The sequence below is a fragment of the Xiphophorus maculatus genome, chromosome 4 (genome assembly GCF_002775205.1).
Source record: "Xiphophorus maculatus strain JP 163 A chromosome 4, X_maculatus-5.0-male, whole genome shotgun sequence".
In the NCBI taxonomy this organism is placed as follows: domain Eukaryota; kingdom Metazoa; phylum Chordata; class Actinopteri; order Cyprinodontiformes; family Poeciliidae; genus Xiphophorus; species Xiphophorus maculatus.
This window is the reverse complement of record NC_036446.1, coordinates 30,891,978-31,180,335: the sequence shown is the minus strand read 5'-3', so window position 1 is coordinate 31,180,335 and position 288,358 is coordinate 30,891,978. Positions and strand designations below refer to the sequence as shown.

At 40.0% G+C, this 288,358-nt stretch overlaps 1 protein-coding gene across 1 annotated transcript; it reads right to left on the bottom strand.

The window, feature by feature from the left end:
* Positions 1 to 243,326: 243,326 nt before the first annotated feature.
* Positions 243,327 to 245,455, bottom strand: LOC111608464 (zinc finger protein 32-like). Its single transcript, XM_023332968.1, has 3 exons — positions 245,420 to 245,455; positions 244,982 to 245,054; positions 243,327 to 243,773 (listed from the first exon to the last, which is right to left on the bottom strand). The coding sequence occupies exons 2-3, from the start codon at positions 245,039 to 245,041 to the stop codon at positions 243,432 to 243,434; spliced, it is 402 nt and encodes a 133-aa protein (XP_023188736.1). The 5' UTR covers positions 245,042 to 245,054; positions 245,420 to 245,455; the 3' UTR covers positions 243,327 to 243,431.
* Between the last annotated feature and the right edge of the window lie 42,903 nt (positions 245,456 to 288,358).

Sequence of the window (288,358 nt, the reverse complement as noted above, 5' to 3'; positions counted from 1 at the left end):
GATACAAATATCGGACAGTGGAAGTGGACCACTGAAAGCAAAACATCAATATTGCTGTAAAACACTGACCAATGATATGACACTTCGCAGTGAGGAGAAGAATGGACAAGATGTTCAAAGATGGTGGATACCCACCTAAAAATATTTGCAGCTGCCTCTGGAGTGAAGAGATTGTGAAAATTATCGACTCACAAACACCTTGAGCTTCTGACGCGACAAGATTTAAAAAAAAAGCTCAAGGTATCTTAACACTTTTGCCAACATCACACTACTGTGAAAAGAAAACAGTCAGAAACCCATCAAGATATTTCGTTTTTATCATCTTTGTCGCATGGAGGGATTCTGGTTTTTTCATCCATCCATCCATCCATTTTCTAACCTCCTTGTCCCTAGTGGGGTCAGGAGGTGCTGGTGTCTATCTCCAGCTAATGTTCCAGGTGAGAGGCGGGGTCACCCTGGACAGGTCGCCAGTCTGTCGCAGGATTCTGGTTTTTATCTTTGCAAAAAAAATTAAAAATTGATGTTTGTTGTTGAAACTTCTAGACTTTTTCCCCCTGTAATGACTGAACATTTTTCCAATAATACAGAAACACTTTTCCATTTTCACAGCTGAGCTAAAATTCAATTTTTTTTATTTTTTATTATTCATCCTAGAAAGCTGTTTTTGTAGCAACAGCTGAAACTCTGACCATTAAAGCCTTTTCTCTTGAAGCAAGGCATCCCAGACAATAAAGTCACAAACTATCGCACACTGAGCCCACAGTGGCTCTAATGAATGACACTTTTTTTTTTTTCCTCAGACAGACTGTTGTGTTTTGAAGCTTAATGATAGTAACTGGTCAATTTACTGACTCGGTCAAACCTGTTGATGATAACGAGTAATGATTGAGGATGGGGGAGGGTTAAATCACAAGAGGTTAATACAAATTGGATTTCGCCATACAGCCTATCTACAATAATACTATTAAAACACAAGCTGGGCGAGGCAAGGAAACCCTCAAATCAATATCCGTTTTATTACCTAGCTTGAGTTGCCACCCTCTAACAGCGACGGCTCTCAGGAACTTTATGTCTGTGCGCGGCTATCTTTGCCATGTGTACCAGTTCATAAGCGTATGTCTCTAAACCGTCACCCCCACCGCGTTTATGCCTCACCGCTATCTTCGCTTCTGCCCCTGCGCCTCATCAGTAGCAGGTCTATCCGTCACGCCGGAGAGAGCATGACGTAGCCAACATTTTCATAATCATTTCCCCACCGCGCGCACACGGCCGCCGCCTCCCCCCTGCTCCAGACATCCCTTCAGGCGGTGTGAAGACTCCGTATCTTTTTCACCTCTACCCAGACGCTCTATCCGTGTGTGTGAGGGTGTGTTTGTGGTGTCGCTACACCTCTAACTGCAGCTATCAACTTGTGAGGCAGACACTTGTTCAGGCTTTAAGGGATGAAAGCCTCATCCATCGACAATTACAGATAAAACGATGAACTTTGGGAAACAGAGACCGTCAGGGTTGCTTTACAGTCTGGTCTTACTGGCCTTTGCAGTTGCTATGCTAACACGGGTTTTGTGTGTTCTCATCTGATACATCTTTGTAAGGGGCAGTATTAAGTAAAGTTAACTTTTTTTGTAGCATCATGTCATTCCGTCAACAAAAACAAACCTGGAGTGTTGTCTTGATTCTTTCATGCATGTTTGAGAAATCCTTTAATCTCCTATAGCAACCATTCAGCTGTGCAAAACGCCTGGGTGGACCTGGCCCTGCCTTTGAGTCGCAGCTCCTCCTCAGAGCTGCAGTTTCCAAGCTATGAGGGTCCGGCTCACGGACCAACCCTTCCCCACGGCTCCCCGACTCAGCTCCTTCAAACTAGCCAGCAGCAATTAGCAAACACCTGGTGGAACTGCGCCTCAGCTCAGTTTATTATACGAGCTACTTCTCAATGTAGCGCTGGCAAAGATGTTGTTAAAGGGTTAATAGAGGAGCCATGTTGTGACAGGCCTAGCTGTGATGACTTCCCGATGGCAGAGTTTCAGAAAGAGGCGTTTCTTAAAGAGACAGACACCCAAATTCAATGCATTAAATTGCAAGTCAAATTTCTTTTAAGTCATATTCAATAGCATTTTCATAACAGCTGAAGGTAACAGTTACGTGATTATGCTATAACATTATTTTATGTACTTGGACAACACAACACTAACCCTTTAATAGATAAAGTCATGGGTCAAAATCTGTATTTTGTGTTTTCTTAGCTTATTTGTTTTTGGTGAAATAAGGAATCTGATCTGACACAAAAAAACTTTAAGTATTTCACCCTTCACAGACAGTAACTGGCTAGAAAGAGGACAGGGAAAGACTCTACCTCTGCGCTGCCCCAGGAAATACGTTTTAACTGCAACGTAGCCCTCTGCTGTTTTTTTTTTTTATTACCTCTACGCAATTTGCCGGGGTTGAAAGACTTTTAATTTTTGATCCAATCCTCACTGTCCGGCTCATTACATGGCAATATACGGCTGGCATAAGGAGCAGGGGATGTGACGTCAGTGTGGGCTCGGGTGTTAAATGCTACCTGTCGGTGTCGAGGCTGTCTGGCCATGTAGATAGCCTCTTCTCACAGGCATTAGCCACAACTGGAGGAGTTCTCATCTCCTCCAGGGAGCATGCAGCACATCTGATAATAAGGCGTTGATAGAGGGAATTAGCTTGACGGTTTCTGCACCCTGATATAGCAACAGACCATGGGCGATATCAGGCTAAAGGGACAGACAGGAAGCCACAGATAGCAAACAGTAATCACACGTCAATTCACATATCGGTCAAAAGTGAATTTTGTTGCTAGGAGATTCGGCTGGAGCTTTTAAGGGTGGCTGGACTATGTCCTGCAGGGGATGATTTAGGTTTGTTGATTTCAGAAGAAAAAAAAAGTGAAATTAACTCAGGGATAGTTTTCACTCAAAAATGCAGGTTCTGACTGTCGGCTGCTTTAACGGTAAGCCTACAGCTTCAAAATCAAGCACAACCTACATTTACATGATGATTGGTGTTTTCATGACAGATGCTGAAAGGATGCTTTTAAAAAAGGCTAAAAATGGAGGCTTTTCCACCAAACCTGGTCCAGTTTTTTTAAGTGTTGCTGTAGCTTACTGAGCAGTGAAGACTTATTGCTGTTCCAGTTCAGCTTACTGCTGGGCGAAAGGAAAGAACTGCTCTGTCAGCAGCTACAGGGGGACAGTGGCGCCCCCAAGAGGTGCCATAGCGGGGGCATGGCCCCCTCTGGACCCACCAGAACAGAATGTCTTTCTGTTCACATCACAAATAGGCATACTGAGTAATCTTTAATGAAAGCGTAAATGTAAACGTAAGTGAATAAATAAAATTATATGTACAGTTTTATTTATTTATTTTTTGGTGGAGTGAAGATTTGAAATCTGAAGAGGTTTTGAAACGAAGCAGTGTGGGGAAACAGACGTGTAGACGAGTAGCAGTGTTTCCATTGACAATTTAATTGCGCAGTTTGACATTTTGTAAAATAAATTCACTTAACAAAAACACAGAAATTTTGAACAAACTGTTTTTCGATGAAAGGTTTTGCTCCTGGGATGAGGTGGATTTTTTTGGGCCGTATCGAAATTGGGTTTTTTTCTCCCCCGCCAATCACACCAGTCACTTGATCAACAACAGGATGTTGCTGCTGGCGCAAACCACGATGAAGAAAACAACAGGAAGTAGTGGGAGGATAATGGCGCTGCATGTTTTTTAGTGATTTATCTTGTGAACAGACGTATTGACATGTGATTTTAATTGCGATTCCTATCTAATAAAAACACCATAATTACAAAATTGTTTTTTTTTTAACATTAACAGAATATTGTCAAAGTTTTGCACATAATTGTAATGGAAACACAGCTAGTAATGTTATCTCAAAACGGTTTTAGTGCCTAGAACATAGCAACAGCGAATGCACCAGTAGTAAGTACAAGGACCAAGAAGGAAAAGGTTAGAAAAAAAAAAACTAAAGAAATTTTTATTGCCATATGTATTTATTTCATACATACAGTAAGGCAATACATATACCAATAAGCCATAGGAAGACACTCCAGAAGAACTGCCCTTTACAGTGACTTCAGATACTGAGCTTAGAGACACGAGATTTCTCTGGTTTTCAACCAGCCTGTACAGCCTCTGCAAAACATCTCTGTAGCCACGTTTATTTCAGATATGTAAATCAGTCCAACAACTCATAACAACCAGCGTTGTAGTCAATTTCATTCACAAATTTTATAGTAACCAAACCTGTCATTGGATCTACAGTCTCTTTTAGTTTTGCAGAAACTAAAAGAGAGCGTTGGATTTCTGGGAGGAGTATAAAAAATCCCAACACGAGTGAAGTGTCGGAGTCTCTTTAAAGCTCCCGAGATCCACGGGGACATCACAGAGCTGTACATCTTACAGCGAGCTTCAGATGAGGAGTAGCAGTGACAGTTTTCCTCTGGAAGCAGGGGATTGTTGTTTTTTTTTTTTAAGGTCACAATCAAGAGCCATACAGCGACAACAAAGGGAATTTATCGAAGCGCGCGCGGCTTCACGAGAAGCTTTGTCGTTTACGGCTAACGGCAGCTGTCGTCACACGGACGCTAACTGTCGCAATCGTCCCGAAAGGACCGTTATTCAAAGCAGCCCCGATGCTACGACTTCAACCGCCGTCTGTGAGATTGAAACGCCGTGATGAGGCAAGGGATCGCCCCGGAGGGCAGCGTCGGCCCGCAGGGGCCTGCTTAAAGAGAAAATTCTGGGATTTTCACAGCTTGCGCCATTTGATTGTAGCTCCATGCTGACACACTAAAGGAACTAACTCGAGAAACATCCAAAATGCACACACACACAAAAAAATAAAACGTGTTCCGCAGTACAACGCCATTGTGTCTCTTAAGGGGGGAGGCTTTGAGATGTTTGTAAGAATAATCCCTAAAAGTAGAGAAGATCTACAAAAATGTCTATCAGACTACAGTTATCTTTTGGTTCTTTCGCATTGGCAGAGATGTACAGGGAGAGTTCAGGGTTTGTTATGTAAGGTTCTGTTAAAAAGGTTCTCAGCACTTAATGTCTTGTTGTCACAGAAGCCTTAAGCGGGCTAAAAATGTTTGCATTTTCACGGGAGTTTATCCACATGCAATTTTATGAACCTTTAAATTGTCATCTTGCTGATTTGGGAGGCTATTTACATAGAAGTATATAAGTATTTACACAGGAAATGTAGCTTGGAGGCAGTGTGACACTAATTATCGAGCTGTGTGAAGCACATAAGCTAAATGGAACAAAGTCATTTTCCAGTCACAGTTACTAGCTTCTAGAAAAATATGGCAGTGTAAAAGTCCATAAAACAGTGTTCACATAAACTCTAAATTGTTATTCATTTTTATACCACTTTACTTCCATATCAGGAAGTTACTCTGAATCTATCTGTACGCGACTCTAATAGACTGGACAAAATCATCAGGAAAGCTGGCTCTGTACTGGGACTAAGGCTGGAGTCCCTGGAAACTGTGGTGGAGAGGAGGACACTGAAGAAGGTTCTGTCTATTATGGACAATAAACAGCAGCCTCTCCACCACATAGTGGACAGACAGCGGAGCACCTTCTCACATAGGCTGCTCCAGCTCCGCTGTCGTAGGGACAGATACAGGAAATCCTTCCTGCCACAGGCCATCTCACTGTACAATAAAAGCTAAATCACTGTTCTGCACTAATCAGTCCAATTTTGCACAACTGCACTGTGGCACACTTGCTGTACATATATTTACATATACATACTATATCTGCATTTTTGAATCTTTGCAAGGACTTCACTGCTCTATGCTGCTTTTTATATTGACAGCATGTTATATTTTATTTTTATTTTATCTTGTCTACAATTGCTACTCAGTGGTGGTTGTTGTGTGTCTTGTCTCTATGCTGCTGTAACTGCGAAATAATTTTCCTGCTGGGATGAATAAAGTAATTCTATTCTATTCTATAACAGGACGATTGCTGATGGCTTACCACCTTTTAAGTATTCACTTAACACCTAAGTGAATACTTGACACCCTCTCTGTAAATAGCTTCCCAGTGCAAATATTTGGAAAGTTAAAGGTACATAAGATAGGTATATTTTTATAAACTTTGATACTTTTCAAATTATTTCAAATTTGATCAGTTCTCCAGTAAGCTGACACTGTTTAGACTGTTTTGTCTTGTTGATTGTTGTTTTTGTTGTATTTGTTTCCTTCTGTCTTGGCTGTTTAACTCTGAAAATTCATAAATAAATTTATTTAAAAAACCCCAAAGGTGTTAATGGAGGAGCAATGTAGTGATGACTTCCTGAAGGCGGAGTTTCAGAAAGAGGAGGATCTTTTAAAGAGACAGAAGTCCAATTTCAAAGTGGTAAATTACAAAGTCAAATTTCTTTTAAATCATATTTGATATAGGTCGCATTTTTACAACAACTGGAGGTAACAGTTAGTTGATTGTGCCATATATTGGCACAGTGTTGTAGTGTTACTGCTACCTAATACAGAGTCTGAAATTAAAGATGTGAACTGCCATTATCCATAATAATAAATAAATGCTCCTTTCATTAGCTTATATTAGTTCAGGCTTTTAGTGTGCCAACACTTTGCAGAAATATTCTTGGGTGAGAAACAAACTAAAGCTTAATTTGATTCAGCACCGAGATGATTTGATGTTATCAAGATTACCCCCAGGCAGGCGGTTCCTGATTACATCAGACAGAGAAATAATATTCAACATAATTGCGATCTGAGAAATAAAACAATGCGAAAGAATAGAGTGAGAAGTGATATGCATTAGAGCACGTAACACAAACTGTGGAGTATGGAGGAGGAGGGGAAAAAAAGAGAAGAAAGGACAAAATAAATCAGAAATCTACAAAAGGAAAAAAAAAATAAACTGTTTAACGACTCATCCAGTCTCTCCACACAGACAGACGCGAGGAACAACACGGAGCACTGTGTTTATCGCCACAGCGCCATTATTAGGAATCACACAGATTAGCAGCGACATTCTTATAGATGAGAGGGTTTTCAAAGGGAGTGAGCTATTAGCATGCTAATGCACTCCAACGGAGAGCAGAGTGGACTTTTTATCCTGCCTTAAACCCTCCGTTCCACTGAAAAGTGTATAGGCGCCTTATTTCTGTCTCACTATTAAGCTGAACCACATGTCCAATTGGCCTGTTGATGTGACCAGACTGTGTCGTATACGGATTATGCATTGAGTAAAAAAAAGTGTCCAACTGAACACTATTTGCAGTCGTCTGCAGGCAACCAAATCTGTGGTGTTGCTGCTTCTGCCTCTGGCTCATCTGCCCCTTTTTTTCCTCTCACAAGATGGCAGTCTATCGCTTCGGTTTCCTGGCTCCTGAGAGAGAGCAACCGGGCTCCCGGACGTCACCGACGCGCCTTGATTGAACTTTGAAGTGAAAGCCGTATCAGTCAAAGCCCACAAAAAGCCGATAGCAGAATCTTTCCATTCTAATAAAGCGCTGCAATGAGTACCGCGTGGTTTTATTGATTACACAACTCGGGCCGAGTGAGAAACAAAAGCTTTGGTTAAAAATAAAAGATAAAAGTCAGGGTGTACATATGGAAGACAGCGGGTTGAGAGTCTGCTATTGTGCGTACATGCGTGGACGACGACTAAAGTGGGTGCTGTGGGTGCACATGTGTTTCGAATGTGTTCGGTGAGATATGCAGGCATCATTGTCTTGCGTTACTTAGCATTGATAATTTCTGTTTCATCCCTTTGTGCGTGCGGCGGCGGCGTTCGTTGAAAACCAGGACAACACGCCTGAAATCTCCTGCTTCACTCACGTAGCCACAGAGAACCAAATGCGCTTCTCAAATAATGCACGAAACGCACGTGATTCCTCAGTTATGACTTTAATCCTCAGCCTACTTCTCATTTTCAAGGATAAGTGGGCTTTAAAAGCCTTTAGTCAAATGAGTGCATCATATAGGGGCTTGAACGCGTCTTCAGGGGCTTTTCATGTAGCGTTTGATCCATTTTTATTGGGTTGTTCTCAACAACAACAGAGTCTCAGATCTTTGTTCTGTGATATTCACACAACCACAAAGCGCTTTGTAATGGATCACTTTAGACAAACCGGTGAGTTCACAGAGCGATGCATTCTTCTGAAACATGGAGCTACGACTGGAGAAGCGACTGGCTTTAGCCAAAAGAGGAATTCTGAGAACATCAGCAGCTTTGGATGAAACATGGTTTAAACTGTGTTGTTCTTCCTGAAGACTGATCTGACCTGAGCAGCACCAAACTGGCTGGATGCTTATTAGCATAGCAAAGTGAGGGTAACAGTTGTTCCTCCATCAGGGTTACAGTAGCAGCCTACTTAGCCGTACCTCTAAAACTATACAGTGTATTGACAAAATAAGCAACATTTTTCAATTCAAAGGGCATTTTTTGCTGCTAAGTTGTTGAATAAACAGACATGTGGACTCATCAACAAAGATATTTATTGTATTTTTAAGTTATTAAGTCATTAGACCAATGCTAAGTGCTATTATACCCTGTTATAAGATTTCAAGTGTTGAGGAGCCTTCTTTAGAAATGTGAACGCATTCGCTAGATTCAACGAAGCAAAACACTGACAAGCACATTTTGGAAGCTGAAGAAGCCGGCTCTTCTTTGGGAGCCGCAAGATCTTAAACTTCCCATCACTGACTTCCAGATTCAAAAATAATGATTCATTTTTGTGTTAAAAAGGCCACCCAATGAGACAGCAGTTTAAACATAAAGCCAGTGGGTTTTTTGTTGTTTTTTTTTTACAATGAAGCTACAATGACTAGTCGGTAGCTTGGAGTATTTCTTTAAAATTTCATTTTGCGAGACACACGTGTTTAAACAACTGAACTTGTCAAACTTTAACTGTATGTTTTGTAAGTTGTCTCTGAAGATAGTAACCAATGACACGTCCTCCCTGTGTTTCTAAACCATGAGGTTGCTGAGTGCTATGTAAGGCCGCCCATTTTAAAATGATAGTTCTTTGGGAAAGCAAGTAACTTCTATTAAGGAATCAGTAGTTACATAGCCATAGCAAGGTGAAAAATAAGGAGGACAAACTTGTAGTATAATCGAAAAAAGGAAAATAAAGCAGAAACCAAGACAGAAATAGGAATTGTAAAGGTTTTATGTACTGATATATCTACCGAGTATCGCCCTCCTGAGGGTGAGAGCCTGAGCTCTTTATAAGAGCATCTTAACATCCCCGTTTTCTCTTTGTCTTTATGTCTTTTCGTTATCTCGTCTCATTCCGCTTTGCCCTGGAGGACCGCCACACAAGTGTTTGCGAGCTTCCATCAATTTGCAACTCGAGTACGAAAATATCGACTGTTCGCCGTCAGTCCCAGCAGACAGACGCCGGCTTATTGTTTTCAGATCAGCCTCCGAAAATCAAGAGAAGTAGTGCAGAGTTTGATCTCTATTAATTAATAATTACATAGCTGGGAAGCCGCTGGCTGCGTGTGCCAGGGTGTGCAAATAGAGCCGACACACACAGAGAGGTTGACGGTGGAAAGTGTTTCCATCCTGCGCTCTCTGCAAGCACTTGACCTTTCCGCTGGACACAGTTTAGCTCTCCATGTGTTGAAGGAGCTCTTGAAGAGCTCTGTGGAAGCACGATGAGTGTCCCCGGTATTTATGCTCGCTCTCTTTTCATCTGAACTCAAGTGGCGGCACTTACAAAACCAATGTAACAACGTAGCAACAGACAGCCAGTCGATACAGTACCCTTCTGTTGTGTCCCGTCGCTTTAGACTCTCCTAAGTCTTTGTGACTGCAAATTAGCTGCTTCGCGATTGCGTTCTGTACGACTCCTACGTTGGCGAAAGTGCAAACCCATCAAAAACAGCATATCTTATAATCCCGATGTAGAATTTGCCCTATTTTTGTAATCCCTGTTGTTGGTGGTAATGTAGAACGGAATGGAACCATCCTGTTTGCGCTTCAATCACAGATGTGTGCAAGCGTCTGTCAATGTTCTGCCGATGTCGAAGAAACAACTCAGTTTCGCAATTGATGTGTTTCTGTTAAAGAAGAAATTCGTTTAAAATCACACATAAAAATAAGCTCGTTCACGTCAGTTTCCATAAGTCATTAAAAATCTTGGCGACGGATGTAAACAGTTACACGACATATTAATAATTCAGTCATGGTGGTAGCACTCGTCATCTATCGGCCAATCAGAAGAGACAGTGACTCGTGATGCGAAAAAAGTGTTTCCATTGCAGTTTAAAAAACAAAAAAATTCTATTTTGATACGGCCAAACAAACCACCTCATCGTAGTGCAAAAGATTTTTAGCGAAAAGCGAGAGTTTTTTTTCTCTCGTAATAGTCGTGTTTCTATTAAGCAATCTTATTTTCGGAATTTCAATTTGCGCAATTCTATTGATTTTTTGGAAACAGCTAAGATGCTGGCTGTGTTGCTATTACAAAGGTGCGCAGAACTTTTTAAGTATTCTACTGATGTAAATACCATTTTCTGGGATTTTCACACTTACTCCATAAAATCTCAGTCGAATGAAGCGGAAGTGATGGCAGCATCGGTAGACCCCAGTACGGCGCTTCGCATCAGATATCAATTTTCTTAAGTAAAGAGCCCAATAAATTAATCCCACGCAGAGATAACAGATATTACAGCATTTAACCATCTATTGTCTTCCGCTTGTCTGAGGTCGGGAACAAAAGGAGGGGAAAAGGATTTATCACATATCACGTTGCTTTGTTTTCAAAATGAAATGAAAGAAATCCAATAAATAAATGGAAGCTGTTATTTTCTCCACCTTAATGCATCTACACTGACTTCATAAAGTATTAACCCTGCTTTCAATTTCTTACCATATTTTCTTGTTATAACGTAATTGAATTTGATTAATATTGTATAATTTTAAAAAAAGCATAATTTTGAAGTGGACAGAGGATGACATGTTGTTTTTTTCTAAAAAATCTGAATAGTATGTCTACTAACTCGACGTGTGTTCACGTTGTGGAGATAATTAGCATAGAATAATAATAATAATAAGATGTACTGGGGTTTATTTCCACGTCTATTCAGTCCCTCCAAGCTTTCAAAATTGGTTTTGTTAATTTTGTTTGCACTCAAAATAATTGACTTCACGGCACTATTTTTTCCCCCTAGAAATATCTGCGAAGAATGTTGCAATTTTTTTCCTCCTTAAATTCCTTCCAATATCCACATATGAGAAAAAAGATTAGAAAAATGTAACAGACAAATTGGACAAAAAACATTTTTATCCCTTAAAGAAGTTAAATAGCTTAAAAGTTTTGCCAATCACCGGATCAATCACGTTCAATATCTTGACTTAAAGTAAGGCTGAGGCTGCGGTGGAGAAGATACTGCCACCTGCAGGCAGGAGTTAGCACTGACTTAAACCCCTTTTTTTGTTTTTACCAATTTTTGTGAAAAATTTTTAAAATGTATTTCGGCCAAGGTTTTTTGAAAAATATACGTTTTCATTTTGCATAGAAGAAGAATAATAATCTTGTCATTTCGTTAAAAACTGCAAAATATTTCCACTTTGACGTCACCTTATATTTATTCTATCGACAAATTCATGCAGTTTTTATGTTCTGAAAACATCATTTTAAATTTCAACATGTTTTTGCAAGTGTTGGTTGATCAATTAAAAATAATTTTAATCATTTGATGCACTATAATGCAAAAAAAACTATCATTTTTCTGGCATAAAAATAGTTTGTGCCAGAAACTGTTTTTGCTTTTATAAGAGAGTGAGGAGATACATGAAATATAGAGTGAAAATCAAGGTCATGTAGGGAAATATTTTCCAAATAGAATTAATTTAGAATATATGGAAGAGGATTAGGGCCACTCAATTTTTCTTTGTGAGGTCAAAAAGTCAGAATTCTTGACTTTCTCAGTGGCCCGAATTGTCTTCCTCTTATCAAATTAAAACATAAGTTTTTAAGTTTAGAGCCTAACAATTTACCCCCTGTTTTTCATTCTGATGCTAGCTTCATTAGCTACTGATGTGGAGCTAAGTAAAACCCGTTGTTTAGGGCTGAAAACTATTTGCTTTTGTCGACCAAAGCTGTTAATAGGTTACCAATTGGCAAAGGAAGGGGGTAAAAATTTAGTTCTGCCTGGATTGATAATTATCGCCTCAGATCTCGTCCAAACTACGAGACTGTTGATCATTTCGCCATCACCTGTGACCCTTTCAGCCTGGAAGCTAAGCTCAACTCCCGTCTAATTCCCCGGGAACGCTGCTCCTCTGTCTGAAACTTGGCAGACATGTAAATGATCCCTCCGGCAGCGCCCCAGCTCCACAAACCTGCAAATAAGTCGGGCCCATTTGCTGAAATGAGAGGCTGTGACCCTGACTGGCTGTCGCAGCACATATAGCCTCAGCTCAGTCACCGTGGAGACCGCGCTGACATCTCAACTAACGGGTGGGAGCGATAGCAAGAGGGAGGGGAGGGGTTAGACATTTATATTTGGCTCCGTCTGGAGCCACTTTGGCAACATTTAGAGGAAAAAAAACATTAGAAATTCTGTGCCCAGACAAATATGCATAAGGACAACAATGACAGTCACATAGCTGTTCCAGTTTCAACAGAGCCATTTCTGTCGCTGCTCTAATTGTATGGAATACCTCGTGCCAAGAGACCATAAAATTCAACTTTTCACGTCCTGTGGCGACGCTTTAGCCGTGCTTATTGTTTCCTAAAACTAGTTTGTGTTTTGCGGATTCGCCTTAGCAAAATGTTTATTCACCTTGTACTTTTACAGCCTCAAGCTGATTTCTCTCAAACTTCTCAGGCTTCCCGTGACTTTTAGAGGCGACTCCTCGTGGGTATGCATATCAGCACACGAGAACGTAGGGATTTTTTTTCTTTTCCACATCTTAAGATGCAAATGTGCTCGAGCTCGCTCAGCTTGGATAGAAAGCCCTCTGTCTTTGGGTTTTTCCAAGAGATTTTCGAAGGATTTAAGTGAACGTTTGGGTTGGATGACTCAAAGACTTCAGTTTTGCTGACAGAGGTTACTCGAGTGTAGAGCTTGTATTGTAAGTAGAGTTCTCATGTTAGAATGGTTTTTTTTAGATCTGTATTGGTATGTGTAGACAGTAAGAATCAAGTTTTACTGGTTCATGTTTTGATGTTTCTGTAAGCTGGTTAGTTTGACTTTTATTGTGGAGAGAGCTGGTCTTGAAAAGGAAAAAAGAACTTGAATTTGGATTACTGAACCAAAATGAACAAGAGTTGGATTAAAACTGTTTTTTTAAATGAATCTAGCAAATCATAGAAGACAAATAACCGTACAAGCACACACTGACACCGAAGACAGTGGCTACCCTAACTTGCAATATGCAGACATGACTCATTTAGGCATGAAGAGTACACACAAAATCCATAAAATGTTGTCTAGTAAGACTTTAATTGAGAAGCAATTTAATCTGGATAACAAAATACTAATTGCTCAACCACTGACCACTTCACTAGCACCTGGCCAAATATACGTTTGGCTTTGATGCCCTTAATTCTTTGTAGCATCAAGGGGTTTGACATTCTTCAAAGGTTTTGGTCCATATTGACAAGACAAGGCCCCCAAATACTCTGGCATACTTCACTTCGCAGAGGTTGGTTGTTAAGACCGTGTACGTGTTCTCGTGTCCAACAGTAAGCCACTCGGCCGACAACAGGGTTCACAACAGACTGCTTTGTATGCGACACCAAGCTGATAAGGTGGAGAGTTGCAAGGTCACATCGTCTGCCCTCTGTTTGGCTCCGTGTGATGGACTGGGAACCTGTCTAGGGTGGACCTTCCTAGAGTTCTGTACGAACCCCTAGCAACCTAGTAAATAAGACTTTTACTGAGAAACAATTTAATTTAGATAACAAATTTCATACTAAATGCAAACCCACTGACCACTGCATTACTAACACCTTGCTAGTATCAGGTTGGACCTATGTTTGTTTGTTTGTTGCGTCCATGTGAAGGACCGGCGACCTGTCTAGGGTTGACCTGGCTAGAGATCCGTATCTTTCCCTTGCAACCTAGCAACAGGATCGATCATTTTCAAGACAATAGATGGTTCGAAAGTTAAAACAAATGTATTCCATGACACTGTTACTTTATGGATGTCAAACTTGCAGTCAATGAGTAAACGTGGCATAATTAACATTCCACACAACCCCGTACCTCTCGTCAGTTAGTGGCAACAGTAAAGCCTGGAGACGGCGACGGCTTACTGGAGCCTCACAGGCTGACATTTTGGCTGGTTGAGAGGCGTATCTGTGTGTGGTTCGGTGAGTGTGTAAAAGGTTGGTGGTGGGGGCTCCTCTGTTTACTGGGCACTCTGCCTTCACAAACAGCCCTTGTCTTCACCTCGGAACAACAGGAGACATGACAGCCATACGGTCCCCCTGCAGCTGGCTAATTGTGTGCAGCATGACGGTGGAGTGGCTGCTCCTGGTTCTCCTTCCGCTCCGACTTGATAATGGAAGGAGGAGACGTGGCTTTGTGCATCTCATGGGTCTGCGCTGACACAGAACCAGAAGAGCTAGTCTGCACTTTGACTGATCTGAAAACTTCCACTGTCTCAGTTTTAAACATTCAGCACCTTTTAAAAGTGGAATATGCAGCTTGTAGATTAACCTTCTTGGATGTCACTTTTGGTAACAGGTTGTGTTTTATATGATGGACTATTAGGGCCAGGCTAAGAAAAAAAGAATTAAATTACAGGAATGCAAAGAAGTTGTATGACAGTAAGTCGAAGTAATATGAAAATAAGGTAATAATACGATGAGAATAAAGTTGGAATAATGCAAGAAAAGTCATAATATGAGAAAAAAAAAGTCATATGACAAAGTCATAATGATACAAGAATAAGGTCACAATGTTTCCAGAATAAAATCATATTAGAAGACAGAAGTGTACTTCTTTGCAGTGTCATTTTTGTTAATTTTTTTCTTTTAAATTTCTTATTTTCTCATTTCCTCATCGTAAAATCTCTTCCAAATTACATGTTTTAATGTTTTCCACTAGGTGAAGACATTTTTCTGGTCGATTTACAATCCACCACACTGCATGCGTGGGACGAAAGATAAATAAAACGACATTTCTGATGACTTTTTAATGACTTTGCTCCAAAACCAGAAACTGACAGAACTGATGTTGCTGCCAATTTCGGATATTTCCAGGCAGGGCCAGAGCTCAGATAACACCAGTTGGACGAAAATGGATTAAAAAAACAAAAAAACAACAACAAACTCACTTAGATTTAGGATATTCCATAACGTTCTACATTGCAGTATACTTATAATATATCGACTACATAGGGAATTGCACTGAGTGAGTAAGACTGTAGAAAGTCATGGAAACTGTTCTTGCGGGAGCAACGCAGAAAACAGATTTGTGTCGTTTTATTTGAGGAGCACGCCTGGCATCGCTTCTTAATACTAAATTTGTTCATGTTTGCTCTGAACTGTGGAAACTCTTAGTTTAGTTAGAAGCACATCAGTAGTAGAGATTTCATGAGTCATCTTGTTTTCGTTTCCCAGAATAGCGATAACTCATGAAGCTCTCTACTGCCACAAGAGGAGGGTTAGTAGTAGAGCCTAGTGGCTGTACGAAGGGAGTCTAGTCCTGTCTTCTTTTTTTTTAAAAATCTGATAATAATATTTAAAACAGGAGCTGATGGCATCAGATGACCAATTAAAACAACAAACGGGCATAAATATAACTGAGAAAAAAGTCAGAAAACATAAAATAATCAACATTTTTAAGACAAATGCCACGTTATTAAAAAATACGTCACGAGTTACTACTTCGTTTTTAATTTCATTAAACAACTCCTGACCTCTTAGTTCATGACAGTATTTATGTAACTTTAAACAAAGAAGTGTTTGTTTAAATCTCTTACAGGAAGTGTTTCCACATAATTTGGACTTCATCGGTTTCACAGCAAAAAAGGATAATTTTCAAGTTTGAGACGGCGTTTTCCCAACGAGTGCCTCGCCCCCGAGGTCCAAACAGTTCAAGGCTGGAGGAAACTTCAAAACCCAAGAGCTACGATGCAAACTCTACAGGGCTCAGTCAGCGTGGTAAAGGTCAGAGGTCACGGCACCACAATTAGAAGAAGGACTTGGTAGGTGTGACTCTGGGATGCCAGGAAAAAACTTCTTCTCTCTGACATTCAGCAAATTGCAAAGTGGTAACTGAACACGTGAAATAAGAAAACGGCAATAAAAAAAGCCAAAAGGAGAATGAAAAGGCAAAAACTGTTTTTACATGGACACAAGATTTTATTATGTACAGAATGTAAGCAGATTGTACAAATATTTTATAGTGTATCCCCTTCTGTTATAATGAGGTCTAGTTGACAGAAATATAAACTGTTTTTTTAAGGCATTAAAAAAAAAATTCTCTTAGTAATATCCTCATTGTTAAATTCATAACTTTAGACCAAATGAGATGACTTTCTCTCATAATTATTGAAATAATTTTACGTTTCACTTTTTAAAATGTTAGTAATGTCTTGACTGTTAAATTCACTCTTTACCACTTAAATGACTCTTTCTTCATGATTATTGAAAGACATAATAACTATTTGCATGTTTTGTCGGTGGATCATAATCAGGTTGTAGGTAAAGTTATAAATTATGAACAAAGAAATATGAAAAATAAAAAGAAAAAAAACAGACTAAAAAACGGCATTTAAACTCAGTCTGTTCAGCAACTCATCTAAAGGTGAAGAGTATTAACTCTGAAAAATGTAAATGTGTGTATAAATCTACGTTTCAAATCAATTTGTCAGACATTGACACGCCCACTTTTTATCGAGGGCCATTGTTTCCACCTTGGGGTCAAATAAAACCTTACGGATCCAGGAGCTATGAAACGGCAAATGACTCCAAATTATTATTAGCCGATTCACGGGGAAGCGGCTGGCTTTGATCTGGCGATGGATCACGAACGCTGCCCGCTCCAAAGCCAAACGCCCCCGGATAGCCAGAGTGTTGGCTGGATACGGCAAACGGCAAACTTTGTGCTTCGGGCGTGATTCTTGTCACTTTCCGTCGAAATCCAAGAGTCATGCAATCCAAAAAAAAAAAAAAAAAAAAAAAAAAAAAAAGAAAATGTCCCACTGTTAACAGGACTCGAACATCACAAGGAAACTTGAACCATTCAAACTGTGAGCAGCGGGGTAACAGTGCGACTGTCATGGAAAAGCAGTGGAGATGAATATTTTCTCTGTACAGCAGCAAAGAAAAACAGTCCTTTATCCCCCCTCCTCCTTCAGACGACTCTGATTCCCCTCTGCGTCTGGGGCTTTTAACAAATTGCTCCCAAATGGACTTCAGCAAGAGTTCAGGACAGGTTGGATTACTCCGAGACATGCATGTCATTTAGTTCCAATCATTTTTGTGCAGGGGAATATTACATGCATTACCGGGCTGCTAAGAGCAAAAACATGGCTGAGATGGCATTGGAATGGTGGACGCTAAAATCCAAACGCTGCTGTAACAAAAGCCCTCCATCTTGAAACCGATGGATTTACATAACATATTCATACAGCAACGTTCCGACGTAAATCCAGTGAAGAAGTGATGCTGGTTGATGCTCTCCATCCTATGTAGTTACATTTTTTATTGTTTCAGAAAGTAAAATAGGCAGAAATTTCAGTTCTAGATGAGCAAAGTTATTAGAGACGGGATTCACAGGACAGGATAGAATACAGTGGTTTTATAAAGAATTGACTCAGGGCCGGTTGAATACAAATGCATTTTCACATATTCATTTATTTACAGTCTGAACCATTTTTCAATTAAATCACAATTATAAGCTACTGTGTGTTTGTCTGCCATTTAAAAACTCCAACAGCTTTGATATCACGCTTCTACAACAGTGTTATAGATAAAAAAAAAAAAAGAGCACATTTACACCAAAAATCTCTAAAACCTTGAGAAATTCCTGAGTTTGAAAAGTCAAAGAATTTCAGCGTTTGTTTCTACTTCATTTTTTATAGCAAATTTTCAGCATCTCAAACTCAGGAATTTCTGAATTTTTTTTTTTTCCCCCAGAAAAAACGTGGAAATTAATTTTGACATTAATCTCAAAATTTCTTCTTTTTGTGTGTAGCAAATTAAAAAATGTTCAAACTCAGGAATTTCCAAGTTTTTTTTCCTAAAGTAATGCAGAGATTAGTTTTTTAGTGTAAATTTACTCGTTTTTTAATATAATGGTCCTAATATGCTGCTGCAGAACCGTGATGTCAAACCAGTGTATTTTACTGGATTGTTTTTACAATAAAATACACAAGTTTTTTCTAGAAAATTTCTGAGATGATTCCCACATTTTCTGAGTTTTTTTTGGTGGAAATTTACATTTATTTTTTTCCTACGGTGGTCTTACAATACAATAGTAATGCATGCCACACTTTCAGCATTTTTATTTATAAGAAATGTTTCCCTTTTCCTTCCACCTCTCTGTTGGTCTGAATTGTAAAAAAAAAATTCCAATAAAATGCATTGATTAGATATCATGGTTTCTATTTTGTGCACGGGATATTAGAGAATGGTGTTGCTTTTCCAATGTCAGAAGTCATTTACATATTAACAGAAAATACAGAGAAAAAGCAACAAGAAGGAGAAAAACAAAAAAGCAAAACTACATATGAAGGCAAAGTGAAAAGTGCCTTCAGGATGAAGCGCTGTGTCGATGTGGCCCGCAAGTAACTGAATGAATTTGCGTAAAATACCCAGTGGAAATACATTTTACATAGCAAAGCAAATAGAAAACGAAATAAACAGGAAGAAAGAAAATGTCGGGCTGGCTGTGAGAATAGCCCTGCTTCAGGTTTAACCTTCACACCGAGCAATACAATAAGCTGATCAAAGCCAATGACCCAGTTTCTCCTGCCTAATTCAATCTCGCCCAAAACCGTTCCTTCGGGGAACCAGGAGGGAGTCCCTGAAACAGCAGGAATCCCCGAGGAGGAAGCAGAGTGTCAAGGAAGAGCTACAAGCACCAGCAGAGAGTGAAAAGAAAAAACAACAACAAAAAAAAACAACTCAAAGTGAGATGCAGGTAGCCGGCCGCACCCCCCATCACGTCTCTTTATGGCTGTTGTTCATCAAACATTAACGGAGCAGATGAACTCCGCGGAGGAAAATATTGTGCTTGGAGAACAGTGATGATGAAAAGCCCCCAAATGCATCTGACAAGGAGTAAATATTGAATTGAAAGATAAACAAGGTGAATGCCCTTCATTTTTCATGCCAACGGGGAGACAAAGGAACCTGATGGTGTTGAAAACAACATGCCTCATCCGACTGGCTCCGACTCAGATGCACAGGAGACAGAGGGGGTGGGGGTGGGGGGTCAGGGTAAACTCACCACCACTTCGCCTCAGTTCTCTGCTTGACTTAGTTTGAGGTTTAGTTAAAGCAAAACCACAAGCTACGTCTGTGGTTCAGCTAAACCTCACTACGGAATGAGACCGTTTGTATGACTGGTTCACAGAGGCACGTTTCTGTTGGACGTTACGGAGAGCAGACGTGTGTCGTCAGTAGCTTTCATTCAGAGGGACACGGCTGGAACCAGGGTTAGGACAGCTTTTTATTGTTCAGCATAATTTTGGTTTTGTGCCGTTTATGTTGTTGTGACTTTTTATTTAAATTAGTTTTCAATGTGTTTGCTAGTTTTTGTTAATTATTAGTTGAATAGGGTTTAGTTGGTTTAGTTTTACTTTGGGTTTTATTACTTACGGTAGTAATTTTTGTTTTTTCATGCGTTGGTTCATTTTCAGGTGCAGAATTCAAAACAGTATTGTGAGTGATGGTAAGTCTTGTATTGTGATCATGTATACATCGACTGGGTAATTAATCCTGAACAGGATTTTCAAGTGTTTGGCCACAATGACCATATTTGGAAGGAATATGAATTCAGATCAGCTGTGAAGCACGGCGCCGGCGGCGTCATGTCGTACGGCTGTGTGGCTACAAAAGGAACTGGCACATTTCACAAAATAGATGGCATCATGGGGACAGAAAATTATGCAGAAATATTAAATAAACATCTCAAGGCATTGGCCACAAATTGGCAAATTTAGTAAAGTCAGTTTTAACGGAACTTCATTTTCACAAACTTGTGGTTGCGACCATGGACTGCTTCGGTTCCTTAACTCCCGTCACGTCGTGCTTGGTGGATGACAAGAATGTGGCCCCAAGCGCATCAATTTCAAATTAAGTGCTTAATTATGTTTGTGCATCATGTGATTTAGATTTTCTCAGACAGACAAAGTCACTTGGGCAAAGAAACAAACAAGCAAACAAACCCACTTCGAGTCAAAACTCTCTAGTGACTTGTAGAGAACAGAACGCTCCGCGCAGCGTGACCTGACCCGTCTGGGACGAAGACGAGCTGCTGCTGAGAGACGAAAGAAACCTGGAGACGGGCTCAGCTGTAAGCAGGCTTGTCGAGAACGCAACATCCGCCATGATCTGCTAAAAGCTAAACATTTGACAATCAAACATGAAGAACCAACATTTAGCTTTATATTCTACAAATCTAGAACTCAACCCAGAACAATTGAAACCAACATTTAGTTTCATACATACTAATAAAATCCAACATGGAGAACCAACATCTAGGTACAGTATATCAGAACAAGAATCCAGGGGAGGCTTATATGGATTAGTTTATATGGATTACTTCTTATTAAACATGGGGAACCAATATGTAGTTTCATATTTTGACCTTTTTGTCTTTCCATTGGTTTGTTGTTTTGTTTGTATTTCCTAATGCAGTTCATGCTGTTTCCAGCAACATGCAACTGCCACGTTGCTGGAAATGGGCTATATAAATACAATTATCATAACATCGCCTTACCTTGACTTTAAAAACCTTTTCCAGCAGCTGCATTTCCATTACAAATGTGCAAAAATGTCAGTATTCCACCAAGGTTGGAAAAATACAAGGGAATTTGTTTGTTCATGCGATAAAGTCATTAAAAAACGATTCGTCGACTACTTCCTGTCCTCTTCTTCACGGTTTGCGTCAGTGGCAACGTCCTGCTGATCATGCAACTCGTGTGACCCGAAAAAAAAGTGCTTCCACTGAGACCAAATGTGGACCCTTTGGACAAACATGTAAAAAGTCTTGATGTAAATCCATTTTGTCGTCTGATTACTGTTCACAAACGCGGCAGTCAGAGCTGATTAAAACAAGCAGAGTCACACCTGTCATCTCATTAAATCTATTAACTTGGAGTGATTACAAATCCATGCTACACTTTTCAGGTAATATTTGTAAAAAAACAAACAAACAAAAAATCTTTCAGTTCCCAACTATGTGCTCCTATGTGTTGATCTTATTGAAAATCTCATTATCATAGAAATCAGTGCTGTCTCTGCTTCTAGCATCACAAAACCTCCAAAAGTTTAAAAAGTCTGTAAAGGTTTGCTAGCAGCTATGCTCTTGTAAATTTTCTTACAAACTAATTTCACAAGCTATCAAAACTCTTCTGACTTTCATAAGGTTTGTTTTATTATTGGGCATTGGAGAGGCCACATAGACAGGAGGTATTATCAGAAAACCTTGAAGCTGTTTTTACAACTTCTGTTTGCCTCTTGTTCACAGCTACAGCTACCACATAAGCACCGTTTCCAATTAGCAACCAGCACTCTGTTTATTACTGCCATGTGTAAAGTAGATGACAGCACCACCTTCTGACGACCCTCTACAGGCTCGTTTCGTTCGTTTGCTGCAAAGCCAAGAATTAAAAAGAGTTGGATTTCCACAAAACGTCTGCCTCACATTCTCGTCACGACTAAACAGAAGCAGAAGCAGTGCACAGCTTTAGAAGAAGACATGAGCGAGGTCCAAAAACAGAAACAGTAGCATAACACCTGAGGAAGAATATTTTAAATCTGCCCACACTGCCACTCGGCACCAATTAACAGTTGTTGAAAGGCAAAGCTGACCACTTACTTGTTGGCAACAGTGTCTCTTTCAAACTGACCGTTTACCGTCTCCCGCGCCTTTTTTGGGGAGTCTTACACAGATTGCTACCGAATAGGGTGTGTTCACATTTAGCACCACCACTGAAAAGGGTTTTTCTTCATTTCTTTCACACTCAGCCGGTGTGTTAGTGCTACCATCTGCAGCTAACTGCTCCGTCTACTGTACCACTCCCCACAGTCCTTTAGCTCTCAGAAAATGCTCCAAGTGAAACTTCCAAGCTGCCTACTTCTTGGCTTGTCAATTAACAATTAATCTTTTATTGGGAATCCCACAACACTGTTTATGACTCACAAAATCCATGTTTAGCAGCCTTTCGTTTGGGCCCATAACATGTTGTTTTCTTATATTACAGTGTGTTACACAACAGTGCCTCCAGAGAGGGTAATGTACTTGTGATATGTGTTATAATCTTACTATTACCACATATATGACATGTGTAAGTCTGCATAGACCAGGCTGTCCTCACAGACTAAGTGGCTGGGCAAGCGTGGAGTCAAGAGAGACAGAGGACAGCAGGTCACCATGACAATGCTGAAGGAGATATACGCTTCAGCATCCGAGATGGGAGAGAGTCAACTGTTTCATGGCGTCTTTCAAAACTTTATGGGTGAGTAGCGATGAGAAATCCACTGGTTGTGTTTCTATTGACCATATAAGTGAGCAAATTGGAATTCTGAAAATTCCTTAGTGGAAACACGGCAATTCCGCCACATTGCTCTATTGACATGTGTATAGAGTCAATAGACTCTATACACATGTTTTTGTGCTACAATGAGGTGTTTTTCATAAAAATGATTGTTTCACAAAACTGCAATGCAAACACACAAGTCATGGGATCAACAGCCGGATGTTACTACTGGTGGAAAAGACAAAGCAGATGACAGGAAATGGCTGGAGGATGATGGCACTGCATGTTCTTTAACGACTAATCTCGTGAACTTATTCAAGTGTTGCGTTCCTTATTTAATAGAAACACTGCAATTGCAAAATTGCTTTTTTTTTCATATTAGTGGAATATCGACAAAGTTTTGTGAACATTTGTAATGGAAACACAGCTAGTTTTGAAGAAAACTCAGATCAACTAGTTTGACAAAAGGTAAGTGGGTAGGGTTAGGGTAGGGTAACCCTTCCGGGCCCGTATGTGGCTGCAGGAGCAGCTGGGAGCTCAGAGGCCGGAGCCGAACCTTCTCGGGTCGGACCGCCTGCGGCTCTGCTGGAGCCGCTGCAGTTCCTGCCCCCGTGGAGGACAACCAGGGCCGCAAGGTGACGTCGGTTGCGGTGATGACGGACCCAGTTCCGACTGGGTGGTCACCGCTGTCAAGGATGTTGGAGGACGAGGCGGCCGGGGGCGCGGCTTGGCCTCACGCACTCCTGGAGGAGCCGACCTCACGACCTCCTAGAAAGTAGAGGGAGAAGCGTTGCCACCTACGGACAGAGGAGGACTCCAGAGGTGAGCTCACACACAGCCAGGACTTATTCGAGCCCCACGTGCAGGAATTTGAAGGACTTACCTCGGAGGATGAGGGCAACGCCCGCCCATCGGCGACGCCTTGTCCGGCGGAGGGTCTGCTGTTGCTTCTAGAGATCCCGGCCACAACACCGCCTTTGCCCTTCACGTCGTCTCCCCTGCTCGACCTCTCAGGGGAGGACATGGACCGCCTCTTCCGGGGGACGGAGCTCCCCTGTGCGCAGCCACCACAGGAGCTCTCCTCCCCTCACGTTGTCGCTGCTGCTGCCAAGACAGCCGCCACGGCCTCTGCTCCGGCCTCTCCGGAGTTGGCAGAGGGGGTCCGAACGAGGCGTACGGCCTCCAGTCAGAGGTCGGGGGAGCACCGCACACCGGCCAGACTTCGTCGACCGACCAGGCACATCTCCACACCGAATAAATTAAAAGACTGGAGCCTCACTATCACCCGGAAATGGGTCATTCTGGGTGACTCGAACTTCGCCCGGTTCCTGACGTTCGAGGCGGAGGACCTACAGGTGGATGCATTTCCAGGCGCAAAATGGAAACACGCCGAGGTGCTCCTGAGGGCGGCGACAGTCCGGAGCTCGGTGGAGAGGATCATCCTCTCTTTCAGCCTGAACAACAAGTGCCAGAGGGCCAAGGCCACACCCATCACCGAGCTGAAGGTCGCCCTGCAGGTTGCCTCGATGAGGCTCCCGGAGGCGCGTACCCTGGTGCCTGAGGTAAACTTTGGGCCGATCCTCAGTCACCGGGAGCAGGCCATGTTGAGGCACCTTAACTGTTTTATCCTGTCCGGGATACATACCTGCCCTGCCCGAGGGATTTGCTACGGATAGGGATGGGATCCACTGGAGCTCCACGACGGCGGCAGCCATTCTGGCTCACTGGCACAGCATGCCAAAAAACTAGTCCGCCCTGAATGCCTGCGATAAGAAACCGCTGCATTATTACAGGTATTTAGATGACATCTGGGGTGTTTGGAAAAAATTCAAAGGAGGAGTTTAACCGCTTTCTACACACCCTAAACACTCACAACGCCTCGATCAAATTGAAGTCATCCACCAGCTTTAGTGCAGTGGACTTCTTGGACGCAACCACCTTTAACGCACATTTCTTGCAGCATGGGTGGAGCTCGGTGAGGATCATGGTCTTGGACTACGATCCGACCTGGACCTTGGGCCAGAGGACCAAAGTGGCCTTGGTCTGGGTTGCCAGGCTGGACACGTACTCACCCCTGGGCCTGAACGAGCGGTGATCGCTTCGGCTTTGGGGGGCGTCGGAGCAGTATGGCCTGTGTATTGCACCTCTGTGGTCTTCGGCGACGGGGGCGCTGATGGTCTTCGGACCGTTTTCTACTTTTCTACTTCGCTTGACGAAAGAATTTCTACTCTTTGGTCAAGCGAAAGAAAGTTCTTTGTTCTGATGAGATCAAAATGGAGCCTTTTGGCCGTCACTCAATATGTTATGTTTGGCGGACACCAACCACTGCACATCACCACAAACACACCATCCTGACTGTGAAGCCTGGCAGGGCAGCACCATGTTGTAAAGGTAGAAGGTAAAACATACAGCTTAGAGAATAGACTTTAAAAAATAACTTTCCTAGTTTTTAAATCATTGAACAGCTTCACATCAAATTACATTAAAAACCTGTGGTTATAATATTTACCTCGAAGATAACTCAAGTCTTCAGAATTCAGGTTCTGATTCAGGGTTTCCCCTGGAAAACCTGCTAAGTCCAGTGGTAGGGGTCCTAGGTCAGTCCACCAGAAACCTACTTTTTGTGTTAAAAAATGTTAAAGGTTACAAAAGGTGCATGAGCTTGTGAGGCACCGATGCAGAGACGGCGCAATTCAATACACTGGGAGAAACACTGAGATACTATTTGGAGGAACAGCAGTCCAGTGGTGGAGAATCCCAGTAGATTTTAAGTATGATGCCAAAGGGAACCTGTTCAGCTAACCCAAGAATCATTTTCCTTTCCACTTCACAACTATTCCCTTCTTTGTGTTGGCCTAATTTGGTAAAAAAAAAAAAAAACAACCCTCAATTTTGTGGTTGTATCATGACAACTTTTTATGATGTGGATACGAATAAGTAAAGCAAAGATCGAAGGAATAGTTTGTGCCAAACTGTCATTCTGATGTAGGCCAGACGCCATACTACCACACACCCACGAGATACAAACACAGACAACAAACACAGACGGATGCACAGCTCAACCCCGTCCAACTATAACTTGGCAGCCATTTTACTCAGAGACAATCTTCATCATCATTAGGCTTTCCACTTCTGTGGGAAAAAAAAACAACTGAACAGGAGCAGAGTGACCCCCGGCCTCAGTAAACATCTCTTTCCAGCTCTTTTTGGCTGCAGTAGACCAATCCAGTGGCTGCCCACTTTTTGAGCCAGAGTTATGATGTGTCTCTGGGTGCTTCCAGAAAGTTTAGTTGATAGTGATTGCTGATAACCTAAAGTTTAACACCAGCCTGGATAGAAATTCACCAAACTGATTATGAACTGGGAAAAGTTGATACTTGAATAACACTGGAAACGATGTAGAACTAGCATGAATAATTGCAACGGGGGTATCATGTATAACCTTTTGTTTATTGTGTTCTATTTAATTTTGAATTTCTATTTCCGAGTGGAAAATATGAACAAAAATGTGTGTTTAGGAACGCTGGAGGTCTCTCACTGTCTCCTACCTAAAAAAAAATCAACATGGCTACATCTCGGTCAACACCCTGTGGGCTTAAAGAATTAGCTTCTCTTAAAAATTTCTATCTAATCAAATCAGCAACACACAGTACTAGAAACTAGAAATAGATCATTTGGTCACTAAGCAAGATAATAAACTCAGTTTTTTATGTGTCAAACATTTTTTTGTGTGCGGAGCTTGACTACCATTCACCATTCGTCAAGCTTGCACCCTGGTTAGGCACTACGTACTCAGGCATGTCGTGTGGGGTGAGAAACAATGATTATCTTATCTTTATCTTCCTCATTCACTTTAGACAGCGAGTGAGTATTTTATCCTTGGACTTTGATGTGTTTGAAGCAGAAAAACTGTCACTGTGATCTGAGCAAATTTGACTGGGTCAGAGCATTTTTAAGCATTTGGTGTCAGAAGTGGGAAATTAATGTTGACTCGAATGGCCTAACAGACGCATGAGCTACAGTAGCTGCAAAAAAAAATTTATGCTAAGAGAAATGTGTCGAGGTACACAGTGTATGACAGTTTGCTGGATAAGGAGCTGCCTAGCCAATCAGGGTGCACGGTTTGACCCCTATTGACCACCAACAATTTGCACTTCAAAATCAGGACAGGACCAATAAAAAAAAGATGGCCTGGACTGAATCAACTTATATTTACACGTTTTACAAGGTAAGAACATTAACATTCATATACTTCAGAGTAAGTAAGATCAGCAAGATACAGTCAAATATTGCATCATGGAGGTCTAATCATTAGTAACCATGGAGAAAATGTCCTACCATCTTGTAGTCTATCACGTACGAAAAAAACTGCTAAGCATCTAGAGTTTTGTATGGTTTTAAGTCTGCTCTAGTGTAAAGGAAAACAGCATATATGACATAGTGATAGAAATTGTGTGGTGTGAATTCAGGCAGAGTTCAGGATTTGATCAAACCAACAACCAGAGAGAATGTTTGAGCTGGTTTCTACGCTTACCATGTCCAACTTTAGTAACTTTTGCTCCAAACAGGTGTGCCACTTCCACAGACGAATTAGCTCGACTTGAACAAGTAGAAGCCAAAGCTGTATTGGGAAAAACAATTTGGTATAGCATTCTCAAATGCTCCCTCCCTTACTTCCGAAGTCTGTCACAGTGCCTCAAGGTGATTAGGTGACGCAGTTGCTGCAGGACATAACGTCAGGATGCGTGTGCATCATTTATCTGGAAAACGGCTAACTCTAGGATGAGGGTTGTACAATATTTTGCTAAAAAACCTTGAGTTATACCATCCACATAGATGTTCCTTTGACACTTACTGGATACTTGTTACAGACCATGTCCACCTCTTTCAATTGGAGAATGCATCCCAATGCCATGTTTGGCATACGTGAGTACAGTTTCCCTGTGTGCTCCCTTCACTGAACACTCTAAAACTGCTATTTGCTCCCTCTCTCTTCCACCCTTTGCTCCATGAGTGTGATTTCTCTTTGCCTTACTAGCAGACCATAATCATCGTCATCACAATAAACAAGAACGACCAAAGAAAGCAAAAAGAAAAATCACACAACTTCACTGCTTCTTTTTCTTCCCCCCCATCACTTTGCAACATCTCCCTTGGAATGTCATTTGCTGCCACACATAGTTTGAAGAATATTGCAAAACATTGTTTCTCTTAGTGCAAGACACATAACAGTATAGAGCTCTCTCCTCTTTCTTCCCTGGGTAGATCTTTTATCTATGTGGAGCCTGGGCCTTCATTGTCACCCAGCCGTCGCCTTGTTCTAGCCGAGTTAAAGAAAAAAAAAAATAATATAAAACGCGCTCCTGCACCCTCTCAGGCCAACTAATTATGGACTTTGATTATTCCCATTTCGTTCTACTGAGCGCCGGCCGCCTCGCAGAAAGGCCAGCGCCATTGATTGTCTCGGTTTCGGGTCTAATTGAGCCAAATGGGAACGGCTGTTGCCAGAGTTCACTCTTCTCCAGTGTTTACGCACCGATCCACCAGAGAGACATTCATTACCACCTCGCCGAAAACTCCTCTGGACATCCTCACACACACGCTTGCATTTGGTATTCATATGGATAATGGGGTCTCGCCCGGACTGAACGCACAGCTCGACCAGAAGGGAATAAACGCTGTTTTCTAATGCTGCTGGGGTTCTACATCACAGACATGTTATTTCTGCTTCTATCCTCACCTCGACATGCTAGGCCCAAATATTTGCTGCTCTTTAACCCACGCTGGTTCATGAGCATTGTGCATGGTTTGTTGTTTGGGTGAAACGTTGGGATACATGTGTTAGAAGACGCTTTCACAGGCATGCTTATTGCGGTCAACCGGATTGACACGAGAGACCAAGAGCTCATCTGCAAACGGTTATTGAAACTCAACTTTTTTTTTATTCTGCACGGCTTCTTGTTTTGCTTAACCTGCAGTTGGCTTTCATGAAGGTGAAAGGAATGATATTTAAATAAATGTGTTTTGTAGTGAGTCAGTTTTGATTTGGACCTTTCTTTTTTTTTATTTAAAAAAAAAAAGGCTGTGTCAGGCTGATGCTGGTTCATTTCAGATATGCAGTAGTGTGTGATTATAAAGCAGCAATGGAAAGATGGGTCCGCTGCCTCTTCCTCGGTTATTAGGTCGCAGCGTAATCTCTCAGAACGGTTTAGATCTTTTGTTGGGAGTTTTGGCTCCTCTCCACGCCCTCAGGTAGGAGAAAAAGCGTACCTTGACTTTGGAAAACTTTCAACTCGATTCAGAGTGTCTTTTGTAAGTCACCTTTGCTGCCTGAACGTTGAAACCACTTTGTGTGTAATTTCTTTGTGGTGTTTTTTCTTTTTTCACTTTTATTATTACTTCACAAAGCATATTTCTAACTTTTTTTTTTTTTAAATTCACAATTTTAGGGCAACTGTAATAATCTTTAGCTTTTATGAGTTAGTGAGACTCGAGGGCAGCCTGATGAGATATGAGTTTCTGTTGTGAAAGTTTTTTATTCAAAAAAGAAAAAAAAAGAATTTACAGTGTACCTGAGAAAGCTACGAAGTTGTCCGAAGTTATTCATGCTGTAACTTTGAATAAGTACTTTTCTTACAAAGGGTATTTTATTTTATTTTAGCGGAGGGAGGCGCATTAAAATTTTTAATTCGTAATTAATTAATTGCAATTAGGGTGCAATTGATGCGAATGCGCAATCAAACTCTGGTGAGTCCAAAAGAGAAAAACAAATTCTGGCCTGTCTAAAAACCACAGGCTTGGTTTGATTAAAGTGAACTCTAGCACGGTCCGAATGCTTACGTGGATGTAAGCAGACTGGTTGTCATGAAGTGCAGTGGTGAGGCAGAACGCGGTGGAACCAGGATGAGATGAAAAAATGTGGTTTTAATGATGAGAACGAGGTGCAAACAAATCCAAAACAGTCCAAAATCCTGGCAGCACAGCAGAGCGGAAGGCAGAGGGTCAGCACTGGTAGCAACAGGACATACGAAGGACAAACGATAACACACGACTGCTTGGACAAGGACCCAGAGACACAGGTGACACTAAATACACAGGAGACAGGACAACACGGAGACTCAGAGACACAGAAAACTCGAAATAAATACACAGAAAAACACAGATCCTGACACTGGTAGTGGACTACAGCGCAGAGTATTCTGGAAAAATACAACCAAAGCAAACGTGAGTCTACAGGACAAAAACTGATATGGATTTCCCTTCTAGTCTTTATTGAGCAGACAGCGCCGTGGTACAGCCATGTAGATGATTAAGTTCAACAGAAATAAGCCCCTATTATTTCACCTTATTTGACTTAAAGGTCATAAATAAGCAGGACTATCGAAGCAAAATTGTTACTAATAAGAGCAACTAAAAACATCAGCAAAATAACCAAAATACTTCACTAATTACACAGCATGTGCTCACGGGCGGAAGGCTAACCATGCTAATAACGACGGACTAATAAATGTCAATGTCACCACCTGACACAAGCTGAAACTACCAGTGGAACTACCTTAATACAACAAAAAATAATTACTTACAATAAGTTAGTAAAGCACATGAACAACTGTAGGCTACAGTTGGCACCAGCTGTACGCCTCCACTAGTGGAGATACGTTCCTCTGCAGCTGCTAAAGTGCTGAGAAAACTCACCACTAGGTGGCACGCTTGCTCTTCTCGGGATCAAAATGAACAGCACTCGGCACAACCGGAGCCTTTATAAACCTACAATCACTAAAATCTAACTCATTTTTGTGTCATTTTTTCCCCAGTTGTTGTTAAAGCGACACGTTGATGTACGGATAAAACCATACAGACAAACAAGCAACATTTTCAGTTAACATAGTCCAACCTACACTACACTCTTCCATGAACCCGTATACAAAGGGCGAAGTGGCAACTGATGGAAGACAAACTGCAACTAATCGTGAAAAACACCTGAATCATCTTGTGCCTCTTATTTGCCTTTCTTTACACTAAAGCCAAAGCATGGCAAACCTCCAGACAAATCAAAGATGCAAATTTCAACCCCCTTTATGGTAAACCCAGCAGGAAATGAGCAGTTTTTCATTCCCCACCCTCAGACTTTTATTGCAAACAGATGATCACACAGAGTAAATAATGCAAAGGACATACGAAACAGTCGCAGCTAACACATGGATCATGTTATTAAGGAGCAATGCGGCGGGTCGGCACGCTGACACCCGTGTTTATGGGCTCCGCATTCAATGCGCGTGGATCCGAACGTCGTGCCACGGCCGTGTCTCGCGGCCGCCGTCTGATTTGATTGACTGAACTTCTCGGAGGCTGAGTGGGTCGATGCATCAGGATAATTCACTTTGCATCCTTCTGATGTACTCGTTTTCAACGCAGTCATCGTTAAAATGAAAAATCCCTTTAATAAGCTGGCCACGATGTTCATTACGCCATTATGTGGGAGCGCAACATCTCTTCTTTTATAAGTGGATTTCTCTGCTTTGACTCGCTCTGCCGTTAATAGAGCTGAGTGGGGGACATTTCAGCCTGAAAACTAATGAATAGGTCATTATCCCTGCGCAGCGTCATCGTTGGGGGGGGCATGAACACGGACTCAGGTAACCCGCGTTGCCAAAAGGCAGAAATGAACAATTATCATAACACGTGTCCCAGCTGCCATTGATGGAAGGATCTCCTTAATGGGGGTGATTACTGTAACCATGTGCAATTTAACCTGATCGACTCAATAGGCGATGGGACTTTAATGCTAGAAAAACTGTGTTCACCTGAAAGGCTCTGGCCAATATTGATTATGGCCGAATTAAACATTTAAGTAATCACTGCACTTAGCTAAATGAGTGTGTAATGAATAATAAATGAGATGAAAGGCGGACAGGGTAATAGATGGTCAGCAGAATAATATCCAGCCACGTGAAATTGTCTGGATCCACAAGGGTGAGCTTTTTCCCCCTTTCTCTTTCTTTTTTTCCAATGGAAGCAACTTCCTCACTTCTTGTGAATCGAGGCATTTGCCTATAGCCACTCACACACACACCACACTCGAGGAATCATTGGGGATTTAATCAATTCACATTACTCTTGTGGACTGTTCAATGGGAGTGCAGCACTTATCCCCCAAGAGTTAGACTGCTGTAGGCCAGTTTGGTTAAATATTGCAAAGGACATAGATTTTCCTAACTAAATCTCCATTTATTCGGGTCGGTTTGACTTCTTATCTATTCTACTCTGAGAACAGATGCACAACATGAGCAAATACAGATGTATAGCTCTATCAAAAGTATTGAAAATGTAGTCGAATGCAGAACTGCAGGAATTTTTTTGTGTTCTGTTGCTGCATTCCTGCTTCAGTTCTACAGGCTTTAAAGGGGCAGTATTATGTACAATTGACTTTTTTCAGCTTTTTAAAAAACATCCTTTCATCTCCCATGGCAAACCGCTCAGTCGTGCAAAACGCCTGGTTGGACCTAGCGCCGCCTTTGAGGACAAAGCTCCAAGTTTCCAAGCTTTCCCCACCTCTCCCCCACGACTCCTGTACTCAGTTCCTTCAGACTAGCCAGGAGCAATTACCAAGCCCTGGCGGAACTGCACAACAGCTGTACAACGCTAGTAATACCGTTGTTGAAGGGTTAATAGAGTAGCAATGGTGTAATGACTTCCTGAAGGCGGAGTTTCAGAAAGAGCAGTTGCTTCTTAAGGAAACAGAGGCCCAATTTCAAGGCGTTAAATTACTAAGTCAAATCTTAATTCATATTTGTTATAAAGCATTTTTATAACAACTGAAGGTAACATAATTACATAATTGTGCTATAAACTGATACTTTGTAGCTGGAAAACACATCATGTTGCCCCTGTAAACATTGGCTGTCCAGTAAGGCCTATCCATGCACGCAAACAACACGCCAACTGGGGTGTGCATGTGTATGTGTGTGTGTGTGCGAAGGACACCTCTTTCAATCACCCGATGCAAATGCGCTAAGGCCTGTTGCGATTTACAGCACGGCGCTGTCGCGTCTGATAAATCCAGTCCTGTCTCTGTGTTTATCACGTCAGGCCGGCTTCGCTCCTGTCCCTCTTTAGTGCCGGCGCGTGCGCTTCACCCGTAGCCGCTCGTTTCCGTCAGTGAGCGGGGGCTGGCGAACGAGACAGCTTGGTAATTAGTTCCCGAGCATGCCCCTGCTAAATATTCCTGCTTAATGACGAGGCCGAGAGGGCGCGCCGCGCCTAACGGCCCGGGGTTCGGTTCTGACTCAAACCGCTCTGATCGCAATCCAGAACCTCCAGTGGAGCCATGGCTCCGTGCAACAAATGAAATAAATGAATGGGAATAATTAAAAGCAAGTAGATGTTGGGGCATACTTTGAATTGCACATCAAATGCAGAGATTTGTCAGCCATCAATAGTGTTTCCAGAGGTTAGGCCCTGCCCTCGCTCTCTGACTCTCTGTGTCTCTCTGTCTCACTCTCATTTAGTTAGATGATTGCTTCTCGCCGCCCCAGGGACCGATAACAACCACCAAGTCTATTACTTCCTGCAGCACTTAACTCCTACCAATATGAAACACTCGATAACAACGGGTTCCTACCTCGTGTTCGCTCCTATAGTCTATTAGCGAGACACCAATTCTAACCAGCAGCAGGCGTCGATACGAGGGAACCCCCGAGTCACATTATCCACGTCGAAAACGACTCGCGAGAGAATCAACCAAGTCGGCTCCATCAAAATGAGAGTAATGAAAGTTTCTTTTTTTATTTTTTTTTTCCCTGGGAGATACACGAGTGAAAGTGGTAAGAAAGAAACACACACTCATGCACCCGCACACACACCAAGCAACAAAACAAACCCAGCGGGGTGGATGGGTGAGGTACGTCTGGCGCGTTTTTAAAGCCGTGTTTCGGAGCCCAACGCTCCTTTCTTTCCCACAAAGTCTGTGGCGTTGCCCCAGTCGTCTAATGGCCAGACGCTGTGCATCCAGATGCCAACCTCTCCGTCTTCTCCCAAATCCATCTCAGCTCGGCGCACGGCAGCGTTTCTGGTGAGGCGGTTCCCTGGCATGAGCGAACACTCTCATTTTTTCTCTCCAACTAACCACAAAACACCACGACTTGCATAATATCTACAGGCTTTAAAGGGGCAGTATTATGTAAAATCGACTTTTTTCAGCTTTTCTTTTTTTCAGTTCAAACCGAATTGAACTTTCCCACGTTTTTTTAATAGGATTGTTGAAACTTAAGCTTTCCCCCTGCCCAATATAACCTCTTATTGTGACACCACACATACAGAACAACTGGAAACGCCTAGTAGTTTATAAATTATGGATTACTTATTATTCTCATGTACCAATATGTACTTTTACCTTTTTCTTTCTTTTGGTTTTGTTGTTTTGTTTGCAGTTCCTTCTAATTCATGTAAAGCACTTTAAACTGCCTTGTTGCTGAAAATGTGCGATATAAATAAAATGACCTTACCTTACATTATATGGATTTTTATTTGCTTCATACCTTGTCTGTTGATATGCAGTAACTGTTTGGTAGCTACTGTCCTGCTTACCTTTCAGTTAGGTGTCTGTCAGTCTCTGAGGACGACTCGTCAGTCGGCCTGATGGCAGCAAGGGGAAGCTTCGCGAATGAAATGCAGCAAGAAGCCACATCCCCCCCGGATTCCTTGATTACTTCTGAACGCTGAGCCACCCACAGTGCTCTCCTCCACTCACTGTCTGCATCTTCAGGGCCGTCTACAAAGTGCCCTCTGCCCAGCAGGAGTGACAGGGAGCAATAAGAAAACAGCTTAGGAAAGAGGCTTTCATCTGCATGCTCTGCGTGTCAGGGTGTGTGTGTGTGTGTGTGTGGGCGTGCGCGTGAGAGTCGGCAATGATGTCTCAGGTGATGTCTCAACAATGAAGGGAATGGACTGCTGCGACACCACAGTTCATCAATAATGAAGAGCAGTTTGGGCCGAGCGGAGATCCGGTCCCGACGGCCGACGAGGCTGAAGGACCTTCTTTGCCCCAGAAACTCCTTCAGCCACAAACGTTTTCGCCCAACCGGCCATCAGCTGCTGTCACCTACAGGACAAACATCGCCTCACTTTCTTCCTTTCAAGAAACACAGTGGTGCATTAAAGATATAGTCATCAATTAGGAATGCTCTTTCTAGTACAAAAAAAAATGGTGGGCTCACTATGTGGCCTCCTTTGATCATGGCTAATGCAATATACATTAAATATTTGTCTTACAAGAGTGTGTGTTGTAGTTCATCTTGTGCCATCTCTTGGTTTCGTGTTTGTCTTTGCCTGCTGTGGTTTAGTCATGTGCTGCTGCATGATGCAAGTATTTCTACACCCGTCATCTGTGATTTCCACCAGAGGCTCGTTATCTGTTTGTTCTACCATAATATGTAAAAAAAAAAGAAAAAAAAGAACCGACAGCCAGATCTGTCAAAACTGGCCTTATTTCGTTTACCTAGGTTGTTCTCCATTCCACCAATCGCCATTTTTCTCTTCAGATTAAAGCAGAATTCCACAAATACGGCCTCTAGGGAAGAGTCCCACCTTGAAGTCCAGTTTGCAGTTTACTATAAGAAATGTAGGGAACAGATCAAACATGTGGAAGATGATGCGCTGATCTGGTGAGAACAAAACTAAAGTACACATCAGTTAAAACCCAGTACAACCGCTAGTGTTTTTACTCCTCCAAAAACTGGTTGAGCACTAATACTTCATTATAAACGCCAACACCTAAACAGCATGTACCTTGTCCTGGGGAAACATGATGGTGAAAGTGAAGGCTGTGGGGAGGCTCTTCTTCAGCAGGAACAAGAAAGTTGATCAGTGTCATAAAAGAAGACCAGAAAAAAGCTGGAAAAGTCTTAAGACTGAGGTGAAGGTTTACCAGCCAGCTGGACAATGACTCAAAAGATACAGCCAGAATTACAATGAAACGGTTTAGATCATAACATAGTCATGGGTTATAATGGCCCAGTCAAAGTCTAGAGCAAAGGGTGTGTTCACACCAGCTCTGTTTAGTCCACCTTAATTGAATTCTAGTTCATTTACCTAGAAAATTTGGGGTGAATGTGCAATCGAGCTCTGATGGAAACCACAAAAAAGCAAACTTTGATCCCCCTAAAAACCTAAGTCTGTTTGGTTGAAGTGAACTGTTGTGCAGTTCAAGTATATATGTGAAATTAAGCGGGCCAGAGATCGTACCAATACCAGGAAGTGGACCGTACTGCAGGGCATTCTGGGTAAGCACAACCAAAACAAACTCACAAATCTAGCACTGGCGGAAGAAATAGCTTGTGGCCTTTTGCCAAAGACAAAAAGATGCTAAAATCTGATGCTGCTCCATTTTTGGTTACAGTCTGTGAAAGGTGACGTTGTGTTCATGTCTTCTTCAGAGGTTTTCATGTCATTTCCTTCAGTGGTTCTCGGTGCAGCACCACCACGGGTGAGAGGGTGGTGGGACGGATTGCTCGAAGGGTTTGGTTAGTTTGACGCTATCGAGAAATGTAACAAAAGCTGTAATTTTGGTCCCAAATCAAACCGAGTCCACTGTGTGAAAACCTCCTTCAAAGGTTGTTGTTCTCAGTCGGGCTGAATGGAGAAGCAAGCCAACGTTTTTGGATGTTTTGAATTAATTTATTCTTTTGAGGTAGAAATTTTGATTATCTGGTTCTACAATGTCTTTGTCTATCACATACATGTCAACAAATCCAAGTTTGCAATGGCAACAAAATGTGGAAAAAGCCAAAGGGTGAGACCTCTGTTGGCTCTGTAGTTTATGACTCGTGTCCGGAGAGAACGAGGCGGCAGATGATCCGCTTTGTTGTCCATCTTGACGGTAAGCCAGGGAACAGGGGACCTGTACTTCAAAGGCAGCCAGACATGGCACCCCACTCCCAATCCTGCAGGGAGTGTGTCATTACATTCAGAGCTGTTTAGAAACAGATTTCATCAAATTATCCCTGTTTAGAGGCCGTATTTTTTGCTTGGCGCCACAATTTTCATCACAGCCTGCCAGTCTGTCTGTCTCTTAAGCACTATGGCCGGCATATGAAATATATTTTGAGGAGAAAAAAAAGAAATCAATAAAACATTGCTAAGCAGGTTTAATTTTCCCCCTGCTTTGAACTTGGGCATTAATGCCGGGACACATTAGGTGGTGAGCTGAAACTATCAATAGCACTGGGGCCATGGGAGTTGTTTGGGCAGGGAGGGGGTCAGGTATTGAAATATTTATACAGGTAAGCCCACAGTATCTGTGCAGCTCCATTCACAGGTGATATCCCAATGTCTGACCAAAGCCTGGATCAATAAAACACAATTATCACAGGACAATCCAGAGGCGGCTCTTGATGAACGACTGGAATGTGGCGGATTAAGGGGCCGGCTCAGAATTCTTCACTTAACGCATCTCCAAGGGAAGACAAGCGTTCTCTGTGTCGTTTAGTATAAACACAGATTAGTTGTCTTCTTAGCTGTTAAGTCAAATCTCAATCGTAAAAGCACCGTAGAGGTTGATGTGAGCCTTATGAATCTTTAAACGGTTATCACTTTTGTGTTGAAGGGTTACTCGTCCAGAAGCCAATGAGTATTTACACAGAAAACGGAGGCAGGAGGGCATGCAGAGCCAATGACTTTCCTGTGTGAAATACTGAGAGTAGGTTTGTGTGTTAATTTGAGGACCCAAGTGAAACCAGACAGGAAGTCAGGAGACAAGATGAACTTGATAATACTTACCGACACAAAATCCTAAGGCAGCAAATACAAAGTTTAGAAAATTGGAGAAGGAGAGATTATCCTCTGATCTAGGGAGGAGGAATGCATATTGGGGAGAGTGATTACTAGGGTTAGACTGTGGGGTGACTGTGGCTCTGTGGGTAGAGTAGTTGTCTTGTGATCGGGAGGTTGTAGGTTCAGTTCCTCCTGCCCTTGGCAAGGCACTTAACCCCAAACTCCATTCCGATCTGCATTTTGGTGTATAATGTGACTAATGTAAAGCACTTTGAGTGATCAAAATGATTGGAAAAGCGCTATGTAAGTTCAGTTATAAAACATTTATAAAACAAGGTGGGACAAATTGACAAAGTCAAAGAAACAGCTGCCTAAGACACATAAGGGACAATTGTGGGAAATATTTGGGAGGGAAACACGATATAACTCCACATAAAAACAAATTAAAATACAAAAACACAGTGCACAGGACCAGGCAAAATATAACAAAGATCCCAGAAAGAACAAGGGGCCATGGAAGGGAGGTGAGACTGGAGGGAGTGACTAAGACTAAGAGAGAAAATACAGCATAAGACCCATACAGAAGAAGTCTGCTTCTACACCTGAAGAAAGAGAGAGAGAAAATTCCCCCCAAAGAACCAAGAAACCAAAGTGACCATCATGCACAGGAAAAACAACGTCACTGAAAAGTACAAGGCACTAGTAGCTCCACATATAGTGTATCTGAAAACACCTGAAGCGAAAACACCTGTGTGTGTTTGTCAAGAGTGGAGCCAGGGTGTTTGATCTCAGTGCCTCTTGTGTTAGCTATTAGCTTCCAGTTTATGTGGATTTGAGCCAAATTAAGATCCGCATGTGTTCATATGTTGCTGCAGGTAAACTATTAACTGCTAATAACAACATTTTAAATGAAATTCCCTGTTAAAGGGCCACATGAATAGAGTAGGAAGAGGTCAGGATTCTTGGTGCTGTTCCTTTGGCCTCGCTGGCTTCCCCCCAGCGGTAATAGCAGCTTAACACCCTTCTCACATTGTCCCATTATTTAACAAGCTCTTGTTTTTCTTTTTATTCATCCATTGATAGCTAATACCGCCGAGCTTCGACTGGAGATAATGTGCTTATGACTCGGGCTGGAAAGACGCGGCCGATGCGCTTATCCTCGCATAAATGGCTGCAGCGCGGGCGACATGCAGGCCGGTACGACCTTGAGAGACAAAAACGGCAACGGCGCTCCAGTCCGCATTCACATTCACGGCAAATGCCACCAACAAATCAAATGAACAGCAAGTCAACAGCACTTGCTTCGAAAAGGAGCCTCCGGAGAAGGCGCACAGGCAAGGTCACATCGCCCAGGAGCCGCCGGGTTCAGCTGTAATAGATTCGAATTGGATCACAGATGACTGATCTGCTGCGAGTCACAAGTGTTTCTGCAACATGCCAACAACGATTCTTCAACACGCGCATAATCAGCGATCACACTTAACCTTGAGGAAATATCAACTCGACGCTGCGTGTGGCGAGCTAGCCGGGAGTTCGTATTGTTTGCGACGCTTGAAGAATGTGTTTATGTATGTATTGGGAGGTGTGTGTGTGTGTGTGTGTATGGGGGGGTGGAAAAAGAAAAAGCTGATGTCTTGGTGGGGAAGGGAATAAAGTGTTGGGCTCTGTCTGTGTGACCGTACACCTCCTGAACCACCTTCCGCCCTCTAATAAGATTGAACGGCAAGCCAAGCTGAACCACAGGCAGACAACAAGACACCACCCAAACAGGAAAGACATCTCAGGGAAAAAAGAAAAAAAGGAGGAGGAGGAAGGGAGTGGAGCCAGGGTGTTGCAGGCAGGTAGAAACACTTCAGCGCTACGGCTCACTGTGGCGACAGATCCGTCACGGTCAAGGATACCTCAAAGAGCCCTTGTCAGGTAAATCAAGTATGACTTTTATTTCCTGGGGTGATGGAGGCACACGGTGGCTACGGAGACGTCCTGGGACGATATATTCACAGGGTGAGAGCGTGGGAGGAGGCTAATGTACTCCCATTCTCACAATACAGAACAGTTCCTGTCTTGAGCAATTTAAAGCTTGGACTTAAAGTTCCACCGGAGAGTTGCATTAATTTGTTATCCTGTCAAAGTCAATGGGTCTAGGATGCATTTCAAGCAAAGAGTGAAGACAAATGATTTCAACAAATAAATGCATTAAAGAAAGAAACAGCTGTAAACTGCAGTGCTGCTTTTTGCAACAAGCTATAATCTTTTATTATTAAAAGAACACTAACATGGAAAGTTTTTTATGGACATGACCTTTATTTCTGAAATGTGAAAAGCCAATCCAGTGTCAATCTTTGTTTTTCCTATTCTAATCTGTTTTAGTGGATTTCTAAACTGTACACACCCCTACGAAAATGTCAGTTTTTTTCCAACATTCAAAAAATTTGAAAAAGATTTTGAAAAAAATCTCTTTACATAAGTTGGTGAAATTTTGAACTAAAATTTGTTCAACTATAATTTGAGTCAAGATTTTTTTTCCCCCCCAAAACTTCTCTACGTGACCCCACTGATTTTCTGTGATGTTTTTTTTTTTTTCCAAACAGACAATTTGTAATTACAACCAAAATGTTTCAGTTTGATTCCATCAAAACCTCTAAAAATCATTTCTGTCCAGGTTGAACTGTTTTCTGAGGAGAAGGCTTCTGTCTTCAACCAGACTACTTTTATGAGGCATGTAGAGAAAAAAACCCCAAAAACAATAAGATGCTGTCGTCTTGTGGAAACCGTTCATTAATCCAGATTCAAAATTCAAATATACTTCATTAATCCCAGAGGGAAATGAAACGTTGCTGCAACTTATACGACACTTTTTGTTTTCCCAAATCACTGCTGTAGATGCTGATAGCTGGTGGAAGACAACTGAAACTTACTAAAGGTTGAGTCTCTATAATGTATTGAGGAAAAAGGGGCTGAACTGAATCAAGAAATGTCTCAACCAAGTCTTGTCTAAGGGTCTGCAGAAATGTGAAAGAGTTAAGCTAGTGCTGCTCGTCTCTGTATGTCCTGCTTTTAAGATTGCTGGTTGGCTTTTCATCCAAACTCATTTGGAGAGAATGCTTTTAAACACCGTCTGCTTGCCTGCCTCAGGTAGATATTACTTAATGCTTAAGCAATTGACTATTTGCAGGACATCAGTGTGTGGCTCTGTGCATAATGTCTGCTGAATTACTTCAGGGAAGTCTATTAATGCAGCGCAGCTTCCCCAGCAATCACAAAGCCATTTTTCTTTTTTTCCTTTTTTTTTTTGAAAAGGTTTTGATTACCTCGTTTTAAAAGGTATGAAATCCACAATAAATTAGCAGCAAATGAGTTCCATTCACTTTAAACCCAAACTAAGATTTCCATAAAAGTCCCTCCTTTCTCTGTTCCTTTCTTTTTCTGTCGTTCTCTCTTTCTCTAATAAATAAATATGTAAACGAACTCCTGGCACAGCGGAGACTTACCTCCTCTAAAGGTTTGTGGCAGACTGACACGGCAGATGCTCTCTTTGATGTCGGATCCAGACTCGCCACCAGCCTCTCACATTCGTTCAGCTGTTTGCTGCTGGGGTTGCCGGCTAAGGCGAGGGTAATCTGTCAACAACCACTGGCTGTTTTCTTGATTCTCTTAACCTCCAAGCGGGCCTTGAAGTGATTGATGACAGGTTAGCCACCAGTGGCCTTGCTAAATTTCCAATTATTCCACTGAGAAATTGCTCTTTTTTTTTCCCCCCACACGCCCGTTTAAATATAACAACCAAACGGCAGCAGCAAGCTCGGTTTATTTATTATTATATAAGCAGGGCTGTGAACGATATTTGCCCTCCTTTTGGGTTTGTTTGGTCTTGAGCTTTCTCTTCACACACGCACACACACATAAATGCTTCAGATCATCAGAGTAATCAAAATATTAGACAGTGATAACTTGTGCGAAAGCAAAAAGTGTGAAATGGTGATTGCTCCCTGTCTTATTTACTGCTTGTGTTACTCTTGGCAGCCAAAAAAAACTGCCTATTTTAATAATGACAGGAAGTTTTTTATTGCAGTGGAAGAATTTTGGCACACTCTTCTTTTCAGAGTTATTGTACTTTCGGCAGCTGATGAGGATTTTCAAGCGCAGTCTGTTTAAGGTCATTAAGTCCAGACTTTGAGTAGCCCACCCCCAAAAAAATCTGCCTCAGTTTCAGTTTTTTAAGCCAATCAGAGGCGGGACTTCCTGGTGTGGCTCACGTCGTTGTTTTGCTGCACAACCCTAGTGCTGTTGAGCAAAAGGTTACAAACAAACTTTATGGATGGATGAACAGTCCACCTCCAGGGTTTTCTTGGTGGGCAGCAGAATTCATGGCTCCACTGATTACAGAAGGTCGCTGCCGCCACATGGAACTATCAACAGCTGTGTTTCCATCAACATTTTCTTTTTAAAATATCTCATTAGAAAAGGCTGATGGAAACGTCAACATTCAAAATAACTTCTTCAATTTCACAATTTCTTGCTTGAGGTGGTTTTTCGGATCTTTCAAAATAAGAGTTAATCCAGAGAGGATCCAACTCCTGTTGCTGTTCAAGCTAGTCTGCAAACTCTACATCTTGTTCACTACAGCGACATGTAGCGCCACCGTGTGATGAAATCACGCCCTACACAGCCTGGTTGATTCGTTCCAAACCAGTAGATAGAAACATGCCTTATTCACAGCTTCTGTTTTGCAACATTTTAAAAGTTTGCTCACAATTTGCATGACAGTTGGATGTAAGACATATCTAGTGTGATGCTTGTTTTCTGCAACCCTCTGCCAGATCAGGCCAGGTGAGGCAGCTGAGGCCTGCCTGCAGTGCTGCAGATTGTTTGGCTTGTATTTTGGGACGCAAAATATGAATGAGTCATTAGCTGTGTTTTTGTGTTTGTTTGGTTTTCTTACCATACAATTGTGCAAATTGTAATTATGAAAAGAAATGTCCTTAATGGAATAGCACCAATTAAAAAAGAAACAAAAAACTGATCTCTTTGTTTGATAAAAAGTTGCGGAGCCAAGATGAGGAGGTTTTGTGGCCAGTATCAGAATTTGTGTATTTCTCAAAGCCGTTTTCCTGTTACACTAGTTGTGATCAATAACCAGATGTTACCAACAACAGAAAGGACAAAGACAACGTGACAAATTGCTAGTATGAATGTTTTTATGCGACTTGTCGCGTGAACAAAGTTATTCACTTTTGATTTTAATCGCATTTCTTATTTAACGGAAACACCACAATTACGAAATAGTGTCTGTTCAACATTTGTAATGCAAACGCACACAGTGATGTATCCTTGTACAAATGTTGGTAGGCTCACTATTTCTGGGAAGATTCATCCCCCTACAAAAACTGACAGTTGCCTCATTTCTCATCTGTCCTTAATTGTCTTTAGATCAGGGCATGAAGTGTTTTTCTTTAGCCTACTTTATGTTGCCAGACAGGTTCTAATTCAGCACATTTCTGATTGTACGAGTCTGGTGGTCACCAGGCCTATCCATTTTTTTGCAGTCTGAAATTTTAAGAAGGTTATTTGTCATCGTATAGATTTATGCTCCTCTGTAGGGACATTTCTTTCACTTTATGGGTGTGAGTGTTCCAGCTGCAGCCCTGGGCAGGCAGTGCCTAAGAAAGCCTGGGCCTCTCTCGGTTTCATTCTCCTGTTTTGTATTCCTCCCCTCCACCACCATCAAGTGAAACAGTAATGATTGCTGCTGCTTCAAAGGGCATGTCTTGTAGCGGCGCTGAAACAAAATGGGACCTGTTTGGCTGTGTGTCGGTACCTGAAGTGGCCCTCTTTGGTGATCAGCTTGTGACAGCTTTGGCAGCAAGGTAAATGTTGTTTTCTTTTTTTTTCTTCTCCTTTTTTTTTTCTTGAGTTTGAAATTAACACTCAGTTATCGATCAGCTCAGTTGAACAAGTACTAAAGCATTTTATGAGCACTGATACAAGTGTCATGAGGAGCAAATATAGTTTTGATGAAATGGCATTTTACAACTGGAGAACTCATTTTCACCTCCGGTCGATATGTTCCGTAATAGGACTTAAATACATCAACGTGAGGCTCAATCAGAACATTTGGATCAGTGCAGTTAGAATCTTCAGCAATCAACCCAGACAGTGAGCATGAAAAAGACCAGATCTAAGCCTCTATCCTACTGATGTTCTGTTGGTGTCAAATCAATTTCTGCCTGCAGAGTTCTCGCTCTTCGCTCGCTCCCTCCTCTCCCCCTCCCCGCATTCCCAGACATGGAAACCAGAAAAGCTGAATTTTTATGGGACGCAGACTGAAGCGGTATTTCCATTTATGTGTCACTGCGGTCTTCTGAAATGCAAAGTATTTTTCTTAAACATTCTTTTTATGCCTTCCAAATGTCTAACATGAATGAAAACGTGCGAGAAGAGGCGATAGACTCTACTGGAAGCTATGAATTAGGTTAGAGCTTTTTATATTCAAGGTTTCAGATTTGATTTTCCATTAAAAAAAAAAAAAAAAGCAAGAGTAAACACTGCATCCACCCTACAATAAGTCGTTGCTACAACAGCGGCTTGCAGTATTTTGACAAACTACAATTACGCTTGTGTGGTTCATGTCACAAAGTAACACCTGTGAAGTGGCAGGGACATTATTTGAAATGTTTTGCAAGTAATCTGATAAAGATGGCGTTCATTTGTACTTCAGCCTTTTAATTTGATGAATAAAATCCAGTGTCAGAGTTTAGGGTTGTTTTTCTTCTGTGCTGGAGCTGCAGGTTTTCCCTGGAGGGAGCAGCTGAGCAGAGAGTCTGTGTATCAATGTGTGACTGGATTTAATAACATTAAAAACTAGCTCCTTATGACAGTTAAGAGTTGAATACCAAGAAGTAGTTTGGTTGAGTAATTGATGTTTCTAATCATTTTTGCATTTCTTTGGTGTACACTGAAGGTTTTGGTTTTGGAGGGTGCAGTCTTGGTAGGTTCGGTGTTGGTCTTGGAAGTTCTGGTCTTGGTCTTAGCCCTGGAGGTTGTGGTCCCGGTCTCGGAAGAACTGGCCTTGACTCTGTGTCTGTACCTTCTGCACCATACCCTTCTGGATCATTCCACCACAGCTGTCAGTCAATTCATTGTTCTGTTATAATGTCAAATGAACACATAGCAAATTGTACAAACTGTCAGTAGAAGTATTTTTGTGACGTTCTAACACATACAGAATGTACTTTCATTGTTGGATTATAAGCCGTTATGTTGTAAATAAAATATACTGAAAGTGTTTGATTCCGCAGCTTGATTATTTTTTTACTATTTAATTTTACTCTTTAAAATACCAGAATGTGCACATCTTATCTTCCATCATTTTCACAAGATACAGAAATGTGGGTGAGAGTTAGCACTAATGTGTTTAGGAACTGAGGCTAACACATAGGAACGTATATATGTCTATGTTTACACATACTGTATGTGACTGTTTAGTGAGTTCATGGCAAAATAAATAAATAAATAAAATGGAAAATTAATGAACCTTTTGCATTCTTTGTTCATGTCTGTTATTTTATGCTGCCATCATGGTTGAAATAAATAAACAATTTTTTCAAATGAAATCAAATGTAATGATAAAATAGTTGCTCTGTCCACAGGTGGCCTATTTACCAAACACTTTTGTTTTTAACCAACTACTTTTTATTACTACTACGTCATTTGCACACATCCAGTAAAATTGCGCCTGTAAATCAGACTATGCAGTTGTGAATGGAATTTTGTAATCTTGTCAAATAAAATGGCTGTTAAGAATTTTATCCATGTGCATCGGCAGAGAACAATTTATGTGTGTAAACAAAAACGATTTGGTCTTTTTAGAGATGTGAATCAAAAAATTACGCATACTTGATGCTTGAAACTCACACATAAACCTGGAAGTTGAACACAGAGTTTTACACATAGTTTCTTGATTTGTATCTAAGAAGATATCAACAAAAAAATGTTACTTTCTTGTAGCATAATGCCAATCAATAGAGTTCACCTGGGTTTTTAGGCGAACTAGAGATTGCTTTTGTGGTCTGCATTAAAGTTCGAAAGCACATTCATTCACAACTCACTAAACAAACCAGTTTGATTAAAGCGGACTATACCGGGCTGGTGTGAACACACCCAGACAGAGTGAAGACTAGCAGCTAAAGGTGGTTCTAAAAAGTGTTGACTTGGTCCGGCTAAGTACAAATGGACGCCACTCAGTGACTCAGTAAATAAAATCAAAGGACGTGTCATTTTCCTTCCTCTTCACAGACGTACAGTAAAGTGTTGAGCTATGACATGAAATGCCAGTGAAGCACATTGTAGTGCACAACTTTACATTGAGGAAACATGGAAATAGATCATCGGCTGTGGAGACGTTAGCAAGGCACTGCGGAGGCCGTATTTATTACTCGCTCACTTTAAAACTTACACACGGCCAATTACAGTGTGAAACAAATTCATGTCTTTACAGAGAAATGCAAATAGCTTCCCTTGTAGCAGCAGTGACCCACACGAATGGTTTTCGGCTTTTGTAAATGTCAGAGTGCTGCTGTATAAAACCTGTCATTCCATTTGACAAAGAAAATCAGAACGGTGTTTCTGTTGGAGGAAAAAAAAAGACTTAAACATCTATAGAAACTGTAATTTACTCCCACTGAGGCTGGGGTTTCCTTTCTGACATAATACTATTTATTGGGAGCCATTGTTCCTTATGTTACACCCTATTGGGTCACAACTTGATGTGAATTACTTTCTTTTTCTATTGAGAGAAAAAGAAAAAATGTCATTGATTTGCACCATAAAGAGCGAGTGTTTCTATACGCTATTTGATCACTAACCTACTTTTTTTATTGTGTACTTTTTTTCTTTTCTTTTTTTACCCGAGATACAAAACATAAAAATAAAACAAGTCAATGACTTTTATAACCCAACGGCGAGGCAGAACATTATGACCTTGTACCGAGGAAGCCAGAACATGGCTTCTTGCTTCACAACGCAGTCGGCTTTGAATGTGATGCTGTTTCTTACGCGTGTCCAACAAATAAAATCACAATTATTAATCTTTTTGGTCCATTTCCCTTTTTTGTTTCAGTCTCTTTGCTCTGTATTGCAAAGAGCAATGCAGAGTTAAGCAATTAACCAAAAACATTTGAGTTTTTCACCATCATTCATCTAATCTATTACGACTTGTGTTACACCCTGTTGGGTTACATAAGTACTATAGGTCTTGATAATACTATTTCTACTAATAATTTAATGAAGATTTCTTGGGTTAAAAGTCTCCGGGGGGGGAAACACTCACTGGGCTCCAAAAACAACCCGCGATAGACGAAACCCGCAAAGTAGTCAGCTTTATTTTTCACAATTATTATACAGTACTACAGAACAAAACCAAAGATCAAAACCTGTTTTCAGGCTCAAGTATTTGTTTAAGACACAACAGTAGAAATGTTTTCTTGCAAATAACTATGATAGTTTTTAGAAATACCATAAAATAACCAATGAGGTTGGATACATTGTGACTCGTGTATTTCACAGTTCCTCTGACTGCCTCCTCGTCCCGACTCCGCTCCGCTCTGGCTTGTTTTTCTACTGAAGGTTGCAGTGCAGGTTCCTCCTCTCGCTCCCCTGAGAAGTCTGCATGTGAATTTGTCAATCCAAACACATTTTGTACTGGACAGAGACGAGGGACGGAGGAACACAATGCACCTTCATACACAGTAAAAAAAAAAAAAAAGGATAAAAAAACTTTATTAAAAAAACCCCATGAAACAGCGAGGGCGCGAAAGGTGAGGCGCGTTGCAGCGAGGTGTCACTGTATTTATACTTTGGTTGAAGATAATCTTTGAAAATTCGCCTGTTTGACATGTTGAAGGAAATGCATCTCCATGTGACTAAGGCCACATGTACGAAGGTCACAGTTGGTTCCTTACATCAGTTCCAACCTCTATTGTTAGTGACCTCAGGTCAACAGCGTTTGATATGTTGCTAAAATAGTTTCACGCATGAAATATCTGTAAAGCTCCTTGTTTGCTGAAATCTACTGCAATGTACAGTTGTGTGTGTGTGTGTGTGTGTGTTTGTGAGTAGGTGGTAATGGTTGTGCTGGTGCAGGGGGTGGGCTGTCCCTATTGTTCTGAGACCTCTCCGCCATCTGCCAGCCCGCGCCTGGCCTCTGCGCCTGATCTTGCCTGACGAAGAGCAGATGTTTTCTCTCTCCGCTGCTCCCCAGCAGGGTTGATGCTCCTGCATCATTTCAGTCCACTTTGGCTCCCACTCACAAGAGCCAGCACGTGCCGCACCCTTAATTAAAACCACGGCTCGTACAGATAAGGTCCAGACACGTAGGCACGCTCACATGTAAATAAACTCAACCTGCATGTGCTTCCCCTCCATTCTATCGAGCTTTCGCCGGCACACTCATATTGATTCTGGAGCATCCAAACTAATTAATCTACTAAGGCAATTAATTCCCGATATTTCCTCACAAACAGACAAGAGGAAACGTAAAGGTGAATAACGATGCCTGTTACCGACTGTTTACTTAAGAAATGATATTCACTCCCAGCGATTTTTTTTTTCCTCATCAAAAACAAATTACACCAGAGAGAAATAACCTACATAAAACCAGTAATCAGTTGTCAAACGATATCTTCATTCATTAAAGGGGCGGTGTAAAATGGACTTTTTTTCAGCTTTTCATCATTTTATGATCTTATATTTTCTCATCAAAAACATACCTGCAGATATCTCATGTATGTTTGAGAAATCCTTTTAATCTCCTGTGACAATCACTCAACTGTGGAAATCGGCAGGTGGGACTTAGCTCCGCCTTCGAGACGCAGCTCCTCCTCGCTTGGCTCCTTCAGACTAGCCAGTAGCAATTAGCAAACACCTGATGAAACTGCACCTCTCCTGAACTCAATATAAAATCAACTTCTCAGTGTAATGCTGGCAAAGACGTTAAAGGGTTAATAAAGGAGCCATGTTGTGATGACTTCCTGAAGACGGAGTGTCAGAAATAGCAGGAGTTTCTTAAAGAGACAGAGGCCCAACTTCAAGGTGTTAAATTACAAGTGAACGTTAACATAGTTATTTGATTTTGCTATAAAATGGCACTGTGTCTGAAAAGTACACAGAAAATATATCGAAATCAACCTGATGACCCAATAGACCTAATAGCTGCTTGTCCATACAGCCACCATCAAGCATTTGTGATCATTTCACAGGACGCCACAACCTGTTAAATAGAGGCAGAATTTCTCTGCTGTCATTCTAGGTTTCCACTCTCCTATGGCAGCTCCAGGTTTCGTTGATCCACGCAGCGACTCCAGACACATTTATGAAACAATAACCGCCATCACCCTTTAGATCAGGGGTCTCAAACTCCAGTCCTCGAGGACCGCAGTCCTGCAACTTTTAGATGTGCCTCTGCTGCACCACCTGAATAGAATAATTAGGTCATTAAGACTCTGGAGAACTGATCTACACAAAGAAGAGGTAATTAAGCCATTTCATTCCAGAGTTTTGTACCTGTGGCACATCTAAAAACTGCAGCACAGCGGCCCTTGAGGACTGGAGTTTGAGACCCCTGCTTTAGACGAACCACAAGTTATGACTACATTTACCTGTCATCTTGTTTTGAAGTTCTTCTCCACAAAGACTTGATTTATGCTCCACTGAACAGCGCTCCACTGCCAACACAAAGTGCCAGTATTGTTCTGCCGTAGCATCTCGTCATTCTCCTCTGGGCCTCGACTCACTTTAAATCTTTAGCTCAAACTGGCACTGAACAGGGGCCGGGCCCGCTTCATTAAACAGTGCAGTGGATTTCTTGGCACTGTACATTCTCACCCAGTCTAACCCCATAACTGCTGCTGAAGAGAGAAGAGAGTAATTAAAATGCTCTGTAGCTTTGATTCTGCAAACTCCTCATAAACAGAGGTTGGCAGGTGGAGAAGGCATCTTGAGCGAGTCGTTATAGGCGTCATGAAGAAGAAAGTAAAGGAATATTAAAAGATTTCAAGACTTTGACATAAATATATTTTAATAAAAAAGTAGTGTCAGCATCAAGGACTGTGGGGCACTTGGATAATATCTCTGAAATAGTCTTTCCAAACAATGCTTAACTTTCATATGGCTGCCATCCATCTCATAAATCTGTATGTTTATTAATGTCTAGTCGGTCTGTAAAAAAAAGCTATAAAAAAAAACAAAACTAAACTTGGAGCTGCCACCAAAACTGATTTATCTTTCTGAAAGAGAGTTTCAGTTTAAATGCTGCTGGCTCATTTACTCAAACATTGGGCAAGAATCATTTTCTGTCTTATGGATGAACATCAACGCTTTTCAATAAGTGTAAGCAAAACAAGTACAATAAATAATCTTCCAAGTTTCATATCTGATTTAAGCCTTCTCTGCACTGCTTGACTATTCTTATTCTTTTCTCCGAGGAACAAACATGACCGCTATGTGAGCTGTAAAAGCAAAAGCTTTGTTGCGAGATGTGGGTTTGTAAAAAGGCTGCTGTAATTCATTTAAATAATCTCCTTGGGTATTTATTCTGAGAGAGAAACTCCCATCAAAACATACAGGAGAAGAGACAAACCTCAGGCGACAACTTGATGAAGTCTGGGTTATATTTTAACAGCAACAAGGAGTTTAGTAGATGCTCCTCTCATAACCAGCATTCGAACCTTTGTTAGTGGTTTATTTGATGGAGGGAAAACAAACAAACAAAAAATAATGGCTGTCTGGAGCAATCAGTCATTGCCTTGAACAGTGTAGGGACACACTTCCGCTAACCCGCTAATGCACTAGCAGCGCATTAGCAAAGTTCCCATGCAGCGCTTTAGCTAAGACATTTAGCGCACTTAGCTTCCCCTTAATTAACTAACAAATTCTAAAGAGCTGGTTTACTTGGCTGTTTTGTGAACTTTCGGTTGAATAAAGTTCAACATATGCGTTGAGGTTTCGGTTATCAGCTTTTATGAATTCTTTAAGTACCTAGACATTTATGCTCATCCTATTGAAGACTGTTTCCTCTCCTCATGTTCTTGCTTTGTCCCCTCCAGTAACTTCATGTCAAACAAGAAACACAGGAACAAGATAGAAAACTACAATGGAGCACGAGATGCAAACATAAGTACAATAAATAAGGGCAGAACATGAAAATTAGAATATCAAAATTAAATTGGTTTTGAGGGTTGAAGTCCTTCAAGGGCAGATATCATTTGAATTGAACCTAGCGCTTTAGCATTAGCTTCCACTAGATACCATGTTGGTATCTAGTGGAAGCCAGATAGCAGATCTAATGTTTATGAATGCAAATAGCTGCGTTAGCGCAACTAACTTTTTAGCTAGCGCTGTCCAGCACTGCATTTCAGCAAGTCAAATAGTGGAATTCACAATGAATAACGAGCTTCAATGCTGTTTTTTCTAGACAACTGTCACGGTAAAATCAGACTTGTATGATTTTGAGCTTAGTGCTCACTATAGATGCATGGTGCTTAGAGCCAGCCGACTGTGTTTCCAGGCAGTCTGTCCTGGATGCAGATTCCACGTCAAATCATAGAGGAATTTGTTTGACTATAGACATAGCAACAGGAACCATGAGAAGCTTTACAGCAGCTCATATTTGTGTGATAAAACAGGAAAATAACTCCGTTGAAAGCTGAAACGGACAGCACACAACACACAAACTTAGTATTGAATATTTCAAAACACGGCGCTTTGCAAACCATTTTCACATCCGCTCACCTCACAACCACAAATTTTATTTTATTGACCTTGCATGAGGTAGACTGACACAAAATCGGGCATAGTTGGGTAGTCACCTAGCAGTGAAAGATGATAATATAAAGGAGTATTAATGTCCCTAGATAACAATGCAGTGTAACCAACTGCTTCAGAAGTTGGTTGTAAAGTGGAGTCCATTCACTACGCAGTAAATGGACTCCACCGGTGTGTAATTTAACTCAGTATAAATGCAGCTGTTGCTTGAAGACATCAGAGGGTTGTTAGAGAACATTAGAGAATCATGAAAGCAAGGAGCAAAGCAGACAAGTCAGAGATTTAAAAGAAATTTTTTTGTTGTTTCCTTTATTTAACCAGGTAAACCCTGTTGAGATCTAGATCTCATTTTCAAGAGGGACCTGGGCAGAAGTCTGCAATACACAGCAACCTGGTTACAAAATAAAACTAACTAGTGCATATGCACAAGTGTAAAACAATAGAAAACAATTTAAAAGCAATGACACTGTTTAACAGAATCTTGTTGCCGCTCGAAATAAATCCAATGAAATCATTTCTGATGTCTTGAGTTCAGACTGGAGCTGATTCCAGGCTGTAGGAGCGTCACACCGAACGCTTGCTTCCCCATTTCAGTTCGAACACGTGGAACTTCCAAAAGAAAAATGTTATTAGAGCGTAAAGAACGGGAAATAACAGATCTATGTAAGAGAGAGCTTAAGTATGCTGGAGCCGAGCTGAGTGGAGATTTATAGATCAGGTGATTGTTTCATCATAAGCTTAAAGGAGGCCATTCAGCTTTTGAATACAACTCACAATAATGTGTAAGACGTCTGCTACTGGTTACAAACCTTAAAGCACAATGATACACAGTATTCAATGATTGAAGGCATTTTTTTTTTGAAGCATTCATATATAGAACATCTTCATAATCCAGAAGTGGCAGGAATGTCGCTGCTACCAATTTATTTCTAGCTTTGAGAGAGAAACAAGATCCATTTAGATAATAAAACCCAATCTTCATTTTCAGTGTTCGTAACAAATTTGCTATGTGATTTTTAAAAGAAAGCTCTTTATCTAGAATAAAACCAAGATATTTATAATTACTGACAAACTCAATTTGTGCTCCTGCAACAGTGATAAGCAATAGGGAGGTTTCTGGTAGTTTTTACAGTGTGTGAAAAAACCATTGCTTTTGTCTTATATAACTTTTGTCTTAAAACCAACTTCAGAGTTTGTAAGCGAGTTTGAACAACATTAAAAGCAGACTGCAGATACTGTATTGCCTGTGATAGTTATGAAGAATAGCAGTAAATTACTAAGTCATCTGCATAAAAATGATAAAAAGCACTAGACAAATTTTCACATAAGTTATTTATATAGATAGAAAATTAAAGTGGACCAAGAACTGAACCCTGTGGTACACCATTTAAAATAGTAAGAATAGAGTAAGTGAAGCCAGCCAATGGACTCTCTGGGTTCTGTTTGACAAATAATCAGCTACCCACATGGTGCTTTATGTGAGAGCCCAATCCTGTGGAGAATTTCAATGAAAATTTACTGTGTTAAATGCCTTTGATAGATCAATAAACGAAGCAACACAATGTTTTTTGTTTTCAAGAGCCTGGACAAGATCATTAAAAACCTTTAAAGTGCCAGTAACAGTACTTTGTTTTTTTCTAAAACCAGTCTGTACATTTTGTAAAACACAATTTGAATCTAAAGAAATCTTCAATTGATCTGCAACAAATTTTTCAGAATTTTTTGCTAGGATACATAGTTTAGAAATTGGTCTGTAATTGTTTACCTGTGACGAGTTCCCACCCTTGAGTAGAGGAAAACAAATGCTGATTTCCAGACATTAGGGATTTTGTTAGAGATTAGACTTAGATTAAAAATATGAGACAATGAGATAAAGAGATAAGCCTATAGTATAGGGTTAAAAAAATATAAATCAATTTTATGTTATTGAAATACTATATCAAATATGACTTAAAAGAAGTTTTACTTTGTAGCAAGTTAAACTGGCCTTGAAATTGGGCCTCTGTCTCTTTAAAAACTCCTGCTCTTTCTGAAATTCCACCTTGAGGAATTAAAGCATGAGTTCATAAATTCAAAATATACAAATATATATTAGCATGCTGTAGTCATTACAACATGGCTCCTCTATTAACCTTTTAACAACGTTTTTCCCGCCATTCAGCTGATAGTTAGCTCAAATACTGAGCTCAGCTGAGGTGCAGTTCCATCAGGTTTTTGCTAATTGCTACTGGCTAGTCTGAAGGAGCTGAAAGGGGGGATTTTGGGGGAAGGCTACTCTGTGAGCCAGAAACTGCTGCTCTGAGGAGGAGCTGCACCTCGAAGGCGGGGCTAGGTCCACCCAGGTGTTTTGCATAGCTGAAAGGTTGCCACGAAAGGATTTCTCAAACACAGATGAAAAAAATCAAGGCAAGACTCAACGTAAGGGAATAATATTATAACATGAGATAAAGCTCAATGTTGACTTTACGTAACACTGCCCCTTTAATACACAGCTAGAGCCACAATGCATTTATGTCTTATAATGACATGGTCAGAGCCCATACCTGACTTTAATTAATCAGTGGCAGTACCTACAAGCTGTAGGTAACAGACAATGGAATCTAAATGATCTTCAGCTAAGGTGCAAAGAAATTTCAGCAAACATTTCCTTCTGTAGACACAATAAACATGCTCCAGCCCCTCCCAAAGAAACGTTCAGCTTTAACGGCGGCAAAAGCTGTTGTACAAGGTTTTGACGGATGCCACAATTTCAGATTTTTATTAACAAAATAAAAACTAAAAACCATACATCACTTCCTTCCTGCATCGCAATTCTGCACTACTTAGTGTTGGTCTGTCCCTTAAAATCCCAATAAAATACATGGAAGTTTGAAAAAATGTATATATATGTATAAAGTATATATAACATTGAAGTATTTCTGTGCCAGTGCACAGGGATACAGGTACAAAAAGGTGTAAAAAAGTAGAATATAACTCTGCAGTACAAGGCCCAACAGGGATGCATTTAGAAATGGAACATTTTTTAGTCCTGTCAAAGGAGACAGAGCGATAGCCATATTACAGCAGACAGGGTTCTGTATTTGTGTGTTTGAAATGTTATCCCATTCTGCTGAAGAATAAAAAAGAAGGCTCAGCCAAGATGATCCCATTTTAGGCTTTTACAATCCCCTCTCTTCATCTCTCCGGGGGCTTTGGCATATCGTCTTAGCCCACGATGACTCATTGGTTTAGAAACTAAAATCTTTTTTTTTTTTTTTTTCAGCAATTAAGTGCAGCTCTTTTTTTTTCTCCCCCAGCTTCCATTTTGACACACAAGAGACAAAGCTGCTGTACATCAGAGAGGGATTGATCACCGGCACGCTGAGGGAGAGGGAAAAAAACCAGAAAATGCTTAAAATGGGGCGTAGCGTAGCCGCCGCTCTGAGTGATTTTCAGCATCTTGAGGTGCTTTGAGTTAGACTAGAGTGTCGCAATTGAAACAATAATCAATGCAGTTAGGCAGAAAACTGAAACAGTGAGACACTTTTGATACAGTAAAATGTAGGGGTGAGACTTTATCATATGACATTATTTATAATTTACTGTGATACATTTCTTGTCATTTTAAGAATTGGATTTATTGTTGTGATTAATTTCAGTTCTGTTCAATAAAAAACTAAATTTACAGTACAATCAGAAATGTTATTTTTCCTATTTACTCCAGTGTCTTCTGTCAATAACAATTCAAAAGTATGATTGAATTCTCTTACTGTGAGCAGTTTAATGATATTAATCACACTTTTTTTCAGTAAGTGATATCTTGAAGAAATCTATTTTAAATAGCACAATGTATGTATTTGTGATGCCAAGAATGCTGTGACACGCAATTACAGTCATATAGTTACATTAAAAAAAAGTAACAATAGTTTTTTTAATTTGATCTTTATTATCACAATGATGTTTTATGGTTGTAGATACAAAAAAAAGAAAAAGTACATTTCTGCCAAAAAAAATAGGTATTTTTGACGTTAGTTTCAGAAATTCTCTGGAAAAAACAAGGAAGTTTCTGAGTTTGAAAAGTGGAACATTTTCAAGAAGAAAATCAGAAATGATCAACTTTTGAAACTCGACCATTGCTTTTTCTAGAAAACTTCTGAGATTAATCAAAAATTTTGAGCAAATTTTCTACATTTGAAGTTTTTTTTCTTTTGATTTCATGTTCTAGAATTGATTTTTACGCTGTTGAACAATAGTACTACAAAATAAACCAAATTCAACGTCCATATTGCCCTCCCCTAGTAAAATGTGAAGACATTTACCTATATGTCAATTATTTGTAACATTACACCGTTGACAGGAGAAGTGAAAACTATAGTGCAGAAATATCACAAACCCTGTGCTAAGATATATTTGCAGCTCAATCTCTAGCAAAGCAGCAGTGATTCTCCCCAAAACTCCTTAAGAGTGATTCAAAAAATCCCACCAAACAATCTGACTTCATAGCCAGGCCTCAGAATAAAATCCAATGGGATTTGACCGCATCCCTGGAAAGCAAAAATCGTGCATGGACAGTGCCAGCCCACAAGACCCGAAACAATCATTTGTTCCAGTACCAACAACTCATGAACCCAGCCAGACGGACATTTTGTTCCGACCAGGGAAAGTTGTGGTCTTTTCCTGTAAAATGGAGGCCAAATCAATTTTGTGCCAGTATGTTCACTAGATAAGGATTGTGGTTTTTCCTGGAATTATGTTCAATTAAATCTGCTTCAATTTTTGGGTGACTGAGAAATGGTAGGTCATTTACATCCCACCATCATTGGACGCAAGGAAGGATGTAGTATGAGAGCTCAACAACAAAGATATGAATTGTTTTCAACTTGAGATTTAGGTTAGTCAACCATCAAATTCAATGTAATTAATTAATTGAAATTAGTGCATTAAACCTCCAGCCCTATTATAGATATATTTATATTTCATATATGCTACACTGAGTCCCAACTCAGTGACAGAGGTGTGAGGTGTTTATACCTGTACCACCCACGTCCAAGGTACAAAAGTGTGAATAGGGAAAAACAATAAAGTGCCATTCGCTGACGTAGGCACCTTGAATCATAGATTTAGAGTCCATTCTGTTCCCTTGACTGAAGCTGACTGGGTGTCCGCAGGGATTCAGCCGACCTCCACCGCACTGCCAAAGGTCACACAGCAGAGGTATGGCTTTCTAATGCAATGCCCTTTTGTGGCGTCTGAACTGCCTGCATTGTATTCCCCTCACATAGACTTCTTGCTGGGAGAGAGGCTTTGAGAAGCGGGATAAGGAGAAAAGCATTGACAGCAGTTCTAAAGGGCAATCATACAGATAATGCAGTCCAATGGCCCTCTTTATTGGGATTAAGGCGCAGGCACCTCTGATATTGGATAAACAAAACAACAGGCATTTTCTGTGATGGCCAAAGGACTCAGGGAGAGATGAAATGAGAGGTGTTTGAGAAAATAGCTAAAGCTGTGTTGGTTCCTGGCAAAGTCTCCCAGGAAGAGCTTTACCTCTGCTCATTCTGGGTATAATTTAATAGGAGGGTACCAGCAAAAGGTTGAGATTATTAAAGAAATACACATCAAAAGGTTACCATATGGCTGTTGATTCCCAGTCTCTATTAAGCATGATAAAAACCTTAATCCAAGAATAAAATAGACAACCTCTAACCGTGCGACCCTTTCCGCATCTCCTCTGTCTTTCGCAGGGCTCTTTTGAAATATTCTTTCTCAACAGTATGCTACTGTCTCTATTGCCAAAATTTTTGTGTCAATGTGCCAAAATACATTGCCAAAGTCAATATCCTTGCTCTCAATAAGGTACAATACTACACTGTCCAATTTTAGAATTTCATTAGGAATGAACAACTGAAGACAATAGATAGATGGCTGAATATAATCACCCTAATCCATCTCTAATGCAGCTGAGTTGCCAGGCGACGTGGCCACAGCTTCACAATGCAGGCTCGATCTTTGAAGGCAACAATGTGGTTGTCATGTTGCCAGCTTGACCTGTGAATGACCAGAGGCAGATCGAATATGGACTCATGTGCCATTATAAAGACTTGCTTTATAACCTTGCTGCTAACCAAGTTAACTTCAAACATAGTCAGGTGCCCGTGTCCTCAACATGATGCGATGTTTGAATTGGCAATGTATTTTTGGACTATCAGTCAATGGAGAACATGTGCACACAGCGTGTCACTGATGGAGTGCTGTGACATCAGCGTTCCCACATTTCTACCTGAAGTGATCTGAAGTCACACTCCACACATCATTGTCTGGAGGGGACAATGCCCTTGGAACAGCCACAGTCCTACTCAGTGACCCTCGTGTGGTATGGCTAGTCTATTTACAACGGTAAAGAGATTAACACTCTGCTTTTCACACAGGTCACTAAAAGAACTTTACACTACATGACACATTCACCATGTCACAATAAGTAATAACTCAATTAATTGCATGATAAATTAAGTCAAGCTTGATCATTTTCATTTGCATGAGTGTTTTTCTCATGTCTCTCTCTTCCTACCAAGGACTGGATGACTAAAGTGTTCAATCTGGTGCATTTGTCTCAACAAGCCCCCCTTTTTTAAAGAACAATTTACAGTAGTTTACAGAGACTTCAGTATCTGTTTTACTTGTTGTTTTGCATGTTCATTTTGGATATTTAAAATGCCTTCTAATTCCACTCTTAAATGTTTGTTACAAATGTATGTCTTTGAGACAGTGTGCTTGCATTATTATGCCAATACCACTTTCTTACTTGAAATGGTCTCAAAACAGCAATACTGTCTTTTGTCACACAATACAATTCATAATTGAGCAAAAGTTGTTATCATGGCAGGCCTCCTGACATCATCAGGCAAAAAAGTAGGCACAATTTGAATCTTTGATTGGTACATATGATTGGTACCAATCATACCAAACGGTATGATTGGTACATATCACATTGTCAATGGGTATATATATCATCTGATTACAAAGAGCTGTGATGTCTAGATCAACCTTTTGAGGGCATGAATAGAGTAAAAGTAGACTTGGAGATTGGTTGATAAACAAATAGACTAAAATGTAATGCTGAGCATAATTTTTGGCCCATATTCAGCTGATTTTTCAGTAATGCAACAACTTCTGTGATTGAGTCTTGGTCTGGTATTGTGTGTAACGGGGTAATGAGAATCGATTAACACCCAGCGACCAGCTCCTGATCGGCAGTTGTACAAAATCAAGCATGTTTGAACTTCTGGTCGCTCTACATTGACGAATCAGTGCCACGATCCAAATTTACCTGGAACTCTCACACTCATATGTCCCTCACTGGAATGCTACTCAAGAAAGTATACAAGTAACCTTTCTTACCGTGGTATGATTAAGCACTTATTTTACTGGCTTTGAAGCTGCAGTATGTAACTTTTACAAAAAATATATTTTTTCCACATTTGTCTAAATTGTCACCATGTCATGACAGCGTGGCATGAGACAGTCTGTGGAAAAAATCAATCTCATCCATCTGCTCCCTGAGCTACTATTGGGTTCTACAAAAATGTCCAGTCAGCAACAACCAATCAGAGTCGGGAGGAGGGTCTTAACGCTGTTAATCAACCTCCATATGCTTTAACGTGCTAATGGTGGAAAAACAACTTATCATTAGGGGAAAACTCTTTATCCATCATCATCAGTGGCAATGCTAGCTATCCTTAGCATTGGTGGCTAGCTATGTTGTAGTGAACCAACTGTAACTTAGCAAAGACCAAGCGGGAGGAAGCATGACGTGATTGACAGCGCTAAAGCCCTCCCCCTGGCTCTGATTGGTTGCTTCTGACTGAGTGGTGTAACTCTAGTTAGTACTGGCAGCAGGCACAGGATGTCAATTTATTCACAAAATATCTGTCTTCTATTATACTGTCACAACATAATTGTAATTTTAACCAATATGTAAAAAAACGTTTTTTTAATAAGTTACATATTGCGGATTTAAAGGTTTTCATCCGTTTCCCCAGTTTTAGATGAAACAGTTCAATCTTACAGCAAAAGCATGGTGAGAGCATGTTTGCCTACACATCTCAACACATTCTGAAACATGTTAGCTCGAGTCATCAGAATAAAAGTTGAAGCTGCTATAACATTAATTATTTCGTTTTTCATCCTCGCAGGATGTATAGTGGGGCTTCCCCCTCCTAGCAATTATCTTAATGATGCTACATCTTGAATTGAACCCCAAACATTTTTGTCATCCTGTGTAAAGACCGGCAGCTTGTTTGTATGTTTAAATATTCCTTTAATGTCTGATGCAACCTGTTGCAAGAGCACACAATGCGAGCAGGAATTCTGCTGGCAGATATGGGATTAGAGAGGGGGGGGGAAGAAATGTATCCCCCTCCTGACAATTAGAGCATATTATCTTTGTAATTACTATTATTATCACAGTTAAAAAGGAAAGCGTTTGTGAAAAGTGGTGTTCACGACACTGCACATTACCCCCTTATTATGTTAAAATTCTTATTAAAAATCTGAAAGTGCAATTATGTCAGCTGGCGAAGAGTCATTAAATCCAGTATGAAAGCCTCCCTGATATCAAATGGGGAGATGGTGCCTCTCTTCCAGCCAAACTCTCTCCACAGTACAGCAAAGCTTTGTCACGCTCTGCAAAGGCTCAACAAAGGACCCTGCGCTCCCATTAGCCAAGTAAACAAATCAGAGAGTAAAATGAGATGCTCTTCTTTTTTTTTGTGACTGAAACAATGGCTTTCCCATAGGAGAAAATATGGCTGGGGATGAAACCCAATAATGAAGCACGAGCTCTTCTAGCAACGTTGAGAATGGGGGTTTGAGAGAAACAGGCCGTATTCATGTAGAGAAAAAGAAAAAATTCTGTTGCTGACTTATTGGACTGCAAAATGAGAATGTGTTGTTTGGGCTTTACAAGCAATTCTGAGGAACACGGTTTAATATTCACAGCAGTACACATGCTTTCATCAGGTGTTTCAGAAGGTGGTTTCCACCAGCTCCCATTGAGCTTCTACTGCCAGTTTATACTGTTGTGTAAAAAATATTTGCTCCCCTACAGATTTCTTATTTTCAAGTTTTCAACGGCTGCCCCCCCCCATCAGTGGCTCTGTGACCATGCCTGGAAAAATGCTGGCCACCCCACTGTGGCAGACTTTTGGCCCACTCTTCTTTGCAGTATTAGGGCAATTCTGTTTCAATCTAGGGAATGTGTTAGCCCGGCCATTGCCTTCCTGTACAACTGGACTCGAAAGAAGTTCTCGAGTTCTGGGCTTGACTCATATTGTCTTGGTTTCATTTTTGACTGGACCAGCGCAGGCAACTTGCAGTGAGCTTCTTAAGAGTCGAACTGGCAAACATCACGGGCAAAAATTAGCGATTGGGTAAAAAGTCCATTCCTCGGTTCTTACCAGCCGAAAGCCCAGACTCTCTGGACGAAGCAAAGTGCAGTAAAAAGGTCTGGCTTTTACCAGGCTAGGGATTTTTACCATGAACAGCGCATTTCAGATTTTGATTTTTCAATCAAAATCTGAGATGATGTGACTTAAAGCCATATCATGTCATCTTAGACATAAAGCCGACTGTGCTAGGCCACTCATAGCCTAGTAAAAACCAGCCGGTTGTTCTACGCTTTGCTTCGTACTGGTTTCAAACCAGTATTACTTATGTGAATGTAAGGCTCCCTTTGCTATACCGACAAGACTGGGAACGTATGGCGACCATCTCTGTCTTTTAAAATGAAGCTCTTTGGTACCTTCATCCGTGTGCGAGGCAGAGGAGACCCTCCCACCACTTACCTCCACGTAGAAGGGCCTTAAACATGTCTGACAGATTATCGATTCTCTCTGGTCTCTGGTCGTGTGCAGGAGAACTACATTACCTCGAGACAGCCAAGCAGACATCTCAGACCCATTAAGGCACAGATGACCTAAAAAAACAACAGCACAGATACAGCACAGCTTAAAAACAGATACCTGTGAAAGAACAGGTATTTTTTTACTCAATCCCAGGAGTATCTGTACCCACTCTGAACATTTCTCACATTCCAGCCAGAGCTGAAAGGTATATAATAACCACATTTGGTCATATTTGCAAATTTATTGTTGCTGTTACAGAACCAACACTGAAGAAAAATAGGGATGCACCGATATGCAAACTTGGGTCAAGACCAGTAACCGATATTTCTGCTGCTGAAGTGGTTGATGAGCAATATTTTCAGATATTACAGATATTGTCCTACCTTTTTGGCACCATGGAAAAAATGATAGTATCGGCACCAACATAAATATCAGCCAATGTTAGTCATTTTTTAATATATCTGAGTCAGTCCAATAAATAAAACTGGACCAATATGAACAACCAATATATTTTAGTTTTTTGGGGTTTTTTTTTCCAAATGTGTCGAAACAGTGGTGAAAAATATATATAGCTAAATATCGGTTATTGGCCACAACAGCAGAATAAAGATCAGATGAAAATATTGGCCGAAACTTTCAGATCAGTGCATCCCTAAAAAAAAAACAGTGTTTTAACTGTTTGTGAATATTTCTGTCTTGGTTTCTGGACATTTCTAACGATTATGATAAACTTCAGGAGTTTCTGTAACTGATTTATGGTTTTTAGGGTTTAACGTAGTTTTGTGTCTAGATGTGTTCTGGCTGTGAATGCTCTGCACGGCACCAAGGTGGCATCTTCATTTATGACAAATCAAATCCAAATTTCATCACCAAATCCTCGCCAGACAGCTAAGTATTACATCTGATATTCTCAATCTTGCTTTTGCCAGTCATGAAAATATCTGTTGAGCGCGCGGACGCATCTGCTTCTGCCCGTCATACCTGCACACAGCTGCTCCCTCCCACTGTCTTTATTACACGTAATATTAATGTAGAGCAGGCCGACGCTTGACGTTTTTATTGAATTATTTACAAGGGAAAATAATGACACCGGGGTCTCTGGGCTAAACAAATAAATAAATCAGGTCCCAAATCAAATCAGGGTGATGTATGTGGAGCACACTGTTATTAGGTTAGGTGATAGGTGTCAGCGTTCACACTGCCAGCTGTGGAAGCGTGAGCGACTCCGTACAATGGAAGCAATTGGAATTTACCTTATTCCCCTCCGCCCCCCCCCCCCCCCGCAATTTATTTATTTTTTGGACATCTGGCACTCCTGTTGCAGAAGATAGATGTTTGGAGTTTTGTTATACTGTTAGACAAAGTGCAATGCTTTCAAGTGAATTATTTATTCCATTTAGAAAAAAAAATGCTATTCTTTCCCTACGCTCACTTAGATCAAAATTTAAGCTTGAATATATAAATGGCAGAAAACAACAACAAAAAAATAGTAGATAATTGAAGATGTAGCTTAGCATCAACATTTTAAGAGCCAAAATTATTGACTGACAAAAAAATATTTATAGAGAAGTCTGAGAACATACTGTATATATATATATATATATATATATATATATATATATATATATATATATATATATATATATATATATATATATATATATATATACAGTATGTGTGTGTATATAAAAATTCTTTACTCTTTTATTTCAATAAAAGTTTATAAAGTGGGAGACATTGACTGAGAAAAGTTATATTCTATTTAAGTAATACTGCTATCTAAAAAGTTGAACTTTTGAGTTTTTTCTAGAAAATGTTTGACTTTTCTAGTTCCAAAATTTTCTTGTTTCTTTTTTCTAGAACATTTCTGAGATTAATCCAAAATTTTCAGAGTTTTTCAGAATAACTGCCTATGTTATTTTTCCTAAATCATATTCTGAAATGCATTTGAAACAAATATATGGATTTTTAGTTACAAATGTAACATATGTGTATAAGTATGGTAGATTACTAAATCACATAAGATGGTGTTTCCTGCTCCTTTATTTGAACTTATTAGCATGAAGGAATCTGTTCTAAACATGAATCACTCTGATGGCAGGAACCCAGTTTAGGGCCTTCAATCTGTGGGAAAAAACTGAAATAACTATTAAGTTAAAAGACCAAATGGGTCTGACCGCCATGTTTAATCTGCTTTATAACTACAGGCAACATTTCCACACTCTAGGTCAGTAATAGCAACATATTCCTGATAAAATGTCCGCGTTCAGATTGGACCAGCACATACTAGAGCCGTGAATTGTCAACTGCGAGCTCTTCATTACACTCACGGGTTGCTACAAAGGTTTCAGTGTTTTCTGGAAATCTTCCAACATAGCTCTCAGCAACGGTAGTGGAGAGATAAAAGTGTTTCTGCAACTTGTGTGGATTCTGCTCAGCAGTTTGTTGATTTAAAACCCTGTTATCAGCAGAGCCACATTTCATTCTTGCAGATGTGTTAATTACAAATGGTGGGGGGAAAAGAAAGATAGCAAAAATCACACAGCTAATCAACACATTTCTTTAGCAGCTATTTAGAATGTTTCATTGATAAAATATGGCACCTTGCAGAAATATTTATGTTGAAACTTTTAAGCTTCTGTTTTCACCATCATGAAACAGAATAAGACAGTATGACACAACAGCCATCCTTCACTCAGACGGTGTACTTAAGATATAGGATTAGGTTCTTGATCAAATTTGATTGTTTTATAGTTTTCAAAACTGAATATTTTCAAATCTGATGTTTGTAGGATGGAGACAAGAAAGAAAGAAAGTCCCATTTGCAGATCCTCATGCCATAAAAAAAACTCATGTGGTGGAAGATGTTCTGGTCAGGACTTCAAGTTTACATGATATATCACCTTAAACATCATTTCCATGGTGACCCACAGCACAAGTAGAATCTTTATGCTACTTGATGTTTTGGTATTAATACAATATCAAGTAAATCCAGGGCTATTATTGCTGATACTGATACCAGTTCCAGTGCAATACTTTTTATTTATGTGTTTTCCAAGCACATAGTGCCATTTTATAGTACAACCGTGTCACGGCCTGATTACTCAATAAAACCAGCACAACGCAGAAAGGATCCGGTTACACATATATCAAACATACCTTAAAAGAAATCTGACATAATAATTTAATGCCTTGAAATTGGGCCTCTGTCTCTTTAACAATTGCAGCTCTTTCTGAAACTCCACCTTCAGGAAGCCACAACAGCAGCTGTTAAAACCTGGGACAGAATTTGGAGAAAGTTTATAGGTGTTTACAGAATACTATAAGTTTTACAAAATACTGAATCAAAATGAAAAACTAAACAAATCTGTGTCTGTTTTCCCGAAATAATCAAAGCACAAACTTTTTTTTCATTTGAGAGCAAATCAAAGCCAAATTTGATTTGAAATAGAGTTGAGAAACTACAATACACAAATAGAATCGATACCACGCTAACATCAATTCAATACAGATACTAACTTGGTATTGATGTTATCAATATTTTGGATCGATATGCCCACCTCTAAAAAAACCCCTCAAAAATAGCCAAAGTTCCAAGGGAACGTTTTAAATCAAATTACATCATGAAACTCTCAAATTCAGTTGTGAATCTGTGGCAAAACCTAAAAGTCACAATCTAAGGTTTCGCTGTTTTGCGAAAAAAAAAAGAAAAAAAAAAAGGCAATAACTTCCATCTCTGGATGTGCAAAGCTACTAGAAACATCTTCTAAAAAAACACCTACAATTGAAAGGCGTTTCTATGAACTATTGATTCAGGGGCATTCAATACCAGAGCTCCATCTACATTTCAAATTTTTATTTGTAAACGTCTCCTTGTAATGACCAAGGCCAAGGCCTCGTTGCTGCGAAGTGAAAGATCCCGACCATTCTTATCTTAAATGGTTGTTAAGAACTAACAGCTTCGAAACGCTGAAGAAGTCGATGAATAAAACTTCCAATGACACTGAATGGAAAATATTTCTGAAAGCCTTTAGAGACATAATTTGGCTGAACCAGCTGGGTTGAAAGGAATTAAATTGGACTTCTGTTCACAGCTGAAGCCCATTATCCAAACACACCACAAACGAGGGACACTGAAAGAAAGATATTGTGAGAGCATCTCAAGGTAAAAAGAGATGGCAACTGAGAAAAAGACAGAGAACAAACCCAGACACAGAGGGGAGAACATTTGAAAACCATTAGGGGAAAAAAGAGGGAGGGCGGGGGAACGCAAGATTGAACGCAAGCACGGCCCTGAAAAAATACCTCAGGTAAAATGAGATAACTTTCCCGCTTTTTATGGTTTTCACAATGAGGTATTATCAGAAAAAGGCATACGGCAAGAAATTTCAGATGAGAAAGAGTGGGTAATGGTGAGGGAGGGCTCTCCATTGAAATAACCATACAAAGTCTAGGGCCCAAAAGCGACAGGGCCCACGAGGAGCAAAGAGACTGAGAGCGATAAGCAGGTCATTATACGTCAAAACTTCAATAATCCCTTGACAGCAAGGGCCTGGCCTTCTCCAGGGTTTAAATAGGCTTCCAGGAATCTATGGGGACTAAGGACGAACATTAAAAGGCGCAAAGAAAGAGTTGGTGATGAAGTCATCCAACTGGTGTACGGTAAGAATATAAATCTCTTAAATACTAACTTATCACAGTAGTTTGGAAGTTTAGTTGTTGTTTTAAGTTTTCCTTACTGCAGGCAATTTGGAAAAAAACCCCAAAAACGTTTGCTTGAGTAACCATTAAAAAAACCTTGTATATTATCTACACCATGTTATTTACCTCTACTTGAGTAATTTCATTTTGAAGTAACACTTCTCTCACTTCATTTCAATTTCTGGCTACTTTACTTAAGCACAAAAGTATGTTGAGAGCACTTGAAACCAAATGTCATGTTTGGCCACACAATCTTGGCCAATAAAACTGATATTTTTTCTAAAAAATCAAACATATGAGAGTTTTTCCTGCGTTGCTCACAACAACCAGCCCGAAAAAACACAAGCTGACCTTTAAGGGTTGTTTTCTGATTTGATGAAGAATCACTGAAGTGTAGAAGCTCGTGATTTTTAGATCGACGTGTTCGAGATGAATTATTGCGCAGTGCTTCCCAGCCCACTGTCTTCATCTACGTCACGGTTGACTTTCTGTGTAACGGCGTTACAAATGTGTGTCTTTGTCATGTTCTGCTAACGTCGGTATAAACACGACGTTGCAATTGCGTGAAGTAAGAAATGAAGTTAAAATCCCACGTGAGTAAAATTGTTCACGTGATAAGTCGCTAGAAATCGTGGCAGCGACGGATGTAAACAGTTTCAGTTTCTTTTGCAAGGCAGTTTACTATGGTATGGGAGTCTACCGTGTACACATTTGGGTAAATAAGGTTGTGAGTGCAAATGTCCAAACCAGGCTACCGTAAGTGGCGGGGTCTGTGAGGAAGCTCTTAACTCTGAAGTAATCTGCCAGAGACGGCGCGAGCTCATTGCTGCAATCACACAAGTGGTTTTAGCCAGAGCAGTCCAAATTAGCATAAACAAGTGGACATGTCAACACTGTCATGCAGGAAATTTATAGTCTCACTCAGAAGTGGTTCTCTCACACCGTGTTCTTTCTTCTCCAGGTGGACAGAAAGGACATAAATTACGTTTTGTTTTGTTCCCCCCTCCATTTCACTCATTCCACAGACAAAATGAGCTTAAATGTGATTTGTAATTAAAATATGAATAATATTTGTGAAAATCTTATAATGGAAATCGTGTTAATCTAATGATTTTGAGTATTTTCTAAAATGTCCACGTATTGCTCCTGCATCATCAACTTTTCATTCAGCTCTTCATCTTGACCCCTCAGAATCTGCCTACTTCTCCATGTTTACATTTAAGTTTTAAATAAAAAAAAAATAATTTTAAACCCTGGCACTTAAAAAAAAAACTGAATATGAACTTAGTAACAATAATCATATATTGCAAGAAAGAAACATACAATCAAGGCTGGCATACAAAGGTAATTTATTTTGTTTGCTTGTTAGGAGTCAAGAAAAAAGACCACAGGGAATGGAAATAAAATGCACAATGTATGAAATTAGGTAAAAAAAAAAGCATGACAGGTTTTAGGTTATTATTATTTTTCTGGTTGCTTTAATTAAACAATCTTCTTTAAATTGTACTAGGTAAAGGTTTGGTGTTTAAAGCTTTACGGTGTGATGAATTGTGTTTACAAGAAACGCACTGAACTGACGAAACGATGGCTAAGGTGAAATTTCTGATGACCGTGGCGCTCCCTTGTCTCGTTGGGTAGACTTTTTCATTAAAGAGGGGTTTTTCTGTAACGTCAGACAACTGTCTAAAGATAAAGCAAAAATATTGGTCACTGAATTCGACCGATATTCAGTGACCACGCGGTTTAGTTTGATCAATTTATACGCTCCAAATGTGGATGAAGGAAGGGGCCATTTCTTTGACAAGTTGAAGCCATTTTGTGTGAATAACAGTATTTCAGTGGGTGATTTTAATGTGTGGAGAACAAAACTTGATGCTCCAAGCCGTAGCTCTTTTAAGAGGGATGAGTTGAGAGAAAGGTTAAAGGATTTACTGATGAATCAGGAAATGATGGATGCGTGGAGGGACTTGAATCCTTTTAAAAGAAGGCAGACGGTGATGGGAACTTTAAAACAAAGTAGAATAGATTTATATTTAGTGGTATTAAATATTTTCCACTTAGTAAAGGATTGACATATAGGCTGGGGAAACGTCCGGAGGGAAGGAAAGGAGGCGCACGGTGTTTTAATTCATCCCTTTTGGCGTTAATTGTACAAAAGGATGATTGTGGAGCTTATAATGTGGGAGAAAGAGGAGCCTTTACATGAGAAGTAAACTCAAAATAAAAACTAAAAGATGTACAATATGCTAATTGAAGGAGGATCAGAAAGGAGTAAAGCTCAATATTCTGCAAAAGGTGAGAATTGTACAAACTTTGTTCTGAATTTAGAGAAACAAAAACAGGTGAGAAGTTTCATTTCAAAATGAAGTTGAAAATGAAAAGTGGACAAAATATTAGACAGTACAGTCATTTTATACAAGGTTATTTCAAAAGGATTATATAGATCAGGAATGTGGGCAAAAGGCATTGGAGACTGTAAATTGTAGGTTTCCTGAGGAAGACATTTTTTGAGATGATGATATTCAGCTTGATTAAATTAAATCGGCTGCTGAACAGACAAGGCCAAGTATGAATCCAGGTTTAGATGGTCTTACATCTGAACTTTGTCAAGTTTTTGCTGATATTTTGTCATTTATTCTTTTGGAGGTTTTTGTTTGTATGGAGAAAAAAACGAAGTGTCTCAGAATCCTTAGCAACAGGATTCAACGCAGTGTAGTTTAAGAAGAAAGGAAATTAGTAGGAACTGAACAATTGTAGACCAATTATTGTATTGAATAGTGATTACAAAATCCTGGCAAATGTATTGGCAAATAGATTAAAGGAGGTTGTGGGTGGCATAATATCTCCAGCACGAAGGTGTAGTATACCTGACAGGGAAATTACAGGTACAATCTGTTCAATTCTTTATGTAACATGTGAACTCCACGCTCACAGTTTTGATGTCACTGGAAAAACTAAGAAGTCCATATGCCCACAAATTGGACAAAATTATGACTTTCAAAATTAGCAAAAATGACTAATATTATGATATGATGTAAAAAACAAATTGTAAAAAAAAGTCTCAGTACAGCATGATGTTCAAAATCAGCAAAAATGACTCGTAATATAACAATGTAAAAAAATTAACATAGATGACTCATAGTTTAATATGAGGTTCAAAATGTGGAAAACTATGCCTCAGTATAATGTTCCTCATACTTTACTGAGGCCTCATACTGTATGAGGTTTTATTAGTTATGATTTTTTTTTTTATCAGGTCTATTGAGCTGACCTCTCTTATTGGCTTGACTGTTTTGAGTGCTGGCTTTGTTCCTCGTTTAGTCATATTTTTGGGGTAAATAAAACCCATTTTTTTAATTGCTTCATCGCTTGATCCCTGACATCTCCATACAAAATGGGTTTTATTACTTTCTTCAGCAGGAAAAGGGAGTTCAATAATATTTGGTGAAAAGTCACATGGAACTAAATACAATCCTGGAAAAGCAAAGCCTCAACTTCCACCAGGACGACGACACTAAACATAAAGACAGAGCTACAATAAAGTGGTTTCATCAAAGCATATCCTTGTGTCAGAGTGGCCCAGTCAAAGTCTAGACCTACTTTCAACTAATGTTCTGTGGTAAAACCTGACCAGTTCTTTTTATAGACTTTCTTTTGCTAAACGAAACAGCAAAACGTGACAAAAATGATTGTCTGACTTTAGTCCCTCCTAAAAACATATTTCATTATCCAAATCACCGTGGAATTTGGGCAACCTTTAAAATTGCCAAAGACAATTATGAACAATGAGAATAAAACAGTCGGCATCAAACGGCACAACAGTGAGTGTACAATACTGGAAGAAATTCCATTAAATGGAGTCGTATTTGGATAAATTACTGAACAGAAGCCAATCAGTTTGAGCTGTCTGCCCTTTATGAGCTCAGAATAAATTGTACTTCTTCAAAGTGAATTACCAAACACAATGTGAAGCTAACGTTAAAAAAAAAAAAGCAAAACATTACAGCATCTTCTATAAGCTAACGATCCCAAACTAATTTGTCTTTTGTTTGAGTTTCTGCGGCTTGTTCCCACAGTACACTGTGTTTATGTGTTCATGGCAGTCAAATAAAAGAAACATTATATGATGTGAAAGGGGATAATTTGCTCCATGAAAATATTCCATTATTATCTTGTAAAGGCAAAAAAAACACATCATCCACCACAGGCATGTTGAAGGACAGACCAGATCCAGTTTCTCTCTTGTCCATTCTACATAAAATGTTGGCAATTTCTCATATCTGTGATATTGGTCCTCTATCTTTGGCTCCTCAGGGCCCGCCTTGGCAATATTTTGCCTCTGTAGCGTGCTCGTTCTTGTGAGTTAGGTAGCTGTGAATCAGATTTAAAGGCACCCAGGCAGAAAATGGCTACTGGGGCCATGGAAGGCAGGGGCTGAATGAACCACAGAAGTTCATTTTCAAAAAAAGGACCCTAAAATTAGAACCCCCCCTATTGGATTGTTGAAGTTACACAGCAGTTGAAATCTAAAATATAGGTAGAGGCATCAAATTGTATTTGGGTCGACTGTTTGCCATGTGGTTAAGAAAAAAAAAGAAGATAATAATAATAAGACATCATTTTGGTTTGTAACCATAAGAAAAACTGCTAGTAATGCTGCAAGAATCAACAAAAACTACTACAATTGTAAAAAGAAAAAAAAATGTTGTTAGGAGAGGTCAGCACACTTCTTCTAAGGTGCTAACAGCAAAGCTAATTTTTCATTTAGTGCTTTAGTGTTTTGCTAACTTTGAAGACATTTAGCACACCTAGCGTCCCCTAAACAAAGTTTTCTGAATATATTCTAAAGAACTAATTTATTTGCCTGTTTGGCAAACTTTCAGTTCAATAAAGTTTGACATCTCTGTTGAAGTTTTGGTTATGGACTTTAAGGAATTCTTTAAATAATTAGATGTTAATTACACTTTGTAGATATCAACATGGTTAAAATGATTGCTTTAGCGTTAGCTTCCGTCAAATACCATCTTTCTATAGCAATAGTTTCAGCACAACTCGCTTTCAAGTTAGAAGTGTCCTCCATCGCTTGTTTCTAGCCAAGAGGACATAACTGTTTTATTTTATATTAAATAATGTAATCCCAAAATAAAAGCAAATCAGTCTTGAAAAGAATGTGTATTTGGTTAAATTTGGCAAAAAAAGGTGGACAATTTAAACTATGTACATGGTCTAGTCATGATGTATGGTTTAGAGACAGTACTAGTAAGGAAAAAACAGGATGTTAAGGTTCTGTTTGGGAATGAAAGATGCACAGGTTGAGGAATGAGTACATAAGAGAGGCAGCTTATGTTAAATGTTTTGGGGACAAAGTCAGAGAGGACAGACAGACAGTTCGGACATGTTCAGAGGAGAGACGATGATTATGTCTGTAGAAGGGAGTTATGGATGCGGTGAAGGAGGACATGAAGTTAACCGGTGTGAGGGTGGAGAATGCAGAGGACAGGACTAAATGCAGACAGATGGAGGGCGACTGCTGGAGGGAAATACTGAAACACAAGAGGTGCACATTTGGACTAATAAGTTTCTTTAACCAAATTTAGCTAGTTATAAACGATCTTTGTCATGAAGTGTGAGTCCGTGGATGGACCAAAATGCAGACAGGAGCTGGGACCATGGGCCATGTTGATGAAACTGAAAACTAAATCTTAAAAAAAAATCGCAGGGAGCCAGAGCAGAACAAAAACAAGAACAAAAACCAAACAGGGAGATAACAGGATTTAACAAAATAAGACAGAATTTAACAGGAGGAACCAGAAAAGAAGTGTGAGCAGGAGGAGGGTTTAAATACTGAGAGGGTGAACACTGGAACAAAAGACCTGGGCTGATGAGCTAGACTGAGGAGGGAGAAACACAACAGTTGATTGAAAAAATAAATAGAATTAAAGTTAAATTAGATTTAGTTGATATATTTAGAAATAATTCCAAAAGTACAATTTATCAGATAATATTTCAGTATCTTAAATTAACACTGTTATTTAATAGAATTTAATACTTAAGTGACATTCTGGTCCACACACCATACCAGTTGGTGGCGGTAATGCACCGTTTTAGTTGTTTGCCAACCGCCAAAAAACATAGAAGAAGAAGGTGAAGTAGTAGAAGAAGAGGAACCAATAGGGAATCTACAGCTAGGATGAGAGTGAGGATTACTGAGGTAAATGGTTATCAGGGAGCGAATGGTAGACTGACACAAGGCAACAGAGAAGGACAAACATGGAAACAAAGAAATTCATTTAACTGTAACTATAAAGAATAAAAGTAAGAGCAGACTTAGAGTAAAACATAAGGCTGATAAAAACAACTCAACCAACAAAAGGAAAATGAGGAATCGATACAGGGAAATGACAGAAGCAAAACAAGATTTGACCATTTCTATCTTTTCCGCTTGTGTTTCTTTTTAAAAAAAAGTTAACTAAGAGATAATAATTGAGAAACTCAGTATTTTGTTGAAGCAATTCTGTCTTATTATGGAATTTTAGTCTCTGAAACATGAACTTAAGTTCAAGGTTGGAGGTATTCATTTATTGCTCTAATAAAGAATTAAGAGTTTTTAGCGCACCTCTAACAGAAAGTCTGTTAGTAAATATGTCTCCATCTGTGTTGTTTATGCTTTGTAGCTTTGGTTTTACTGACTGCTGAAGAAGGCCACCCATCCAGAGAGCAGACGGAGTCGACACCACGCTCTCGCAGGAGTCATCGGTGAGGAAGTGGGAGAGAAAGAGAAAAGAAACGGCAACAACTCGCGAGTTCATTTTCAGATCTGGTAATCTTCCAAGTTCATTAACAAAAGCCCGCGTGCGACTCGCCGCGGCTTTTAGAAGCACAGAGGAGTAGTTGTGATACAGCACAATAAATATGTGATAAGCTGTTTGGGTAATTTGGGAAGTGACACAACTTTTATTATTTACGGCCTAAACCCTGATGGGTGTGTGTGTGTGTGTGTGTGTGTGTGTTGGGGGACAGATAACAATGAGGGAATGTGACAGGATTGTGTGGGCGGAATCCACTTAGAACTATTACAATCAAGCTTCATTTACATGAGCGGCCAACAACCTTCAGCCGACTTTGGGGCTGCGTTTGGGGATAGCGGACACGGGTATTACGGAGCATACTGATGCATTTGTAATGGGGGAAGGCAGCGGAGCCTAATGCTGACGAGCTCGGCAAAAGAGAGAGTAGGGGTTGGGGGGGGGAGAGGTCCAAATGGAAAGAGATCAATTCTCCCCCTACTTTGCTCTGCGTGAATGATGGATGTGACATTCATCAGTGCCCTGTCAACTAATGCATTTGGTTTTATATTACACCTGAGATTTTCCTCTCTCCTTTTTTTTTTCTTTTATGACTTCGAGAAACCAGATTAAAATGGTGAAAAAAAAAAAAATTGGGAATGGATGTTAAGGAAGGGCAGGGGAAGCCAAAGAAATTAGGAGTTTTGGAAAATGACGGAGAGGTTGATTATACGGGCCGAAAGCAAGTTGTTTTGGGTTGTTTTTTTGTTTTTTTACACGGTTAGGGCTTTCTACCTCATTTATTTTTATGTATGAATTTGCATATGTGAGACATTAGAATATTTTTTTTGGTGTCTTGAGGTCCCCATTAAATGATCTCTCATTACACTTTGGAGGACATTAAGCTGAAAATCTGTTCCCAAATATCCATCAAACGCGCTCATTCCAGGATTCTTTGTGATTCGGTGACATCTAGAACCAAACCTAATGGTGTTCGCCGCTAACTTGTTTCGCTGTTATTCCATCAAGGTTGTTTCCTGTGTGATTGATTGGTTCACACATTAGAAAAAATCCCCACTGGATTCGAAAATAGAATACTTATGATAATTCAAGTAATGACACAGTGCCTCAGCAAATATTTTAGCATTTTTCCCACATTTTGTCACGTTACAGACACAAATATCAAGGTATTTTGTTGGGGATTTATGTGATAAAGCAACACAAAGTAGCACATAACTGTGAAGTGGAAAAGATGGGTGTGTTTCAGAATGTTTCAGCAAGTAAAAACCTGAAAGTGGTGTGTGCGTTTGTGTTCAGCACACCGTCTACAGTGGACCCCCGTCTAGTCACAGATTTTTCACAGATGTGACTAAGTCATTCATGGAAAAACCACCAAATTTGTTGCTCGTATCTAAAGAATTTGAAACAAACACTCTGACTGCCAGACAAGAAACGGTTAGAAAATATTAAGATATATATTTTCCCCTACTTTTTATATTTTTTGTAACTTTCAAAGTCACCAATGCAGTTTGACCAGAAAGCCAAACTGTCTTGGTTGGCATGCTCTTTCTGCATGGCATGTCTGCTGTGTTCCTTTGTCTCCATTGCATTTGTTCTCCAACAAACCTGAGGCCTTTGCAGACCAGCTTTATTTAGACTATCATTTAATTTGGGGTGTCAGAGTAAAAAGTTCTGATCACAAAACAAAAATATTTGAAAATCATGAATAATTTTCCTTTCACTTCACAATTATCCCTGACTTTGTGTGGATCTTTTACACAAAATCCAAATGAAATCTACTCAAATTTGTGGATGTTGGGGGTGGGTTGGAAAGAAACTCCAAGGATACGTGGACTATCTTGCAAAAAAAAAAAGAAAAAAGCCTAGCTTCACAATATGTAGCTTCAAAATATGTAATTTCACATTATGTAGCCTAGCTTCACTATAAAATAATAATAATAATTATTGTCATTATAGAAACCATGCAATAAAGTCACATGGATTATAACAAAATTGTGTGATAAATAGCTTCACAGTGTGTAATTTCACAATACGTAGCCTAGCTTCACTATACATAGCCTAGCTTCACTATTTGTAGCCTAGCTTAACAGTGTGTAGTCTAGCAGTTAATCAAAAGAATTACCTGCTTTATTCTTGTTCCTTAAAGCTATTCAGAGAGTAAAGAAGCTGCAAATTCACACACTATAAGCAAACTTGAGTCTTCAGCATATAGAAGTATATAAAAGGCTTTCATGCTGTTTTAAAACAGCTCAAGCTTTTCTCTTGGGCCTTTGGACATGAAGGGGAAATTAAAAGTGGAAATGACTTGCAACCGCATGCATTTTAAATCAGGGTTCAGCCACCACTTACCATTAAAGCGAGATATAATTTCATTCACAAGCACCCGGAGAGATCTGTTTTCCTGCTGTACTGGAGGAGACGTGGTTCCTGGATGACAAGTTAATCCAAATTAGTATTTTATGAGTGAAAACTCCTTCAAATGAAAAATTTATATATATGGTAAATGAAAGCCTCAGCTTCATAGCACTCCATTTCATTCGCCCAGTGTTCCTCTTTTCCTCTGCTTTTTTATTTATTTATTTTTTGCCCCCATGGAAACAGATGCAAGCCGATGCACTTCTCCACGCTGACACAGAGGGGAGCTGTTACGTCATTACCTCAAAATGGGAAGCATGGAAATGCCAGTGAAGTGGAGAGAAACTCATGATTTAGGTTAGTCTTATACAAGGCAACATATTTGTTTGTATGTATCCAGCTATAAAGACCATCATCCCTGTGGTTCCTGAAAGGCTTTCTACCCCCTGAAATAGATTTATCCCGACTAAAGCGCAGCTCGGTCGCAGCACATACATTTCAGACAGCTCTCCTTGCCCTTTGCAGATCATAATCATGATTATTATGATTAGATTTTGTCAAGTGTAAACAACTGGCTCTGATAAACACTCTTCCCTGAATGCTCATCTTCCTCCTCTGGCTCTCCCGTTCTCCCAGTAAGCCTCACATCACCTCACACTGATGCCTGGCAGAATAATAAAGGACGCTGCTTGTCACGTTTATGGGAGCCATTTTCTGCTTTTTCAAAGCTCGGAGGTCTAAAAAGCTGCTTAATGCCATCTCAAAGTTTGGCAGATGAATAGTTGAGAGCAACAACAAGTAGTTGGGCTGCAGAATGATTTCGTTGACTTGTTTCTTACACTTTTTGTATTTCCCGGTCACCCTATTGTATATCTACCTTTTGTTTGAAAGTTGTAGGAAGGCAATGTATGCCGTACAGAACAATGCTTTTGCATAATTTTGCGATAAATTTGACACTAAATATTATGTGTGGGGCCAAGAGTGCTGTACCTGACACCACTACAGGCATGTTCCATGTTATTATTTCCATCCGGAAATAGTGTGCACGACGCTGGAGGGTAAAAAGACGGCTCTTTTGCTTGCCACCAATAGTCGCGCGGCCGCTGTAGAACGAGTCCTTTAAGAAAATGAAACCTAGAGATGAAGGTATTATTAATTTAGCACAGTGCACCACAGCAAAATACAAATAATGCAGAATAACTGTTGAACAACTCAAAACCACTCGTACTTTTCTTTTTTTCTCGCTCTGCGCCTGCTAGACATATTGCCATGGCAACTGAGTGACAACAGCTCCTCAAGGGTTTCAGGTTTGAATCAATCAATCAAGTTTATTTATTTCAGCAACAAGGCAGTTCAAAGTCCGCTACATTATGGAAACACAAAGATACAAAGTGATATTAGACTGTTTTTTTCTGTCAACCATTGAGAAAACCAGTAAACATTACATTTAGCCAAGTGCCATCATTACACATCAAAATGTGTGATGACTCAAAACGCATACAAACCAAGAACAGATCATTCAGTCTGTTACAGTTTTATGTTAATGACTCACCAGATCCAAGCAAACAGTTACTATAAAACACCCTGTCAAAATAAGAGTTCCCAGATCCTGTTCTGGCAGAATCAAATGAAATCCTGCTCTCTACCATTAAAATGTACAGTAATTCTTCAGCAGTCAATTTTGTCTAAATATGAATTAAAACAAAACGACACATCGACGACAAAGAAACTTTAGCATTTCTTGCCTTTAAACAGCAAAATACTGTGAATTCCACATCCTTGATCCCAGTACATGTGCTCTATTCAGAACAAGAAGGCATCAAAAGTGAAACATAGCCTTTAAAGATGTCAGGGTACGATGCTCTACAAAATCTCAAGTTTCTTACATTCATACCTGTAAAATGTTTCTCAGATAGAAAATGACAGCTGCTTTATTATTTCACAACATTAATCTCAAATGGCTCACCAGCCATCTCTCCTTCCAGTTTCACTGCTTGATAGAGTTCTCTGTTTCCTGGCAGAGCCTGAGTGAAACAGTAGACGTTCTGTGTCCTTTAACTCATCCCAGGGGTTACACTCCTGAAGGTGTTAACTGTGTGTGAAAGTGGTAAAAAAGAAAGTATAATCTCTTTCAATTCTAAAGTTATGCATATTGGGACAACATAGATTTGGTCTAAAGAGATCTCAATTAAACTTAAGTGCACGAAAACCATCCTTTTCACACTTTGCCATTATTTTCTTAAACAAAATGAAAAAAAAAGTTGTGTTGAAATCTACATACAGTACATGATTCAACAGGCTGTGAAAGGACTTTAGAATTTAACATTATTGTAGGGAAACTTTGGCCTACTCTTCTATAGTTTATTCCAGTTGTACTCCAAGTGTGTACAACTCTTAATAATAAAACAGAGGCGTGGACTTTGACTTCTACTTTGTAACACCTTCATTCTGTTTTTTTTTTTGGCTTGTTTTTTCATTTTCTGCCATGTTTGGGATCATTTTCCTGTTGAATACCCAGTGTGACCAAGCTCTTGCTCTGAGAAAGATGGCCTCCATCGTTCCGCTCTAATGCTTTATTCTCAATGACTCCAGGTCCTTCAACCTTTCTGATGTCTACTCTGCTGGCGCAAAGATTAAACCCACAGCACGACCTCACTTACAAAGAAATTCTTTCATTTTTATATTTATTTATACAATGTGTTGCTGTATTTACTCTGCCAAAGGCGCATCTTGAGTTGTAGAAAAATGCGTTGAAATATTTCGTCCCTGACCTTTGAAATCAGCTCTATCTAAAGTAACTCATCTGAAGTGAGTGAGCTGACACAACTTTTAAATGTTGTACACCAGCAGTTAAAAGTCCACATGTATGGTTTCACTGACGACTGGACCACTAAATATATAGTGAGTAAAACGAGTATCGAACGATCTGAGTCAACACGTATCTGTCATTTCTATTGCCATGACAGTCAAATCGGATGACTAGTTTATCCATGTCGACCTTTTTGCACGTGACGCCAGTCTCTTCAGAACTCTGCCACGACGGATGTCAAAACAACCTATTCGCTCCTGTAAAGCCTGTCGAAAAACAGACACCTGGTAGCCTAGCAACACTTTTTTTAGTTGATTTAACTTTAAAAATGGTCATAGTGTGCTGCGCGGTAACTGCAAAACGGACACCAGATTACAATGGATGAACTTCCTCACATGTGGCTGAGTGAAAACTAAAGAAAATGGCTGACTTCCTGCCACATGCCGAAGTTGACTTTCAAAACAAAAGACTCAACAGACAGACTAAATTAACATTAAACACCTTTCTTGCAACAAATGAAAGAGCAGAACACTTTGAGCTTCTGACGGATTTCAACTGGCTGGATGACGTTTCAATAAAAGTCTTTGTAGAATGATGCTCAGCAGCTGTTTATGCATATATGTTATATTTTAGTCCCCTTTTTAACATGCTTTGTCCTTTAATTTTTCACTTTTAGTTTAGTTTTGACAAACAATCCCAGCATTTCTTGGCGTTTTTTGTTTTTAACACTTCAGCTGGCTAAATGTGTTGTCCCTTTCTTTCTCCTGTCACTGCCATAACCAGATACATAAATTCCATTTGTGATTAAACTTTCATTAACTATTGAGTTCTGAAATTAGAATCTTGCCACAATAAAAGAAAAGAAAAAGCATCCAACCAGATGGAACATGGCGCTCCTGCTCTGCTGACTCTCGTCGGTAACATAAAAACACCTGTGCGCTTAATGCTCTCGTCCCATAGGTTGGCGCAGTCACGTTCTGATTGAGGTGACCTGTTTTGTTTTAATGATGAATGAGTTAATTGGGCAATTAACTCAATAACAGGTGTCCGTAATTGCTCAATGCTTCGGAGACCGAAGCTTACGGTTCATTTTTGCCATTATACGGCGTCGATGGACGGAGCTGTTCACAGTCGGCTGAGGGTGAAAACGGTTTGAATAGCCGGGCTTCACATTGTATCATCTCATTATGTTCGATGCCAGTGAAATTAAAAGTTCATTTAAAGTAAAAAAAAAAAAAAGCAGATTGTGTGTGAGGGGGTTTCTCATAAAAATGTACAGCATTTATGGTTTGTTAAATATTGTCATTTTAATTAGCCGCTATGCTGCAGTTGGGTTTAGTCCTGTCTTCGTAACGATTAAAGACAAAACTAATCATTCAGCTCAACTCCGTTTTTTGATATGGTGCCAATTCACAACAAATGTCGTCTCAAGGAGCTTTACAACAAAAATAATTTCACTTCAATCACATAAACATTCCAGTTGATATATGTTTCTGACTTAGTAGCGGTAAAGAAAATCACGGTGCCATAAATTTACCTTATCACATTGCTTGACCTTTACCGTTTCTTTCTCGTTTTTTTTTTCTTTACGTAGTTAATTTTGTTTTTCCTCACTGATTATCCTTTTAGGAATAAAACTAACATTGATCTCTGAAGGCTTTTTGAGGTCCCCGCAATACAAAGGGCCGAAAGACACATTAGGCAGATTAGCAACAGAACTGGCGAATCTTTGTGATTTAAAACACTTACATCCTCCTTACTTCATTTTTTATTTAGAATTAGCATCATAACCAATGGAAAGAGGGAGGAAGGTCTTTAAGAGGTCAATGTTTTCAACAGAGTATTTAAAATCTCTGTAAACACCTGAACTGACCTGTCATGTCTTTAAGCAACTATCTACTTTATTCACTTTAGATGCTGGCTCTTTGGAAATCATCGTGTTTGCACTAAAATACCATCTTGTGTCTGTTAGACTGAGTTATCTTCAGTATTCTGAAAACAAGCTGAATGAATACTAGCAATAAAGTTCTTCCTCCCTCCTGTTTAATGTCAACACAGCAATGGAGGATTCCTTGAGTTTTTGGTTTTAGTTTTAAGTTGCAGCTAAAATGAAATGCATTCAACATATTCAACTCCATTTTCTTTTGGTTTAAACCTAAAGTTTTCCCTCAACCGTCTTCATTGTGCATACGGTAAGCAATAGCATTCGGTGATAATTGGATGTAAAAACACAACTTATTCATTTAAAATGACTTCATGCATTTTTCAATTTACAACACAGTTGGGTTTAATCAGCCGTCATCCACGCAGTTCTCAAGGTTCTGAAACACGGAGAAAAGAGTAAGGAACCTGAAGGATTAAGTCTAATGACTCTCACACCACGGCCAGAGTTTATCTAATGAAGTGGGCTAAAAACACTGCGTTCAGGTATTTTAACAATCTAAGAAGTACTAGGCAGAGCCCTTCTCTGCTCCAATTATCTTTGGAAAAGAAAAGAAAAGTATGCTCCTATATTTTTATTTATTTATTATATGTTTATCGCACACCTGATCGTTGGCTTGTTTGCAGCCCCTCGCTAATTTGCACTGTTCTTTGTGAATTGTGAGTGTCGTTCCCGTAATGAGGCTTGTGCATGATGCTCCGCATTATTCGGAAACTTGCGCTCCCATCTGCTTTCATTTCCACTAGATTGCAATCCACCACAATGTTTTAGCATTTATTTCAAAAGCATATCGTAGCACATATATGACGTAGATGCTTGGTGTGAAAATCATAAACACATTTTTTTAAGTTTAGTTTTTCTTTCCTCTGTATTTGGTTTTACAAATCAGTCATGATCAACAAAATTTGCCTTTAGAAACAAAATAAGCCACAAAGGAAAAACATTAATGTCTACCGAATAACGATTCATTAAAAATATGTACTATAAAAAGTGTGACTGAATAAATATTGCACCCCATTTCAAATCACTGACCTAATTCAACAAAGGACTAGACTGAAAGACTAAAAATACTGCAACCAATCAGAGAAAAGGCTAATCAAAAGTATAAGTCAGGGGATGGAGACAAAAAATAAATCTCTTAAGGCTCTGAACATCTCTTGGAGTTCAGTTAAATTCATAGTCTGTACTTGTGACTGACGTGTGTAGATCACAATCTGACTGGAGCAGCGTTTCCGTCAAAGCACTACAACTTAAAAAAATAATAATCTGGAAATACGGACAAATTTCAACGGACAAGTTCATTGTTTTCCTCTGGGGTCGTCTGGAGATAGACAACCCCAGGTCACCATGGCTACGATGGAGGAGCAACAGGCTTCAGCAGCCGAGATGGGAGAGACTCTGCAGACAACAACTATTGCCCTGGTTCTTCACCATTTCATTTTCAGTTCAGTTTATTTACAACAAATGTCTCGGAACACTTTACAAAAAAAAAAAATTTCAATCGGTCACACATAAATTCCTATTGATCCTAGAATTTTTTTTTTTTTGTCTATTGAGACTCAGCAGATTGCATTGAGTCGGTGATCAATTTTGACAAGCGCCTGCGTCGTGTCGCCAACTTTACAGCAATCTCTTATACAGAGCATGCAAGTGGTGACAGTGGAGAGCAAAGACGTCCTTTAAACAGAAGAAACCTCCAGCAGAACCAGAACCTGGCTTAACGGGAGTGGCTATGTGCCACGATCGACCGGGGGTTTGAGATACACACAAAAAGACAGAAGAGCCGATCTAGGAGCACTTTCTATGCTAATGAAAAGTAAAAGAGGGCATTATGGCAGAGTGGGAATGAGAAAGACATTGTTGATGAAAACTAAGATTAAGAGTTTGCCAAAAGGCATATGGAGAGAATGTTTTCTAGTCTGATGAGACCATAATGGAGTTTTTGGGCCATCAGAGGCCATACACCACAAACACACCAGCATTATGCTGAGGGGTTGCTGTTCAGCTACAGGAGTTTTAAGGTACAAGCTAGAAGAAATGCAGCAAAATGTAGAGAAATCCTGGAGAAGACTCAGTCAAAGCCCAGACCTCAATCGGACAGAGTGCAATCACTTATTTTATGTGAAATATTTTTATTTAATTATCCTTTATTTTGTGTGTAGAAATCAGTTTTCCCTTTGAGATGGAAAGAGTTTATTTTGTAGGATTTTGGTCACAAAGACCAAATTGATTTAAGCATCCAAGGGAGTGAATACTTTTTGGAAGCACAATAAGATTAAATTGATCACGTTCTATTTCAACTTGATCTATTTATTAGATGCATTTTGTTATCTAATAAAGCCAGTTGAGTCTACTTCAAAATGTAATTTGTAAAAAAAAAATACATTCACGCTCTCTTCTGTTGGCCCAACACATCAAACTCCAATCGCCGCATACGTTGAAGTCTGCAGTTGTAGCACGATTTGAGCGAAGCGATGACATCAAACGGTGCACGATGACGCGATGCCACGAAGGAGACGAAAATAAAACCAGGGACAGACGGGTCTTACTGGGACCAGGGTTAACCCGGCTCAGCCGCTGATGTTTGCTCAGCGTTGGGGAGACGCACAAAAGCATCAGAGGCAGAAAGATTTCCACGGACGTGCATCTCTCCTTCACGAGGCTCCTCAGAGGCTTTTCCCCCTTTTTTTGTCCAAAAACGACAGGATGATTTAATTCTCATTAAAACGCGTGGAGCGCACTAACAGCAGAATTTGTAATACGTTACGGTTCTGTCATTACCCCAAAAGCCGTGATTGGTTTCTGACATTTGGGTGTAATTGAGTCATTTGATGAAAGACGTTTTGTGTTCGATAATAGCATTTGGAGCATTTGTGAAAGCGGTGAAGTCATTTGGCAGCCAGCAGGCACTCAGGTCAGCGAGTTTAAAACAGGAAATTGGGAAGGCGCTCTGCTTTGTGTGTGGAGGGGGGTTTGGGAAATATTCACGCAGAGAACGACAGGAAACACCAGAATGGGGGGGAGGGGAGAAAAAAAATACAATAGGGAAAAAGAAAAGAAGGAATAAAAACGTCCATTAGAACCACTTTGTCACTCCGACAGATCTTAAAAGAAATCCTGCAAAGTCAGAAAATAAAAAATTAAGCTTCCTTCATGACTAATAAATATTCAGAGCGACATCATACTGTGCCAATTTCTTTTCACTGAAATTGAATGGAGTGCAAAATGAAGAGCAAAACACTAACAACAATTTTTGAGGGGGATTTCTTAAAGAACAGATGGTTTAACATTTAAATATCGCATCACATTAACTGCGCTATTCTATAATCACAGAAAAAAACAATTTAAAAGCCCAGATGTTTTACTTTGATGTAATTTGGCACATTTGAGTGTTGGATGTGCAAATAATTCTACTTTCAAGGAGTTGCCTAGTCTTGTTTGGCCTCCAGGGGGCAGACGTTTTGGAATCAGAAATGGTGCAATCGCTTTTTTAATAGTGACTAGAACGTCTAAAATGTTGTGAAAACATGTGGTAAGATTGAGCAACAGAGAATCTCTCATATACGGGAGTTTAACTTCGCATCAGGCCTGGCGGTTGTCTCAAGCTGTCGTTTCCCCAGCAGGTGGCGCACACATTGGGATGACATGGCAAAAACTTGTACGTCCCTGTGAAGTAGATGGAAAATAATACAAAGTATCAACATTTTTGCAAATCAAAGTCTGAAGAATGCGTGTTACATATACACCTCTGGGGAAAAAAAAGAAGAGCCCACTGCACCAAGCCCCATTGAAAACCTCATGGTTATTTTACCAGATATTGATTTCTGAACTCTTCCTGAGTTACAACATTAGTATTGCTGTTTCTAAATTTCTCTGAAATTTCAGCAGAGACAATCACAAAATGTTACCAATTTTACCCAATCGCTAACATTTTCTTGTGACATATGTAATGGGATACTATGAAGCTTACCAGAAATTGCTTTCGCTGTAACAACCGTGCCCTACGTTGAAGAGAGAGGAGCTAAAACTAAGATAGGCTACAATTCTAAAGCAGCGCAGAAAATCAATGTCATTGTTTACCACCTGTCCTTCTCTCTGCTGATTGGTAGACAGAAGGAATTTGAAATTCTACTGGTGAAATCCAGCTCAATGGGAGAAATCCCAGATGGAGGAATTAGGGAGATGAGAATTGCGTAGAAAGGCTGTGGTCAGGCAAGCTAGATGCTAAAAAAAACAAACTAGAAACTTGGACAGATCAACAACCCTAAACACAAACCCAGAACTACACCAGAGCGGTCTGGATCAAAACCTAACGCACGTCCCAGTCAAAGTCGATACTTAAATCGAGTTGGGAATCTGTTTCTACACTTGCAAGTTGTTGTCATGCAGTTTGTGTTTCTCCAAGTCTAACGACAATAAGGAAATCAGTTTTATCGCTGAGGTTTGAGTTTGTGAACGTGCTTTGCTGATTTAGACAGAAGCGGCCGAGTGGGTGTGACGGATTAAAAAAAAAATGTCTATGATCACAAAAACAGAGCAACTTTCAAAAAGTTTAATTTAATTTGCTTGAACCAACATCAAGGCCTTGCAGCAAAACAAGCACTAAGCTTTGCTGGGTGTTTGATTTAGGATGTTGTGGGTCTCTGTGTGAAAAAATAAAAAAAAGAAAATAACCAGGAGTAACCATGACTAACTGTCAGTGTGTGTATAGGGGTATTTATTTCAGCCCCCTTGCCCTGCCAACCTCCAATCTCGAATCCCCAGCCGACACTGTTACACTGTGTTAGCGCCTGCTGGACTGTTGCTGAGTTTGCGTGTGGTCACGCAGCCTCTAGTCTATAGAGCTTGACTTGTGTGTTTTCATTGCTCTCACCCTTGCCTTTGTTTGCCTGCCACTGACCTTTCATCATAGTTTGAGTCAGAGTAGGAAGGGCTGCGGGCTGACAGGAAACTCTGCGTTCCCGGCCCCTCTACCCAACTCTGAAAAATGTCATCCTGCAATATTAACAAGCGCAGGCAAAATTTTGATTTTAAATGTGAAGCGAGGCAGAGGCAGAACCTGGCAGAGGACTCTTGACAGAGGCCAGGTATCTCTTAGGGAAATGCAACACAAAGCTATGCTTCACAAAGTTTTTATTTATTTATTTTTTCATCTCACCAAAGTAGACTGTTCGATCGGGGACCAAAATGGCAACATTTGGAACATTTTCAGCTGGTGCGGTTCGCATTCACACTGCACTGTGTCAAACAATTCAATCGCTTTGAGAAACCTATACCACCTGTTGCCTGCGGGGGCACTGCACCACAAACCGTTGAATGAAACGACACAATAAATGCCACAACATGTAAACAACAAATCAGTGATTTTAGATTTAGATTTTAGCGGTGAGGGGATTTCATTTTTGTCGTTGACGAAACGATCACGAGCCATTTCTCGCACAAATGCTAGACACACAGGTTTGTTTTGGTTGCATTTACCCAGAATGCCTTGCACTATTGTCCACTTCCTAGGTTTAGAGCGGCCTCTGGTCCACTTGGCATTTATATGTGCATTCAAACTGCACCAGAGTTGAATTCAACCCAACCAAAGCCTCGGTTTTTAAGTGGACCACAGTTCGCTTTCATTCACACCTCCATGAACAAATTGGACTTATTTGGCAAAAGAACTAGAGTTCGGTTAAAGCGGACTCAACAGGGATGGGGTGTCCTGTTTACACACCTAGATGGATGAAACTCCTGCTAATCTAAACATGACAAGCAAGTTTAAGAAAAAAAAAACCTACATACTTGACCCCGCTTGACGTTCTTCTTTAAGGTCATGGGAATTTTAATTCAGCCATTGGCTGATAATGCTAAAGCCTGTTTTCATATGTTTATTTAAACCATAAAACATAATCAGAATGAATATGAACATTTCTCATTTAGGAAAATTCCTTCTTTATGCCTGAGAACGGCTTATTAGAAACTCATAAGAGTCTAATTTGTGAAAGTCTGTCAGTTTCAGCGTCTTTGAGTCTTGTTTGTGTTTCAGAGTGTAAATGCTGGACTGCACTAGACACAATGCAATCTTAAAACCTTATCCTGCTTCAGACTTTGCCTTGACCAGGGTTCCTACACCCTTGTTTTTGTCGTTTTCCACTAAAAACTAGGGTGACTACTCATTTTTCACTAAAGGTAAGAGCATCTTGTTATAAAATAGAAATGTATTACAGCCATTACAGGTTGGCCACATGGGTATTGCTTGCAGAGTATAATACAACAAAACAGCACAAATGGTTGTGCTGAATGTCTCCTTATGATAAAACCCAGAGTTTTCCTTCCACTTCCACCTGTATGTTCAGAATGAGGGAGTGAACAAAGGGAAATAAATAAAGCTTTTATTCCCTCAGCTAGAAAGGTTTATGCTGTCAACCTGTTTGAGATGGTCATATAGGATGGATTGATACCACTGCTCAAACACAAAGTTCGGGCATGTATGTTTCGTAATCTGGACCCATCCTCCGAGGCGACCCAGCTGACAACTTGAGGACTAGAAAATGCAACCAAAGGAAGGCAGATCTTTTCATGTGATGCATAACTAGCAGATCAAAGAAGAACAGCAAGGGGGTCAGGAGAAAGTCAGACTGAAGGATAGTAGCAGGGGTACTAATCAACTCAGCAGCAAGCAGGTACAATTTAGGAAAACACTCTAATCAGATGGTTGGAAGAGGTAAGTAGCAAATCTTGTTACTTTTATTCTCAGCAGGAAAACTTCTTCACACACATGTGCAATGGTACATAACAGCACTGACTTGAGCTAAACCAAGCTAAACAGAGGAACACAGGTGAACTTAAATACATAGGGAGAACAATAAAGGAACCAGTTGCATCAATCAGCACCAAAGATGGAAGGTATTAAGGAGAAAACTCTGGGATGCACCGTAACCCCACTTAAACTTTGCGAGGCCTCTGGGTAGTTGACTGGCAGACCTAAACCGGTTGGCTGTTCTCGGTGGAGATGTTGAGGGTGTCAGAGACGGCGGGGCCCAGTTCCAGGGGGTGGGATTGCCAACCACGACCCCCACAGAAATTCCCGGGAGCTCATCTCCATCTCTCGGTCCCGCTGTGCAGTTCGCTCGGCCAAACGGGCAAAGTACTCGAATAGCGTTATCACCTCACCTTCTTCCTCAGGTTACTTTGTTTAGGTTGGATCCTAGATAACAGATAGTGCCAGTTCCAAGCACTTCAACTGATGTTCAACCATTCAATGTGATGGTTATGATATTTCACTGTAAGTTAGTTTTAATGCACCAATCCAAAGTGGCTGTTGATGATGACCCTACGGTAGAAGTCAGGGTCACGGTGTTGCCAATGATTGTAAACCATTGGACGTAGAAACCGTCCTGGTCAGTGGCTCTTGTACATCTTATGCTCTGTTCACACGGCAAGAATTTCATGCCAATTTTTGTCTTGATTTTCCCCTACTGATAATCGGAAGAACGCCCCGCTATATTAAACAATATCCATGCATTTTTCTTACTTATACAGTCTGCTTGAATCATATGCCAGACTGAGTGTGTCGCAGTTTATCAGAGTGAAATATGGAGAAGCTCGATGCAAAGATGGCGAACAAAATAAACATGATTGAAAGCACAATGTTCAACCCCACTGGTGTCCAGAAAAATGAGGAAACAGGAAACAGAGAGAGGCAGATCATTTTCTGACACAAGGCAAAGTGCAAAGCATTGCAAGCCAAAGATGATCTAGAAAAAAAAAGTGGGGAAAAAAACAAACAGTAAAATGTATATTGAGAAGGCTGAAAATGGCAGAACATGAGCATATAGAACAAGAACAAAAAGTTCAAGCAAAACCAGCAGGCTGCTTGCATAATGTTTTATGAGTTTAAGTTAAAGCTGCTGTGACCTTTGGAGACTTTGTCCTTTAAAAAGCGTTTGTCATATCGGAAGAGCCAGCCACACAACTTGTCCTATTCCTATTACTGAAGTTAATTTCTAGGCCAGTACAATTTCTTTTCCACTGAGTGATGTTATCTATATGGCACGGAACACTTTGTTGCATTAATTAAAGCATAATGAAACGATGCCGTTGGATAAGTGTGACACAAAGCTGGCGAGGGCGCGGCTGCTTCGACACACTGACCAGGTTCCCAGCACCCAGAATAGGGACGAGTTTTTGAATAAGGGGGGGAAAAAATGTAAAGCACAATGAGCGATTTAAAGAAAAAAGACAATTTTTTAAAGATCTACAGGACACTCAGCAATCAAGTGCTTGGAAAAGCATCAATATTCCTTAAACTGTTTCCATTTGTTACTGCGTTTCCTTTACAAATGTGTGCAAAACTGTCAAAAAAAGAATTTTGCGACCGCGGTGTTAACTGAATGAAAATTCACATTAAAATGATCAGGTTTGTTCATGTGGTAACAAACTTGTTCAAACCTGTCTTCTTTGTGGTTTGAGCCAGTGACAACGTTCGGTTCGTTGGTCATGTGACTCGTGATGCAAAAAAAAGTGTTTCAGTTTTGCAAAAAATAAACAAATTTTGATACAGCCAAAAACAAAAACCCCCAAAAAACATAAAAACACCTTATCACAGCGACCAAACTTTTTCTCCAAATACAACTTCTTTCATTAAGCGTCTTTATTTTCAAAATGTCATGTTGCACTATTATATGGTCAATGGAAATGCAAATATTGTCATTAGTTGGGTTAGAAGTGATTGTTCAATACACACAGGAAGCAGCGGACAACTAGGAAAGGAAATAAAAAGTCTGACAGTCCTGTGCGTCTACATTCAAGCCTCTTTCGTTTGACTAGATCTCAGAGCAACCGGTTGCCTTCAGAAGTTTCCCAATTAGTCAATAAACTCCACCTATAATCTCAGCAAAAATCCAGATTTTCCGTGAAGCAGAAACAGCTGAATATGGTGTGTAGATTTGTACACATCATTCTCCCCCCCCCCCAACAGGTTCTTCAACCAAAACTGACGTAATGGCCGAGCTGGTCACGACCTCAAAACCAAGCAGACAAAACTTGGCTGACTGAGTTCTAGTTACCAGCCTAACCAAATCTAACTAGAAACTCGCCACTGGTCTTCAACCAGGTCCTGATGCACGTTAGAGAAGAAAGCATTTCAAAGTAAAGAGCATGTCCCCTACTCTAACGTCTCTCCGCCCGTCTTTCCAACAATGTGGTTAGAAAGGGGTTTAACCTTTTGAGGTCGACGCCCGCCCTGGGCATGACGTCATGTTTCTGTGTGTGTTTTTTGCGCCAATGTGATAATAAATTTTGTCAAAATGAAACAAACACTGTAAAATCACAAAGTTTAGGATGTTCTGAAAATAATGATACCAAACAAGGTAAGGTAAATAGTTTTTATGGTGAAAATATAAGGGTAAATTCAAAATTAGACCAAAACGGCCATTTAGACCCAAGACTCCGTAGGAGTGCTTGCCAACAATGATGGCGTCATTCAGGTTCTTTCCATCTTTTCGTGTCTCTTTTTGTGCTCCTTGCCCTCTCACTACATGAACTGTTTTGAACTTAGCCAGTTTTCTTGCCGATTTACCAGCTCCTACATTTGAACAATCAGACATTCCACCTATCCACCGCCCTACGGGCTGCTACAAAAAACACTAAGAAAATTGGCACGGCATGCCAGATCATTAGGCAAAGAATCACTTTTCTACCCTCATCATCAGAGCAATGAAAAAAAACACACACACACACACACACTTATGACGCCTTTGAGGCTGATGGAGTGCCGTGCTGAGAGAGAGAGAAATGGAAGCACAGAATAAGTGAAGATGGAGCAATTTGTTGTCATGTGAACCTAAATGTTGGCACAAACGAAAACACAAATGTTGCGAGAAAAACTAACAAACTAAAGAATGTTGGGTGATTTCAGTCAGGTGAGTCGACTAGCTAATTATGCAAAATTCCGCAATAAAATAGTGTATTTTCAAAAGCTGAAAGTGAACGGCACCAGCTAAAAATGTACCAAACGCTGCAGTGTTGGTGTACAGAAGGAACAATTCAAAGTAGTGTACATGCAATTCAATGTACATAATCATTTTGGTTATAACTTAGCGCTTCAGTATGAGAAATGCATTTGTGTGTTTTTACGGTGGAAGGGGAAAAATCCATGTTCTTTTAATAAATGGAAATTTGGTGCATGAATAAATCTGTTTGAAGAAGCGTTCTGAAAATGTGCCATCAGCATAACTACTTTTTAACGTAGGTCCGGCATATTTTAACCGTGGAAGACAATAAACGTTAACCTTAAAACACAATTTAGACCATAAACTACTCTTAAAAGAAATCGGACATCAAAGGGCCTTCTTCCGTTTATTTATTCATTTTTATTTATTCATTATTTTTTTTAAGTGGATGTCAATATTCTACTTTGTTTCAGCGTTGCGCTTCAAACACCGATGAAAAACATTAAGATTTGTGGTCTTAGTTTAACAAAAAAGTTAAATTCTTGCTGAAACTGCAAACCGAATGTAATCTGAAATGGATTGAGATTATCCAGCAGTTTCTGAATGGAGCTAAAAAAAAAGAAAAAAAAAAGGTTAAATGAACAACAAACATCCTTCTGCTCATTATGGCGCATGTACTGTTTTTATTCATCTTAATATTTGCTCTCAAATTCGACAACAGTAAAGAAGACAAGGCGTTTTATTTTGAAAAATTACATGTCTCCAGTCATTAAAGCCTATACTTTCGGTCAAACTATGTGTCATCCGTTTTGTGAAGCATGTTTTCGGTAATCAAACGCACGGCGGATTTCAATCCCATTTTAACACAACGGCCTCAACATTTACTGTAATCGTGAGGAATTTAGGATTTTTAGAAGCTGAGGATTTCTTCGAGCTCGACGTCTTTAAAGTGTTCAAAGAACCTGAAGCAATCTCTGCTCCCTCAGGACGAGCTTGAATGGCTGTGGAGTTTTGTTTCTTCAGGCGGTGTAGCATAAAAAGAGCAAATCTGTAGTGGAAATGATTACGAGGCTTGAAGATCACTCCGAAAAATCTTCCTCTGCTTCTTGAGCGCAGTGCATTGCTGCATGCACAAAATGCAAGGTAAGGCCCTGACTTTGCAGAGAGAAAAATCAGAAAGGTCGAAGTAATGGAGGATTATTTCAGAAAATACAAGGACAGTGGAGAAGTGACCAAAAATTATCAAAAGAATGGGGAGGAAAAAAAATCCAAACAAATATGGTAATGTTGGTCTGAAGACTTTTCGGAGGTCCTTTCTGTCAATTATTGTTAAAGTTTAATGAAAAAGGGTGAAAGGCCAATCAAGTTGCTGGCAATAAAAGGAGTTGTAGAAGAGGTGTGGGCACAGAGAAAATAAATCAAATTAAAAACAGTCAAATTTGAATTATGTACAGCAAACTTTCTGTATGATCTGTACACAGAATGAATTTAAACTGCTGTAAAAAGAGGAAAACATAGTTGTTGAGTGGACTGGCAAAACAATATTATTCTAGAATGACACAAAATGTATACTGATAAGACATCATTTGAATGTTTTTAACGAGTTGCAATTTTTCTTAGAAACATTTGAATAAAAGCCTGGAAGTAAATTGTTGGAGTTGGAGCAGTTTTTGTAAACCGCCCAATACCTCCCCCTGTTGGTTGTTTTGTGACACTGCTTTGGCGACCCTGGAAAAGAACACGGGAAGCAGACTAATCCAAGATGGCCGAACATAATGTCAAAAGCGTTCTTCAGTTAGATATCAACCTTAAAACGTTGTTGCTTTTTACAAGATTTGGCCGTAAGCATGGACTATGACAACGCTAATAACTGGGATGATCATTTTTACATTTAAGAGAGTTATGAAAATGTTAATTTTAGCATGCGAAAGATGGTCACGAGCTGATATAATTAATATAATTAAATAATATTATTGAACATCTTTTCAGTCCTTCCAGGATTTTGTGGTTGTTTTGTTGGCTCTAATGGCCTTTAGTTGATAGTGAATTGACAGTAAAGTGGGTAATGAGAGAAAGGGGCCGGGAATCGAACCTGCGACGGCCGCATCGAGGTCTAAGGCCTCCATATGTGGGTTGTGCTTAGCAACTTCCCCACCACAGGACCCCTTTGGGATTGTTTTTGTGATTTGTTGCAATAAAAATCAAAGTGTTTGTGGTACTAATTTGGAGATATTTGCACGTATCTATGACTGTAAATGCAATTTTTTTTTTAGTCGCTGTATAGATCATGGACTGTAATCTGTCATCAATGAAAGCTGCGGCAGCTGTTTAGTACAAGTAAAAAAGTGTTTAAAATCTGCAATAGACCCCCAACTGTGTATTAGCGCAAAAAATTGCGTTGGATTTGTTGACTTTGCGTGTATTTCCACAATAATTCTCAAGAAACTGGAAGAAATGATTGATATAATTAGGCAGTAACCAGAGAAAAACTGCATCGATTTGATTGATAACATAATATTAAAGCACACGTTGTGCTTCAATGGTCTAGAATCTAGAGGACCAGATAAGAAGCTACGGCCCAGGGGCCTTGACTTTGACACATGTCCATTAAACTCTGCTGCTAGCCAGAGACAAAGTCCTTTCCTCATGTTCTGTTGTGTGGTACTTTCCTCTCCACTGTCAAAAAAAGCAAGCCGTGTCATGACGGGTGCGACACAGTTTGCCTCCGCCGGCCTCCGGTGCAGCGTGAATGTCAGCTTATTCTGCACAGTGGCCTCACCTCTGGTGGGAATCAAACAGAATATTTCTCGGTATTCATTACACACGCTGCAGCTATGAAGAAGCGGTCTCATCTGCTCGGCAAGTGCGTGTTAAGAGGTCTTGGACGAGGTAAGTCATTTGATCAATACAGACACTGAGGCCTATTGAGTTCAGTGCAACCCCGGCTTTGTGCTTCTCAGCAACTTGAGAGATTAGGCCGGTTTGCTCACACTGAACATATCGCCTCTAGTGAAAGAAGAGCTCAATGCTGAGGCTCCAGCACGCACAAGGTTTCTTCTTAAAGTTCCGCCGTACTCGAGTTTTCTGTGTGAAATTGAAGAAAATATGACACAGTGTGAAATGTTATTCAGCCAAGGCGAGAAGTAACATATTGGTTGTCGTATGCTATCAACGTCAACTCCCCTTCGCACCGAGCTCCTCCCCAGTTTGGACGGTTTCGTGCGGTGAGCCATGGCTGTCACAGTGCCTGTCACTCATCCCCACAGCCTCTCGTGAAGCCGCCGGCTTAAAATGGAACCTTAACATTTGCATTCCAATTAGCATAAATGTAAGAAAGTGGAACAAGTAGCTTTGAAAGTCATCCAGCAGTGCGCATATTCGACCAAAAAGGGGAAAGAAAAAAGCAGCAGCATGTGCCAAAGAGGAAAAAAAGAGAGAGGGGACAGCGCAAACAAGGGAGGGCAGCTCTGTAATATGAAAGTGGGCTTGACTGCATGTTTGAATCGCTGGTGTATGTCTTTCATGAGCTTACAACTTCACACTGCGTGGAAAATCCGCCCTAACGCCGAGGCGTTCCCCTCTGAGATCCGATCCTGCTGATCAAAGACACCTTGAGTTTAATTTAACATGTTAACAAAGACGCGGGGAACGGAGAACGGTTTGTTTGCTGTGTGCTGTTTGGCGTAGTCAAAGGCTAATGGTGGGGTGTGATGGCACCAGGTGAGATCATTAACTATGGTATATTTTTCTTTGATGATACAAAATTTTTACTGTTCTTTGAACACATTCTCGCCCCTGTGCCACGTCAGCAACATTACGGAGCTTGTCGAGTGTTTCTATCTCAAAGCAGACGTGCATGAAGTGAATTTTGCATCCCATTCTGGACTCCGTCCGGACCGTTTCACTTTCCTGTTCTGGGATGCCTCCGCCACGATTATTTCTCTTACAACTCTTCCAGATGGCAGCTGTATGGCATTATTGAAAATAGGTCAATTGAAAATGACGTTAGTTTATTGAATGGAACAGAATAAACCGTTATTCATCACTTGATGGTACGCTGATTATTTTCTTGTAAACCTTTACGCAGTCTAGGAGTGACTCAGGGTCACATTTTACTGCAGGTCGTACATGTATAACTAAGCATGTAACAAACAAACCTCTTGAGTCTTGAATCATGCAGACCTGGAACAAGAGCTAGCAAGCGTCATGGCTACAGTCGTGTGCTTATTTTGTTTCCACAGTATTTGGCGATAAGTGGGCATAACACATTATGCTTCAGGTTACATCTTCTCTGGTCTTGGGGGCAGGCGTATTATTGTTAATTTAAGTGTTCTCGACGTGCATTTCAAAAACACGCCGCCACAAACACTCTCACAAATAGGAACGAGGGCTTTTGTTTATGTAATCTGGTTGAAAGCTTCGCACAATTTATTGCATAAAATCTTCCTTCAGGGCATGGAGAGCAGGGAAATTAAACGTGGCAACGGATTTATGTTGAGTGTCCGTGTTGGTGTTTTAGAACAAATTAGAAACAGACAGCTAGCTGAACACAAGGCAAATCAGATGTGAGGCCTCTTCCCCCCCCCACCCCATGTTTACCTCTCACATATTAATTTTGGGAATTTACCCCAAGTAACATTATGTTTTGAAGCATTACTGGCTGCATGTTGCTGTAGTGCAAGAGACATTCTTGATGCGCTGCAAGGTTGTGACTCAACATTTCCAGGAGCTGTAACTGGAGGCGAAGTTCCAAATACTTTAAGATAGACGTCTTGGGGGCAAAGCCAAAGACATTTCTGCTTTAGCAACTTTGTGTCAGACTGTGGAAGAAAAAAAAAAACAGGAGAATAAATTCTGTGGACATCAACATATAAAGCATCAAGGAGGCCAATGAGAGAGTCAGAAAGATGTACAATATGTCAACATCTGCTTGGTTTAGAGTGTTGTACCATCATCATGGCTGCTCTCACACTTTGTTTGAAAGTGAATTGACAAGAAAGTGGGTAATGAGAGAGAGAGGGGAAGACATGCAGCAAGGTCATCAGGCCGGGACGTGAACTAAGGCCTCCTCCATATGTGTGTTATGCTAAACCCCTGAACCACTGAAGGAGTTATTCTAAGTTCCCCGTCTTGTTCTCATCAGCAGAGATCTCAACATATATTTAACGTAATATAGCTGGGACTTGAGGCATGACAAAAGTTAAATCATAGCACATAAAAGAAGAAAGGGAAACGGACCTACCTTCCACAAGTTTGTAGAGAATTACACACAAGAAAACTATTAGAAGAAAATGTCAACGTGCTTCTTTAGCCTCAAGAAGAAAAATATGTAAAGATTTCAAACCATTTTTGCAGTTTCAGTTTTGTTCATATCCCAACAGATGCACCACATCTGCCCTAAACACACATGCATTCCTCCACACACCAGTCTACAAATGAGGGCATGTGAGCTATTAGAGAATCTGATGCTTTGTTGAGCGTGACCAAAAACAAAAAAAACTCTGTAGATGAGACGAGGCCAGTTGGGAGAGGATTCCACCGATTTGCAGGCGAGAAAGAAGACTGATTTCCCGAATGATGTTTGATGTTGTGGACCGCAGCATTTTTCTCTTAAAGGAAATCAAATTGCCAACTGTTGTGTTTCTTAAACCGGAAGAAAAATAATTAAAACAGTGAGGAGCAACATTATTATATTATTATTATTTATAGCACATTATTTATTCATTATTATAGAAAAATCAAGGTCAATGGGAGAAATCCCACCTTGAGCACTGAAGAGAGATGAGAATCAAGTGGGAATGCGTGGGAAGACAGTGGCCATGCGATGTGTTCCAGGATCTAGACTGAACTTTCTGTTATTTAAATAAAACAGAGTCTGACTAATTATGTTACCGTCTGATATATTTCCATTTTAATTTTTTTGACAGCATCTGATGCAGCTACAACAAAGTGTGACCAGTAAAAATATTCATCATTTTCTCAACATTTCTAGATTACAGATAGCGGGTGAAAGACGTAGATGGGGGGGGAAAAACAGTGGCCCTTTAAACTGACCCTTGTGGCCCTCCAACCATGGACCACTGACTAGGTTTCTGAGCCTAACAAACTGGAGTCTTTCACATTCTAATATTCTATCCCCTCTTTCGTCTGACCAAAAATATCAACGTCTGTCATTTTCCCATGACTGTGTCAAAAGGCTGCTCACCCTGCTCTGGGTTGGCATCAGGTTTTTTCACAAATACATCACAGCTGCTTCAGCTGAACGTTCTTTACCTGTTCTTCAGTCCAAGCTAAAGGTGTAAAAGAAAAAAACCCAGTTGGAGTCAAGGTGAATGACTTGTTAGCTTAGCCGTGAGAGCAAATTCTACTCTCCAGTTAATGTACTGCAGAAGGGCACGGTGTTATTGTGCATGTGACTACAGTAGAAACATCTCAGTGTGTCCGGGGTGTGTGTGTGTGTCTGTGTGCTTGTTTCTGTCTGCAGAGAACACATGCTCCCTGCCTGCAGTACAGTGTCGATAGAACCTCAGCTCACCCTGTGGATGCATCATAGATGATCACAGGAAGTGTGAAAATATGCTTTCTGTAGTGTTTAGCCTGGTAACAGAGGTACCTTCAAGCTTTATCAGCCATTCAGCCCATTAAAGGGAGACAGACAGGCTGCTGGGGGGGTTTGTGTCTTCATGTGAGCGCCAGCAAACAGGCTAGAAAAAAGCAAACACTGGAGCTGCCTGAAGAACTCAGAAAGACGATTACAGGGTTTTTACAAAAGATTTGGTTTAATTTAGCCACTCAGGAAATTTTTTGGTTTTTTTATTATCATTTCACCTTTAGGCAAATTGAGTCTGGACTTTGACCAGGCCACACAAAAAACTAAATTTTCCTGTTTTTTTTTGTTGTGATACCAAACTGTCTGGATCTCACGATCTGAAAGATAGGCTGCACAGTTCAGCAGTTGTGCCTTGAAACAAAAATGTTCAGGGCTGAAATCCTGGCCTGGGTCTTTCAGCATGGAGTTGGCATGTTCCTGCCATGTATGCGTGGGTTCTCTCAAGCTTCCTCCCACAGTCCAAAAATATGCCTTTTAGGTTAAGTGTTCTCTACAGCGTAATTTGTCCTTAGGTATGAGTATGTGTGCATGATTATTTGTTTTGTGCATCTCTTTGTAGCCTTGTGAAGGACCTGTTCAAGGTGTACTCTGCCTCCTACCCAATGATCTCTGCAGATAGTCACCAGCTCCCCCACAGCCTTGATGAGTAAAAGCTTACAAACAGTTGAATGGAAGAGGAGGACAAATCCTGTCTCAGTTTGTTCTACAGATATCCGTTTAAAAGTAACGGCTGCAAGTGGCTTAATGGGACTGTAGAAGACTTCTTGTTGCGAACTTCCGAAACTACTTGGTAAATAAGTTCCTTTTACTGTTTGTCCAAGTTATATTGCCTTTCCACATGACTTAATTGCCCTGTGTTGTCAAAACTGTGAATTATGTTTGTTACAGTCCTAGTTCTGCTCCATGAGCTTCTCATCCATCGACCACTTGAGATAAGAACCGGTTGCTTCCTCCAAGATCCAGATCAGGATGGATCAATAAAATGGATGACGCCTCTTTTGGTTTCAAGAGCTTCTGAGATTTATAAGGCATTAGGGAAAAACCATTATCATTAGTATGAGTCGGCCAGGTCTAGATGGTTAAAATAGTTAGGAAAGGCAATTTACAAACACGTTGTTCAAGCAGTGGTTGGGAGTTGCCTGGTACCTTCGAGTTGCCTTACCCTTGTAGTTCGGTAGACTTGGCTTGTTTAGGAAAGACAACATTTGCACCTGTGGTGGCACTGCGCCAAGAACTACTGAATGAAATGACATAAAAACCTCAGAAGAAGAAATTTAGGACAACTTCCTTCTTCACAAAGTGGCATCTGATTTTAGCAGTTGCAGTGCTTCTCTTGTATGAAGGTCTTTACTTCCTCTTTACTCCACGTCCGAACACAAGCCATTCCTCCTACTGACACTGAACACGATCAGTTGTTGTGGTTGTATTTAACCAGAATGCCCTGAGATGTTGTCCACTTTCTGCGTTTGGAGCGGTCTCCAGTCTGCTTGGCATTTACATATGCATTCGAATAGCACCACAGTCCACTTCAACCGAACCGAGGCCTAGGTTTTTAGGCAGTCCAGAGTTTGCTTGTGCCTTCACAATTCCCCAAACAAACCAGATTTCACAGGCATACAAATTAGAGTTCAGTTAAAGCGGACTAAGCAGGGCTAGTGTGAATGTGCCCTTAATTTATTGGGGTATTGATTTCTTCCAGTGAGAAGGAGAAAGATGCTTTAGAACTAGTTAGGCAACAAATTAAGAATTGAAGAGTGAGAAGAGCCAACGGAAGCAGGCTTTCGTTTTACCCAACTGGCTTGTGCAATCATTTTCCTTGTGGACTGAAGCCCATAGAAGATTGTGGTAATGAGGAGATGAACAACGGCCTGCCAAATAAGCTGACTGGGACCAGAAAGGGCCACCTGGGGGAGCCAAAGAGACAAGGGACTGAAAGGAAGCAGCCTGCTAGGGAGAAGGAAAGAAGAGAGACGAACCATTCTGCCAACTGGGATTATGACATTTCCTAAGCCACCCGTAATGATATAGTGCAAAAATATAATCATGCTGCTGAAAGCACATTCTATTACATATATCCTGCAGTGTAATACAGTATTCACACTGCTCTAAAAAAACAGTAATGTTACACTAAGTGCTAATGCAAGGGAAAATTTTCTTACGGACAGTCGAGGGATTTCCTCAGAGATGAGAATAGCCATTATTTCTGCCAGGCTGATAGCGAAGAAACATATGCACAGATTCAAGACCAGCTAATTATCGGCTCTCAGCGTAATTAAGGCTTATAGTTGAGCAAACATAATTAGTAAGCATTATGCAGATCTAATGGGTGGAATGAACAGGTGAACATGTTTTCAGTCCTTTGTTTATTAGCTAAGGGTGTACTATAATGAGGAAGGAGAATAAAAGTTGATTAGTTATGACCTAAATGTGTCCAGATTCGGCTTTGGTTACAGAAGGAAGGATGCAAAAAATGTGGCTGCACTATCGAGTGTTCAGGTGACTGTGTTGAAACGGGAAAAAACAAAACCAGTCACACAACGTGTCTCACTCTCAGCAGACGGAACGTCGGAAGATTTATGCCACACCGAGATAATGCCGACACCCTTACTGCAGAGCATAAGCAATCAAACTGTAACTAATAATGTCATGTCTCATTGGCCTATGGGGGGAAAGTCATTGATCACGGTGTGAGTATTGACGGCGCAGCTTGTTTATGATCAGAGACGGGTGGGCCGGGAAGCATTTGAGCTTCGGCGAGGGATCTCGTAATTGAGCACATGTCACCGTATAAAAAGAGTTTCCCCAACAGCAGCAACAAACTTGTCCAATATGATGCTCTGAAATACAACCGCAATAAATCTCATAGAATGTATTGTACAAAAATAAATAAAAAAAATATTTTGTGTGTGTAGCTGTTTGGAAATCAGAGTACAGCCTGCAAAAAAAATGGCTGACAGAGAAAGAAAGGAAGAAAGAAAGAAAGGAAGAAAGTTGCTTTGAAAATAAGGCATAATTAAAGCAGTTTATCATTATCTTGAATAAAAGCGTTTTTGTCCTTGCTCATTTCCCTCATGAGTATAACAAGTTGGCTTGTGGGGGGGTGGAGATGGGCCTAATTTGTCGTGAAGATTTCATTCCTCTCGAGGTGGCCGCAGCAATGTGAGATGAAAAGATTCGTTAAAATTCAGCCACATTTTAATAAACACTCTGCTTGTTGCAAGCAAATGGCATATTTTTAAGTCAGGATCCTCGGGGCCCAGAACTGATCATGTTCCATTTAAAGGTTGCCGTAACACAAGAGGGATAAAGAATCCATACGTCACCTAACGCACACAAACATCACACAAACCAAACGAAATACTGTAGCAACAATAGTGGATGTAAAGTGAAATGAAAATACATGTTTTGTTGTTTTTTTTTCTTTAGAAAGAGACAAAAAAAAGTGTCACGTAGTTAGTTAGTCTACAGGTCGGTGAAACGGATTTCAAATTCTGTCACAATATTTTGTGGTAATATTGTAATATTTGAAATTCATTTCTTTAGGACAACAGTCACACAAAGAAACGTGATTTCTATCACCAAACTGGACGTAGTAAATGCATTTGATTTGATTTTAAAATGGATTTGTCTTTATGCTCTCGTTGAACAGTGTAGAAAATTGTAAAACTAACAATCTCGAGAACATGGACAGCTGTGTGAAGTTTTAAACATCACGAAGTTGGAATTTATCATGAAAACGCTAAACCTGAATTCTCATTACGGTAAGAAATGCATCACAATAAATGATAAATGGCATGATTAATGCCCTTCTCTAATTCAGGCCCCTTTCAAGTATGCCTGGAAAATACATATAAAGCCTGATAAATGATTAATCCAGCAAAATGCGGCTCTACAAAGTATAAACTCAGGATAACTGACTACAAATTAAAACCACTGTTACAGATTTTTATTTGAAAACTCAAAACCATCTGTCACTTTGATTTCATTTTTCAATCATACATGGCTGTGTTTTCGTATGTGATATAAAAACCCTTTAAAATACACATAAGCTCATAGCTGTTATGTAAGAAAAAAAAAGATGAAATACTTTAGCCAACCCTTGTATGCTCCCCTGGAATTTGGTTTGAAATCTTTTTTTTTTTTTACTCCCGTTCTATTCAAAACCTAAATTCACCCTAACAGATGAGCAGGCCCCTGTTCAGGAAACGCTCTACGCCAGAGTTAAACGCTAAACCTCCTGCCACGATTTCAAAAGACTTTGATCGCCACCGTGTTGTTACGAGCAGCCGGGTTGACCTTGCAGAAAGCCCTCCTCCACACTTACTTCAGGGGGACTATTTTAGGAAGGACGTTGCAAACATTCTGGGTCACCGCCGAACAACGAGATACACCGTTCTTTACTGCAAGCGCCCGATTTTGCCCCGAGGGTCAAAGAATCCATCTGTTTTCTGGTCACATATTCAATATACGTTGGGTTTTGTAGCGTCAGCAGCCCGAAACGGCGCACAGCCATGCCCTGCAGGAAATGCATCACCACAGCTTTTGTTGGAAGTCTTCAGGAGGAGCGTGGAAGGCTCCTGATTGTGTTGCACACAAAGGACGTGTGCTGGTAGATATTTAAAAAAAAAAAAAGACAAGGCAGCGAAACACAGATAATTTCACAAACACCAACTCTGCTTCCGCATCACACAACGTCTGGTCCCTCAAACGCCGACACACATGGCGGATTTTATTGTTCGGCTAATCTGTCTGTTAGTTAGCAAATGTTTAAATTACAGGAACCCAGATGATATAATTTATTTATAATTTCCCCACCACATAGTCCAGCCTGCACATCACGGAGATGAAAATGATCCTGATATGATTAGATAATAAATCTGTCAATTCAGGCCCTGCTGTTGCAATTGCAATGCTGCAGCTGTGCCAGCTGCCATACCTCACAATTTACACCAGTTGGTTGTGTTACAATAAGGGGATGAATGAAAGGACCGATTAATCAGTAACATCCTGAACTCTTTAATGTAACGGCTTAATATCAGACTTTTAGGTTTCATTTTTAATGAAAGATATCTTATAAAGTACACTGGGAGTCCAATAGTGTCCCTAATCTTGATTTCATATTAGTCCTGAAGTTATTGTTTTACTGATTTGAATCGAAATTTGATGCTGGAAAAAAATGATCCCATTCCAAAATACAGCACATGTTTTGTCACTTTAATTTACAGCCCAAAAGTTCAAGGTTGGTGTTATCAATCCAAACCAATTCTTCTGAGAGGTTTTACAGATCTTAGCCAGGTCTTGATGTTTTCTTTGGGAAAAGAAAGAATGAAAGATAAAAGCTGTAACTAGGGCCGGGGCTTTGACATGGTAATTGCGCTTAATTCGTTTCATGGATTATATGAGCTACTTCTTAGTGTTGGTAAAAACGTTTAAATGTCAATAGATTAGCAACATTGCGATGACTTCCTGAAGGCGGAGTTTCAGAAAGACCAGGAGGTTTTTAAAGAGACAGAGGCCCAATTTCAAGGCGTTAAACATCAAAGTCAAATTTCTTTTAAATCATAATTGATTTAAAAAATACAACACTTTTATATCAACTGAAGGTGACAGTTACTTTTTGTGCTATAAAATGTCACTATGTGCCTGGAAAATACACAATACTGCCCCTTTAATATGCAGACAAAAACAAATTCAACATCCTGAATTATTTTTGAAGGCATTGTGACAACCAGAATGTCAAGACAATATTAAATATTCACGATATTAAGTGGTTCTTCCAACATAAATAAATAGTTGTTATTGCTTTAGTTAACCATGAAGCCACTTTGAGATCAGAAATCTCTTTGAAACGTGAGACCTGGTTAAAACAGGAGCCACAAAAACCCAAACTATGCATATTCATGAAGTGCATAACATCCAAGCTTAATGTTGTGACTATTAACAGATATCCCTTCTACCTCCAGCACACCGAGCCAGCCTCTCTGACCACGCCACCAGCTCCATCTACCTGTGTGGACAGAACCCCGGTGGGTGGTAAATACCCTCATCTGCTCTCCCTGCTCCAAATGCCACTCCCCAGTGTGAGTAAGCGCTGAGGCTGGGGTCTGTGCACATTATTAAACCCAGGCCAATGCATTTAAAACCCCCTCCAGACTCATTCTTCCACATTCTTTCCATTTAATCCTCCTTTCCTCTTTTCCCCTCTTTGTGGCAGATCCATACTCAGTGGGACACAAGATTTGCAAAGAAGATATTTCAAGGCGTATTGTTTTTCAGAGGTCTGTTGCTCACATTTTCACTTAGCTCTTTTCTCCTAAGTATCAGTATTCACTATTATGGTATAAAAGCGCCTCTGTAGAGAAAAAGGGAAGAAAAAAACAACTTTTGCTTTTAAGAAGTCTTGCTGGAAGTCGGTGTTGTGCTAATGAAAGCCTGACTGCTTCTGAACAAAAAAACTTTTGGCTTTTATCTGCACAGAACTGATGACCCTTCATATATATATACAGTGTATATATATATATAATCTTTCCTTTTTTTTGTTTTGTTTTCATGAAGTGTGTAAGCTGTGAGTTTTCATTGGTGCCAGAGTTTAGTCTCATGTTTTTGTCCACTTCTTATCTATTTGGAAAACCCATTTGCCCCTGAACCTTGACCCCTTGCATGTTACCATTTTCTGGGTGACCGTTAAGGTTACCTTTCTGGCTGATGTCTTCAGATGTTTTGTTCAGTATTTCCATATAAGTTATTTGACATCTATGCTATAAAATCTACTAATATAAAAATTTTATGTAGCAATTTTCCAAGTACAATAACTAATCAATACTCATCTTTTTTTATTTTTTATGTCAAATTTTGTATTGGAGTGTCATTTATTTTGAGAAATTGGTTTAAAATTCTACATGGCCCATGCTGTTGGTCCAAGTACCGACCCCTGAGGAACTCCACAATTTGTAAGCATGTAACACTGCTATCTACTGTCCATCTCGGTCACAGTGGTAGAGTGTTTCTTCTGACAGAACAGAAAATTAAGATAATAATTTTTTTTAAAGTAAGCTCTTGTTTATCAAAATCGCTGAGTGTGTCTCACCTTGGGGGTTTAATTCAGAAGGGTCAGTCCCTTTCTTTCTATGAAACATGCTCCCGGCCCGACGGTTCTGTGTCTATTACTGCTATTATTTTTTTGATAATCTTTGTTTTTCTTTCTCGTAGACAGCACTCCTTTCACAACACCAAACTAGAGTAGTTCAGTTTTAAAACAAAGGCACAAACTGGGAAGGGTGGGAACGTTTTATGTTGTGCATCACATCGCTAGCTAACAGACTTGTAAACCAAACAATGTTCAGAACAATGTTTATGCCAAACCTTAATCCATTTATTTTACAAAAACATCATTTTCCTGCTTAATTTCACAACAGTAGGAACACATAGGACAAACAACGGGCGGTCAACCTTATTTTTTGGGAGGCGAAACCCTTAAATGCAAAAAGTCCATTGGTCCAAGTTCAACAGTGAATATACTGGTCTCTGTTCTGAAAGTCTTAGTCTATCAATACTGGTTTTATTTTTAAAACTATGTGAGCAGTAATTTTACAAGCTAACACTTTAATATAAAACCTCCACATTTTCCACCATCATATGGTGGAAAATGATGTGATGAAGTGATGAAGACGTCATGTAAAGAAGACTGCTCACCAAAAATAAAAAAATCTTTACAGTGTACCCCCAGAGTGTAGTAATTCAGAAGATGACTTTAATTAAATTTGATATTTCTAAATAATTAGACTTTTTTTCCCCTCCTTTGTTGGTTTTTGTGACTTTATCTACCAGTGACATTAGTATGGATTGAGTGGCCCTTGTGAAAATGAAATGACCGTCTACAGGGGGAACTTGACTGATATAATATAATATAATATAAAATAATATCCTTTGGGAAAGACAGACAGCACCTGTGAGTCGATGTCTTACTGGATCATGTGTCCTGTGCTAACCAGGGGCTTGACGAACCGTGTCTCACACGTCAAGTGAGACTGTAGGCTCATCTTCAGAGCGCTGCTCCAAATCAGTCCTCTTACAACCAGATCAGATTTTGACAGAATGTCACCGATGAGGCATAAATTAGGGCCAGGAAAGACACATTATTGGGGTCCATCTGAAAGTTAAGTTGAAAGAAAAAAAAAAAAAACAAGTATAGAAGAAAAAGACAGAATCCTTTCACTTAACGTCTGTGTAACTCCTTTGTCTTTGTGCTTAGTGACCTGCAGTCATGAGAGGCAGTCACCCGTCATCACAACGATGACAATAAATAAATAAATTTGCCCACTTGGCTGTTCTATGCATTTGTTTCTTGTATGATTTTCTTATTTTTATGATCAAAATGGCAGAATTTACGTGTTGCCTGTTCAAACAGAGGAGAGGAGGCTGTTGGCAGTTGGCACACGTCTATTGCCGTCTCCCTTTATATTGCTGCACTATACATACACTACACATCCCCACAGTCTGATATATTTAATTACTGTTTGTGGCATCTTTCATCTTTCCAATCAGCCTCTAATCCTTCTAAGCTGCATTTCATATTTACACTCATTCATATTTGAGAATTATTTTTAAGGTTCATGTATTTCAGCAGTTCAATTCAATTAGTGAAACACATTATATAGATTAATTAATTAGACAGAAACTGGTGTTATGTTTTGTTAATTATGTGGATTTTCAGCTTACAGCTTTTGAAAACATGACATTTACGATTAGAAACATTTTCAGTCCAGGCCTAATAGAAAGTATTTTAATACTTGCTTAAAGGTTGTTATTTTCCAAACGCATTTTTAATCAGACAAATGAGTCTCAGTGGAGCTCATATTGTATGCATTGAATATGATTGTTACTCAGAATCCACACACGTTGACAAAATTGTTGTCGCCCCTCCTCTAATGACTAAAAAGCCTTCAGTGGACATGGAAATAACAAAAGTAATAATAAATAAAACATTTGCTTAAAATTGGTCAATGAAAATCCCACACTGCTTTTCAAATGGAATAAATTAAAGAAAGCAAAACTAATGAAGGGATCGTGAATTAAGTCAATTATGATGAGCTCAACCCTGAACTACTTCTTAAGAAAAGAACGGGGAAAGGTCATGACCCCGTTCATAGGGCAGATACTTAACCTGCCATGGATAAGCATCATTTCAACAGAGCCAGTGAGAGTTTAGCATGTTTAGTCCAGGTCCAGTCAGTCATATGTCTTATAAAATAAACATTAAATAAATAACCCTCTTGGGTTTATGTTTCAGTGCTATAGCCTAATTCTTGAGGCAAAGAGAATTGGACAATAAACTTTAATAATAAACAGAACCTGGACAATAAACCTTCTAAAGAAGTAAGGCATCAAAGCTTTAGTTTCCAACAATTATTTCTCATTCCGTTCTTTTACATTTTAAATTTTACTGTCAATTGTACGAAAAACACAAAGTGGGGAGGCAAACCATAATTCAAGGAGGAGAGAGAACAGGGCACTGCCGAGTTGAAGGAGCGCCTCAGACCAAGCACATGGTCTTCGTTCGCCTCAGCTTTGAAATGACATTGCCAATTTGCATTGCCTGTCGTCGAGTGTTCCCTCCAGATGATTGAGATGACAGCGTTCGGCGTGCCCTGATTGCACCGCGGTCCCCCCCCCCCCCGCTCCCCACAAAGAGAAGCGCAGGCGAAAACATCACCGATGCAGGAAGTCGAAACGTTTATGGATTTCGTGGTGGCTTAGAAACAATTTCTCTGCTCTAACTGAAGGATATTTTAGAGTGCCTTCGCCGCACTGAGGAATCTGATTTAGCGCAACAGAGGCACACGGGACGCACCTTCAAAGAATTCCCGCCTAATGTTGGACCGAAAGCACTTTCTTTCTTTTATATTCTGGGGCACATTTGTTGCAAAAATAATTTCCCCACAAACACGCAAGTGTTCACAGCTTACTGCGGTGGGCCCCCCAACCCCAGTGATACGCGAGCGCGTTTGTGTTTACGTCTTTGTTTCTTCTGTGCCGGCACAGTCTCTTACATTATTCTACTCCTATCATGCAGAAATTGCCTGGACAGCCATTTGGCTCGCGCTTGCTATCCATTTGTAATTCGGATAGAGGGGCCATGACTGCTCGGGCCTCGGGACAGCAGCAAAATCAATTGGGTAGAAATGACATCTGCCAGAATCTGCCGCTGGAGCGCTCGTAGGTACCATAAATGAAATCACAAGCTCTAATTGTGTGCTGATTTATTCACTTGTCTGAGTGCATCGCCGTTGTTCCAGCAAGTAGCCCCAGAGCCTTGACTGTGTGCTTGGTCATACATAACACATTTATTTATTTACCCCATCCCTTCTGATTCATAGCATCACTGGGGGATATACCGGCCAGCCCATCTCCTCCACCCCCCCAACCCGTCCGCCTCACACCCTCGCCGCATTCCTTCCCTCGCCCTCCTTCTCCTCCACATTTGATTAATTCAGTTTTCTTCCTATTTTTCGTGGCCGCCTGCGAAATGAAATGGCTGCAGAGACAACTGTCACTTGGCTCAAGTAAGATAAATATGTAGACGCCTCCAGCAGTTAGAGCATGTCTCGCATTCAGAGTGGAGATAGAGACATTTTCCCAGCCGTACCTTAAAGGAAAATTGTGGCAGGCTTTTTAACAATTCATCTAATTGTCGCCGAAGCGGCGGCGTGATGCGGGTTGGCCACGTGACGCCTTGGGAAAACATCTCTCCGTCTGCCTGCCAAGGAGAACCCCCGTGATAAGAGACCACCGTCTCACTAACGGTGCCATTTCCTCTATGCCACCAGAGTCTTTCAAGAAATCGGTCGGCTGAAACTTTAACCCAAGCTCCAATGCCGGCCTAAATAAAACATGAAACAATGCCTGGGAAAGTGTCTGCAAGGAAGGAGGACATAAAAAATTAATACACCTTCCACTGGGCCTCACCAAGAAATTTATCTAATCCCTAGAGTTCATCTTGCTCTTACTGTCACCTAGGCGACAGTCATGGGAGGTTACAAGCACGCCAGGGATGATACTACAGGACAGGGACAGACAAGAGAGAGTTCCATTTTCTTTTTTTATTATTCTAGCGTGGCAAAGGGAGAGAGATGTAGACAGAGGTTGAGTAAGTTGGACTTAAAGAGAAGAATAGAGCAACAGATAAAGGCCACAGGAAGGAGAAAAAGAGAACAGACAAAACCTGAAAGCAATTTTTAGGGAAGAAAGCCAAGTTGCTTGGAAATGACCTCTTAGAAATCAGGCGGGGAAGAGAGAGTCAAATTAGAGTTGTAAGAAAAAAAAAATCTGCCTTTGATGAAGCCATCCTTAAAATATCAGACATTTCCCCCACGGCTTTTGGCTTAAATGACATTTTCCAATATTTGTCCTACATTGCCGTTAGCGACAGGCAAATGTGTGAACATGTCAGTGCGGCGGCCAGTTGGGAGATGGTGCTACGGTATCATTTAAGCAGTGAACAGCCCTGCCTTTTCCAGCTCATTAGCCATCCCCTTCTTTGTCCCAGGCCATTTGATAGCAGCATTAATCTACGGCTCCACTAGGCTTCCTCTCCCTATTTACTGGTATTTCATGAAGATTACACCACTCAACCGTATAAATGTATGCTTTTTTTCCCCTTCCACCTCGCCCACTTAGTGTGAGCCCCCAAACTATGTTGAGTACCTTGGATAAACTTCTGCACAAACTGCAGATTAAATGTTGCATTTTCCCCCTAAAAGCCCTGAGAGAAGAGATGCAGGAGCAAATGAAAAGAGTTTGCCAACAAGCTCAAATTTTGCGATTTAGTGTCTGTTTACCACCAAGGTGTATGGCATGCTTCCAATACTACCAATGTACTTTGGTTAGAATTCTCCTGTATTTGACTCCAGCTCCCCATTGATATGGCACAAGCAACGTCTCTGTGCATAAATCAATTTAAGTGTTAAACCCAACAAAAATTGCTTGGCACGCCAGAGCCGCCGCACTGAGAAACAGAACACATATGAAAGCCAGCCGCATCCATCACTCATCCATAAATCATAAGTGTGGATGTAATTATTGCTTTCAAAATCCACGGGATCTTTAAGTTGGACTCCTATCATCATCTCCGTTTGTAGTGAAACACCTAGTGTTTGTTTGGGAGGAGTTGCCAAAGGCTGCGATGTCTTTCAGATTCACAAGAAACACTTGAAAGAATCTTGAGACTAAACTAGACTTCTGAGACCCCAAAAAAGTCTCAAGACATCTTTATTCTGAAAACTGAAAGATTAAGGCAATGAGAAAAGAAATACTTCGTCCAAACAGAGAAATCTCTAGCTCAATCGCTTATGAGTGAAATGAAATGTCTTGGATAAGCGACTACAGTACTTTCATTATATTTAAGTCTGTCTTACAAAACTCCAACACTATCCAACGCTATTAACGTTACTATCGTTAGCAGCATGTACATGGGGATGATTGACAGCACTAAGACCCGCCTACTGGCTGTGGTTGGTTGTTTTTGAGTGGGCGCGGTCTTTATCTGCAGATGGCAATAGTAGCTCAGGGAGGAAGTGGAGGAAATCAATCTTTAAACCCCAGTGGGCCAAGAGAAGCAGCTGTTTGTGGATGTGCGTCAGATTTACCGGCCTACCAGAAAGTTGTGAATTTTTTACATACCACCTGGAATCTTTGTATGTAAAAAAAAAAGAAAAGGTTTTTAATGTATTAATATGTGTACGTACTTTATCAAAAAGAATCTATTAGTCCCAGTAGTGTTAAAAAGATAAAGAAAGAAAGCTAGAAATGATTATGGCTGCAATAATCAATTTGGTTTTCCTTTATTTCTTATTTAACAGAGCAAATTAGAGCATACGTTTTTTGTTTTTTTTTATTTAAAACTTTTGCCAATACCATATGAGGTATTTGATCTGGGAATTATCTCGCCATATCACACCTAAAACATCAGAATATGATAGATTTTTATGTTTAGCTTAGATTGATCGAGTTTCACGTTTTCCAAAAGATTTTGCACTATACCAAGATTTCTCCACCATCGAGAAAATATGAGAAAACAGCTTTGTATCTGTAGCGCCTTCATGAGTTGAAGTTTTCTTTTTTCCCTTTGAAGAAAAATCGCTTCGCAAGGATGCGTGGGTAGCAGAGAGTGAAAAAATAAAGACACATCATAGAGGTAAATGGTCCAATGCTCGTTTAACGAGTTATATCAGAGAGCCATCAAAGCACTATTGGTTCAGCTAACATGCTCTGCACTCACGCTTACCACCATGTCACTGTCAATTGTGAAGCTAAATATCTCCCTGCGAGCTTCCCCCCCCCCCCCCCCTTAGCAACAGATGCCGCACTGACACAACAATTACATGTGCTTGAATCCTCATCAAATGTGAATAGTGGATGTCATCCCGGTGCCATCTACCCACATGCACCCTCCAAATCTTGTTTATGCACAAACAAATTAGCCCACGACTCTCCGTGTCATTAATTCCCTCCCCCCCCCCCCCCCCCCCCACCAGATTCAAGGCAGGAAATTTGACCTCCTGGGTGCCACGTCTCAGGATTTGGGAGTTTCAGTAGAAAGCGGGAGATCTTCGTGATTTATAGCAGTTTTTAAAAATAGGCAAATGCAACGGTTAGCATTTGGATTTTCAAATTTTGTTTTTTTTTAATCCAAGATGTCCTACGAGGGTATTTTAATTTCTGAAAACATGCTGGGTGTTATAACAAATTGGTTTGAGAAAGGTCTCTTTACAGCGTGTGCTCAGAGAAACAATTTAGCAATAAGAGTGGTACAACCAACATATGAATAAATTATTGCCTGAAAAAACAAAACAACAACAAAAAACTACACCCTCGATGTTTTTTGGTAGAAAGAATACAGAATGGTTGCAAACCGTTTGGCAAAGCCTGAAACAAAAATGCTAATTCTTGGTGGCAAACGTAGGAGAGAAAGAAACTTCATAGCATATTTTCCCCCTTTCTTCCTTCTTCGCTATGAATTCAGTTCTCCTCTGTTTATTGTGTTTGGTGGTTTTGTTTTAGAAGGAGGAAGTGGCTGTCAATAAGCATGGCCATGATAGTGTGGAAGTGCTGCCAGTTCCAATAAAATGGGAGAGAGATCAGTGGAATGAAAGGTGACCTTGGCATAATTGAGATTCATCACAGAGAAAGCCAGGCGGCTAAACAGAAATGGAGCAGGCATAATGGAGGGAGAGGGAGAAAAAAAAACTGACTTAAATACGCAACATAAATAATACTTTCTTTTATTAGGAAACAGCCAACTGTTGGTCAGGTGGTAGGAATTGTGGTGTGTATTTACCCCTTAAAAGTTTTTATTTTATTTATTTTTTTTTTTTTTTTAATCCAATGAATACAATTTACTATGAAAAATTAAAAATATACGAAATGGAAAATCCAAACCAAGCTAGCCTTATATGAAAGAATAGCAGCTTCTTCTTAAATCAGGGATTCACTGTGATTTTGGTTCAATTTCTCTTGCAACACCCCAAACCTTACTAATGTTAGATTCATTGTAAGAATCACAATAAAAAGAAGATTTTTTTCACGACGTCCCAAACTCCTAGAAAAAAAAGCAAAAGACTGTTAACATCATAGTTCTTCTCTAAACACTGAGATAAGGGACCAGGTGAGCCTTTAGATCACGCAGCTGGGACTACAAAAATGTACAGCTCCGTGAATACAATGGAGGATGATACAATGTTTCTACGGTTTCAAGCTGGTGTTGTTGTTTTTGCTTTGTTGTGCGTCACACAATCCCATATTACGGTTTACAGTTCATAGTAATGGGTCATAATTACCTTCCAAGGTGGATCACAGGCGTAACATTGGTGAATCGCCTCCCGAGTGACCATTCCATGACGGGAACATCTGGGAACTACAAGATGATGTGAAAGGGACGAACGTCATGGAAACCAATCAGTCTGTAAAGAGTCCCAAAGCCAAAGTCAAGTGGAGAAAACATGGAACTGTGTTGAATCTTCACGGGAGTAGGAGGGTCGACCAAAATTAGTTCAACACTGCATCGTTACTCTTCCAAGAGGACACAAAATAACTCAGAACATTTGAAGTACCACAGCTCTCTCCTGCATCAGTGTTAAATATTTCCACAATGAGAAAGAGTCTGGGCAAAACTGGCATCTGTGTGAGAGTTCTACGGTGAAAACTACTGCCCCTGAAAAAGAATATAAGGGTTTGTCTCAAAATCTTGATGATACTCAAAACTATTGGGAAAATATTTTGGAGAATAGATTTTTTTGGGAAAGTGTGTGTGTGTCCCGTTAGCATGGTAAAAACCAGCCTCTTGTCCTACGCTTTGCTTCGTCCAAAGGGTCTGGACATTCAGCTGTTGACAATTGCTCGTAAGGAATCTGTTTAAGTTTTACACCACTGATTTTACCCAATTACTATAACGCAACGCCGACGTACATGCTGCCCAAGCTGGATTGTGAAGGAAGATGCACTGTGTGGTTTACCGAAAATCCATCAGAGGAGACGTGGACGTCTCATTCAGACGTTGGGAGTGACAAGACCCTCGCACTTGGGAGAGGCAGCTTGTGTGAGTTTTTGGGGAATTATAGTCGGTGATTTTAAAGAGTGGATGGATTCAACAGGTTCAAATGAAGCACAACGTTTTATGAACTGTGCGATGCTGTGGGAGCTCTGGTGGAGACAGCTGTGCATTGTCCAAAAACAAACAAGAAAAGGACCCAAACAACTCATCCTCCTAATGCCTCCTGGCATCTTCTTCATGGTTTCAAATTGTTGTGTTTACAGTAGGCATATTTATTTTTGAGATTTCAATTTGCACAGTTTTGTGATTAGTAGAAACGTAGCAAGTCCACCTCTAAATGTCTCCCTAAAACTACCAGGTATTTGTATAAAAAAATTATTAATCATTTTTCATTTTCAAACAGACAAAATCGGTTTGGATAGTTTCTGCCTCTCCATAAACTAAATCGTTTGAAAGCTGCATTTTGTATTTACTCAGGTAATTGTCTTGATCTGAAACTTTCAAGTCTAAGAAAGCAAAAGCAGTAGAAACTCTATAAAGGGGGCAAATACGTTCTCACAGCACTGTAAATCCGAGCAGCAATAACTATCTATTTAGGCCACGACTGCAAGCTTGTACCACTCTGATCCGCGCAGCTTGAGTTCTGTTTATGCAAGCAGCCCACATGAAATGATATACAGTAGAGGCAGAGCTCTTCAAACCAAATGGGGATGGGGGGCACATCTCGAGTCGTCTGGATGAGATAACACACAGTCGCTGCGTCGAGAAGGACATGTTTTGACCACAGAGAGACAATGTCAGAACTCCAACACGTTTTAAGGCGTGCAAACGCAGCGCAGCTCTGCGCCGCGTTGCAGCCACTCCAGAGAGACGCGAACAGAGCGAGGGATGAATGGAGGTTAGAGGAGGGTGTTGGCACGCGTGGGAATGGATTATGGTGTCGTTTCAGACCTGCACAATATGCACTTTGGGGTCTGGGCTGAAACCTTCACATCACAGCCACACAGAGCTCCTGCAGTGGAGGCGGAGGGGGTGGAGGAGCGTGGGATCCCTAGACATTCAAGGCTTTCTATGGCCTACAACAATGGCCCACATTCTGGGTCCAGAACCCACCTGGCCTTGTCTGATAAATGGTTTTGAAAGAGGACACTGAATTTCAATCCAGGACGCAATCCATGTGCCCAAACGAAGTGCTTCGGCTTTGCCTTACAAAATATTGCTTTCACTTCTGTGAGAGACGTGTATTTAAAGCGAATGTCTTTTACTTATTTATTTTTTAAATCAGTTTTTGCCAATATTCCAGCTCGGAATATTTTGCCTTGCAAATACTATGAAGTAGCAACCTAAAGTTCATCCAATTTAGCATCCACACCCATGAAACTTTTTAATATTTTTTTCTTTGTCAGGATTCTGTGTGTTAGACCAAAGGACTGCAGCTTTACTACTCACAGATCTTCCTCTGACAGAACTCTTTGAGTTTGCCAAATAAAAATGGAGAAAAATTGGAGAGCTGTATCTACATTCGGGGCTACTCACAAATAATTGTAAAAAATTTTACAAACTGAATTTTTTTTTTTTTTAAGATAAGATAAGATTTATTTCTCATTGTCATCAACAGATTACAACTTATGGCATTTTAATGCCATAAGTCCTTTTGCTTTCTTTGAGTTCAGCTGGACAGAAACAAAACCGAAGTAATCAATTTTGGACCTAGAGATGAATGATAAGGAGTCAGCACACAACTTCAACTAATAGAGTTAAAACTGCTAGAACTGATCAGGACTGAGTGTAGTGATGAACTCTGACCTGAACCTTCAGAGTCACATAAAGACGATTACAAAGTCGGCCTTCTGTCACCTGAAGGCCTTTTCCGTTTATCTGCAGTTGCATGGGAAACTGCAGCAGCGTCTTCCAGAGAAGAGACTTAAAATAATTTGTTTAGTTTATAAACGATTAACTTTTTGAATATAGCGCCACGACCCACTATAGATGTGCTGTTGCATCAACCTTCCACACCTCTCAGGCCTTTTGGTTCTGGTCTGCATCTCCAGAACCAAACATGGAGAAGCAGCATTGAGCAGTCATGCTCCAACAAGCTGTCTTGTTTTCTGGAACAAACTTCCAGAAAACTGCAAAACTGTCAAGGCAAAAAAAAAAAAAACCATTTGTTTAGAATGGCCTTTAATTAATAATAAAATGGACTACAACTTTTCATTACGTGATATAATGTTTCTTTCTTTGTTACATTTTTATCTTGTTTGTTATTTGAACTGAACCTCCTAGCTGCTCAAATGTTCTGTGTAAATCAGCTTGACTTGATTTAATTCCATGACAGAAATATGCTCCACTTTATGTTGGTGTAGCTCATAAAATCCAAATTGAGAACATTGAAGCTTTAAGAAAAATATGCAGAAAACAATTGCACACTATGCTCACTGCTATGACTACATCCTTCCACCAATTAAATGTCTTCACTTCAAAAAGTACAACAGGATATTCTCTTTCTTCTGAACTGAATATGCTAAGTCTCACCGGCAATTTGTATTAAACCAACACTGAGCTTCTTGACATGATCTAAAAATATTTTAAAAATGTGCCGATGCGGCACAAACAAGTAGTTGCCTCCATTCTCTATAATTAAACGGCTTCATAATCTTTTGAGGATTAAAAGGCCAACTAATGTCCAAAAAAAAAAAGAAAAAAAAACTGAAGAGGATTTGGTAAAATCAAAAAGGATTAATTACTTCTCATACTTTGCAAGGTTACAGTAATTGCTTTTATCCACTCGAACAAAAAAAAAAAAGAGAATAAAATAATTGGCAGACACTTAATTAAAGGTTACAGCTTTGACATAATTGTGTAAGACAAGACAATTAAAAATCCTTTTATTTAACCGAGATACACGGGGAGTAATTTGTGTGCTTTGTTCTCTGGAGGGGTTGGCAAGTCTACGCTCCGTAAAGGATGGAAGGTATCTGGTAAACACCGACAGGACAGCGAAGAAAAAGAAAAATGGACCACTGCATCATCGAGACGCCGTACTAGGGAGACGGCCCAGGACGGCCCGCAAGGAGGAAAACACTCATTAATGTCAAGGTTATTGCTGAGACCTCTGGGAACATCGAAGGGTGTACCCCCCAAAAGGCTTGTTGTGATTTGTCACGTTGACGTTTTTGACAACGGTAGCGTACAAATGTGCACAATTTTACAAGCATACAACGCAAAAACATAAAAGGAACAGGAGTGGTTTATCCATCCACTGATAAAGTAAAGCGAACCCTTGTTTATTGCGGGGGATGCGTTCTGAAAGTGAGGCGAACTCCGCAAAGTAGTTGGGTTTATTTATTTATTATTTTTACAGTTGTGCAGTAGTACAGGACAAAACCAATGATCAAAACCTGTTTTCAGGATTTCATCATTTGTGTAAGAAATAAAAATAGAAACACTTTAATTACTGTAAAGTAACATTGTTCCTCTGACTGTGCCTCTTCGTGCCGACTCGGTTCAGCTGAAGCTTAGTTTTTTACTGAAGGCCGTGTGTTTTTCCAAAATGTTATTTTCCTCCTTTTCATGGAACGAAACTAAGATGAATCCATAATGGCGTCCTACAGCCACGTAGCTTCTACCTTCATTTCTGGTCCAGAACTTTTTCTGCGACAGTTAGCATCTTCCTCTGACAATTTTTTTTTTGCCGCGTCCGCCTCTGTCTTTGTCGGCGAAGAAACCTCCGTTGACATTATGGATTATGTCGTGGAGAAAATGTGCAAACATGTAAATTTGCCAAGCCGAAACACATTCTGTGGTGGACAGAGACGAGAGACGGAGGAGATTGAAGATCCTCGAAACAGCGAGGCCACGAAAGATGAAGCGCGTTATGGCGAGGGTCCACTGTAATACCCTCGCTGCACCCAGATATCACCTGGATTTTGTAGAAAGGACTTTAGCTGCTCTGTAAATCTGTCCTTTTTGTCAGTTTTACAAAGCAGATACCATCAATGCTATGCTGGTGCAAAAGAGTCTGTCGAGTTCAACCGCGGTGGGGAATCCGAGCTCCTTTTACATCCGGCTGTATGTTAATAATCAAACATTTCAATCACATTTATTCTTGCGTTAATAAAAGAATTACTCAGCAGACATGACCACAGTTTCTGATGCCTGAAAAAGTCAATCCTGGAACATAGTTTACTTAAAACAACAGATCTTCATTTGGGACAGAAAATAGATAAACTGAAGTATGAAGATTTTTTTTTTTTTTACATTGTCTATAAAAAAGCTTTTCAGCACAGAGCTCTAATAAATTGACAACAAGGTGAGAATAATCTGCACAAAACAGCAAAAACGACTCAATGCTGTAATTAGCAGAGCAAAACTGCAACATGGAATTGGAAAGCATAAGCAAAGCAAATAATTTTAAAAAAAAGCACAAAAAAATTATGTATATTTGTTTAAAAAAACTTCCACCATGGAAAATCTCTGTAAAAAAAAGAAAAAAAAAAGAAAAGATCTTGTGAGAAAAAAGTTGTTTTGTCAAATATCTACCTTGGCTTAAACAAGATGTTTAAATAAACTGGTTGACAGTGTAATATTTAAAATGTTGCCAAGAGATTACAATGGTACCTTCAAAGGCAAAAACAAAAACAGTTCTGAACTTATTCAGTCAGAACCTCTTTAAATTCAGAAAACTCGATACATGTCTCTCTCTCTTTCTACTGCAGTGCTTGAATATGACGTGACTCCATGTCTGAGGGATCTAGGTCAGACTTAATCAAACGTCAGATTTTCAACCCAAATGACTGATTCAGAGAGCAGTCATCACTCAGATCAGGCTTCATATGAGCTACTTTCTGACTCAAGTGTGTCTCGCTTTTTTTTCTTCTTTTCTTTTCTTTGCTCTAATGGACGGCAGCTTGGTTTGCCCCTCAGGTGAGTCTGTCAAGGTAATATTCCTCAGAAGTCTCTTGATTAGTTGTCATTTCATATTCATTACGTCAGTTTTCATCAGACGTTTTGTAAGTGGGACAGTTTGAAAAGACCAAAATGCGATACAACGTTTACTCATTGTCCCAGTGAAGGCAATGAGTTTTAAAATAAATGTAAAGTAGAGAAATGAGATTTAGAACCCAAGTTTTGATTATGTTTTTGTCTTCTAGAAAAGGTGGATCGGCTAATACTGAAACTTTTAATCTTTGGGTTTCCATCCTTTACATTTTTAATCTTTGTTGTTCTTTGTGTGTTCGAAAGCCTCACCTCCTTCCATCCAATAAAGATCAGAAAAGTATTATCAGTTACGTTTTGGAATTATTCTTACTTTCTCAATTTGCACATTTTGAAAAAAAAAAAACAGAATAAAGCCATACGTGGCTTTATTCTGTGTTTTTGTCTCTCTGAAGTTGGGTCACGCCTCATAGTCCGGTAGACTCGGTTCGATTGGGGACCAAAATTGCAACATTTGTCATATTTTCAGCTGCTCTGTTTCACATTCACACTGCACTGTGTCAAACAACCCAAACTAACTGAAAAACCTGTTCCTCCCGTCGCCTGCGGGGGCGCCGCACCGAGAACTATTGAAGGAATCAACACAAAACTTCTGAAGAAGACACTGAGGGCAACTTCCTTCTTCACAAATTGTAAATAAAAATGTAGTGGTGTCAGACTTTAGCGGTTGTAGGTTTTCTCCACTGATATACATTACTAGTTTGGACATCGCCCCCAATGCTTATTTCTCATTTTGTACTATTCATTTCTTTATCTTTGTATATTACGTATATACACATAACCTGCATCTTAACTCGAGTCGAGCAAATCTCAATCTCATTGTAATCTGTTGATGACAATGACAAATAAATCTTATCTTATCTTAGCCACGCTCCTGCATGCACTATTACCACGCAGCGAGTCATGTCCGCCAAACCAAATAACACTGCAGGAATCTGTCACAAAAATGATCATAGTACCCTTATTTCTTAACCGATTTCTGTGAAATATTGCTTAAATTAAAGCTGAGAAACATGCACACCTGCTGCCATGGCAACCAAAAACATCTCCGTTAGCCTTCGGAGCAGAGAGTTATGTATATTGTCACTGTAGTTAGCTTCCTGCTTTTCTTGCAGTCTCTGATCCGCTTGCATTCTCACTGCCTTCCAACTGTTCCAGGGTTCACGTCAGCCGGACCGGGACCTAGGCTTTTAGGCGGATCAGAGTTCGCTTTTTTAGTCTGCATTAGAATTCAAATTTGCATTCACACTCCCCAAACAAATGGGACTTCCTAGACAAACGACTTAGAGTCTGATTAAAGCGGACTAAACAGAGCTGGTCTGAATGCACCCAAACAGACCAACGTTCTCCTGTTTTACCACTTAGAGTTATTTATACTTCCTAAAGGTCAAAATAATAAGAGAAAGAATACCTCAAAGATGTATTTTTTAATGCCTTCAAAATCAAAAGGTTATAGACAAAATGATTACTAACTCTTTAAACAACATTCTTCTGACAGATTACGACTTATTAAAGCGGCATAAAGCAGTTGGCACCCTGTTTCTGCTAGATGACGTCTAAAAATCCCAAGAATAGCTGCTGTTTTACTGTTGCAAACTTTCTCAGTTAAAAGAGAACATATTTCTGTTCTATTAAGATATAAATCTCATTGTAACGAGTTTTAAACAAGAAAAGGTTCTCGTTTTAATGTTTTCTCGTTTAAACGAGACACTGCTCCTGAATTTATTTCCAAGCTCTGGCAGCTAAACGCTTCCGTATTGAGATGATATTACAACAGACGTGCACATCAAAGGAACAAAAAGCCGCATTGGTGTACTTTGCCGCGGAAAAGTGGGAAATCCAGAGCCTCATGGACGTAGCAGAGCGTTTTTTTTTTTTTTTTTTTGTTTAGCTCGATTTGCCCTGAAGGAATGAACAAGCCAATCAAAGCTTTTCACCCTTGCAGAAAGCTGCTAATGAGCCGCAACATTTCAAACATTCTCAGTCTTCCTCGTGGCCGCGTTGTTCTAATAATTCCTGACATCTAATTACCATCAAACAGAAAAAGCTGTAAAACGCTGCAAAGACGGACACCGCCGCCACGGACGGCTGTCACATAATCGCCGTAAAGCGGCAGCATCAAACTGCAAAATTGTTCTCTGGTTTGCATTTGGTAGACGAAGATGATCTGTGATTGCAAGGACGCAGCAGATGTTTAACAGGTCAACAACGACAGCAGGTCTCTAGCACCAAATGTTGCTGCTGTAGCAGCGTTTTGCTCCTCTGGTTGAACCGGTTGACACCCGCTGTCGCTCCTCTGCTAACCCACATGCCAGTTTTGGGGAAGTGCTCAACAGATGGAAACGGGCATAAATGTAATTATGCCAAAACAAATGTTTTTCGTTTTTATTATTATTTTGGAAGCACTTCTCTACTTCGCATTCCAGTAAATGTAACAGAGACGGGTCAGAGACTGGGAGCCAAGAGAGCTTGGAAAGGCCGCTCCGCTGGAATCAAACCTACAAAGTGCCGTTTACTGCTGTTGCACATTGGCATTTCAACTTTGGACAACAGGTCTTTTTTTTTTTTTTTTCATTTAATACCTGAACAGGAAAACTGCAAGTATTACATTTCCAACAGAAAAATTTACATTTTCTTTGGTTTTGATGGCCAGAGTTAATTTTTTTTTCTAAAGGCGATTATGTTCAAAGTACATTGAATTGTGTAAAATAATAATATTTCACATGTAGGACCAAAAAACCTCTGGATAATCAGACCTGTGTTAAAGGTTATACCTTTACTGCTGCTGAAAACTGGAGAAGGTCATTTCAGTCCCAGCCTGGTAAAAAACCAACTTTGAAACAAAGTCAGCTTTTCTTTCTTTCTTTAACTGAATACAGGCCACAAATTTGCTTGTCAAAATCAGACACAATTAAAACTAAAAACTTTGACATCTGAAAATGAGTTAAATGGAGTCGCTGTTTTTGCATCCCTCTGACCGGCCCGCGCAAATCATCAAAACATTTTTGTTTCCTGCCTTGTCATCATCCTCAATGCTCTTTGTTTTCAGCGCTAAATGTGGGTAAAAATGCTACGTTAGATGTGACTGGGTCATAGAGGAGGCTTATAAAAGGAGGACTAAGCCTTTGCTGTGTGCTTTTATTCTTGAAATGGGCTCAGACCAGACCTTCAGTGAAACCAACAGGACTTAGTGAAAATATGACGTCATTGACGTCTGATCAACAGGCCTGGAGGAAAAAACTTGCCGATACTTAAATCAATTAGAAGCTAAGCAGCTAATTTGAGATGTGCAACGTGAGTGTGGTGATGCCTCACTTTTTGGAAAATCTTAAATGATAAACTATTGATCCTAACATTTAGTTACCTGTGCCCAAAATGTTTTTGGTTCTTAATTCTGAAATAGAGAGACAGTTTTGAACTCCTTCACAAGCCGGCTAAATACATCCATCTGGCATAATCTCACACTATAAATTTCACAACAAACCAACAGTTAATTAAAGTACATTTATCCTTCAAAGAAAACACGACAGCAACACTCGTCTGGCATGCAAGGTCCAATACTCCACACCCCAATTCTCTATTGTTGTGTAGTGTTGCGAATTTATGGGTATTTAAAAGATTTCACAAAGACATAATCTAACCTATAAGGCCTTTGATGGAGGAATAGGGCCACGTCACATACCCTCCATCATACTTAACATAGGGAATTATTCGTTCTCTCACCCAACCATTCTTTGATTTATTCAACTTAGCCTAAAGATGTTTTCTTTAGGCCAGGTTGTCTGGAAGATTCAGTTCGATTGGGGACCAAAATAGCAACATTTTGATACATGTTTCAGCTGGTGAGGTTCGCATGGAACCTGCACTGAGTCAACTGAACCAAATCCTTCGAGTCACCGGTGTCACCATTCGTCTGTGATACCAGGGGGGTTGAATTGAAAGTGCATGTGCTACTTATGTTCCATAAGAAATATTTGCCCTAGAATCATTGATTTTGCTAAAGCTAATTATTTCTTAAGATTCTTTCCCTCTAATGAACAAATTGACTTAATTTAATCTTTCTAAATTTTTCAGTGTGAGATTATGCTGCTTGCAATAAAAGATTCATTTGTTTTCAGGCCTTTTCCACATCTTCACCAGGGAGGGCGATGTGTTCATAAAAAAGCTTCGTTTAGTCTTCCCTCTTTTACAAAACTCGCTCCATGATCTAAGAGAAACTGCTAATGGGAAAATTCCACTTAGTGTAGGAATAAAACCAGTGCAGGAATAAAACCCGGGGAAGTCTTCTGGTGAAAGTGGAAGAACGTGATGAGGGGATAATATGAAACAGATGAAAACAAATAGTTAGAGATGGTAGTTTCCACAAAACCGAGGCAATAAATCTTTGGTATACATTGATCTAAAATCAAACTATGTTTTAGTCACATAATTGTTACATTTCTTTACCTTCTTAGAGGGATGAAAGAAATCAGACTTGTGCAGCATAAATATGAATTTTACTCATGATTTAGGATTTCTTGAATTTAAACGCTACTTTTAAACTATTTATTTCTCTAATGCTGCACAAGAATGTTTTCTTTAAATGGGATCCAACGTTAGTTGAATATGTTGGCTAAATATGTAGTAATTTTTCTGTTAACTAAAAAAATTGTTTGTGACTCATAATAACTTTAACATTTTTTTATATCTTTCGTTATATTGTTCACAAATGGAGGTCGCCATTTTTTTCACCTGCTGGGTTGATGATGCCTAATGGTCCACTCTGTACTGGAGTCTACAGAGTAAACACAGTACGGCTAACTTTACCTGAGTTGTTGTTTATCATATTGTGTTTGACTGGTGTAATTTTAGATAATGCCACACTGTGTCACTGTTGGCTGTAACTAAATATTTAAAAAAGTATATATATATATATATATATATATATATATATAGAACAGTGAGGTGAATCTGGAAACATCGCAGGAAAAATAAAAAGGCGCAGCCTGACAGCATATGCTGTTCTGACAGAACATCAGAGCCAAACAACTTTCGAAGGACATACATTTGTGCTCTCAACATTTCTCTCCAGAAGACTTTGTCATTTGTACACGCAAAACTGACAAAGGCTCTAACAGGTGATTGTTACCTCACAGAGCTTATAATAAATGCTGTGCCGACAGTTTTTGTCCATAAAGCGCCTAAACCAGAGCGAACAACATGGCGACGTTCGTGTGACAATATTTTATTAAAATTTATGAAAACTAAACAGCCTACGGTATCACTACTGCATTGTTTTTATATCTAAAATAAATATTTCGCAAATAAAGTCTATTGTTACAATTACTCATGGATCTTTTTAACTTTGCAATCAATGATTAAATACATTTAATGCAGTTTCTCTTTTCACATTACACTGCACCAGATGAGAGCCCTCAACGCCACAGAGGAGCCAACGAACATCGTATGGCTGTCTCCTTGTTTTGGACATAGGACAAGTGGCGCCATGCTGCAGGCCTCCTAGTTGTTCTGCTTTGTGTTCGGCACTGCGAGAGCAGATAAAGAACACATGCCTGTTAAAACCCTCCAATAAAAGGTCTGTGGCAGGCTGTTTAGATTTGTTTTAATTATGCCGCTGGATGGGGGGGCTGAGCTCAGAGAGGCATCTCTCCAGGGCTCCTTCCTGTCAGCGTTAATACCAGCTCAACATTCATCTACAGATATTCACTTTCAGTCACTTCTTTCAGGATTCTTGTCCGCCCCAAGCTGCTTTCTGTCTGGCGTTGAAAAGCTTTGGTTCTTTGCCTCCACTTGAACTAATCACGACTAGATTTTAGCCGTTTATTAACAGCACTATCGAAATGTGAGTTGAGTTTATCTCCACCAACCTGGTGAAAGAACTTTTAGTTATGCTGTCATTGGATTTTCAAGGACAGAAATGGAGGGGGTTGAGATACAGCTCAAAGAAGTCTTTCTTTCAATTTGTTTTTTTTCTTTCTTATCTTTAAAAATTCCAACAAAAATAAGAGTGATTTTTGTGTGAAGGACGGTTTTCGCTCAAATATACAGCTGCAAGTGTGGATATTTCAGTAAAGCAATCCAAAAGTGAAAAATATTTAAAATATCCATCAAATTGTGACCGTCATAGATATTTAAAAGGAAGTCATCCTATAATACAGACTTTATGGGATGGGAGGTGACAAGGTCAAATGGGGATCATAACCAAAGTAAATGGAAACAGGATACAAACTCTTAGAAACATACAATAATTTAAATTACGGTGATCCTATGCATGTTTTTCTCGTTAATTCAGGAGAATGCATTACTAAGATACCTGTCTTGTTTTAGTACATGGGTGGTGAATGGAAAAGAATCAGATGGCTCCAATCAGTCGTTCACCCATTCATGCACATACTGATGGTGGTAAGCTAGACTGTCGCCACAGCTGCCATTGAACCATATGGAAATATCAAATAAATGGGGACCCTAGGATGGAACCCTGAGGTACCTCACATCTGATTCTTGTCTGTTTAGTCCGTTGATTAACTGTACAACAACAGTAAAAAAAAAAAAAGAACAGACTTTTAAGTATTTTGCTCATTCAAACTGAGGTTGTGAATTATTCCTACAGCTACAATATGAGAACAATCTGTTGATACAAATCTTCTAAAAGGAAACTCAGGAGTCAACAAAGACAAATAAACTCAAACTGTAGATCAGATTTTGCTGCATTGGGATTTTTTACTAACAGGCAGGTGACAAAAAAAAAAGCAAAACGCAAATGAGTTGATTTAGATAAAGTTTTTTCTTTGAACGAAGTTTTGAGCCAAGGTCTGTCCTCTTGGTAAATACATATTCTCTCTCTTTAAAAAAAAAAAAAAAATCATGGGACAGAGTGGAACCAGCATTATGCTTGCATAGGTTTTCTGCTGTTCATATTTTGAGCACCATCTTAGAGTTACATTATTAAAACAGTGACATAACAATTATCTCCATAAAATCATCATTTTTATTCACTCCTTAAAACATTGTCGCAATACGTTCAGCAGGGTTTGTTTAAGTTACAGCTGTGAGTAACACACTACTAGTCTCTTTGTATTTTTAAATGTATGACAGAACTCATTCCATGGGGAAGAAGGAAGATCTCACACCAGATCAACAAATAAATTAGTCTAATTTATTGCCTAATTATATTGCAGTAAAACTTTAGATATTGCTGAAACTGGCTTTTTAGGATTTGGATGGAATATTAAGTGGGACTGGAATGGAATGGGGTTTGCTGTTAACAAGATGACCTCTGCTGATTTGGTGCTTTGAAAAGAAGCTTTGGAGGACTGAAACTCTAATGAATGTGTGAATGAATGAATGCAAAGTTGTAGTACCGTGGCACAATCCTGTAGTCTCAGTTAAAAGTGCTGCACTTTCTGCATAAAAGCCAAAGTCAACCGTCCATGAATGTGATTGCCCAGGCAGTACAAACTCAAACTGCTATTAAGGTAAATATATATGTGCTGACGTGCACGTATGTACTTCTTGTGCATCAGTACATGACTGAAAACATTATCCTTGATGGAACAGAAAGCTAAAGGATATGTGGGTTGTGTAACCCAGCCTCCTGCATATGCAGTATATTACAGACAGCGTGTCTTGGGTGGCTGTTTTGACAGCAGAGGAAAAAAAAAAAATGTCGGTTGAACCCAATTCCGAGTAATAAAGGTGCCGTCAATCTGCATGGAGCCACCGGTTTGGAATCTGATAGGGGGGGGGGGGGGGGGGGGGGGGGCTGTGTGTTTTGCACTGCTAGCGCACACTGTGCATTTAATGCCCCAATGCTTAATCAGCAATCTTCAATCCTGTGTGACATCCTTTGTGAAAATTATTGGAAACACGCTCACACACACTTCTATATTGTGTTAGGTTTGCAGTTTGTACTGTATATATATATATATATATATATATATATATAAGTAAGAAAATCATTGAGACCAGCTGAAAGAAGACGTTGTAAATCTCATTCAGTTCCTCTTTTGCTCTAATAAATTTTTGCAAATTTTGTAAATGTCAAATAAAAGCAATTTTATAACATTGGGAGACATGTTTTATGGAGTCTGGAGCTGCAGGAGCACACTAGTCTAACATTATTTCCGGGGTGAATTCTAATAGGAAATAGATCCTCTGAATGTTTGCATAGTCTGTAAAAAGGAGGGAGTGTGCCTGGGGTCAGTACGGAAGGGAAAGTGACTTCTGTAAAGAATATGAGCTCACTGACAACATAAGCTGTGCCAAGGATGTAAAACTGCTCCCCTGCATGTGAATGCAATCTTTCCGCCTCCCTTCTGTGTGGAGCTGAGAAATTCTGCACACTTGACCAAGTTTAATATTTAAAGTGAGTGCAGAAAGCGCAGCCGAGTCTTTCTCTGAAGGCGTCTTCAAGTCTTCAGGTATGGGCAGGATGAAAAAAAAAAAAAAGAAACAGCCCTGAGATTATTCCCTGAATGGTCTGAGCAATCACTCAATATTTAAGGACATTTTCACTCACTTCTGATTCAGTAACAACTCAGCACTCTTATTGCGGCTCATGTTTATCAGATCAATGGCACACCGGGCAAAATTGATCAGGGGAGGAATCGAAAAGAAGACTCTTTGCTCGAAATTGAATCAAAATCAAGAGCTACTTCAGCAGAGGCTCACTTAGGATTGATCCACAGATATGAGGTGTGGACAGTAACATTGACAAACAGGTACAACCTGTGCCCGCGCAGGGAATAAACATCGATACAGCATTCAGAAGAACATAATGTGATCTATCAGCCGGCGCTTGAAATTCTTTGGGCCATTTACGTCAGCCACATTGTCGAGACTGTTCTTCCCATGTCACAAACTTCCTTTGCATTTTGTGTTTTGTTCTTAGATGTGTAGAAAGCGACATCACTTGACACACTCTATTGCCTAAACCATTTGTTGATGTTCCGATCACGTCCATAGCTGGAGGTTTATAAGACCAACCACATGACCAGTGAACTGATTCTGCAATCACAGAGTGGGGTCAGCAGATCACGAGGCAGAGGGTACACAGGGTCACCGACTTTCTGCAGAATCCTAAGCTTCACCTAGCCTTCAGACCGGCTCAAGAACACAGTTAGAGCGCCATAACCAGGCATCTACATCCAAGGTTTCTGATCTGGGTCACATGGGTTGTTGCCAAGGGCGGCACTAGAAGAGGGGGGCCACACAACAACACTTTAAAAAACATTTTTCTTTGTCATTCATGACTTGAACAGGTTTTATGTCGCTTTAATATGATATATGCGCATACATCTCCATATATTGAGTCTCAAAACTGGCTTGTAGATCAGTGTGTGGCTGCTTTCACAAACTTCAATATTAGTTCATTATGACAGTTATAGTTTAATACCCAAAAGTTAACTTGGTTGTGTAACTCACTGTTTCTCAATTAATCATAGCATTTTGTGGTGTTCAGTAAAAAAGGACACTGGTCCTTGATGACTGGAGTTGGACATCACTGTGCTAAACATTTGGCTTCTGTCTTGGTCTCAGAAGGTCCAGTCTTGGTTGTGGAGGGTGCGGTGTCAGTCTAGGTCTCAGACGAACCAGCCGAGACTCCATGCCCTGTTGTTTTGTCACCATGTGGAGACCAGACGCCGCTTGCCATCAATCTCACCGAGCTCACGTTGAATGAGGCACAAGTTACCCTGCGTCTGGAGGTTACCTTTAGCAACGTAAAACCGGAACATTTGAAGGAGATATATTTCCACAACCTGGGCTGTGGTAAGATTTGGAATGGCAGAGGGAGAGGCTCAACGATTATCTCTAATCCAAGTAATGCAAAAATGCATTGGTGTAAAGCTTGCTGCCATATAACTCTAATGCAGTGGAGGTGTGTTCTCAGGAGAGAGTATTAATGGTCCTTCTGTCTGATGATTCAAAGGATGAGTCAGGACTTAGTGCTGTCAGGAATGGTATCACTATGACTGGGAAATATAAAGGCCCCCAAAAACGTCTATCTGAAGTGCTGATAATCGGATGATGTTCATGTAGATGGATGACGAAAATTGTGCCATTTTGTTCTCAGAGAGCCATCCACTTGCTTTTCTCACACCAGGACCTGAACTATTTGATTATCTGTGGAACAGCTGTAATGTTGTTTATCTCATCCGTTTCCAGTTTGTCTTGTCATGGATTGGTGATCTGTCCAGGGTGTACCCCGCCTCCTGCCCACTGACTGCTAGAGACCAGTCCTCCCATTCCCACTCCATCCATGCACGGGTTGGGATAGACAGCGGAAGGTCTGGTATTGTGTAAACCTCTCTTTGTGTTGGGCTGTCACGTAAAAGGACAAGTTTTGAAGTTCGCAGTTTGCAATTGTGTTGAATTCTTAATTCTTGAACACTGGTACATAGTTGGCTACGATGAGTGCTGCAGATGAGCGCTCCATGCCCCTCAGCTGAGTTATAGTTGCCATTTCATCGTATAATATGTGAGTTAAGGTAATGATTAGACCTTCTTTCAGAATTCTTTCCTCCTTTAACTCTGTATGCTCACATGTCACTTTGCAGCATTCAGCAGCGGCCTAAGGCAGGCCCTCACAGCCACACTGGATTACTGTAAATTGCTGTGAAGATAAAGCTGTTGCCTGGGAGCCAGACAGAACAGTAATTCTCCTCTCCACTCCTATTATGGGCTTTTCATTTCTACCATTTATTTCATAGTGACTGAATGAGACTAAACTCTCCGTCTTCCTTCCTTCCGCTGCCATCCGCCTGCCTACCTGCCCCGCGCGAGAACGGATACCATCTGACAAATACGGAAGCTCAGTCAAGCTTTAAGGGAATAATAACAAAGCTGATTGAAGGTTTATTATGTCTATTGTCTTCACCTACTAGAGCAAAACAAAAGCTCCCAGCATTTAGAGAAGGGAGCGTGAATGACCTCCCTTCTACAAACCGAACCGCAGCGTCACAACAACAACAACGAAAAAAGTGAAGCTAATCCTGAATCCGTGAGATTAAAGAAGTTGTGCTCAGTGGTGTTAGGAGAGGAACTAATAATCTGCCGGGCACGCTTCATTTAATTTTCTTTATGGCGACATGCAAATGAGGCTGGTTTGTATAATCTTTTGGAATGAAAAACAGATCATCAAATACCATCAGACGACATTAATATTCAGTTAGGTGTCACTTGTGCAGAGTCATGCAGCCGGAGGAATGGAGAGGGAAGAGGGCCACTCTGAGAGGAAAAGATGGTCTGGCAAACACAGCAGTTGTCGTGTGAAGTGACTGGATTGATGTTTTTAATGTTGCCATGGTATTAGTGATAGTCACTCAAGCTAGCTCCTTCAGTGAAATGATGTTTATCTTCCAATGCAACTCCTGCATTCTTCCATATATTAGCTAATTGTTGTGCAGGTAACAATGTTGTAGAGCCAATATTTTTTCCTATGTCTAATTCTACTTTGGCAACTAATTCTGAAAAACAGACCAATCCCAGAACATTTAGAGCTGATGGGTTTGAGTTGAGCTGCTGTTTGAGTTGTGCCAAGTTGAGTATATAATAATCACAGTCATGATCAATGCTGGGTTCTGTGGATGTGAAGTTCTATTTACAGTACTCGCACCCTTTAATTTGTTCACATTGATTTCACTTCTTTTTTTCCCCGCATTTTGTGCTGATACGATGAGATGTGTGCAGTTTTAGCGTTGGTTTCTGATTTAGCACGTTTAGCACCCCCTGGTGGTGTCTATGACAATAGAAAGTTCCAGCAAAGTGTATGTGACATAGAGATCCTGCTAATGTTTGGCTCACATTAAGAAGGTAAGTTACAGAATAATGTTCAGTTTATTTTTTGACAAACGTATAAGTCTATGCTTCTGCAGTGCCTGAAAAATAAAGTATGGACTTATGCATGCTAGCTTGTATCGAATGTATGGGAATTAGCAGACAGGCTAGTTTCTCATACACTTACATGTTAGTCACCTTTAGCTGTTAGTTTTATGCTAACGTTCAAACGTTTTTGTGTATGTTTGTGCAATTCTGCACAAAATGGTTGAGTTCAGCGACAGAATTACAGTGGTTATGGGCACACTTGTATGACAAAAAAGTGGTTTGGTTATTTCAAACCTCTTTAGCGGTTTGAAACTTTGAATTATTTAGTAAACAATGACACTTTAATGCAATGTTGGCACTTTTAATGCAACTTTTAAAGCAATTTTGCAATAAAGTGTCATTATTTTCTTAATGACACTTCATGACAACAGTCAGACATTAATGAAGACTCATTCATTTTCATGACAGGTGTTATGTCACGTTTATGACAGTGTCACGTCAGTCATAGGCATACCCCTTCAAATAAAGTGTTTATCTTTGTTATTGGTATTTGAAAATTTCAACTTGGACCCGTCATGGTGTAAAATATGCTTTATGAACTTTGCAGACATACAGTTTTAAAACAAAATATCTACAAATGACAATCATCTTGCCTGTTTAATGCACGTTTAGGCTCTCTGTTCGATCCCTGCAATTTTCCATGACTATCGCTGGGTTCAAACAGAGACGACCCAGGCCAGATGTGGTGCTGTGTTGACCCGTGCAGTCAGCCTCATCATCGCTCCCCTGCTGAATACTAATCTGCACCTGTTTGGGAAGCGCTGGGTAAATAGATGCCCTGTATCCATTCACAGTCGCAGAGATCCTGTGCTCTTTTATATCCACTCCCTTTAATCTTCATTTTCACTTTTAAGTTATATTATCTTTTTTTTTTCAGTTGTGCATTCACTTTTAAAATACCAATTATCAATCTCAGGACGAGAAACGTAGTTCACAATGTTCAAAATCGTGAACTATGTCAACGATTCTGAACATGTGTAAGTGTGAGAAACTCACAAGGCTCACTTCCACCCTCAGCGTTTTCCCCTTTTGTCTTAGTATTTCAACTTAGTAATCACAGCAAGAGAGGTTTTCCAAAATATCATTATCTTCAAACAAACTTTTCACTCCTAATCACCGAATCTTGCTCCCTTACACAAATCATTACGGCATTGCAGAGCCTTTTGAAGCTGTTCTTTTTCCGAATGCCCTCTGGGATTCGCTCCCCTGTGGCATCAATGCTTACTCCAAAGCTGCTTTTTTCAAACCAGGCTTTGAGTAAAGAAGGGGAAAAAAACAGCCCTCGTAGGAAAATAGGTGTTGAGCTGATGAGGAATCCACTGGTGCATACCTGGCAAGAATAGCAATGTTATCACCCGGTTTATTCTCAGTAACACAGGAATATGATTTCTCACTGGACACTCACACGTCAGTCAAGAAGTTGGGTCGGTCTTACTCACAAAAACAGTTTAATGCATACAGATGTGTGCGTTGTACCAATGCAGCAAGGATGTATGAAAGAAATGTTCCTTTTCTGAATTCTTCTCAAAGTTTCTCCAGCTGACAGTTTGTTTTGTTGGGACTGTTCTTTAGTACTTTCCAGATTGATGTCTGAATAAAAGCTTAGGCAATGTCCTGTGACATTTGCAGTGCATCTGAAGTAAAGTCGACTTTAAAAGCAAGGCCTAAAACCTACTCAAGGCACTCTTCAATGGAGTACAATGAGATTATCTTGTTTTGATCAAATCAGTGTGTCTTACGTTTGTATAAAGTACCTCTATCACTAAGACTATGTCCAGCAACCCTAAAAAGAAAGCTCATGTCTGCCATTTGTATCTGGAATCTCTTTCTTTTGGTCGTGATTTACATCTTATGACAATAGTTGAGGGTAGTAAAGTAGACAGAGTAGTGAATTCAAGAACTTAGCTTTTTCAAGAAACTCTTAAAAAAAGAATGGAGCAACATCCACATTACCACAGACATCGCCCCAATCACAATCTGTCTCCCCCTCCATTTTACCACCATTTGCCAACAAGGTACAAGGAACTTGGATCCTCCACTTTAGGCAACGACTAACTCGAACTCTAAGAACATCTCGGTGCAGATCTCAACCATGCGTGAGTTTGCCAATAGAACCAAATCATCTGCAAAACTAAAGCTGTCGTTCCCAAATCAGACACCCTCCACTCCAAGACTATTTGTTGAGAACAAACTGGAGCCCTACAAGTGTCCAACAAGTAGCATCTGCTGTAGAACAGCCAGACTCAGAAATAGTTGTCTCCCATCGGCTATCAGATTGCTCAACAATCCCATCACTAAGACTGTCTGAGACTGCTTGAAAATGCTAAGTTATACATATGTAGCAATATAGTATTATTTGTTTATTTAATAGAAGTTTTCAGTGAATGAACAGTATTTTACTCATATCGACCTAACTAATGCATCGATCTAATCATGCTAGTATCGGTCCACTACTGTTACCGACTTGGTATCGACGTAAGTGACTTTTTGGATTGATCCCCCCACTTATGACTTTTCATTTCTATGCATATCAATGAATGCATGAATGATTTCATTGATTATGAATTCATCAGTGCATTCATAATCAATGGATACAATCCACCCATTGTACATACCCACTTACCCTTGCAAGGGAGTCTGTACCTAACTCCACTGGTCATTGGACGATACATATAGGACAAATAACTATGCAAACATCAACAATGGTCACCCCACCGTTGCTAACTCGGTGACTTTCTTGCTAATATTTAGCAACATTTCAGACAAAATATCAGCATCAGCCAAAATCTGAATCGGCAGGTCAGGCTTTTCAGCGATCGGTAATTGCCAATCAGCCAAAAAACTGCAAACGGTGCACATGTAGTGACACAAATTAAACTTCATTTTTACATGTTTTGTAGAGGAATATAATTATATTAATAGTTAAAAATTATGTTGTTTGGTTGGTTCGCACTAAGATATGTTTTAACCTAAAAGAAATGTATTGTGTGAATCTGACCTAGAAGTCAGGAAGGAATTCAGATTTGGAGAAGAAATGGAATAACAAGCGTTAAAGAGAGGAAAGTTGTTAGTTTAAGCCAGGGGTGGGCAACTCCAGGCCTCGAGGGCCGGTCTCCTGCAACTTTTAGATGTACCTCTACTTCAACACACCTGAGTCAAATAATGAGGTCATTAGCAGGACTCCGGAGAACTTGACTGCACTTAGGAGGAGATTCAGCCGTTGGATTCAGGTGTGTTTTATCAGGGAGACATCTAAGAGTTGCAGGACACCGGCCCTCGAGGACCAGGATTGCCCAGTGGTCTCGTTTGACCATGAGCAGATGGAGTTCCGAGTCTTATTTAAACCTTATTTATATATTCTATGAGTTTAGGCACCTTTAATTTCCTCAATAGTTTCTACAAACAAAAACAGATTTTTAGCTCTAGTCACTTACTTGGATATTGGCTAAACATCTCTGAATAAAGTACATGGCCACTTAAAAGCTTATTTCCATTGGTTTTGGCCCATGGTTAAAAAGAGCTAATAGTTTAACAAAATGTGCAAAAGCCACAGAACCATCCACTTCCCAATTTAGCACCACTAATACAAGTCAGATTTTTGCCCTCTGCAACAGTATTATCCTTTGGAGACAGATTTCAGTGCCGACTGAATGCTCTTATCTGAAACAGAGCCCTTATTAACATTTTTGTTTTCAATAATAAAGCACCATTGTTGGAGTAACATGAAATAGAATCCGCAGGCTCAAGTGTTTAGGGTTGCACAAGAGGCAGTGAACTACCACACACTTCTGAAGTTATGATTTATGGATTGCCTGATACTTTTCTTTGTTCTATTTTGAAGTGCTGATAAGACCCAACACAATGGTGAGATTAGAAGAGCGATTGGACACATCCTCAAAACGTGTAATGTTTTAAATCTCCTGACTGCCTGTAATTCCTCCCCTCTCTAACCCGAGCCTGTAACAACAGACCCTTTGATAATGTTATTGCTCATGGTTCACGACCAAAGAAGATAAGAGAAATAGGTTTCCTTAAGCCCTGCACAGGCTTAACCTATGACTCCACTTATAGCAAGACCCGAACCCCCAGACAACCCGGTTAGCTTTAGTTTTCTGCAATACTTTGACACAATACGAGACGTACTCCTGAGCCCGCGCACTGTTGCCATAATGCACAGGAACGACAACTTTTATTACCCGCATAATTTCCAATCCAGGGACTGAAAAGCCTCTATTCAGAAGGAAGTGCGTGGACGTGGCTCCACAGCCTCACCCTCAACCTCATGGCAACGTCACAAATGAAATAAACGTTTTCTCACATTGTTTATTTTACACTGAAAATCAGAGGAGATGGTTTGACATTATTTTTTATTTTATTGTACTTGTGTAGTTTGGCGGTGGGAGACACAAATATTGAAAAAACATCATGTCTACAGGTACAAGACAGAACGTCATTTTTCATCACGGGTTAAATTTATGTCTCTTCATTCCTTGTCGTTTTATTGCTTCATTTCTTGAACATCCATCCATCCATTTCTTGATGTCTGACATCCATTAAAAATTTGCAGAGGGACATGCGTAGTTCCCACGTTGTTTTGATGTCTCCTCTTGACAGGAAGCTGGCCAGCAAACCTCTCCCACCAGCACCTTTGGGGCGTGCTGTGGTGGTGCAGGGGGTTAGCACGCCCCACATTTGGAGGCCCTAGACCCTCGGACGTCGCGGGTTCGACTCCCGGTCCCGACGACCTTTGCCGCATGTCCTCCTTCAAAAATGGCGCCGGCTCAGCTGGCTGCCGTCGTGTGTGTGTTAATCTGTGTATAAAAAAATTCTTGCTGTAACTGCAAAATAATTGCCCTGCTGGGATGAATAAAGTAATTCTTTTCCAATTCAATCTTGAGATGCAAGGCATTTATGGGCTACTTCATTCTTTCATGATAATGCTGGTTTTCTGGCAACAAAAAAAACTCAAATTTGGCAAAATTGCTAGTGCTTATCACTGGCTAGCTTAAAACAACATAACAACATGTTTACAATCATGTTTATATACATGTTTATATGGTCTAATAGTATCTCTCAGTAAAAACTGTCACAAGGTTTCTGCAGAGCATAGCATGACATGAGGTGATATTGTAATTGTTACAGCATTTGAGTAAGACTTTTTGTGCAGTATCTGGGAATGATGTGTGTGGAGTTTTGACATATTTAAAAAAATCTAAAGCAGCCTGATTTAACAGCATATCCCATTTCATGATGTTTACCTAGGATAGCTGTCTTTACTAGTACCTAGGGTTAGGGGGTGACGGAGTAATCTTTTTTTTTATTTTGAACCTGCGATGGCATTCATATTGCACTGGATACTGTGGATACTGTTTAAAAAGTGCCCTGCATTTTTTTATCCTAAACCTTTGGGTTAGCCGTTGGTGTGGCAAGAAGGAATACACACACTCACTCACACACACTAAAACCTTAAAAAGGTATAAATGAAGCGTAAAATTGTGCCTGCGGTTGTGTGCCATTTGTTTGCATTGCCGTCTGATCCTATTGACTGGAGAAAAAAACAATTACTGTTTCACCAGAGAAACAAAGGCGAGATATTTAAGCATTTTACCTGTGGCTAGCTAAATACATTATTTTTTTCCTATTTGTTTTTTTTTTTTGTTGTTGTTGTTGTTTTTACCTGCCCTATGGAGCAAAAACATATTGATGAACTAAATGTGTTTCATCTATCACAGCTTTCATTTCCCATACATTGTTTTCTTTGATAGTGAAGAAAATTTCGTTCTACATAAGATCCTCATTCAAGTTGAAAAAGATCGAAAAATAATTAAGCGCATTTTTATTTTATTATGTAAAAAGGAGAAAACTAGTGGAGGAAAAAATCTTACATGAAAATTATACTAGCTACTTGCTCTGTGAAGAGCAACATTAATGTTTCTAACAAATTTAATAACACTACAAACTCTGCCGTACTTCTTTCACATGCTCAGAAAAATATGCACGCAACAAAGTTCTGCATTGTTTGAACGTTTGACTTTTGCTGGTTTTACAGTGTCAGGAAAAGGTAAGTTGTTGCTCGGAAGAGTCGCTAATTGCATTTCCATCACAAATGTGCGCAAAACGTTGTAAATATTCCACAAATGGAAAAGACAAAAAGAAATTTTAAATTGCTGTTTTTCCATTAAACCAGGGGTCCCTAAACTTTCTCCTGTGAGGGCCACATAACTTGTCCCTTCTCTGATGTGGGGCCGGGGTCAGTTTGTAACAGAAAAAGTGTGACGATTGTAAGAGTGCTAAACATAAAAAAGTATTGTTTTTCAGAAAGCACAATCAAATAACCTTTTCTGGATTCTTCAGAGAACAAAAGTCAGGAAATAACTCTATTTATGAAATAAATAATAACCAAATAACACTGGGTTCTCCACATAAAAAAAAGGGTTACGGTCAATTATATGCATGTATAAAATAGTTACTAACTAGTAGTTAAGAATAAATAAAGTTCATTACTAAGGAACATTTATTTTATTGCAAAAGTCCAACTTATCAAATAAAAATGCACATATATGAAAATACTCTGGTATTGTTCAGGGGGCCGGACCAAATGTGGAGGCGGGCCGCATCTGGCCCGCGGGCCGTAGTTTGGGGACCACTGCATTAAACAAACTCAATTAAAATCACACGCAACTAACTTTGTTCACACCATAGATCATCAAGAAACATGGCGCGCTCAAACCACTTACTGTTTTTTCCTTTGTGGTTTGCATCAGTGGCAACATCATGCGACTCATGATGTTTCACAAAACATGTGTTTCCGGTGCAGATTTGTCAGATAAACTGGTCCAGATACGGCCATAGAAACACCACCTCATCCTAGACCCAAAACTTATCGGCTGCTTTTAAAATCGGTGTTTTCCCAATCAACAAATTTATTTTCGTAATTCCAATTTGCGCAATTTTATGGCCAACGGAAACACAGCTAATTAGCATTGCATTTAAAAAGTGGACTCTCATATTAGCATAGCAGGTAGGTTGGTCTGGGTAACTTTTTACCCTTAATGAATGAATGAATGAATTATTTGATCAGTTTTTGTTGTTGTTTTCACTCACACTGTTTTCTAGGCCATTAAAATGAACTTGATAAGGTGAAAGATTTAACTGACAAAAAGGTGAGGAAAAAAAATTCTCACAACTAACAGATCTGATGATAAAGTGCAGGTAAAATTAGGATCATAAAAAACAAATTTACACAAATATTGGAAATCTGAGGGGGGCGGACGGGGAAACAATGCAATGGGCGATTGATGATTTCTGATAACAGCTTGTGTTATTCACCAGGAAGAGAATTGTCAGAGAGAGATGCGTACGTGCGGAGAACAAAGGGATGGGAAATGTGACAATCGGTTTACCACCAGGGTTATAAAGGAGACGCCTCCCATCGCAGATGTTTAATTGAATTCAGCTCGCAGCATCTCCGGGTACGATCAGCCATAAATTCTGAAATGTCTGAAACGCCCTCCCCTACTGTTTACCTGTTTCACAATCCTAATTAAATCCAACACACGGGATCTGGAGTCTAACAATCAGCACAGGAGGCTTGTCCTAATTTTAGACTCATCACTTCTTTATTTTGGCTCCTTTGTTAGCATGGCCTAATGAGGAAAGCCAATCCCATTAGAGTGGAGATGCTTCAGCTCAAAGTGTAAAACACACGTCATGCAGTTCACCCGGAATATTCTCTGTAGTTGTCAGATTCTTGTTTACAGTATTTATGCGTTTAATTTACCGGTTTTCATGTAACCTCGTGTGACTGAACGGACAGTTGCGCATTCTGTAAAATTCATCCAAAGCCATTGCTGGATTTTGTATTTTTTTTAATCTCTGAAAAAGAAAAAAATATATACATGCACGATCATTTCCAAATGAACTTCCAAACCAGGATTATACATTTTGGCACAGTTCATGTGAGTTTTATTTAGATTTTTTTGCTGGCCAAAGGCAAAGTTGGGAGAATTTGATGAATAAAACATACCTCCCTCTGTCAAGCATGGAGTTGGATCGATTGTACTTTGGGCTTCAACGGGGGGGATAACTCACAAAGGTGGAGGTGAGAACGGATGGATTTAATTAAACACAGCAAATCCTTGGAATCGACATCGGATTGTTTTGTCATATTTCACTGGGAATTGTTTGCGCCTGCACCGTGTCTCTTGTCTTCTTTTGTGGAGAGGGAGCGATTTGTTGCCCATTAAAACCAGGAGAAATGCTTTCATAACACGCGGCGGACGACTTTCAGACGGTCTATTTTTGAAACATTGTGGGAGGGAAAGCGGGGCCGCCTTTCCAAACTTCTCCCTGTGATTTACGGCAATTGAAAAATTTCCCGGCGGTCCGTGGCAACGGAGAGAAATCATTAGGGCTTTTATTGTCAGAGGAATCGGAAAAAGAAAAAAAAACAAAAAAAGAAACGCTTTGAACAATTGATAATTGTGATGCAGTCTTCAAACCTGTGAGTGAGTTGAGCGCTGAAGGTTAAATATGATCAGTGGAATTGGATGTGACAAAGCTACATTACTATCCATCTTGGGATATTAAACATTTCAAATTTTCTGAATTAAGGACTAATAAGCTCGCAGAGATGAGTATGAGATGGATGGTCTCGGTTTAACAATCACAGAACACGTCTGATGAGACAAAACGGCATTAGAGTTGACATCTGATATTGTAGGCGAGGGGCGGGGGGAGAAAAAAAGAAATCTTGAACTGTTTTGCATCCACTAAGATTAAGATAGCTATTTTCAGAGGGTGTGCAGTAATGACTGGAAAAAAAAGAGAAACGTGTTCTGATTTTGTACAGATTAAACAAACTTTTAATTGATGGCTCTCTAAGGTTGTCTCCAACGGAGATGGCAATTAGAAGATTACGCTCCAGGCCGTCATTAATTGTGTAAATAACATTTATTACCTGCTTTTCACGTCCTGAAAGCTCCGCTAGATCCTAATGTCGCTTTAAGCGAAAGTCCAGTAAAACAAATATCTCAAAGAGCACATTGTTGGCAAATCCCCAAATGTTGGATTACAGCACCATATCTAGAACTACGCAATACACAACTGTATATTTTTATAGATAAATAGTTAAGATATATTTTTTACGTTTACATAAAACAAGTACTTAATTATTTTGACCCTCGTCTTATCCCTGTCCGCAAAGTTGTCACCAATGTGTTTCCTACAGTAATGCTAGCGTAGAATGTAATGGAACCACCATCATTATAGTCATTTACATGTTTCTTTTTTCCATTTATTTATTTCGTCTTTGAGATTTCATGCATTTTCTTTTGAGGCTGCAAAAGAAAAACCACCAGATAGTCAGAGGTGGGTAGAGTAGCACAACTGTAACATATTTTTACTCAAGTAAAAGTCATACATAGTCATCCAAGAAATGATTTGAGTAAAAAAGTACTTAGTGGAAAATTTACCCAAGTACTGAGTAACTGATTGGATCTGATTTGATATCTAACAAATGATGGAATCAGACAATAAATATAAGATTATGTGCAAAATCTGGGATGTGAAGTCTAAAAACATATAAGGACGTAAGATAACAAAATAAATTCAGGCAGAAGAAACACTTTCCCATAACAAATTTCTTGAACATAAAACATATGAAACCAATATATACGTATGTAAAATGTACTATATATATACAGCATATATGTAATTTCCCCCCCCCCCCCTTAAAAGTTAATTTTTCCCCAAAAACATTAACTTTTGTGATGGAGTAAATGTAACTAGGTGCCACTCAGACATTCTTTCTGATGCAAAAATACTCATTCAGGTTCCTGAATGTCCATACATGTCTAAAAACAATCGTTTCAAAAAGTCTGAAGGTGAATAAGTTATATTCAATGTCAGGGCAAACTGTAACCTACAAAAGAGCCTCCAGTGTGTGTGTCAACTGTAGACTGACAGACTTGAAAAGACCTGGTTTTAGGTTCTTTTCTTGTAAAGAAATTCTAGCCCACTATGAAAAATGTTTCAAAGGTGACAATAGACACCGAGAGAAAAGGAAAGGGAAAAAATCACAAATTACAAGCTTTAAGGTTTCAGTTTATATTTTGCTAAAATTGACTGAGTGTCCAAAAGGTTTCTGGACACAAGGTTTTTGTCATGTCTAGATGACAACAACTGGACACGTTCTGTCTTGGTGTGACATGATACGTAGTAGTTTCTAATGACTCTTGCATTACACTCTTTGAAACCAAAGAGTGTGTTATAAACTAAATTCTACAATAGATATCAAAGGTATTTATTGTTTTTAATCTGTTATTTAAGTAATTCAATCAGTAGATTGGTGCTATTCTGCTTATTCCGCTTCCATGTGTTTCAGGAAACCCCTGATCATTCATGGAACTTTTTTGAAAAAAGAAATTCTCCTTTAGAAATGTGCACTGAGATGCTTCGTTAGCCTTGAATAGCTTTGCTGATGAGCTAACTCCACAACTTATCTTGTTCAACGTCCCATCAGAATGATTTTATAAAGCAAAAATAAACCCTAAAGACCCAAGAGAAGCGGCGTTGTTGTCCATCGCTGTCGTTTGCGTATGTCGCTTGTGCGTCAGATTTACAGGCACACCAAGCACACACAAATACAAAAGTTCCAATCGGATTTCCTGCGTTAAAATTGATGTGTTAAAGTCCCAGCCGTAATCAAAACATTTTAAAAGTAGTTCAAACCTTAATTTCAACTTCAGTTTCAAGCAGCCAGCATGTTGAGGTAGTTGATTCTTCATCAGTATAGAAAGCAAAAGATTAACTAATGTCAACACTGGATCATTGTTGACATATTTAGCAATGATCTGATTGCTAATCATTGCTGAGTGGTGTTATAGGGGGGTGTGCGCGTATGGCGTCAGTCGTGTGATGGAAGAGTTTGACATGTTCTATAAACTTGTGTCAGTCTAGCTCAGCTGGAGATTACACTATGTATCTTACAGTGTAAATTCAATATAAAGGAATCCCAAAGAATTAGTTTCCTATGACATTTTTCCGTCCTCTGGCATTTAAACAAAGCACAAACAAGCAACAGTATGATACGGGTATAGGACTACAAATAACATCATTACCATATTTAAGAGAAAAAAGAAATACTATATGGAAAGTCATGTTGGTATTTAGCAACAAAGTTTTAAACTCATTTAGGTTCTCTGTGTACAAAGTTGCTTGGATCACAAAGTTTACCAAAGTGCGTGTGTGTTCCATGTGTGTGCCGAATGTTGGGGGAATAGCTGTTTATGAGGGGGTTCTTGACGATTTATTCCAGACAGCTGCATCGTTGACAGGCCATCATTAGCAGAGTGATTCCTCAGGTTGTTTCATTCCCCCATGGCCAAGACAAACTGCACGAGATCTTAATTGCTGGTATGAATAAAAGTTCATTTTCCGAGGGCTGGTATCATTATAAATGCAGCATAAAAGATTACTGAGAAGATGAATATGTCAAGTACTGTACTCTCACACTAGAGCAATAAAGAAGCTAATAAACCTGGGATGGGCCAGAGGGTTATTCAGGGACAATAGAGAAGATAAATGCTGTTTATCTCCAATTACAGTACATTCTTATGACTGTCTTGTGCGTAAAAAAGACGGAGAGAGGCAGATGTAGGAAGTGGCAAACTGAGACAAAGAAGCTCCTGACTGAGCGCTGCTCTTTTTGGGATGGAGTCTGTTTTCCACCTAATCTCCTCTGTGATTGTTTCCCCTGTGAAATGTTTGTGACAGGCAAATGAAAGGTTGTCTGTTTCTTGAATACTTCGGAAGACAGAAAATGAACTAAAAGCCACTTTTTAGTGTAGCCACAGTCTCCTAAAAGCTGCGGGTTGGGATTCTTCTCATCAGTGTGGTCAGGGGACCGTAGAGGGAGGCGGTATTAGGACATGTTCTAATACCGTCCTCTTGAGATGGACTATGTAATTTGCAATATGACATGGGAATAATGGTGACCTGTATACCCCAGATGTTGGACTCATTAAATACATTGGATCTTCTCTTCACCACTGGCTGTTGGATACTTGGAACAGTCTACAATATTTTAGGGTTCTTTCAAGTAGTATATTGCAACACAAGCGATAAAATATGTCTGTCATTACATTTACAGTGTCTCCACATGTGTTAGATCCTCGCCTGTGGTGGCGCTGCAACAAGAACCACTGAAGGAAATGACACAAAAACCTCTGAAGACGACACTGAGAGCAACTACTTTGTAAACAAACATGGAGTAGCAACAGATTTGAGCGGTTATAGGATTTCTCTTTTGCCTTTGGTAAAAAGCCATGAGCCAGTTCTCTCACTAGTGCTGGACATGTGTTTGCTTTGCATGTATTTACCCAGAATGCTCTGCCCTATAGTCCGATCCACTTGGCGTTCACATATGCACTTGGACTGTACCAGAGTTCACTTCAACTGAACCGAGACTTATGTTTGTAGACAAACCAGAGTTTGCTCTTTGGTCCGCATCACAGATCCATCGCGTGCTCACACCTCTCAAACGAAGCGGACATTCTAGACAAACGGACTAGAGTTTGCTTAAAAGCGGGCTAAACAGGGCTTTTGTGCAATATTGCAAGATTATTCCCATGTCAAGTAAGGGAAAGCATATCCAGAGCCCCGTATTGCATGAATGACCCTAAATTGATGCCATCATAATCCACATTGTCCAGATGAGACAGAACAGTCTCTGAAGTTGGTGATTTTTATGAGATGTGTCTTTGCTTCCACAAAGCACAGCTCTGTATTACTGCATGTGGGATTTGACCACCACTGGCGAAACCTGCTGTGTGTTGCATGGCTGAGATGCTAACTTCAATTTTCCCTTCATACCCAACTATCAAACATATCAGTCTATTTTTTCCAAAGAACAACTTCGAAAGACGAGCAGTGACAGATTCAGAACTGCTCAGGATTGCAGTTTTTCTTCCTCAAGAGGAAGCTGGTGTTCTTCTCCACATCTGTTTCTAAAGAGCAGTTTCAGCTAAAGTTGATGAGCGAAAGCAGAGGGACGGTTCTCCTTAAGGAGAAAACATACACAATCTTTCATTTCCATAAACAAAATTCTCTCTCTCTTTTACTAAATCGCTTCACAGCCTTTACGCTACTCACCAATTTAAAACATCTTAAATGAAAGCAGATAGATCTCCTCACCAAAGAACGGGGCAATTTGCATAAAAATATAACACATTTCCAAAAGAGCGAATGCTGACTGGGCTTCATTTACATCTTTAAACTCTTTAATAATTGAGACGCTGCGATTATAAAATGCACTTAGAGTCGTTTAAAATGTTACCACAAACAATAAAAATTGGCTTCAGTCCATTAGAGGAGCTGTGACTTGCACAGATGTTCAGATGCAGTTAAGAAGTAATTGCATCCAAAAAAAAAGAAAGAGACTTTATAATGATGGCTTCTTTTAGCAAAATTTGCATGAGCATTTGGGACCGCAAAGAAAATCATTACTGCTAATAAGTTTAAATCAAGTACATCAGCGTTACTCTAAAAAAAACAGCTTCATTTTAATCCCCGCGACATCTCACTGGAGACTTCCAGAGTGTAAAATTGGTTTTAATATTGAGACTTTGAGTCAGGGTTTTGTGTTGATTTAGCTGGAGAAACTTGTAAAAGTATTAGCCATATTACAACTAAAAATTATTTACTTGTATTTAGTTGGGATTGCTTTGTGATAGATAAACACAAAGGGGAAAATAGTGGAAGAAAATAATAAAAACAATCTCTTAACACCAGCTTTGATAGAACAGAAAATTTTTTGATTGTCCTTGTGACAATCTGATTTTTTCTATCTGTCACAATCTGGTCAGATTGAGGTCAACACAAAAGTGGATTTCCATCATCGGAAAATAAGTTCTTAAACTTATAAACTACTGGCAGTTTGCAAACCAGGATGGTTTATGTTGAAATCCTTAGTTACCCTACCTCCTGAGCCGTTTTAGTGTAGCTGTCGCCCCACTGTTGACTAGGATGAACTTGTCTCTTAATGTACATATATACTTTTGTATGTATTTCCGGGTCAAATCAACTCTACATCCCCAGAATCAGAACAAAATGTAGAGAAGCAGCGGTTAGTTTTTACGGACCACTAACCTGGAACAAGCCTCCAGAAAACTACAAAGACGCTGAAACACTGAGTTCCTTTAAATCAAGGCTTATAAACCAGTTGTTTACAGTTGTCTTTGATTTAATAATAACTGGAACATTGATTAATCCTAGTCTTTGTTCAACATTTTCTTGATTTTGGTGATTCATTTAATGATAATAATTTTGATTATGGTATTTGAGAAAATTGAATGTATTTTGTTCTTCATAAATTAGTTACCGTGTTATGTTTTAATCATTTAAATAACTTCAACTTATTATCTTGCTTACCACGCTACAGTTTCTGATGTTAAATGTGAAAGACTGCTGCACATTTATACCATCTTCAAGTTAAGATTTACGTGTAAAAAAAAACAACCCTGTTTAATGGAAATTTAATGCCTATTCACAGTTTGTAATATGGGAATTACAGAAACCATAATACATTTTTTTTGTAACTTTTAAGACATATTCGATGTGTTTGGTCATAACATCCAACCACTCTTATGACTCTTTTTAACAATAAATCTACTGTAGGTATCTAAAAACAGAGCTCTAATGTGGCCTAGTACTGATACTAAGCTAATCTTACTGAGGTATTTAGAAGATAAGCATTTGCCAAGAAATCTTAGCCAAACTTGACACGTCTGATTCCTGGGCCGTTTTATTTGGGCCCGGTAGTTTAGTTACAGTTCAGCGTATTCCCTCCAGTTTGGGATGAATTGCACCATCTCCTCCAAAGCAGCAGTCCAGTCAGATGCTTGGCCCTCTTTCCACTGCTGGGTCTCATTGTCCTTCATGCCAAGCAATTCCCCAACAGGATTAGCGCAATGCACCTCAGCTAATGCCAGCACTGCTCACGAAATTACATCTGTTGTCTCCGGTGAAAGATTTCACCTTGATTTTCATGACTCTTGTGACCAATTGTGACCAGTGTTTTGAAGTGTCCCTTTCACGGAGATGGAACGGGTGAGTCATGGGCCTGGATCCGGTCTAGTAAGGTGTAAACGTTTGCACTCAGTGCCATCTTCACCCTTTTTCAATTACATTGGAGCAGTTTGAAATCAGCAGCAATGTGAATTTTTTAACATCTTGGAGCTAAAGCAAAGAAGTCTAAGAACAGTGTCAGAAATATTTGATAATATTTCTCACACTGTGAAAGGGTTTCTGCTCTTGGTATGAGCTGTTCTGTTAACGTTACGGCCAATGCTTAAATCCGATTTTTTTGTGGGGATGTTCATACTATTAGTTAAATGCAACCACAATCAGACTTTTGTGTCAACTGCAAAGCAGCAACCCGCATGTGCAGAAGAACTAAGACGTCACACAGCAGCTGGCTGTTTACTGAAGTAGTAATTGATGCCGCCACTGGACAGATTTTAGTTATTCAACAATGGGAGTGGACTGAATTGTCACAAGATCAGAACAACATGCTAATAAGCTAATAAGAAAGCACAACTAAGTTATTACTCCAGTTATTATTAAATCCATTCAGCTGCCTTCTCTCTACCGATGGTATTAGTTGATGTGGGGCATCAACTACAACTACAACTGCAACTGCAACAACTAATGTAGCGCAGACCATGAGTGGTGGGACTGTGATGTGACATATTTAAATAAACGACATAGACTTCAGAATTTTCATAATTATAATTTTCAGCCATTATTTACATCCAGATTTACCCTGTCTAGTTTCTTATGATGCATGTCTCACGTCAAAGACGTAAAAGTCGGCTAAAAAGTGACCTGACCGTTCAAACTGCAAACTTTTTGATAACAATAGGATGCATATTCCATTTAGAACCTCATATGGAAACGGCACAAATCAGACATTTTTTGGGGGTGGGGGGTGAAAAGATTGGAATTGAGTTGTTCAGGCTGCTGTGAAAAAGTCGGATATCTGTCGCTTTTCCCTGCTGTGTGAGCATCGCCTGTGAGGCGAAGCGTTTCAGAGGAAGACACGACTCGCATTGCACATTGATGTCCTCGTAGGTGTGTAAATAAGTTTATGATAGAGTGGTAAGGCATGTATGTTCTCTATAAACCTCCATCACTCTAAACCGAATCCATTCAGCTGCCTTCTCTGTAGCCTGTTGAACTATTACATGTATACAGCCAAAATGCTGCTGTTTGATTTATTTTTTAATCTGACAACATACATGTGGAAGGGTTGCCATGGCAAAATAGAAATTATGGATGGCCGAGAGAATTTGGCAGTACTACGGCAAGAAATGGAGTGATTCTAGTATTCATTAATGCTAGCTTGAGTTGGCAATTATTATAGCTGTCGATCATAATTTTTGTGAATTTGGCTCCTGTCAGTGTGAATCCTGTGCCCCTGGTAAGGCCCCTGGTGATTCCCCGGGCTGATCAGAGTCTGTCCAACGTCCTGCTGGTCCACTGGGTCAAAGTCTGATCCTGCCTTTCGTTTCATTCCTGAGCCTTTATGGTTTATTCTGCTGTAAGCCCACTCTGTTTGCTCTTATGAAGTACCTTTCTTTTTTTTATTTTTTTTTTAAAGAAAGACTTGGATAATAGTATGCTTACCTCCTGCAGAGTGCTCTGCACTTGGCTGCATGTTGTGAAAGGTTCTCCTGTACCATGAAAAATATCCTGTGATCATCCAGCACTGATGTCTTGTGTGAATATCCAGACCTTTTTATGTGGAGCGCAGCCTCCTCTTTCCCCCCTCGGTAAGTGCCAAAGTGTTGTTTTGGTCATTCGTAATGTTCCTGCTCTCTCTGCGAAGGAGCTTTGATTTTGCAGCCGGCGGCCCCGGCCTGTTACATTAAGAGTTCCTTTAACCACACCTTGTGGTTTCAAAAGCTTTCATAAGCTGCTTTTCCACTGTCCATATAAATACAGTCATTTGGAATTATGAAAATGAATTAGCTTAATGGAAACAGCAATTTTGATGAAACACGTTTTGCTGTTGGATGAGATGTGTTCTTTTTTTTTCTTCTTTTTTACCGTATTGAAATAGGTTTATTTCACCAAACTGCAATAGAAAAACTTTATTCGCATTCGACGAGTCACATGATCAACATCCGGTTCCTTCGTCTTCGAGGAAAAGACGACGAAGACGAAGGAGTAGTAGAGGGATTATGGTGCTTTTTATTGACTTCTCACGTGAACAATCTTATTCACATGGGAATTTAATTGCGTTTATTTAATTCAAACACCACAATTGCGAAATAGCGGAAAATCAACAAAATTTTGTCATGTTTCCAGTACAAATGCAGCTAAAACCTCGGGATTACTTCCAAAACTTGCTGTGATTATAGAGCAAAAAAAGCTAAAGGTAAAAAAAAAAGAAGCATTAAGTAATAATCAATTTCTTTAACCATTGGTTACCTATTGATTGACTGGTGCACATTCTTCCACATGTTGATTTCTGTTACATTTTAACCACTGCTTTTTTTAATGCGATAGATGTTTTGGTGTTCAGCTCAAATACAAAGTAATTTTTAAAAGGGAGATTTTATTTTATGCTTGAAACGAGATTCTTAGTTTTGCACGTAACGTTTGAGTTCTTTAAAAAACACGTGGAAATGTTTTAACATCTGGTAAAACCAATGTTCTGTTGAATCACCGCAGTCTGTTTTGTTCGCCATACAGCATGTTGACCTCCAGCTGTAGATTTGTTCAATGTTTTTTATTTTTTACCATAATTGAGCACTTTTTGGGTTAACAAATACGTCTAAAACAGCAAAAAAAAAAGGAATTCGGAAGAATTAAAATGGAAAAAAGTGCAATATGAGGAAAAAAAGGCAGAATTAGGAAAACATTAAAATGGATTTCATAGGGTCCTACATATATTAAATGGGACATTGTTCATATGGTTGGAAGTGCATGACTAGCAATTGTTCCAACAGATGTGCCATAAGAAAACTTGCAAACGCTGAGTGGATATACTTTTATAGTTATGATCGACACGTCACAACTTCCTGGAGGGACTGAATAGTTTCAAACACAGTCAAATAAAAATAGCATTACACTTTCTTATTATTTTTGACAGCCACATAAATCAGAATTCGGATAGTTAATTAAAAAATATAAATGTTTCATACAATAAAGAGACTGAGTGTGTATTATTAAATGTTTGATAAAGAGACCTGCAGGTGTAGCAGTGTGCGGAGCGCAGCTGCTTAGCATTTCTGAAGAAAATGTGAGAGAGCCTCGCAGCACACTGGAGCGTGATTGATCTGCTAATGTACAAATGCAACGCGAGTCCCAATTACCATTTTCCCACGCTGGATGGGATATCCACCGAATAAGAATCTCGATGCCGCACAGTTCGGTGTTGTTGCACTAGATTTCAAATCTGATATCTCAGGAGAGAAAATGTCCTTCATGGTAGCGAGCATTTGACCTTGGGGTGCTTTGCAAATAAAATAATAATAAGAAAAAAAGATAAGTGTGCGGTTCAGACAAAAAGAAAAAGAAAAATCTCCTAGGGGTGTAGTCATAAAATATTAATGGCAAACATGTCAAAAGTTGTATCATGGTGATTTTGTGAGAGATAGACAAATGAGCAGATTTGCTTGACATTGCATCATATTTGTGTCATTTTTTTTTTTTGATATAATCAAGTAAGTCAAAAGGAATGGTGTGGAGTGGAGGGATTTTGACAACGTGACCGCAATGTCAAGCATCTCTAAAGAGAGAGAAGACATCTGAAGTTGTCCACACATGTAATATTAAAGAGGTTTGATTGAAAACACAAAACAGTGTTCTCCAGATGAGCCTGAAGAGGTGCTGTGGTGTGAGTCTGCTCTGTGCCTTGCCAAAGTATTCTGTTTCCCTCAGATGTCTCACAATTTCCCAAGGTACCAGAAAAAAAGACATATATTTTTTAGGATTTTATGTGATAGACTAGCAAGAAATGGTGCAAAATTGTGGACTGGGTGGCATAGAGCTCTCTCAAAAATGTTAAAACTGGATTTGTGGCGTTTCCTTTGCCACTGTTTCATAAAGCCATTAGTTTACGGCTGAAACAATTAATCAAATAAATTGTTCTTTTTTTTTTTCAGAGTTTGGAGCTGGTGAAGCTAAAAATGTCACTAGAAGAGTTTTTGGGTAGAACATATTTACAAAGAAGGTTTTCCACCTTAAATGCAAAATTAAATATTTTTTGCACAGTTGTGGTCTTTATCAGAGCACTGAGTGTGTTGTTCTTTTAGCACGTGGCTAAAAGGAGTAAACAGACGGGAGTAACAGTAAACAAAATTCATTGCAATTTCAGGGCGTCTTAGATTTTCAGCAAGTCTCCTGCTTTAGCTCATTGCCAGTAAAATGATGAAGGATTTTTTTATTTTTATTGTATCAAACATGAACATTCTTGTCGACGAACGCCCCGGATGCATTTCTTTGAGTCTCTCTAATTGTTTTCTCCGTTTCCCCACATTAGTTAATCACCCAGGAACACATTTGGAGAACTTTCTGTTCACTTGGAGGAAATTGGACTTTTCTCCTCCGCATACTTTATCCTGGGCCAAACAGCAGTTAAAACTGTGGAGCCTGACAATAAAATGATGATTAATATTGCTCTACATCAGCATCCAATTATAACATTTCTGTGAATTCGATGCTATGGACAGCCAGAAGAATGAAATAGATATGTTTTGATTTTTGATGGTTAACTATGACAACAGCCCCGTGAAGATGAAGTGGGATAATTTGTTAATTTATCAATCTGTCACATATTGACTCGTAGGAGAAAGCCTGGCTTTAATGGGTCTGGAGACTTTCTTGTATCTCAGCACATTTTCCTGATAACTAAGACATGAGTGGTTGTGCTAGGAATACTGATTGGCATTAATGTCAGTAGACAAATAACAAATATGGCCTGAATGTGGTTTTAGCTTTCTAAAACCCATTTCAGGTCCACCTAAGGTGGGAGAGATTGTCTGAAGGAGGTTCAGTGAAAAGGAGTCTATGTTTTAGTGGATCTTAAGTATTTAAGTATTTTCATTGGGAAACCAATGAAATACCGTTAGAAACCAAGCCATGTTTCCAAATCATCTACACTTTCAAAGGTGTCATTCTGAAGTTTTGAGAGTTCTGGGTTTTTTCAATGATCCCCTCACACTGGGATGTCCTTGATGGAACCGACTCCTTTTGATGTGGAGAAGCAGTTGCTTTAATTGGAACTCCCACTTGAACTCCTCACCTTTTCTGTAAGGCTGAGTCAGGCCACCGTCCAGTACGGGGTCATTTCAATTACTTGGTCAAAATGCAAAACGACCAATATGTTTTAAGTATTGGTTTCAGGTTAGCTCCCGATGAATTCAGCTTTCTACACAACAACAGACCGTAGCAGAAAGTTTAATTCAGCAAACAAACCCAAAGGTTGTCTGTCTATCTCCTGTTCTGTTTCATCATCACAAGATACTGCGGGTGTTTTCACACCAGAACACTTGGTTTGATTGGGGTCCAAGGTGTCATTTGTTACACAGACATAGACATATTTTATTGTCATTCAATTGTACGTTTGAAGATGTACAACTGACTTTGATCAGGTCATAGTCTCAGTGATCTGTTTCCCCACAGATGTGATGTTCCTGACCTGCTCTACTGTCACATCATCGATGACCTGTTTAACCTCCTCGCCTGTGGTGGCGCTGCACCAAGAACCACTGAATGACACGACATGAAAACCTCTGAAGAAGACACCAAGCACAACATCTTTCTCTAACCAGTAAAACAACTAAAGTATGAAGTGGTGTCAGATTTTAACCGTTGTAGGATTTGTCTTTTGACTTTGACAAAAGACCACAAGCCATTTCCCATGTTGACGCTAGATTTACACATTTGCTTTGGGTGCACTTATCCAAAGTACCCCGCGCTACACTCCACTTCCTGTTTTTGGAATGTTCTTTGGTCTGCTTGGTATTCTCATATACATTCGAGTTCACTTCATCCAAATCAGACCTAGGTTTGTAGTTGGACCAGAGCTCACTTTGTTGGTCCACATCAGAGTTCGACCATTCATTCACACCTTCCCAAAGGAACCAGACTTTCTAGGCAAATGAACTAGAGTTCGATTAAAGTGGACTAAACAGGGCTGGTGTGAATATACTCTTAAATATTCATTTTGAGGCAGAGACTGATCACAGACCCACAGGGGGCAGTTTACCCTGTTCTGTTCAAGAACAATGGCAAAGGCCTGGAGGTCTGAAGAGGCCAACTGGCCACGGACAGTAATGTTATGGAATCTCTTTAGACCCAATTGCGCGCTTCATCTGGATTTTAAGATTTTAAATTAGCTTCCAGTTCCATGCTGTGTGAGTCTTCTCTTCTCCAGAACTAGTTCAAAGTTCACTCAATACACATAAAACCTGAATAAATCCATGTTTGCATTAACTCTGAACTAAAATCACCATACCAACAACTACAACAGACTGACCTCCCAACTTGTCCTGAATATCTATTAATATGGACATCCACCATCTCCATATTTTCTTTACATTAACATAAGTTTTGTTTTAATAAAAATGTAGAATAAAGTTAAACAAAGCTGTAGCAGCACTGTCAGCTGTTCTACTGCAACCTTTGCCTACATTTCTACTACTGTGTTCACATTTACGACTCTTATAATTACACATAAAAGAGAACTTTACCACATGGTCATATCCAGGCTTTTGATAACAGCAGGTCTTCCCTGTCCTCCAAACAACAGACTGTTACACTTCAGCTGCCTCCATAATTTTAAATGTCTCCCTCTAAATCTGGACCACACTCTGAACTCTGATTGTCTGGTGCTTTGATGGAGACAGCAGAGGGAGACGGGGACAGCGTGGCAGACTGTGAACAGAAAAAAAAAAGAAAGAAAACGTTTGTGGCTATAGGCAACTCCAGAACTAAATGTTGTGCACAATAAATACTGCAAATAATGCGTCCTATGCATGTGTTTTCAGCAGTTGTCTATTTAAAGCCTAGCTGTGCTCTGAACACTGGCAGCCTTTAAATCATCGCCAGAGGATCTTTATTATGGCGGCCATACAGAGTGGGTATGAAAGGAACATCTTCATTGTCACCAATTTTGAAAACTATAAACTAATTACGGTAAGTATATGCATAAATATTGCCACAGGGATTAAAAAAAACAAAAAAACAAACATTAAACTGTGCATCTGAATAAATGCCTCATTATGTGTTTTAAATGCTAACTTTCTGCATCAGCAAGCGGTGCTGGAACTGCTAGCTTGCAGCTTTAAAATAAACAGGACTGATAGTTAGCAATGTGGTTCCAGCTGTTTGAATTTGTTGCTCCTGAGCCTCTGGCGGAAATGAGGTACAAAGCACTTTTGCTAGCATCTTGGAATGTTTACATGTGGAACGAAGTAGAGAGGAGAAATAAAATAGCACCACTAGCATCGCTGATGCTAACCTGAGAGACTGAGAAACAGTCCGTTAGTTCAAATCACTGAAGGTGTGTGTTTAATAGTTTATAGCTTTTAAGAAAAGCCACGAATGAATGTGATTAATGTCCCTAACAGCTGTATGTACACTTCAGGTCCTCTTGTTTTAATTGGAAAGATTCTCTACAAAAGGTTTTAGAGAAACAGAAATAAACTGAGAAAATGATGAAGACAAAGTGATTGGCAGTTTGGAGGTTAAAAGGAAAGGAACAACGGCAGATTACTTGGAAAGTTATTCACAGCAGAAAAATATCCACGTCTGTGTTGTATGTGAAGGGAAATCAAATTCCTTTACAACTGAGCATATGTGCAACACATGCAACAGCCCCACAGTGATTGTTTCAGCATTCTCAGCTGAAGTAAAAGAAAGAAAGAAAGAAAAAAATAAAAGTAGCTTCTTTGCAGTTGTTTTCCAGGAAGCCTTGGGGAGACCCAGGGTTTTCTCCCTGAAGAGATGTCAAGGCCCTGAGCTGGTTTCACACGGTATGAGATATATTTCACCAGTCAATCGATGGCGTACAACCCATCGGGGGAAACGGGGGGCGGAGGTGGGGAGGCCTGCTCTCTGCTTGTCTTCGGCGCCTGCCTCCTCCTCCTCCTCCTCCTTTTCTTTCTTGTACATTTCTTGGGAATAGCCATGATGAGAACACTGAATCTGGGAATTTGTCAATGGATCAGATATGTTGAGAGGCATCTGAGAGTGAAGTGCAATTACACAGACTGGGAGAGAAAGAAAAACATGTCTGGAGAGCTGCTGCACGAGAGAGAGAGAGAGAGAGAGAGAGAGAGAGAGAGAGAGAGAGAGAGAGAGAGAGAGAGAGAGAGAGAGAGAGAGAGAGAGAGAGAAGAAAACAAGAAACTTTCCACCCTTGCACAAGTTTTTATTCTGTCTGACAGTGCAGAAGGGGAGCTGCACCATTATTTTGTTTCTTATGTATTTCTTATGCTCTGTTTATGAGCCAAGATTTCTTTCCTTATGCTATTCATAAAATTTTCGACCCTCCTATATCCCCTTACACAACGAGTCAACATCACAAAGCTTAAATTCTGGTTCGGTAAAGACTACCTCCTATCCAAGAATCAGACATTGTCTTCCGACTAGATAACCTTCCCAATAAACCTCCATGCGCTGCCTTCAGTCTGTCAGTCACGAAGTTAAAAAGAGGGTCGGAGACATGAAAACGTCTTCAACTCGGCACGTGACCGTTTGTTTTGAAACATGTATAGCTGTTAGCCAGAGCATCCGATGGGAAGTGACACTTGCCCGCAGCGCTCTCCGGGCTCCGCGCACGGGGCCGCATCAATCCAAAACGCAGCCGACTCTCCTGAGACCACTGGCAGGAGGCAAACAAATGCACCAAAGAGATTCTGTCCTTGAAAGTGGGCACGTCTCCTTTGATCGCTCGGATCGGGCCCGACGAGCTCGCTCTTTCCGTTGACGAGTGCGTTTGCGAGAGACTTCGCTTGACTGCTTCGGCCGCGCAACCCGTGCTGCGACATAACTAAGTCCAAATGACCATTTTGTGTTTGTTTCTATATGATTGATTGATTGTTGTTCTACCTTTTTCATGACATTATTTGGTTGCATCTTAAGTGTCTCTGTCATGTCAGGAGTGGAGGCAGCTGGTAACAGTTTTTTTGAGCTGGTGGACTCGTGCAATAGCCACAGCGTCTGGGTTGCATGTTGGGTAATGAAATACAGCGTCTAGTTAAAGTATTGTTACCGTACTTTGTCTTGTTGTAACCCAAACTTTCAGAGTCATTTTTGTTTCAGAGTCTCAAAATCCTCGTTTAAAAATCTTTCTTTACCATCAGGATTTGATGGTAAAGGTGGCACCATGGTCTCTCAAACTGTGTAAAGACCAACAGCCTGTTGTAAAATTTGCTTCTCACTCGATGACACTGAACATCCGGACAGAGTTTCTATCTCGGACAATGTCCAGGGTCTCAAAACATACACTAACTTCCTCTCCCCTCCCCCCTGCACTCTCAGCAGTCAGCGTTCCTCTTTGTACCCAAGGCTTTTTAAACTTGATGAATCTAATATCTTCTGCAGACGTTACACAACGGTGGTGTTGGCTCAAGGGCGTTCTCCCCTTTTGTTTTTCCGCCGATGCGCTGACAACTTAAGGAGAACGTGTCTTTCATTCCCATTGTGTTTTCTTGCGCGGCGATGTGTTGAGCAAACTCCCAGTAAGACAGAAAGTGTGAAAATAGGTTCTGCAAGCGAAACGTCTTGCTTTGTTTGAATCACAAATTGTACGATGAAGCTGTTGCCCCCGTGATGTCTGTCGCCCAGTGGCAGAACCTTACTCTGACAGCTGGAGAATTGTGCTGCAGCCTTGAATCTGTTTCTTTTTTGACACAACACTGCAGACAAGGTGAATAATACTAATAATAATGCATATGTAGAAAACATTGAGCACTTGGTTTTAGTTTGTGCTTAAATATAACAATTAGCTATAAAATTATGAAATGACTGAAGAACAGCCATCAATAAGCTGGGAAGTGAAGCGTTAGGATGTGTGAATTGTGCACTTGCTTCCCACAGAGGCCATTAGATCCCATCTGGTTTTTTCGAGGCATCGTTCCTTTCTGTAGAGTTTCACTGCTGTCTTGCTGAACAGAAACGGCGTCAAGGACAGCGGGTGTATGCATGGCCTACTCATGAAATTTTTTGACATGTTGTCACATTACAACAACAAAATCCAATGCATTCTTTGGGACTTTGTGTGATCCCCAGCACAGCACATTGTAAAGTCAAAAGAAAAGTGCAACCGACTATTGTAAGCAGTCATGTAGGTAGTAAATAGAGTCCACCTGTGTGTAATTTACTTTATAAGCCTGATCTCAATGAAACTATTTGTTCTGTTAAGGTGTATAGATTCACAGAGAAACATTAGTCAACAAACAGTATCTCAGATCAGACACACAAAGACAGTCACAAAGTCGGCCTTCTAGCACCTGAAGATTTCCAGGATTAAAGGGTAACAAGATCTAGAGAAACTTATCCATGTGTTTGTCTTTATTTGCATTGATTACTGCAACAGTGTCTTCACCGGTCTTCCTATAAAAGTCAGAGAGCTGCCGCCTGCTTTCTGACTAAAACCAGGAAGATAGAGCACATCGCCCCAGTTCTAAAGTCCCTCCACTGGCTCCCTGAGGCTCCGCGAATAAACTACAAAATGCTGCTGTTAGTTTATAAATCACTGAACGGCTTAGCACCACAATACATTAAAGATCTGCTGTTGCTGTATCAACCTTCCAGAACCTCTCCGGTCTTCTGGTTCTGGTTCTCTTCTGCATCCGTAGAACCAGAACCAAACATGGAGAAGCAGCATTCAGCTTCTATGCACCACAAATCTGGAACAAACTTCCAGAAAATTGTAAAACAGCCAAAGTCTTTCAGTCCAGGCTGAAACCCACCTGCTTAGATTTGCCTTTGATTAGTACTAAACGGAACATTGATAAATATCGTTGACTTTATGACTTTGATTATGACATTTGACAAAGTGTAATGTTTACTGTGTGTTTCATAATTGTTTACTATCTTATGGTGTAAAACACTTTTAACTGCCTTGTTTCTGAAATGTGCTGTACAAATAAACTCGACTTAAAGACCAAGCACATCTGGCTTATATGGAAGAGTAAGAAGAAAGCGACTCCAAGTGATGTACAGTCGCTCTGGGATTTTGTGATTGTTTTTGTCATTTTTGCAATCATAATCACTAACTTTATGGTGCTGCTTTATAAATATTTGCAAGGAAATTAGCGCCATTTTTTCCTCGTTAAACCCTTTCCAAAATCTACATATGGAGGAAAAAGTTTGAGAAATAACACATAGTTTTTTTTCTCTCTTAAGACCTTAAATATCTTGATTTTTGTTACTCGCCTTATCGATCACGGACTATAACTTGACATCAAGTGTGACACTGAGTGCAGTAGAAGTAAGAAATGCAGCCATGTGCAGGAGCACAAGCCATCATTTAAAGGGGCAGTATGTGTTTTCCAGGCACATAGTGCCATTCTGTAGCACAGTCAAATAACTAGAATAACTTCAGTTGTTATAAAAATGCTGCATATATCAAGTATGACTTAAAGAAAATTTTGGTTTCTAATTTAATGTCTTCAAATCGGGCCTCTGCCTCCTTAAGAAGGTCCTGCTCTTTCTGAAACTCCGCCTTCAGGAAATCATTTTTTTCTTCCACTTCACAGTTATGTGGCACTTTGGGCTGGGTTGCCACATGCAAGACAAATCTAATACTTAAGCTTGCAAGCCACTGTAGAGGTGATCATTTGATGTGTGCTGATTGGGCTGCAGGGATGGAATGTGAAAACATAAAGGCTTCCTTTCCCCAGCAGAGCATTTTTGCCTTTCGTCTCGACCCCTCTCGACCCCCTGCCTTTTTTTTTTTTTTTAACTCGCTCGTGTCATTCAAGCTCAAGATTTCTCATTAGTGTCGATCTGTGATAACCGCCGCTGCCGTAATGATTCCAAAATCAGCCCCTCGCAAAAAAAATCCTGCTCCTGTAATCACCGCGCACAGCTAATGTCGAACACGCCAAAGCGCTCTGATAATTATCTTATCCAGTCCAGATTTCTTGATGCCAGACACAGAGCGGGCACTCCACTGAAGGCTTTCCACATCACGCTCATTATATTACGTATTGTCCCGGCTCATTTGAAAGTATGATTATCCTCTTTGCCCCTGTGTTGTGGGGAACCATACAAATTATCTTATCAGTGTCATCTGATTATCGGTGACAGTGGCTGTGATGTAACCTGCTCACCCGTGTCATGAATTATTCATGTGGATTTATCAGTTTTTAGGTGCAGAAACCTTGGGGTTTTAAATATTCAAGTGACCTGTCAGAAGGGGGGTGCAGGGGGGGTTAAACTGATGAAGGGTATCGCTTTGCAACATCTGGAGTTTTGTTCAAGGATTTTGCCACAAATGGCCTTAACATTTTTCACACTGGTATATGATCAGGTGATGTGTGTTAGATTGGATTTCTTCAACAGAAAACAGTGAAGGGTGCTTGTGTAATTACGGAGCCCACACACGGCGAGGCCGTTCCTGTGTTGATACTTGACCGTAGAGAGAGAGAGAGAGAGAGAGCCAGCCAATGAGCATCCAGCTGAGAGTTTGAACCGGCCACTTTAACTTTTGACAAACACGCTTCGGTCCTGAAAAAGCTCTTCACCAGTTCCTTCTTTTCCAGCGCTTCACTTTGTGAAAGCGGCTCGTCTGCCTCAGAACCGCCGCCGAAGGATTCGTCTCTTTACGGCTTTCGGGCCACATTTGCATAATCGTATGCATCCCATGCAGCGTGGGTACACAGAACCAGCACAGATGATCACATCTTATCTCCAAACTGGGCCTCCAGGATAAGAAAAAAGACATGCCGATGTGAAGTAATCTTACTTCCTGCTGACCATGTCAAATTACTGAGGATGTTCGAGAGGGCTAGGTAATGCTTCATCATTTCAGGCCGAATGTGTGACTCTAGCTGAAGTGTTTCGTTTGTCTTTTTGGGGGTTTTTCTCAATTAGTCTTTCAATGAAAATCATTGTATGCAGAAAAGCTTTTTACACTGATTCTGATGGATTTTATGGAGACACAGAAAAGTAGAGATAGCCTTGCAACCAGTGGCGCCCCCAGAAAATGTTCCGGGTGACCAGACCCCACTGACCTGGTGTTTTATGTTTTATTTTTGTATTTAGTTTTACATATGTGTCTTTAAAGAAAAAGATGACACTGTATGACATGGGGCATTTTGCTACACTGTTTTGACTGTTTTCTGAGAAAACCCCAAAAACTTAGATAAATATACAGTATGTGTGCCTGTGGTAAATTATCAAACGTGAGAAAAGACTGAGTAATAAATTAGCGTTTCCCCTGAACACAGACTGATAACACCTGTAGTTCAATAATCATAATCATAATCAGCAAGCAATAATGGTCTTCGCTTGTCTGTGATTTGTCCACTAGAGGGCGCATTGATACAGTCCAGCAAGTTCAATTCACATTATAATTCAGTTTCTTACTGAATTATAATTTCTTAGCTAAATTAAAATTATTTTTCACAAAGGGAATTATAACATTGTGTAGGAAAATACCACAATGTTATAGTTTATATCAAATTATATTTGGATTAATATCATAAATACGTATGTTATGTTTTGTAGACTTAAGCAGTGAACCAGAAGTAACCAACCGGTGTTGGTATCACATGGTTAAAGCTGTTGCCTTATGTATTTATTTATTTTTTTTCAAAATGTAGATGAGTTTGGAAGAAGATATATTTAATACACCAAATAGCAATTTTTTGCTGACATTATTGCATCTTGTTGCAATAATGTTGTGTATTGAAGCAGATTATCGGGTGAGGCGGGCGGTTTTATGATTTATTTTATTTTTTTTTTTTACCAAGACACAGTTGGCACTTTTGTTTGTTGATGTGACGATGTCGTATCATATTGCCTTTTTCTTGTCAACTCCAAACTTAACAGGGTTTTAAGCTGATATGTCCCCAGTTAAAAGTTTGCATCCACTTTTATTCTGGATCATCAATTCTTTGGTTTTTCCAAATTGATGACATCCAAAACCATTTCCCTCAAACTTTTTAACCCCTTTGTTCTAATGAACACTTTGATTTACGCAAATACATTTGCCTGGTAATATTGCATTTTTAGCCTCCCTCTGTTATGAAGATGGTTAAATGATTTTCAGATTACTCACAGGATTTGCCTAACTTGGTCAGTGTTGTCAGATTTTTTATTTTTTTTTTCCTTTATTTGCCAAAATTACAAATTACACAGCACCGGCCCACATTTGTATGGAAAATGCATTTGTGTGCACCATTGTGAGTATGTGGGTTGAGGCCATGGAAAAACGTCCCAAATCCCCTCTGCCAATAACAAACGGCTTCCAGTGGAGGCAATGTGATGGTTTGGCGAGGCATCTCCCTCACTGGAAAAATAAATCCTCATTCCAGTCAGTGGTGAGCCCATTTCTCCACTCTAGAGACCAAACTCACCCCCCACCACAATCCCAGGACTAGAGTTTTTCAGCGACTACCGCCAGTATTTGCAATGGGAAAGGATGGAAAGGCCTCCTTATAGTCCTGACCTCAACCCAGTGGTACTGTGGAGGAGGTGCCAGACTTTTTTTGGGTGTACAGTTCTCCCATATGCTACTGAGATCCATCAATCCAATGTCCTTGTAGAGAGGTGCCTAGGTGGTCACCAGGCCATTACAGGGCAATACAGAACCAGTGATGCACACTAAGGGGAATTTGGAGAGATCAGTTAACCAAACGTTTATGGAGTTTGGGAGGAAGCCGGAGTACCCAGAGAGAGCCCACATATAAACGACAAGAACAGGCAAACACCATGGAGAAGGACGCCGGCCGGGATTCAAACCCCGGACGTTCTTGCTGCTAGGCAACAGTGCTACCAACTGTCCCACCATGAAGCACCACCTACTGGAAAAGTACTGACCAGACTGTTAGCCTGGTCATTCACATCCTACACAATTCAGCAGCACTACAGTTGTTGTTGGGCAGAAGTTCTTGTTTCTTCTGCAAGAACGTCTGCAGTTCTATAAAAAAACTGTTTATAGAAGTTTTTTTTTTTTATTAAGAACTGAGTAGAATATGATAAACTTTCTCCAAATTTCCAGACTACATGTCAACTCATACTGAACTCTGTTCTGTTGTGACTTTTCAGTAATAACAGAATTAGATCTGCATATATTACTCTAAATGTTGTTTTTTAGGAATATTCCTGTGGAAGGTTTTCTAAAAGTAGTTGTAAGATGATTGTTTCTGATTTCGTTTTCAACAATCACATGTTCCTGAGTTCTTATTGTTTGCTTTCTTGTTTAACTTACAAGATTTTTCATCACAGAAAAAAAGAATCTCATTATTATTTAAATATAATGAGATGTTTATCTGTATTTTACCTGTACTGTGTTTCCATGACAGTGCCTGTATTGTCGTCTAAACGTGGCTGCCATCATTTATTCATTCTGTGCATTTTCAAAGTCTCCTTTATCCAGTGAGGATCTGCCAGGTGCCTTTTATCCCACGGAAGCTGGTTCTGGCAAAAAAACTAACAAAAAAAAAAAAAAAAAACGAGGTTCACTGGCGAGAACCCAAGCTGAGCTTTATGGGTGAAGTCACTTCACAAAGGCTACCCTGCCCTTTTATTGGGAGGGATTTAATAAAACAGCCAGCTTTTGACAATTCAATTGAAAATTCCATTCTGGGTCGGCCTTGCGTCTAACTGCAGTGACCCTGTCAAAGCCGTTGTTGGGTAAAGGAGAGGCAGGAAGAGGAGGCAGGTTTTTAGAGAGCTTCAGATGACTGGCAGGTGAAAAACACATGACAAAAAGAAATAAAAAAAGACAAGTTTGCAGTCAGTGGTGAGAAGTGCGTCCCAGCTGCACATGCCTGCAGTTAAGAGCAACAGTGTCATATGTTCGCCCCCCATTTCCGATAGCGACAGAAGTTTCTCGGTGTGTGTTTCTCCGCGAGGCCGCCTGTTCCCCCGGTGGAAACCAATGCGTGTCAGATTTTGCCCTTTCGCCACGTCTGTCTCCGTTCCTCTGATGGTATTTCCGTCCGCGGCCAGTTTTCAATGGCTGCCGACGCTTTTGCCCGTGCGCTCGGGTGCCAAGCTCGCCAGCATGTGACATTCAGGGAGGCTTGTGGAAAAGGACAACGGTCTACGCCACAATCTCCATTCTGAAAACCAATCTGAGACATGAAGCTTTGGCATAATCCTCATAAAGCTCCCATGTTATTCGCAGAATGGTAACCAAGTGAGCCTTAAGCTTTGGCAAACAATGAACTGAAAACAGGCATTTGTAGCAAATGCCATATGAAATTCAGGCACTGTTAGGTCAGCTGTTGAGTAGAGGCGATTTTACTCAATGACTTGCTCAGATAATCTTATTTTTTGCAAAAGAATACATCATTATTTTAAGTCAAACATGATGAGCAGGCTACCTGCTACGTGTCAGGTCTCCTGTTCCTGTCCTGTCGATTCTGTGAAGTCTTGGTACATTACACTCAACGTACGGCACGAAGTGTACCGAGTCATCTTGTTACTGTTGTAGCAGAAGTTTTTATACTCCTAATTTTTATCTTCTTCCTTTTCTCTTTTGTTTATAGAACACTTTCCACTGCATCTCACAGTTTGCTTCATGTTCGATTAAACCTTGCTAACGGCCTTCAGTAGTATAAATAGCCCTTAATCCAAAAACATCAATGTATTATTTCTTAGATTTTATCCAGCACAATGTGGCAAACATTTCTAGCACATTTGTAAAGTACAAGGAGAATAAGACGTGGTCTTTTGAAAATCCAAATCTGTGGCATGTATTTTTAAGACCAGCCCTCCTGAAGGACTCTGCATAGTCAGGCCAAATTGCCCAAACCGTTCTCATTGTCGCAGTTGTGTGACGAAAATCGTGCCATTTAGTTCTCAGCCTGATGTCGTCCACGCCCCACTTGCAGTCACCAGGGCTGTTCACCCCCTTTTGGATGTGAAACTACTGTATGAGTTGTGTGAATTTTGTGGGTGTGTGTATACTGAAAACAGCCCGGACTACTCAACTTCCAATAGCTGGTTTTTCAATCAGAGATCGGCATGGATTGTTTTGAGGAGCAATTGTCCGAGGCTATGAGGAAGTATGTACTGTTGGACCAAAACCCTGAACTCCTTCTGCTCTGTTCTGGTCCGACGGAGTGGGAGAACATCCCATCATAAATCATTAGTTCCTCCTCCTCCGTACTTATGAACGTCTAGTATTTTACAGTTGACAATAGTCGATCCTCTCTGATCATGTTTGCTATGCTGTCATAAACCACACATATGACAAAACACTAAGACATTCTCAGGAGTTTGGCGAGTTGCGTCTTCTAAACTGTTAGCCCTTACCCTAGCGTTCAGGGCTCAGTCTCCTACATCTTTTGGATGCACCACTCCAGCACAGCAGAATTAAATGTTTTCAAGGCCTCTACTGGATCCCATCAGGTGATAAAGGAGTTTTGTTGTAACCCATTTTTTGGGTCTGTTGTGTGGTCACAGAGAAATGCTGGAGACATAACAGACATTCTGTTGGCCCTGAGGACCAACGTTGGAAACCATTGCTCTGCCTGGCTTGTGGCAAACTGAAAATAGGGCTTCTTATTCTTCTCTCCATAAAGGGCAGATTTATGAAATGGAGGACCCACACTTGTCTTGTTGACACCTTCTCTTGGCAGCTTCCCTGATTAATGTCCTACGTTACCAACGTGTCAGTTCAGATGGACGGCCATGTCTTGGTAGGTTTGCAGCTCTTCCAGCCTCTCCACCTCTTTGATTTGATTGGACACGGCTTCATAATGTGCTTGAAGCTTGGCAAATTATTTACAATTGCTATCAACTTTATTGTTGTGTTGTTTCTCAAACACTCTAAACCTTTGAATCCTTCACAGAACCGCTGGATTTAGACTGAGGTCTACAGATCCAGGAAGACTCTTGCTACTACTTATGCGGCATCTCATTGCAAATGGCTGCAACAAAGTAAAAAAGTCCCTCACCTATTGGATTACAATTTTTTGAGCAATCAAATTTAAAGATTTCCTTGGATGTAAACAGGTTCTAATAGAACGTCTGTTTTATAAGAGAAACCTAGCAAGAACAGAAAAAGGTAACTAAACATTCATTTGGTCTATTTCAGCATGTTTTTCTTTGAAAGTTTATTTCACTGAAAGCTAAAGTTTCACAGAAAAACAAAATTCTCATTAACTAAGCCTCACACCTAGCAACAGACTTAAAGTACTAGAAATAGCTCCAGCTAATGCTTAATGTCTTGTGACCTTTACAGAGGTATCCTGTAGATTACCGTTCCGCAGAATAAACACTTCATGCCTGAATTCCAGATTCTGCTATTGTTTGAGTGTTTATTTTATTCAGGCAGGCCCTAGGCCATCTCAAATCCATTAGGAACTGTTTGGAGCGCAGTTGGCCCTTCTGTGTGACAGCTTCTCCGGCCCATGGTGTCCTGATGCTCAGGAGGTTCTGATGAGTTAATTGTCTTAAAATTACAAAGCAGTTTGTAATTTGTGAAAGCTTCATTTATGCAATAAAATAGTTTTGGATTCTTTATGTAACATCAGAATCAACTTTATTCATCAAGTTTGCACACATGAACAAGGAATCAGACTTTGGTTCCACTTTCCTCTCAGTAAAGATATTTAGAATATGAATATTTTTAAAACAGTAACTAATAATTCCTAGATTCTCATGGATCTAGTGAACCGCATTACAAACATCGTCTCAGATGTATCGTCATCGCCACTAAATATGATTTTCAACTTTAAAACTATGAATCAATACCTTATCAATGTATTACCCCCAAAACTTTACATTGATGGGGAAACTACATACAAATCCAGCAAATAGTTTAAGTACATTTACTCTCTGGTTGGAATATTTTAATGGAAATACCTTTTAGCCACTAAAGAACATATAAGAGAACTATCAAATCAAACATTGAATGTGTTTATTGTTGCTGATAATGTATAAAGAGATTATGTGGATTTATATTCCAATTCATAGGTAACTTTACAATTACACTATTTTTAAACAGCTACTACAGACACCTTTGTTACAGATTACAGACACATTTAGGTCAGGTCCTAGGACTGACCTAAATCAGTTCTAAAACCTACATTACTTTATTTAAACAATAATTTTTATTTTTATTTAGAATGTTTGCTGATGGTGAGCTTTAAAACAGCCTTAAAATGTAAAATTATAAAAGCTTACACTGTTATGCAGATGTTTGCATGCCTTGTGTATCCATGTACAGTATATATGTAATCTATATTAGTATCTTAGCTCATGTCTATTTACTCAATTTTGCAGCAAAAGAGCTTTTTTAATTGAAAATGTTACTTATTTTATCAACATATAGTTGGATTAATTAATTACAAACCCTGCAGTTAACGTGACTAAAAATTTTAACTGCTAGTTTCTCCCCCACTGTAAGGAGTTCAGTCCTGCATCTTCACGTGAAACAATTGGCATCTGGTCTTAATATCAAACGTCTGAAAATCTAAACCGCATGATTAAAATGCATAAATAAATACACACACAAAAAAAATAAAAATCTAAACAAAATAACCGTGTGAGGCCAAAAAGACGACGTGCGATCATTCGCCGGCCCACGGACCTCCAAACCGCCGGCGTCTCTGTTGGAAGTGACACAGTGAAGCAGACTGCTGATGGCTGCTCCGACGCTCGGCCACGTCAACAGAAAGCCTCAGTCAGACACAGACTGTTTGTTGCCATAACCCGGGGCCTGTGATGGTGCGAAAGAGCTGATGGTGAAGCTTCCAGAGTGTTCTGCAGGGAGGGAGGCGGAGGAGGCAGAGGGGGGGTTAGATGAATATGCCTTCCGCTATTGTTGCCATGTTATGACCAGTCTAATGAGATCTGTGGAGAGTTGGGCTTCTCATTTCGTTGTATCACCCATACACTCTCCTGCACTGGGAATCCACTGTGGGATTGTCCTCAGACACATCCACTCAGACGGATGGATGCATTTGCTGATGTTTCAGACAACAGAGCATCATTCAGTAGGTTTTTTTTTTTTCTTTTATGGCCTACATATAAACACACCGGAGCTCTGTGATAACAGCCTTTTTTTTTTTTTATTCCCATATGAAGCAGAGGAGTGCTTTTAAAATGGCTTCTTCTTTTTGTTTTCCTGAGCTCCAGGAATATAAATTCTTTTGTTTCTCCCTCCTTGTGAGACACGGTGTTTTACCTCCCTAATTTCTTTTGGTGGGGAGGGTGGGTTTGTTTACTTCATTTTCTTGATTTCTCATCAAAGGAAGGTAAAAATAATCCTGATCTCTCACCCCAGGAAAGCAACTTCTCTCTCTCTCTCTCTCTCTCTCTCTCCTACACGCAGGCAGGTGTACACTTGTAACACAATGCTTTCACACTCCACAATCGGTTGGCTGTCTGCGCTCAGGCAGGCAGCAGAACAATAGGAGAGCGAGCCGAGGTCACATCCTCAACCCTGCCTGCAAATTTGCGAGCCGTTTTCACTCCGGCCGTGCCAGACCATCTGCTCGGCATTTGTGGACGTCGGAGCGAGAAGCCGCACGTCGGCTAAACTCTCGCTGCATCCGCCGCTGCAGCTCTTCGTGGGGTAGAAACGAAGCAGAGAGCCTTTTCTGATTCTCCTGAAACAAGCAAAATGTTGTTTTTTTGTCAAAAGTGAAATTTAGGTTCTTATTTTTATTCCTTTTTACTTCCAGCTTTCCCTGTGTTCTTGTATTGTCTCTCAAGGCACAAAAAAGGTTAAATGAAATATTTCCCTTTTTGTTTTCCTGATTGTTGTTTCTCGTGCCTTGAAAAATGGCGTCATTTAAACGGCATTATGACCATCATCAGTGATGGCTGACAATACTTTTGTTTTTCACGTCCATAAATATTTTCAAACAGCCAAATATGTCTTCCTTGTAAGAGAGGGGAAAAAATATCAAGATAAAGTGCTTGAAAAGTTAAGACAGCAGAACTGCATTTTTCTGTATCGTCAATCAAACATTTAGAATTATATAAATAATGAAAAAACTCTGAAAGCATTTGGGGTATTTGATAGAATTGCTGGTATTCTTTTACACATTGATAAAGAATATCAATCTCCTGATTTTATCTGCGCTAAGGGCGATAATTCAAGAAAATGCTTGAAAATGTTATTTATGCCATAAATATCAATTAGCAGACCTAAATAACCACAGGGAAGTCGCTGTTAGTGTGTTTTAATATAGCGATTAGAATTTATTCACCTTTGTTCAGAAGAATGAGGAACTAAGAGGCTGAACATTTAGAAACGTGTTTGCTGACTTCACACCTGGTCCGTGTCTGAACGCTCTGCTTCGTTCAATAAAGTTAAAATACTCACAGAAATATTTTAAATAAATGTAATACCTTCCCAAAATCATTCCATTCAACTTTTAAACTTCAACAATAGAGCGCTGTTATAAAATTCCTGGTTTTTAACGGTGTATCGATGTGAGACAGAAGCGAGTGGAACTGAAAGCTTTCCAGGAGACCCAGAATGTTCTGGCGCTTTGAGGACGTCACGTGATCCAACCTGCTGACGGTAAGGCTAAGCAAAAGTGCTAATTGCACACAGCATTATAACTTTATGCCATTCTGATCCTTGGAGAGTAAAACCCTCCAACAAACTGATATTAGCTGGTTAATTAGCTGAGCTTTCGGTTCGCCTGGCCAGCACTGTGCCGTTTTAATGCATCTTCTGCTCTGGCCTCTCCTTCGCCAGCTGCACTTTGTGAAAAGCAATAGCCTGATGACAGGGACGGGCGCTGCGATTCTTCAGCTTCCTCTCCACAGTTTCCCAAACTGCTGACTTTCTGTCTTCTGAGCAACAGAAAAGTGTAGGAGCGTCTGGTAGGGCGCCAAACGCAGAGCAGGTCTGCTCAGAGGAACTCCGCTCACACGCAAAATGTTTCCTGGCTTCTTCTAAAAGGTGTAAGGTGTTTCTTTGTCGTGGACACACACCAGAGGGCATCACAGTTAACGTGTCATGATAGTCATGATACTGATAAACAACCACAGTCTTCAGTCAGAGGCCTCTTCTTGTTGCTAAGCTGACTGCTGCCCTCCTGTCCACATCAGCACAACTCACCATGACTCTCTGGAGATACTTGGATGACATGAATTACGACAACATTTAATTTCAAAGTTATTTTTGAACAGCATTAAAATGAATCATTTTCCTAAATCCTAATAACTGTGTTGTTCATCAGCATCAGTTCGTCATCATCTGTCTGTAAACTGTAGCTGTCAGTCGTTTCAAACCTTAATAACTGAGTCCAACCTAATGACTTAAGTCAATCATTCAAGTTGCCCCCCTGATTATCAAGACGTTTCCCAGCAGGTCTTCCATTCTCCATGTTTTAATCACCCCCTCTCCTCAGACAAAACTGGTGGTGGTAGGGATGGGTGGAGGCGTAAGAAGAAGCCTTTCATATTCTGCTCCGAAAACGAACTCAAGTCAAGATCTCCCAGAAGAGTCCTCCAACGGCTCATGAGGAACGCAGCGATGAAAGAGACGGAAGTTATAAATATTTCTGATAGTTTTGTCATCCCTCCCTCTATATGTAAACTGAACTTTTCTCTCCTCACAGGTATTAAGTTGATGATACTGTTGCGAAAGTTTGAGTTTCGACACGTAGTCCTATTATTAGTTGCCGTTTCACAGAGTTACAGTAAGATATTCACAAAACTTATAGACGGTTCGACACACCAGAACTCGTAACTTACGGAACATCAATTACATGAAGACTTTTTAGATCTTTTTAGATCTTTTTCACTCCTGCCACTATCACTCAAAAAATACACTAGATAAAACGCCCCCTCATCTGCTTACTTCTGTCTTTAAAGTGTTTCAAAGAATATAATATTATAGTGTCTGTAACACTGACAGAATTTTGGGGTTTTCAGCCGTACTTATGAGCAACAGGGCTTGTTTTTTTTTTTTTTTAGCACACGCAGTTTCATTAGAGTGACAAAACTTACAAGTGAAGTTTTTGGTAAGTATGGATGCTGCATGTTGAAAGGAGATCTGTTCATAAGGAAGAACCTAACAGATCTACGCAAAATATTTTCATTTTAAATTGAATAGCTTTAAGTTGAAAGAAAAAACTGAAATATTGTTCACAGAAATGTCCAACAGAACCTCGCTGTCTCCGTCATCTCTTTCTATGACAGAGAAATAAAGAGGTTAAAGATAAAATAGAGAGATACACTAAAAAAAGAATTTAAAAAAGTTAATTTGTTACATGTAAAAGAATAAGTAAGATATTTATTTTTTAAAAAAGCTATTACGTTTGTCAAACTTTATTTGCATTTGTTTAACAGGGCAACTTAAAAAAAACGTAATATATTTTATATACGTTTGATTACCGTACTTGTAACAAATGACCTCTGTTTTAAGGTTGGATCACCTGTTTTCTTTTTTCAGTGCAGACAGAAAGAAAACTTTATTGATAGCGTTGGTAGCATCCTGGTTAGCGACTGGTTACACTTGGCTTTGTCTTTGGCATTTTTTTCAAAAGACATAAAATTTTGCAATGGCACAGTCTTTGTGACAAAGTTTTTTTTTCGGATATTGTCTGTTATTTCTTTAAGACACTAATTCACCTACTTCAGTTTGAAACCTTTTAGTATTGAAAGGGTCAGAATTCAGAAACGTGTACAATCGAAGTGTAAAAACTAAAGGTTGACTCAGACGTTTTGCACAGCCTTGTATCCGACAGACGGGGGCTCATTTCCAGAGAGGTTGAAATTCCGTTTTGAAGATCTAAGGAGAACCGTCCCCAAGAACCCGTCTGTGGTCATGTTCACCACATTCACTATTTATCTAAGCTGGTCGTTTGGACCTCGACTTAAGCGAAGCCAGCGATGATGGAAATTCAGTCCATTTGCAAATATTAAATACTGGGCAAACATATTTCACAAATCCAGCAGTAGATGTGGGGATGACCATGAAATATGCCGGCATGACTTTACATAATAATGAAAGACTACAATGGTGTTCCCAAATACTGGGCTTCCTCCTCCTTATTCAGCAATCATATTCAGTACAACCACAAGGCAGTGGGATGCTGCCGGCACATTGTCATCAACAGTTTCTTTTTTTTTTGTTTTGTTTCTTTTTATGCAGTGGCAGTGCTTATAGGAAAACAGTCAACATGAGGATTCTGGAAATGTGATGTTTGATTGCTTTATGTGGAGACGCTGGATCAGAACAGCTGTTCTCAAATCATAAGAGACGCAACTAGACAATAATGAAACTGTCTGATTTGCTCAAAATCTTCACAAAATATACATACTATAAAGCTGTCGGTAAAACACTAATTCATCACCCTTACCAGCGAAGGCTAGATATCAGAAGAAAACCAATAAAGTGATACTAAGAGTATTCAGTAGTTAGAAATAAGCAAAGTAGAACATTAGAATGAAATTTAAGCTGCTGTCAGCTTAGTCTTCCCAAGGAAGCTGTGCAGGGACAAACATGTGATTCATTGGTCTAATCAGGAAGTGAAGGCGACTTTTAGGACTTTGACACAAAAAAGGTTCCAATTTAAGTTAAGCCAATTTTATTTGTTTTGCACAATTCAGTACTAAGGCAATTGAAAGTATTTTGCATGATAAAATCATAATAAATCACAGTGCACTGACATAAAGTGACACCATGAGAATACCATTCATAATTTATTCCATATCAGAGGGATAAATCACCGCCGTCCTTCACGAACACTGTTCTAAACACTTCACAATCCTAACTGGCCGTCTTTGAGGTGGTAAACAGGAGCTAAACGACTGTTAGAACAAGGTGTTTTAACGCCACCTGGTGATATCAAAAGAACCAACCGTGGTGGAAAAACTGAGTCGGAAATAAATAGATTTTGTAGAAAATAATCAGCTCCAAGAGTAAAAAGATTTTTATGTTGATTTTGGTCCCGATTTTCCCCTTCCAACAATCTTAAGGACACTCTGGTTATGGAGGATGGCTGTCTGGATAATCTGAAGATATATTCCTGTTGTGTGTGTGGTGCGCTACGAGCGATCTGGCCCTCTGCGAAGGACGTCGGGACCGCTCCGATCTAAAATTGGGAGCATTCAACACGTTGCACTGGAACCGGTTTGGTGGGAAAGGCCCTGTTGTGGAACATCAACAGCAGTCATGTTTTCAAAGTGTGTGTGTGTTGCTATTGATGTTCTCCTGTTGTGAACAGGGCATGCACGCAGGGATCAAGAGTGTGGAATCAATATTGCTCTGCTACTTTTAGATCTTTTCTGTGGTGTCTTAGTTTTAATTGGATTGTTATGTTTTAGAAGTTCTACAATCAATTTTCCATTTCCAAATGAAATTCCAGTGTTTTATATTTTAAATGGTCAGACAAGTCTTAGCTGAGTTGATATATATTTACTCTCCTGGTATGCCAGGTGAGCTGATATGTATCAGTACAGACAGTGTATTGTCAGAATAAGTAATATTGTTATTGGGTTATTGCTGCTGTTATGGCACACATGACATCTGTAAGCTGTGGTGGAACTGTCCAGAAAAATCTAAAGTAGCCTGGATCTTCTGCTGGTTAAACAAGTCTATTCCATGAAGGCCCCACAATACAGCTGACTAAATGATTCCCTTGTAAAATGTCAATCCCAGATAACTCAGAACACCTTCTGGGGTCTAGCAGAGGCCATGTCTCAAAGGGTCAGAGCCGTTTCCACAGCAAAACCCAAAGACTGTCCAGTTAATTGTCATAATGTTATGCCTGATTAATCTGTGTATATGTATAAATGTGCCTGTGAAACTACAAAGCACTTTGAGACAATGACCCGCGCATCTATAATAGCTAAAATGGATTACTCTCATAGGGAACAAAGAAGCCACACTAATTACCGAGAAAAATATGATCACAGCAGGGAGCGGTTATGCTTTGGGCTCTTCTCAGAATTAGGATGTTACACAGTGGAAAGTACTGCAGTCTACGCTTAATCACTGTTCACAGCGCAGGTCTGCTAGAGAAGGTGAGCGAGGCACAGCTGGGGTGGCTTATATTACAATGTGAAATCAGAAAGGAGATTATGTAGGGATGATAAAAAGGATTAAAAGTTCAAGATTAATGGATGGATGGATGGATGGATGGATGGATGGATGGATGGATGGATGGATGGATGGATGGATGGATGGATGGATGGATGGATGGATGGATGGATGGATGGATGGATGGATGGATGGATGGATACAGCCATCTGTCAACATAACAAAAGGTGATTTCTTTTTTTTATTTGGGACATGGTGACTTCTATCGTGTGTGGCACTGCGCATCTACTCAAACACCTTCAGTTACTCTGATTTGGTAATTAGTAACAAAAGGGTATAATATGAGTCTTTGTCCTATGTTCATGTTTTCTGTCAGATTATGTACACTGTTTGATTGAAACTGCATTTCCTGATGGCCTCCTTCAGCTGGATGATATCAAAAAGCAAAAATAGTTCAGGAATGCTCAAATGGGTGTATAAGAGCATTCACACCTGGCCAGTTTAGTCCGCTTTAATCAAGCTCTAGTTCGTTTAGAGAGTCTGGTTTGTTTGGGGAGGTGTGAATACGCAATCAAAATCTGATGCGGACCAAAGAAGCGATCTGCAGTCCGCCTACAAACCCAGGTCTCAGTTCGGTTCAAATGCTTATGTGAATGCCAAGAAAACCAAAGACTGCTCCATGAAAGCAGGAAATTCACTATACCACAAGGAATTCTGGGTAAACACAACAAAAACAACTCTAGAAATGACTTGCGGTCTTTTATCAACGACAAGAAAAATCGGACGCCACTCCATTTTTACATTTTGTGAAGAAGGAAGTTGCGCTCAGTGTCTTCCTCAGAAACTTTTGTGTCATTTCCTTCAGGCGTTCTTGGTGCAGCGCCACCACAGGCGAGGGGTGGAACAGGTTTTTCTAAGGGTTTGATTCGTTTGACAGTGCAGAGTGAAAGCGAACCACACCAGCTGAAAATGTAACAAAAGTTGAAATGTTGGTCACCAATTAAACATTGTCTACCGGACTATCAGGTGGGAAAACACTGTGAGAAAACACAGTCAAAATCTGTTAGCCCCTGCAAGACATCCTGGACAAACCAACCACCATCTGGTGCCAACATCTTACTGCACCTTTAGGGATCTGAGTGTCGCTTTGGCAATAAAAGGGGGGCCTACACACCCCTACTGGTCACTCTAAGTATTGTTCTCTTAAGCTCTATTGCATTGATTCACATAATTATCAAAACAACAGAAAGACTTGCTGATCTTTCCATTATTATTACCACAATTTTACATTCCTCATTTCACCTTCACATCTACGCCGCAAGGACCGCAATAAAGTCTCACTAAAGCAGCGCAGATATTCTTTTAAATCCATCAGAAGGAGTCCTTCGCCGCCCTCATACCTCATAGCTGATGTCTCTGAATGTCATAAACGTGCCATGATGAGGTGCAGATTTTGCAGCAAGCACTTGAGGATTTCTAGGGATGGCGGTGAGGAGTTACGGCTGTGGAACAGATACATTATGCAACAACAGGTCTGCACTAACCACTCTGATTTAATAGGCGGATTCCCGTCTCTCAGCCCGCCGTTTGATGGATCTTTATGTTTGTCTATGCACACTGTGTGACACCGAACTGTATTTACTGGTTAATAAAATCAGAATGTCTTCATAAAAATCTGGTTGAGGAAATAGAAAGTAATCTACAAAGGCCATGGTGTGTAAAATTGGATTTTCCATAGGAGCCACGGAGAGGAACAGTTGTCGATGGAGGTGGATGCGCACTAGCGTGTTGATCATTTGCCTTTTTAATGCTAAAAAAAAAAAAAAAAACACAGTTCATGAAGAATAATAGATTTCTATAGTTTGCCATTTGCATCCATTGTGTGGACATCATGGTCTCTGGGCAACCAGCAGTGCAATCCCAGTTTTGTTTGCATCAGCGCTTTCCTGCTATGCAAATAGGTGCATTAATTCTGAACAGACTAGCAGAGCCGTCTGGAATAAGTGTACATTTTACAGTACATTACAGTTCCATTAATGCCATTCTGATTCACTTCCAGCTGAAATCAAACACTTCAACAGGGATCCTTACAGTGAATCAACATTTGCATGTAGGTGTTTCTTGTAGGTATGATTTTGTTTTGAGTTAAATATGAACTTCTGTCTGATCACGGTTTCACTGAAACTCAATGGCAAATGTGCATTTTTTGCTAAAATGCTTGAATCTACCTGTTTTGTTGTTACAAACTAGGCATCTGGACAGGATTCGCATTTTATTATGCAACAGTGTTATTTTACATTGTATTAGTTTAATCTTTTTGTTTTGTTTTGCAAATTTATTAACAATAGAAAACCAAGAATTTACATTTTACCTAAGTTTTCACAGCCTTTGTCAATACTTTGTCCATCCACCTTTAGCAGCAATTACAGCCTCAAGTCTTCATGAATATGATGGCACAATCTTATACTGAATATTAACTAATTATTGATTTGAAGAGGCTGAATACTTATTTATTTAAGCCCGTTACAATAAGCAATCACACAATGAATTAAAATGAGCTGAATAATTTCAATTCTGATTAATAATGTGTTTTGAGGGGCAATTTTGTATAAAATGACATCATATTAGACCATATGTATTGGTCTTTTTTGAGGGCAAACTTGCGTTATTATGGAATATTATTGCTTTCCCCCAATAAATGCTGGGACAGTTTATTGCCCAGGAAAATTTGTTAGGCCTATATTATTTTATGTTAAATACTTTTATTTAACCCTCATTATTTTATAGAAATCAGTTCTCACTTTGACATTACGGGTTTGTTTGTCAAAAATATATATACTGATCTTGATTCATTTACAAACACGATAAAAATAAGTAGAGTAAAACATCCAAGGGAAAGAAAACTTTTCATATTTACTGTAATTCTGTCTCAAGGTCACATTTTTCCTAGTATGTAATGTGGGGGAATTTTATGTTTTTGTGTGTTACAACAATATGCAAACACTTCAAAGAGTCCTGCAGGTATCCTGTCTGTCTGTGCAGGACCATCTGTCCAGATGAGCCGCCTCATGCGAACACAATTAGTTATTTAGTGCGAGTGAACAGGCTCAAAGTACCGAAATAAATGATACATTTTGCGTATACATATTTTAAGTCAGTGACTTCCTGACTCTGCTGGCAGATCTGCAGGAGTCATACCCACTGCTATTTTAATAAGGCTGAGATGGAGAGATTATTCTTACTCCCCACCGTCAGAATCCGCGCAGCAATAATTCAACTACAGGCGAAAATTCTTTGGGACTTGCATAACGTATGGCTTACATTAAGGAGTCTCTTTATTCATAAAATGTGTAGATGTGCAATGTGGCATTGATGAAGCCTTTCTCGTGATCACAGAGGCACGTTTATTGTAGTAGTGAACTAATTAGCAAGTAATCTATCTCCTTTGAACCAGGGCATAAGACCAAATATACTCAATTAAAGCGTGACCTCAGCGGGACACACACCAATGCTCCTCTGCTATGAGTAATCAGAATAACACAGCAGAGTCAGTCATGGCAGAAATGTTCACTTAGGACTTCAAAGGGTCAAAAGCAGTGCGTCTTGAATAGTGACATGATAATTTAGCAAGTCTTAGGATAGAAAAAAAAAGGTATGGGAAAGTTATGAGAGCAATCTCTGTCAAAGCAATTTTTACAGCATTCTGCTTCATCCTTGTCTGACCTGGTAATCTGATGATCTAATGCCATCTTCTTTTTGATAAACATATATAAATATATAAACTGTATATATATATTTTTTATGGTTAGTTTGTAATTTTGAATCCGATGCTGGTATTTTACAATTATGCCTGTGGTGGCGCTGTACCAAGAACCACTGAAGGAAATGTCAAAAACCTCTGAAGAAGACACTGAGAGCAACTTCCTTCCTCATGAAATGTAAACAGAAATGGAGCAGTGTGTGATTTTAGTGGTTGGAAGATTTCTTTTTTGTATCTGGCTCAAACACCACGAGCCATGTCTCCCACTAGCGCTAGACTCACATGTTTGTTATGCTTGGATTTACCCAGAATTCCCCGCGCTATAGTTCACTTCCTGCTTCTGAAGCGCTCTCTGGTCCGCTTGGAATTCACATATGCATTTGAACCACATCAGAGTTCACTTCAACCAAACCGAAGTTAGGTTTCCAGGCGGACCAGAGTTCACTGCGTTGGTCCACATCAAAGTTTGATTGCGCATTGACATCTCGTTAAATGAACCAGACTTTCTAGGCAAATGAACTGGAGTTTGATTAAAGTAGACAAAACAAGGGTGGCGTGAATTCCGGCAAAATCACGTCAGGAGGAAGACGGTTTGTGTTGGTTGCTAAGCTAGCTATTTCCAAATTTTGGAAATACCGCTGTCAATAAGACTCAACTGGCTATACTGCCAAAAAATAACTTGGGGAAAACAATCGCAGCCGTTCTGTTCAATACTTCCTCACTTCCACCGTCCTCATGGTGCCTCAGTGTCAATAACGCATAACGAGTCCATTGACCAATGGAGCGTGAATGACTCACAACAAAAAGCACTTTGTCCGTATAACCCAAGCTGCTCGGTAGCTGCTAGCATCACATTGATAAATTTTAACAAGTAGTCTTTTACCATTCATTTTCTGTTTATGTAAGATATAAAGACAAAGCAAAATAAGTGGGATAATATGACCTTTTTGAACTTTAGGTAGAGCATACAATACAACAATCAGCACATCCAACCAATTATTGGCTAGCTAGCGTACGAGACGGAAACCGACTCCACTGTTTTGTTGACTTCCACACCATTTAAGCTGAACAGGTTGACATGCATAGTTTAGTTTGCCGTGTTGACAGGTTTTAAACCAGTCAGGACATATTTTTGTCATTATCAATTTTTTTTTCCTTGCGACACTCAAATGGGAAGCAAGGCTACAAACACTGTATGTGCAGCAGTCTACATGTTATAGAGCCAGGAAAGAATTCAGCTAACTTCTCAAGAAGGTTATTTATCTTGGCTAGCTGCTGCCCCAGGCTGGAAACGGCAAAGCACTTAATAGCCAACAAGTGACATCTTTTTTCAAATGATTCAACAGTCGTCTAAAAACAGAACTGACCAGTGGCCTGTGGCTATTGTTAGTGTCTAGTGTGACTTATGGCATCATGTCACCGCAGCCGCAGAGGGGCAAAAACGGGCTCAGCATAAATTAAAGTCTCTCGAAATAACCATGAGCCCAGTAGAAACGCCCCCGCCCCCACAAAAAAAACAAAGCGAAAGCATTTCTGACTTTTAAAGTGAGAACGCCAAGTTATTTCCAAAAATTACCTCAAATAGCTGATTCAGTTATTTGTACTGTAAACAAAAATATGTAAATTGTTTATTGGCTTTTGAGGAATTTTATACTTGTTTACATTTTTTTCGCCTTTTAATCAAAAACACATGTGGGGCCTTGATCTGTGTCTGTATGTCTAACCGACTGTCCTTTTTATGCTTTAATCACCTTCCAGTTTATACGCATGTTGATACCACACCACAGTGGTATACGGTGAAAAATTAAGCAGTTGGTACACTGCCTGCTGACACAATCTGCCACTGGGAAAGGGAGTGGCCCGTGACCCACTTAGTGACTTGGAACCGTCAGAAAGTCCAACATAAAATGGCATATATCACTACTGATTCTTGTAAAAGTGTTCACGTCTTGAACTTTTCCTTGTTTTCTTATGCCCGAAATAGAAAATACAGTTTATTTTACTAAACTTTTATGTGATCATGCAATAGAAAATGCAGAATTGTAGTAAAGAGAAGGGAAAGTGATGCATGGTTTTCAAAAACGCGGCAGCCGCATCATGCTGTATGGAGCATTTCTATTCAGCCCCGCTGCAGTAATATGTTGTACCACCACCTTCCTCTGCAGAAACAGCTGCAAGTCTTTCTGAGGATGTCTCTGGACCGGAAATTTGCCTTTATGCTAAATAACTCATTCTTAGTTGGTTGTTTGATGCAAAGTTTCTCTGGACATGAATTTTCAAGCTTTATCTCTGACTCCTCAGTAGAAGTTATGTATTTTTGTCAGGGTTATTTTTCACTTTCTTTTGAGAAATCTAGCCAATGAAAAGAATCAATTCAATTCAAAAATACTTTATTAATCCCAAAGAGATATTAATTAAATGTGATGTCACCCAAAAAACGTTGAACAAGCTTCCGAAGAACAATCCTGGCTCAAAGAGGGATTCTTTATAAAATGAGTAATATTGATGAGAACCATGACAATCCTCTTCATTCAGACTAGCAGAAGCAGCTTTGTCTTCCATCGCAGTTGTTTGCCGATGTTCGTGCGTCAGACTTACGGGTATACCAGAAACGCTCAAATACAAAGGTTCCGCTTGGAACTTTTGTATGTAAAGAAAGTAAAAAGTGATTAATTACATTCAAATTTTTGACTTTTTAAAAACTAAGTAGTTAATTAATCAAATTTAACACATTAAAGTATTAACACACACGCGCACACGCCAATATATACATGAGCAACAAAATGATCGTCTAATAAGTTTAAAACCTTTCAGCAGGCACACCCACAATTCTGTATAAACTTTTGCTTCTTTTATTTTTTTATAGCTGTGATACATTTTTATATTCTAAGAAATGAAATGTCGTATTTTCATTAGCTTTGAATGGGAACTCATAATTAACAGAAATAAAGGCTTGAAAGCATCAGTCTGAGTAATCGATCTATAAAATGTGTTTCACTTAGTGAATTGACTCACTAAAAAACAAAAAAGAGCTTTTCAATATAATTCTAATTTATTGAATATAACTGTCGTTAATTATTTATCTTCATGTTTTCAATTAGGAGTCCACAAGTAAACACTGTGGGAACCAACGTAATCAGTCTTCAGATATATTCCCTACATTCACCTGACAATCTCTGGGCTGTATTGGGTTGAGGGCCGTTGTGATGGTTTACAGGTTCACATTACCTGACATAATATTCACACATCATAGCCTTCGAAAATGTTTAAAGAGGCTGTATAAGTGTGGAGCTAACGCGGCCCCCTCTATGAAGCCAGTGTGTAATGAAGCTGCTCTCATCCACTGCCAAAGCACACATAGCTGCACTGAGGGACTTTTGGCACATATTCATCAAGACAGGTTTTGTTGAAATCCAAAGGTCTACACGATAGAGATAAGACCCCCCCGAACTCCCTCCTCCCAACAGTCACAGCACGGTGGACTGCTGGCTGGGATGTAGGGGGAACCACAGAGACCGTCTGATACTCTGCCAATCTTTAATTCTCTTTTATTGGATTACCGTACAAGCATGTTGTAAATAAGATTGTTTCATTAGCATCCATGTTTTGCACAAAAGCCTTCATGTGGACTAGAGATGCATCAATCCGATGTTAATATCTGTATCGGTCCTGATATTGAAAAAAAAAATTCTAGACTGGGTATTGTGACATTGTGCCCAATCCATGAGGGCAGATCTGTTCAGCATGACTCTAAGCTTAACTCTCTGAGCAACGACAGGCTTTATTATTACTTTTACATTATGTTTAGTAACTGCACTAGGAATTCTAAAATCCCTTCTTAAGGTTTGTTGTAGTTCATCTTTCACACGTTTGACGAAGATAGTCAACAAATTGTTTTTGTCAGTTTCTGTTTCTTTATGATTTATTTTACATTGGCTGTTGTGCTACGAGTCGCACTAACAGAATGAACGAAAGTTGAGTTGTTTTTACATGTTTGACTTTAAGCTTGTGACGCTGTTGGTGTATTTAGTGTACTGTGCTGGTGCAAAGTTATCAAATAAATACGTCATGCAGTACATTTATGTCAGTTTAAAGTCAATTCAGCTTTGTGTTTCTGTATGGGATCGGTATCGGCTGATACCAAACTTCAGATATCGGTATCGGAAGTGAAAATAGTGGATCGGTGAGTTCCTAACATGGACCAAGTCTGTAAGGAGTGAAAGACTTCACAGTAAGTGATCCAGATCATAGTCCCGTTTTAGTGTTTTCTTGTAGTTGTTTTTAGTTACACAATCTTGACAAGTGATAGAAAGAAAGAAGGGGGAAGGCATCCAGCAAATAGTCTGACCCTCATAAACCTGTTGGAATTTACTGACTTCAGATTGTGACTTGATCTAAAAAATATATATTTCGAATGCAGCTTGCAAATTCACCGCAAAATATCTCAATACTGTTATGAAAATCTTGCCTGTACGTACATTTTTAAGCCTTTTCTCCTTGTCAACTGTATCATTTTACTGGATGTGTGAAATTAGAGATGCTCTCATCAGAGTTCCGTGGAGTATTTCTGATCTCCAGGGTTTTTTGGGGGGTTTTTTTAGCGTTTTGATCTGACAATACCCATTTTAAAATATTCTGATTCCTCTCTAAGAACAATCTCTAAGAACAGAACAAGAAGGTAAAACCGCAGCCTTTTCCTCTAGCCTTCCTGCTGTCAGCGGTCGTTAATTATTTATCTTCGGGGCAGAAGCAGTGTCACACTCTGTGGGAGAGAGCTGCCATTGTGAGTTTTACCATTTTAAGGCAGGGATCAAATGATCACAGTCAATATTTTGAGCTGCTTTTTTGCTGCATCTCATGTAAATAATTAGCAGGGTTAGCCGTAGCAACTATCAACTGTTTGCTACAGAGAGAGCTCACTACCTTAGCCCAGAGAGTTCTGAAATTTCTAAAGACCTCATTGGTACTGAAAATAGTCGACCTTGAGTACTTCTATACCAGACAGCTTCTGTTATAGTGATGTGGTAGCATAAGTACATGTAGACTCTGCCTCCATTAACCTGCTAGCAAGGAAAACAAAATGGCTCTCAACGTTACATTAAAGAAGTGCTGGCTTAGCAGGTGGCGCTAGCCGTTAGCATCTCATAGCTGTGTCATTTTTTCCACACAACTACGAAGACTTAAAATAACAGCCACACAGAACGGTTAACTCTGAAACAAAAGGCCTGGAGAGTTTCTCATGGGAAGTATTTGAACTTCTCAAAGCCACAGAACACGCTCACTTCTCAGCACAAAACAACTTTCCCTCTCTGGCGTTTACCACGCCTGCGTGCACTTCACTGAACACTTGGAAAGAGCAAAACGTCTTCTCAATGCATGAGAACATATTTACACTTTAGAAAATTTAGCTGTGCTTTTATAGTATATACAGTATATATATACTGTATATACGTATATAAACACTTTAAGGAAAAAATGGTTTTACATGTGTGCAATTTGAACTTAAATTTTAAACCTTATTTTTTTATACTGACAGGTGAATCTCTATGTAATTCCCTAATGGACCAGATTGTTTGAGGTATCAGAACATCTGACCCCCCTCTCAGCAGCAGCAACTTCAAAAGTATAACTTACATTGAATTGTAATGTAAGTTATTCCCTCATCCAATACATTGAATTCTAGTTTCCCCCAATCCCTCAAAAGCCCAGACTATATTTTTTAGCCAATTAGTACTGATGAGGTTTAAGAAACATCAAAACATGCTGGCATTTATGTTGTTCTAATAAATTATTAAAACCATTTTGATAAAAATGGATTCGATTTTATGATTCGTGATTACATTATTTGGGATTTGGCAACTCTACTGAAGTCAAATGTTTTCTTTTCAAACAAAGAAACTGTGTCACAAATTGTGCTCCAAATTAAATTTGCAAATCGTCATGTAAAAACTTCTGCCACTGGGAAAGAGATGTTTACCATGGAGACGCTACTTTAGGCTTGAATAGGTGATATTCTAACTCCATTTAGCACAACTTGAACGCAGCAACAGTGTTTTCCAGCAGCCTACCAGATTGTATTTAAAAGCCAAAATTAACCCTCAGTTTGCCAACAGGAGTGCCTTTTTTGTCTATCGCTGTTTGCATTTATGCACTTCGATGTCACTTCTTGTGTGCCAGATTTATGGGTGTACCAGAAACATGTTAACACAAAAGGTTCCCGACGGAACTTTTGAATGTAAAAAACAAAGAATTGCAACCAATTGTGTTAGAAATTTTAACACATTTAAAATCTATATAATTACTGAAAATGGATGCGCACACATGCCCCCACACACGCACACACCCACACACACACATATTTATATATATATATATATATATATATATATATATATATATATATATATATATATATATATATATATATATCTTGCTAATTAGTAAACCACAAAATCCTATTAACTTCAACATAGTATAAACTTATGTGAGCAGCTATGTATTTTCACTATACTTTTATTTTCACCACCTCATGGGTTTGTACACTTCTGTCTTTAGCTGCAATAATGTTAGTATTCCTGTAGAGGGACACCAAAAATTAACAGAAAATAAATAAAGGAATAATATTTTGCTTGGTATTCTTTATTTCAACAGTGGGCAGCTGACCTTTTGTTGACGTTTGGTACAAGGACCCACCTTTCACACGTGCTTTATGACTCCGAGAGGTTCTGGAAATTTATGTCCACACTTTGCACATGAACACTTTCCTCCTCCTGTCTCCATAAATAAACCTTGCTGCTTCTTATTCTAACCACTCTTGCAAACAGAAAGTCCTCCTCAAATCTACACACTGATATGACAAAAAAAACAACACAGCCATAGACCCTTGATTGTTCTTTTCATTTAATATGAAAGTGGCTGTTTTTACAAACAGAAGGATATCACTGGTTGTTTCAGCTCCACTTTCCAGCCTCACCTTCCTCCCCACCTGAAACTGAGTCTGACATCTGGGCTGATTTCGCCTCGACTTACACTCCTGTTGAAGAAAGTGAGCAGAGAGCCTTTCAGGGAGAGCTAAAAGGCCCGAATCACTGGGGCTTTTCATGTATTCCTTTCATCTTTGCTGTAGAGGGAAACATATTCCATTAGATTACCTCAATTTTCATTAGATTGCTATTAGACTCAGTGCAGCCGCTTGAAAAATATAGTCTATAGGCTATGAGTAATGCTTGGCAAGCTTTGTGTTGGAAACAGTGCATCTCTGCTGACTGCGGTTGTTAAGTTTCAGCGACACAAAATTTGTCGTTCTCAACAGGAGCACGCTCACCTTATCTCCGCTGTCATTTCCTCTAAAGCAATCTGAACAAATTTGCACCACATAGCATCACTAATACACTACAGACAAATGCATCAAGCAGAACATTCCCAACAACTCCGATTTACTTACGCTCCGCTTCTATAATCTCTTTGAATGATGGAAATTGCTGGAGGAAAGAATTTCATTACTCTTAAGCCTTTTATGTTGTATGATGTATATTTCTTGTCACTTTTCAGCATAAGAACAAACAGGGTGTTTTCTTGATGTTGTACTGTCTGACCAGGATTTAGCTTTTTCCCCTGAATATTGACAACCTCTGAGTTGCTGGGGAAGAATCTTTGCCACTAGGTGTAGCTGAAGCATTCGGGTTCTGCTTTCAGTATAAATGCTGTCTTTGGTGAAGCTTTAAGCTGCTTGCTGGATCTTTTTGCCTTCATTCCAACAGTGAACAGTGTTACAGCACACACTCACTGTCTTTAAAAAGCATTTCGATTTTCATTCTTTATTGTTTTTTGTTTTTATTTGTCTATATGTTCATGTATCAGGTAGAATAGTAAGATCAGAGCAAATGAACATTGTGTTTTCAAAGCTCAAATGTTGAAACCAGAAAGTAAGAGTAAAGGTAAGGATCTAAAGAGGGGGCATTATATATTTTCCAGGCACATAGTGCCATTTTGTACGACAGTCCAATAATTATGGCACCTTTCAGTTGTTATGTTATGCCATATAAACATCCTAAAATAAATTCACATCAGAGCTGGATCTGACACCTTGAAATTGGCCTGTCTCTTTAAGACCCTTCAGCACGTCATAGCAACAAGGCTTCTGCATGCCGTCCATCGATGCCGTTTACAACTGTTCTTATATGAGTTGTATTTTGTTGTGCAAAGGAGAAACATTATATAACATAATAATTGGAAAATGACAACTTGTTGAACCTGACATGAATGATATCACGTCAGACCTGGAGACTGACTGTTCTGAACAAGCAGAGCGAGTACGGAGGCTCATCGGCGGCGGACGTTGCTCCCTCTCCAGTTGTTTGATGCGAAGCATTGCGAGTTGTAGTTCAGCTTACGCCCAACAGCATAAGCACACTTTTGAGTGTTGGGATTGCATCATCTTTTGGTGATACTCTATTAGTCCATGATCAAATAAATTGTTGCTTAAAAAACTGTAGTCAGTAAAGTGCCTTGCACAATTTTTGTCGGAGGGTAGTTTCCGAAAATCAAGTGCAACCGTTTTTGATGAACCATAAGGAAGCATAAACAGTGGTGAGTTCTTGTCAAAAGGGGAACAGTTTGTTGCAAATGGTGCTTCAAGGCTGGTAGACCAGTCAGTTTGCCTAAGCTGGTCATTTCTCATTCAAGAAAACACAGTGGACTATGGAGCAATGGTCCAGTCTGACTCATATTGATGGTAAAGAGCGAGTGCGTCAGTACATTTCACCAGGATGCTTTATAAGAAGAAGACAAGCTGGCAGGGGCCATGTGACGCTTTGTGCAGTGTTCTAGCAGGACATTTTAGGCACTGCTACAGACCACACACAAACTTTCATGGAAACAGTATGGCCTGATGGCTTTCAGCAGGATAATACACCCTGCCAAAAACATTATTTAGGTATTTGTAAATAGTTCCCAATAAACTGGTCTGTGACCTGATCAATCAAGATCAAGGCTGGAAAACGAGTTGAACATGATTTGAATAGGCCAACAGTGTCATATGGAGTTCACTGTAGAAAATGTTGACTGTAAGAACAACTCTATGCAACTTTAACTCTGATGTCCAAATAAACAGCAGGAAGGTTGAAAACAGCGAGGCCATGGTATCCAAAGCCTAAAATGACCTTTTATCAGAACATTTTACAAATCTTGTCTTAAATGAAGCTGATATGATACAAAAAGAAATCCTAAAACCACAGTTTTAAACACGCCACACAAAACATTTTTCTTGGTGTTTGGCCTTTGTATAACCAACCCTAGATTCTATAAAAACTACTTCTTATTTTATTCAGAGTCCAGAGTCTGGAAAGGTTAAGAATTAGAACTAGTTTTGTGTGAAAACACTACTAGCACCGGTTTAGCACTGGAACTGGATCTGTGCAAACCCTGGGTGACGAATCTGCTGCAAACATCTTGGTGGCAGATACCACATCACACCCTCGGATCAACGTTACTCCACACCCCAACAGTTTAACAGCAAAAGGAGGCCCAACGTTACTACTACACTCAATTCTGAGCTAAATTCTCTCTATTCATCTGTTCATTTTTCCTATCTGGTTAGTTTTGTTCAGGGACGTGGGGGAGCCTGAGGTGATCTCAGCAGTCAGCTGGCAAAAAGCTAGAGTACGCTCTGGACCGGGTATTTCTATGCTCAGTCACTCGACAACAGTTTGGGGTTACCAGTCAACACAACATGCACGTTTCTGGACATTGGGGAGAAAAAAAAAAAAACTCAATAGGAGTTATTCCTGAATCCAATTTCACTGGATGGTGAATATTTTTGAATCATGCTTTCACTGCCAGTAAAAATCATGCTGACTGGCATAAGCTGTCTTCCTTTAAAAAAAAAATCAGAAAAACAAAACTGATAGACATGGGTCATATGCAACATTACTCCAAGCAGTGTTCTTCCACTTTCCCTGCCCTGTGGCTCTGTCTCAGTCCTGTGTTAGGTCTGCATTATTCACTCTCTGGCAGACTGCACAGAGACAGTGGGGGTGGTGGGCTAGCACACTGATTGTGCCATCTTTTCTTCTTTTCAAATTACCAGCCTCTGCTCTCCAATTGTACCAATCACCAGGAGGGGTGGGATAGAGACGCCGACATTTGACCTGATTTCGCACAGATCTATGACCGCTAGCTCGGTGCCGGGCTTTTACGCACCGGGTGTAACTTAAAGTGACACTTGCCTGAAGCTCCCTCGGAGGCGCAAAGCTTGGTTGGCAATCTGAAACCGCATATGACAAGCAGGGGGAGGGAGAGGAACTTGCCAGGGTGAGGGGTGTTTGTCAGAAAGATACCAAGGAAAGGCAGACAAAAAGAAATAAATTGTTTCACTCTCAGCTGCGCTCTGTCTGTCTATCCCCTACAGTTTGGTTTGTTTGGCCGTCTGCCGTTGTGGCTGACGTGCCGCTTCCTTCACCTTAGCGATGTCCTTGGATAGTTAACATTTCGATAGTAAGTGGCACAGAGTGAGAGAGATAAAATAAAAAAAAGAGCTCTTGAAAACATGAAGCCAGACCACAGAGGCCAGCTGCAAGGATTTTATTGCTTCTTTCGATCCAATTGTCCTTGACGTCATAAACACAAACCCAATCCGTATCAGACAAATAATAATTTGCCAGCTGATGGAGTCATTTACTGGACCCATGTTGTCTCACTGTGCTGCTGCTGCAATCATTCTGTGTACAGAGCCCTTTTTTCTGTGATGTAGGGTGTAATAATTGATGTTTGCACTAAATTGAGTAAAACAGCCTAACATGCAGCCAATCATTAAAAGTCTATCCAACAGCTTGTGACCATAGGAACAGCCGGATTGTTGAGCTTTGATGCAGAGAGGCTAACATGAAGGTAAATTCTGATTTGGTTTCACATTAGCATCGTTAGCAAAACCAGCTCCAGCCTTTTTTGCGCGGTTTTACCGTTAAGCTACAAACCTGGACACTTCCTGTAGTTTTCATTAATATAGACAATGTAAAGAACAATGTTTGTCTTTTTGTTAGTGAAGTTGATGCAAGTTGTACAAAGTTTAGCTTTATGTCAGCACCTCTGTCCAGGTTTTTGTTGGGTGTTAAGAAATCGTATAGACTGATAAATATTACAGCTATTGACCCTTGAGTTACTACACCAGGTGTTATCAACCCATTTTTTTTCTTGAGAGCCTCCACTAAATTCCATAACTCCATCAGAATTGTGCACACACATCCTCCAGCATATCTAGTAACTTATTTTTTTATGTATAAGAAACATTTTGCTTCCATGAAAAAGCTGAACGGTGATTTTGGTCTCCAAGCTAAACGCTTTTTCTGGTTTTCGCAAAATGCTGGAGTTTCTTACAGGCATGTAGAAAGAGTAAAAACGCCCGTCTGCCCCACCTGGATGCAGCACTATGGCTGCTGATAATCCAAAAAATGTGCATCTTTTTCCAACTAGATACTGAGCTGGAAATGCAGAAGCCCAGCAAGTCATCAGTCTATTATAGGAATGTGTGAGCGTCGTCAAAACAGTGCCACTCAGGCATAATGGTCAAATCAGACAGACTGCTACATTTGTTACAAAGAACATGAGCTAGTAATTATTTTTATAGGTGTATGGTATTTTTGTCATAATTGAAATTGCATAATACTCAAATAAACACAAACTTAAATCACAGATTTATACATTTAAAGAAAACCATGTGAGCATCTCATCACCAACTTTATGCTTTATTTAACCAACAAATTATAAAGCACAGTTCGCCCCTGGAATACCTTATAGAGTATAACACTTAGGCATTAAACCATTCTGTGCCATAAACAACGGCTAGCATTGTGCTAATTAGCTGCCAAGTCTAGTAAGTAGAGAAGGACCTCGCTGCAGCAAACAGAAAGGTTGAATAAGTACGTCATGAAGTCGCTAGCATTAGCTTTCATTAGCGTAAAGCTACTCCGCCAAAAACCCATGTAGGACAAAAAATAAATAAATACATTTTCCAATAGCTTACAACCTTCAAAAATCAATTTACCACATTGGACAATATTTCGGAATGTAAGTTAGAAGTGATTTTAAATGTTACTTTAGCTTGCTTTCACGGCACAAACAACATCCTGTTCGCTGGCAAATCACTTCCTGTTCACGTCAAGTCACTTGAACCAATGTAGCTGAACTACGGAGCCCCCTAGTGGAACGGGAGGAGTGAATTTAACAATTTGTATTAAATATTTGATCGTTACAGGACCTCATCTGACAGTTTAAGTCGCAGCATAAGATGTTTTTCCAGGTCTTGGCAGCATAAGAGCTCATCAGCAAAGATGAATTATCAAAACACGACTGGAAATGTGAAATTATTGATCATGACTGATTTGTAAAAGCAATAAAAAGGGGAAAACATCCAACATCCAATACTTTCAAGAGGCACTGTATTTTTAGAAGATCAGTTATTTTTGATGTGTTTTTAAACAAAGTATATTTATTTATTTACTTAGCGCACATCAGCATGTGAATTATTAAAACAGTGGAATACACATACAGTACATAGTCCTGATACAAAGTCACACAACTGAGCCTATGAAATATGAGATGTTACATAACTGGGTCAAAACTGAAATCTGGCTCAATCTTTCTTTAACTGCTCCAGATGTCATAAAATCACAGAAATACTTAAAAATGACAACAGAGCAAATAATAAAAAAGAACATTTCATTTCCTTTTAAAGTTCATAATGAAGGGAAGAATGCGAGTGAATAAATTTGCACACCTTTACAGACCCAGAATAATTCGATAATTGCCACCGTTAATCATCATTTGGGAGCTCTTTACCTGGTTCAGTAGCCGTTGAGCGTTTCTGAGGAAAGATGAATATTGTATGCTTTGAGAAGGAGTGCGATAGCAGGCTTCCCTAATTCCTCACACACACACACTCCTGCTGCATCGCAAAACAGGAAATTTGTCTCCTTGAAGAGCGCCCTTATGCATGGAGGAGCGTCTGAAGGCCTACATGACTTATTGACCTACAAGGATAACAGGGTGGGCACATCCTTGCTGTTTACTTTTTTTTCCTACCCGGTGAGCGTCATTTATCAGACTCCCATAATCACCAAACAGAACAGAGAAGACAGACTTTGCTGAAGTGTGCATATGTTCTCCAGCAGCTGAGCTTGGGCATTATTCACGACGGCAAAGTGTCTGGTCTCCCTTCCTCCATAGCTCTGTTGCATAAAGCAGAGATTAATGCCGTCTCCAAACGCCGTCCTCGCTCACTGACCTGGGGTGTATATCAGCCTTTAGGATGTCTTTAAGCAGCGGCTGTCTGCCTGACTGACAACACAAAGTGAAGCAAAGAAAAACATCTTATTTTAAAAGATGTCCTGACAATCCGCTTCGATTAAAGACATTGGTTCCCCGCAAAGGGAATGCTGGAAGCTGGATAAAGTATGCCGAAAGGAATAAATACTTCTATTAGATTAAAGTTTTATGAGGCTAATCTGTATCATCAGATTTGCCGTTTGTCTCTGTAGTGTCAGGGGTTTTTCAGGGTGAGGAGGAAAGTGCAAACAGTTGTATGTTTTATGCTTGGAGAGGGGGAGTGGGGGGATGTTATTTAAAAAAAAAACCCAAAAACTCAAGATTTGTATTTCAAAGTAGCGGTCCATTTGTTTCAGTTACAGGGAGACGGAAGATGTGCTCTCTTACTGGGAGATGCTGAATATTGCAGTGGTAGTGGCCTTTTTTTCCCAGCACATCAATCTTAATGCCAGACAGTGGCAACAATGACTCAAAATGAAGAAAAGGAAAACAAAGGAGGAAACGTCACAATTTTTAAAAAGTCCATCTCCTCCTAAAGTCTCAGTCCTGTAGGTTGGTTTATAAAATACAAAATTCTCATGCTGACCCTCCATTTATGGAAAATGTTTCTGCAGTGGGAAGCGTTTAAATATGTAACCTGGAAAAATCTGCAAACGGGATGACGGAAAGAAAAAAAAGAGCCGGTGCATGAGGGAGGAAAAAAGGGATGACTCAAAAAAATATGGAAGTACACGGAAAGATGAGAGGTAGGGTGAAAGGAATGCAGGAAGGACACAATGGAAGAAGGGAAAAGGAGCTGGGAAGGGACGAGGATGGACGGAACGAAGGAATGAAGGTAGGACAAAAGGAATGAAGTGAATTAGGACACAAGAAACCAAAGGAAGGATGGAAGCGCATCCATCCCTCCATGAATGGATGTCCATGGATAGATGGACCAATCGATCATCAGATTGGTGCAAAGTGCTGTTATATCCTCCCTAGGATACAAGGGAGGAAGGAAGAAAAGCTATTAAGGCACAAGGAAGAAAGTAATAAGAACAGATGAAAGGAAGGAAGTTAGGACACAAAGAAAGACATTGCTGGACAAGGAACTAGAGATAGTTTAGCAACAGTCTGTCTCTGTGGAGGAATAACTGAAAACTAAAATGAAACCAAAGAAAAACTAAGCAGAAGATTGTGATATATTTTTAATTACATGGATGGGCAAACTGGTTTAATAATACTGGATGTGCCTGACAGTGTGTGTGTCTTACAGAGTTTCTAACAAGAACAGTAACATGAAAACATTTTTTATGTGAAATTACTAACACAGATATGGAAACGCCATCACTTAAGATGACATTTTTATCTTTAGCAGTTGCAGTGAGTGGTATAAAGTTAATCAAATATATATTTATCCCATATCAATCACTCCTTACTCAGTGTACTTATGGTAATTATGAGAGATTGTAAATTATGCATAATCTAAAGTGGTCCTATTGTCAAAAAGTCATTAAAATGTCATTATTTTTGCTTTTAACAATGGAAGAAAAGTTCCATAAATTTCAAAATATTTCAGCTTAGTGTGGAAATATCTAGTTTAAGCATATTGGGTTTAGGTGTAAATAAATCTTATTTGTAATGCAGTGATCCAAAGAAGTTCTGGCTTATTAAAAATTGAAATATCCCCCAAAAAACAACAGAGAAATATATTAGTTTTAGTGGATGGATTTGATTAACTTTTTATTACCTGGAGGGTCTGTAATTTTTAATCAAAAACCAAAAATCGACAAAATAAACATTCTCAATAAAAATAAATAAATACATTCTGATAATTTCATTATATAGACAAATGAGCTCCACAACAAAGATAGTAATTGTTTTTATTTGGCAACTTAGGTTAATGGACCCTCAGATTGGAGCACAACGCTGTTATATCAGTTTCAAGCAAAAATTAACGAGAAGCAGCCTTCCCGATTCAGTATGTCAGGTACTGAATCGGGACTTTTGTATGTAAAAAAGAAACATTTTGTATGTAATAAACACAAGTTAAAATCTGTGACCCTGATTATTTTCAGTTCAATTTGAGAAGAAAGAAGCTGATGTTCCTTCTGGTCCAGGTCATTTCAAACTCCACAAGAACTTAAGTGAGAATTTGTGAGCATACCACACCCGCTTCAAATATCTATTCACGATACCACTTGATGCAATTTTATTTATGAAGCACTGTAAAACAACAGCGTCGGCCAAAAGTAACAAATTTTCAAAGGCAACTCAAACCAACGTTTAGGGGCAGCGACTGAAAACACTCAAGAGCGAAGTCCTGCCGAGAATGCAGTGTGTGTAAAGAACAAGCCATAATAACAAAACGAAGCAACTTTGTTCCTGCAGCTTTGGGAGAAAAAACACACTCTGAGAATCCATACTGGCCTCTTAGGTTAGTGCTAACAGGTAGCTACCACGCTAATTCCAACTTTAGCAATGTTAGCAGCTAAGAGTTAGCTAGCTGATATATTCCCACGGAACTAGTAAAATGATTTCTTACCCTGTCACTATGTGACCACTTCTTAGACTCTAGTGCCACATAAACAACTTCAAAGTGATGGAGACCTCTTGGTACTTTTGTAAGTATTATCACACAGTTCCGTTGTTTGTTGTTTGGGCACCAACACAAGAGGGCCCCTCAAAAACTTCATTTCAAACATAGATAGCTTGCAGAATGTCAGAATACTCTAGTCTTAAAATAATAGCTTACACTGAACCAGACAATGTCAGACAGGAAGTAAATGGCTCTTTCCGAGATAAATGTCTCTGAAATCCAAGGCTTTTAATGTCATCAGGAATCCTGTTAAACTGCAGACTACTGCAGTTTAACCACCCTTGATTTAAAATAAGTTAAAGATGAAGAAAACTTGTGGCACGATAATAACGTCCCATTTTGGTACTTTGCGGACACTCAAAATATTAAATATAATTGAGTGACTACACTCGGTCAAAGCAGTGGACTTGAGAAAAATAACAACGAAAGCGTACATTTAAGAAAATGATGGTCCATTAAAACATTGGTATATCAGCAGGAACAAACTAAATGGGTTTTGTCGCAACAGGACCTAAATAAACGGAAAATGTCAGGGAAACTCTGCCCTCATAATCCCGCTCTGTAATTTCTCCACGAACGGTGTGTGCATTATCTCTGAATTACCTGCCAACTCAAATATACAATATGCGTTGCTCAAGGCAAAGCAGTGTCTTTTACAAGCTGCTGGCAGCCGGAGACATTTTCACTGGCATTAATGGACTGCTAATATGTTGATCTTTTCATACCCACGAGGCATTTTCATGCCAGAACAAATAGACATCAAATTCCGAGCCTGATGGAAACCTTCAGATGATAAACGCCCTCAATGGATTTTTAGTTGTAGCTTTTAATTTCGAGGCGAAATAAACACAAGGATTTGAAATGCTCCGAAAAGCCCCAAAATGAGATTAAACCGATGCGATGCACAAGGCAGTTAAAAAATCATTAATTTGGCCTTGAGCTTAGCTTCATTTATCATTTTTCGCATTTATTTTCAGGCAATAAAACGTCAATAAAGCTTATCATTAAAACTGAATGGAGTTTGGACCGGAATGAAGACATTTCTAATTTTTTAACAAAACGTATTCATTTCCGAGATAATGCTTGGTGTATTAGCAGGAAGAGCAGCAACAAAAACACACAAAGGCCTGCATCACACAAAGCACTGCGACCTTGTGTGCACATCTGGCATCAATGGAGCAACACTCAAGCCCGTTGCAGCACCTTTAATTTAGCCTGGCTTTCAACACAAATTGGCGTGGCTCTGAAACTCCAGGGAGCTAAGACAATAAAAATTTATCTTAATCTTAGGAATATTTGCTGGCAGTGTCTGGATTCTTCGCCCCGCAGGGAAGGAGGTGGGTGGGTGGGGAGGGGGGGCAATAATTAATCAAGCTATCATTAGGTAGGTGGGGTGCTGGGGTAATAGATCAAATGACAAGCCGATGATAAGAATCGATGGAAGAGATAACCTTGGCTGAGGTGCAGAGGCTGGAAGATGGAAGGAGGAAAGTCGAGGCAAAAAGGAGAGCGGGCGGCGAAGGCAGAGATGTGATGACTTGGCTGGAGCTTGTGATTGTCGAGAACAAAATGTGGAAGCTGAACAGTACTCCTCGAGCAAGGCATGCTGTCCTCAGTCGCCCTCACACACACACACACAGGAATCCAGACTTAAACTCATAAAATCCATTGCTCAGCAATAAGCTGCATGCCTGTTCTGGTTACTGTACTATCATCGGATTCCAGCCATAGGTTCATTCGAAATGCATTTCTGTGGAACTAAATTACGTTTAGGTGTCACAGGATTTTCAGGATTTTCGACTGAATCTTTTTACGCACACACAAGACAATGGCGTCATCTAACACTAAAAAACGCAACTTTTAATTTGAAAAACTGTATTCAGTAATGAATAAGTTCCAAGTTAAGGAGCAAAATCACAGCAGGATCAATTGATGGTACAGACCAGCCCCAAAGAGGTACATTCCCTCATCTTGCGTTTTGCAGATGTTGTGTTCTGTTGGCTTCTTCTGCCCAGGTACTATAGAGGTTCACAGACAAGTGTGAAGTAACTGGGATGAAAGTCATCTCCTGTAAATCTGAGACTCTGGTTTTTAAATGAAATGTGTTTGGGGCTAAGTCAAGCAATATCAGGTTAAGTTTCTAGATGTCTTGTACGATGCCACATTAGGATGGACGGGGAGATGGATAGATAAAACAGGGCCACATCGATAGTAATGCAGACGACACTACTCCAGCTTAGTGCTTATGGAAAAAGTATTCCTAACCTCTAGGTGCTATTTCCATGCCAACCACATCCCATCACAAATGTACAGGTGTGGAGTTCGCCTTTCTTTTCATGAGCAATACTGGAACTGTGTGCTTTGACACAACTACTGATGCGCGATGAGTCCTTTAGTCTCACCGACCTCATCGCACGTCAGTAATTGTGCGATGAGGCGACAACTACCCACCCTGCTCCTGCTAAGTGACCGGAGAAATTCCTGAATGCGACATTTCAAGTTTGTTCGCGTAGAGAGAGACACACAACAGCTAGTGACACAACACAAGAAAGTTGAAAGATGTAAAACTTTGGTTGATGTCGTAATTATGTCCCGTGTGTCGTTCCCTGTGTGTCAAGCCCATTAGATTTAATTTTTACTGTAACCAAACATTCCAACATTGGTGTGGAGTGAAACAGAGGATGAAGACAAAGAAAGCACCTCACGCCCTCTGTTAGGTTTGATGGAGGATGTGTGATTCTTTTTCCTGTTTGTCTTACTAAAGGCCATGTAAATCCACAGACATAGTTTTAAGGTATGTGGAAATTTTTGTCTCTGTGTTACAATGCCTAAGCTTTAACACAAAACACATTTTTGGGATCAATTAAAACAGTAAAAGCTGAATTATTTCTGGATTATTTGTTACATTAAGCATAATATGTCAGCAGTCATCCAAATGCGCTGCTAAGTTCTAGTTTTTTGTTTTTTATATATACATATTCTATATTTAGGGTGAAAAATTAGCTACAGTAGGAGGGTAACCATCCACAAAGATAGCGTACTTCCTTTGATAATCATCTGTAACCCTACTGATCCTCGTCTCCAACTCCTACTGATCTACATCTACTGATCTTCCGTCTGGAACAAAGTGCACAGAAATATGTTGAAAAGAAGCATGCTCAGCCTTTATGGAGCTCTGCTTACATTTAGGAACAATAACACGATAGATTGGTATTTGATGTCAGATGAGTTGGTGTTTTTTATGTTTTCTGTCACATTCGTTTGCTCAGAGAGTAAAAATGTTCCCATACAGTCATCATGCTGTGCTGTTTGTTCAGGATTCATTACTCACACAATATGGGAAGAAAATGTTTACTATCATAGCACTTTGTTGAAACTGAAATTGTGGCGCTCTCCCAAGAATCTGAATGGATATAGGCCAGCAGACCAGGATGTTATCAAGGTTTATTAAGACACTGATGCGTCCCAAGAGTGTCTGTGGGCGACTGACCATCCTTGTGCATGATACATTAGGTATCCTGAGGCACAGCGCATCTCCATCAAACCCCGGCGTGGAGAGAAAATTACACTTGTGTTTGGGCTGCTTCTATACAATTTGTCACACAATTTTATAATGGTATTTTTATGGCGGTTGTGCTTTTAGCTGGTGATGCTTGTCCCTGGCCATCAACGTCTGCCGAGCTCCTGCAGTAAAATCAACCTTCTAGCATTAACACCCCTTTTATTTGTGTCATGTTCTTTACTTTTTAGAAGATGTTTCTCTCTTACGTAGGACATTTTGATATTTCAGCAGATGTTTCTAAGCATTGAAATGTAACCTTTTTGCAGATATTTCTTATTTTAGAAAATAGTCTGTGTGTTTCTTGAACCTTGAAGGCTTCTTTTCTGACACATTGCAGTACATATTGGCAAAAAGCTGCATCCTACTACCACAGTACCCAGACTTCTTTTTTCTTTCTTTTTTTTTCAAAACTAGTGCACTGTTTAACTACTGTCTTATTCTTAAGTTAAAAATACACACATCATTGAAGAGTTCCTTAGAGATGAGCTAAGACCTTTAATCTTTGTCTCTTCTGAACTTAAATCATTTCCCCAGAAGGCATTTTGTTCATGTGGGCAACTACAAATTCCAGTAAAAGCCTGGAGAAGTCAGTGTTAGAACTACTGTAGGTCGTCTTTCTTTGCCAGCAACTTATCTGGCAATGTTGATGTTAAACTCGCATCACTCTGGTTATTGACACTGGTGTTAAAAGCGTCTTTCAGTTTATGATGGATTAGGCTTTGGGAGTTCACGGGTTGCTCTGGAACATCAAAACAACTTTCTGTCATCTGACATGACAGATTGGGTCAGTTAAGAGGAACTTGGACACGGCTGGGTGTTACAGCATTAAAATGATCTCAGACACACATCGAAATATTGTTTTGGAAAAAATAAAGAAGCTAACACTAAAGTTCTGCAGTGGCAGTAATCTCAACTGCATTGAAATTCTACGGTCTATTTCTAAAAGTTGGGTCCGTCCCACTAGACCAATTAAAATGAGTTTGAAAATTTCCTCTGTGGTCAAGTATTCAGCCAGAATTCTGCCAGCAGTTTGCTGACAGCAGCAGAGTGTGTGGTGTCTCTGCACTTTGCAGAGGGACATTGCTCCAAATATTAGTGGGGAAGTAAACCAGAAGTTTACATACACCAAATAAAAAGACACTTTCCCCCCCCCCCCAGTATGACACGGAATTAGATCAAACTTCTCCTGTTTTAGTTCAGTTAGAATTACCAAAAATGATCTCTATGCCACAAGAGAAAGAACATGTCAGAGATTTATTTATTAATGTCTTCCAAATCATAAGTTCACATCCAGAATAATTACTCTCTATAAACAATGAGAGAAAGCCCAGAGAATGATGACATGGCTTTGAAAGTATCTGACATATTAATTGACATCTGAGTTAATTGTGAAGCTCACCTGTGGATGTATTTGAAAGCCACTCCTAAGACACCCGGCTTTCTGGTTTGACATGACAGGGAAGTCACAATAAATCAACCAAGATATCAGGAAGAAAATCTTGGAGCTGAAACAAGCTGGTTCATCCTTGGGGACAATTTCCAGATGCTGGAAGTACAGACATGACGGCTATACTGACCATCATTATGTTCTGTGAAAAAACACTTGCTATACACTAACTGTGAAGTATGAAGATGGCAGCATGATGTTTTGGGGCTGTTTTGATGCATCATGAGGATGCTACATGTCTGTCAGTGAGAGGTTGTGGGTGCAAATCCCGGACGAGCCCCCACTTGCGTTATATTTTTACACATTTACAGGGACTGTCAATTTATTGTGGTTGTAGTGTTATTCCCCCCTCCTCAAAATGAGGGCCATAACAAGCATTATTTGGAAATGTTGACGCAACATTCTACAGACCTCAACTAGGAAGTTAAAGTTCGGGCGCAGATTATCCTTCCAAATAGGTAGTAACCTCCAGGATCTAGACAAACTGGTTTAAGGACAAAAGAGTCAATGTCTTGGGGTGAACTTCACACATCTCTGAACGCAGTTTTACAGACAATTTGGGAGTAGATCTGAAAAAGCATGAAGGAACGAGACAAACCCAGCTCAGTTACACCAGGTCTGTCAGGAAGAATAGACCAGAACTCCAGAAAAACCGTTGGGAGAAACTAGTGGAAGAAAACCCAGAATGTCTGATCCAACGCATACAGTCGAAAGGCAATATTATCAGATACTGAGGAATATATATATAAACGCGTAAGGAATTATTTAAAAAATATTTCTGACATGTTCCTCCACATTATTGAGGCATTAAAACAAACAAAACTGACCTAAAACAAAAGACATTTGGTCTGATTAAAACAAATGTTAAATCAGAACCAAACAAGGGGGGAAGCTGATTTTCTTTTCATTCTGTGTATGCAAACTTCTTGTTTCAACTGAATACAGCAAATGTGAGTAATTTTGACTTTTGTGGATAAGGGAATATTCACTATAAATTCAAACATGTTTTAATGTCAGGGGCCACAGATTACAAAGCTGGAAATCACCTCAAAAGAAAATACTAACATTTTCTATTAGCTTTATGACAGACTGCAGTAATCCAATGGTTACTCTCCTGGTTCCTACAAACATGGCTTTAAAATCAACACAAACAGGCCTTCAGGGAAGTATAAATGAAAATGAGAGAATGCAGGAAACCTCGAAGCATTCATTGGTGGGTGAAGATAATTTGAACACAGCACAAGAAAATGACCATAAACAAATATTTAAAGACAAGGATATACACTGAAGATACACCAATTACAACACATCAGATGCATCAGAAACTGCCCTCTTTTCACTCATCGGTGTCTGGCACAAGGTTTTTTTTTCATTTGGTTGAGAATCAATGTAGTTAACTCCAACTTTAACTTGGCTTTGGCGAATGCAACAGATCTCTGCACAGGATTTGTACAAAAGTCAAAAAAGAGCAGAAAATGATTAAGTTTTTGATTATCTTCCATATTCCACATTTCAAAACTCAACCATAGATGATGCATATAAATGGGGTAGCTCATTATTGGCTATTTACTCACTAAAGCAGCAGTAGAGGGGAATTGTTGCAAAGAACGTCTGGGATCGGAAATCTTTATGGTCCCTGAACACTTGTTTCCGGATAATTCTTGTGTCTATGGGCCTAATAGTAACCAGCAATCAGTCGCATCCTTTATGTGGGATTGAATTTAAAACTAACAGCACTGAATACATTTTGACTTGTTAATGCAACAAAGAGATACAAGGAAATCTTGTAAATACTCAATTTCTATAGCTTGAAATGTAATACAGTATGTTTAATGCAGTAAAAAATAAGGATTTTTCCGTTTTCACGTTTTTGTTAAACTTGACATTTCCAAACAAATTGTAATATCAGGCAAAGATAACTTGAGGAATTACAAAATACTGCTTTTAATTATTCATTTATTCAACGAGGGGAAAAATACTAAGTACATAGGCCTGACCCTATAAGAGAAACCTATGGTGCATTCACTCCAGCACGTTTTAAGCAAACTGTCCGGTTCGTTGCGTGATCAAACTCAGATGGGCACCAAAGAAAGCGAACTCTGGTCTACGTAAAAATCTAGGTCTCTGTTTGACCGAAGTGAATTCTGGCACGGTTCAAATGCATATGTGGATTCAAGCAGACCAGAGACCTCTCCCAAAGCACAAAGTGAACTACATTGCAGGGAATTCTGGGTAAATACAACCAAAACAAATGTGTGCCCAGCGCTAGTGAACACACTTTGCAAAAGACAAAAGAGAAAACCTACAACAGCTGTAATGTCACAGCATTCCATTTTCTTTCACATTTTCGTTGCGTTCAGTATCTTCTTTATAGGTCTTTGTGTTGTTACCTTCAGTAGGTCTTGGTACAGCGCCACCAACTGTGGGAGGGTGAAGAGGTTTATAAAGAGTTTGGATGATTTGACACAGTGCAGCGTGAAAGCAAACTGCACCAGCTGAAAATGTCACAAATTGGTTCCCAATCGAACCGAGCCTACCGGACTGTCAGCTGTGACAAAATATTACATTTTCCCTACAGAAATTCTAACCACGTTTTTCAGAAGTGTTTAAATTCAGCCACATTGAAGGGCTTTCAAGCATTTGTAGATGCCTAATGTCGTTCCTCAGCATCCCAACCAGATTTAAGCCTACGCTTTGACTAGGTCACTGAAAAATCTTATTTTTGGGGGCCTTTTAGAAGTGGATTTGCTTGTGTGCCTTAGATCATCCGGCTCCATCACTCATGTGTACTTGAGCTTAAGGTCATAACTTGTTGCAGACCCCGACCATTACACTACCATCACCATTCTTGACTGTCAGTATTATGTTATTTTCTGAAATAAATCCCATTATTCCACATATTGCAGTTATCAAGAGAAGATACATCAGCTATGGTGACTGGGGAAGGAAGTGTGTGTTTGATGACCACACATTCTTTTTGCACTTCTTTTGTTCTGGTGTCAGATGCAGAAAGGGCTAAAAAATACAACATATCAAAATATATGGTCGGTAAAAGAAGGATATACTTCTTGGATGTGTAAATATTTTTACACAGAAGATAATGTTGTCCTCATTTAGCTTCTAACTTTGTTTGAGTTGGAAAGAGACAATGAGGTAATCCTAAATCCTGCCACCTTCAGCATTCCGGCGCCAACACAGGATCTGATGAACTGTGAACTCCACGTACAGCCATGCAGATGGCTCGTCCTCCGAGTACGGGTTTGGGGAATGTGATTATGAGCTGCTGCACGTGAATCGCTTGAGTTGAATTTGATTAGATATTTGAGTATGTGTTTGAGAGGGCCTTTCAATTTAATTTCTGTAATCTTCAAACAGTTCACTGCTCTACCATCTGCGTCGCCAAACCTCCAGCATTTCCAAGATACTAATTTGCATAACTAAGAGGATCAGTACAGGTGTCACACTCTCCTGTCAAGTTTGTTTTCGTACAGATCCAAACTTTTCATCCCCTATGGATCATAATTCTTCTAAGTAGAACTCTGAACTTTCATAATTTCTCCTCAGGTAAATCTTGCTGGACTCCCTTTTGCTTTCAGAACTGCCTTAATTCTTCTGTCATGAATTCAACGAGGCGTCTGAAACATTTCTCAAAAACATCTCCGTACTGGCATGATGGCATCACACGCTTGCTGCAGATTTGTAGGTTGTACATCCATGATGCTAATACCTTGTTCCAAATATCACATCCCAAATATCCTCTACTGTACTGAGAGCAGTTAACTTAGCAACATGTTCAAGAAGCCAGTTTCGGTTGATTGCTTTTATCTTGCACCAATTCAGAAGAAATGTTGTCTCGAGGCCACTTAAAATTTGACTTGAATGACATACCCTGGTCAAAAATAAGACAGTTTGGTAACGCTTTATTTGAAAGGATGTACATAAGACTGACATGACACTGTCATAAACAAGATATAGCAACAGTCATGAATATGAAGGCGTTTTTATGAAGGTTTACAACCGTTGTCATGAAATGTCATGCGGTAAATAACACTTTTAATGGAAAGTTGCACCAGAACTTGCATTAAAAGTCCATTAAAAGTGTCAACTTTGCATTATTCAATCAATAATGACACTTTTAATGCAAAGTTCTGTTAAACTTTGCATAAAAAGTGCATTAAAAGTGTCATTATTTACTGTATGACACTTCATGAAAACCATCATAATCATCCTTGAAGACTCCTTCATGCTTATGTCACGTCAGTCTTATGCACACCCCTTCAAATAAAATGTTACTGGCAATTTTAATGCCATCCAGATCAAGTGATTGACCAATTGGTGTCTTTTTTAGGTTCTCTGTTCCAAAACCTAACGCCAGATTGACTTCTGGTCTCAGCTGTGATTGCACAGATCCAATCATTCCAATGGTAAATATACGTCACAAATTTACCTGCCTTAACCGTATCATACGTTGCTTGCCCTTTGTTCTGTCGATGCAAACATCCCTGTGCGCACACGTCTAAATGTAACACGCTCAAGCGTCGCTGGATTAGTGCATCAGTATGCTTCACATTGTGTTCCCTAAATGTTGCGTTACCGTGTCGTGAACCTTCAGGAGAATCCGGCGCAGACGGATCAAAGCAGCCATTAAATATTTCTATTTAACTTCAACAAGTCCTTGTCCTTTGGGCCTGCTGTGTGCTTTCCCCCTTTCCTCACAATTATTGTGCCACTAACACTAAGCGCTCCAAATTAAAGTTTGCCTGGCAAGGAGAGCACATTCATCAGCGAGGCTTGCTGAAAACACGCTGCGCTTTCAAGAGTGAATAATGCCAAAGAAATGACGCTCTAAGTGGATTTTCTGCCTGCTCCCCTGCATGGCCCTCACATCAGAGCGCCTGTTTCAAGTGTTTAGTCTTGGAAACATTAATCCCTGTAATTTCAGGTCTAGCGTGCCTTCCCTGTCAGGTACATTAGGGCTACATCGGAGAACCGGTAAAACAGCGTGGAGGCCCCCGTGTTGTCCGCCGGTAATTAAAATGCCATGTGTTCTTCCTTACAAGGTGAGACAGACTGTCACACTTTAATTGTCTCCGCTGAGAAAAAAAAGGGAAAAAAGAGGGATGAGTCAAAGGAGGAAGGAAGACAGAGGAAAAGAGACAAAGGAGGGATTCATGTTTGGATGTCGGAATGAGGCTGTGATGTCTGATGCGCTGCTGTGTTGGAGTTCTTTTGAAATGGATCACACTTCCGTTTATTTGCACAATTGCTCTCACCTGCTAGGTTTGCCTAATGATTGCTATTTAGCACCTTTTTTCTGTTCTAGTCAGTTTATTGGTGGTGTGGAATATAATGAGTATTGGGACTCCATTCAAATTTTGACAGGCTCTGTGACTAATCGCATTTTAATCACAAACTATAAACAAAATAAACAACGTTTTCAATTCAAAGCCCCTTTTGATGCTAAATCAGTGAACAAATAGACATGATGCAAAGATATTTATGAACGACAAAGATATACATTGTTCTTTTAATGTGCTGTTTAGATTATTCAACCATCGGATTGATGCAGAGGGACGTTGCACATATTTGGCTTTCAAGTGTTTCAGGATCTTCATGGATCTTCTCTAAAAAGCGTCCCCGATGCTAATGTGGACGCTGACATTAGCATTGGGGACGTCTGTGCTGCTGCTGCATGTTCACTATTGAGATGCTAAACATGTAGCAGCATGTTTAATAAGCTGCAAGAGCAACGTGCTGCTATTTATAAACTGATATCGTCTAAAAGGAGTTAGCTGACAGGCTAACTGTCAGCTAACTGATCCGCTTCTCAGCGGGTCAAGAGAAGCGGTTTTGTCCTCCATGTAATTAATTAATTGAATTGAATGTTCTAAAGTCCTGGCCCTAGATGTAATTTAATTTAATTCAATTGAAACTTTGCAGAAAGACAAAATGTATGGAGCTAAAAATGTTTCTTATCCTGATGTGTTGGTGGAAATTGCAGGTTAATTTGAAACTTCTACACAGCAGCTCATTGCTCTATCAGCAACATTCTGAATTACCTTTAACATCTGGTCAGACGCTGCAAATTTCACCGAAGTCGGACGGTTGCTTTGCTCACGTTTCGTTTTTTAACATAATTTTCTAGCCGTTGTAACCGTATTATCGTCCACCTAACCTCTTTAGGCAAAATGTAATTAGCTTGTAGGCACAGCTTGACATTTAATTTCTGCACAAGAATTTAGCAAAGAACAAAACAGTGTTGTGGAACTGATGGACCTTTCGCATATTTGATCGTCACGTTAAGACGGCAGAAGAAACTGCACGCGTTTCCACTTTGTGCTGCTGGATTTGAAGCAGCTTTAAAATGTTTCTAGAGGATTCTGTTCCTGAAAGACGTTTTTTTTTTTTTTCAAATCTGAATGTGTATTGGGTTAATTGGGGGTTCATGGCTGACAAGTTGTTATGACAATCACACAAAAACATGGCCTTGAAAATTCACACAAGCCACACAACAAAGTGTTCATCCCATCAGCCGTTTGGGTTGTTCTCTCATGACGAGTTCTCTCTTCCTAACGAGTCTGATACGCCAGGTGTTTTGATCACAGTTTTAAGTGTGTGGCGAGGAGTCAAAGCTGCGTTGTCGGTGTTTGATAGATGAAACCCAAGGCGAAGTTCTGTGTTTGTGTTTAACGTGGCGTTTTCTTTCACTTCCCGATGAAACAACCTGCCGCCTCCATTTAAAGCGGACACATCCGAGTCCTGAGAGGAGCTGTTCCTGAGTCCACAAAGTAAAAAAAAATCTGGAAAATGTGGGTCAATTGTAATTTACATTGTCAATGAAATGTTCAGTAATAGAATAGCAGCTAAATTCTGTACAGTTATGGAGTATTGTACCAAAATCTCAGAAAGATTTTGGTAGCACCTTGCTGAATCTATGCTATGAAGAATTAAGACAATTCTGATCCAATCAGTACTAGAGAGATGTACCTAATAAAAAGTCCGGTGAGCCGTACATTCAAACAGAAAATGGTCCAACACCGAGCACAGCCAAAAAACAAAAACAGATTTTCCAGCACAAAGAAACCATCTCTTTTTCTTTTTTTTCCCCAACCACAGAACAGAATGGGAGTACTAATAAAGAGGTGGCTTAAGGTCTGCAGAGTGAAGGATTGTAATGGAGCAGCTTGACAGTGTGGATGTCTTCATTTCCCCAGTACTGAAGTTTAAAAAATGGAACCCATCCTTGGCACCTGGGTGTACCTTGAGCTGTCTGAATAGAAGTTATTACCGGCTCGGAGACTGCCGAGGAGGCCTTGGGGATTTGGTCATCAATTAATCACAAAATCCCCCAAAGGTGCAATTCATCAAAACGTAATGGTTCCTTTGCAGATGAATAAGTTCACTGGCAAAAAAATAATAAAATAAAATAAAAAAGCAGATATGTCCAAAAAAAAAACTTGGTTCAGCATCGTTCGCCTCGCAGATCGATGCCTCAGTAGGCAACGGAGACGGGAGCGGATTGAGGAGGCTAAAAACATCACACACAAAACCAGGTGAGGAACAAACAGGCAAACGAATGAATGTGTCCGTGTGGTTTGAACAGCGGGTGACACACGCTGCTAATTTGTTGGCTAAAATTTCCGTATTTTTTTTCTAGTTTTTAAAGCATTTCCAGCGTCATCAGCCTCCTTGTTTTGTGATTTTTTTTCATCACACTGAAAGCTCTTTTTGCTCCAACCTGGTGTGTTTGGTGTAGCGGTGCCAAGTATATTCTAAAGTTCACCCTGTCAGTAGCCTAAAGGAGAAGAAAAGTTTGAGAAAGGTCTATACAGGGAGCATGCACAGGTTTCACACATTTATAAACAGACAATAAATAAATAAATAAATATTTAATAAAAAGAAAAAAAAAGAGTAAAGTTTTCATCAGTCTCCCTGAGGCAAAGTGCAACAGAGCAGGATGAGTTCTGAGCGAACTTTCAAATGTATCGAGAATGTAATATTTTGCTTGAAGTGTAACTTAAGTGAAGTGTTCTTGTTTCAATCAGAGCCTCTGAACGAGGTCACACTGCTGCACAAAACCCGACTCCTTTAAAGTGGTCGTAGGTAAAAAGGCGGCAATCAGTGTAATAATCAGAGTACACACATTCTTTTTGAAAAGGTAAAGCAGAGGACAGTAAACATGCTTTAAATGTATTCCTTTTTGTTATGGGGTTTTCTGTAAGGCTCTACCTTAAAGAAGATATCAAGATGCTGGCTGGGCTTTCTTTTAGTTTAGAGGAGTGTGATGATTTTTCTCCCAGTCTTTATGCTGGCTAAAGCAGCAATTAGACCGGACCGGACGTGAGTTACCCTGGAAATGCGCCATCTTGGTAGGCAACAAGTAAACAGCGTTACATAGGAGCAGCATTACGGAGGCTTTAATCCGCTTTTTAAGGCGTTTCCTGCTCTTCGGGAGGGAGAACCGGTTCAGAGTCTAGCAACAGCACATCGTATGAAAATAGTCAACAAGTCACTTGTGTTTGCTGAGAACCATAAAATGAGGAAGATGATGATCAGCTGCGATGGTTAGACTCTTTTTCTTGTGCATGTTGGAAACCTAATCACCAGAAACAGCAAAGAAAAGAAGCAATAACAAACAGTACTTGCCGTCATATGGTCATACATGAGAAGTAATCGCATACTGAAGTACAGCATCGACTCTGAGTGTAATACAGATTTTTTTTCTGTTTCAGCACAGATGAACATTAGCCAGCCACACTTGACGCTCCGTAGCAAAGTGTACTCACCTTCACTGGATGTAAAGACAACTTTCTCTATCCGGCCGTCGCGGTTCTCTTACGTGTGATCACTGAAGCTGAGCGCTGCTTCCGTACTATCAAGATGGCGTCAGAGCACCCGCATTCAGGAAGTGTGACGTCATGTGGGAACTGTTATGAAAACTAAAACTGTAAAAGGCTGACGCTTCCAATGAGAGCGCTCAGATGGTTTGGAGCATTTATTTTTCTCGAGAAGAGATTAAAACAAATGAATCCACTTCTGGAATGAGTGGGAGTGGGAAGAGCTACCGAAGCCCAGGAGGCACAAACAAGGCAGGAGTGCAGAAAGGTGTTTCCCACAGGTAAAATGATTAAAACAGCCAATAAAAATAGCTCAATGAGATAAAATTCACAAATACTCAACATGAATTATAAATAATAATTAAAGTCCATTTTTAACTCTGTTACATATTTTCAAATGGTATTGATCACGTGTCTATAGCGTTATACAGTATATCTATACTTATTGACTCATTGCTCAGCCCAAAGTCAACATTGGTAGAGTTGTGGTCACAGAAGCTGGACATCCTCAGGACGTCTGGTTCCCCACATTTGCAAACCAGTCAGCAAAGTAGCAAAAACAAAAAAACACACACAGAATATCTTCACCCTGGACCGTTAACGGCATGTCCTCCTTTTCTCTCTCTGCTGTTTTTCCTTTTCAGTTTCTACTGAATAAAAGCCAACATTTTTTTTTCTTCAATAAAAAAAAGGAGCAGTGTGAAGAGAACGCACCCGGTGGCGCTCAACAAGGCAACCACCGGGAGAATCTTTTCTTAAGAACGCTCTGAATAAAGTCATTTAGTTTACAGAAAAAAAAATAAAACCTCACCAGCTGCCCTTTTCTGGAAAACCCCCACAAAGCTTCATGCTTCCTAACATCCATCAGGACCCCACAAACATGAACGTCCAACACTCAACAGCTTTTACCCAACTGCCATCAATCAGCACAATAAAAGCACTAAAATCAGTGTTTTGTAATGGTTAATGTTTGTCCAATCAAGTGGAGACTTTTCTCATCTCTTTACATTTTAAAGCGATTGTTGACTGCTACCAGCGTGAACACTCGCTCTAATGACAGCTGCACGGCCTAAATCCGCATTATTCTCACAACAGCAAAGCAAACAGCAAGTATAAATCCCCAACAGCCTTTAACAAACCCCGCATTCCTGATAATATAATTGAAAATTAAATTCATCGCCACCCGGCAATTTCAGTGTAGCTGCACCTGTGAGTTAAAGTGTGGAGCAACAGGGGAGCAGGAAGAGCTGTACGAAGAGGAAACAGTGGGGCCCCCAAGGACCAGCACTTCCCTGTGCGACTGCTGCAGCCCTGGAAGGAACCCCACTGCTGAAGATTAGCTAATCAAGCCACTGGCACAAAGATCTGATGTGGGAGGTAAAGTCTCTTTTGATTAGGGGGGCTTCTAACTGAGAGAACTCACCTGTTGGAATCTTGGCAGCAGCAGGTGAAGACCTGGGAAAATAAGCACTATTAGTAAGTTGTAAAAGGTTGCAATCAAAGGTTGTAATGTCAGTATCTCCTTTTCTTTTCTTTTTTTCACTTGTAGTCGACCGTGTGAATATTTCTGCCTTGTCTAGGATTGTCTGCTTGGCGCTGGGCTCTTTTGAAATCTCATTTATTCATAAGTTAAGGTCATTTTATCTATATATAACATTTTCAGCAGCAAGACATTTCAAAGTGCTTTACATGAATTAGAGGAGATACAAAAAAACAACAACCTCAGAAGAAAAGCTAAAGAAAAACAAAACGACATCAAAAGTACTTCACAATTATAACCTAATAGGAGTAATAAGAATAAGTTTATCCACAATTTATAGGCTAATAGGAGTTTCTCTGGATCCTAAGTTTGTTCTAAGCAATTATTTTATTTCTATTCTGGGTTGAATGAAGAATAAAACTAAATGTTCCTGTTCTGGGTTGCTAAGCAGTATTTTTTATGTTTTCTAATCACAGGTAGTAGAAGTAAAATCTATCATTTCTATTTCCAAGTAGACAGCAAGCGAGTTAGTTGTTTTAAGCCTCAACATCTTGCAATAAAATCCATTGGCATATATAATGGAGGGTGTGGCTGGGATGGTTGTTGCAGTTGCACTGAGTTGGGATTTAATCCAAAGTCATTTCCTGTCAGTTGCTCCTATTCTCCTCTCAGGCCGTCATGGAACTTAAAGGGGCGGCGTTACGTATAAACCGGACACCTAGTGCCGTTTTCTGACACAATCAAGTAACTATGTCCCCTTGAGTTGTTATTAAAAAAAATGCTGTATATATCAAACATGACTTAAGAAATCTGCAATTTAGTGATTTGAAATTGGTCTCTGTCACTTTAAGAAGCTCCTACTCTTTCCGACACTTCCCCTTCAGCACGTCATCACAACAACGTTTTTACAACCGTTCTTAAGAGCGTTGGACTGAGAAGTAGCTTGTATGGTGAGCTCAGCAGATCTGCAGTTCTACCAGGTGTTTCCTAATTGCTGCTGCCGCTAGTCTGAAGGAGCCGAGTAGTGAAGGGGGGGGGCGGGGGGGGGGGGGGGGGGGGGGGGGGGGGTTGACAGCTGCTCTGTGAGGCGGAGGCTTGGATGGACTTTAGGTAAATCGCCACCGCATTGTATGAGCAAACGATAAGGCAACCCCGAATGGTTGCCGTGGGAGATTAAAGGATTTCTCAAACATGCATGAAAGAATCAAGGTAACATTCCAGGTATGTTTTTAATGAGGGTATAAAATTATAACATGATATAAAAGTCAAAAAAGAAAAAAATGCAAGGCGTTACATTTTTCTCCCATTTGAAAAAGTATTATACAAGCAGATCTCTATCAACATGTATCATTTGTACTGCTGCTTAATCACTTAGCAATAAATAAAGTATATTCTCACATCTTAAATGAATTCGTTTGGATACACTGAGATAACAAGTCACTGCAGTTGTACTGGTCTTTTTTTTTTTTGCTTTCGGCGTATCTCCACGTTTCATGTACGAGCACAGTGATTGGCCGTAGATTAGTCGATAAACGGCGCCGTTCCTGACACTCAGGAATTCTTTACATAACTCCCATCTGCTTGCTAATCTGTCGCAACTGAAGACAGATGTCGAGGTGAACCTGCAGGTCACATGTCTGAACCTTCCCTGACAACATTATCCATCATTAGCGGTGCAACGGTTTTGAACTGATGCGACACGGGCCATTTAACTTCCTCGGCGACACACGCACTGCCTTGAGGTGCTTCGAAAAGAACACACACAAACGCTTCCGGGTTGGATCTTTCTATAGTTCAAACAGAGCTAGCACATCAGAGCTAACATGCAGCAACTGATGGGGTTGAATTAAAAGTTATATTTTAGATCTGGTTAGGTTTTATCCTGTGTCGCTACATAAGTACTGTAGGTTCACTGAGTAATGAAACAGGTTTTGACTTCGGACGAGTCAGTCAGTGCTGTGAAAAAGTGTTTGCTCCCTTGCAGATTTCTTCTGTTTTTACGGGACCTTGAATTTGTTTAGAGCGTTTGATGTGACGTTGAATGCTGCCTGCTCCAAGTTGCCAGCTATCTTCTATTCAACTGATTCTTTTAATTTCACACATTTAGCTGTGATCAGGCCTGTTTGCGGTGAATGAAGCTGAATTTTAAAAATGAGGTTTACTGCAGTGATTTTATGATGTAACAAAGGAGGATACAACCTTTTGGAACATGTTTGTGTACACCCAGTGAATGGATTCATCGTCTGAGAAATGGGTTTCGTGCGTACCCAGGTAATCTTTGTCTGGTATGAAAATTTGTTTGATGGTCTGAAACATTTAGGTAAAACAAAATAAGAACAAAAGAAAGTGCTGGCGAAAGCGCTGTGTTCCTTTGACAGCTAAAATGATGTTATTAGAAAGGCCACACATTAAGAGGCTCTCTGAGGCCCGCTAAGGTCACTGTGATTACTTGCTTTGTGCTTTTGTTGTGCATTGTTTAAAGGTTAAAACAATAATTATCTTGTTTTGGGAGTATTATTAAGACTTTAAACATGAATCAACATATCAAGTATTTAACATATGTACAGAGCAAACATCCGAATTGATGTTAAGTACAACACTGTGGATTAGGGGTCATGGAGCATTCGGATATCCATTTTTCAGGTAACTACGATTCATCTGTTCTGTTGTTTGTTCTTCAGGTTTTGCTTTTATGTGAATTTTTTTTTTTCCAGTATCAACTTTTCATTAAGCCTTTCTAAAAACTCACACACATACAAAGATAAAAAAAACAAAGCATAGATGACTTTATGTTTCAGCCTTTAGCCACATCGTGTTAGCTAGTATGTTATATTAGCCAAACCATCTTTAACCACGAATTGGAAGGCAGTTTTATATTTACATATGGAATGGGAAAATTTCCACCCAAGATGCCCACACACTCTTCTTAGACCGTAGGAAAGTTCCTCAATGGGAACCTTTTTCTTTTGTTACAGATAAGTAGAACAAGGGCAGAAAATTAGAAAGCTTTTGGCTGACTGAAAGGAAGATGGAGCTGCTTGCTGAAACACGATGACATCAGAAATCCATTGTGATGGCTCTCTATGTTCCATATGACCTTTGTAAATTGAAATGTGACGAGTGAAGGGAGAGGAATGGGGTGTAAACGCTGGGAGCTTACATGCTCAAACAGGTCTAACGGTGCATGTCAATTCAGTTTAAGCATAAGATCAATGCTAAAAGATTTACAAGGTAATCTAGACGTGCCATGCTTTGGTATTCCCTCTACACCGTTCAACATGCTCAGTTTGTCATCAGGTCATTTATACGTTTGGCAGAGCAGCTGGCGCCGTTACAGCCGGAGACACCTCAAGTCTGGACAGACCCGACCCGAGAAGACAAGCACCAGAATTTGTCAGCACAAAAACTGTTGACGTGTAAAAAGTTGCATTTCACGTTAAGATGTTCATTTGACAGCTGGATTCTTATTTTTTAATATGGTGTGAACCAAATACAACGTGGTGCCTATTTTAACTCATTGAGTTCATTTCCTAACTCAGTGAGAATTGATTAGAGAATCGATAAGTGGGATCGATAATGGAATCGGTATCGCTAAATTGTCATCAATTCACCTCCCTACGTACTTTGTTGTGATACGGCATGTCTTTTAACCCGTTCTTACATGGCGGTCACTGCAGTGGACAACTGTCTAAAAACTGTTTTCTTGTGTTTCTTGTGAATTTTCATGTCATAAATCTACACAGACCTCTGAAGTGGACACTAACGTGTCATACAATACACTGCCAACTACTGGCCATCCACTGCAAGTGCAAGAACATTTTTGTTCAATTCATTATGGCAGACAAACAAAAAAGCAACTTAGGAATATCCAGTCCCTCCTCCTACTCTTATGAATAAAGTATTGTGACATCAAGTAACCCCTAAAACTAATACTACTGATGTATTTTCCAAATAATAACTTTGTATTTGAAGAAAAATTATAACTGATCACAGAAAAAAAAAATTTATTCTTTTACTATTTTTTCCCCCACCTTTCTTTATACTTTATATAACAATTATACAAACAACAAACATTAGCCGCTAATAAAGTACTGGTGTTAACTAACCGTGTGCCGGCTACCAGTCTGAGTGTATTATGGTTTTTAGACAACTACTGTATCAAAACCAGGAAACCTTTCATGCATTAATTTTTTACAAACACTGTAAAATCACAAAGTTTAGGATGTTCTGAAAATAATGATACCAAACAAGGTAAGGTAAATAGTTTTTATGGTGGAAATATAAGGGTAAATTCAAAATTAGACCAAAACGGCCATTTAGACCCAAGACTCCAAAGGGTTAACTTCTACAAATTTCTGGTTCTCTTTTGCGTTTCTCTCTTTACGTTCAGGAGACATTCAGGTGCAGGATGGACGCCGAAGGTTTGCTCATTCCGCCGAGGCCTCAGATGTCCTTTTTCCTTCTCCACAGCAAAAATCCATTTTCATGAAGTGTGCATTGGGATTGTGCATTGTGATGCAACAGCAGGCTGGAGAAAACAATGCCGCCAATTGTCTTCCTCCTAGCCTCTCCCGAGCGAGCGTGTTCATTCTTCAGTCCAGACTTACACCGTCCCTCGTCTAAACTTGTGGCCCCTGGGCCCGGAGCCACCGGTGCTTACAGCCCCGGAGCCCCTTCCTCAGCCTATTTCTCCTCATGCCTCTGAAAACCAAAGTCCTCCATTTGTCATTGGTAAAACATGCAGAAGAGTTAGAGTGTGCCTCACATAGCAATGAGGGGACGGGGAGAAAGAAGAAAACACAAACACCAGCGTGTTTTCCAGAATTGTTGCCCCTCTCCTTACAGGAGGTAAGAGAGACCCGCTCAACACCTCAAGCTATTTATCGACGTGTGTTTAATTCGTTGGAGTCCCACAGCTGTAAGGATCTGCCATCATCCAGGAGGAGGGAGGGAGTGTGATATTTATGACATTGCTTCGCACACTTATTATCAGTTCATTGACCATTGTCGGATTGCGTGTCCCAGTGGAATCGCAGGCAACTTTAAATACCACGCTCCAGCCGAATGTTGATTAATTGGCTGTCGCACGCTTTTGGGAAGGTGGCAGGGAGGGCGAGGGGAAGGCGAGGAGGCGAAGAGCGCAGGAGCGAACGAGAGATCCTGATGAAATTACCCGACGGATTGATTGATCTCCGTGGAGGCATGTTGCAGGGGAGGGAGGCCGTTAAAACTGATGCGTCTGGATTAGTGTCAGAGGAGCCGCTGAAGGACAATGAGAGCCACCGCCAGGAGGTGTGACCTTCTCCGCATATGAAACCCATATGCGCTGTGTGGCAGGAGACCAAGCACCGCGGGGACTTCTGGCTCCGCAAAGAGGCCACGCAAAACTGATATTTACAGGAATTTACCAATTGAGCGGGAAATCAGAGGTTTAAACCAGATACGGTTTTAATACAACAAATATTTTTTTTAAACTAGATTTTTTTGTTTACATATTTGCTGAAACTGTTACTATGTCATGATAGTATTATGAGACAGACAGTCTGTGAAAAACATTGAGCTCCTCTGCCTTCTCCCAGTGCTAACTAGAAACAACCAATCAGAGCCAGGAGGCGGGTCTTAGTGCTGTCAATCACAATCTTGTGTGCACTGCTCATTACCCTTTTCTCCCCTTGGTCGTTAACGCTAACGCTAGTTAGCATGGCCACCACTGATGGTGGATAAATGGTTTTCCTGTAACAGTAAGTTGTTTCTCAGACATTAGCGCATTTAGTGCAGAGTAGATGAGGATGATTGATTGAAGACCCTCCTCCTGACTCTGATTGGTTGCTTTTGGTGCATTTCTTCAAGGCAATAGTAAGGAGGATGCGGAGGAGATTGATGTTTTATAGAAGTTACATTCCACAGACACACAGGCTTTGAGACGTGAAGCTGAACAGTAAAATGTTGTCTATTTTTTCTGAAAAAAAAAAAGAAAAGAAAGAATAGCAAGTCCTGATAAAAAATGTTGAATTAAGTTTAGCATTTTGGTTAGTTGCACTTTGATTTTCAACACATTCAACGGCCACTTTATTAGGAATGCCTTCTCCATATCCGTTTTAAGACAACTGTTTGATTTCAGAGCCGCCTGAATTTTTCATGGGATACATTCAATCAGATGTCAGAAGCCGTCCTCAGACTTCCTGGTTTATATTTATGTTACAGAATCACACTGTTGGTGGAGATCTGTCACCCGGACAACCATGATGTGAGTCTCCCAGAGGTGCTGAATTTCATTGAGATCTGGCGACTCTGGCGGCCATTGGAGTAAAACGTATTCAGCCCCTCGGATGTTTAGCCGTTTTCACTGCTACCGCACAGATCAATCCCGATAGAATAAATAAATTAAACAACAAAACATTTTTTACGTCAAAGTGAAAACTGAGTGCTACAAAATAATAAAATGTAAAAATTTAATATCAACATCAAAGCCCGATGCACACGGTCCAGGAGTTGTTATTTCAGACAAAGATGCATTTACTAAATACTGACTAAGGAGGTGAATAAATATACAATCACTTAGTTTATGTTAAATATTTACATAGTTTTCATTTAGACATTAACAGGGTTTTTATGCATTTGGTGAAAAAAAGCTTTCTGATCATGAACGATTTATAAAAGCGGTAAGAAAAGGGAACATGTGCAAAACCGTGATGTACTGTTGTTTGTCAGTTCTGCTCCCTCCAGCCACACTGTTTCAGATCAGTGGCTGTGTTTTAACACACCTTAGTCAAAGGGCCTTAATTAACTGGTAACTGCATAATAATCACAGTCCAGTCTGAATGCTGTAACACTCAGCAGGGCTTCCTAAGAATCAGAATCTGCAAACAGTAAAAGGATTGATCCACAATGTCCCACGTCCAAAAATAATGATAATTTGGTCAACGATTCAGATCTGTAATCAGTGTGAAAAAAATGTCGGATTTCTGTCCTGGATTTTTTGTGTGTGTGTTTCACCAATCAGGCCCAGATTGTAACTATTCAGTTTCACCTCCAGGCTAAAACAAATTGCAGGCCAAAGAACATTTGCTTAAAATAAACCTAGCTGGAACAGAGCTGCAGCTGATCACAAACCTCTCTGTTCTGTCAACGGATTTTGCTTTGTACACCTAACCGAACCATCCAGGTGGATCCTGATTCTAGGCCACTAAAGAAAGTTGTAAGTACTTTGTTAAGAGAGCAGAATGTTTTCTAACTACATGAAAAATAATCTGGCACATTTTTATTAGAGCTGAAAAGTAGCTTCTTCTGAAGCTTTCTGCCTCTGTTGCTGGACATCCTGAAATAACTATTTGAATAAGTATTGGGATTATTAACGATAAAACTCAGTGGAAAATAATTTTGCAGTACAGTGGACAGATAACTAAAATCCTTCAAGACTTGACACCGCCTCTAAAACGATTGTTTTAATAGTTGAAACACCAAATACACCTTGATATGCATTCAAAGACACAGTGGAAACCAGCTTAGCTCTACTGCAGAAGCTAACATCTACAGTCTGCCTTGTTTCCGCTCTGGGGGGTTCAGCCGATCAGTAGCATCAGGTCTCGGTATCTCAGCTTACTAAAATGCATTTTCTTTCAAATATTTCAGATATGAGCAAGGAAAAAAAGGTGATTCCTCCAACACTGAACCACAAACATTCAGCTGTCCGTAGTTTCGTCTTTACAAGTCAGATTATAAAACTTTACGCTATTGGACACCAGCCTTTCAATTTCATGATATCAGAGAACATGAAGCCACCAGACAATAAGGCTCCAACAACATATTTCTACATAAGTCTATTTGTGTTTTTTTAGGTGTTGCCTTAAAAGATGTCCTCATGTGTGTCTCCATTTATCTCAGATTTTCTGAGTAAACCTCTGATATAATCATTTGGGTTTGCTCAAACCGCTTAGTTCACTTTTTAAATGAAAAGAAACAATAAAAGATCTCAAAATTATTATTTTGACATTTAGTTAAAATAATTCTGACAGTCCTAACCAGCCCGAAACAGGACAACTTCAGCCTGACTCAGTGTTAAACAGTGAGGATTGTTTTTATTTTTTCATGTGTAAAAAATCAGGTTTGTATTTGTTTCACAGGTTCTTCATAAAACCTGCAAACATTTTACATTCAGACTTGCCACGTATTTGATTGATTTTCCTAATAATATATCTAGAACTGAATACATGCATGTTTACTGTATGAGTATCGGAAACATCTACAAACTGCTGTAATTAGCTCATGTGCTCGTTGTTCAGAAACAGCCTGTTTGGTTTGGTCAACCTCTGCAGAACATCGTTCTGGTAAAATCCGTTCATAGAATTAACTCAAACTAAGCAAAGAAGTAAAAATAAATTTAATAAAAAGAGCTCCAGCTACACATTAATAGGATCCTCCTCCTTACTATTCAGCCTGACGGTGACCATTTTATTCTTTTGATTCCTCATTTAAATAATTATGTTTTTTGCAAAAGACCCAAGAAACCTCAGATTTCCAAAGTCCGCTTTGGGTGTTACTTTGATTACACATGTCCTCTCATCGTAGGCGAGGCAGATAACAAGCAAGCTTGTCTACCAGCAAGGGTGACCTCTGGTAGACTTGAAAATGTTTTCTTTCTTTTTTTTCTTCCTTTGACTGCTGTGAAATGCTTTTAAGCCACTGGGTTGTGAATGTTTAGCAAAGAGGAAGCGATTAGTGCGAATGGAAACAATGTCTTGATTCAGCATTTTGTACGTGGGGTTCCTTTCCCTGATAATAACCAGCGAAGCCCCTCCCACTCTCCCCACTGTACTACTGAGTGGCTTACACAGTCGGAACAGCCAATTAGGTTCAGTGAAAGTGGTTGATAAAAGCCACAAATGCGGCATGACTAATTATGAGCAGTGGTGTTATTATGCTTGTGTATGTATCGCAGTTGAAGTACGGTGTAATCATCCTCCGTCGTTTGTTAAGTATCCCTCTAGGTAAGCATAAGCCGTCCGCCCATATTCAATTCTTCCGAGCAAAGGAACATTATCGAGAATCTCTTAGAAGTTCATTGAATTAGAATATCTGCGTGAGATCCTTTGATCCACCGCCGGCCTTCAAATGAAGTACAGACAGCGGAAGCTGTTGGCCGGATCCTTTGCCGGGATTCAAAGCCGTCCCACTGAAAAGTTCGGACTGAAGATAAGCAGGGCCTGCAGACAATCGAGCCGTCCTTTGGTTCCTACCTGTGTCCCGTGTTTGAAGCCAGATATTTGACATCCGGTTGATAATCCCTTCACTCAAACATTGGCTGATGTTTTTTTTTTCTTTCTTTTGGTTCAAGAGCTCGCTCTCGCTGCCTCCTCTTATTTGCAGTAGACTTTTCTTTGCTAATTTTTTTTTTTTTTGCTGAGATCTCAGGGCTGATGTCTGCCACTGATAAAGCCTGATCCCCGGTAATTACAGCAGAGAAGGGAATTGGATGTGTCTCTGGATCTGAACTGTGATTTGTAGTATAATTCGTTCCTCATGCTTTGTTCATGATAAATCTTTTAACAATGCTTTCTGTCCAAAGCACCACTGTGACTTTAAATCAGTATCGATCTCTGAATCTCCTGATTGACACACCCATTGTAGGCGTTTGATATGTTCTAGATAATCCTCGCACGGTGCACAACTGAGTTTGGCGTTTTCTTGTAATTTGCTCGAGGCAAAACCAGCCATTAGGTTTGTTTTTGTTTGTTTTTTTAGCTTATTCTAAGCAATTATTTCTTGTCAATTTTTTTTTCTGCCACAAAACATGCTAGGTGTTTTATATGTCACACAAAAAAATAAAAAGTGCAACCTTCATCGTAGCAAAAATGAATATATGCATATTCATAAAAGGATTCAGATAAATACGTTTGTACTGAACTGGAAACAATCAAAACGGGTTTGGCTCAGTCAGAGAGCAACTCTGAAGGAAATAAAAATCTTTCTATTGAACCTTTTAGTTTAAACCTGATGGGACAACGTCATAAAGGCAGGGTCCAGGCAGTGGAAATCTTAACTACAGCAGATAACTCTCTTGGTGGCTTCATTAAATTCAGATTGGGAGGATGGAGCTAACGGCCGGTAAAAAAAACAAACCGTCTTTCTGACATCTTTAAACTTCTCTCGTCTCCAATTTGTCAAAGATTACAGTAATACCAGTGGAGTTTTATGAATCTTTACACCAGCGTCATGTTTTCATTGGGTGGTGAGTTACAGAGAAGGAAAAAGATGAGATAAGAAAAATGTAGGTAGGAGGCCGAGTGTCAAGAATGATATTTTATGATGAAACAAGTTCTGAGAACTCAACATGTAAAGAATCTCTGCTCTAAATAAAAAATAAATATACATATTTAAAAACAATCACATTTTATTAAAGAAAAAGCTGTTTTATCAAGAAAAATGATTGACAAACATCATCCAGTCCTAGCAGTCATTCTTCACTATCCATATAACACAAAACACTCAGAACATTTAGAAATCCACCGGTTCAGCAATGCTGAGTGTTCAATAAGAGGTGATTGTTCAAGCAAATACTAGAAACCAAGAAGAAAGACCACAGAAACTCTGTAAAGTTTACAGGTTGAGAAAATGACTCCCCTTCCTTCTTACTAAACACTAAAGTCTCATGACATTTATGAGAACTTTATTCACACATAAATGAAAAGATGTTCAACTGAACCTCCTTCACCAGCTTCACGACCCGAACGTCTTAAATAAAAAATAAATAAATAAAAAACACAACCTTGATGTGAACAACTTTTCTTCTCTCTTAATGACACAGTCAGCAGACCTTGCTCCTTATTTCAATGCCGGCCTTCAGCAAGCGCACGAAAGGGCCTTCCTGTAGGAGCGAAAGACAACAGGAATAAAAGCGGCGCTGAACGTAAATCCTCCCGGTTGAGTTGCTGCGATTTGGGTGTTGATTAAACCTCTGCCAGATGACCTGCGGGGCTTTGTTGCTCTGACCGGCGCACCACTGCAGCTGTTGCTTTCCTGCTAAACCCCTCCGTGGAGACGCTGCTGATTGTGGGATTAGCACACGGGTCTCCTTCACTTATTCATTGGTCTCACCTCGGCTGTGTTTTATGACAAGACCGCCAGCTCTGCCTCTCTGATCGCTCCTTTAGACATCGTAAGTGAATACTCAACGCCACGGCCAATTTGGTGCTCGTCGTGCAGCACAAAGACATGAACAAACCCCCCCCCCGCAAAAAAAATAAAAGCTCTAAGGGTGGGGGCGTGTATAGTTTGATACAAATAGAGTTCGAAATTACACATAAACCATCGTAACTGCGTTATATTCATGAACCTGTGTTCTTAGTTTTCTGCAGTTAAAACAAAGCCATAGCGGGCCTGGGGTGTTGGGGTGTTGCCTACATGCTGACATCCTTTCAAGCTTTAGACCACCTTATGTGATTGAAAAAAACACACACGTTGTGAGATTGCATCAGTCGATGGGGTGAACAAATATTGCATTACTATGATGTAGTCTTTAGCCAGTCCTGCCATCTTTATACTTTGATATGAGGGAGCTAAACTTTTAACTTTGTCATGTAGTATATAGTGATTGTTGCCCAGGGATTCAAACCCTGAATGTCTTGCAGTTGTCCTGTCATATGAAGGAGTTTAACACCCTTGATTCAGCTTGTTCGGTTCATAGCATGTGTTTAAGTGTTGTTTTCTCGAAGGAAAAAGTCAAGCCAATCAGAGATCCTTGTCTGTGGACATCGGCCAGAGTTTGGTGTGTTTTATTAGATTGGGACTTGGGGAATCTGGAGGGCAGACCAACATCTCAAAATCGTTATGCTTCTCAAACCATTCCTGAACCTCTTTTTCCAGATAAAAGAGGGCTAACCTATCAGAATATCTTTTTCATGAAAGGTTGTACTTGGTCTGCAGCAAAGATGTCCGGTGCCTTTCTCCGGCCGTCATTGGACAAGTAAACCCTGGACAGGTCCCCACTCCATCACAGGGCAACAACCACAAACACACTAATATCTAAGGCCAACCTGGTGTAGTCAATTAACTTAACTGTCATGTTTTTGGACTGTGGGAGGAAGCATGAGTACTCAGAGAGAACTCACACAAGGAGAACAAACTCCATGCAAAAAGACACCAGTAGAGGAAACGGTGCTTATTCAGTACCAAATACAACAGGGGTGCCCAAGTCTAGACCTCGAGAGCTACTGTCCTGGAACTTGTAGACCAGTGCCCAAAGTGGGTCCTGGAGGGCTGGGTTCCTGCGTGTTTTAGTCTCTCCCTGGTTTAACGGACCTGGATCAAATGATGGCTCATTAGAGGCCTTAGGAAAACACTGGCATGCTGAGAAGGTGGTTGTTACCACCAGGGAGAGAACTAAAACATGCAGGATGCCGGCCCTCGAGGACCCACTTTGTGCACCCCTGTTGTAGACACTCCAACAATCCTGAATCAAATAGCTGAATTCCCTCGCCAGCTGACATTCAACTCAGAAGAGACCAGGAAACTAACATGGCTACTGTCTTTCTCCGCAACTCTGCTCTTTCTGGATCTCCTTTCATCGTTCCACCTGGGCATTTCATCCTCGCCAGTTAACAAACAGGAGGAGAAGTTGCGTCCGATGACTTTGAGATTCTGTGCTGTTTTTGAATTGTAGACTGCCTATGGTTGTAGTTTGAAAATGGCAGTGATGGAAGTGAACGAAGCCATTTGGTCTATGTTGGCCAGGTTTCCGTATATTGAGCAATTAAAGTACGAGCCAGAGGAATGTTGAAGACTTTCTGGTAAGATTCATAGCATAGTTTTCTTCACTGTCAAGCTGGTGCATTAAATCTGTTAGGGACAAATGTTAGCAATTGGGTAAAACCAGATCCAATCGTTTAAAACTTCAACAGAATCCACACCTTCATCAGGCGATCATTTCGCAATAGTCAAGGATCCAGATCCTGTGTATGAAACCAAAGGTAAAACAAGAGGCTGGGTTTTACTGACTGGTGATGAGCCACTCATTTGATTTAGGTGTTGGAGAAGGGATGAAAGCTCTCACAGACCTTTCATTTAAAATCAGCTGTAACATTAGTATCAATAGATTTTTTTTTATTAGAATAGATGACACAGTCTAGCCTTGTTAAATGTAGACAGTGTACAGATCGTCCAACAGTGATAATCATCCTTCCCTACTCAAATTGTTCAACCGTCAAGAATCCAACTTGTTTCATTCAAAAATGAGACTTTATTACCAGTATCATCTGCAAGAGCAAATGTTTTTGATAACTTTTCTTGACGCAAAAGCACAAAATAAAAAGGCAGAAAAAGTCAAACTGACTTGTTTTTAGTCTTCACCAGCCTAAAAACAACAGATTTTCTGCATCCAGTTTGTGGCGAAGGAGTGTGCGAAAAGCACAAGTTTATTGAGTGCTGCAGTTACACTTTAAATTAAGTTAGGGCTATTTTCATTTTCAGAGTTTGATTTACTGTTCCGTTACCATCTGTTAAAACAGGAGGAAGTGATCGTCTTGTTAGATTGAATTATATTTGTATGAAGCCAACTGGTTGTCATGTCAGTGCTCTGTTTTTAGCTCTGGGAATCAGTGGGATACTCTGCATTCAGGTGGCAGCTCTGTGGGTAGAGTGAATCAACTGATATCTTGACGGATGTCCGCAATTTGAAACCTCAGGTAATTTTGACGACACATCAATGCATGGAATTGTTTATTATTGTACACTAATAACCAGGATTTGGTATAGTTTTAAATACCGTTTTACTTCTTTTTCATTCAGGCTATAACACAAAAATGAGAAAATGAAAATAAATGAAAAAAAAGGGTTTAAACAGCGAATCAAAAATATGTTCAGATTTCTCTGGTAAAGATCTTTACTAGCTTAGCTTTCTTGGCTTTTCTGGCACAAAGAGTGATTTTAATGAAGTCTCATCAACCTCCATCATATGTCCACTGTCTTCAAGATACGCTGTATTTCAGTAAACTTGAAAAAATGTGTTTTACTTTAAGAGGCTGTGCCGACTACATTTTTAGGATTGTGGAGCCCTCTATTAAAACTCTCAGAAAGATCAATTTTCCTAATATCCCAGACTGTAAAGTAAAGGTGTTCCATACGTCGATGGTGATTATTATTCTTATGAATATTTCTTTTTTTTTTCAGTTTCTTTTCTGAGTCAAATTTGACAAATCTTATATATTGACAGAAGCATTCTCTGGCACCTGACTCTTTTTGTAGTGTGTGTTTGTGTAGATTGAGGGATTTACACATATTTAGGCACTATGTTCATTTTTTGACGTATCCGTTTTTGTCTGCTACTACAGAATGGTCTTTTTTTTAAAGATATATATTCATTGTTTTCAACAAATTATTATCAACAAAACAGCAGGACAGTTATCAGGATACATTGACATACGAAATGTCAATCGGTCTGCTATGACTAGTTAGTGTGGGTTGACGCTTACAACACTGGGCTCTTTAACATCATCTTCATCATCTGTTGATCAAGTCAAACGTATCATTTTGACTTGATCCATTTCATGTTTGTGTATATACTGTATGTCTCTATAATTTGGCATGTTCAAGCCTAATTTTGTGTGTATGTTAACTAGGTCACTATGTCAGTACCTTTATTTTGAACCTCACGTCAAAGCATGAATACATTTTGGATTCCTCTCTCTGGTAAAGAGAGGAATCTCGATGTCTGACTCAACTGATTTTTAGCAAGGCAGCAACTTGTTAGTATTCCAAGGATGGAGACGTCTACAGCAGAGCAGAGCCAAGCATCCAGGTAGGGAAGTGATGATGTGGACAGTGAAGGTTGGAATCATGTCTATAGGTAGGTTTGTTGTTTATTCTCCCTCCTTTGAACTTGTATCACTTGTGCTTTTATTGCTCTGGTTGTATCAGGAGCAAAGGATGTCGATAAGCTGAAGTAGGTTTTGCCAAACGTATTTGGTCCCCCATTTAAATATTTAAATTCAGATGTTTCAGCGGTTTCCAGAGGCGTTCGTTAAAGAACGGCTTGCTCTCAGAAGTTCAGTGAATTTCAGTGTAGCATTACCATGATGCTATGAACAGGTCCAGTCACAAAATCTAACCACCACAAACTCCACAGTCACACTGTCAGTGGGATCATTATGAAGTGGAAGTGATTGCCAGCAGCAGCGACTCGGCCACAAAGCGGTGGTGTGCCGAGGTTAACAGCTGCAGTAGCTGCCGAGTCAACGCCTCTGAATTTCACTCGGCCTTCAGAATGGCTTCAGAACAGTGAGTGGAAAGGGTTTTCAATGGCCAGGCAGCTGCAGCCGAGCCTTACACTGCTGAGTGCCACACAAAGTGTCAGAAGCAGCGTTGTGAGTAACCCGACCACTGAAACATGTTCTCTGGGATGATGGTCAAGTCAAGCAAAGACACTTCGCCGACTGCTACTGTGTTGAGAGTTTTTGTTGCAGGGAGGGGTTATGGTGTGTTGAAGTTTCTCTGTGTTCTCAACCTCTTAGCTCAGGTGGAATGAACTCTGAATGATACGACAGCACACAGTTTACCACACAGCGCTCAGCTTGGGAGATAGTCGATTCCCGTTTTAACATTTCTGGCCTACAGAGAAAAATGAAAGGCCCTTATAGACAGGAATGAGTGAGTTTGGTGTGGAAGACGTTTACTGGCCTTGTGATCTCCACCTGACAGAGTATCTTTGTTGTCAAACAATTTCATTGAGGGATCAGACATGAAAACTGAAACGTCAACAATACAAATTTCTCCTCTTTTTTTTCTCATGTAAACATAAAAAGCAAAACAGAAGTGGCATAAATAAGCAGGAACATTCCCACTCCCTCTCCCTAGGAGTTATGTCTCATCACACCGAGGCTCGAATCAAACCCTCTTCAAATAGAGTTATCAATATATTGCAGAAGGGGTTGCCAGGTTTTACTGAATCATTTTAATTTGCTTACTAATGAGAGCCATATTCTTCCCAGATGAGGAAGCCTTACCAATCCCTCCAGTCACAATTTAACAGATGGAACCTGTGCTTTTTTCCCAAACATCAACACTGGCTATTTTGCTACGATAAAGGCATAAAATAATAATTGTTGTTGTTGGCATTTATTAAACTGAGGAAAGATAGAGAGCTAAGCTTTCTCACCAACTCACTGTCTGACCTCACAGATCTCCTCAGAAGAGTCCAAGTTGTAGAACCTATAAAGCGAACGTACCCCAACACTATATTAAACTTGTGTCGATTAATCGAGTTAATTGCATCGTTTATAATTAATAGCATTTTATTTGAAAATATGTATATACGATAAGCTAAATTTTCAATTTAAAACCCTTTTTGCTGCTACATTATTGAGCAAATGCTTATATTTTGTCCAAATCAATTACTTTGGGACAAATTCTGCATGTTAAAAATCCAGTTATTTCATTGCCTTGATTGAAGCAGACTGAAAACGCTATAACACACTGATGTGTGTGTGCCGTCAGCGCCCCGGTGTGAAGGCAGTAATGTGTTCTTTCAAGTACATGAGGAGAAAAAAATAATCTGCAACAGGTAAATGTCCTAAAAAGAAGAAGAAGGAGGAAAAAAACACAACAGCGACAACCGGAGAGCTTAATTACTGCTACCAAACAGACCAATCAGGCGACTGGACTGGAGGAGCGCTAATCGGAATCGCCGCGCGCACAGAGAGCCTGAACCAAGAGAAGGAGGTGAGGACAGAACACGTCGAAACAACATTACAAGATCCTGACATTTTTAAAGAACTATAAAATCTGCCGGCGCCGTCTGAGCGGTGCACAGCGTTGGCATGGAGCTGGACTGCAGAACATCGTGGACACAAAGCAGAGCCCGCTGACGCTCCATTGTTGATTTGAAATTATGTGATTGTTCCCAGAGTTTGAAACTGAACTGGCTTTGCTCTGTCATGATGAAAGAACCTACATGTGTAGATGAATGTTCATCGCTCCAAAATATGACAGGAAGTATCATAGTCACGTCCTCTAAACTATAGTAAGTTGTTGGCTCAATTCTAAATAGACGCTGTACACTAAAGCTTTCATTTTCACTATGAATATGAATTACTACATTTTGCTTTGATGAAATTTGGTTACATTTGACTCAAATTTTCTGAACATTTTTCCTTCTTTTCCAGGTAATTTTTGGCAAACTGTGATACTAGGAAGCAAAGTGAGATCGGACTAAACTTATATATCATATCATTCTAACAAATCCATATCCTCCGACTCATCAGGTTAGAAGATCAATTCACTTATTTACTATTGCTATTACAACGTAAATGCTTTGTGTGTGTATGATATTTACATTACTTTTCAGTGTATTTATAATTTGTGTTTTAACGTTTTATTCAAAGCTGTATTGAGTGTGTGCTCGTGTAAATTGTCAGTATGATTTGGGACCAGACTGCAGGTTGGTGCTTTAAGTGTTGACTTGTTTTACTGACGTATTCTTCTGTAAAAGGAAGGAGGGACAGCTACAGAGCGCGCCGTTGGGCTTTTTTTCCCCTGTTCATTTTTTTGTTTTCTGCTTTTTGTCACGCCGTTACCATAGCTACCAAACTTTTGATGGTGTCTACTCTCGTTCACTTGCCTTATGAAATTGTGTTTCTTTACTCTTTCCTCCTGTTGTTGATCATCTCGCTCAGTTACATGCACTATGCTCCCTTCCACAGCTGTTTTTTACTCCCCTGATTTCCCTCTGCCTGTTTCCCATTTGTCTCTGATTAGTTCTTCTGGATTATTTAGTCATTTCCTCCTCTCCTCAGCAGTGACGTGCGGTGAGGTTCATAGCTGGTGAGGCACTGACGTCATCAGAATCAGATTTGCAAATAGATGCATAGATTGACAGCAGTTTACAGGTTATGTTTCACTTCTGCATCCTTACACATACAAACTGTAGCTCACAAAACACACATTTCCTTAAAAAACAAAACAAAATAAATGTTATTACTGTCTTACCTTTACTTATAAATGAAGTCCATGCGTCGCTCCTTCTGCACAAAAACATCCGTCACTTTGCGATAGAAGTCCTCCTTATCTTCCTTCAGTTTTAAAAGTCTCTCTGTCTCAATGGAGATCAATCTATCGCTGCACTTGACTTGCTTCCCGATTCGTTTAGCCTAGCTCGCTGTCACTTACTCGGCAGTTGAGGAGTGAACAAGACGAACGTCTGGGATCTTGAGCGCCCCCTGCCATGAGGCAAGAGAACTGCCTGCCTCACCTCGAACCTGTTCTCTGCCGTTTATAATCGCTCATTACACGAAACACGTTACACAAACACAGTTGGTGACAAAAAGCACTGTACATTATATACATAAGCTAAATTATTGGAAATAAGTTCACATATTAAATTTGTTTAAACCATTTTATTGACGCCGTACAGCAACATGCTCTCTCCGCTTAGCAGCCAGCGCAGAGCCAGGGGTTGCGCAATCCAAGGTGAGGCAGAGCTCGCTGCTGCCTCACCGGCATCGCTTCCAAGCATTTGAATGGGAAAATAAGAAAATTCAGCGATTTTGAACAAATAAAAATCGAAATTGGTGAAGCTACATGAAAAATAAATATTTTTTAGTACAAACCACCGGATGAATATAACAATTTAAATTACTTTATGATTATATATTTGCTTTCTTTCCATGATGGCTGGTGAGGCACTGCCTCACCTGCCTCCCCTGACCGCACGTCACTGCTCCTCAGTATTTAATCTCATATTTTTCCATTGTTTGTTGCTGGACTCTTCCGTGACTCTGTCCCTCTGCCTCCGTGTTTTGCCTGTTCGTTCTCTAAATTTGTTGTGTTTCTTCATTTAACCACAGTTTCGGTCTGTGTCTGCATCCCTTTAAAGGTACAAACATGGCATTGGCAAATTTATTTTGATATTGATCAGGCATTTTCCATGCTAAGAGAACATTATTAGAGTATTTCATTATTTCTAAGGTTGCAATTTTCAGAATGTGCTCAGGGTTGGAAAAAACGGGACGCCACTGATGAGCTGCAGATGCGTTTTTTTCTTTTTCTTTCTACCATAACAGGACGTAGACACTGTCCACAATATGTCTAGCTTGAAATCATACCTGACCTGCTCTTGGCACTGCTGTGACAGTTGTGGTAACCCAAACACAACCTGGGCTAAAGATTTTCTTCTGTGGGTTTTCTTTTTTTTTTATTAATTAAAGTAAAACTAGTGGAAACATGCAAGTCTTTATCCACACTAGTCTCCATTCTTTATGTGCTAAAAACAGACAAACAGCAAACCTCTGATCACAGGAACAAACCAGCTTCACTTTTTTAGCTGGACACTCGACACGCACTAGTTGAGGACACAAGTTAATCTTCTTCAAGTTCGACGCGTGTGCATTTTGAATGCAGACGTTTGACGTTTTGTTTTACCCCCAGGGTTTCACGCGCCTGGTTTACGTTCAAAGTCTATGTGGAGGTGCGTTGAGGGCCCGTCAGACTCATCAATGTTGCTCTTGTCGTCGTTTTCTGTTACCGGCTTATTTGTCGGACGCTCTCGGGACGTCAAATTGTTCAAATCGAGCCATGCTAGATGCAAGGAACTCGCCGCGCTTCTACATAGACTCACACTGACACTCAAAACAGGTTTGGTGTAAACGCACCATAAGAGTTTGATCATCAAAACGGTAAAAAAAAAAAAAAAAAAAAAAAAAAGAAAAAAGAAATTGTTCTTGAGGCGTAACATTTCTAAACTCAGTTGGACATCAAAACAAACCAGCTTACTGTAAATTCTTCTATCACGACTCAAACGTTGCACCATATGATAGACGAATGGCATCAGAAATAAGATGAATATGATTTTACTTAAATTCATTTATCTGTTAGTCAGTCCCTATAAGCTGTCCTGTTGTATTACCAATATATTCTTCTATCATTTAGGAGGAAAAAATCATGTTAGAAAAGCAGAATTGGTCTACTTTTCTTTTTTACCTTGTGACTCATAATCTCATTCAGTAACTATACGGCACTGGAAGCCCAGAGGTGGGAGCTTCTGTTTGTTTTTTTTCTTTTTAAAATATTATCAACTGAAAGTCCTACAATGTCCCTAAAGCTAACTTCTTGTGAGGACTTTGAATGCAGCAGAGTGAATTCTAATTAAAACTTGGGAGCAAAACGTTCTAAGTTTACTGTTCTGTTCTGATTACTCACCAAAAAAAAAAAAGTTTTCCTAGCATCACAAAGTCTAAGAAATGAAGAATCAGCCCTTTCTTTTTTTTTCTTCGCACCTTTGCCTCCTGACAAAGACAGATAGGTGAGAGGATTTTGACCCTGCAGTCTTTCAAATAAATTAGATAAGACGTTGATTAATTTGTCAGGTCAAATCACCGATATCTTCATTAAATGACAGTCACTTTTGGCCTATAAATTATTCATATTTATCACGAGCAATTGGAATTTCAAATCATGCTGCAGGATGTAAGTTGATGACGGTGTCAGGTCCCTCGTAAAACTAGACGCTTAGCAAAAACATTATCGGATAAATAGCCGTTCAACCAGCGAAGAGCCATAACTCAGTGGGTAATATTCCTTTCGGAGAGCCAGTCGTTAGTTTGGGGAAGTTCGGCGCGCGACACGGGAGAGAGCGGGAAGAGGAGGAAAATGACTGGCGGTGTGAACAGCTTTTACGGCTTTGGCGGCATCAACATGTTTCCCAAGGGCGGCACTCTGCTGCTGCGGCTTTTGAATATGTATGTGAGTTATTGGTCCTGAGGCGGGGGCCCCGCTAAATGTCCACAGAGTGGTGGACGGGTGACGACGGGGGCCCGGCCTCCTCCTTCCTTTATCTGGGGCTGTCTGCTTTCTGATGTATCTCTCAGCACAACTGGTTGAGATTGCCTCATCTATCATTGGCCTCACATATGAAAATGTTGGATGCTAGCTTTGGGGCCCAGTCACACTGTAACCAGCTCAGTCGGGAGACATTGTCCAAAACCGACAGCACAAGAGAAAGGAAGTCTTGACAGAAGAAGAAAAGTGATGAGCTGAACTTTAATGACGCTACTCTTAAAAACGCTTTGTTTGTTTGTCTGTTTGGGCTCATTTCTCTCGTTTCCAGCTAAGTAATGAGCCCTATTGTGGCCTCATTAGTAGATTATAGTCTAGTACTTATCAAGTGTCCATGTATGTACATATATATTTATATATCACTTATTTTATGAGTGGAATTTGAAACTACTCAATCGAGCCACTGTCTGTTTTCAGGGACATATGGGCCAGCAGCATGGCGGCAATCAACGGCACAGTCTTGCTGCGAAATTAAAGACATGTTTATAATTATGCTCCCATGCCAAATCTCTCATATCCTGCCTTTGTTTATTGGGTTCCTTTAATAATGTGTGAAGGGGGATCTTAATTAGATTAGGTTTAATAACGGAGTTACCAATTTGCATTATGCAAGGTCATCTGTTATCTTCTGAAACTTGGAGGGCCAGGTTTACGAATCTTTTGGTGGAACTTGTTTGGCTCCACACACACACACACACACACACGCACACACACACACACACACACACACACACACACACAACACTGGATGTTGGAATTAGCCCATAAATACGGGTTTTACCACAGAGAGGAAATAAAAGGCTTTTATGATGCTAAAGGCACTTTGAAGGGAATAACTCTGACCTCTGGCCGTGGCAGAAGACATTTGTTGTTCAGACTATTTTTTTGAACATGTTGATTACTAACATGCAAGGATTGAAGAAAAATTAACAAGAAATGAAAAAGAATCCTCCCCCCCAAAAAAGGGAAAACTGAGAAAAGGTATAGATGAGAAGCTAAGACAAAACAGCAGTAAGGCCCAGTAGAGACTAGCAGTAAACGACAATGAAACAATACAATGATATAAGATGAGAATATTTGTCTGTATGTGAGGTTTTATTGCAATATATTTAACAATAACCTCACATACTAATGACATCCTACGGCAAGAAAAAAAGGACACATTAATGATGAATTGCAAGGTGTGTCTGTTGGTTTACTTTAAGCTTCACTGACTCATGTTTGGGTTTTAGTCAGTTTCATATTTTGCTGTATCCATGTTACTGTGGAACATTTCCTAAAGCACAAACAGACCTTAAAGGGTCCTGCTGCCATTACACTCCACAGGACCGGGATCCCGTGTCCTACAGCTGGATGTTACTGAATTTCAAATGAAATTAAGTTTTTAACTGCACATAAAGATGAGCTGCAAACAAGAAGATAAAAGTTTTTAAAAAAAAATGCTTCCACACTGGCAGGGTCTTTTGAGTTTCTGAGGAATGTGAAAAAGACGTTTTGTTTTATTTTCCCTCCAGTGTTTACTCTTCCATGCTGTGATTCGTGGTTTTAAATATTCCTGGTGCCGGCTGCCGCGCTGCTTCCAGGAGCATTTCTCTTTGTGAGATTTCCGTTTTTATGTGGGGCATATTCTGCGGCAGATAAAAACGCTCGTTCTGACCCGACGTTGCTCAGTCTAAAATGTTAACTTGCACCGTTGGGTGCAATCGCCTCCCTTAAAGCAGCCGGTAGAAAACGGCCGTTTAAATTCTGTCCAACGTGATTTCTTGCTCTCTTGACAGACGACAACAAACTCCAAGCCCTCATGTGTAAAATAAGGGCAGGGCGTCCACCCTGCTTTTCTTCACCACCGCCTTTTACAGTAATTACAAAATACTGAATTGAGTTGTAGCTATTAAATGATTTCTCTGTCAGTACTATTACAGCATGATATTCTCATTTTATGCTCCAGCACTCTAAAAGACAGCAACAAAGAAGAAAGGGAACCTTTCATGTCCTGCGTGTGACTGTATTGTTACTTTTGACTGGTTGCTCTGAGAGCAAATAGCAGGAATAATTACATAATATTTAAAAAGGTTCACTCCGCGCTCATTGCATGACAACATCATTATTGTGGGAAAGATATATTTCCAATTATACATGGCAAAGCAGAACACATTCCACATATTCACATGATGTACGGACTGCTAAAGTATCCATTTATGGTTGTTATGCTAGTTTTAATTTAAAACTCCACGAAGCGCTACGCTGAACTACAACTCATAGATTACTGCTGGAGGAATTAAAGTTGCTCCTTTGTTGAATTTTTTTGGGTTTTTTTTTTTTTGCAATATACAACTGGAGCTCATTTAATATTTAGATATTTGTGTTAAAGTGACATTCCACTTCCATAGAGCTATAGCTCATAGATCAGACCACCAAGGTCCCTGCCTGTCACCTTCGACCCCAACCTCAGGCGGTGGACCAGGCTCAGGCTTAGTTTTAAATAAGCCTACAATACATGAGGTATTGTAGGAATGCACGATATGAAGTGGTGTTGATCAATTTCTTATAGTCTAAATAGAGACGAAAGAAATTTACCACGTAAAAGAAACAAAGCAAGCTCCAGAAATTGCAAGCATTTGAAAGTGGTAGTTGATGACAACAAGACAGGTGTTGGTTTCATGGAGTTCAGCCAATGTGGCGCCTTTCTCTCCTCTTATGGCTTTACTTTGTTCTTTGTCCGCTAATTAGAGATAGGACGACGAGTTTGGTCAACCAGGAGAGGCTCAGATTAGAGCTGCTGCTTTTCCACATGGAGAGGAGCATGTTGAGGTGGCTGGGGCTTCTGGTTAGGATGCCTCCTGCTGGACAGACCTGGAACACCAGAGGGACTGCTTTTCTTGACTGGCCAGTGAACGCTGTGGAAAAACTGGCCAAAATGGACAGAGAGAGGGAAGTCTGGGTTTTTATGCTCAAGCTTCTCGATCGTAGATGGACTGTTTTTTTTTCTCCATGTTTTGCTGTGTGCCATATGTATTTGCTGTCGCTCAGTAACATGCAATTTTTAGGCCTGTTAAGTATTCGCCATAATTTTACATTTATTTTCATCTCAGAATAATTCAAATAAGCTGTGTAATTCCTGAGGTGCACTGTATTAAATTCACTTTGTGCATGTCGCTTTCTAGCAAATCTCTCACAAAGAGCCATATGGTTCCATTCATGTCAATGAAATTTATAGAACTTATCCAAGGCTTGAATATTCGAGAGAAGAATTAAAGGAGGGTCTGTTCTGTTGTGTCGGTGGAAATCATTCTGAGAAAGGCTTCAATATTTTACAGAACAAGAAAAATTGATTATTTTTATTAAAGTTAAAAACTTAAAGAAAAATCCAGTCTATTTCAAAGAGCTGTTAGAATTTTTGTTGTTTCAATCCAAAGGAGAGATTTTTTTTTTTTTTTTTTCTTTGAGCGATGCCTCTGGGAGGTCAGCAGACGACCAGCGTGACTCCATCTGAACAGGAAGTCAAGGAGCAGCACATGATCTCCTGTGACGCCACAAACTGTCCTTTTCTTGCATGAATAGTTCTGTTTGCCCTGTTCTGGTCAGAGCCAGCGACTGCCAGGTTAGTAGTTTGATCCCCAGTTTTAATCGTCCCGATTCTGGAAACTCCTGCAGGTTATCCAGAGAGTCTTACTGAGGGAACGAGGAATGTTCCGATGAAGCAGAGTCCGAAACGAGGTCGGATTTTCTTATTAATGCCTAACAAAGTAAAAGCGAAGTCACATTCCGAACATTGTCCTCTGGAGTGAAACGGAAATAAAGTAAATCAACCGAAGATATAATCTTCAACTTATTCTGTTTTATTTCAGAGAGAGGGGAAGATATGCAAAACACAAGCAGCAGACAGTCACAGGATTTCTACGCTGAGACAAATCAGATGTAAAGTATGCAAAAGGGCTGTCAGCTGAGGAAACATTGCTGCAGCTTTTTCTTGTCTGTTAGATTTGTTAAAACTCTCTTTTTATTATTCAAACACAGCATACCAAGTGATTTTTGCAGAAGTCAGTCTTCTGTAAAGATATATATATATATATTTTAATAATATTTGCATTTGACACAAATTTATAATATATTATATATATATAATATATATATATATATATATATATATATATATATATATATATATATATATATATATATATATATATATATATATAATATAATAAATGATGATGATGATGGTTTTGGATGATTTCAACCTATTCAGAGAAAAACCTAAATGAACTCGGAATTGATCCAATCTGAAAGTATTTTTATTTCAATATATGTTTTTAAATAAATGACAATGTTTTACCCACAAAAAAAAAAGCTTCAGTTTACTATCTCAGTGGTTTTGGTGGAAAAGTTCATTTACAGAGTCAAATGTGTGCAAATGTTAAATAGACTCAACAGCCTGATGAAAAAGGCTGGTTCTGTTCTGGTTCTGATTCTGTCTGGGGACGACTGCAGAACCTCTGGAGAGGATCTTACATACAATCAGGAGGATTATGGAAAACCCTGAGCGTCCTCGTCATCATGCTTCTTTACTACACCAGCGTCTTCAGCTGGAGGCTTCTCCAGACGGGCTACCTGAGATCCTTCCTTCTGCAACAACTCTCTTTCAAAGAAATTGCATAAATTAAGTGTCAACAACATTTAATATTGTATTTTTCAGGTGAATTGAATAAAAGATACATGTGAAGAGATGGGTGTAACAGTACAAGTTCTGGTACGGAAGATGTCTGGTACAGACCTTTCTGTTCGGCACAAACATTCCACGTTTTCAACTTGACCACCTGCACAATGGTTAACAGTGTTTTTGGTCTAAGTTGCGTTTTGCAACAGTAAACAGCAGCCACCAAAGTACAAAAACTGCCTGGTATCACTGAACCTGCCGTTTGGGGACATTCCTCAAGCAGCTACAGTGATGAGATGATGAAGAAGGAAACGCGGAGAAAACAAAAGAAGAGGTTGCTTAGTGAAATAGCCTCTAGATATGGCGAGGGCCTCGTAACCAAAGGAGACCAACATGTGGGTTTGGGACACACCCCCAGTCTGATCTACCCACTGCTTTATTAAATCCGGCAGCTGCTCTTAGTTTTAATCTTTGCGAGGCGTCAGTCATGCACCGGAGGACCAACTAACAACAAGACAGACTAGTAATTATTGGAAACACACCCACGTCTGCTCAGCCTGCTGTGGACCTGCCTCGCCACGGGGAATATTGTGTAAATGTTGTGTCCCAAACAATGTTTCTGTGGTTGCCAAGTCAAGCCTCCACCTAAACGCTGGAACGCTAAAATTAGACATTATCGACGTTAAACATGCGGCTCTGTTCAATTCTTCTTTGTTGTTATGAATTTTTGTTTTTTTTTAAAGCACAAAGCACACAAAAAAGTATTTCCTACAGCCGTGTGACTGCAAATTTGTGTCTTGGTTTTGTTTGGACTTGGCCGGTAGATGAAGGTTTTTCATTAGTTTCTTTTATTGGACCTCGTCCCACCTGAACCGCATTAGTGACTCAGTGCAAGTTTCCTGTTGAAAATTGGTTATCAGTTTCTCTGATTTTGCTCTTTGTATGTTTGAGTCAAATGAACATTGTTCCTTTACTCTGTGAACTACTGACAACATGAAATTCCAAGCAAATATGTTAGTATTTATTTGCAAAAAATGAGAAACGGTCAAAATAACAAAAAAGACGCAGTGCTCTCAGACCTCGCATAATGCAAAGAAAACGAGTTCATATTCATTTAGAAACAACAATATTAATATTTTAACTCAGGAAGAATTCAGAAATCAATATTTGGCAAAATAACCAGGAGGTTTTCAATGGGGTTCAGTGCAGTATTGTCTGACATTTTTCAATATATCTATTTATAGCTATATATAAATATATATACATAGTTTCTTATCTCTTCCCTATTTTTTTTGTCTGTCATGATTTCTTCCCCGGTCTGAAGATTTTGATGAGGCATGTGTATGAACACACAGAAATCCATATGCGTTTTTACATCAGTAAGGAACAAAATGCTCGCTCCTCCTGCAGACTTTCTGGAGAACTGCTCAGGTTCAAATGAGGGAGAAAAAAGGCGCAGAGAGGAAACATTACAGTGCAGACTCGTGAACCTTCAGCTCCGGTTGCAGCCGAGACTGAGAAGCTGCCAACGCGAATAAGCCCGGCTGTGAATTCCCCACTGAGCTGGGCTTGGTCCAGAGGGAATGGAAGCCAATCTCCAGTCCGCTCTCCTACCTAAGAACAGCTGCAGGCTCCATCTGCCAGCTCCTGGTGGTGGCTACCTAAGGGAAGCGTGCTTCACCCTTTCCATTTCAGAACAAAAGCTCAATACTTTTGACAGAGAGGGATTTCAGACTTTGAAGAAATCAGTGGGACGACTCAGCGGTTGTCTGTAAATATGTGCGCTTGTCTTTTCTTGTGAAACACTTATTGACAAAGGAAAGCCTGCACACCACCAGTCACTCCGCAGAGGTCTTCATCAGACCATAATTAGAAGTAGTATACCCTTCGACATCTCGATAATATCGTGCATCCCTACGAATGCTTTACTTCTCCCCCAAAAAAAGCTAAAGATGGCATTGCTTCTGATTTCCTCCATCTAGGCTGCCAAAGAACAATCACGCGCTCCCAGTGAGACGCAAAGACTAATATGTCAAATAATGTTAAATACTCGGGTTGTTGGAAATGCTTGACTCGAATTGCTGTCTTTGTTAATATAAATTATCCCCTCAGACACAGAAAACCCGCCTGATGTCTTTGACTAGATAGCTGTTCTTCAGGGGTTGCGCCGGCGTTGCTTACCTAAATGAGTTGCCTCTATTGCCTCTAATTGCAATGAATTACCTCTGTGTTTGATGCGTTAGTGCAGCCTCAGAGCACACAGCCGGCTCTCTATTATGTTACGTTGACCGCCCCAGAGGGATTGCAAAACTATGTTAAGTGTGCTTTCATTGCACCGGTGTTCCAACGTGCTACGTCAATTAGTGTGTCAAGAACACACACTCAAAGGAAGGGTTCTGTTTACCTCAAAAATGGAGGAAAATTGGTAACTTATGTTTTCTGATTGAATAACGCTGTTGATAGAATTTATTTATCAAAGCGTGTTCAGGGGTTTTCTGTCCTGGCATTTATGGCAAGAGGCTGTGGAACCTCCAGCTGTCAACAAGCGAGAAACGAATCACTCCTAACGCCCATCAGTCAGTCCGTCATGGACGCAGGAAACTGTTCTTGCACATGGTCATACCTCAGGGAAATTTAGAATCTCCAGTTTAACTTATATAGGTGTTTCTGGACAATGAGGAAAAACCAGACAAAAATTCACCTGATGTCTGAAATTGAGAGAGTTCCCGTCTGACATCTGAATGTCGGTGAATGAAATCAGTTTGGAAGGATCTCTCCCCAAAAAAATTATTTTGCAACATTTGCAAACTCGATGTTTTAATAGTTTCAATTATTAAGCCAGAAAGTTGCCACTCAACACCAGCATGACAGGTTTAAAGAAACGCACTCTGTTGGTGGCGATGCACATTGGACACAGACACAAAGACTTGTTCTCTTCAGTCAGAGTGAAGAGGGGAAAACAATGAATACATTTCATTGAGGACAGTCCATCTGTCACACAACTAAAGAACAAAGAGACACTCAAGTAGCTATGGCAACTGTACACAAGGATTATGACAGCGATTGTGTCAAACTGCTCGAGCCTGATGTGTCTGAGAATGAGGAGAAACTAAAAAATTAAGACTTCAGACTAAAATTTCTTGGATTTATTCCAATCTAGCAACCTGGAGGAAGCAAAAACTACAGAATCTGCTCCTAGCATTTCAACTTTTCATGATTAGTCCCACTGCAAATTTTACAGACCAACACAATCTGGTGCAAAATTGTGAAGTGGAAGGAACAAATATGTGGTTTGCTAAAAAAAAAAAAAAGAAAGAAAATTAAAAATCCAAAAATTACGGTGAGCATTCATCTGTAGCCCCTTTACTCTAAAATCCTTTGCAACCCATTGCTTTCAGACGCCATAGAAAAGCAAATAGTATAAATCTCACAGGACAATGTTATATTCCTCATTTGAAAGAGGAAAGAGTACAATATAAACATGGCACCTCACAACTAACTGCATGTGTTACTTTGTAATGGTTTATCATATAAAGTAAAAATACAGCAACAAAGTCTGCAGTTGTTACAAGTCAGAACGCAAAAACATCTGTTAGCATGAGCAGCATACAACCCTTTGTTCTGCACAACTCCCAAAAATAAGAAGTTGGCCTAGCTTCATTGAAAGCTGACACTTTCAACGCATTTTTAATGGAACTTTTAGTACAACGTTTCATTAAACGTGTCATTATTTACCGAATGACACTTTGTGACAACGGTCATAACCAGTCATGAAGGCTCCTTCGTGTTCATAACAGATGTTATGTCATGTTTATGACAATGTCATGTCAGTCTTATGCACGACCCTTCAAATAAAGGGTTACAAAAAGAGCTGTAAAAAGTCGATACGATACAGAATTTGATCTAATATAAAAAAAGAAAAGAAAAGTTCAACTTGTAGCCTGCGCCATGTGTGAATGCAAACACAGTGTGTCCGCCCACCCAGACTGAAAGACCAAGGAGCTTTAATGTCTGAGTGACTTGCATGAAGCAGACGGCATCATGGGATGTCGTACCCTTATATGAAACTTCATTAAAATGGTCTCCGTTTTCACCGTCATCACTTTATTTCCCTACACATCCCCTCCCGCAACAACAACTTAATAAATGTGGCATACAGCCGCTCTCGCTAAAACAACGCCATCTGCATTTATTTAAAGTATTCTCTCTCTTCAGAGTTGAAAAGTTTTTGCTTCTTGTTAGATTAAACTACAAAAAAAAAATAATAATAATACATTGCATATGGATGGAGCGCAGAAATATTACATGAATAGGTTTGATTTACAGGCTTTTAATTTAAAATGTTTTCAGAAGACATTCCTTGCTTTTCCCTCCGCTAACGCATAATGCATGATGGATGTCTTGCAGTCAACTTCCCGTTGACAGCAGGATCTCATTGATTGCTAATTGTTCCATACCACCGACAGCAGGGGGTGGTTGCAAATAGCAACATAATGGATGAAGAAACTACGACCAATCCACCAGGGGAGAGGAAGGCAGCCTCCTGCCAGAGCAGCGGTCCAAGCCCAGGCGCAGCAAGACCGCTCTAAGCTGAGAAAAATTGGTCCCCGAGGGCGAATGACATGAGGGGCCACGCTGTCAGGCAGCCTGTAAACTAATCCCCAGTTTAATTCCATTATCAAAAGCTAATGAAACACCGGAGCTGCTTGAAATGCCCGTAGACTGTTGCCCCGTTCACTGTTCAGCTGAGAAGTGGAAGTTTAAACCAACTGTGGCTGGAGGAGGAAGGCTGAGAGGTTAAAGCTTTACTGCGCAGCGTCGACTGCGGCGGTGGCAAACGATTCTGTTAGTCGGTGAGTGGTCAGTTATTGCTCTGAATAATAGAGTAATCAAATAAAAAAAATGTCTACTTAAGTTAGGAAAATATATAAAAGAGAAAATGCTAGTAAAAACAATTCAGTTCATTTGTTTAAGGACAATATGTTATTTCTTAAAAGAAAACTACTAAAATTCAAAGATTACTTTTAGTCTGAAGATTGAACTGAAATCTTGAGACTTGATATTTGTACTGATATTTCATAGACTTTTTACTGTTCAGTTAATCTGTGATTGTTTCTGTGTTTGTGTTTAAATGCTCTTCTCCCAGCTTGGTACGAGGAAAACTTTTCTAAAGGGACAAATAAAGTGACAATAAATATGGAACTTTTTATTCGAAATGTAAAACCAAATGAGGAAACATTCTGAATTAACTTTTAAAAGTTAAAAGCAATGCCTTTTATATCACACTTCTTTTTCAGTTTCAGGTTTGAAGTAGGGAAAAGCATTTTTAAATATTTCTAAGGCGTTATTTTTTTCTCCATGTCATTACTCCCGTCGATCAGCAAGTACACGTAATGTTAGCAAAAATGTATTTCCTCATGTATCTATAACAAGGCAGATTTTAGTGAAAATCACAGGTAAAAAGAGCGCAGCATCGAGGATGGGGTTCTGAGGAAAGCCAGTTCTGTTGTCCAGTTCACCACTGAGCTGTTTTCTTTTCCGTTTAGCTAAAACTGATTCCAGCAATTCTTCCTGTCCGACTCCGTCTCCCTCCATACTTAGCATTCGTCAACTACAGCTCATCACTGGAAGTGAGAGCGTTGCGCAACACAAATAATCAATCCGGCTGAAACACGGAGCGCTGCATAGTAAATCATAATGTAACAAAGCCTTGAGGCTCCACTAAGTTCTCAGATCATTAGATGAATCTTTAATGTCTACACCAAAAATAGTTACTGTAAATAATCTGTTACATTTGTTATGGGAATCCTAACATTTATGCATTTATTTTGGTTCCATGCTATAAGCTACATATTCACAACACTGATAGAAGTCACTGACAGAATTATTTCTAGTCATCTAAAGTAACGTCTCACCTCATAGTCTGAAGGACAAAGGCTAAGAGATCTTGTTGAAAAGGCAGCAGTTCTACCAACTACATCGCCGCGCTTTAGAGTTTGGAACCAATTACTTTGTCACTATTTTCCCAATTTTAATTTGTCCTGTTTGAACAAATTAAATACGTATTTTGCAGCTCCACTGTACTGAATTGGACATGCTTGTTTTGCAGAATCAGAGACCTCCAGCAGGCTGGGTAAGTGTGTGGATTGGGGAAAATTGCATCTATTAAGGTAACGGTGAGCCAATGAAAGGAATGAAGTCAAGTCCTGCCTGGTTTCAAAATCAACAACAACATGAAATACCATAACATCAGACATAACGGCGCAAACAAATCCTCGCAACAATAAAAAAAACAATCCTCTTTTCAAAATTATTTTTTTGTCATTGCTAATAGTAATAATAGTAACAGGATGTTGTTACTGCACCCTTTCTTGTACCAGCTTAACTTAAAAAAAATTAATAAATCTTTAAAAGATTCAAATTTGAGCTAAGTTATTTCTTAAGAGGTAAATTCTTGCTTAATTCTTGGGGTTTGTGTACATTTTTCTGTTTTTAGTCAATGCTCATCAGTGCTTTTCTTTAAGATGTTTAGCTCCTGTGGTTTTTATGACATGCATATTAATTTTAAAATAGCTGGAGCGTGGTTTTGTGTTGTGTGTTGCTCCGCTTCGTGTATTCTGGTGAATGGATGAAGCTTTTCCAATGACAAGGTTCCACACCTCTGGCGCCGCGGCGGGGCAGACTAAATGATGAGGGGTCATCCGTCAGTAACTACATCAGGCCTCCCCACCTTTTATCTTAGCCTTCACAATGGAGGCCAGGGAGCAGTGCACTCCGCTGAAACATTCTTCTAATTTTGCTCTGCCAGCTCCAGGAAATTGAAGTCAAAGGTTCACTGCATCTTGTGACACAAAAAAAGAAGAAGAAGAAAATCATCTCGGTTCCAATGTGTAAAGGAGAAAGGATGAATTAACCCAGATTCTTATAAATGGGGCGCGCAGGGGTAAGAGTGGCTGTGAAAAATTCATGAACCACAGCGACGTCGGCGCTGAAGTCCCTGCGATTTTCGTGTTTATCAGCTCAATTTTATGTTCCTACACACCCGTTTGTTTTTCAGTTGTCACTCTGTTTATTTCCAGGTTAATATTGAGAATCTTAAATGCCGGATAGTTTTTCATTACAGCCCTTTGAAATTAAATGAATTGGACTAAGTAGTTCTTCAGTAGCTGAGTATTGAGTGTTTGGTATTGCTGTGATGTCCCAGTTCCAGTCCAGATCATACTGCCAGATGACAGCAAAGTGCTTCCAGAATGATCCTTGGTATGTGTTCAGTTTGCATCGACAGGCACTAGTTGTAAAACCAAAAGGCCCCACCATCGAAAGGGATGAAACAGAACTTCATATTGCATATCTTTCTATCAGACTGTTGAGAACTACCTCCTGTCATGTTGACAGATTCTCTTAGATGAAGGATGATTGTTTGTTCTGTGAGGTTTGGCTGAATTCAGGCTTTTACTTCTAAACAAATTGTGAAACCAAGTAAAAGTTTATTTTGTAAGTATGCCGTAGTTTTGATGATTTGTGACATTAAACCCAAGGGAAAAAAAACAGTTGATTATAACAAAGAGCACAAATTGTGGCCGGCTTGAGCAGCGGATAGTTTTTTTAACGTCTGACTTTCTGTGTCGATTTTTTATCTTTACGTGCCTATCGGCGTGTCGGAGTGTAAACACAGAACTAAAGGTCAACAGGAAGGTTGGGGAATTAGCGTGGTGCTGCGGTGGGAGCTGGGAGACAATAACCAGAACAAATGATAAATAAAGTGTTAAGTTCTTATTTTGCCTGCTCCTGTTGTCCTTCTCTTTCCTCAATTTATTTTGTTTTCCATGGTGAAAGGAGGATGATAGTTCTGTACATGAAGAAATATCCCCCTGCTATCAGGGCGTCACCTGCTGGAATGACAATAAATGAACTTTATTAAGACCGTTCCCTTCTGGTCTGACACACGGCGGTTCAGCATTGGGTTCTGTTTCTCTACTGAAGCAGTGCTGTATGTCTGACGAAGCGTAAGCACAATGCGGAAGATTCTGTGTGGAAAATCTTAATTTTGGGACTAGAACTTAGGAGTCTGTAACAATCAAACTCCAGTTCATTTGCCTAGAAAGTCCGGTTGGTTCGGGGAGGTGTGAATGCGTAATCAAACTTGGACAAAAAAAAAACTGGTCTGCTAAGAAACCTAAGTTGGAGTGAACTCTGGCGCTAGCAAGCACACGGGACCGCCAAGAGGACCGGAGGCCACACCAAAATCAGGAAGTTAAGAACAGCAGGGTATTCTGGGTAACCACAACCAAAACAAACATGCGAGTTTATCGCTAGAGGGAGAAAGGGCTTATGGTCGTTTGACAAAAACAAAAAAAAAGTCTGCAACTCTTAGCATTTCACACTACACCTTTTGTAAAGAAGGAAGTTGTGCTCAGTGTCTTCTTTAGGGGTTTTCATGCTGCTTCCTTCAGTGGTTCGTGGTGTAGCGCCACCGCTGGTTAAGGGGAGGCACAGATTTTTCAACCTAATTTTTTTTTTTTTTTTATGTTCAATTTAAATTGAAAAGTGGCAACTGAAAATGTAACCAATGTTGAAACATTGATCCCCAGTCAAACCAAGTCTACTGGACTATCAGGTATGGAAACACAGTAACAATGACAACTGACTAGATGAACAAGGTCATCAGGTCGTACCTGATTATGGCACCATCTGAGTGTAACCAACCTGCACACCACCAGCAGACATGATCATTACAATCCACATGATCAAGAAAGCCTAAATATGGCTTTTCTTTAAACGTTGAAAGCAAGAACTCATCAATGGTGTTTCTAGACTTTCGACACAAATCAGAGTAATCATGAGCCATTAAGTTTATTGGTGTGAAAAACTGGCTTAAAGTCATGATTAACAGACTGGAGAGTCTGTTAAAAGAGAAGAAAATCTAAATACCTGCCTTAGCATGGCTCTCTGATGTTTTGATCAAAGCCCAACCTGAGGCTTGTTGCACCCAGTGCTGTCTCTTCACATTATGTGCAAGATGCAGTAAGCAAGGATGCCAAAAGCACATTATTTGAATCTAAAAAACAAAATATATATGGCTAACTTTAATGGTTAACTTTACTTTTTTTACTGTGGGGTTTTATTTGCTTTATTGGTTGAACTAACATCGTCCCTGTGAAGGAATTCTCGTCCAGCCCCCCAAAGTGGGTTGTAGTCCTGAACCTCTAAGGGAGTAAATTACCAGAGGCCCCAGTGACTTGGGAAAAGATCAGAATTTTCACGACGATGTTAGCAAGTCGGTCACAGTTTGCGGTTTGAGGCCAATCAAGAAAGCAATAGACCCCCCTCACAGCTTGAACACCTAACATGACCACATATACAAGTGTCGTACAGCAGCAAAGCCGGGGACAGCGATGATAATGATCTGGAGGAGCGGTGGTAAGACAGCACACAGCACCAAAGGCAAAAACTGTTCCGAAGCGAAACGACGCTCGGCTCAAAACAGCAGAGTCGTCTGATCTGCCTTTTGATCTTTCATCCGGCCGAGAGACGATTGACAGCCTGACAGCCCGTCTCTCTTTCAACCAGAAGTCTGACCCCTGCCGCACTCGAGTGGGTGAGAATGTTGCCACGCTGTGACAGTTTGCGCTGCGGGATTTTATTTTTTTCAAACTTCAAACGGGAAATGTGTTGCCTTGTAAATTTGGCCAGTTAAGAAATAAAGAACTTTAACTTTGGCCGCTGCACCGCCTGGCATTGAGAGTCGTTTTGGGGCTTCTGGTTGGAAGGTTGTTGGCGATTCGTTCTGAACAATTTCCAGTCCGACATCGGGGCTGAAAAAGCTGTGCTTGCATGAGATGGGATGGAAAGCAGTGAAGCAGAAAAAAAAAAAAAAAGTCTCCTACCAAAGCCAGCTTCACTGAGGGTAAGACAGCCACTGGGCATGGACTAATCATTTTCACTGTCCAACACTGATGCAGAGCTCTTTGATCTACACAGCACTTTCCAATGGATGGTCACATCTTTTACTAGCTGTATAGAAAGATATTCCAGTCATGTAGAAACCAGTCTGACTCAGTGTACTCAGTCAGTGGTCTAACTCTTTTAAATGTCATATTGCATGAGAAGAAAAGTGATAGTTGAAAGGTTTAGAGTTGTTTGCTGAAAAAACGGAGTAAAACTGCACAGATTTACATTGCCTTGTAATAACTTTTTCCACAATTCATCGCACTACAATCACAGATTCGTATCTGGTTTAGCTCCACGTGTGAACGTGGCACCAATCAGATTTTTGGGGGATGAAAGGATTGGAACAGGGACATTCAGGCTGCACTGAATAAGCTGGATATGAGTCGCATATAGGCAAAGACATTTGGATTTGGGTCACAATTGACTTCTGCATGAACGTGACCTTTGAACCAGCCTGTCCCATCCCTGGTCCTCAGGGCCTTACTGTGTTAGATGTGTCTTAGTTTCACTACACCTAATTCAAATAATAAGGTGCTCCAGAAGTCTATTAAAGCAATAGTCCCTAACCTTTATTTAAAAAAAAAAAAGGTAACACTTTATTTGACGGGTTGTGAATAAGACTGTAATGACACCGTCATAAACATGACATAACACCTGACATGAACATGAGTAAGTCTTCATGAATATTTATGACTATTGTCATAAAGTGTCATTCGGTAATCATAACACTTCTAATACAAAGTTGACATTATTCAAAATGTCTTCGTTATGTCAACTTGTCATTAACCAAGAAATCATGATCTGACATAAATTTGTTATAAAAGTATTACTGATTAAACTTTAGCTTTAATAACATAAAGCTATATTATTTTTAATGTTTAATATACTGTAGCTTAATCGTCCTCATCATAGGAAGCGCCAATAAAATATTGAAGTGGTAAAAAATAATTTTGCAAGACTTTCTATTCAACTTAAGTCAACATCTTTTGGTTAACATTGTTTAGTTCCAATGTTTTAGATTTGTTATTTTCTTAGTTGCAGAGAAAAGTTTATCCACGATTCCTGTAATTGTTTGCTGTAACAAACTCTGTCGCCCCACGACGTTCTGTTATCTTACAGCCGCTGGTCTCCTCCTCAAAAGTCTCTGTGATTTTCAGCTTTTCCTCTGGGAACTCTGAGATCCTCCAACTTCTTGAGCATTCAGCGTGCACAGATATCATTAGATACGAAATCAATCGATCCAGTGAACAGCATAACGCTGCTCACAGGAGAAAATACAGCTTGTAAAGCAATAATTCTGCTGCAAAACCATTTAGCGGGGGATTGTCAGTCAATGCATCTGTGCTGATTCTCCAAATAGCATCATCCCCCCCCCCTCAGCCTTACTCTTAATGTTTGTGTGTTCATTCTTCAAGCAGCAGCTTGACAGCAGCGTCTCTCCTTATTTCCCTCAGTGGGTCCAAGTTCTGCACGCTTGAAGAACTGCCTTGCGCTGTGAAAACAGTAACCTGGGTGAACTTGTCTGTCAGTCAGGAAAATAGACTCTTAGGAGACATTACACCTCCATACCTGGGTGTTCATTGACTTGGAGCTGTCAATCTGGATCCAGCTGCTGTGCATTTCTATCCAATTTATCACAAAATCACTCAGTCATCCTCTGCCCGTGAGCTGACTGTTCTTTTAGCTGGCGAAGCTTACACACGTCGGAGTGTGTCGCCTTCATATTCACTGCAAGATAAAAAAGCGCTTGTCAAATCAAATGACTGAAAATTCGCTCAGTTTTGATGAAGTTATGTAGAACTTTAGGGAACGCTTTTGACTACCAAACAGCTGTTGGCAGAGTTGGTATGACGACGTGGTATTTCCTTCACCTGAAGGTGAATTGTTGAAATGTTAAAATAAAAATAATAATAATAATAATTGATTTATTTATAATGCCCTTTAAATATTTAAATCTCAAAGGGCAGGAAACAGGAACCAAACAAGCATTTCTAATGAATGAAAATACATTAAAATTAAATACATGAATAGATGCATAGATAAGAGATTAAAACCAATATGTAAGAAAATGAACCAAACATTTTGCTAAAAGGAAATGTCTTTTTCAAACACTCAGTGGATTGCGGTGCCCTCAGCGTGTCAGGTAGACGGCACAACCCCACCTCCATATCTCCACATCCGTATTGCTACTCTGGTGATCAACAAGAACGGTGCAGCTACTCGCTACTTCTTTCTTGAAATTGTTATTTCTCTTTCAGGGTTTTTTGGACGGCGTTTTTCTGAGTTATGGTCTCAAATTTTGATCAGCTGACAAACAGCCTATTTTTATGTTAATGGTTGTTCGCAGTAAATTGCTTAGTAAAATTTTTTATGACATTTATGGAGGCCATTGACCTCGATCTCTTTCTATTGATTTCTTCTTATTCTTATTCTGTTTTATGGAGGTTGGCAAAACACTGAGAACTCGCTTACGGCGCCCTCTGCTGCACATGCAGGACAAACGCAGGTAACGCGTTTGGTATGGGCCCACCATTACTCACTATCTCACTCTTTGGTTATTTAGCAACACCTTGTTGAGTAATTTGCACAGCAGCAGTTTAAACTTTCAGCAATGTGTCTTAAAGTTAAACAACAGCATGGACTGAAAACTGCAGAAAGCGGTAAAACTGACCACTGGGTTACTGGACAGTGTGTCCTCTAGCAGCCTAAGCATATAGTCATAGATATGGTAAAGAGTATTGGTCTAAGTTCTAAGCCCAGTTGCACACCTCTGTTACACCGAAGCATAACGGTTTGCTATCAGACGTGTGATAACACATCACACGTCTGATTTGTTATCACTGAAATCTGGGTTGCTCTGGGTTTGCTATGTGAGCGCGTCCGTCGTTTGATTTCTTGTAAAAAAAAAAAAAAAAAAAATCGACAATTCACTGCAACGTTACTTTGCTCTCCGAATTACTTTTATTTTAGCTGTTAAGTTCAAATGTACATTTCACACCATGTGGTCGATGTACGTTGATGACAAGGTTCTGATAAACTTCCCTCCAGTTCAGGCCTGAGGTAAACTCTCTCTGGTGTGGACGCGCTGATGGATCGTCAGATTCCCCTTCTGTATAAAACTCTTCCCGCACTGGACACAGCTGTACGGCCTCTCAACGCCGTGACTCCGCAGATGGGCCGTCAGACGCCTTTTCCTCCGGAACGTCTTCCCACACTGGTCGCAGATGTACGTCCTCCTCCCACGTTTGGAGGCGAGCTTCCTAGGCAAAGCGGGAAGGCTCTCAAAAAGTGATCTGTTCTCTTCAGGACGGGGGAGCTGGTCACTTTTAGTGTCACCGGCTCTGCTCAGACTCTCATCGTGAACTGCGTTCAGGTGGGCGCCACTAGCGTTCTGTGGAATGGAATCAGGGCAAACGGTAAGAGAAATGACGTAGAACGTTCAATTCACACAACAAAATGAAGACATCTCAAAAATGAAAGTTCTTTCAACCTTAGAGCATGTCCTACTTTCATACTATAATTAATATGATTTTTTTAAGAATCATTGGTTTATAATAATTCAGTCCCGATTCGATAGTTTTAAATGTATATTAGATTTTGAGGTGATCCATGACATTCATTTCTTTATTTTTATTGGAGCCTTGCAACAACCTTCCGTACACGTACAGCTGCATCGCAATAAATTCTATGTCTAATCGTGAGGATTTGTTAAAAGCTGAAATTCCTTTTCACTACAGTATCCTTAGCATTGTCCAACAAACGACAGGCTGTTTCTCTAAGGAAAAAAGAAAAGAGGAAAAAAAATGCATCAGTCAAACTAATTTTAAACCAAACTTCCTGAGTTCTGATGTTCGTCAGTAGGAAACAGAAACAAAACATTTTCAATCATTAAAAAAAAAAAAAAAAAGAGGTATTTTAATGAATTGTCTTAAGGTAAATGCTATTTGTTTTAGACATGAGCCACCATGTAGCCCGGCCTTATCTACATATTTAACCACTGATTTTAAAACACAACAATCCAGTTTTCCACTTGACCATAAGTTGTTTTTGTTTTGTTTCATTTTTTTGGAGTTTTTTTGTTGTTGTTTATTTGTTTGTTTTGATTTTAACCGAAGTGGCAATTTGGGATTTTATCAGTTGACGGACAGTCAACCTAACAAACAGAATAACTGATATTATCTGCCACTGTCTGTACCAAAAGGTGTGGTTTGCAAAACACATGGATTGGGATTTTTCTCACCTCTCAACTCAATATTCTTGTGTGGGGCTCCTTGTGGGATCAAAGATTTGCTCTTAAATAATATTTTGTTGCACTTTAATTAGGAAAAATGCAAATTTCAGTTCAAAATATTTGTAGACGCTTTTACATTTTTCAAACGTTATACAAAATTCTTTAAAGAAGAAAAAAAAAACACAATAAAACCTAAAGGTCAGAAATTTGATCATATATGAAGCTCAAATAATAAAATCTTCCTGTGTTGGTATCAGATCCTGTATTTACTTGGCATTGGATCGATATTGGACACCTGTAATTATTGGACTCACTAGCTCGTTACAAGTCAAAAAGAGTGATAAAGGAACAAGTTGAGAACAACTCACGTCTGGTAAATACATCATTGGGCTGGTCTTGTTGTTTTCTTTCACCAGAAAGTTCTCCATGTTTGATCTAGCACTGGTTGGAACAAATAAGCACAGGTCAGAAACAGCAATCACAATATGTTTCCAGAAGATTTATACATAAACAAATTTTTATTTCAAAAGTCAACATGTCTTGCCTTACAACAAATTTGACATAAGTAAAGAAAAAGACTAAAAATGCGAAAAGAGGCACTGAAGTGAAATCGAATACTCTCTACGTGATAAATCGTCTTTAACAAACTTCAGTTTGAACTTTACTAGGGGATGAAAACAAACGATAACAGGTAATGTGATTTTTTTTAAGAATGAAAACATTAAAGACAAAGCTGCACCTAGGTTTACATCACTTCTACTGCAAACTACAGGCTGTCAACGACAGAAAAGAAACTTACCATTCACCTGTGAGAGAAGTCCAAAGTGTCCTTGCAGGTTAATTGTTTGTTTTGATCTGGTGGTGTTGGTTTCCAAGGGAACCAACAGTAAGTGCAGTTTGAACCACTCAAGTTCTCCATGTGTTTTGAAAATTTTAAAAAGGGACTCAGAATCAGCTTTATTCAAATTCAATTCAAAAATACTTTATTGATCCCAAAAGTAAAATAAATAATTATTCTACAGGTTTTTGAACACAAACAATAAATCTGACTTCCACTTTGCTCATAGTTAGGGCACTGTAGACATACATTTAAAAAATATATAACAAAAATCTATACACCGCTTAAAGTAAATGAATCAAAATCAACGTTGGAATAAATGACAAACAAAGCATCGTAAAACATTTTACCTTTCAACTGCTTCTACAATGTTAATTAATTAATTTAGAATAATCCAACATTATTATTTAAACCAAAATCAGCTTATAGTAACTTTGACATGAGTTGTATCTTTGGACTACATGCATATTTAATGAAATAAAATTTAGCCTGCAAAAACCAACATCTCTGATTGTAGAGCTGACTTTGGCCTTTTAAAAGGATACAGGCCTTGACCATTAGCCACCATGCCTAACACTAGCATTAGCACAATTAGCATGTTTATAGCTAATTATATCACTACAATGAAGTAAAATACACTAAAGCATTGAGACAAGGTACGACAAAACTCCCAATCTGGTTTATTTATCGAGGTTTCTCAGTATCTGACAGTTTACTTTGTAACTTATCTGTACATTAGCTGCAAGCGAACTGAGCTCAGCTGAGTTATTCACTCACTGGGAGGTTCACAGCTATTTCTCCACAAGTTGTCACTTCTGTCACTCACAGACGGGTCACAAGCTCCACAGTTTGCTCAGACAGCGCACACGTGAAGAGCATGCCTCAGACTGCGGGAGAAATGGCTAAAACAACTCAAGTCAATCTTCAGTAAAACCAGAAATTACAACTGAAATTACATGCAGGGTTTTAGAAGCCCAATGTTGCACAATGTTTTTACAAAAGAGAAAACCAAGGTTAAATCTACTAGCATGGATCACATGACAATGATTTGAAATTAAAGGTTTTTGCAGGAAACGGATGAGAGGACGGATGAACTTGGTCATTTGGGGAGACTACAGGAAGGATGCAATGACTGAGGAGAGCTGAAGGTTCTTGCTTTTAGGCATGAGTATATGGCAATGACATATAGATGGACAGACGCTGCCCGTTACCAGTGTGAAGAAAAAAAATTGATGCCCAACAAGGCATCATTGGCATCAAGTCTGGATGGCAGTGAAAGGTATTTTGAGGACTGAGTACCAGCCTGACTAACAAGATAAGAAATCAATGTTTATGTCTGTGTTTCTCTGAGCTTCTAATAAAAGGTTCTGCAGCATAAGTAATGAAGAGACAGATGGACGTGGTGTCAAGAGAAGGGAAATGCAGTTGATAAGCCGCATGGAGAGATTTGAAGTTCTGCCCGTGCGCTGACAGAGTGCGAGGTGTTAAGGATGGCTTCCCGAGAGGCACTGAAGTGGTTGAATGACTGGGGAGTTTGTTGAAAATCATAGAGTTGTAAAGGAGCAAGAAAAGTGCGAGCTTGTATGGCAGAAGAAAGGGCAGAAGAGATGGAGGGATGAACGTGTACAGGGAAGCCTGCAAAGAGACGTGGAGTGTGTAGTTGGGACCTGGAAGGTTATAGCATTTACATTATGCCACTGATACAGACACATTCCACTATAGATTTTAACTTTATCTTTAAAATTTTTTTCCTTTTGTGTACTTTTACCTGTGGCACAGTTTCCTGTTTCCATTAAGGCACTCAGCCAGTCAAAACAGCAAAAAAGACACTTTCGTACTCATCAAAGTTCTAATGCCAAAATGGACATTACAACTTGGATCAACAACAACAAAAAAACCCCAGCAAATTTAGTACAAGCAGGGACAATACTAGTACATCAGCAGTCTTAGCAAGTCTGTTTCACTAACATACTATACTGCATGTACTGAGAAAGGCCATATCATCACTGTGCTTGTTCTGCACTTCAGGTCACAGTGAGACTCTCTTGCTCTGCTGTGTATTTCATGTCTTTGTGTGTATGCTTCTGGGTGTTCCTGAACCACAGGCTCAGTGTTGGCTCTGTCACCTCTGGCTGTGGTTGACCGGAGGTGACAGAGCATAAGCTCCCTCTCTGACACACAGAGCACCGCTGTGTGCTGTGAAACACCTTCTGCTTGTGTCGTGAAGACTCCTGAACAGTTTATGCTTGCCCAGGGACATGAGCACTTTTATGACAGGTAGAATGTATTCTATTGTGCAGACTCTGCAAAAAATGGACTGACCAAAGGCATCGCATTGCAACAGGGCCCTCTTCACACTCAGTTAAATCTGTGTGATGACGTTAAAAACAAAGACAACGAACTTCGAGGAACAACTTCGTCTCTCCGTTGAGCGCAACGGAGCACGAGATGCTCAACGTTCTGCTGTGACATTGTGGCGGTTCATTATCGTGTTGGCAGCACAATGCTATCTCATCCAGGACCTTTGACCCCCCACCCCACCCCTCAAACCTGTGAGCCTTGATCATTTGAGAATCCGTTGAAAGATTGGCTACAGTGGCCAAAGCCCTGGCAGCAACCTCAACTCGTCCACACCTGGCCGTCAGGGCTCCAATTAGTCTGCTTTACTGAACCATTCGGCACAGTGGCTGCTACGCATATTAGGACCTGCCACTCATACGCGTGCAACAACGAAGCCTTTCATCAGGGAGCAAAAATAATAATCCATGAAAATGAAAGAAAAGAGGGAAAAAATGCAACCTGCATGTCTCTTACACATAGGGATGAGCATGACTGAACTCACCTGGAATAAAGCTTTGAAGAGCCCACACACACACACACACACACACACACACACACATAAGACTGTGCAGACATCTGAGAATAAATAAGTTTTTTATCACAACTCATTTTGATATTTAGACAATCCAGTGTATGAGAGGCACTTGAAGGTGTAGCTGTTTGGGTATATTCCATCTGGTAACAATTTACAGTTTTTATGAAGTTTAGTTTTTCATTTTGCTTTTCATGTATTGTTTACCGCTTTTATAATTTCTTGTTTTCATTTCGGAGCAATAAAACTTTTGGAACAACCAGACACTTAGTCTGTTTCACTTGTTTATCGCACAGTGTTCAGTCTTCAGTCAAGATAAGCAAATGAAGCGTCATATAGCTTTGCGTTAAGCCTACATGATTGTCTTAAATATATGATGTCAGGAGGTATTATTTATGGCTGTTCATCTGACTTCATCATGAGATCTCTCAGCTGAACAGCTGCAAAAGAAAACAGGGTTAAGGAGACAGAGTGCAAACTGTCTGTTTACAGACTGATTAAGTTATTATACTGTAACTTCCAAGGCATTTTCAGTAGCAAACCCAAAAATACTAATTTCAGCCAAAATATTAAGTGTGGTTGCTCATTTGAAATGATTTTAATCACTTTATCTAAGTCAACTATAGATGACTGCCTTCCTTTAATTAAAACCTGTCTATCTTTTTTTTAATATATTGTGAATCCTGCCTAATTACTCTTGGCAAACTACAGTGTTTTTTAAATAATAATACAAATAATAATAATAATAATAATACTTTGGCTCTGACAGTAAAGTCTGACTAAGCTGCTGTGTTAAAATTACAGTGCTGGTAGCACAACGTACGCAAGAGAGAGAGAGACAGAGAGAGAGAGAGACAGAGAGAGAGAGAGACAGAGAGAGAGAGAGAGACAGAAAGAGAGAGAGACAGAGAGAGAGAGAGAGAGAGCGTTCCTCGTACCAACGGTTCAGATCAATAGATTGGCTGTAGCGAGACTAATATTACCTAACTGTGAAAATTGAGTAATATCACCAGCGCCGCTGTAGAAACGCTTTATTGATTGCATGGTCAATATCAAAAGGCAGATATCAAAGGCTGCATAAAAACGCTTTAAAGATGAAGAATATCATGTGTTTTTTTTTATTTTTTTATCAGCCATTTAAAAAAGGGGAGAAAATTCAATAACAATCTCAGACTCTTATCAATTTCCAGCAGTCTGGGTAGTTAGTTGGTCACAAATGTGTCTTTGCTTAAATGTAAGGTTCCCTTATGGAGTTTGGTCAATTCATAAGTCGTAAGAAAATGACCCAGCTCTAGAGTTTCTTAGCTAAGACAAACTGCCATCTTGAAAAAACAGCTGTAGCACCAAAATGCCTTTTAAATGATGAAGGAAGTCTCAAAGGGTTCCAACAGTCTTCTGGGAATTTATTGCAGATCCAACATACAACCAAATACTGTAACTACAGTGACTGAAAACATCCTCATTTCTGCACACATCCAGATTAGTTCAAACTGAAGCTCCAGACTCATCTTTCTGAATATCCAGTCATCTACAGCTCATGACTACTCCTCTTTAGCCCAACCTGTTTCTCTGTCAGTCGTGTTATTGTGACTTTTCTGTTTGCAAGTTCGCTTTTCTTCCGTCAGACTGACTCCTGTCAGCTTTCATTTGTTTTTTAACGAATATCAAGAAACACTACTTGCTTAGTTCTGCTGTCACTTTGTCACTCTACTCTGTTTCTGTCTCGTGTTTGAATGGCGTAAGAAGACACAATACCTAGGAAATGAGGCGCCAGCATCACCTTACTATGCATTCGACACTGGAGCAAACACAATTTGATCCCCAGATTATCATGTTTCAGTAAAAGACCAGGAAGTGATAGGGGACGGAAAATATAAAGGTTTTACAAATGAGTGACAATGAAATGTGTAGGTTCAGAGACCACCTGCCATAAAGGGGGGATCAGTTAACATGTCCTTCATTAATGGGACAAAATGTTTATTGTTAAAATATATGGAAAGCAATGGTCTTTTTTAGCATGTGGTTAAAAAAATCTTAGTGGTGCTTCTGATTCTCAAAATCATTTCCCTACCACCAGGCTAAGCAAGTTTTCACAAGGTCTATAGTGCAGGGCATTCTGGGTAAATACAACCAAAACAAACATGCTAGCCGGAGAAATGGCTTGCAGGCTTCGGCCAAAGACAAAATAGAAATCCTACAACAACCACAATCTCACGCCATTCCATATTTGTTTGTATTTTGTGAAGAAGGAAGTTGTGCATGTGTCTTCTTCAGAGGTTTTTGAATTGTTTCCTTCAGTGGTTCTTGGTGCAGCACCTCCACAGGCGAGGGTGTGAACCGGATTTTCAAAGAGTTTGGTTTGTTTGACACGGTGTGAAAGTAAACCGCGGCAGCTGAAAGTGTAACAGATGTTGCAGTTTTGGTCCCAAATCAAACTGAGTCTACATCACACCAAGACATCAGTCTGAGAAAAATACTGAAGTTCCTTCTAGTATCTGCTGACCCAACGAACCGGGTCATGATGATTGGTTCAATCATCCCAACCTGCGTCTCCACAGCACAGAGGAAATGCAGCATTTGGGGAAAAAAAATGATCCAGATGTTTTGTTTTGTGTGGGTGAATTCATGAACAGTCATGCTTTCCATGTCTCCATTAGAACAGGAGCTATGCATAGCTATAGTTGCAGAACTAAAGCTTTAGTTTTGCTGCCAAGTTCTTCTTCTGTAATGCTACACACAACATGTCTCACCAGTGACATAGTGGTTTTGCGCCAACACACAGTCATGCCAAAGCTTCTTCTGGTTTCATACAGTAATCATCTGTATGATGAGTCTAATATTAGTTGCGGGGCAAAAGAAAAAAAAGATTTCTCCCTGCTGAGTTGTGTTTCTGCAAGAATAAATGCTGTTCAGAATGTCACCAGGCAGTCGTGTTGTGCAGAGGTCACAGGTCATGTAGCTTAAAGGCAGCCTACCTTTGTCTTTTGGCAGTGAAAATGTTTGATACGTAGAAAAACTGGAAGACATCCAAGGCTGCCCTAAAGCCAAATGTGAACAACACTTTTCTTCTCCTAACAAATGTAAACTTGGACTCGTGTGATAATCTTGTCACAATTCTTAATAGGAGAAAAAAAGAAAAAAACACATTTGTTCATCGGTGAAAGAATATGTACGAATATTAGTAATTTCAGGAAGTAGCTTCAGCAAGATCACTGTTGCATTCTGGGATTTGAGTAAGGTGACAAACGACATTTTGCTCCAAGTGCCTTTCTCTGGTTTTCTTAAAAACAAACACTCTTTCCACTTCATAAAGGACAGGAGCACACCGAACCACTGCTCCGCCTGAACAAGGAAGGATGCTTTCCTGACAAAGGAAGGCTGTGCAAATTGGGGATATTGTTTTTATAACATAACTCAGCTTTGGAAATGTGGCACATTGGGTGAAGGAACAAACCAAGTAGCAGAGAAGGAGGGGGAGCTATTGTTTTTAGATGCAGCTATAAAATCACAAATTTTTAGTTACAATTTTTTTGGTTTATTTATTTACTTATCTTTTATTATTTTTTTTAGACTTAAAAAAAATTGTAATTTTTTTTTAAAATTCACAAATAAAATAAAAAAAGTGAATTTCATGGGCTCCTTTTTTATGGCGCCCCCTAGGGTCCTGGCGCCCCATGCTACCTAAGCCACAGCCGGCCCTGTGCTGGAGTGAATGCAGTTTGCATTAAGCAGAATTACTCTTCTTTTATGGTGGATTTAATGTTCCTGTTGGATTTGGCCTTTTGAAACTTGCACCGAATCTAAATTTTATGCAGCTGTCAGACATGATTCGATGAAAGTCATAAAAAATACATCAAAGGACAGCCATTAAAGTGTCACAATTAAAAATTCTCTTTTGTTTCAAAATAATTATAATAACAAAAAAACCCAAAAAAACAACTTGCCTACCTTAGTGCGTCCGCTGTATGAAGTATACTCTGATGTGAAGAACACCGGCTGCAGCAGGTAAATGTGTTCCCTGCTTTTCACAGAGCATCAGCAGCAAATGATTGAACTCCGACAACTTGCGGCTGCACACAGAAACAATGCTGCTCTGCTAGCAGCCTGTCAGCTGTGTGTGAATGCTGCATTTTTCTCTGACAATGACAGCAGTGTCCAGCCACCTGTGAATCTGGCACTCTATTTACACGTAGTGCAGAATGGCTGCTTTTCATGCTGACTTGACCTGCACAGGCATATTTAGATGCTTTCTAAAGGTCAGGTGATGTGCTGTTTGCCTGACTCACGTGGGCTTGGAAATGACATCACACTGTTGTTTTTTTTTTTTTTTAAAAAGAGACACAAAGATAACTTTGGCATATGCCCCTGTTTTGTTTTGTTTTGTTTTTTGTTCTTTTTGACATTCTAGCCTCTTGCTGTAGCTGCTCAGAAAAATGCTTTGGCAGAAATAAGCCTGTTTTTGTGGAGGAGTGCGGCTGAGGTCAGTTTTTTTAGACCGGACGTGTGGTAAGCAGTGAAGGCACAGATACTCAGCGACGAGTGGATCCAGTGAAATGTAAAAAGAACGGTAACAGAACATTGGCTAGCAAGATGCACATGAGAGTACGAGACCGTTCTGAGAGTCTGTGCTTCAGGAACATAAAATATTTTCCTGTTTTCCACTACGCTTCTATGAAACATTCCAAAAATATTAAGGATGGATTTCTTTTCCTGCTCCCCACTACATGATGCAGCGCCACAGAAAATGGTGCAGAAGGTCTGCCGGGCCAATAGGTGGCGCCGTGAAACCGCCAGTGAAAAACACAAAACCAACCAAACTGCAGTGTTTGTTAAAGTTTTAGCTGCTTTTCACAACATTAGGCGGGCCTTTAGAAAGTGTTCAGATTATTTTTGAAATAGTTGTAATTGTGTGGCAGAAAAGCACAAAACTTGTACACTTTAATAAAATGTTCTTGCACTCATTATTTAAATTTATTTTGAAATGTCTAGAATCGGCCAAACGTGACATCAATTCATGAGTCTTTAATAGAAATTGGTTACATTGGTGACATTGTAAAACAAATCCCCAGTGTAACGTCATCATTTAAAACGATACAGCGCCACAAAAAAGAAAAAAAACCTTAAAATCTCTTTGTGTTCCTACAGTCAAATCCTTTGGGATCTGGTTTGGTCAGAATAATAATAAAGGATATTAAAAAATGCAGTGAATATTTTAAATACACACACACACACACATACTGTATATATACAGTATACCTGGCTCAGTTAACATGAGATTTATTAGAAGTTGAGATTTGGGCTGGGATTTTTTTGGGTGTTGGACGGATTTTACATTATCTTTGGGATGGAAACGGTCATATCTGGCAACCCTGCTGAATGGCGCCATTTTTGAGAGGGAGGAGCATGGGTTATAGAGAGAGAGATGGAGCTTCAAGATCATCATTAAAAAAAGAAAAAAACAAAAGAAGTGGTTTGCATAGCCACATTAAATCGGCGTTAAAAATGTATCCACTCTACAACTCGGTTTCAAAAATGATCGTTTCTGGTCTCCCAAAACACTTAATACATACCGACGCAAATCCTATGTATTGTCCTCAGTTAAATGTATAGTGTTACAGGAAAGTCATCCGGGGGGGGGGGGGGGCAGAAGAAAATATTTGAGATCCATCCATCCATCCATCCATCCATCCATCCATCCATTCATCCATCCAGTGCGTTTTGTTTAGTCAGGTCCCCGAGGCATAAGGTCCAAGAACAGTGAAAAGGGAAACCCAGCAATCCCCTCCAGAGAAACGTCCTCCCTCTCCTCCTGGGGGATCTCAAGGCATTCTAAGACCAGAAGGGATATCTCATCCCTCCAGCAAGTTCTCCATCTGCCCTGGGGGTCTCCTCCCAGCAGAATGCGCCTGATAAACCTCCATAGAATTTGAGTGGAAAAAGCCCTAATCAGTTCCCCGGCCTCCTCTGCCGACTCCCTTTGATGTGGAAGAGCAGCAGCGAATATTCTGGCTCTTACCGTCTATCTCACAGGCTGAGTCCAGATACTTACTCTGTAACGGAAACTGCTTTTAGCGTGCTAACATCTGCAGACATCTTTCTTTTGGTCATGAATCAAAAAGCGAAAGCCAAAAGTAAGGCTTTGTGCCAATCTGGGGCACTAAATGCCACTTAGCAAAAGCGAATGTTAAACCACTACACTGACACGGCATTTAATGGAAATTAATGCTAAAGCAATACACCAACATGTTACTGAGTGGAAGCTAATGCTAAAGCACATTTATACTCACCATGAAATAATGACAACATATGCTACAACACAAAATATGGCTTTCAATAGGGTGAAATATTTTGTCAGTAGATTTTAAATTGTTAATGTAGAACTAGAGGCTGTAATTGTACAGCAATGCATTCTGGGTGCAGAATAAAAGGCATTTGCTGATCCGTGTCAAGGGTAGAAAATATGGGGAGGCTCTCAAAACAATGCAAATAATGTGAATTTTGGTATATATTTGTTTAGTTAACACCCCTAGTTGTTTTTATGTGTTATATTCCTCTGTATATGTCTTTTGTTTGATTTTTTTTTGTATGTTTTCCATTTGCTCAATAAAGTTTCTTGAAGTGAAGGGAATGTGAGGAGAGGAACCAGTCACCGTCTTCAAAATAAGAGCAGGAACATAAACCCCTAACTACGTGAAGAACTCTTAAAACAAGCTCCTATGTCTTGTCAAAAAGTTACTTTTAAGTAATTTTGAGTGTATTAAGATTTTGTGTTTTTTCAGTGTATGAATCCATGATTTATTATTTCATCTTTAGCTGTCAGACATATTCTATTCAAGTGATTTCTTGACTCTGCAGACTCTTGTGGTAATCATGCCTTGGTGTGAAAGTTAAAGTGAAGTCAAAAACCTGGATAATTGCTCTTATTACTTCATCTAGCTTGGGAGCAATTATTTCCCCCCCTAATAAACAAAGTCGAAACTTGAAAACAGTTTTGTCTCTGTCTGGTATGAATGTTTATTGATGAACTACAACCTTTAAGTATGACGGGGAGGAAAATAAAACACAAAAAGAACAAATCTGTAGCAGGGCAATACTGTTTCACATCACTGTAGGCAGAAGGCTGCATCCTCTGTTAAACCAAACTACAAAAGATTAATTAGTGTTATACTCGCCCCATCCGTGTTTCCCCGGACTGCTTAGGGAGTTCATTTACTCTCTTTCTGTTATTGTTGATATATGTTTTTGCTTTCTTTCTTTCTTTCTTGACCTTTTGTGAACCTTTTGTTTGTGATGCTAACCTTTTGCATGGACTAAACCGAACTGCGCGCCAATTACTGCTCCTTAATAACAATGAAGCCGCTGCCTTTCCCCCACTGAAAGTAATTAGGCTCCTTGTAAATTAGATAGGGACCTTTAGTCTGAGCAGTGCAGCTTTTGCATTTGAACACAAAAGTCCTGGCAACCGGGCCGGAGCACAAGGCCTTCAGTACTCAGCTAGACTCACTCAAGGTGGATGTGTGTTGTGAATTTCTCATTTCCTTTGCATCTCCTGCCTTCATAGAACTGAAAGTTTTTTAACATACGTATCGTGTGTCACGACCGCAGCACTAGCCTGGCTCTACTTCTCTGTGGGGTCGATGCTTCCAAATCAAAACCTTCACACTTTAAGCACCCCTCCAGACATCTTAAGCACATTATTCCCCTCTGCAATGGAGTAAAATCACACGAGGACATTATAAAAGATGTGGAAAAGCTGTGGATGGTCTTTGCAGGGTGTTGGATGAGTCTGTCAGGTGAATTAATAATGGATAGAGAGGGTTGGTGTGCTCTGATCTCCAGATGGAATACTGCTGTTTACTGAAGAGAAGCGAGTACGACTAGATGTGGGTGGATTTAACCAAAATATCGATAATATTGATGCCAAATTGGTATCAGTATCAGATCAATGCTGACACGATGAGATTGTTACTTTAGTTTCCGTCTTGAAATGGTGCTTTATTCTTTTCTTTTATTGTAGTTTCTCAACTCTACCGCAAGAATGATTTTGATTTGTTATGCTCTCAGATGATACATTTTTGTGCTTTACATTGTTCATCATTCAAAATAAACAATTTTTTTCAGTTTTTCTATTGTTTATCATCTAAAAATGTTAAAGTATTTCGTATACTCTTGAACTTTAACTAATTTCCGTCCTTGGTTTTAATTCAAAGAAGAAAACACAAAAAAGGCCTAAAGGTCAGAGGTTCAATATCAATGTTGGTATTGTGATGGTAATATTGGCCCTGTATTTACTTAGTATGAGATCATTACCAAGATGTGCAGTATAACACCTCTAGTGTCCACACCTCCAAATTGTACATACAGGCCATTTGACGTTTTGATTTATCTATTGAGACAAAGACTCATCCAAATCAGTTTCTAAACGGCTGACTTATGGTGTGATCACACCCAACTCGTTATGCAAGGCAAAAATGAGTCCAACGCTTCAAGTGATGCATGTGGACTGTGAATGCAGATGCCTGACTTTGCTCTACGCCTAGCGTTTTGCGTATCTGGTTTACATTCAAAGTCTATCTGGAGGCGCGTCTGACGTGTCAAAATCGCTTTAGTCATTGTTTTACATTGCCGGCCTATTTGTCGGACGCATTGGACTCGCTTGACGCATCTAACACTTCAAATGGCGCCACACTAGACGGGCCCTCGACCCGCCTCCACATAGACTTTGAAGACGAGACGAGACGGGCGAAATGCGCTTGGTGTGACCCCAAATAAACTTTCACACATATGGCCAAGTCACTAATAATGCTAATAATGTTTATGCATACTCTGCATTAGGACTCAGTTTATTGTTTATTGTTGTTACTTGGGCCATTTTCCAGCTCTGTTTGAATTATATTCCAGGCCAGATTTTATAATCAGCTCTTGTTTGGGAAATCTCACCAAACCAGAAAACGAGTTGGAGTTCTGTAATTCTACTGTGAGCTATTTTTCTTTAAAAAAAAGAAGGAAGAAAAGAAGTAAAAAAGACAGAAAAGAAAGCTGAATCATTAACATTTCTTCTTGCCGGGTACAGTGAACCTTGTTGAGCTCGATAACAGCAAGCATTGTTGACACCCTGCATCTTATTTAATGTGCTACAGAGTCAGTCAGGCCAAGACATTCAGCATCAAAGCCAAATCACACAAGCATCTCAGAAGTGCCTTAACAACACGCTGCAATCTACATAGAAGTAAAATCAAGGAGAGGAAAAGAGGGGAGAGAATCATTCATCAAAAGCATGTTCCTGGATCAAATTCCTCTTAAAGGAACATGCTTAATTTATCCTCTCAGCTCAGTGACACTTCACTCTTTTCTCTCTAATTACACATTATGAATGTTGTGTAATTTGGCAAGGCTGAAATCCGGATGCGGCGACACACATCTATAAATTAGGCAGCCATTATTCTCTATGATGGCTTCGGTGGAAAGACGATGCCTAATTGTGGCTTGATTAAGGCTGAAGGTGGTGCAGCTGACAGCATATGGACAACTCCACAGTTCCAGACCCAAGCAATTTACATCTTATCTTTCTATGCTGAAGCCCTGGCCTTCTAATTAACGTTCCACTTCTTTTTCTTTCCTTTTTTTTAACCACGATGATGAAGGTAAGGTACATCGGCAGACTTCAGAATCTCTGAAACTCGTTTAATCATATTGCACCTCCAGGAAATAAAACCCTAAAATGCTCACCGCCCTCAGAGTGCAATAAATAGCAGAGTCAAAGATGGCATTCAGAGATGTCATTTCTACCAGTAATGGGTTTGTAGCTGTGGCGTCTTGGCTCTCCATTGTAAGGTAATTGAGGTATTATTACATGGTGAAATTGGGTCAGTTTTACCTTGGCAGGAAATAGGCAACAAGACGGCCGAACTCTCTTTCACAGAGATTGCCATCAGAAGCGCATGGAGCTTTGTGGCGATGATCGATACGACGAATCAAATGCAGTGACTTTAAGTCCTGACCTGCGGGATTATTTCACAAACCCAGTCGTTTCTTTGTGATCTTCTTTATCTCATTTTGACACAAACAGTCACTTTTGAACTTCGTCATTTTATCTTTGCGGGAGGACTTATTCTTCAGGCCAAATATTCATTGTCAAGGTATTATTTACAATAGAAACGATGGTTCTCATTCTTCTGCTGAATTGGTTTGTGTCTACGCTTTAACTCTGTTAAATCTAATGGGAACCCTTTGACCAGTTTTATAATGATTTGGCCAAAACGCCACAGTCCTTAAAATTGCAAATTGCACCTACAGTTCATATGGGATGCCTGAGAGATATGATATTCTGAATTCAGATTTGCACCAGTCTGGGTGACTACATTTAATTTTAATAACAGCGAGTTTCAGGTAAAACAAAAGTATCATTGGAAAATTGCCCCTGCCTTTCACTTGCATCCAACACCAAAATTAGCTTTTTCCAGGTGACCAAAATGTTGGAAGCGCTGCATGGATTTTTAATGATAATAAACTTTATGTAAATATTGCTTCTTTCAAAACAGTTTTTGACGTGGCATTATAAACGTTTTCACTCGTATCTGGTTATCAGATACAGGTTACTCAGTGGTGAGCACATTTCTGCTAAAGCACTAAGAGCTATTTTTTGTTTAGTGCTTGAGCTAACTTTGAAAACATTTAGCCCACTTAGCTCTCATAAATTCATTTTATTGTTAAAAAAAAATTCTTTAGAACTAATTTATTTCTGTTTTGTAATTTTTCAGTTGAATAAAGTTCGACATCTTGAGTTGAAGCTTTCGTTGTAAAATGTTAAGTCAATAATTCCTTCATATTGATGAAAACGTATTAGCTCCACTGGTAGATTATTTCATCCAACCATTTAGAAACTGAATGGATGAAACATGGAGGAAAATGTCTTGTTATAAGTGAAGCAATCTGCCAGTCAGACATTTACTTTTTAATTCATTTCTTCATTTTTCTACTGTGGCAGTAATCGAATTTCAGGTTAGTGCAACAAAAATAGGTTCTACTTCCTTTACTACTTTTTATACTAGTGGACGTGATTCAAATATGACAAAAAGGCAAAAAGAGAAAGACATAGTTTTTTCCTGTATATCCTTTCCCCTCCTGCTCGTTATCACTTATCCTTTCATTCCCTTGTGTTTCTGACATTATTATCAGAAACAGAAATTCTGAGGTCGTATCATATCGTGTCTGGTTTTTCCACCTGCCACCTGAGGAAGAGCGGCACAACAAGCCTCCTCACAGAGCCGCCCCGCCGCCGCAGAAAATAGCTCCTCAGCGGCCCGGCACTGATAAATCTCACACATTTCCTCTGCGATATGAAGGAGACCTAAAGAGGAGGCCACTTTATCACCAGGAAAGGCTCTCACTGCGCCGCCTTCAGCGCTTCTCACCTTACTAAGGAAGAGGAAATGGCACTAATAATGTTTTTAGGCATGTTTGGTTTTGGGGGAAATGGTTTCATCCATCAGTTTCAGAGCAGATGGGAGGATAGAGGGGATGTGGGGGGAGAGAGGGGGGGGAGCGAATGTCTTTTTAAAATCAGGAAATGTTGCATTGAAGGATTCTAGCTTTAGTTTGTATTTTTAAAAAAGGTTCCTCGACTCATGCTCATCTGTTTATCTGCAGGCATAAATTGGAATTTCTCTCTTATTTTCAAAGTGTCACCAAGAAGCAAATATTTCAGCAGTGTAGGACTTTTAGGGGAGTTGGTCACGTTAGGGATGACACACGTCATCGTTTTCCAACTTTATGCTCAGATTTTGGGAACATTATGGTTAGTGCTGATTCTTTACGAGTCAGACCGATCTGATCTCTTCTTCTCTGAATAATTTGTCAACTTGTTGTGATTCTGCTCATTATGTGACTTTACTGAGGTGTAAAAAAAAAAAAGGCAGAAATCTTTGTCAGGAGTTTTGTTCTCATTACCCAGAGGGCTTTGGCAGTTCAGGTTTTTTTTTTTTTTTCTCCAGCAAGTCCCCAGGTTATGCCGGCGTTATCTCTTTATTGCCTTCCCATCTCTCCCCAACTAAAAGACACCTCTGGCATTGATTAAGGTGGAGTAAGAACCTGCTTATGTGTTTAAATTACGTGGGCCCAGACGCTCGGGGCGAGCCTCTGCAGCGGTGCCCTGGGACCGCATTATTCCTGTGATGGAAATTCTTTGAGGATGGCAGCTTTGCATCCTATTTGGGCTGCGTAGCCGTGAGACACGCCACAGGGCTGGAAGGCCATTATGAATCCATTGATTAATTCCTAAGCTCTGATAGATGAGGGAAACGTTAAGGCAGCTGAAGGGCTGGTGGAGACATGGCTGGCATTGTGCAGCCCTACAAGCTCTAATTATGGTACAGTTTGCTGCTGCCTTTGATAAGAGTTCTGAAACAATAACGGGCCACGACTTTCATTTTAAACATTCCTTGTCAGAGAAGGAACATAACCTCCCCTGGTGGCGCTTTGCAGAGGAATTTGCTGCAGTGGGACGGATCTGTCCGTGTCAGGGTTCTCTTCGCATCGCTCCTGAGAGTGTGTGAGAAAAGGCGTGTGTCTGCGTGTGTGTGTGTTTTATGGAGTTTAGCAGAGCTCTTGGTTATGGCTTCTTTCATTTCTCTGTGCACTCTGAACTTTGGCTGCTTATTGATTGTGTGGAAGCAGTAATTCTGAACATTTACAGAGCCAAAACCTAACTGAGGAAACCCTTGAAGTTTTTTTCCCTCGCCAGGCATGTGGCTGACCGAGTTGAAGGATCCAAGCTTTTAAAACAGTTTTCTCAGTTCTCTTTCTGAGAATGTCTGTGTGCTTTGTGGGAATGTAATGTTGCAACTCATATTGAAGGAGTCGGTGTGGATGGTGATGTGGTGGTGGTAGCAGTCAGTCTCTGACTGTAGGCTGTTGCTAACAGCTCGCTATCAACCGCCATCAAGCGAGGGTTTGTTCCTGAATGACACAATCAGCTGTTGGCAAGCACTGCTAATCCACCTCATTTGCTTTTGCCGCTCCCCTTTAAATTTCTATCTGGCTGTTTGGTCAGAAAGCACGAAAGAAAGGTGTTGGTGTCTGACATGTCCGACACATAGGCCCGCGACGGAAAGCAGCGGTAGAGTGATTGTGACGCCTCCACATAGACCCTGAATGTTTGGTGAGAACGCACCATCAAGCGTCTGCATTCAAAGTGCACGTGCTTCGAACTTGAAGCGTCGGATGCATTTTTGACACGCATAACGCGTTAGGTGTGAACGCACTGTAAGGCAAGAAGCAGGGGATTCTGGGTAAAAACTATCAAAAACGCGCATGTGTCGGCCTAGTGGGAGAAATGGCTTATAATTTGCAAAAGACAAAAGTAAAATCCTACGACCGCCAAAATCTGACACTTCATTCCTGAAGTTGTGGATGTGTCTTCATCAGAGGCTTTTATGTCATTTCCTTCAGTGGTTCTTGGTGCGGCGCCACCACAGGCGAGGAGGGGAACAGGTTTTTCAAAGGGTTTGGTTCGTTTGACACAGTGTAGTGTGAAAGTGAATCGCACCAGCTGAAAATGCAACAAAAGTTGCAATTTTGGTTGCCAATGGAACAGAATCTACCAGACTATCAGGTGTGAAAACTCCCTGAGCCTGGTCTGTGAAGGACTCAGAGAACAAACATGAAGACCAAAGAACACAACAGACAATTTGAGGAGTAAGTTGTGGAGAAGGGTACAATAGAATATTGCAACGTATTCATAATTTTTAATGACTTGAATTGTAAAATGTGTACAGCACCTGAACCCAAACAGCAGCAAAAGTAGACCAATATCACAGGTCAAAATGCCAGCAACTAAGCATCACTCGGCAACTTCTGAGAAAGATACGAACTCTAACTTTTCTGTCTTACTAGAAAATAAGAGACAGTGTTTCCTTTCCATCTCATTATTTAGCACACTCTAATGATTAGATTAAAAGGAACCCCGGGGAAAGGAAGCAAATCAACTACCTGGCCTTGATTTATTTTCTCACATCACATCTTAAGACAAGAGAGATGCAGTAATGTTCTCAGAGGACACATCCAGACACATGTCAGAAAGGAGTCCATGCATAAAAGGAAAACAGTAAAGGCAAAAAACATTTTTTGAACAACGCGGATCCCAAATGCTCCTGCCATAAGCCAAACACTGAGATCTCGCAGGGATGCAGAAGAGATAATTCTGCCCACAGGGTGTTCTTGATCTCTCCCATCAAGTGAGTGTTTGTTCTCTGCAGAAAGGGAAAGTCAAATACTTTCACATCTTTTTTGCTCTGAGGACCGCATAAAGGTGAGCTCCAAAGGCGGTTTTCACTTAAAGTCACACGTTGGAGGATTTCTCTTGGTGTATCTGATGTTATCCTTGATTTATTTATTCTGGAAGTACTACCAAACACAACACAGTGCGTTTAATTTGGTACTTTGCGGGTGCACAACAACATTTTTGGATATTGTGTGTTTGAGTTCCAGGTGAACTCAAAACAAAAAAGTTTCCAGGAAAGGTTTCGATTTCCAGTTCGTGAGTATCTACCATTTCCGATTGATTGGTCCACTCTACTTTTGCAAATGCATCTTAAGAACAATACTTAGTCTATTTACATTCTACCACCCTAATTATTAGGCATAATATGCCAAAGCAGAATGTTGCTCACCTTTCTTGCCACCAAAGCACGGACTTCACTACATCTGATGGTGTGCTGTGGTATGTGGAACCAAGAAGTTGAAAGTTTCCCAGCAGAACATTCCTCAAAGCATCCCACTGCCTCTTCAACGAAGAAATAGTCCAGCTTTCCACGTAGAAATAGAAAGACTGGCTCCTAAGACCAGGCCGCCATCTCCCACTGGTCTCTACTGCAGTTCTGATTCTCGTGTATTGTTTGTTCTTTCAGTGGTCAGCAGCGGTCAGCCATGACTGGTCTGTGGCTGTCCATGTGCAGTGTTGTATAGTAACGAAGTAAAAATACTTCACTACTTTACTTAAGTATATTTTGGAGTACTTCATACTTTCCTGGAGTATGAAAATTTTTGATGACTTTCACTTTTACTTCACTATATTTCCGAACTTAATTGCGTACTTTTACTCCGATACATTTTCAATGTGTGGTTTAGTTACTCGTTACAAAAAAGCGAGAGAGAGAAACAAAGTGTTTTGATCCCACCTACTGATTAGCAAGCAGGCTACCGAACAAAGTCCGTATCCTGCTTGCCTGGGCTTGTTCATCACCACCAATAGGATACACCTGCTTCGCTTCTCCCATTAAACACAAAGCAAGTCTCGCAATCAGGAACAGCCACATGGAGGAGGAGACGGAGACCACAACGACTGCAACTACGTCGGACACGGCTCCAGGGGAACCACCAGCTGGTGATAGGGTGACCAGACGTCCTCTTTTTCCCGGACATGTCCTACTTTTCAGACCTAAAAAGATGTCCGGGGGGAATTTAAAAATTGTCCGGGATTTTGGTCAATTGCCTCAAAACACATTACATAGCTTACAGTGCATTGTAGGGCACTGCGCACGGCGCTGCGTGTCACGTAATCCCTGAGCCGCGTCAGTGGGCAGCATTCCCCCCCCCCCCGCGCTCCAAAGTTTTCTGGGTTTTTTTTTTTTTTGCATAATGACCAGTTGTGTGCACCACCTATTGACTGATTCACTGATTTGTGAAGTAGAGTAATCGTAACAGCTCTTTTTCTTCATGTTGGCCGCATTTTCTGTACTATTTATTTTTCTCATTTTCAGCACTGACCTTACTTGAAGGGAAAACTTAAGGCTTACAAAAACTTTGTATTTTCTGTCCTGGAGGGTTTACTAAGAAGCTGGTTCAGTTGTAAAGCAGGTTAAGTTAACCTTGTGCTATAGGTAAAGCACCTAATTTTCTTAACTAAATGATGCCTGCAGGTATATCTATTAGCAGGTTTAATTTTGCCTGCACTTGGTTGGGTACATTATTTTAAGTGTATTTGACAAGTTTACCAAAATATAAAAAATGTCATTCAACCTGCATTTGCTTTGTTTTACTTTTTACTTGTACTTTTCATTACATTACTTGAGTACATTCATTTTTACAGTACTTTCCATACTTAAGTACAAGAAGTTTCAGATACTTTAAGACTTTTACTCAAGTAACATTTCAGTCAGTGACTTCGACTTTTACCAAAGTCATATTTTGGAGAGGTACCTATACTTTTACTTGACTCTGAGATTTCAGTACTTTATACAACACTGTCCATGTGTTCTGACTCCTTCCTATCAGAACCAGCAATCTGAGCTACAGCAACTCGTATGTTGGACTGGATCAGGTTGTTGAGGTTTAACACAAGCATCAGGGCAACCCTAGTTGCTCATCACTGTTCTTTCTTTAGACCGATCTTGAACATCAACTATGAAAGCAAAATTGCTCATTTCTCCCCCACTATGCCCCGCCCATTAACGGGGCAACTTGATCTTTGAGTTAATACGAACAACTTTTTGGGCTTTTTTTTTTTTTTTCATTTATTAGAGACGCATTTCTCTCAGTGTTTTCCGATTGTGTTTTTTTTGGGTGACGATTCGATTCAGAAACTGTTTTTGATTCAGAAATGAATTTTCTATTCCAACGGTCTAGAGAATGTGTTTACATTATGGGACTGACAGGAGAAAAAGACTGCAAACAAACAGAAGATTTACTGAAAACAGTTCCATACTGTATCAAATTTGATCAGTTTATACTTAAACAAAAATCAGGTTTGTACTTAAATTAATGTAACTTAAATGACCTGTGTAAGGTTAGTTCATCGTGCCTGGCTTTTTCTGTAAAAATAAGTATTGATATTTTTATCAAAAAAATATGAAAGAATTGTTCAAAATATAAATTTACAAAAAAAATTAAGCCGACTAAAATACATTTTTGAGCATTTTGAATCAATTCAGAATTCCCAGGTAAAGGGATTGCAATTCTTTTACTTCTTATTTTAGACTAACGCCATTTAATCCCTTAATTTATGTAAAAATTGACAAGATTTCAGTAAAACCAAACATTCCATTAGAACAGGGGAGTCGAGCCCACTTTCATTTTGGACCCTCTGAAGATCATGAATGTTCTTCAGGGCCAGTTGTGCCAAAGTGCACTGATCACACCCATTAGCAAACTGTAAAAATATTAACAGCCGTCTCTGCATTTGATAGGCTCTTATTAAAATTGTTATGGTTCTATTATGTTGGCTTGTGAGATGTTCACAGCTTGGCATGTGACCGACACTTTGACCCTCTCCAAAGCTTTCTCCCTGACCTGTCTGCTGGTCTTCGTGTTGCTGTTTGTGCTCTAATGTTCTCTGTCAGGTGGTGTCAGTGAATTAGAGCGAAGGGGATTGAATGCAATCCCCTTTGTTTTAATGTTTTAGTTTGCAATTTTTTCCCTTCCACTTTGAATTGGCCTGTTACATTAAATCCCTAAAAAGTAAGAGAGTGTTTGGGGTGAAACGTGACAACACGTGAAAAAGCTCCAGGGGTTTGGATTCGTTTGGAAGGTGCTGTATTTTGGTCCAATGGTACAGCAGCTTTACAGTTGCTAGAAAAAAAAAGTGATTTTAGGGAAAAGCTACCATGTGCTGATGCAGCCTTTAAAAGTATTAATTATGTTCCCCATTCTTGAGAGCTGGAAGAAAATCCTTTCCATATTCCAAGAACACTCCACCGAGCTGCGGCTCATGCGAGTTCATCGTGCCCAGGGAAAAGTAAGTGCTCGAGGCCAGTGACAGGAAGTGTGCCAAGTTGTAGGTGCCTGTGGAAGAATGCAAAGTGTAATTGCTAATGGGCATCGCTTGGGAGGAAAAAGAAAGGCCATCAGATCTCCTGTTGCGACTGCAGAGATGCTGCACATAATTAATGAGCAGGAATTTGACTGATTCTAAAGCCGTCTGTTCGGATTGCCCTACAAAGAAAACAAGCTGAATCTTTTCATACAATAAATCCAATGTTAGTGCAGATATTCAGCTTTGAAGTGTTGCCTCTGTGGCTTTTTTTTTTTTTTTTTGAACAAGGCACATGATCTGTCAAAGCTTTTCTGATGCCCTTAAAATCTTTTTTATTTTATTTTCTTGGCTGTCAACTTGTTTTTATACCTGATCTTCATCTGTTACTTCAATGTAGCCTTTCACTGGCTGCATGCTGCCACTAGCTTTACTGGAATTAGAACCTGTTTCCGTCACACCATGTACCTGCATAGCCATTAGAGCTGGCTAACAAACTGATGACCCTTTGCATGTCCCGTCATAACAAACGATGCACTCCTGTAGTACTTGTCAAAAAACAGACACCTGGTAGGCTTACATCACTTTTATTTAGTGGATTTTGCTGAAAAATGATTGGCTGCACAAACAGGCAAGGAAACTTGTCTTTTTATTGTAAACTTTTTGATGATGAGAGAATACGGTGATGGATGGCAGCCGTCAGTCGTTAGGACCGGCAGCCATCTGTGTGTTCGTAGATTTTCAGCGAAAACTTTTCACAAGGTAAGATTAATGGTAGTATACTGTACTTCATAAGTAAGTATGCTTATTAGGCTGCAATCCAATATTGCACAAGGTTTAATCATTAGTAGTCATAAAAAAAATACCCCAAGTAGGATGATGTTGTTAGGCTAGCAACATCATAGCCTAGCAATCATCTAGGCATCTGTACATTTTTCTGCCTGCTCTGGTGTAAGGGGATTCGCCGTTTATGACATAAGGGTTTAAATCATGAGGTGTGAATTCAGAACTTTTTTTTGTCTGAATTCACACAGACATGTCAGGAGGGAGAGTGTGGGTTGGTTTCTAAGCTAGCTATGTCTAATGTTTCTAAATATAGTCCTATGAGCCCAAAATAGCTGTGCTACCTTCACAGACAAATTATCTCGACTTGAACAAGTAGAAGCCGTGGCTATCCTGGCAAAAACAACTTGGGGAAAAAACAATCTCCCAAGTCAATACTGCCATCCCTCACTGCGCCTCAATGTCATTTATATCTCTGGTCAATATATCTCAAAACAATCTTTCCTTGATAGACATGTGAGAAAGGTTTGATGTATGTTTAAGATGCAGAAAACATCAAGAGCAGTTGCTCGGCGATTGGCCAATCATGTGGCTAGAATAAAGTTAGCCTGACGCAGATAGCACTGCAGCAGCCAGACATGCTAATGCTAATGTTTCTGCTCTTACTTCAGGTAACAGGAAGGACAAGACTACAACAAAAAAAGAGTGCCCAGAATAAAGAGAAGACAGAAGACACGGCGAAAGAACGTCTGGAACAGTTTGGTTGTGGGTATTGGTGTTGGAGCATTTTTGGATATTTAAAGTTGGACAAAGAAACCTTGCACATTCACATCTATTCAAAAAAAAAAAAAAAAAAGAAAAGTAGCATGCATTGTAAATTACTGTATATCGCTCACATGTCCCAACAAAGTTGGGGAATACCACCACTATGTTTTACCACCTCGACCAGCAGCTGCCGTTTAGAAAAAAACCAGGAACGTTTTTGCCTCACGGTAGTTTTGATGACTGTACAGCTCCTAAATCATGATTTGTGAAACCTTAACGTTATGTATTTTTTAAAAACAACGAGGATAATGATCTGAGCGGAGGCCTTTATGCTTTCATTAAATAATCACCTTTGTTCTCATCACAGTTAAAAATACAAGATTTCTTTAATCCTCATTGCTACAATTAATAATTAATCAAAGTCGATGTCCGCTAAAGATTATGAGGAAATCACCTCAAACTGCTACTGATATAATCAAAGTGGAAGTTGCTATTTATCAGCCCAAAACACCCACTGATGAATTATAAATGTAAGTTTACAAAAAATCTCTTCTACAAAGTTAAATCAAAGGGTGAAATAAAGTAATAAATACAGTTGTAAAGGTTATTTGGACGTCAATAGACTCAGAAACTTTGTGTGAAAGATCTTCAACTTAGTCTGACTTAGGGGAGAAGGAAAGGGGCTTTAAGTTCATTCTTCCAAAGACATTGGTTTTATCCAATTGCAGAATAATAAAGTTAGACCAATTTTTTTGCTAACAGTGGAATACTGAAGATGACATTCTGCATGTGGCCTGAGGAGAGAATAATAAAAGTGAAATTCTATTTCTGAACAATATGGTGCAGAGAAAAACTTTGTGATTTTTTTTTCCCCCCAAAAGTTTTTTTTTCTCAGTTGAATTTGGAGAGAACTAAACATACAAACTTACTTTTCAGCTTCATTCGATAAATTCTTTTAGTGATAAACTTGCACCTTTCTTTCCTGAGTCTTTTTTGTGGCTTTTACATTTGTGTGTGTGTGATTAATTACAATATAAAGAAACAGTTTTGTCAGGTCAAAAGGCATCTGAAATGTTCCGCCTTGACAAATATTTTGAATTCTTGTCCTTTTTCCCCCCCAAAATGTGCAAATGAAAAGCGACGTGTTATAAGGACGTAGACAACATTTTACAAAGGCCAATGTCATTGATTAAAAATTAGTCAGACAAAAAATGATTTTGTCAGTCCCATTAGACACGGTGTGGTAGGACAGCTCTCGGTATCGCCAAGGTTACGCTTTTATGAAAATGCACAAGAAGCCAAAGTTGGCAAGTCCTTGAAGTCGGTTCTTAATAAGTTATAAAATAAATGAATAAATATACGACCGATACCCTTGCCTTTTATCCCAGCTCCACAGCCACTGATAATATGATTCTCCACCTTTCACTCCCCGAGACGTCCTGGAAAAATGTGAGCACAATGTTAAGAGTCATGTGACGGGTAATATGTAAGCAAAGGCAGAAAGGATAAGGTGACACACAAAGACACGAGGGGAGAGAGAGGGAAACCCAGGGACACAGACTTCGCCCGGAACATGATTTGTATGCGCCGCTGCTGAGGCGGACATCGGTTGGCCTCGGCAGCAATTTCTCACACGTGTCAACAATAACGGGCAAACAGGCTGAATCCAAACCCACGACGTCGGATGATCAAAGGATGAGTAAAGGAGCAGGAGGTGTGGTCACATAAGATGTGAAGCCATAACGAACTTTAGCTCAAAAGACGAAGAAGAGACAAAAAGGTGTTGAGGTGATTCAAGGGGTCGAAAATATGAGCTAAAACTAAATTTGTGGGGGCGCTGCGCCCAGAACCACTGATGGAAACGACATGAAAACCTAATGTCAAATTTTTACTTTTGTCTTTAGCAAAAGACCTCAAGCCATTTCTCCCGCTAGCGATAGACTTACAGGTTGTTTTTTTTATTTACCCAGAATGCCCTGCACTATTGTCCACTTCCTGCTTTTGAAGCGGCTTACGGTCCGCTCAGCGTTCTCATACGCATTTGAACTGCACCAGGTTTCACTTCAACCAAACCGAGACCGGGGTTTGTGGGGGGACCAGAGTTTGTTTTGTTGTTTTTTTTTTGGTCCACATCAGAATTCAATTGCACATTAACATCTATTCAAACGAACTGGACTTTCTTGGCAAACGAACTGGTGTTTTATTAAAGTGAACTAAACAGGGCTGGTGTGAATGCTCCCTAAAACGACATTGCCTTTAGTTACCCCAGTCATCGGTCGAGCTTTGGAAAAGGTTTTTCACCCACCAAACCTGAAGCACTCAGGCAGCTCCCTGAGTGTTTCAGGTTAAGGTTAACCTAACCTTAACCCTGCTAGCTTGACATGTTCTTAAAACACCTCTACAGTTCTTATCCAGAGCAAGGAAGGACCATGCATGTTCTGGCTCATTTTTCAATTTATTCCCCAAGTACAAAGGCAAATTTAAAAGAAATTTCTAGAGATTGTACCTTCTGTAATGACAGCTCTGCTCAACCATCTGGGAGTGAACAATGTCAGTGTGCCCCGGCCATTTGGTAACAGTGTGTTCCTTTTGTTCTCTGAGGAAGTGTGAGAGCGAACATGTTTAAAAAAAATTCCCAGGAAGGAAATTCAGACTATTCACACCATGTAAACAACCTAACTTACAAAAATGAAAACTTATAGCAAGAGGAGCTGCAAAAAAAGAAAAAAAAGAAATGATGACTCTGATTTCCCCGAGTTAAAAAGAATGATGTTGCTTAGAAACGACTGCAATAAAATCTGGCATTCCCAACATAACAACATAATACGGAGATGAATTCATATACTTGGTCTTTCTGCTCATTTAAGCTGCTTAATTCCTGCACTTCTAAAAGGAAACTCTTACGAATGCATAGTGCTGTGAAAAAGCAACTGCGTTAGTATTTCTTTCACATTTACATGTTCAGGTGATCATAAAAAATTTACATGAGAAAACAGAACTTCAGAAAGTACTAAATGCATTTTTCCAATTATGATTTATTACACCATAGTAAAGGCCATGTATACCAATGTGGCTCGGTATGAACTGTCATTACACACATTGATGGGAAAAGCTGAGTTCATTTTCACTCGCCGTGGTCAGGCCCCATTAATGCCCGACAGCGGGACCCCCAGAAAGCTTTTACACACCAGGCCAAGAAAAACTCAAACAGGACAATGACAATTCAAATTTTTGGATGGTATACCAGTATATACAGTACATACACATTCTGGGCAATATGGTTGAAAAACGCATCACTGTACAAGTGTTTCATATTGGTCAATAGATAGTTGAGCATTTTTTAATGGGGCGGTGGGCCGTGGTCACCTGGGCTCTCCCTCGGGGCCGCACTGCTGACTGACCAGTGTGAAGAAATACATCACTATGGGTCATCCAGCCTGACAAGAACTATGCTAAGTAAGCTCAAAAAGAAACAGAATGTGCCAATCTTCAGAATTTCAAGAAATTAAAAAAAAAAGGTCATTAATGGTGCGTTCATGTCAAACGCATTATATGCGTGTCAAAAACACGTCTGCCGCTTCAAGTTTGACGCGTGTGCACTTTGAATGCAGACTCTTGACATTTTGCTCTTCATCTAGTGTTTCACACGTCTGGTTTACATTCAAAGTCTACGTGGAGGCGCATCGAGGGCTCGTCAGACTTGTTGAAATTGCTCTAGCCGTTGTTTTCCATTGCCAGCCTATTTGTCGGACACGTTGGGCGCTCTTGATGCGTCTAACCCTCCAAACAGTTCGAATTGTGCCACGCTAGATGTGTGAAACGCACCATGACGCGCCTCCACATACGTAGACTTGGAACGTAGACCAGTCGCGCCTGACACTCAAAACGAGTTTGCCGTGAATGCACCGTAAGGTCTGTGAGTTTAGAAGGTAATCAGTTCTCAAACAGACATTATGATGGGCAGTCGAGACTTTTGGGAATATATGTTGTGCGCTGACGAGTCAAAAGTGGATTTAAACCAACATGGCATGTAATACAACCTCGTCTGGTTCTACTTTGCTGCTTCAGGAACCGGACAACTGTTGACCATGCCCATGTCTGAGGAACTACATCAGGGTTTTAGGAGTGGCTAGTTAAAGTAAGGCATTCCATCCAAATGAGATGCTGCATTGTGATCGTCCAAATGCCCAAAAACTCTCCAGTGATGCTGAATTCAAAAGAATTCTGCAAAGATGAGGCTAAACGTCTCCTACAGCAATAAAAAGGAATCGTCAGCAGTTACAGAAAACACTAGACGGCAAATGTTCAGGCATTAAATCCTGATCAGTCCAACTGACAGCTGAGCTGACAGAAGAAAAACTGCTAAGGCTCATACTCTCTACATAAAAATCGTACGTTTTTGAACTAATCTGGAATCCAGCTGATGATAAATTACTGACTAGTCTGAAAAGCCGACTTCCTCAAGACCTTTAGACGCGTTTCTTTGGATTATTTAGATCCATTCAGAGCTGGATCCCTCAGAACAAAGCTGTCCGTCTTTTGTGTTCCAATCCAATATTTTGTGCTTTTGTTGTTTCCAGTTAGTTCCCTACTGAAAACCCCCAACATCAGACCTTTGCTTTAAACCCAGTTAACCACACGGCAACACATTTTGCTCTCAAATTCCTTCAGAAGCTTCGCCACTTCTTTGATACTTCCAAAGCCTCCTATAGCGGAGGAAGCAAAGCAGCCCCACAGCAACCTCCACTACATTTTACTCAAGGTAAGATTTTGTTTTCCCTTCTCATTTCATTTAGTTGCCTATAAACAAACTGATGCACTGAATGGCCCCAAATCTTGTCTACCTGCCCTTACATTTGTTCTCATAATCAAATTTTACACACAAGTCATGTTTTTTTTATTTATCTCTAACAGTAGAGTTCATGCTTAATCTGTGGTTTACTTCCTGTTTACTCTTTTGGGGAATGACTGTCCAGAACACCCGTGGAGTTGTCATCTCTGCAGTATCTGACACCTGAGCTTTGCAGCTCCTCCAGAGTTTGCTGAGTCATGTAAAGAGATTGCTGAAAGCTAAAGAGTGACAAGACCTGGTGGAATAAATGAGAAATATTTTTGTTATGTCTGAAATTTAAAAAAATAATTTTAAGATTTTGTCACGCTAAAAGATTGTTTTCCAAATAACACCTTTGCATCTGGAGAAAATTACATCTGATCACCTAGAAAAAAATAATTCTACAAATAATAATAATAATAATATTTTGCTTTTTTTCCCCCACCTCCTTTTTTTCTGCCTTAAAAACAGTTTGGAAAAAAATCCTGACATAAAGGATTCCCGCATGAGAGGGTTATTATTTTTAACTATTAAATTCCTTTTAAACTCCATTCTTTGGTAAGCTAGCTGTAGCTCACTTCACGGCAAATAAACGCTCGTTTGCATGCAGTACCTTGCAGACCACTAAGGGGGCGCCAGCGGGTTTGAGAACGACTGCTCTAAGGTGAAGGTGTCTGTTGCCAAATGGAATATACTAATTCTTCATATTAGGAGGCATTTCTCCTGCTTGCTCCTGGGTAACCTTCTGGTCCCGACAGATTCCATCGCCGCCTGACCGGCATTAAATAAACAGCTAAACACATTCAGGTAGGAGTCCGTCCAGGTATTTTGCCTCCGGGCCTACCACAAGCAGAAATTGGCCATGAACGCAGTTCTTCCTTTCCGCCCTCTGGACTCCACACTTCCTGTAATAATGCAGCTCCTCTGTCTGTGGAAATGCCACTAATTTTAGGCTTCAGAGCTATAGCATCATTTCCTGTCAACGCTCTCTTTTTGTTTTTTTTTCCTCTTCTTGCTTCCTTCTTTAATATGAATGAGCCGGCGGAGCGGAACGTGCCGTTTCCAGTCTCGCTCGAGAAATTTGTTTACGCCGCAAATCAATGGCCACATATCCAAACAGACAGGATCACTAAGTAAATATTTGAGCGCAGAGAAAGACTGTAGGTAGATCCTCAGCTCTGAACACACAATACCTCCCCGCCCCAATAAAAGGAAAAAACCAGAGGAATAATTAGCTTAGCATGCTGTTTGCCTTTGGATTTATTGCAAGCTCAACAATACCACCTGTCAGATCAGCGGAGGGGAGAGAGACGCTTTAAGTCTGTGGCAGCGACTTCAATAAGCGAATCTCAACATGTCTGTTTCAGACCAGGCTAGATATTTTAGTTCTTATTACGTGATTGAAAACCGAACAAAACATCAACACATAGACGCGGCGATGCTGTTTTCTTGAATCGGACAGTTCAACAACTTTCATTAAAATCTTCATATAAGAGCCGAGAGCTCGAGAGTGGAGGGTTTGAGTGAGCTTTTTTTTATTTTTTTTTCTGCTGATTGTTACTTTTCGGGATCAAAGGCCCTCCATGTGATTGGTGCTAAGTGTAGCGGGTTTGAGAGAGCGACGCAGCGTGTGGTGAATGGGCTCAAAAATATTCACAGGCTCCCAGATTGGCTCCTACTGTGAGTAAGCTCACAGGGGCAAACGCCTCGGATTGATTACAATTGTTAATCAAGAATCAGTTCCATACACTCAAAGGAAGAAAGAAAGAAAAAAAAAGGAGCACCTTGTCTCAGACCCAATGCTCCATCGACTAGTGGACCTTATCCAAAAAAAAGGAAAACACCTTTCTCCTTTTTGGTAACTATTTGTAATCTGTCCTGGAGCTACTATATTATTATATACTATTCTGAAAGCAGAACTTTAGAAATTTTTGATTTTACTTCTTGCCTTTTTTTTTATGATATCAAACTCAGGTCATTCTGTCTCCAACCTACAGTCTGCAAATGTTCACATCAACAGTTTTTATCATGAAGTTAAAGCTCAGGTTTGGCTGCACTCATAATTGTATACATTTTTATATACGATAAAAAAAGTATATACTTTTATACAAAAAGTATATGAAAGTATATGCTTTTAGAAAAGTGCACTTATGAACACTTTCCTGGGAACATTAGAAAGTGTTTATTCCTAGTGTTTCTAGTGTTCCTGTTTTTTAGGAACACTAGAAAATATAACTAAAATATAGTTGATTGGCTATTTGTTTGTCACAAATAGCCAATCAACTAATCACATGGCAGCAAGTGAATACATTAAGACACTTGGAGGTGTCAGATTGTCGGTGCCGAGGAAAGGCTGGTCTGAATATTTCAGATTGTTCACCAAGATTTTCAGACATGGCCATCTGTCGAGTTGGACGATTAAAAAAAAACAGAGTAAATATCCAGTGAGTGGCAGTTGTGTTGACAGAACGTGTCGCTAAGGTCGCAGGTCAAAGCACACCATCTCTGGGATGCATCAAAACGTAACGTGGATGGGCTGCAGCAGCAGGAGAAAATGTGGGATTTTCACTCCCATCGCATAAAACGGGGAACTGAAGCAAAGTGTCGCCGGTTCAATAAAATTGTACAGCAAAAATTGGATAATATGGCTAAGGCAAAGCTAATTGTCTAAGCCTGAAAAACATGTTTGGTCATGTTTCATGCTAATATAAGTTCTGCGCTGGAGCTCATTAGAAATGCCTCACCAAGGCTAGACTCACAATTACCACAATAAAACACCCGTCTTCAAAAAGTGTCTGAAGGCAGAGAAAATATCTGTAACCTTTTCACCATGTTTAGCATTAGCTGAAACAGGAAGATGCATAAAGACGAAGCCATCCTTCAAAATCCGACAAAACTTCAGTGCAGCTAATTGGCTCATTTTCAGTACAGAAAATCTTCAGCTGTTATTTAGCATTACAACACAAGGACTGACTTGTGCACAACTTGCTTCAATAAACAAAACTTGAGTGGCTGACCTTTATTTAATTAGCACCTGACAGTAAGTGGCTCATCCTGAGCCCTCATGAATGTTTAATCAACACACCCGACTCCCCTTCTGCTTCACAACAGCCCACTTCCTTCCTTCTCAGCACACCGAGCGTACACACCAGATGCAAATCTCTTCAACACCGTCGCCTTGGAGGAGTACCCTAACTACACCGTGCTCTTTGCATTGTCAAGCAGGTTTGGACAACTGGAGATACAGTAACAAGCGCTGTATGCCACCGGCGAAGCCTCGCAGATACAATTACCAAAGTGCTAGCAAGTCTCCTCCGAGTTGTTAGTCGGAGAGTCAGCCGAGACATCTGGCTGCTGCACCCACATGTGAGACATGCATAAACATGATGCTCACATGGGAGCCAAACAACATGCGATGGTGGGGGGAAAACAACAGCAATTTAGAAGCAGACCCACAACAGTGATTCTGTTGCTCCCTTCTACGTTTTGGAGAGGTTGCATCTATATATATATATATATATATATATATATATATATATATATATATATATATATATATATATATAATCTGTTCTGAAAAAACTGTTCTGAAATTTAAGAAAATAGCCAGAGGTACGTGTCATTTTGAGTGACTGTAAAACTTTAACAAAAACTGGAAGTATATATTGGAAGTATATATATATATATTATAAATGTGCACTAAGAAGGCAGGAAAGAAATCTGATCTCAAGACTGCCAGAAATAACTAATGCTATAGCCAGCAGAGTTAGTGGCAAAAGACTTCTAGGTTTAATTCCAAGGTAAGAGTTTTAGGGTTATGTGTTGTCTTTTTATCACCCCTCTTTGGTTCCACATTGATTCCTAAGCATTTCAGTCCAGCCTGATGGAGTTTTTCCCAGAGAAATACAATCGAGATTGAGTTGAATACTACAAATCAGAGACAGAGGGAGCATTCCACCTGCTACTAACCCAACCTTACATGTTTGGGTGAGGATATGAATGACTAGTCCAGACTTTGAACTTCCCAAACCATTAACCCTGCGGTTGTTGATTGGTCCTTAAGATGCTATTCCTGACAATATTAATAGCATATTATGATATTTGAAAAATATGAAAAGATAAGAAAGTCTCTACCAGTCAGGAAAGGGTTACAAAAACATTTCCAGTCTACTGCAGTGGTTGAGCTGATGTATTTTGGAGTTTGCGACGTTCAGACTTCGCTCATGAAGTGACGTAGATCACGGGCCAGTCAGCGATTGCAGTCTGCTGTCAATCAAATCGCTTGCGCACAATGCCTGGCCTGGCCTGGCTTATGCTACTCCTGAAGTGGTTACGAAAAACTGTGGAGGTACTGCACAGGAAGTGCTAACAGCTGGGGCAGAACCAATTCAAGCAGCTCTGGTGATGAAGGGGATTTATTGAACTGAGTAACATCCTGATACCAGAGGAAACCTTCAACGGTCTAAAGGAGTCTTCCATGGGAAGGGGTTCAACATGCTGGTAGGCAGGTGGTTATGTAGTTATGCATAATAAATGTAGACTTGGTTGCTTTTAAAGTGTAACTATCTCGCCTGTGAAAACAAAATTTAGAAAAATTCCAGAAGAGTGGGCGGAGCCAAGAGACACTGAGGCACCGCCTGGATGAGACGGTGTTCTGACCTCTGCATGACGTACAGCCATGTAGAGGCCCCTAATGTTTTAAACATTAGGGAAATTCAACTGCTTGGCCACCGTTTGACCAAAGGAATCAGCACTGACAAGTGTTGGGCAAAATAATGTAAACACATTCACATTTACACCAAAATGTCAGAATTTGCAGAGAAACATAAAGATAGAACTTGAACTAAACTATTTAGGCAGTTTATCAGCAAAAACAATAAAAGTTGATTTGGGGGTCAGTTCCACTTTAAGAGTGAACTGGTCTAGGACTTGATATCAGCTGATGTTATTCCAAAATGAAATGATAAACCTTACAAAGTAATATGTATTTGAACAAATTATATTAAGAGGCTAGATTTAGTGAGTGGGTCTTTATATATTATAGATATAAATTAAAATCCAATACAGCTGTAAAATATTTTGAGTGACTCCTGTGCCTTTATTTTCCTCTTGTTTTATGTGCGTACACACTTTGTTGCCACTTTATGCACAACATGTCGAACGGAGACACACCGGGTTCCATCAGGGAACAAATTACCCATGTGGGGGTAAAAAGGAACCAACCAAGAAATGAATTTTTCATTGTTTGTGAAGTCATTAAATGACTCTAATTCCTAATGATTCTCGATGCTCTCTCAGCGGTCCAACGGCAGGTGTCTGCATCCCGGCAGTGCCATATGCTCCTCCTGGCACATGGCTTCGCCTCCTCCACACTCTCTCCACACGCACCCATAAACAAACCCAAAACCGGTCAAGGTCTCAGATGAGAAGGAACACGGGGGAGAGGGGGAGGCTGCAAGGGATATTCACACACATACACACGCGCACACACACACATCTGATCCTCTACACAAGTGTAGCCATGCAGGATTAGTTTTACTGTAGGCACGCCAAGGAGACGACATAAAGTCTGAGAACAGGCTTTTATAAAGGCGCAGGTGGGCCTTGGAGTGTCCGAACGTCATTAAAAGATGGATCGGGTCGCGGGGGGTGATTGAACTGTTCCCTCAGGTGGGCGGGAGGGACAGTGATGGAGAGAAAAGAAGAAAAGCGATTGGAGCGTTCTGTGGTGCAGCGTAGGGGGCTCCCACAGTGGGAGTGAGTAGTGGGGGTTCTGGTGGCCAGGCTGGGGAAGGACACCACCAAAACCTCAGACTGGAATTGAGTTTAGGGAGCGAGTGCGGAGACGGTGTCGGCAGGCGGGGTGTTGGATGTGCGGAACAGTGATGCCTGCTTACTTTTAATAGCATCTGGGAGAGGAGTTTATTTTTGCTGTATTTTAAAAGGACCCAACATGCTTTATCTGATTTCCCTGAAAGCCCCGCAGCAAGCCTTAGTCTTTATTTGCATAATTGCAATGAACAATTTAAATCTTTCTATTTGATCATGCACTCGCTATATAAATATGGGCAAACCGTAATATTGCTGTACTTCTTCCAAGCATAGCATGAATAAAATAACCTATACTTTTTCATACTCAATTAATGTTTTTTGTTTTTTTTAGAATTATTTTATCTGATATGCCATCACAAATTAGTTATAGCTGTTAAAGGAGCAGGATTATGTGTTTTCCATTCACATAGAATGATTTTATAGCACAATAAAGTAACAATGTTATCTTCGGTTATTATAAAAACACTGTATTTATCAAATATGACTTAAAAGAAATTTGACTTCGAATTTTAATGCCTTGAAATTGGGCCTCTGTCTCTTTAATAAAGAGACACAGAAGTAGCTGATGCACAGTTCTAACAGGTGTTTGCTAATTGCTGCTGGCTAGTCTGAAGGAGCTGAGAGGGGAAGGGCTGCTTTGTGAAGTGGAAGCTTGGAAAGTGCAGCTCAGAGGAGGAGCTTCATCCTCAAAGGCGGAGCTAGATCCACCCAGGCGTTGGGCACAGCTGAATGGTTGCCATGGGAGAATAAAAAGATTTCTCAAACATGCATAAAAGAATCCAGGCAACACTCCAGGTATGTTTTTATGATGAAACACATGGCATGAAATAAAGCTTAAAAAAGTCAATTTTACATAATACAGCCCCATTAATTTTTAACATATTTAGGTGCTAAATGAAATGCCGTTTAAATGACACCTGAAGTATTTAGTTGTGTTTGGTCCCAAAGACACTTTATGGTTTAAAGTCAGTGTTACTGGATGCATTTGGAGGAATTACAGCCATTCAGGTCGATGATGTGAAATATGTTATACCTAAGAAATAGACACTCCCACATCAACTTCCTATCCATTTAATGCATACACAATGCTGTCGCAAAATTCTGCCACACGTTGGCCGAAAATCTTGCATCATTTACATCACACATATCCAGAAACGACGCGACTGTTGACTAAGTGTCACATCAATGACCTCAAAATAAACTAACTGACTCTCACACACACTTAGGTCCATTGATCCTCTATTATGAACAAATTTATGTAGCAAAATGGTGACATCATGGAGAAGTGACATACCCATTCATAATCTAACTGGACACTGTGACGTTCAGCCATTGGTCTCATGTTTACGCAAACTGTGCTGCGTGGGAGCAACACAAATATTCCTCTTGGACATGATTAGACTTGATTTACAAAATTTCTGTCTTTTTCTTACATCTAGCCTAATGTGCGTTTCACAGCACCAGGAAGCAAGACAGGAAAGGACGCGAGAGCAGCGCTAAAGACTTGAAATGACTTGAGAAGATGTATTAAAAATTCAGTGACATGATTGTACTTTTCACCATTTGTTGCAATATTCAGAGTCACCTGAAGCTAGACCTCATGTTACAGACTAAGCTTGAATTGGTGATTCAAGCAGAACCTTTTAAGAGTTTTTTTGTGGCCGCTTTGGGCCAAATTTAGAATCTTTAAAAAACAGGATTCTGATGAAGGTTCTCAATACAAACTGTTGGATGGAAGAGTGTCCGATGTGCGCACCCGCTGAGTGACGGACGGAGAAATCGAGAGAACAAAACAGACAAGTCAAGCAAGAGTACACATCACAGATAGAAAAATGAGACGACAAAAGAGGGAAAACATCCATAAAGTTGTTCTCAAACTCTTTATTGAGGTTGTATTAGTGCAATCTATCAATGATGTACTGGAAAATCTATAACCCTACAGTGGAATTTTACCCCTGTGTGCTGTTCCCTTTTATGAAGTGCAATCTCATAGCAGGGCCGCATGCCTCCGCGGAGCTCATTTTTCAAGCAGTGTGATGTGGAATGGTCATGTCACAAACATAGAGGCGTTGACTGGAGGGCGGTGGCGACGGCGGTGGGGAGCGGTGGCATTCTTATTCCATTTATCCATCAGCCTGCCATCTGACACAGTTGAATTGCCCCTGCACCGTTAAATAAGAATCTGTACCGTCACAAAGTCAATTTGTGATTGATTGGGTGCATCTGCTTGGAGGCAAAGCTTGTTTATCAGACACATTTACAGTGGGGGGGGGGGGGGGGGGGGGGGGGAAATCCAGATTTAGGGTTGGAGTTGCAGCGGAGGCTTTGGTGGCTCACGCTCAGTGAACACGTGATTGTACAACTTCTTTTAAAAATGCTCCAAAAGTTCCAAAACACTCCCACCCGTCATCCACCGAACGCTGGAACCGACAACCGCTACGCAAATGCTACGCTAGCTCTGACTTTTTCTGGTGTTGATACTTTATTTTAGTCACTGTCATCTCAAAGAGACTTATGTTGGGGGTGAACCTGTGTAAAATCAGAAGACTGAACTTCTCTTGCTCATAATTAATTCCATAGATTAAGAACTGCAGTGCTGACAAGGCAAGACATAAAATAAAAATGTTTGTCTGTTAAAAAAAAATCTCATAAAAGTCTATAACCACCTATTTGTAAGATATGTGAGAAACAAGATGAAAAGAATGTGTGGAAGTCTAAGAAAGTGTGATTGGCTTGAAGAATCCAATAGAAAGTCTCAGATGACTAAAAAAAGAGGATTTTGTTACAAACAAGCCCATGTGACCAATCGCTGGATCTGGAGAAAGCAAAGCCAATCGAGAGACTCCCTCCAGATCTCTGGACGCAGCATCTTATACAGACCTCTGAACACCCAAACATGCTTTAGCAGATTTTGGTTTCATAGAATTTCATTGCCTTTCGACCCTTTGCTCTCCCCAGGCAAACCTTCCCTTGTGGGATTCCTGGTCTCATGACCTCTGGCTCTCCACATGATGCTGGAATCAATACCTTCATTCATTCTGCCATTCCCCAGTGATTGATCTGTGTGGGATGTGTGCTCCAGCTTCAACGGGAGGCTGCAGTGTGCCGTCAGACACTACAACGAAATAAACCGAAATATCAATTTGAGTCGACTAGTTTGTAAATTGTGTTGCTTTTAACAACAGAAGGCATTTTCACATGGGGTGCAGTCTAGCTATTGCTGAGCTAACATCTGCAATCTGACCGCAGACAATGATCGGCTTTATGAACAAACTGAAGAATGTTAGGAAAGGGGGAGGTAAAACAGAGACACTTGTAAATGTTGTCCACCACCAGGATTAATGATATGCAAAGTGAGTGGGGCAACATCTAGTTTTACTACATCTACAGCAGCAGTTTCAACACCAAGCAGCTAAATAATAGCAATAATGAGAAGGAAAAACCTAATTTGATGCTAAACCCGCTGTAGCAGGGAGTGAAATTAATCTGAGGGGCACTCTTAATAGACGGTAAATTGAGAAAATAACTTCCTGGATATTGAAAGTTATGGTTGTAATGGTTAAATGGGCAAATATATACATTTGCTCACAGGACATTTAAAGCTTTGATGTTTTATAGTGATTTTTGTACGACAAATATTTCAGGACGTTGCTTTGTTTGTACAAGCTTTCGGTTTCGGCCTCAGTTTTTATCTTGAAAGAGGCAGCACTGACTCTCTTATTGGGATGGAGCCCACTAAGTGTTAGTTCACTGACTGTAGAAAATCAGTTTTGTGCCTTAGAATCAGCTCTAGAAATAGCCTGGGTTTTGCACTGGAATCATGCAAAACGTTAAAGTTTTGTGCCAAAACCTTAACTTTTATGAAACTCAAAATACTCAAACACACATCTCTCTGTGTGAGGGACAAAGTTGTAAGATAGTGTGACTATATCAATAGTACTGCACTGTTAATCTTGCAGAGATAATTGATTCCATAGTCATGACAAGTACACTTCACTATGCACTTGAAAACTAACTTTTGAAATTCATGCCAAGCACTCAGCATGGATTCACATGGTCCAGTGGGATAGACATGAACCCTTTAGAATTGTATTTCTATAATCCACAGCAAATGATAAGTTACAGCTGCCATTATTGGTGTCACAACTTTATATCAGGTACTATCCTCTCGAAGTGACTTATGTTGGATGCGCGCTGGTTTACTGCTGATCTTAAATCAGAAGACTGAGAAGACTGACCTTATCGCAATAGTCATTAGATTAGGAACTGCAGCAGAGTTGTGGCAAGCCATAAAATCAGTCACATCAAATTGGACTCGCTCACATCTTGTTTTTTGTTGTTTTGCAAAAACATAAAAGATGGGTTTGAACTTTAAAAAAACAAAACAAAAGTGGGAACATAAAAAAACACCATCAAGAAAAAAAAACTAATTTAACAACTACTGTGACAAATTTTCACAGATTTGCTACAGATTTCTTTTGTTGTCATTGTTAAATTAAACCACTTCCAGTGCTTAACCAGTAGCAGAGCTCAGGCACACCTTGCCAATTTAAACTATCGATTGAGAGAAATGTTTCAGGTCAATAAATCTTGCGTTAGAAAATTCAAGCCAATACTTGGCCCTGTTTTTCTGATTGAATTGTGCACCCCATCCACCACCAGAACCACTTTGGAGGACGACAACATAAGACTCATGAAGCTTATCCATAACATTTTGCCAAAGTTTGTTTCCAGTCTATTCCATTACATTGTAAGATTGGTTAAATCCAAAGCCTAAGTCTGACAACTAAAAGTGATGTTCCAGCCAACACCTTCTACAAACGTTGGGCCCCATATTGTAAACGTGGGACCCACATTGACTCTGCAACTTCTAATTAATCACATCGGAAGAGATTACAACTTCTGATGTTCTAATTACGTTAAGAAAGTCAGAAGCGGGGCATAGGGGATAGTGCGACCCATGTTTGGAGGCCTTGAGTCCTCGACGCGGCCGTCGCGGGTTCAACTCCCGGACCCGACGATATTTGCCGCATGTCTTCCCCCCTCTCCTTCCCTCTTTCCTGTCAGCCTACTTTCATATAAGGGACACTAAAGCCCACAAAAAAAACCTGGAGGGGAGGGGAAAAAAAGAACGTCAGAAGTAAGGGAGTACTGAAAAGAGTGACAGCAATTGTTTTCCCAGTTGTCTTTGCCAGTATATCCATGGCTTCTACTGGTTCAAGTCAAGCTACTTTGTCTGTGGAAGAAGCACGCCTAGTACGGGCTCATAGACAATCGTATGTACAAAGCTGGAAACAGCTAGTTTAGGAACCGACCCAAACTGTGTTTGTTGATTTGATCAAATTGCGACTTTGCCTGAAGCCATGGCACATGATTTATACCACTATGTCATAAACACGTACAACAACATAAGACTCATGAAGTATAATGCAGCCACTTATTAGTTTCTTTCGTACATTGTAGGCTACTTGATGGTGGGCCATTTTCTCCATGGCTACTAATGTTTAGACCTTTTCCATAATGCAATATTAGAAGGCATCTTATAAAGCTTACTTACTTATTAAGTATATTAATGTTATTTTGCCTGCCTTGTAAAAAGCGTTTGCTAAAAATCTTTGAATACACAGACTGATGATTGCTGTACATCACCGTCATCTTTCCTCATTTAAAGGTTTATAATAAAACAACAAGTTTGGTTTGCATCCTTGTCTGTTTGTGCAGACAACTATGCAGCACCCTGGGACCATTTTCACTAAATAAAAGCGATATTAAGTGAAAAACTGTTTCATGACAACCTGTACAGGAGTTAATATGTACACAGGTTGTTTTGATGTCAGTCGTGGTGGAGTGAGCTGCTTCCTTTAAAGGGCCAATGGGCCCTAGGGGTATTGCTCAGATTGAACATATTTTGTACATCCATTTGGGGTATATCAAAGTTCTACATACCACTAAGTGTAACCAGGATAATTTTTCTATATTAGATGTAGTTTAGTTATTTTATTTTCTATTTTGTTAAATCTAATTTTATTTTGTTTTATTTAAAGATCTAATTTAAAAATCCTCCTTTGTTTTACTTTTCCGACATTAACCGGGCCAGAGCAGGGTTGTTCTCGCGAGGGTTTAACGTCATATGACAGCTGCACGTCAGTCCTAAATTGACAGCCACTGCTTATCGCACCTTGGGTAGCAGACGCTGTGGGACTGTGACGTGCAGGTAGGCTTGGGTGTTGTTCCCAAAGCGGTTTTGCTTTTGAATGTCGATTATACATCAATCGTATACCTCTGTTAAATTACAGACATATGGTCGCTCATCTGAACGCTGAAACGATCTCTGTTTGTCAAAAGAGGAACTGGTAAGTGTTGCTCGGGAGCTAGAATGCTAGCGCTAGCCTCCCAGCCTGTGATTACACACCTACATAAAAACACATTTGGATTGAAATTGCATGTAATTATGTAGGCTCAGATTCGATTATTAAGAAATGCATGTACATGTACATTGATTGTCGGGCCTGTTTGCGCAGGCCAGGTGTGTTCCAGATCCCACCCCCGCTCGGAGTAACTGAAGGATCTGGGACACAGTAAGAATTGTCTGGTTTTTGTATACTGACCGGACTGGCGAGCTAACCATAGCGGATTCAGAAAGTCACCCATAATCTGAGGAAACATCTCCAAACCGGAAGGGAAATTCAACCAACCACTTCACAGCTGGAACTAAATGACTATTTTTGTTTTTTCCCTTCCGTCACCGACATAGACTTCCTTGGTTTAAGGAACTGGACTTTAAAGCTGTGAAACAATTTGTATATATTGTAAATATAAATACACCTCACTGATTTTGCACTCTCCAGTTGTATGTGTCTTGCAATTTGCCACTACCTCCAGTAGACGAACCTGGAACCTAGTTTTTCACTTAGAGTGACGTTAATTTGGGTTTTTTAATAATCTTAAAATGTAACTCGGGTTACATAAGCAAGTAACGTTTTTACAGATACAAATTGTATTGAGTTGGCCCTAATGAAACGGCAAAGGCCCACACGTGAATATGTCAGCAGGGTTGATAGTTTTATGCAAAAATAAGTAAAATGCAACAAAGTTTTCCTACAGGAAAAACTGAAAATCATTGGTTCTTACCTTCTTTTTAAATGTTCTTTTTTATCTGTCACCTGAATAATCGATGGCCGAAAAGGACAGACAGACATATGCATATTTTAAAATCATTTTTCTGCCAGGCAATTTCAGCACTGCAAGGCAGTGGCCAATACGATTGCGTTAGGTTTTCCCAACTGATCCGAACTTCAATGCAACACTAATCCCTCCCAGGCTGCGGCTTCATATTAATGAGGAGATCCAGAGAACGAAATCCACTTTATCAGTGACTTCCTGCAGCGAGAGAGAATAAGCATATTAGCAAAATTAATCCTTTAACCTGGTTGAAGAAACAGATGGGCGGAGTCTCTGAGGAAGTAAATCGGGCTCATATCAGTGTTGGAAAAGCAAAAGTACATCAGAGTGATGATAAACCAAGAAGTTCTCACTTTCACTCGGTATGCAAAACAGCTAAAAGCTCTTAACAACAAATCTCACTTCAGAGGAAGTTCCCGTTCCTCTCCTGCCACATCTCCTCTTCCATGTCATGTACATCGCTCCAAATCCAAAGTCTCGTTGTGTGCCCTCTAAACCCCGCGTTTTCTTAACGGGGGACGTGCCGACTTTGAAGCCCACACCCGTACGAGACAAAAAGAGCTTTCTGAAGAAATTACGGCTGTTTATAAGGAGTCTGACGCGAGGAGCTGACAGGCTCTGCCTTTAAGTTGATTTGCAGGAGTGTCAGAGAAGAGTGGCGTGAGTCGGGAATTGTCAGAAATCAACTCTGTGGGTCCCCCCCCCCCCCCCCCCCCCCCCCCCCGAGGAGCGCTCCAGTCATCGTCAACAATAGGCAAGATGAATAAACCAAATCTCCCAGAGAGCATGTAATAATCCCCGACATAATGGCATTGCCATATAGCATAATTCAATCCGAGTCTGAAAACGCCGACTGTTGATCAGAGTTAAATTGAATCCTTTGGGACATATGCCTCAGCAGGATTCAAGCGGCTCTTCCCCACCTGATACCAGGTGAACTTCTCGTCGTCATGGCGTCGCCCGACCCCAATCCCGACTCGTCAGTCGAGGAGCCGTTAGAAACCACACCAGGATGAACAGCTGATGGATCACACAGTCTGTTTCGTCTACCCCCCCAAGCCCCCGCTTTACATTTTTCTCCAGACTCATTACGGCTCCCAGCTCCTGGTTGGCATTACTACTTGTTTGCCTCCTGAACGCTTCGGCGCGGCACCTCTGTGTCAACAAGCTCGGCAGCTAAACACCTCAAACAATGCAAGTTTAATGAGCAACAAAGCAACAGCGTACCTGAGGGTATGGCACTGGTTTTTTGTTGTGATTTTCTTCCCCCCCCCCCCTCTGTTCCCCTTCGTCTCAACTGGCACGCTAACACTGTTGTCTGAGAGTTGATCCTCCACTCGAGCTGCTGTAATGTCACGTTGGATGCCTTGGCGTATTTTTTTTTTTTTGCCTGAGCGATTATTTCAGAATCTATTGGCAGGGAGCCTGCTGAGATTTCAATGGCATGCCACACCGCCAGGATATTGGGCAAAAAAAAAACAAAAAACAGCAGCAAAAAAAAAAAACAAAAAAAAAAAACTAAAAGGCTCCCTTGTTAATTTAATTACCAGTTGTTGTTCAGCCGCTTCTTTCACACAGAGGAAGTGTCACACTAATGCACGGAGGATTTGCAGCAAACATGAAACAGTGTTTAATTACAATTACATTAACTCTATAATTGCATAGTAATTATGCTGTGCCGAGAAACTTTTTGAACCTCCGGCCGTTTCTCTTCAAGTCCTGACTGAATTTCCCGGCTCTGCTTGTCAGGCTGGCATTACTCTCTGAATTTAGCAGAGATGTCAGAGAAATTATACGCTGACCGCCCCTAACCGAACCCAATGCCAACATTGTGCTGCTTTTTTTTTTTTTTCCTGTGTTTTTTTTCTTGCTGCCAAAACAGCTCTGACCAGCACAGCGAACAAAATGGGCTCCGTTACTTTATTTAGCAGAACAGTCTGCTAATGCCCGAGGTCAGAAGAGGATGCAGAAAGCCCAAGCTCACACCTTAGAAAAGGCTGATGGAAACAACAACTTCTTTAATGTCGCGACAAAGTTTTTACGATCGCTTGAGGTGGGTTTTGTCTTTCCCAAAAAAGTCTTAAAGCACACAAGGGGAGAAGGAAACGCAAACACTGAATACGTTCCGACACAGGGAACTTTACTATCCGCTAGTGGGTGGCCAGAAATGTCAAAGTCCAGTGGAGGGGGGAGCCGTCTCGATTTTCTGTGACGTGTGGTCCAAGCTAGTTTGAAACCTGTTAAAAACATACACAGCATCATCTGAAAAAAACCACGCTCTGTGCATCCTGCTTGAGTCACTTCAAGCCAGAACATGCGTTGCAATAACACAAAGTAAATGTATCAGATCATACGGCTCGGTCTCAATCTACAGTTTACTGGTGTTTCGAGTTTCCATGATGACATAATACGCCACAAATATATGCACTGATATTTGTATACCGGATGGAGTATGTTATGGTAGGTCAAGATCTTATGTTAGCACTTTAGCTAAATTTGGCATGTTAGACAATTTTGACACAAAAGCTAAGCTTAACATAGCTTAGCTTTCCGGTAGCCAACGTGCTCATGATATACTACTACATGCTATTGATAGTATTTGAGTTAGCATTAGCTTTTTAGCTCAGTTTAGCTTATGGTACATGAAGTCAATGTTAGTCAACATGATAGTGACAGCCCTCATGCTAACAGTAGTTTAATAGTTAAACTTATGGCATTAAAGCTCATTCTGATATAAAAGCTAAATATTAGCATTAACTTACTCCGTACTGAACGGAGTAAGTTAATGTTAGGCTAGTGATACCTACTGACAAGGTTTTAGCTACTATTAGCACTTTAGTTAATTTTATAATAAAAGTCAAACTTTATACTTAATAGACTTAAGTCTATGTTAGTC

What these genes read in the sequence shown, in the direction of transcription:
- LOC111608464 (XM_023332968.1), bottom strand. Translation starts at nt 245,041, where the DNA reads ATGGAGAACTTTCTGGTGAAAGAAAACAACAAGACCAGCCCAATGATG. An exon ending in CAATGATGTATTTACCAGAC is followed by an intron (nt 243,774 to 244,981) that starts GTGAGTTGTTCT and finishes TCCATTCCACAG; the next exon opens with AACGCTAGTGGCGCCCACCT.